A 288,358-nucleotide genomic window follows, 5' to 3' on the forward strand; every position below is an offset into this window, starting at 1 on the left:
GTGTGGTCACTGTTATGGTGATCTTCCAAAGATGTTATATGCTCAGAACCTGAACACTAGGATTGCCACAGTGTCTCTTCTGATCTGAGAGTGGGAAGGTCTAGGATATGAGCATGGATTTATTTTGCCATTTTATAATCAGATTGGATGGAGCAGGGCACAGAGCACCATATAAAAGCAGCTGGAGATCTGGTTACTGTGCTTGTGCCATATGCAAACACCCCAAGGAATGTTATTATGAAAAACTTTTTTTTTTTTTTTTTTTTTTTTTTTTTTTTTTTTTTATGGTGTGAATTCTCCAGAGCAATCCATCCATTTCACTGATCATAAAGCCTTGCTCTGCATGGACATGGCTTTTTCTTACACTGATGCAACTGGATCGGTGCTTGTGCAGATGACCCATGAATTGCCCATCTTTTCCCTTTGCTGACCATAGTGGGCAGATAGAGGCCACTTGTAGTGCACTGATTTTATGAAGTCAGGGGTATTTACAGAGGGTTATACACAGCACAGGTACTTCCTGTCAGTGGTGACAGATGCTGTCCTGTAGAGGCCCAATGGCTCTGCTGCTGTGCATCCTCCCCCACACCACCTCTGCCACATCCAGCCCTGGTTGCTTTTGATATAAGAACTTTCATCCACGTTCATTTATCTTAGGCAGGACAAGAATAATAAGGCCTTTAATTTATAGTAAACATGGACACATTTAAAATAAATCCCTCAATTTCTCTTACAAATAACATTTAAGTGTTTTTGAATTGAAGAGATGTTTGAAAAACCAATTTCCCATCAGAGATGCTATTTGTTTCATTTTATGCTGTTCATTCATCTTAGCTGATTGAAGAAAAAATAAGTCAGTCCCAGCTAGTGAAAATAAACCCTGTCATAGTACTATGTTGCTGGAGATTTTGTAGCAAGTTTTATGTGCCTCCTATCTCCACGCCCATTATTTATAATAAATATTACATCTTAATGTGAAAGTAATTTGGAGTTTAGATGCTGTGCAGAATCTCTAGGAGAAGATATGCTGAAGCAATCAGAAGTGTTGTGTGCCCAGTTTCAAACTTGCAGGTGAGCTCGATTTCTTTGGGCAGGGGTAATTGACCACCTTTCAAATCAGACGCTCAGACCCCTAAGCCCTATAGGGAACTTGAACCTTATGATTTTTATGTATATGCATAATATGTTTGTATAATGTTTCTATATACATCCATTAAGTGGAAAGGCAATTAGTCTTATCCTTAAAAGTGAGCAATAACGCAGGCTGCCATGTAGCATGCAACTGTGGAGTTGTGGTGTTGCAGAAAGAAAACACATTTGATTAATTCCTTCATCTTAAGGTCACAGAGAATGATAATCTTAAATATTGCTGATTTGCTGAAAATAATTGCAGCTGTTCTCTTTTGATTGATGGGCCCCTTTTCAGAAATAGTTCCTAGGATACTTCTTAACCCTCCATTTTGTGTTTCTATGTGGTGTGCTAGCTGAAAACCATTCTCTCTCGTTTCTGTCAAGCTCCTGCTCTTGTTTCAACTAGAAGAATGCAGGAGGACCTGCACAGTTCCAGCTTATCCCTTCTTGCCATAGAGAAAGGAAAAACATCCTTCGGCCAAATCCTGTCTGCTATTCTTGTATCACTAATATCAGTGAAAGGAACAGGAAAGTCAAATGACTAATCTCTTCAGCTATTAGTAACTTCTGTATGCAAGTATCACTCCACATTTCTTTCCTCCAACTGTTCTGAGATAATTTCAGATTACTTCAGGCTTTGGCTAATATGTCTTCCATTTTTACTGAAATTAGAATGAAAATGATCATAGTCACTTTTTTTAAGCATGCCTAAAAATGTTAGGAAAATCTTTCTAACAGAACAGACCTCACCAGCACCCTCAGGAAGATCCTGGCTGTCAAAATTAAAATCTTTGTGTGTGCTTTTGGCAAGGAGATTAAGCACATGTTGGCATTGCTTGTGGTCACTGTAGCTACATGGAAAAACATCATCGTACACCCAGTGTACATGGACACAGCAAGCTCCATGTCGCATATCAGTGTGTGCATGTGATGCCATGGCCACATTGCCATCCATAACCTTTTCTGCAGACCAGCAAACCCTGTTTGACCCATGAGGTACAAAGTGGCAGGACCCTGGGGTTGAGATACGATGTGGTGATTTCAGGTGGCCTTTCTCCCTCAGGAACCTTGACCATCCATGCTAGTGTGGACTTTTGTCTTATCCATCTCTTGCCATGCAGATACATACCTGCAACAAAGGGCCAGAATTGAGTTAGAGAGTGCTTGGTTGCTCATTGGAGCACAGCTCTTTAGCAGGTGGGATCCAGCCCTCCTTGCCCATCTTCTGAGGGGTACCTTCATTACTGCTCCTGGACACAGAACTTGCCTAGATAAGTAGAGGTTACTGCGTTTTCCTAGAAGGTTGCTTTTGGTAAGGGGGATGCAAAGGCTGGACAATGCAGCCCAGATGGGCACTGAGGCAGAGCATATGGTGTTGGACGTGGGGTCTGCTTTACCGCAGGATGAACATAGCTGGTGGGGCAGCATGGGGAGGGCTTTCCCCACTGCTCTTGTCTCTAGGGGTTTACCAAGATTTGTCTGAGCCCATCCAGACCTCCTTCCAAGACCCAACCTGGGGCAGGGTGAGCCTTTGTGACCCTAGGATGACTCTGTGTCCTGAAGGGTACACTTGGCATGTCCTCTTGGAGGGGCTCTGCCTCGGTATCTCCCCTGGCTTGCCCCAGCTGGGACAAACTTCCCCCAGGGCTGCGTTGTGGTGCTGTGTGGGGCAAGTGGGCATGCTCTGCCCTGTTGGGCACTCAGAGCTAATCCCAGGTGTGGAAAGGACAAGGACAGAGCCGTGGCCACAGAGCCCTGCTGCGGATGGTACTGCAGGGGCGAGGCCGCAGCACCCTGGGGAGCAGGGGCGCAGACACCCGCGGGTGGGCAGGGCAGCGCAGGCAGGGAGGCGTGCGCAAACGCACTTTGCTTTCTGTTCAGGCTGATTTCACGTTCCTTAGCTTCCAGGGGGCTCTGAGAATAGCAATTAAAGCACCGGGCTTAATTGCAGAGCATCCAATTTGGATATTAGCGTTATCTCCACTCTCACTCCTTTCTTTCCGTTCACATCCAACCCCGCTGCCTGCCTGCTGGCTGGGCGCCTGTTCCTTTCTTCCTATTATTACTATTTTACGGTTATTGTTAATATTTTATTATTTTTTTTCCCAAGCATCCCTTTAATCGCTCGCTTCCAACCACGGGCGCCCCCAGCTCGACGTCGCTTCCCCTGGGGTCGGACCCGCGGAACCCCGGGCGCTGCCCCCCGGCGGCTGCGGCTCGGCCCCGGCCCGGAGCCCGGGCACCGGCAGCCCCATCGCCCCCGCCAGGAGCTTGAGACCCGCGTCGGGGAGGGGTTCATCTCCCGTTCCCTCTCCCTCCTCCTCCTCCTCTTCCACCGTTTTCCCTCTGCTCGCTCGCAGAGTCCCTCCTCCCCCCCCCCACCGTGATTTTTCCCCCTCCCCACCGTTATCCGCGCGGATATTTTATTATTATTAATCATTAAGCCGCTTTATTAGTTCGCCTTCCTGTGCTTTCTCCACCTCCGGGTGCTTTTATATTGCAGAGGATTTTTTTTTTTTTAAATTCCATATATTTTTAGGGTGATGCTCTGAACACTTCCCCCTCCCCGCCCCGTATCTCCTACCCTGGCAGTAGCAGAGAAGAGAGTGAAGAAGTTGAGCATGTCTGAGGTGGAGCAGCCTTGCAGGGAGAGAGAGAGGGGGGCAGTAGCTGCTCAGAGCAGCCCGGGTGCTTGAAGCAGGATTTGCGGGTATGTATGTATGTGGGTCTGGGTTTTGTGACAGCTCCAAGTGTGAATTGTTCTCCGGGCGAGATGGGAGGGGAAAGGGGGAGGGAAAAAAAAAAAAAAAAAAAAAGAATACCTGCGAGTTCATTAAATAAATGCCTGCATAGCTAGAAGCCCTGTCACCGGTGGGGTGTCGGGGGATGACCCCCAGCCACCAACCCACCCCTAAAAAAAAAAAACCCAACCCAAACCGCAGGGAGCCAATGGATGCGTTGCGGGGGGCGATGCGTGTGCGGGGCCGCGTAGTGCAAAGCGGCCACGTTGCAGGTGAAGCCCCCCCCCCCTCTCTTTCCCCCTCTCCCCTTTACCCCCCCCCTCGTGTCCGTGCGTGTGCGCGCCCGGCTGCGCGGAGCGCGCCCCACGCTGCCCATTGAAGCCGGAGCGCGGCGGGCAGCGGTGCCGGCAGCACTGCAGAGGGGTGGGCACGGCCCTCGCCAGCCCTCCGGGGGCTGGGCCCGGGGGTGGGCGAAATGCTGGGCGTGCGTGGGGAGGGGGCGGTGGGCAAGGCGGCGGGGGGGGGGGAGCTCGTTTGCTCGCCGCGATTCACATCGCGCCCGCTACCCCGTCTCGTATGCATGCCTAGCCCAGGAATGGTGTAGTCAGCCCGTATCTGAATTATTTATAGACCCGTGCCAGCTGTTTTTTTTTTTTTTTTTTTTTTTTTTTTTTTTTTTCCTTCCTTGATTCCGCTTGTGTGCACTGTTGGGAAATGCGTTTTGCTTCCCTTTCTTCTCAATGTATTAATGCCTTTGTTGGGGAGCGGTTTTTATCGCCTTCAGACCCCTCTAATACAAAATTGATGCTTATTTTTCCCTTCAGGAAGGGGACGCTTTGAGGATAATCATGCTTCACAGAAGAACAGCACCGACCTCCAGTTGCTTTAAACACAACCTCCTCCACTAGGGCTCCAGGAAAAAAAAAAAAAAAAAAAATAATAATTACAAGAATAATCATTAAAAAGGTGAAAGGAATGCTTACTCTGGAACCTGCATTTGACGATCCTCACCACTCGTGCTGAATACCCTCTGAAGTGATTCTCTCCTGCTTTTGAATTTGCACCGCTTCGAGACGCAAGATTGCCACAAAGAATTCGCTATTTTTTTTTACGGCCAAATAGGATTTTTTTTAAACTCATTCCTCCACATTTGTCCCCCGACCCTTATTCTTCCTATGTGGATATGCAAGCAAGAAGAGGAGACTGGACATTCCCAACATGCTCTCTCCCTTGATCTGTCCGTCTAGAGGTTCTGCTTCTACAAACCAAGGTAGGGAAATTCCTGTTTCTGTGTTTCTGGTGGCAGCTTGTTTTCTGTACACAGGTTTGCCTGGGGAAGACCACTCACGGTAGAACAAAAGGTTTAGGGTTGCTTCTCTTAGCATCAGATACAGCAAAAGAAAATGAAGAAACATTCACCAGACATGTTGATTCTTCTAGGCTCATCAAATAGGATGGGAAGAGAAGGCGAGAGGGATGCTTTGAGTTGCATATCATGTAGGTGAATCGGTAGAAAGCCCCTTGTGATTTTTTTTTTTTTTTTTGGGGGGGGGGGTGTGCAGGTGGGGTGGGGGAGACACGGGAGAAGGAACACAGATTTGGAGAAGGGTTAAAATGCCGATAATTCCTGTCCATCCATCCGCAAATTGTCTCTTTCTCTTCAGTGGTCCAGTGGCTCCTTGTCATGCTTTGATGAGAAAATAGAGCTCATTAGGAATACCAGTTCATAGAAACCTGCTTGTCGCATGGAGGGTGGTGCATTATTTCAAACCCACGCCGGCCTCTTGATCACGAGCGGCCTAACGTGGGGGCCAGGGACCCGGGGTGCCGGGGCCGCCCCTGGCACCGCAGCAGGAGCCAGCCCAGTGCCGAGGCGAGCGCGCCTGCTTGCGTGGAGGTGAAGGGCTATTTTAAGTCCAAGCACGTCAAGAGACTTAACCTCAGCCTACGAGGTGCTGTATTCAGGCAACTTCACGGGTTTTAATTTATCCCTGGCCGCGGGGGCTAGCAGTGGGACATCGTGGCCCCTCTCTGCTGCACCACCCGCATCCCCATGCTGGCAGCCCCTTCCCCAGCCCTCTCTGGAGGGATGCAAAATGGCTATCGTGCTGTCGGTATGTGAGAGACACCGGTGCATCCCGACCGTAGTGTGCCATGTGAGTCTTTCTGTAAGATGGTGGCAAGACAAAGGGAGCGGAGCACCGTGGGGTGCGGGAGCGTGTGGCTGCCGTGCCTCACCACGAGCGCTGGGTGCAAGGTGTTGAACGTGTCGGGGCTGTTTTAAGTGTCCCCACTGCACGCCCCCATGCCGGGAGAGCAGTGGGGGGGACGGGGGCGAGCTGTCCTCCCCCCCTTCTCTTATCCCCACCATCAGCTCCAGTGTGGGCTCCCTGCAACCCACCTCCCCCTACACCAGACTGGAGGCCTTCAGTGGGCGAGAGAGGCCCCCAGCAGCAGCAGCAGCAGCAGCAGGAGGTGGGAGAGGGTCCGCATCCCGCAGCCCCCTGCAGCCCTGCCAGGCGAGCTGGGGGCTGGGGCAGCAGCGGGGCCCCCGAAGCACCCAGAGCATCTGAGCATCCTGCGGTGGGGGCACGCTGCTGCCCGCCCCCTTGCTCGCCTTGGACCTGCCAGTGGCTCATTTTCCCTTTTCTGAGGGGTTTCACTGGGCTATTGTTAAAAACCAGGAGCCGTTCCCTGTCGAGGGGCTGAGAGCCACCTACCCTGCCATATTCTGACTGTGCTTCTATAAATATCTAAGGCTTCCCAGGGTTTATCCGCGCCTGGATCCTCCCTGCCAGAGAGCTCCCTCCCTCCCTTTCCCTCCGCAAGTGGGAGTAGAAAGTTTACCTGCGCGGAGCGAGGAGGGCGTGCGGGAGCCTTTTTCCCATTTTTGGGAGGAATTTCTCAGGCTCCACAGCTCGTGGCTGCTGCCGGATCCCCTGGGGACCCCGGCACCATCCAGGGTGAGGGGTGCTGCCCTCTCCCTCGTGTCTCATTTCCCCATGAGAGCCTCCAAAAGCACAACCCTTGGTGTGTGTGTGTGGGGTGTGGGGTGGGGTGGCTGGGAGGAGTGCATCCCCACCCCTCAAATGACCAGGGTGAAAGGAGAGGAGGGGAGGTGCTGGGGGAGCCTGTCTCAGCCCCCGCCCCAGGTTTCGCAGGGAGGTTGGAGGGCAGGGGAAGGATGCTGGGCCAGGCTGTGTGGTGCCCAGCGCCGCTTGATTTCAGCCCTGCCTGCAGGCACTGAGCTGGGTGGGCCCTGCATCCCCCTGTGGCATTTCCCAGAGGTGACCTGGGCCAGGTTTGGGCAGAGGTAGGGAGGGTGGCTGGGGAGGGGTCTTACAGCTCTGATGCCCACGAGGGCAGGCAGCATGGGCTGCATCCTCATCCCCTTTTACCTCCCAGTCTTTTGTGCTGCCACCTTTGCCTGGGATTTTTCCTCAATTTCCCTGCAAGCTCCAGTGTGGGCAAAAGGAGGAGCCCTCCAATACTGCCCCCCGCCGTCAAGCACAGTCACCCCCAGGTGGGTGCAAGCAGTGCAGGGCTGGCAGCTGGTCCCCCCTCCTTGGGCAGGCAGGGAGGTCTGGGTACACAGCACCCCTGGCTCAGGGGACCCCCATGCTGCCCCATTGCCCAAGCCCAAGGGAAGCAGAGCAGGGGCTCAGCACCCCAGGGTGTCCAGTGACCCAGCGTGCCCCAGCTGCAGCTCTGGGGAGCACAGCAGCCATGCGTGGGTGCAAGGCGCTCCGTAAGAGGGGAGCTCTGGGTATGGGTGACTTCCAAGCACTCTCCTACGCCGCCCCCAAAGAAGCAGCAGCTCGCGCTGCCTCCGCATCTCCCGCTTCTCTCTGGTCCCACACCACACCAGCTCATCTCCCAGTGCTGGGTGGGGGTCTCAGAGGGTTGGGATAGGGTGAAATGGGACAACAACCTGCGAGGTGAGACCCGCTTCAGCTTTCCCTTGGCTCTGCCTTGGTAGGCAGAGGTAGGTGTCAGCAGGGAAAGGTCTCAGCAGGAAAGAAGCATGATCACAGCCAGTGCTCCTCTTCCTGGGGACCCTGGACCGGTGACACACACCTGCCACACCTGCCCAGCACTGCATGCTCCAGTCCTGGTGCCTCTTGTGGTCCCTTTGTCAGTGAGCAGACCCCAGCTATCCTGGCCTGGTCAGGGTTCTCAGGATACCTGCATTGATGGCTGGGTTTTTATATCTGTGCACATAAGAAGGAGATGGGAATGCATGAAGGAGATGGAAATGCAGACCAGGGGTGAAAATCCAAACCCTTCATCCTCATCTAATCATTGAGGCTTTGATTTGTTTCATCTTCATTTTGGATTATCAATGGCCCCCTATAAAACCCCTATCAACCTAAAAACCGGCATTCCACCTCCAAACCCTTGCCTATAGAGGGAGGAGATGGCGACATTCGCTTCTATTTTTCGCCTTCTGCTGGAGCTCAGCTGGGGCTGTTTCTTGTGCTTGGTTTGGAAGAGGGCAGGTGGACACCGGCTCCAGCACCGGAGCCATTCTGCGCTAGTGCACGAAGACGTGCTTGGGTTCGGTTCCCTCACCGGACTCTTGTTGCCTGGGCTGGCACTGGGATTTGGTGCTTTAGCATTTAGTGTCTCTGCAGTAGCATGTGGGAGGTCTGGGTTTGATTCCCAGCGCTGTTTTCTCATTCCCCCAAGCTGGCAGAGGATGGGAGAGCTGTACAGACAGCACTGCTTGCCTCTGCAATGGGCTCCATTCCCCGCTCCTGTCTTTTACTCCTTAAGATGCGCAAAAGCTGCCTGTGAGATGGTCCAGTCCGAGGGCTGGTCTCTAGAGCTTTAATCTGCTTGGCCTTTAGGGATACCACAGCTCCACTCTGCCTGCACTCTGCTTCTCAGCATGGCTCAGTGGGCAGAGTGGGCAGCAGGGAAAGAGTTGTCTTGCAGTCTTGCATCTGGAGAATATATGAAGTTTTTTTTTTTTCTTTTTTTTTCTTTTTTTTTTTATTTTCTTTGTTTAAGCTTCAATTTATCATGAAGAGATAGATCAGTTAATTGGTGAGATGCACTAGGTGGTCATTTTGAGAGAGATGGTTCCACGTACCCTGACTGCCTAATCTACAGTGGGATGCTGGTAGTATCCACTCAGCCTGGTATCTGGGCTCCTGGCCTGCCTGACTCTTCTGTGATTAGCCTTCTCTGAGATATGTTTGTACTTGACAGAAAAGCAGGGAGTGATTGGGAGAAAAATGGCTGATGTTATCTGCTATTGCCCTGATCCATCCTTTACTGACCCGTCCACAAGAATTTTTTCAACCACCGTGAATGCAACTTATTCATTTAGTTGCTTTGCTACAGTCTAGCTACTGCCCTGGGTACCTCCCTGCATAAAATAAAATGGCAAAGTGAAGATCACAGCACTGAAATATGTAGAAAGGGAACAAGAAGAAAATAAGAGATTAAAAGCCAAGCATGCCTCTCCTGCTAGCATTGCTTCCTCTCTTCCTCTGAGCCTTGTGTTCCTGCTTCAGCTAAGTGCATTGTAATAGGAACTAAAAAGACCATTTCTCCAGCCATGAAGAGGACTACAGTGCCCCTCTGTCTTGTCTGCCTTGCTTCTCTGTTCATCCGAAGACAGGAGAGTAGGTTTCTGGCAGGTTTGGACTGACACTTGTTCTGGCAAAATTAGTGGCATGGTGCTGTCTGGGAGTCAGGAGACTGACCCAAACAGGTTAATATCAAAATTACCCTTTTTGTGTTGGAAAGAAAAATAATCCAAACCAACCCATGCCTAATAGTTCAAGAGCTCATGGCTTAAGCCACAAACCGCCAGCTCCCAGCTAGAGTCATGCATGGGCTTGTGAACTGGTGGCTGTAAAAGTCAACCAAGTGCACAGTCGGTGCAAACCAGGCTGTGTTACCGCCATGGTCCTGAGGTCACCTACAGAGAAAAAAAATAATCCATGTGCTCAGAAACAAATATGTGGCACTCGTCAGTGGGCAAACAGCACTGTGATCTTTGTCAATTCAAACCACGGCTAATTTGGACCTTTGAGGCAAGGCTGCGTCTTGTTTAGTGTTTGGTTTTCTTAGAAGCAGGAGAGAACACTGGCTGTGGGCAGGAGGAGAGGCTGACTGATGTTTCATTAATTCTTACACGTACACTGAATGCACTTAATGTGAGGGGAATAAAAATACTGCTTTCTCTGTACTCAGGGCCACTAAAATAGGGGAGAGGGAAAGGGTATACATTATGAAACGCACAGCCAGCTGATGCTTCCTAATGCAGAGGGTACTTGCAGGCTGTGAGGTATGCTGGGTGGGTCTCTTTCCTTTCTAATGCAAAGACAATGTTTCAGAGCCAAAAATACACATAGATTGATTAAGCTTCTGGGAAAAAGAGAAATTACAAATGAGAGCATTGTTACTGGCTTAAGGTGAAGACCTTAAGCTGAGCCTCTCTAAGCTGAGACCTCTGTAGCGTTTTCTTGCTGTACCTCCATCCCCACTCACAAGAAAAATTCAAAACCACAAAGAATCACTGAAAGTGGCTCAGGTGAAGTGCTAGGTTGCCAGCTCTGAACACTGAAGATGCTTCCCCATTCCCCCAACACGTAGAATGTCATTGATGTTGGTGTGCATGGCTGTTCTGAAATATTTATAGGGAAGAAACACTTTATGGGGAAAAATGGGAATTTGATTTTCATGGTCTGTTTGGTAGTGTGTCTCTGCTGATTGATTACCACCAAAGCAGGCAAGGGGCCACCAACGTATCTGGCTTGAATAATCCATGAGATAATGTTCTGTTGTTCCTGCTCGTCCCTGGTGTGTTGGGCACACAGGAGCACATACGCAGCTGACTCTCCATGTGCCAAACTTCTAAGTTACTTCTGAAGGTAGCAGTCAGCCTGTACTAGTTTGTCTGCTTGTACCTATCTTGTTGTGAGATGGGAACAATTCTCTCATACCACACTCCTAGCCTGGATTTGAACTACCCATCAAGAAATGAATCACTCTAGGTACTACCATCCTTCATGGAACCTGTTCTCCAGTCCATGTGTGAGCTTTGTATGCAGTCTTCATTTGTACAAAATGGTGAAGCCGTATGTCTAGAATCTAATTAGGGATGTGGTTAAGCTTTACTTGGATAAGTGCACTCTGTTTGGGGACTGCAATTCCATGAGAGGGAAGGACTGGGGAGAGCGTGGGGGAATGAACAAAGACAATGATCACAGATCAGAAAAAACAAGACCTGTAAAGAAAGGCTGGAAGAGCCAGGCAAGTTCAGTTTGGAGAAAAGACAACAGTGGGTGTATGCCTAACTGTCTGCAAATATATAAAAGACCATTACAGAAAGAGGACAAGGGCCAATTATTCTCATTAGTCACCAAGGATAGATCAGGAAATAAATGAGTTTAAGATGAAGGAAAGAGAATACAGATTAAACATCAAATTAAATGATTACTGAAAGAATGGTTTAGGTGATAGTAGAAGATGCTGATAAACGTGGCAGAATGGCTGTGACTGAAGCTATTTAAAGCTAGATGTAGGTGCTGAACTATCAGGTTTGTATCTAATAAAGTCTGTCTCCAGTGAACCATAGATCATGATATTTGCATGCCTAGCCAAATAACTTTGGATGAAAGTTAATGAGATAATTTGTTCTATGTGCAGGAGCGAGGGACTGACTGTCCCATTTGTGGAAACCCTCCCCAAGTGAGTGGGTCTGACACTGGCCCTGTGCTTTAAATCTCATTTGGTACATGTAGGAGTGAATATGATGGTGTTGACTGGTGCCACAGTTTGATTTCCATTCACAAAGTGTATCAGAAGCTCCTCAAAGATGTCCAGTTTTCAAAACCTCTGGTATGTTGTGACAGCATGTCAAGACCTGTGGAACTGCTACAGCTTCAGTGTAGCAGTCTTTGCAAGGGGGGGGGGGTTTACAAACCTGTCATACATGATGTTTAGAATTCGCAGGAACAATTCTTGAATCCTGGTATAAATTGACCTCTTCTAGATTGAGACCATGTCCCTTTTGTTATGAAACTTCACCCCTTTGTAGACATTGTTTTCAAGGTTTTACATCCTTACAACGTCTAAGGGTGTAAACTATGCTTATGTGCCCAAACGTGATACTGCAAGGGGAGGTGACGTACACCATTGCATACCGAACAAAGTGAAAATAAATGCTTTGCCATTCTATGATGTCATTCTTCTGTCTTGCAAAATGAGCTACGGTTTAAAGGTGCCTTATCTTCACTCACCCTTGCTGCTTCCAGAAGATGATTTGAGGTTCTGGAGAGCTATAAGCATAGTGGTTTCTGAGAATCATTGCTTCGCTCAAGCGATCCTTTGCAGTTGCTTCTCTCTGTTGGAGGATTGCTCTGAGTTGGAGGGTCTTCCTGTGTAGAATTGGGGTTTGGATGGGAGGTCTTATTAATGGGTTCAGGGAAAGGTCTCCTCACTTTGAATCGTTAGAGGTTCCCCTGCAGGTAGCTGAGAGAGCTGAAGGTGCCATTTTGAGACAGAATTCGGCTAGCACTGGAGGAATGTACAGTGTGACCGTAAGCCTATGCCAATTCATATCCTCTTGTGCATCAGCAAAAAGGGGTACTATGATACAAGTCCCCATATGATAAAACAGTTTTTTTAGCAAAGCATCAAGTATGTAACCCTTTCCTCTGATGTTTTTTGTGAGAATCAGGAGTTTTCTGTGCAGGTGTCCAGGACAAACTCAAACTCAACTGGAGGAAACGACATGCTAAGCTGTCTTTGTTATTATACTTGGATTAAACTTTTTTTTTCACCTCTTCTCCTAATCTTTTTGCTAGGGTTTCCATACACTGTTGAAGAGCTAGTACGCACAACTCTTTTTTGTGGACTTATTGTTTCTTGCATGTATGACCTCTGAAGAATTTGGAGGATTTTGCAAAAAGAAACAATTGCAAGACTTATAAGTTCAGTATTTCAAAGCAGACCAGAAGGTGAGATGGTTACTAGGAACCAACTGAGACAGATAAGGTTTTGTGTCATGAACCTGCTGATAATTTACTAGCACAAATGCCATGTCCTACATCACAGCTGATTGCCTAATGAAGAGAAAATTGTTTTCAGGTGATAGGCATAATAGCCTAATGATATCTGGAGACAGCTGTGGCTGTGTATTGCTTCCAGCTATTGGCTATGAGGAGGACACAGAGGGATGTGAATAGGTGAGAAGAAAATCTTGAAATCTACTGTTGTAGCTTCATGTAATAAGGGACCGTGGTTCCTTCTGTTGTGTGGGCTCTCTGCCTCACCAGGATCTACTGCTGGGAATAAGGTCCTGGAAATGCCCTCTGATTCTGGGGACAATTCTAAATCTTCAGTTTAGGGGGGCTTTTGGAGCCTGGGTGGTGAGAAAAGTGGCTCCAGTGACATGTGGAAAAGTGTATGTATGCTGACAGCCATTCCAGAGAAGGGTCACTGCTGTGGATCTAGTTGTGCCAGATAATGCAGAATGTTAGTTAACTGCAAATGACTAGGGGATGTTTGTCACTGGACTCTGCTGATTAATGCATTTCAAGTCCGTTGTGGTGGAGGAAATGCGCACAAATGCGCTAGTTCGCAACTACTTGTACGTAGGCATGTGGTTGCGTGGAAAGCACGCAGGAGCGATCTGCACGTCCCTGTGCCCCTCGCTCTCCTCCTCTATGTTTCTCTGGTATCGCTGGCTGCTGTAGTCACTGGCCTAAGCATCTCAGGGGAGATTCCCTCATGTCAGATGTGTTTCAGCAGAGTCAAGCTGAAACATCAGAGGCTGACAATCCCCAAAGGAGAGTCTAATGAAAGTGACAGAATGACGTAATTCGTTCTCTTAGTCTTTCCTCTCCAGCTCTTCATGTCTTTGGTACGACTTAAAATTTTCTTCTAATTTTATTACTGAACAAGTTAATATTATATTTAATTAGAAGTGCAAAGATAGCGTACTGAAACCTTGAAAGTCAAAGTATAAAAGCAGCTTGGATGTGGTCTGAGGTGCCACATATTCAAGTATTTTGAGAGGAAGCTTTTAAATTTCCATCTGGAAGTAACAAAGTGGTAAATGCCACAAAAGCATAAATGGAATCTTAGAAAAGACATTAAGATCGTTTCATTACGTGATGGGGGGCCTGTGCTCTAAACAGGAGGAGATAAAAGCTAAGTAGCTTAGAAAAATAGGATAGCTGTGGGATGGCTGCCTTGAAAGATATAGTGCTTCTGACAGAACGATCTCTCTGAATCCCTCGTTTGAAAGTTTGCAAAGAGTTATTATTTTCTGAAAAGTCGTCTTTTCTGAAAGTTTTGCAAGCATTCAAACCAGGGATTCAGAGTGAGCTGTAAGGATCGTGCTTCATTCCCTTTTAATTTGAACCGTTTCAATGGGAAGTAAAGGGTCTAAAAGGCTCTCTGAACCACAGGGATCGGGGAACTTTGCAGGAGCTAAATGCCTATGCCTCTATGCTCTCTGAAGCAGGAGCTGCATGCCCGCAGTGGTGTCTGACATGATCAACTCTTTCTGTGCAATGCTTGCTTTTTTTTTTGACTGGAGGGAAGAATAACTTTCAAAGACCAGGAGGCATACAGTGGAAGATGACTGTTGGTTAATTACATACCTCACGCTTTTTGTTAGGACATTAAGGTGAAATTGTGTTCCTTGTTCACTGCTTCTCGGAGAAACCCCTGATTTCAGCTTGTGACGTCAGAGATAGTGATTAAGACTTCTGACACGAGAGGTTTGTCATGAAGGAAACATGGAAGAAAATGGATTTACTGCCCCACAGAAAAATATCAATTTCATAGATTTTGCTATTTCTGTGCCAAAATTAATTAGAGCGCTTGATATGTTTTCATTTAAAAACAAAAACAAACAAACAAAAACACAAAACAAGACAAATAAAACACCAACAAGCAAAAAAAAAAAAAAAAATGGAGAAAAGCACAGAATGCTTAGCAGCCTCGTAAGCAGAAAAGTGGCTGGGTTTTAGGTGATATGTTCCCGTTCTGCGCATTTTGGAGCGGGGACTTGTTCTAGCCAACTTGAGGGCCTGGGCTCCTGGGTCCTCTGCAGTAATGCTTTCTCAGTTGGAACTTTTCCAGTTGGAGCTGTTCTACTTTATATAAATGCCTATTCATTGCGCTGGAGAGGGAGCGCTCTAAAGACTGGGTTGTGGAGGTAGTTTGTTTCTTTGGCCTGGTATAAAGTAATTACTTTATATGAAGGGAAATGACTTCAGTGTGAAAGAAATGGAGAAGCAGTCTCCATAGCCCAGAGGCTGTGGATTCCTCTGAGATATGGGAGACACAGGAGCTAATTACTCCTCCAAACTAGCAGTGCAAGTTTGTTCTTGTTCTGCTTTGGGTGCATTTGTATTTCGCTATCACAACAAATTTTTTATTTTTATTTTTTTGCGTCCAGCTCCAGTGCTGACTCCAGGTGGGAGAAAATGTGATGGGAGGAGGTGAATTCCCAGGGAACCAAGACGTTATCCTCAAGCAATTGCTCTTAAACAAAGGATGAGGGATGAGAACTACAGAGACTCTGTGACAGGAAACCAGAGTTATTGAAAATTTTTCTCATTTCTATGGTGTGCAGGCAGCTCTTTAAAGCTGTATCTAGATCTTTAAAATCACTTGAGATTTTCATTCCTGCAGTTTGTATTCCTTAGTGTATCCCCTCTAGTTGTTCGTTATATGTTGGCTTTTATGAGCTTGGTGAGATATTTGACTTTTATATAGGAAGGGGAGTGTTTGCAAAGCTAAGGCTAACTATGGGAGACTTCTTTCCAGAGGTTCTCCACTGAGTCAGAGGAGAAAGAGCAGGGGGTGTCCTTTGAAGGGCAGCATAGAACAGGAGCCCGGTGGATGTGCTCCAGCTTGCTCTTTGGAGGAACTAATCTCTCTTGACTACAAAGACAGCTATGCAGGCAAGCTTTCTGAAGGACTTTAAGACAACAGTTTGATCTGTGTATGTGTGTGTTAAGGGTGTATTACTAGGTTGGGGGCTGGAAGAAGCATGAGCTGTATTAAATTAACCCTCTTTCACCACCCAGTTTGGAACAGTCAGGAGCCAGGAGGAATCAAAAGTCTACTAAGCCTGGGTCCTATGCTGTGTATTTTTCTACTGTAAGAAAATTGGCTACTCGATAGTCCATCTCTTTTTGAATATGAAGGTTTGGAGATCCCTCAGTCTGGTTCTGATATTAATGGTTCCCAAATGTGATTTGAATTTTCAAGAAACAGTAATGTGTATATAACTGATTCGTTACTGGGCTGTGTGAACTGATCTCTGGACTCCTCTGACCTTAGCTTCAAGCCACAGAGTAGCAAGTTAGCAGATGAGCTCCCTTGACGTGACCAGGTATCATAGGGCTGGTCCTTGGCATCCCACAGAGAACTGTCCCTCAGGATGCTGCAGGAAAGTTAGGGAGAGATGGACAGGGCTTACTTCATCATTGGCAAGTGCTTCCTGGGAGGGAGCTGGTATAAGAATAACATTTAATAATGCATCTTTGTACATCTCTGCCTGCATGTATTTAGAAGCAGTGCCTGTTTCCACCAAGGCAGATGTTTCATAAGAAAATACTGCTTGCATGATGAAGCATAAAAATCGAACAAAACAGAAAATTAGTGCTAAGATTTGCCCCAGCAGTCTGTGTCCTCTTAAGTGCATAGGGTAATACAGATATCTGTGTATCTTCTCTGAAATAAGTCTTCCCTGATACTGTAGTTTGGCAGCTGTGGCAGAACAAGTTGTGATGTGTACCCTTCAGAAGGATTTAGCTGCAGACTGGAGACTGGACACAATACCCCTTTGAAATTGGGTAGAATCTTGGCATTGGCTCTGCTGAGGTCTGGACCAATTTTGGGTACCTGCTATGTGGTACTAGACACAAGTACCTTCAATATATATGTTTTTTGAATCAGCTTCATTTCAAAGTATTATTTTTTATAAACTCCTTTGTGGTTTTCATTTGAAGAGAATCTCAGTTATTGAAGTATTTTCTAGGTTGCTGTTTTGATGCCTGCAGTGAATGCCGTATAGATTCTTGATATAAGCTACATACAGTGGCTGCTACGTCTTGTCTTTTGCATTTGATAATTTCCTTATTTTTTCAAGCATTATGTGGCATGATTTTTAGTGATGAGCAACAGATTCATCTATGTTTCTTTTGCTGTATAAATAATTGTGTTTTCAGGACAACGTATTGGATTGTTTTTCCTGCAGTATAAAACAGCAGTAAGTATAGAATATGGTTGAGATTCAGTTTGGGGATCAGATTAAGTTGTGTCATGTTCCTTCCCCCAAATCCTCATGGACTGTGTCTGGAAGAGAAAAATCAATGACTGGTAAGAACTGCTTAAAATGGCTGTATTTGGCATCACTGTGTTTTCCGTTTGAACACAATCTGAGACTTTTAAAGCAACTTAATGGTATTTTCTTATAATCTGAATGACTTTGGAGGAACAACATAAAGGCATTTTAAATATTGTAGCACAAAACTTGCTGGAAAATCAAATAATTTGATTTTACCATCAGAGATCTAGAGGGAGAAGGAAAAATAAAGGTTTAAAGACCTAAATTCCCTTTAAAACTCCTCATTTCCTTTATTATAGAATGAAAGAATATTCAGTGAGATTGAAGAAAAGAGCAGAAAGAGTGTTTAGTCCAGTGCTACTCGTGAATATGATGAACTTACACCTTGTTTAGGTGAAGCCTGGGGTTTAGAGAAGTTCATATGCAAAGAGTTATCTTGAACCTTGGTGTTACTGAAACATCATGTCTGTTACACCTGCTAAAAAAAATATAACTTGGATGAAAGAATCCAGAGGTATGCTGTCATTTCACTGAACAAACTAGCTATATAGAGAGAGCAAATCTTGAGTAGAAGCAGCAGGTTAGGCTGTGTCTCTTAATATTGCTGGAAATAAGATATTATACATTCATATCAGTAAGCAGAAAAACATACTGGGAAAGAGCTTTGCAATCTTGAGCACTACTTGCAGTATGCTGAGTGGATGAAGCTTTTTTGGTGCAAAACCAGAGGGCTTAGAGAAGATGTAATTGAGAATTGTCTCTTCTTGCTAAAGCAAGATGGTGAGAGCTGTTTTAAGATTTTTCTTGGCCATAGGCAGCTCCCAGGTGGCTGAAGCCAAGCTGACCTTCTCCATCCTGGCAGAGCTGGTCTAGTATATGCTGATCAGCATTTGGCAGAAAGTGCCCATCCTTGGTCTCTGCCAGAATCAGGTGGGTTGGCTGGAGGTCCTCTCCTCTAGATGCATGCATAAGTCTAGTCTCTGTTTTGGGCTAAAAGCATCCCTAGATCTTCTGACCTAGCCTCCTCCAAGGAGGACCCGTTGGCTTCAAGTCAGTGCAAACTGTAGAGGTGAGAGTGTGCATCTGTGCCCTCTTGCATTTTCTGGACATCCAAGGAATGGGTACTCTTTGTGGCTTTGTACTTTTATTCAGTCCACTTGATTTTTTCCTCTGCTCAAACTGATCCTGTTACTTGTAGCTAAGATCTTTGTGATGGTGCTAAATGCTGTCATAAATCCAGCCAATTCACATGCTCTGTGGCTTTTCAAGTGATTTGAGTTGTGCTAAGCCTCTTCTCTCACTCCTTTCTGTTGGCAGATAAGATGGAGAAATTAAGCAAAAACTCCTTCTTGCTGCTGGTGTGGAGGAAGTGGTTTGACATGGGTCGTGAGAAGAGGTGGTGGCAGATTTATGCACCTCCTTGGACTTTCACTGGCAGTAAATTGCACTCCGATCCTGGGAAAGCCTGGACCATGAGGGACGGAGAGAACTGGCTCATAAATTTCCCTGCACCAGCAGTATATATGCATGGGAGAGGGTAGGAGGGAGTTGCCGATGTGTTCCCCCCCCCCCCCCCCCCCCCGTTTTTGTTGGGAGAGGAAGCCTGGTGCTGCAGCCTGCTTTGTGCAAGTAGGCAACCCTCCCTGCACCGAAGGACCTAGAGCAGAGGGGTGCAGGGACAAACAGAGGCACAGCAGCAAGGACCCCCCGCCTGCTTTGTTTAGAAACTGCTGAGCTGCAGCTGCCCTGTGGCCAGGGGAAGCAGGACTGTGCTGAGCAGCATCTCCCGCATGAAGCTGAACTGCCGCGGAGGCGATGCATCAATGCTGCCCTCACCTTCCCCTTGCTCCTCCATCCTCCTTTGCCTGCTCCTCCAGGTTAGAGACACACAGTTTGGTGCCATCCCCACCAGCTGGGGTGGTTTGCACAAACCTCACAGTTTGCACAAGTCTCACAGAAAGGCTTTCAAGAAGCCTTCTTCCCCCGTCCTTTGGGATGAAGGAGGGGAGCCTTGACACATCCATTTAGGAAGCTAATGCACAGGTTATATAGGAAGGTGCTGTGCTGCTTTGAGGGTGCATACTGAGAAAGGCAGCATTTCTGCCTGCATGCTAGTGGCACATTTGCGTGATGCTGAAGTTGTACCTGTCCACTGCTCCCTGCTGCTCTTTCAGGGCTTTGCACAGCTCTCCAAGGGCTACTGTTTTTTTCTGAGAGCAGCGGGGCCTGATGCGAAACCCTCATGCAGTGACACGATGCTGATATGCTACCAAAGCCCAGCTGCAGCATTGGAAAACCCTTTGGCAGTTTTCGATGAGGGGCTGATGCTGAGGAGAGGTGTGTGAAAAATCCATATTGTCTTGTGAATTTAGGGATGCGCTGTGGCTTCATTCTGATGACAAACCCCGTGCCTTTTCTTTGTGAGAGTATTTCCATTGGAAATCAAAGAGATTTGAGATATATAGCTGGCTAAGCAGTCATACCTCAGAATAGGATTTGGGGATTAGCAGAGTGGATAATAAATTGAATAGTAGGAGTTAAAATCAGACTGCACTTGTAAAGAAAGCAAAGATGAGAGGTACACCCCTGGAAAGCAGTAATGCCAGAAATGATGCTGGGGTTACACTGGTGAGCAAATGAGATATGGGCTTGCAATACAATGCAGCAGCAAAGAAGCTGATGTGATTTCTGGGTTGCATAAACAGAACTATTGCATCTTGGAGCAAGGAAATGTTTTCTACATGTTTATACTTGTGTTTAATATGCCTGGTCTGAACATACCTAGGCTATCGAGTTCATTTCTGGAGAACTCAGTGCCCCAAAGATGGCAGCAAATTAGAACAAATTCAGTAGAGCAACAAAAATGATTAAGATGCTGGAGGGATTGATCTAAGAGGGGAGATTAAAGTAACTAATTACATTTAGCTTGGCCAAATGACAATTAAAAGGGAGATGTGATGACTGCCTTAAAGTGTGTGCTTAAGAATGTAAACACTGCAGAGAGGGAAAGGGAGTGAAGAATCGTGGAGCACTGCTGCTTCAATGCCTGGTCTGCACGGCACGGGGAGCAGTGCAGGTGCCGAAGCAGAACCAGAGGAGAAGGAGCTGTAACCAAACAATAGCAGGAGAGCGAACATGAGCAAGCACTGAATAGACAGTATGGTCCCTGCTGTGCAATGTGGCAGAGGGTAAAGCACTGCTGGTGGTCTCAACAAAAGTAGCCTTGGGAGCTTTGCTGTAAGAGAAGAGGAGGGGAAGGATTCAGCATTCCCAAGAGTCCTCCCCATCCAATTTGCAGGGCACAGGGTGAAACTATCTGCATGTCCTTTTGCCTGCGATTATGCAGCATTGCATCTGTCTCAGGGTGTGGTTTCTTTAATAAAAGCCTTCCCAGCTTTCACAGGCTGGAGGGGGAGCAAGCCAAAGGGATGGGGTTGGATGCTGTCAGACATGAAGTCCTGTAGGAAAGTCTTTCAACGGCATGTTCGGTCTAGGGGAACAGCAGCTGTGGGTGGAAGCCTGACTGTCAGCAATCCAAAAAGGACTGTTATAAAAAGAGGACAGGGGCCAATTATTCTCTTTAGTCACTAAGGATAGATCTGGAAGTAAGTGGACCTGTAGCTGAAGCTACAAAATGAGGATCCCTGTGAGAGAGAGTCTAAATGTTAGGTGGCACAGAGGCTAGGAGGGGAGTTGTGAGTATAGATACCGGGGGTGACCGTAGACACCCACTTACAAGCAGATGACACAGGCATCAGGAAATCAATCTCATTTCAGCAAGGGGGTGGTGCCCAAACCCAGCTGCTCTACCATGTAGGGCTCATCTAATTTCAGTGATTTTAGAGTATTTAAAAGGCTTTGGGGCTTGTAAACGAGTTGGTGCTATGGTGCTTTTTCTGTGCAGGTTATTTGTTTAGGACACGTTTGTTAATGTTTCTGTTTAATTATGTTTTTGTCTTTGATGATGCATCTGTTTGAATGCTTCCTTTTGCAATGGAGGGATTACAGATGAAACGCATGCTTTTTACTAAAAAAAAAAAAAAGGCAATGAGAAACTAGTTCCAGTGAGAGTAGATTAGCTGTTCTTTTTCCTTTTTGGTGTGAACCTTTCTTGAGGTATGAAATAGCTTAATTAGCTTAAAGAAAAAAAAAACCTCTATGCAGTAATATATCTCCTTGTTTTGACAAGCCCAGGAAAATATCAAAAAGCAGAAGCTCTTCTCACAGTGCTTCTCATGTAGTTGTACCTAAGAAATCCTGCACATTTTCTCATAGAAAGTCCATTTTTTTCAGATGCCAGGTGGCTATTGCATGCCTGGAAATGTTAATTTCCTGAACTGCTTTTAAAAGTGAGCAGTGGGGAATCTCTGAGGGAAATGAAGAGGTGAGGATGAGAAGAAGAGCCACGCGTCTGCACAGCATCTCAGCTGGTGGCTCCAGTCTCTCTGGGTAAATGGCTCTGTCGTGCCTGATGTAAAGAGCATCACAAATTTATTCTTTTGTGATACCCAATTGGAGGGCTGTTTGTAAAATAAATGCTTCAGATTTGTTCCCTGTGTGAGAGCAACTGTGTCCCAGTGACATAGCTAGTTCCTGGGCAATTTTAAGAAGGATTTCAAAGAGTGACAGGAACCCAGCATCAAGGAAACAGATTTTTGCTGTAAACTCAGAAGAACACCTTTTTAAGGCAAAGGCTGAAGCACTGCAGGCAAGTGGAGTAATGCTGTCCTGGGCTACAGAGAAGACTAGTCTTGCGGTGTAGATAGGAGGCAGGTCAGAGGGATCCCATATCTGACTTTTCTATGGATTATTCATGGCGCTTATTCAGTTAATAAATAGCTGTTCTCATTAAAGTCGTTTCCCTTCCCTGCCCCAGCAGTTTGTTCCTGCAGCAGTTTAGTGATGTCATGCAAACCCACTGTCGTTGCTGTATCTGGCTGTCACTGACACGGCTGGAGCACAGGCACCTCTCCTGCCTGTCCAGCTACAAGCAGTAGCCTCCTGTGAGCATGGCCAGCTGGGGGCAGCCACATCTAAAACAGGATTTTGTCAGATCCCACGGGCAAATTGCCCAGCATATGTGTTCATCTGTGGGTTGGGATGAGGGACATGCATACGGCAAAGCTGTGTTTTGAAGTCATGCTTTCTTTTGTGTTTGTGAGGTCCACGGGACTTTGGAGCTGATGATGCCATAGAAAAATACTTGCTCTTCAGTTGGTCTTGACTTGCAGAGCTCTATCCTTGGCATTCTTCAGTGGTTTGGCACTTTCTGAAAGAAATAAAGCAGGACCATTGTACAGAGCAGTAGAGCACTTCTCAAAGCATATTCTGATGAAGTCAGCTCCTTGAACAGCTGTGACATGGACAGGGAAGCAGCCAGAAATACAAAAAGGGAAATGTCATGGGAGACTCATGCTGGGGAATAGCGCTCTATGATGGGGCTCTAGTCCTGCAAGTAAGGAAGGTATTGGTGCTGTGTTACCTCCCAGGCTCCCAAGGCTCAGCAGCCAGTGTTAGATTTGCAGATGTCCTACGTGGTACAGGATTTTAGATACAGCCAAATCCTGTGCCCTTTGTGAAATAACCATGGGGCATGTTGTTTTCCTCTACACTTTCATAATAACTTTTAACTACCTGTGTATATATTTATAGGTAATTCTATGTTTTTATCCTTTGGAAGGTGGCTGCTGGGCTGGTGAAATTCATGACTTGTTAGTGCCAGTGCAGTGTCCACTCTGTGCCCAGAATCTGTAGGGTCTGTACAAAGAACCACACCCCTGTTGCTGGTGTGCTGGATGATGGTGAAGAACTTGGTCTGGGTCTCTATACAGAAGAGCATCTTTATCTTTAAGTTAGCTTTGTAAAAATTAAGCTGTTACATCTGAAAAATAGTGAAGACTTAATTCCAAAAATGGATATGTATAAGCAATACGAGAGGATTAAGAAGAAATTCTTCCCCCCACCCTGAGTGTCTCAGAATGGCCAGAAGCCTCTGAGAAGAAGCTGGAGTGGGGCTGTGGTTTGAAAATGCAAAAACTTTGCCCAGATGACATCCTTCTTCTTTGTGCAGCTCCAGAAAGGGGCTGTCTGGGAGCACAGACCCAGCTTGGGTACTGGCTTAGGGAGAGCAGAGCTGCCACAGACAGCAGCTGCTCTGGAGGTTGTGTATAGGGCATAAGCAAGCAGGAATTGCCATGGATGCTCAAATGCATGCATGTACATGCTCCTGCTAGCAGCTGGCTGTCCTGTTGTCCCCTTGCTGCACTGCACTACTGGCTGATGAGGTTTTCTGCCCCAAAGGGCCACATACCTGTGTACACCCAGCCAGTCCTACTGTGCTCACGTGTGTGAGCACTGGGCAGCACCAATGTAGGGTGTTGTGACCTGCTACCTGCCTGACAGGAGGTAGAAGCTGATCGCTAGAGGCAACCATTGGTCTACTTCAGACTGGCTTCAGGAGCTACATGCAGGGAAGTACAGGCCATCAGAGATGCAACTTCAATGTACACACACTACTGTGTGACTTTATAGTGCTCGAGAGGCATGGACTTTATTGTATGAGATCTCTGAGCAATATCTTGTCATTTCTGAAGAAGATACTCATTATACCCACCTTCCATGTGTCCCTCAGCTTGCAGTGGGAGCCAATGTACATAAACCATGCCTTTCCCATACTCTTTTTCTCCTGGTTTTAAATATCCATCAACCTTTTTTTTTTTTTTTTTTTCCCTCCTCCTTATGCAGTGCTGCTGGTAGGAAAAGCTGATGGCACCCAAGGTGAATCACTACATGTTGATGTATTTACTTTACCTGTTGCTCTGTGGAAGCCTGCGATCCAGACACGGAGGCTTTAACGGCTCCCTGCCAATCAGATTAAATATTTAGCAGCAATAGGTTCTGGGCATCACATTCCTGACAGTGTGTTTTCATGCATCATTTGCTGTAAACGTTGGGAGACTTTTAGCTACAGTTTGCAAAGTAGCTGTCTCTCCCTTCTCTCTACTGTTTTCACTGTTCCTCTGACTTCACCCTCATTCTTGGCTCCACTTTCTCTGCCCTTCTGTGTCCTTCCACCTGGCTTTTCCCCCCTCTTTCTCTAATCATTATTTGCTGCTGTGTGGTTGTGTATGCTGCACCTGGAATGGATGGCTGAGTGTGATAGAGTGGAAGCACTGACTGCATCTAGCTGAGCATTCCCACTTCAGAAAACCTAACATGACTGGAGGCGGGTGCAGGCTGATGGCTTTCTGGGGAGTGGGTACCCCTTGAGCCAGGGAAGCACCCTGAGAACAAGGAAAAAGAAACCTTCTCCTTCATTCCTCTCTCCATCATACAGCTCTTTGTGTGTGTGCCAGTTTAGGGCTGTGACTATTGGGCAACCTCTTTTAGGTCCATTTCTGGATGAAAACTTAGAAGAGGGAATGGGCCCAGTCATCCAATGGGAAACACAGGCATATCCATCCCCTTTGGTGTCCCCCTGTTTCACCAGTGGTGGGCTTGCAGATTTCTGAGTCAGCTATGCCCACACAATTGGCTGACACTCATAGTATGGTGATGATGACCACCAAAACCAAAAATCCAGTCAAGATGGGGTAGGAGAGGAGGGGGGGGGACAGCTCCAGCTGAGGTTTCTATATGTGATTGTATTTTCTATGCTGCCAGAGGTCTGCCTGCTGAAACACAGAAAGCACTGCAGAATGTGCAAGGACCTTCCTCCGGTTCCTTAAGCATGTTGGACAACCACAGGTTTCACTTGTACAAAGTACTGTTGCCTGGCCATCATCTGAACTTTCAGGCATGGTGTCTAAAGTGGTGGCCTGGAAGGGATGCTTGAAACGTGGATGAGCACCAGCACTGGCAGTGGTTCTGAGATGATACTGGGGTGGAGAGGGTGAAGTCTGGGCTAGTGAGCTCCATGGGCTGGTACTCTGCATGTCTTCTGCTGCAGAGCCTTCTCTAGAACTTGTTCTTTACCCGTTGCTTGATGTGTTTTAATGCTGTTCAGATGGTTTGACTCATTATCCTGCTCCCTTCACTGGTACATACATATTTTTCTCTGCTCTTGCCACAAAACAAGCTCCCTGTCTGAACATGTCTTTGTAGCCCAAGGTTGCTGGTACACCCAGAAGCCCTGTAGAGGTGTGTGGTTCTCACCACCCCCCCCACCCCCGATGTGTGATTGCTGCTTTGTAGCCCCTGCCTTCTCACACAGGTACCCAGCCCTGACTGCTCCAGCAGTCCTGCGCTGTCAGTCCAGGAGACATTTACTGGTGCCAGGGACAGGTTTTCCAGGAGGTCTTCTCTCCCCACCATGACCAGTTTCCAGCTATCTGGTGGACCATCATCCTCTTCATGTTTCTGTTGGCATGGGATGTGCCCTGTTCATGCCACTGTTTCTGTTGCACCATCTCATGTCTGAGGGTGCAAGGGAGATGATAGTCTCCTCATGGCCTCTCTGAAGGGATGGCTAGGGAGGTGCATTGCTCTGAAAACTGACAAAATGGGATGTGTGTGCATGTTTATGAGGTTATTTTTGCTTATGAGAGAAGTGGTGGCCCTTCAGGTAGAAAGAAGAGGAGATTGGGCACATCAGACCAGAGTGGCTGGATAAGATGGCTGTTCTTCGCTCTGCTGCAAGTCACTGAAGCCTTTTTGGCTGGGAGCCTGCTGGGATGGGGAATGGCAGGCCAGGTGATTTGAAGCAGGTACATGAGCTTTTGGGAAGCTGCTTCAACAAAGAAGAGTGAAAGACACCTGTGAATTCTGTAAAGTGTCATAACTATTGATGGGCAAACCAGCCTGCTTCATTTCTTGTTTTATTTCTTTTTTTTTTTTTTTCCTCCTCATTGCTCTGGGCCTCTCCAGTCCATTCCCCTGCATCTGGTGGCTTATTTCCCTACAGATGTCATCTTGGCAGTAACTCATGCCTGAGCACCTCCCCTGGGGAGTTTGTGCACTGCCTGAGTGCTTTTCTTTTCCTAATGTTAGGCCGCCTGTTTTTTTTTTTTTCCCCTGTATGTATGTATACTTTTAGGCCGTTGCTCTTCATAAATAAAAATTGTAGCAGTGGGGGAACCTGTAAGACAGATGGATCTGGAGAAGGTGGTCCCTTAGCCACATGGCAGAGCAGCCTGGGTAAATGATTTGGCTGGAGGGGCTGCACAGCTTGCCGACCAGCTCACCTCAACTCCGGGGCCAGGGGCTCAGCCATGGTCTCATATATACTCTGTTCCCTTTAGTTAGGAAAGGAGTGATAAATGTGTGCTGCGTTTAGTCTTGTTGAAATATTCCCGGCCCCTGGATGGGGTGGTGACAGGGCTGTGTGAGGAGTTTGGTCAGGGAGGGATATAGGATCCCAGAAGTCTTACAGACTCGGAAGATAAAGTACAAACCAGAGGAAAAGGATCCCAGAGAACCCAGAGGCAACACAGTCAAGTGGTAATGCATAAGTAGCTTGTTTGTTGCAGTTTTTCTCTTTCTAGTTGAAAAACCTATGGAATGATAGATCCCTTCCAAGTTACCCAGTACCTTACAAAGGTGTTAAAACATATGCAAGTGGTTTTAAAACACTGCCACACCAGATCATCAGCTTTAAACTCCTTTGGCACAGGGGTGCATGGAAATAGTGCAGAAGTGTCTGTGAATTTTGCTCTATTTGGGCATCTCTATGCTTATAAATCCATGCAGCTGCATGGAAAAATACCTCCTGGTTTGGAGAAGAGCTCTTGTCACAGTGTATTTCTAATGGGATGCCAAAGCAGGAACTGCCAGGGAGAGGCGCACAGGAAGCCAGCACAACATCCAAGGACTGATTTTATTTTTTCCCTTTCCATGGGACTTTGAGATGCTTGTTTCTAAGCATGGGGGCTTTGTCTTAGGTTTATCCAGTGTGCATGCACCTGGTCAGCGCTGGTCTTGCTGTATTTGATGGGAGCCATGCTGTGACCCTACTGGGCTGCAGCTCAGCCCTGTGGCCTGGATGACCTGGTGTGCTTTCCCCACGCTATTGTAGGGGCTGGGTGGTATTTGCAGCCTGTAATCTTTGGCTGCCCAGGATGTCAATATTGGTACTGTCATATACAAACAAGGATGAGACCTAGCCAAAGACCCCAGTCTGCTGCTGACTGAATGTTTAATCCTGACTCTTGTATGGTGTTGCAACCTTGGGTTTGTACAAAAGCTTCTCGTGAAACAGGACTGGCATCCCAGAGCTGATCCAGTGCTTCAGGAGAAGCAGTGTGAAAGCAGCTTTGCCACCATATCTATTAAATCTGCACCTCTTGGCAGAGTGGTGCCTCTGTCCCTGCTCCCGAAATAACCCTCTGTTGCCCCCCAGCATGGCAGAGAGGTTTGGGTTTCTGTCTCTAGGAAGCTGCATTTCCACAAGGAGTGACCTGGTTGTAAAAGGGATGCAATTCAATGTTGTCTCCACCAAACCTGTTGGATTCCTCTCCTGGCCCCTGGGGCTTCATAGTGTTTGTGGGGTGCTTTCACTTACAGCCTGGTCTGAAGCTGTGGGCCCTTTGAATTACATCTGAGGACTTCTCTATGAATCCCAGATTTCTGGGACCTCTGATGTTGTAGCCCCAGATGGGTCTCTGAGTCTTCAGGCTCGCTGGTGTAAGACCAGGATTTTTGTTTAGGAGGGGATTAGAGCTCCCAGGACTTTCCAGCCATACTATACAAGCTGGGTGACTCTGCTCTGGTACCTTCCCTGGGTCTGTTAAACCCAGGGTCTGAGGGCCTCCACTTCTGAGACCCCCAGCAAAGAGATCTTCTACTTTGAGTTTCTGTAAGTGTATTAAGACTGAGACAGGCCTTACCTTTGCACGGTCCAGGAGCTGCTGGAACCAGACTCCTTGGATCTATGGCAGACCCCCAGGGCAGATCTGTTGATGAAACAGGTGTTCAGGTTTGGATTAAAAGTGCCAGAAGGATGGCACCTGGTGCCCCAAAGAGTTGCATCTTGACACCAGACCCCAGATGCTGGTTGCCCACTGCAGCTCTGCTTTGCTCTCCAAAGCTCTACTTAGCTCTTGCTCTTCCTTGCCTGGCCCGGAAGCTGCTCTGGAGTAGGTGAAAATATATCATGAGTTGAGATATTTTCATGAGAACAGGCTTAACAAACCAGCGTTTGCTGACAATGTGTTGTTTCCTCAGAAACCACTGATCAGCAGTATTTTGCAGTTTGAGTTAATGTGGCAAAGTCGATATTGAGTATCAAGGGTTTTGCTTGGAAACCAATAACTATTTATGGTATTACAGCAATTCCTTTCTCTCTGCTCCTAGCTAAGCTAGGATTTATTGTCCTGAAGATCTTGGACAGACAGGTTTTAATACACTCTCTTGGGATCCTGTGAGTAATGTTGGGTATGATCTCACAAGAAGACATTGCTGCCTTCAGGGAAGTGCAATGGAAAGCAATAATAATAATCTTGACTCCTGTAGCTTGTATCACTTGAGAGCCAAAAGTACTTTAAATACAATAAATAATTAAACCTTCTAGCTCTGTGAAGCAGAGAAGATGCATCTCTGTCTTTCTGATGAGGAGACTAAGGTAAAGGGCTGAGGAAGAAAACAATTGTGTTTACACTTTCAAAAAATGCTTATTGATTTTGGATGGTTGTGTAAGGGATTAGAACCAGGTTTCACTTGTTTTGGTTCGTTCCCTCCATGCTTTTAAGATTTAAAACAGATACCTAACAGTGTGAATGCAAGTGAGATAAGAGGTACCATGGATGGATCAAAAATATAGCAGTGCTTAGAGCGAGGAATGGAGTGACTGTGGGAGCCATGGAGGACGAAATATGGATTAGAGATAAGTGATGGATGGATGCAGAAAGCTGAGTAGGATAACAGACTTGGGCATGCATTGTAGATTAAAGGAAGTTTATGGGGATATTGAAATTCTGGATTTTCTTTTTATACTTAAGCCCCTTTATGGTGTTCTAAAAGTGTAAACTGACCTTAAAACATGAGTAACTCAGCTATGCTTTTTCATGGGATGAATTTTTATTTACTGATAGTATATTCTTTACTGTGACCATTATTTGGTTTTGGAGGTTATTCCTTCTTGCTCTTTCTGCCAATGTTTCTTTTTTTTTCTTTCGCCCTGCTCCAAATGTAACCTATAGTAACTTATGTGTAAAAAGATGTGGCCCAAGGGAGTGGAGCTGCACCTTGAGGAAGCTGGTGATGGAGCTGGGCTGGGAGGAGGAATTTGCAGGTACATCCTTGTATGCATTGTGGAGGAATGAATAGCTAGGTGAGCTGCTGGGAAAGGGGGCTGAAACACCAAGCATGAATGAATTTGACAAGCTGGAGAAAAGAGAAGAGAGGAATCTGGTGGGAAAAGATGCATGGAAATGGCATTCATTCAACTCAGCCAAATTTAATCTGTTTTCTTGTGCTGGATTGGGCCTTCCTATTCCTTCAGCATCAACAGTCACTGATGAGCTGTGGTCCAGATGTGGCTTTTCTTGTATAAGTTTTTGTCACTGCAACTCCATAAATATGATGGACTGCTGAGCAGAGGAAGAGGTCAGTGACTGCTGGGCTGGGTCCCTCCAGCCAGGAAAGCTTTCTGGATGCTATTGATTGAAGGTCTCTGTAAGACGAATTGGCCATGACCCGTCATACAATTGCAGGCGCTGCATGGTCTGGTGCACCGCACTAATGTAGTGTGAAAACATATTGCATCCAGTGGCTTGATGGCTGGTGCCTTACTGGTCATTGAACTGAGGGAGAGAAATACAAGGAAAAGGGAGACTATGGGGTGGGACAAGTGAAGAGGGAAAGGAAGGAACAGGTAAAGGAGAGTGAAAATAAGGCCACCAAAAAAAATTGTAACTTGCAATTATCAATTCCACTTTCATTCTGACTTTAGTATTTATTTGTAAGGATCAGGTTTTTCTAAAGGGATGAGTGATTTTTAAGATACTGCTGGGTTGGGAATGTACAACTCCAAGCATCTTGCATGGCATTCTTTCTGGTGTCACACATTGGGTTTCCCCTGTTACTTCTCCTGCGTAAAGTTTGTTTTGCTTTTTTTTTTTTTTTTTTTTTTTTTAAAGTAGCAATAACAGGAACAGAAAAATTCTTTACTGAGAATCAGAATGAGGAAAAGGGAAGACACGACTTTACCAAGGGAGAGGCAATTATAAAGAAACAGACCTGAGAACAAAGTTATCTGAGTACTCATCCATCCTTTCTAGTGGCCTTACCAGAGCCAGTTCTCAACCACTTTTGGCTCTGATCACTGTGGTCTACCTTTTTGCCCCTCTCAACTTCCAATTAATTTCCTGTCTCACTTCATGAGTAAGGCTGACCTTATTGCAGGGTCACTTAGTGACAAGACCCCGCTTTCCACAGTGCTGCATACCAGTGTAAATCATGAGGTCATGAAGCTCCTGAGAGATGCTGGCAGTCTGCAAAACATGTACCAGTGCCCATCAGTGTCTAGCGCTGTGGCTTTGCCCTGGACCAGCTCACAAAAACACAACTCCCACTCTCCACACCTCTGCCTTCATGTAGCAGCTACTTTGACACTCTCACATCTTGATGTTTCAGGCATCAACGGCCTTTTCTGCTGTTCCTGCTGTCTGTGACACCTTTATGAGGGCCCGATCAGGTCTGGTGAGCTCTGGCACACCGTTTAAGATTTGCTACGGTGGTGCCGCAAGCAGCAGAAACAGTGCAGGGAGTTTCTCCTAAATTGCCCTTGCTGCATGGTCTTCACGCACCCATGAAGATCTTTTCTAAGAGACAGGCTGGTTAATGCTTTAAAGCTTTGCCCGCTGTCATACATTATATCTGAGGAGATTGTCAGCACACTAGATGGCTGAATCTAAAGTGCAGGTGTAGTTTAAGGCTGTATGTGGCATCCAAAGGACTCAGTATCACATCAAGAGACAGTCTTAAGTAGCCCATGGGATTTCAGCTTTGGCATGGTGTTTGGCAGTTGCCTTCAGCAGACAGCAGCCTTCACCTGCCTGCTCTGTCTTTGCCTTTAAGAAAGGGGAATGAACAGGGACTGAATGCAGTGCATGAAGGAATCTGCAGAATGGAAAATCTTTCCATCCTTGATAGTAAACACTTTTTCCTTTTCTTTTAAACTTTTTGAAATTCAGAGTCACAATCTGCCAATGTACGTAAAATGCAGAGTTTATTGGAAACCCTCAAATTAATACAGCAAGTAATCAGAAATGCAGAGGATGTGTTTCTCCAAACCATCTAACCAGAGTTAAAGGTGTGTTTTTTTCATGGTTATTAATGGATTGGAGTTATTTAAATCCCTAGCTCTTGGAAATCCTAGTCTTTAATGTACTCAGGTTGTTAATATGCTGTTGATTTCTGCTTGGAAATGAAAAGTGGAAGCAGAGAATTAAGAAAGAAAGGAAGGGATTGCAGCATGGGTCACCAACTTGTTCCAGCTGGATTTATTTGGCAAAACTGGTGTTGTTCTGGGTGCAGCATTCTGGTGTATGTTTAAACCTAGCTTCCCTCAGTCCTGTGTGCCAGGAGGCAAAGCTGCTTTTAACCATGCTGAAATCCCTTTGGAGGGGCTGTGCACACAGAGGTGCATCCCTTGCTTTGGATGATTTGCTCTGAGCCTGAGATGGGGCAGACGATGGTTGAAAGTGGGAAACTGCATGGTGAAGAGACCTCTTGAAAGACTTGAAACCCCTGTTTGAACTGGACCATGCATGGAGCGGCAGCTGACCGCTCCAGGCGGTAAGGACAGTTCCTCCTCTCTGGCAGGAGGGCTGGTCTTGTCCCTCTGAACTTGTCCAAGTGGGGTGCTGCGGGTGAGATCCTGGCAGGGGAGGGATGGCTCCAGCCTGGCTCTGCCAGTCAAGCTTGTTGAGAGCGATGGCTGTGCCAAGCCTCTCTGCCCTGGCATTTAGAAATTGGCACCGGGCAATGCCAGACTGACCTGCTGTCTCTCTTAATGGCTTTTGTGTGTGTTACACTGGCTCCTGCTGCTCTGCACTTGTATGCCAGGCTGGGGAAGCAGGTCAGGCTTTCTCCTGCTCTCCCTGGCCCGGCTGCTACCTTCTTCCTCCCTCCCTCATCCTGCTGAGGGCCCAAGGGGGCTCAGCTTAAGAGGGACACAAACACAGCTGAACTTCTGCTGCAGCAGACGAAAGTCCCAAGGGGTGATCAGATAACCATCTTACTAGCGTTTTCAGGGTGGAAATGGTGAGTCAAGAGGGAGAAATTGTTTAGGCTGAATGAAGGAGATATTATTGAAGTAACAGGATAGCTGAGCAAAGGGAAAATTTAGGCTGAGTTTAGAGAAATGCTTCTAAATGTGATCCTTGGAGTCATCTTCTAGTGGTGGTAATTCTATTGTTTGAGTTGTTTCAGGGCAGGTAGTGTGCTAAAGCAGATGCTGCAGACAGCGATACTGAAGTGACTGGGGGAAGGGCAAGACTATTAAGCAGAGGATTTTCACGTGTAATTTCTCTGAATCACTTGATGTTGGACTCAACAGAAGCTCGGAGGCTGTGGCTGTATCAGCTATCCCCGTGATATGTAAAATATGTGGGTGGGAGGAAGTGGGAAGGACACTGGGAATTTACCCTTGGGCAAGCTTACAATAATGAGACACAGTTCTTAATCTGTTGGGAATGATTTGGGCCTAATTGATGATCAAAGTGTTCCTTGTACTGCCTCAAGTGTAGGGAGAGAACTACTCTTCTCCTTTATGTGGGGCAGGAAAAGGGGAAGTGCTTTTTGGACCTTATCCTTGGATAGACCTGTTGAATGGATAGACCTAAACAGAAGCAATTTAGGCTTTGGAAATGGGAAGGAGCAAATATGTGATCTATGGGATGAATCTGACACTGTCCCGGCCAGGGAGGAGTTTGTACCTGGTTTAATGAAGAACAAACAGGTTAAAAGAAAATAAATTGTGAATAGAACTGAGCCTACATACCACTTTTCTCCTGGGGGATGGCAAGGGAATTCAGTCAGAGTCGCTATAATGGACCCTTCTGGTCCAGGTGCTGCATTGCTCTTTCATTCATCATTGGACACGGAACTTTCTGATACCTGTAGACTGCCATATTACTACTCTGAATGTATGGATATTTTCCTGCAGTGTCATTCATTCTGTTTATCAGCACCTGAAGTGTGCAGGTGCTTCCAGGACACATCTTTTGTGCCCCAGATTCATCCTCATCTTTGTCTCTGTTTACAAAGTTCCTGGAACAACAGGGACACGAGCCAGAAGATTTATGCGCACTTATGTCACCTACCTGGTGAGCAGTAATATGTGGCACAGCAGCGCAGGAGCTGTCAGTGTACAAATAGCCTGGGCTGAAGCTGTGGTAGGACAATGCAGCATTAGGAAGGGAAGAGTGCTTCTTCAGAGGTAGACTACATGCAGTGTGTTTGGACTGGGGAGGTGGCATTAACCATAAGAATGGGATGCTGTCCTAAGTTGAAATTGGATTGCCAAAAATCAGTGAGTTGGAGAAGCTTGGGTGTAAATTAGTGTTTTATTTACAGCCTAGTGTTTTTATTTACAGCCTTAAACCCCAGCTTTTAGGAGTAACAGTTTATGGAGTTTAAATCAATCCTACACCTTACATGGGTCTTCTCAGCTCCTGCAGCTTACCTGTAAGACAGGTAGCAGACCAAAACTGCAGTCTTCTGCAGTTAATTAACACAGAAATAGTGCTCTCTGGTCCAGACATACAGGTATTTTCTTGCCAGACAGCCCAGTAGCTTGTCTAGTGCAATGTTAACTTCCCTACGGCTCCTAGTGCGCTGTGCTGTTCCCTGGTGGTGTGTTGGATACAGGGCACAAAACACCTGCTAGCTTTCTAGAGTATCTCACAGCTGAGGTGGAGTTCTTCCTACCTCCAGCTAGGGCTGGAAATGTGATGGTTGGTTTCTGATTCATTGTCCAGCAATGCTCAAACTGTCTCCAGTAACACTGGAGATGGTAGGACAACTGTAGGTAGTAGCTCAGCCATGGGTGTGGCGGTAAGTATTGGAATTGGGCTAGTGATTAGGGGTAAGGGTAGGGTTGACAGTTAGCTTTACAGTTGGTGCAGATGCAAAACTAGCTGTTGAATTCAGATTGTGTGGCTTGAAGTCCTTTAACTATGACCTCATTAGAGCTCCGAGTAGGCAGAGTCCAGAAAGCACTCTGGTATGAACCTCCTCGTGGCTCCTCAGGAAAGGCTGGAAGTTGTAGGTGACACTGTTCTTCCTCCAGCGCAGAGCCTGCATCCCTACAAAGTTCCCTTCACACTGCTGATGCTGTTCAGCCTCCTATCTCAACCATTGTCTTCCTCCTTACTAGGAAAGTTGCCTTTAAGGCAGCTTTTAGTCTGAGACCACAGTGTTACAGAACTTCCTTTCTTTTTGCTATGTTTAGCTTCGTAGTGGGGTTCTGGGGCTTGCAAATACCCTCCCAGGGGGCTACTGCATGTTGCTGCCCATCTGGCAAGGCTGCAGCAGAGGCACCAGCATCAATACACAACAGAAACGACCACAAGCTCCTGGGACTATCCAACCTTCTGCCTCAGTTTCTTTATCCCACCTAAAGATCGTCTTGCCTTGCTGTACACTGAGCAGCACTTTATTTACAGTTTGCCTGGCTGAATGCACAGTGACCTATTTGTGTACTTTCGGTATTTTGAAATATAGTCCAGAAATATCTCTAAATGCTGAGCTGTATTTTTGCCTGTTCAGCCTAATAATTTTCTATTAATACTTATCTTAGATATGATCCACATAAAATGCAGTGTCAAATAAGGTTCTCGTGATATTTTAAAGCAATCTAACCTTTGGTCCTGGCCAAATTCCAATCTGAATAATTACTGTCTGACTACCTACATTTCTCTTGCATTTTCAGTTGGGAAAGTTAACTCTCCCTCCTCATTTTTACAGTGATTGTGTAACACTGCTCTGCAGCATTAAGTAGATGCTGCATTCCTCTACAATGGTGGATGTGTTTTATTGGTAAGTAAAATGAGATTATAGAGGTATAATGGTTTTACAGGCATGTTTATACCTAAATATAGATATGTCTGTGAAACCACTTTGTCTAATATCCCTGACATATATTGTATACCAGCGAGTAAGGGAGAATATAATAGTGTGGAATAATGTGTGAAAGATGTTACTGGCCAGACTGGAATTTAGGAATTGCCGAATTGTTTCGGAGTGGCAAACGCACAGAAAAGCCTCCCAGACACTATGCTGCCCCACATCACCAGCAAGGGAAAAAACTACTCACGTAAAACATTTTGTCATAAAACATCATAGCCCACTTTTAAAGTCATTCTTGACTGGTGAAATTAGTCTAGGAATATTGAAGTTTCTTGAAACAACTAGTGGCAAATTTCCTGTTTTACAACTGCAAGCTTGTCATGTGCTTATGAATTTCTCAATGTGAATTTGCAAATGCTCACTGGACAAAAGAAGACAGCCCTCAAGGAGGGTCCCTATCGTGCCTCTAGTGTTTCCTTGTTTGGATGTCTCAAACTTCTGCGCTTAAACATTGCCAAAATTAATGGATAAAACTTGCTGCTGTGTATGCAAAAACACCTTCTCACAGTAGTTATGGGGTCACTTTAGTCTTACAATAAGTCTGCAGTTGTGTACCCCTTTACTTTACTAGCATACATTCAAAAAGGGCTGATAGTGAGCCAGACTAGAGGAGAAAGGAGAGGTGGGGTTGATACCCAGATGCCTGTTCCTATCTCCAACAGCCTGCACTTAAGCAGCATATCTTTGTGTTGTGAACCTGCTGCTGCCTTGTGGGAGTGTTCTGGGGCTGATTGGTGGAGCTAATGGGGTATCCCCAGCCATGTTTTCGGTGTGATTTATTGGCATTCTGCCTTGTCACATCCCTGCATCCTGTCCTGCCAGGGGGCCCAGTCTGAACCTGGTACCTGTAATTGCTGCAGATGGATGCTGGCTCCTGGCATATGGGCCATCCGTGTTCCTCAAACATGTAGTGAGAGTGACAGAGAACTCGTATATGAGCAAGAGACAGAGGAAAAGTGCCTTGGGTGGTTGGGTGGACACAGGCATCTCTCTTCCTGCTCTTGGAGAGGGCTCATGGCCAAGGTTCCAAAGTGGAGGGAGATGCCAGGTCAGCTGTGGAGGCACTGATGACTTCTTCAGATTAGATTTTTCCTAGGCCTGGCTGCTCCCTGTGTCTCTGGCTGAAGGCTGGATATCTGGTGGTGCTTTACAGGGAACCCTATCATCTTGTATTGAAGAGAAGATCTGTCTGGGGGGCACATCCCCTGAGCCAGACATGCAGTAGGTTGGTACTTAAGTGCTCTTCAGGATCTGTGCTCTCATCTGCTGGTCCTTGAAGGTAGATGCTAGAGATTTATTGGCTTTTGTGCAAGTGTAGAGAAGGGAACGGGTTTCTCGGCCAGCATTTTTTCCTGTGGGAGAAGTCTGTATTCGGGTGTGAAAGCAGACAGCTGCCTCATTTGCCTGCATAGCTCCTGCATTGCTGCTCTCTGAGCCCTGTGTTGGAAGACCCTGTAAAGTATTCCTGGTGGGAGAGGGGCTAGGAAAAACCTACGCTGCTCCCTGGGCATCACAGCTAGCCATTGCCTAACCAAGCATAATATACAGTGTGAGACTCTGCAGAGATCGCAGGAGACATATTTTAAAGAGAGCAAATATAGCATTAAAGGGACTGAGCAAGAGAGTGAGAGACAGCGAGCGTATAGAGTGCATTAAAGTTAATAAAGCATTGCAGGAGTGGGGACTGCATTTCACTGTGAAGGAATTTAATTTAGTGACTCGTAATTGGAGGATAACAGTCCTGCTGGAATGAAGTTAGCTGTTCATTTTGCCAAACTCTTGAAGTCCCTTGGTTCTTGTGAGCGTCTCTCAGAAAGTGGATCCGTCAGAGTTTAGAATCGATTGCTGCTTCGTACCCGTGGTTCCTTTCAGCCTCCTAAGTGGATTTGGTTCCTCCGGTGCATATTTATTATCTATTTTATTATGTGGTTATTTGTCTGGTAATAATAATGCAGGATACATTCTCTCTGCTTAGCATGGCAATGAGGAAGCAGGCACTGAGCCTCTGTGTTCTCCTGGGCAGGGCATGATGGAGTCCCTTGTGCCCTTTTTCTGGGGGTGACTGGCGTTCGGTGGGGTTGTTGGATGGACTTCCAACTTCCCCAAAAAACTCTGCTGTTTTTGTCCCTGCTGCTGCAGTCTGCTACCCACTTGACAGAGAGACGTGCAGCAGTGAAGGGTATGGAAGGTTCCAGTTTCTTGGTCACCAAGATTAGAGGATCAGTGATGTAGTGCAAAGAAATGCAGGGCAGGTGTGTTTATTCTAAGTGTATCTGGCTGTTGATGAGCAGATTTATGGGCATGAAGAGCTGATAGAAAGTCTTTTCTAGTTTGAAATGCCTGGCATCTTCCTGGGACAGCAAAGTGGCCCTGGATGGGCGTGCTGAGCAGTGCTGCCTCTCACAGGACTGCCACTGCTCTGTTTGTGTCCCCAGACCAGGAGGATTTTGATAATGTTTACTCCTCATACGTACTGCAAGTATTAATTCATTAGTGTCTGTGAAGTGCCTTGAGGATGAAAAGAGCTGTGGATATGTGAGGTATTATTAAAACAAGACTGAGTAAAGAAAGAGCTAGGAACAATCCCACAGGGAGCTGTCCTGCTCAGGCAGGGTCTGGAGAGATGACCTCATTGGGTTTTTCCATTTCTGCTGTTGTGATTACAAAATAAAGTGGGCGTGTTCAGGGAGAAGATCCCCGTAACATCCCTGGCTGTGGTAGCTGATGGTGAACCTTTATGAACTCTCTGGATTTTTCTCCTTTTTAGCAAAAAGACTTGGCATGTGAGTCTTCAAGGGAATGTCTTCCCCATGTTACGCTGGTCCATTTTTAGCTGTGACCATTAGGAAAATTTGTGTTCTTGGCATTTTAAAAAGAAATGGATGTTGTGTTGGTGAAAGGCATATGACTAATGAACTACTACGGACTGGAGCAGTGTGTATTCCTTTAGTAGGCAGGCTGCATGCAATGCATACACAGAGTAACTCACTCCCACATCCATCTAATGGCCTTGACAATTGTCCTCGCTTTATTCTAGAGGCACTGTGCTGAGAAAGTAACAGGGTGTCCTGTCTGCCTGGTCCCTTCAGCCTCTCTGCTATACCTCCAGCTGAAGGCCAAACCGATCACAAGCATCAATAATTCCTTTGTGGTGAGGGCAAGCATTTAGACATGGGCTTGACATAAGCAATTAGTTTCATGAAGATAGCTGAACAGCCATCAAAGGACAATTCTCAATCAGTTTTGACTTTGGTCTCAGTGTGACATGGGACCTGAGAGATGACATGATCCCATCTTCTGCTGACAGCTGTTCTCTGAGGTGACTGCAAACTCTGAGGTAGAGACTGGGACTCAGTTTGAGTCCCTCTGACTATTTAATAGAGCCCTGAATGCAGCTGAAGGACTGGGCGTTGAGCAAGAAGGGCTGGTGGGAGGATGGCAGCGGCTGAGGAGGATCGATGGATCTGCCTTGAAGGGTTGAGTGCGTGATTGACTTATCAATTAATCACTTTCTTTCTCTCACTGTCCCCCGTTCCTTTTATTTCTCCTTTGTTTAGGGAGTGTAAGATCCGAAGATGAGGCCCAGGGTGGAGTGCTACTCTCCAAAGTTTTGGCTGGTGCTGGCAGTCCTCGCGACAACAGGGAGCGGGGCCCATGCCCAGAAAAGCCACCCGAGCATTGGCATTGCAGTCATCCTGGTGGGGACCTCAGACGAAGTGGCCATCAAAGATGCACACGAGAAAGATGACTTCCACCACCTCTCAGTGGTGCCCCGGGTGGAGCTGGTGGCCATGAATGAGACAGATCCCAAGAGCATCATCACCCGCATCTGTGACCTCATGTCAGATCGGAAGATTCAAGGGGTGGTATTTGCTGATGACACAGACCAGGAAGCCATTGCTCAGATCCTGGACTTCATCTCTGCCCAGACCCTCACTCCCATCCTGGGCATCCATGGAGGCTCCTCTATGATCATGGCAGATAAGGTAAATTGAATTTCTGTTGTAAACCCGCAGATTGAAACTTAAAACAGAGAGAACTATCTGAGTCTGTGATCCTCAGGTGGAGTCTCCTGGGGCAGAAGGGCTAGGGGATTAGAGAGACTCAGATTCAAAGAGAGATTAAAAGAGCTAACTGTGTGTAGCACTGCTGAGAAGAGCCTATTAATCATGTGGAATTATCTGCAACAGAGGAAAAACCAAGAAGGGAAAGGAGCAGATAGAAGAGAGCTGCAAAAGAATGAGCTCTCTTCTTCCTTAAGAAGTGTAAAGAGCCTCTGACAATTCTGATTTTTTTTTTTTTTTAAGGTTTTATTTTTGCCGGTGTTTTACCTTGAAAGTGCCAAGAATGCTAGCTTGGGTTTTCCCTGAACGGAGCTGGAGGACATCGTGGCATTTTCAGAGATGCTTAATACAGCTCTTACATCTTAATTGAAAAATAATTGAATCTTTAATAAAGCTATCATCTCTCAGAAGTGTTCATTAGCTCCTGAAGTTAAGTAGTGTTAGCTAACGCAAATAACTGGTCTGAACCAGTCCAGCTGTTTCCACTTTATTTTATTCCGTCATATCACTGACGCTTTGCTGTTTTCCCCAACCCAAGCTAGTATTCTTGGCAGTTAACTGCACAAACAGGCCCTCCTGCCACTGCTTTGGAACACGGCAAGATGCAGAGAGCACCATCTTTGGCCAGCTGGTAACTGTCAGCTTAGGAGAGCATGCATGGTGTACAGCTGGACCTGACAGAAATCTCCTTGGCAGGAGGAGCAGGGGACCCAGAAATTCACGCCTGAGTGTGCATTGGGCTGGCCAGTGCAGCTGACAGTGGCCTCCAAGCTGCTGTGGGCTGGCTGGAATATCCAAGAGAAGTGATCTGCCCTTTTTCCTGCAGGCTTGGTGCAAAAAAAGCCCCTTTATTGAGAAGAAACTCTTGACCACACTTTCATAAAGAAACAATCTGGGGATCAAGCTGACAGTCTTTTCCTTTTGCAGGTCACTCTTCAGCAAATCTGAGAGATTTCACTTGGCAGAATCAGGTGTAATTGAGGGAAGGGAGGGGGGGGAAGTAAGCTGGCCAATGTGGCAACTTTTCCTCAGAAAGATCTAGTGGACTTGAGAAATCGGGCATTTTCTGTTCCATTTACCTTGCAAGTAACTAATTCAGTGCAGGTCATCATAGGTGAGTAGCTGGGAATAGGTTAATCACAAGATATTTTCTCACTCTGTGGCTGTTCAGTTGCCAAATGTACATTTAATATGCAGGTTATTTTCTCAGATCAGTCACTGAACTAAAGTAGGCATTGAGTAATAGAATCACAGGCATTTATTTCTCTGTCCTTCAGTAGTTACAGTTGTGATAAAGTCATTATGCCCCATTCTACCCGCAATGAGACTTTTCTTTCTTGAGAAGAATTAGGCAACAACTCTGTGTCTCATTGCTCTCCTGCATTGCACGGTTGTCAGTGTCTGTGCAAAACAGGTCTAGAACATTACTTTTAGTGCTGCATTTCATCCTTATGGTGGCATTTTATATCCTCTTTGAACAAGCATCAGTGTCTCTGTTGCCAGACGTCCTAAGCACTGGGAAAAGGTCCTTGCGATTTTGAACGTGGCAGGCCAAGTTCCGATTTCTGATTCCTGCGGTGTAAATCCAGCACAGCACCACCGCCTATGGTAGGATTAGATCAAATTTACGCCTCTGTAACTCAAAGAGGAATTTGGCCTATTGAACTTGGTAAAAAGAAAAATCTTTGCCTCTCTCTCCTCTCTCCTTGGGAAGGTGGCATCTCAAGCGGCCACCCTGTGTATTCCACCAGTTGGCTTCTAAAGAGCCTTCTGGCAGTCAAGCAGCCCACAGGGAGCTCAAAGGTGGAAGCCTTATAAATAGAGATCTTTGTTTTATCAAGCTCCCCTTTTCATAGTTTTGCAGGCAGGAGAAGCAGGATACATACAAAGATCTGTGGCTTTAGGAAAGGCCAAGATTTCTTTTCAGCATAAATCGAAAGGGCTGACCTTTAGAGCTTCTGATTCACAGGTGCATAATCTTTAATGGATAATATTTGTTTGATGAATTGAATTAAAATATGGTGGAGAGTAAATACATTGATATTCTCCTGAAAATGCTGAAGTCTGACTGGTAAGTCCTTAACAATCTATTTTCCACAGAGGGCCTTGACAGAGGCTTGTCTTTTACTGACCCTTAGTCATGTAGTTTGCAAATGAGTTGTATGGCTGGGGTTTGATCCCGTAAGGACACATTGCTTCTTTCAGCATCCCTTCAATGCTCACAGCAGTCAGCTGTGATTGAACTCAGCATTTCACAGGTTCAGACCTGCACCTAGAGTTTTGTTGTGCTCCTTGTGTGTTTGCGATCAGTGGCATCAATGCAAACCTAAAGAAGAGTGCAAACTGCTGACGCCTTCTCTGGTGGTTAAAGCAAAAACCTCCTCAGTTGAACCACCTTCCCTAAAGGAGCATGAGAAATTCTGTTTAACCTTCAATGAGGGTTTGATAAGTGTGTCTGTGAGGAAATTTGGGTCCATGTGTGAAATTAACTTCGTAATGTTCTGTAAAGCTGGTGAATTGAGACACGAAACGACAGGCGAAAAAGAAAAAAAGGATTTCCAGCCTGAATTTATGCCCCCACCCCCTGATAGAAACCTTGTACAACGTGCACCATAGGCTGCCTTCATCTCAGTTAACATCCATCTGAAAGTTTGCTAACTGTAGGTCTAGGCATCGCATTGCTACAATCAGTGGGGAAGGAGGCACCACCTGAGGACAGTTCATCCCCATGCACCTTGGGGTGCAATGAAATGTTTGTAGGGCAGTCCTGTGTCTCCCCACTAATTACTGAAGAAGGCTCTACTCCAAATTGCTCTTGACGCCTCAAGTGAAGTGCCACAAATCTTGCCCTAGGTGTAACATAGCAGGTGGAGGTGTGCTGCTGAAAATGTAACATCTGGATTTCCTGATTGTTTTGTTCAAATTTGTGCTCTTTAATATTGCATCTGTTTAGATTTTGTAGATAATATTTAGACTTTCTGTTTTCCATATTTTTCCCCTGAACAATAACTATATAGTCATTTGCATATGTTTTTGCTGTTTCTCTCCTCGGTGGTCATGTCTCTAATCCCACCTGTTTAGCTGTTACAAAGCGCTGCATTTAATCTGTCTAATTTGGCATCAGAAGAAATTGACCAGATGATGTGTGTACACTGAGATCTGGGTTTAGTTCCAGGAAGCTGGTACAGCACAGACACCCTGTGCTGCACTCCAGTGCTGGAGAGACCTCTTTACTGAGGGAGACTCTCCTCACCACTGGTTCAGTCCTTTTAGTCTGATGAGATTGCCAGCAGTGATGCCAAGTGTTGGGAGCTGCAGCAGTCACTTTGATGGGACTGGATGGCTTGGGAGTGATGGCTAAGGGGGTTCAGTAGCCCCTATATTAGCTCCTGTCAGAGGAACAAGTCCTGCAGTTGTGGGGTAGAGTGTAAGAATGGCTGCACCCTTTTCAGTCCTATGAATGAACATTTATCTGGTTCTTGTTTTGGTGCTGACACCTTGAAAAGGAATTAGAACCACATGTCCAGAGGACTGCAAAGCACTCATGACCAGTGACATCTGCTCCCATTCCAGTTTTTAAAATTACTTTTCCTGTCTCCCAAGTTGTTTTTAAAAGCAGAAATTCAGTCCTATCACAATGTGGATATAGTTGGTTGATGAGGATGCTCTATGTTAGGAGAATGATGATGGGAGCAAACCTTCAAGGCTAAAAATGCAGCTTCAGTTCAGATAAGCACTCAAACCAGTATCTTGTGTTTGCAGACCTGAGACTGGAAACCTGGGATGAGCTTCTCTTCATTATACTTTAAATATTGCCTTCTATCACTTTTTCACAGAACTAGGAGGTAGAGGTGCAGTTGCAGAAAAGGAAATAATAACGATGTAAATTTATATGCATCTTAAAGGAAGAGTAAATTGTTGTTCAGATTTAGGACACTTACTGTGTTGGAAAAGACTTCGATTCATGACAAAAAAAACAACCACAGCATTTGTCTGACTGGTTTGTTTTGTAACAACAGACTTTTCTTTTTAAAAAGAGGGAGAGTCAACTTGCTGGTAATGAAAGTAGAAAAGGTAAGAACAGAAACTGTCTTGGGTTGCCTTATAGCATAGCTGGTGACCATCATTTTTGGCAGAAGTGTCTTTTTGCAGTTTTGCTGGGTTTCATGCTTTACTAAAGCTGCTTGTCCTGTTCAGCTTTATAGTAATGTAATGGTGCACAAGCAGCACCCAGGAAAAATATTGGAAGAGGAGTGTGATTCTGTTGTCCTTTATCTTTGAGTCCTGTGCTATTTTCTCTGAGATTTGTTCACACAGGGTAGCCATGTTGATGGAAATAAAATGATAGGGAAGAATAATCTATGAAATAAGGCTATGTCTATAATAAAATCTATATAAAAGCTGTGCGAAACTAACCTGAAATCTAAAATCCTTGATCTTTCTGGGCCAGGTTCTCCTTTCTTTTCTTACACAGCATAGAGCTGAATTTTCCACTATTCCCTTTACTACCTTGCATTCCCACCCCCCCATTCACACTAAAGGTATACTTTTTCCTCTAACTTGCCAGCTCTGCTTCATAAGTCCTTGTCCCCTTTCTTTTTGTTTTCTGTCAGGTTTCCAAGATTTCTCTCTCTCTCTGTTTCAATGCTGAACTTTGAGGTGATTTTTTCCATGCTTGGGCCATGTTGCTTTGGCAATGGTGGTATTCGGCATTTCAGTGGGGAGCAAGCATGTTGAAACTTGGTCAATGGGTGTAAAGCACCAGAGAAGGGATCTAGCTATAGGTCAGAGTGTAGCAAAATGATGCTGCAGGTAGAGGGAAGCCAAAACTAGTTGGATAAGCTGAGCACCTTGATATATTCTGAAAACCAGGACAAAGTCAAAGACACTGGGACAGTGCTGCTAAAAGCAGTACATCTGTAATTAAAAGGAAAGCACTTTCACTCTCAGGTTTCCAAAGGTTAAATAATAGAGATGCATGGGGAATGCAAACCTCATTTTTCAGATGGAAATTTGATTCATTTCCATGAGGGATGTCATCAGAAATTTTTAGAGCCTTTGTGTGAAAAATTCAGTAAAAAAACAACAGGAAAAGTTCCTTTTGAATGGTTATATGAAAGGAAGTGAAATAAATTACAAACAAAATGATGCTTAGAAGGGAAGAAAGATGCATTTTGATCTGCAAATGTTGAAAGAGTACAATTCAGTGTTGTTAGAAGACTTATATCCCTTTTTTCCCCTCCAAAATGATGTGCAGTTGATGTAATTTCACAAGGCATTTTCATTTCTCTGAAAATGCATTTGATGATAGTAATAGCCTAAATGTTTCTTAGACTAATCTTGTGATTAGCAAAGATAAATTTGATCTTAAAAAAAATAAAAATCAGCAGTTCCCCTTCAAGCTTTTAGTATTTTTATTCAGGACACGATTAATCTATTTCTTTTGCTTTTGGTACTTTGTTTCCTCTTGCTGCCAAATGAAAGCTCTGTGTAGCTCACAAGTAATGAACTAAATTTCATGTGTCCTCAAACTATAAGTCTGCTGTAAAAATTGGAGAGGGAGAAAAAAGGTAGGTCACAGATATAGAGAATAAAAGCCTGTATTGTATGTCAGTTCAGTGTTGCTTTTCTCTTGAGTATACACATGTAATCATAGGCCAGGTGGATCAGTAATTTATGTTTGTGTGTGTGGAATCCACCCATATAAAAATATTTTTTTGTATAAAGAAATATAGGTAGCATTTTTCTGTGAGTTTAATTAATATCTCAAACTTTCCCTAGAACATTTTTATTACTTTACAAATAAATTGCAGCATTAAAAAATCCCTCAGATATTAGGAAACCTGGAAATGAACTGTTAAGAGCTTTAGCCTCTCCCCAGGGCCGTTAAATCCTTCAATGTTAACTCTCATTTCCTAAACAAGAGCTTGAGTACTCTTGTTAATATTATTTCAATGGAGAAAAAAAAAAAAAGACCTTTCAAAGAAATATATTGTTTCTTTTATTAAATATCATAATACAATAGCATGTTTTCTAAATTTTTCAAGTTTCTCTCTACTTTCTCTCCCACATGCTTCAAACGGGAATGCCATTTGAAGGCTTTCACTTCCTTGTAGAGTAGTGTTCTTGACAGTCACAAGAGAAAAGTATGGAGTTCAAAGTTTTTCTAAAAACAAAACAATAACAAAAAAAACAACAAAACAACAAGAAAGCCCACTTTTATTTTTATGTATGTATTAGGTACGTATTTAGGGTAAACATAGCTTTCCTGCAGATATTCCTGTCTTTTTTTCCTCATCATTTCTATTTGATGCATTTCATATCTACCGTGAGCCTTGGACGCCTGGAGCCTGAAGGCACCATCTTTGCTTGAATGGCACAAGGCTGGGGAGGGGGAAATCTGGAGGGACTCCCATGAGGCTCATGCCCTGTTAAATGACCATGTGGAGCTTTTGAGCAGTGGCAGTGCTGGAACAGGAGTAGGGTGCAGAATGTGAAGGAGCTTACAGGGGGGAGTCAATTCCTTCCCTTGGCAGAAGTTGTCCCAGATGATGTACGTCAAGCAAACCTGAAGTCTGATTCCTTTACATCAGACTTTTGTAGCTATTTATAAGCTGTTTTATTTTGGGTCATATAATTCTTCTTCTAGGAGTACTCAGTTTTCTCCTGTTGTTATAGTGATGTTTTCTTTTGAGTGTCAGAAGACCTTTCCTTGCCTAGCTCTTCATGCAACCCCTGCAACCTGCCTGGGAGAAAAAGAAACTGTTAACTTCTTTCCTACTAATGTTTAAATGAGGTGTTGTCATTGTCTACATGGAAATAGAAGTACTGAAATATCTGAGGAAAATGTTGTTTCCCACCCAGCTTGGTCCTGCCAAGTAATAAGGCTTTTGTGGAAAAGTTCTTTCTTACTAGATTTCTAACCATGACTTTCATGCTGCTGGTGTTTGGGTAGATGTCCAAATCCATGAGCACCTGTCCACAGAAAATCTGAGAGCTTGATGAGATCTTGACTCATTATTACTTGTAATTATTATTACTATTTCTTCAAAATAGACAAACATAAACTAAAAAAAAAAGACCAAAAACAAGTAAAACCACAAAAAGCCCAAGCAACACAAAAATATTAAATCAATTTGTGCCATCCCCAGCTGGACAAGGAGATTAGTTTCTTCATTCTGGAGCAGGCAGTCCTTTATTACAACCCCAAGCAGTTACTTGTCTCACAAAATCTAAATTAATTACACTCAAATTGTCCCAACCCTAAACTGGCCTCAAAATGAAATTGAAAACATGGAGTGTGAAATTGCCCAATGCTGCTGCTTTAGATCTGTGTATCATTCCCCTGTAACCGCAGGACAGGGAGAAACAATTCTTTTCAGGGAATCTCTTCTCTTTGCCTTTTATTTGCTTCATTAACCAAGTTTGGATGGGATGGATTATGAAGGAAGTTAAGGGAATTAAATATACACAGGCTGGGGAGAAAAACAGTACAGAAAATGATATTATTTTAGTCTGTGAGCCTGTTAAGGGTCTGGAGGGACTGATGTATAAAGAAAGACTGGAACAGCTATACGTGTATGTTGTAGATTGGCTGAACAATGAGTCAGGGTGTGATTTATATATGCAGTGACCAGAGAAAGACTAAAATTAGAGAAAATTATACTTAGGGAGTTGCCAGAAGGAGAGACAGGATGAATTGAGAAAAGATATCATTTGTATGTGTATCGAGAAGAAAGTTCAGACACTGAGTTTTATTAGGATGTGCTGTAGTCTCCTTGTGCAAGAGTGTGGAAAGCATGTTGCTTCAGCTTTTTTTCAACCAGGTTTTCAGCCAGGACTGAACGAAGTGCTAGAGAATTGTGTTATATGGCTAGAGAGGTGGTGGAGAAAAAGGGCGGCAAAGATCAGTTACAGGAAAACTTCTTATTAATCTAGGATCATGGGGTGTAAGGAAGAAAAAGAAGACTATATTAAATAAAATTCTGAAGGTAATTGGAAAAAAATATACACCAAATACTCTATTGAGGTACTTTTTTTTTTCTGTGCTTTGGTAATAGCTTCTAGCTGTGTATCTATGAGATTCCTGATAACAAATGTATGTTTCAGAGGAGGGGGGGGAGGAGGAACGAAGGAGGTAGAGAGTCTAAAGGCAAGATGGAAAAACAAAACAAAACAAAATCAAAAGAACACACAATGAGGAGGACTGATCTAAGGGGTTCATTATGGCCAGCAGAATCAAATAAGTCCTGTAGACCAGAGTGCTCATTGCAGCTCTGCTCTAAAACAGCCTTCTACATGACTTTGAGACAGCTACTCAACTTCTGTCTACATTAATTTGCCCTTTGTACGAAGACAGTAATGATGTTTTTGTAAAGTACTTCGAGCTGTACAAAAGCTAAAGGCTACCTAATTGCCAGGGAGCAATTAATGAATTTTTCTAGCTGAAGTAAATACAATGCTTGATATGAAAATCTGTACTCCAGGAGGAGAAGCTGTAACCCCCATTAGAGGTGGCTGAATAGCTGCAGCATGCAGGAAAGCTTATTGTATGCAGGGCTGATAGCACCGTCTATTGTAAGCTTGCCCAGCATTCCCTGTTATAAGATCCTCTTGGGGGTTGCCTGTAACTTTGCCAGACGATTAGTGTTTGAGCAAAGTTTCCTATGCCAGGTGTATGCCTCAAGCTGATTGATTTATTTCTCTATTATTTGGAGAATAAATAGGTGTCTTAAAAATGTGGCAAGGAAGATACGTGACTTGTTCATGTTGAAAACGTTAGTGTGTTTTCTTACAACAATTCTGCCTGACCATCACTGGCCTCTAGAGCAAGGAATGGAGTCTGGAGATGTCTTGTAGGGAAGGACTTTTAATCAAAATGTGCTTTTGCTGCTGCATGGCATAGGTTGCTCCAAGTTTGGCTTTGGTATAAGCTGTGAGAAATTGTGTATATGTAGCAGAATCTTTTTAGATGTTTGCTACAAATCTCTTGAAGAGATCTTGTCCTTTGAAGCTGTGCTTCAAAACTGCATTTGGACTGGGGGCTGCACAGGCTGTGCTGGGGCTGGAGGTGCTCTCCTATGAGATCTGGTCAGAATACACCCAGGAAGAACTGTGCAGCACAGAAAAAGACAAGTGTGTGAAGGACCTCAGTGGGTGAGTAGTTTAGGACCAGAAACCTGATGTGAGGAAGGGTGCAAGGGAAGTCTCTGCAGGGGTGTGGCATCAGTGCTCCCCTGGGGAAAGGCTAGTGGGTCTCCCAGTGTATGCACAGGGTATGCTCAGCCAGGTGCCCCTTAGCCAGCATGAGGCCCCCATGGCCTGCCAGGACCCTGGCTCAGGGCAAGTGCAGTGCTTTGTCTGCTCACTTTGCTGCTTGCTTCCAGTGAGGCAGGGTCCTGCTAGTGTTCCCCAGCTCACTGGGGAGGTGTGGTGGTGAGGGCTGAGGAGCCCCGTGGCCACAGGGCTGGACAGCATGTCCTCCAGGCTGGCAGCCTGCTGGGGCCTGTAGTGCTATGCCTGCCCCCTTCCTCTCCCTTCCCTTTTCCTCCTTTCCTTTCTGTCACCCGCTTCTGTCTGTCACTCTACACATTTCTTAATTACTGTTTGCGCTGTGCTTTGAAAATGCAAAGTATGGTATAAATGTTAAGTGTTTTTATTATTGTTATTATTTTCTGCTTTTCTTTTTCATTTGCATCCTCACCCTCTATTCTCTTGCTATTGTGGCTTCCAGAGAGAACGTGTGGGACTACATTATTTATAACCGTGTGAGAGTAATTACAGAAATGATTTAATTACTCAGTTAATACTGTTCTTCACATCACCAACTTGACAGGCTGGTGATCCTCTCACCGCAGTCGAGCATACAGTCTGGTGGTGCCTGTACCACGTCACAGACCAGTGGGTAACAGGAGGCAAAGCCTGGGGAAAGCCTTGCATGATGCTTCTTGCTTCTCTCCAGCCAAGGGCTAAGGCTGCTGAGCCTGTGTGGGCCTTGCTGGGGTAATTGCTGTTGCCACCTCAGTTAGGGGTGGACCGTGGGGATGTGAGCACCTGGCTATGGTGATGACTTGTGTGAGGGTTTGTGGTGGCCATCTGGTGGGGGTTTGTGCTTAGCAGGTTGGCCATGTGTCTGCACCTTCGTTGAAAGGGGCTAGTGAAGGGTTTGGAATTGAGGAAAAACATCATGAATTTACTCTAAGCCTTTGCACCTGTCCTAATGATGCGTATAATTCTGTCCCAGCTAATCTAAGAGAGAATTCCCAGTGAGTTCAGTATCCATTGTGTGTGTCTAACATTCTTTCCACACAAAACTTGCTTGAGATGAAGTTTCAGTATTCTGTGTGCTACATTAACCACATTTTTCCATTTATTAGAGGTCAGTGATCTGGGAGGCATTTATTGACGTAACTTCTGTTTAAGCCTCCTAAATCATGGGGTTCACATGCTTTGTATGGGCCTGAGTGTAAGGTAAGATCACTATAGCCAGAAATATTTGTACATGCAAGCGGCTGTGTAATTCTGAACCTATTGAAATAAATGATTTTCTCTCTGAATGGAATGGCCTTCTCCTGCTGAGATTCACTCCATGGGAAATACAGTGGTTCCATCACTTTCAGTTCAGAAAGGCTTGTTGGAGCAGGGAATCTCCTGTCACTGGTGCAGTATGGACAGCAATTGAGAGAGGAGAGTATGTGTCCTTTCAGGGAAACACACTTGAGCTGATGGTAACCAATACCTTGTAGTTATCTACTCAAGCAGTAAAAACAAAAACAAAAACCAACACAACAAACCTGCACCTAGCAGAGCACAGAAGAAATGTAAGGAAGATGATCCTCTTATGAAGGTATTGTAGATAACAACAACAAAAAAAAAAGAGTCAGTGGATTCTTAACAATGGAGGTAGTTGCTCAGAGAGGGGAGAGAGAGGCTCTTGTGGGATAATGGTGTATTCACCAGATAATGGCGTAGAGAGAGAATCTCAGAAGTGCCTGCTTTCCCGTTTCTTGAAGTTGGCCTAGCTCCATTTGGGATCCTTCACGGCCTGGGCTCTGGGCCAGGCTCAGCCTGTTCCTCAGCACAGCAGTGCTGGGTGGGTGGCAGGGAGGTTGGGGAACAGGTGGCATTAGGGCTGGTGGAGTGGAGGCCTTTTCCATGCAGTACTGTGTGCCAAGATGCCAGGCACAGGACACCTGCTATCTGGGTGGGCTCTGCCTCCCTCCAAGGAGCACTGGAAATTGAAGATGTAGGCTAAGTCTTTTGAGTATGAACAGTGATTCTAAGTGCTTTTTTTTTTTTTTTTTTTTTTTTTTTTTTTTTTTTTTGGCATCCAACATGAAGCAGGTTAAAGCAGCCCAAATTTGAAAAAAGGCTGAGCATCTCTACCTTCTGGAAGTTGGGTATTTCATGTCATATCTCCTAATTGACACCTAGAGTCCCTCATCGCTTTTTGAGAATCTATGCTAGAGGCTTTTCTTTATTTTTTTTTTCCTATATCTGGTACACAAAAAAGTGAATTTTATGACCGACCCTGGAATAGATTGTTGAAAAGACAGAGTGAGTGGAAGGACAGTAGGAAGGAGTAGTTTTGTCAGCTCCCAATGAGTGAATCCTGTTTTAGTGGATGCATGTCTCATGGTTAATTGATTCTTTGACTGAATTATATGCTGAGACTGTAATGTGAGCTCATCCTTTAGTAGACACCAGAGAATCCACAGAGGAGATAACTTGAGCAGGGTGAAGAGATTTCAGAAGAGCTGAGCTCAGCCTTTACACAAAGGTGAGGACTGGAGACATTGAAAGGACCTAATTTCTCCACCCACTACCCTGTTTCAACCAGGATATGTCCAGTCCAAAGGAGTTGGTGTGCCTGTAGAAACTTCAGTTTTTCCAGGAGTTGACTACACCTTCTCCCTACAGGAATTTAATTCCTCCCAGGTCCTCTATTGCTTTTTTCCCACAGTTTACTCTGTATTTTATGGCTACTGCCTGGGAAGAAGGGAGATGTACCGTGGTGCCCCAAGGACTATGTGTATAGGGATTGCCCACCATAGGCATGTTGCCTGGCCAAGATGAAATTTATCCGATTGCCTAGTGAGCCATAGCGTGTGCCTGTGACTGGATGAATCATACACATTGCTGTGTGGCCAGACAAAGGCTTTGGGACTGTGTGCAGTTGCAGGCTCTATTTTGTACAGGACTGTAAGAATTTAATTCTCCTTGAGTCCTCTGCCCCTTTGTCAAATCAGGTGGAAATCTGCCAGCAGGTTCAAGAGTTGCTGGGAAGTCTGACTCATGTACACACGAACACATGTACCAGGTTTGCAAAAGCTTCTTTTCCTCGCAAAAATGAGCTAAAAACACACATAGAAGGTGAGCAAAGCCCTGCGTTGGAGTGTCTGATGAGCTGTGATTTCTATACAAGTGACCCATGCGCAGCATGTCTCAAACACGCTTGCAGCATGCTTACCATCGCTGCCACACGCTTGCAGGGTGACTCATTGTGATTCACCCGGAGCAGTCCTGCTCTGTGATTTGCATAGGCGAGCATGCAATGCGAGCTGCGCTGTCTCCTGGGGTTGGATGTTCGGTTCACACTTGTGCACAGCGCACATGTATGCGCTCCGTGACTCACACTAACATGCCGTGGTGGCTTGGATCACGGAAGCAAATGAGACATAATCATGAACAGACACTTGTTCAGTGTCTCATGCTCCTATCGGTTAGCTTTTGAAGGAGAACATGGCACAAGGCTTGAAGATTTTAATATTTTTATCCTGAAACAGACCTCTTGAGAAAAAAAATTAGCCTGATGACAGAAGCAGTAATTGGATTATTCCGTTAGTATTCTCTGTGGAAGAGGAAGTTGCGTGACTTTATATTTTCAACACAGAGACTTAAAAATTGCACTTAAAATGTGAATTACGCCTTACTTTCTTTTCATAACTGACAAGCAGGCATCTGTTTTCTGCCCTACTTTCCTTCTGCACACCTTCTGCCTTTGGTCTGCCTGAGCTTTCTTATTCTTTGCAAGGCTACAGCAAACTGTGGTGACTTGCATGCCTCAAATGGCACTGAAGGAGATCAAGGCATGGTCTAAGCAGTAGGTGGGCTGAGGAGGTGCCATGCTGAAGGTGAAAACAAGAGATTTATGTATCCCTTGATCTAGAGGAAGGGGTTTGTTTAAAGGCCTGGACACCTGGGGGAGGTAGAGACAGGAAGGTCTGGAAAGAGTAAGGTGAAGAAATGCAGGGCAGGGAGGTGCTGAGCAAACATTGAGCAGATCTCTGAGCACTGAATCTTCTTTTGCTCTATGGGCTAATCTCCTGCAGCTGCAATATCAACACTAAAATAATTTGTAATGGAACTGACAAAGTTTTGGAATATGTGCACACCTGCAGTAGACAGCACTGCTGAGGTGGAAGGAGATGGGAAGGAACTGGACAGATGGTAATGAGCCAGCCTTATATTTCTGCTAGTTCTGGTCATTTACAGGCTTCCTATACACTCATGGCCTCCCTCTCTTTTATTTTAAAAATATCTGATTATATTTTGATAAACTTTTTGTTTATTTGGAATCTGCTAGGGGAGTTTTGCTGGGCTTTGGGCACATCCAAATGTTTGATACAGTCATTACCTGGTCAGAGATACCACTTTTTTTCTTTTGTTATTCAGTTGTTTCCTTAATTTAGATTTAATAAGTCACTTTGTGCTCCATTAATTAGGCCATCATGCAAAATGTTTAATGCCAAAGCATGCTTGCTTGCAGATGGTGGAACAGTTTCATTTAGCGAATGGCTGGAGACCTCACCAGGCTGTGTTGCTCCTCATGCCCACGGTCCATTCTCCCCCAATGAGCCATGATGCCGTTAACCTTCTCTGTCTCCATGTCCTGGCGTGAATCCACAGGGCGCATCTTCACCATGGCTTCTAAGAGCCTTTTTCTCTGTCCAATCCTCCTGCCCTTGCTGGAGCTCCCTTGAAAGATTTTATGTGCATGCGTGGGTTTTACGTTTCATCTCCTTAATTGTTATAAACTGAAGCTGTGGCTGTCAGCTTTCTCAACAAAGGCAAAATGGACTGGCAAAAGCATGCTGTGATCCTGGCCACTGGAGGAGGAGGAGGTTGTGAGCAGTATTTGTCTCCTGCTGTGCTGAGGGCTACAATTCTGCCCAACAGTGTCACTCACTGGTCACTATGCTAGTCCAATAGTGTGTTGCTGTATGGCTTGAGATATGCCTGTAATAATACTCAGTAATATACAATACAAGCTGTTGGGAAGTATTTTGTGCTTTCAGAGTGCCAGGAACCAGCCAGCATCTCCTGCCGTGTGCTGCTATAAAACACACAAATCTCTCAAATCATACGTTGATTTTTTTTTTTTTTTTTTTTTTTTTTTTTCCCGTTGGTGGTAGAGGAGTGAGTTACTTTTTCAGTTTCCCTATCTCCTGCTCTAGTCTAGCCTTCAGTACTAGGAAAAGGATTTTCCTCAATTGGCATGCTAGGGTTTCTGTGGCCAGAGAAGTGTTTTTATATGGGAAGGGGTAACAGCGTGGGGAACGTGTAGGTGTGTTGCTGTATAACTGAGCCCATGTGGAAGCACATCCTGTCCTTCTCCATGCTGCATGCGTCCTTGCTATCAAGGAATCCTTTTGGCCAAATGTTTTGCTTTCATTTAATGAATAAATTGGATATGGAAATGAGCTGACATGAGTAGATTAGACACTTACGAGGTGATAGGGATCTTGTTATGACAATCAATTTACCTCTTTGCACTTAGGAACCTGTAGGCGATGGTCTTCTGGGAACATATCCCCCAGGACTTGCTCCTTCAGTTATAATTTGTGAATCTCCAGAGGATAAAGCTATTTTATGGTACTCTTTCCTTCATGTTTGCCTTGCCTTCCTCTTCTTTGTAGTGATCCACCTCCATGCGCTAGCAGCCTTTGAAGGGTAGCCCCTGCAAAATCAGCGTGTCTTCTCATGGGGGCTGAGAAAAGGTATTGGAGCTGTCTGGGATAAGAAAGAAATGGAGGAGACCTACTGATAGGAGGTGTTTGACAAGGGTCAGCAGTGGGGAGGGGGATCGTTTGGGGTACCCCAAAGGTGAGGGTGCAAAGAGGCAAGGGTGCTGGAGAGAGGAGGTGTGATGGGATGTTCAGTCCTTCATAGAATAAAGTGGGCAGAAAGGCCTCAGGGAAAGATTGAGTAATTAACAACCTCTGGGATGCATCTGCCTCTCTCAGGCAGCAATATGTGCATTGTGTGACCTCAAGTGAGCACAATTCTCTCACTGTCTCTCCCACTTCCCCCTGGTCAGTCGGGCTCAGCAGCCCTTATCTCTCTTGCAAACAATCCTGTATGTGCTTTGCAGGCCCTGGACCAGAGGCTGGCCCAGGCTTTTCTCCATGTCACCTGGGAGGCAGGATCTGGACCTGGTGCTGGCACATGCCAGGCTGGGGTGGGAAGGCAGTACAGCGAGGGAGGGAGGACGTGTTCTTCAGGGCCCAAGCAAGTGCACAAAAACGTGTCTGCACCTAAGGGCAGGGAGAGAAATACAACTTAAGCCTCAAAAGGTTCATGTCCCTTGTCAGAAAGTCCCAAGACAAAACCTCTTTGCTACCAAATACATTCCAGCCCACAGCCCCGTTATCTTTTCTTTATTTTTATTTTTTTCCCTCTTAAACGGTTCAACCGTTTAAACGCCACATACGAAGTCAGATCTGGCCGCTGAGGGGCGATTCTGGGTTGCCATGGCAATGAGGCATGTCTCTCCAAATTAGGACATTTTTCTGCTGCCTTTTCCATGCGAGGCTTTCTCTCATCTCTTTCTCCCCCTCTTCCTTGATGTCTGAAGTGCTGAGAGCTGCCTCCTCTCCTGCACGCTCCGTGAAAGGGATCATACTTTGCCCGTCTGAATTAATTCCTCTGAAGCCTGTGCCAACTTTGTGTGTGCTGGCTCTGCGAGGGGGAGCTTTGAGCTCTCCAATGAAAACGTGGCAGGACGGGGGGCGAGGAGGGGCGTAGAGGCAGGGAGGTTAGTGGGGCAGCAGTGTGTGGCTGTGGGGTGCTAATTGCCTTCTGCGCCATCACCTCATTTTTCCACCCGTGCTGCCAGGGCTGGGGCACTTGGCTGATTTAGATTAAGATAAATTTTAGGACTAGAAAAGCTATTGGAGTAAAACCTGGGGAGGATGTAAATGTTTTGCAAGTCTTGAAATCTCTTGGGCAGCCTTAGCTTCCCAGGGTCTGATCCATTATGGTGCAAGCACTTGCAGTGGCACCATAGGAGTCATCCATCTCTTAGGGGCATTGTGACACAGGGCCTTGTCCCCCCTGCATCTGGTACGTGTCTGCACTGAAGCAGTCAAGTGCCTTTACACCACTTCTGCACCTGTATATTCCCCTTGCAGATTTAGGATTTGGCATGAGTCAGACCCAGCTCAATTAATTCTGGCTGCTGACAGATTCCCAGCCCCCCCCGTGGCAGCTGGGATTAGTCTGACACAGGGAAGCCCCCAGCCAGACTGCCTTCTCTGGACTACACCTCAGACCGAGGGAGTAGGAAGAGAAAGGAGCTGCATAGGCAGTGCTGGAACTTGCAGAATGGAGGCATGCCTGTGGTGGGCAGTTCAGGGTGGCTGAGTATTGTCATGGACTGATGCATGGCAGAGCAGTACGGTCCAGCATTTCTTAACCACCAAGGCACAAATGAAAAGGTAATGTAATGAGGTTTTCCTGCTTCTATTTTCCCTGGCCAAATGTGCTACTACCCCCAAGACCCCCTCCCCCCTTTTTTTAAACTATATATATATGGTATATTTTGGGACTTCCATGCATAGCCGTGAGCAGGAAATCAGGGGAGAGCAAAATTAGCAGATTGTGAATGTTTGGAATGGAGATGAAGGTGTAAATTTTGGTTGAGAAGACAACTGGCCTCAAAGTCTGTTCCAGCCTGGCCATGCTTTAGCATTGCTGTTTTTCATAAAAGATGCTCTGGAGCTGGGGGCAGTTGGCTGTGAAGTGAAGAGCATAGCAGAGCGATGTGCCATGGCTGAACTCCTTGGGCTCAGTCCCATGTGCTCTGCACCTTTGGCTGCTGTGGGATGGCAGTAGTGTAACGCTGGACTGATGGTATGATCAGACATACATCTGTTCTCCAGGAAGCAAAAAGTCTTGATTCTCTTTAATGATACAGCATTTAAATAAAGTGAAGCGGGTAGACTTGTGAATTAGTCTGACCCATAACCACAGGGGCACCACCTTATTTTCCAAGGATACTTAAACTTGTCCAAACGTCAGTAAATATTAATTTCATTTTTTTAATAATGATATACAAACAGGTTTACATCAAAGACTGATTATCCCAGTATTCTGTATCCAACAGATAGAGGATCAAGTAGTGATACTTCCTCAGAATATTCTTTAAGTATCCCGTGGGTTATGGCTTTGGACTTTTTAAGCTAGAGGGTGCTTCTTTGTATTTAGTAGTACTGGATGGGTTTTTTCTTCCAGGATTGGAAACTGGATGGGGTTTTTCTTCCAGGTAGTTACCTGCATGCAAGCTCCTAGTATTTGTGAACCCATATAAGTTTTTAGCATCCACGGACAAGCTGTTACACACACTTAACACCACTTAACTGCTCATGGGATGAAGAAGTACCTTGTTGGAAACTTGCCCCTTAACGTTCTTGTTTGATATCTCCTCATTGTTTTACTGGAAAAAGCAGCTACAGTTACACCCTTTTCACCTTCTTTAATCAGCTCCTGATTTTAGAGGTCCCTAATATGTTCCCCACTAATTGTCACTTTTCAGAAGGAAAAAAAAAAGACCTGTAGAACATGGGTGTTACTTGCAGTAGCTACCTGAGCTGGTCCTGACACACTGTTCTGTCCTGAGGGACTGTTTTTTGGCTCTGCCCTCTGAGCTCCTGCTGCTGGTCAGATGGTGGTCAGAGCTTGCAGCACATGCTCTGTAAAGAGAGGCTGATGGACCTGGGTAAGAGGTATAGGTGCCTATTACTATCTGAAGGGCAGTTACAGAAACAATGGAGTCAAACTGTTTGGCAGTCCCAGACAGTGTAATGAGAGGCAAAGATGACTCCTTAGACATCATGGAAAAAACAAACAAGAAAAAAAAACCTAAGAGGGTAGTGCAGAGCTGGAACAAGGGCCCAGAGTTCAGCCACAGCTGATCAAATCTAACTGTTGGTGATGGTCCCCTGCAAGGGGACCGTTTGAGGCCTGTCCAGCTAATATTTCTGTGATGCCATGAAGGTTCAGAAGTGATACATGACTCTGAGGTGCAGAAGCTTTCTAGAATTGTCCTTATTGGTCAGAGACTCTTGTCACTCTCTTCCCCTGCACTCTCAGTTATATTGGCATTGATCTACTCAGCTTTAGTCCATTCCTGCTTCCCTCTAGCAATGCACACTGCAGGCCTCTGAGGAGCTAATACACAGATCATGCTTTTGGGCTGCAATGCTGAGCAGGTGAGTAGTTAGCACTCTGGCACAGGAGCAGATCATGCATCCCAGGGAAACTGCCGTGTGCTGCATTGCTGCTGTGGAAGTGCCCTGATGTCTCCGGTAGCCTCCTGTCCAGCTGCACCAGGATGCTTGAGCAGGAGAGCAAGGCATGGGGCATAGCTTGGAGCAGTCATGGTTTGCCAAAGAGAGCAGCAGCTGGGTCACAGGGGGGAATGCAGCAGAGGTCTTGTAAGGAACAACAGACGCCTCAATCACTGATGTCTGTGAGAAGAAAATGCCAATTAAAACAACAATTAAAAAGTACAAAGCAAAGCTCCAAGGACTTCCTGTTAATTGCAACAGATGTAGCTGAAGCATCCTCAGGTGATGAGCAGGTTTTGGTGGTGCAAGCTGGAAAAGGTGGGAGAGAACTCAGATGTGCTGGGATGTGGACTTGGGATGCATCCCAAATGCCAACTTTGCTTCCTAAATTTTCATTATTTTCTTCTTCGAGTTGTTACTGAGATCCTGACATTTGTCTTTCTTGTAATGCTATTATTCTAGTTGCTTGCCCTGTCTGGTATGCAGAGAGAGCTTCAGCAGTTATAACATTCAGAATTTAAAGGCTGAATTTCTTGCTACCTTACTTTGTTTGCCCTGACTCTAACTGTTTCGGATTCCAGCATCTTTATTGTTGTACTGCCCTTGTATCTTCATGTCTTAGAGAACATCAAAATTGAAAACAAATTGGGAAAGGGAAAAAGTATTCACACTTAACAAAGCAACAGTGGTGTGTGTCTGAGTTTGTCTGTGTCTAGGAGAGGTTACTGTGAAAAGAATTTGTTCTGAAATGGTATGGAGCATGCAAATGGAGGGGATTTCAACATAATAAGGCTGCATTATACATGTAAATGGCATTATTAAAGGCTTATGATTATTTCAGAAAAAAATATTAGAAAACTTTGTGGCAACTTGTGTAAATCAAACCAAGGGAATGAGCTGAGGGCAAGAATGAATAATTATTCCCTTGCCTTCTATTGCATCCCTGCCTTCATTCCTTCTGCATCCTTTCCCCCAGTCTAGAACAAATAGCCCCAGAAGAAACAAGAACAAAACAAGAGCACTCAGTGCTCTGAGCATCATCTGGAAAAAGGAACCAAAATTTCAGAGTTCTCTCTCTTGAATGGCTGAGAACTAAGGGAAAAGCAACATGAAGAAACTCTCAGGCCTCCCCAGAAGTGCAAAGAATTTAAATCAGTGCTTGTAGAATGCAATGATGAATAAGACAGGTAGGTAAAACTTTGCAGGTAATACTCAAGTACTTGAAGGTGGTGCCAGAAGGGAACATTTTCACCCCTTTGCTTTCCTTGAGAAACAATTCCCTCTAAATTGGATTGAAAAAATGCAGGATGACTTTTTATGTGTGGATTACTGCTACAGGATGACTGCCAAAACAGTCAACTACAGTGAACAAAATAGGAAATATAATTATTGCTGCAATTTCAGATCACAGAGAAAGAACTGTAGCAGCCTCTAGGAAAAACAAGACTTAGCATTTGAAGGAAACAAAATTTAATTTTCCCAGCCCCAAAGTCCCACAGGAGAGAGCTCATGGGCTGAGGAGAGCTTTCCAGGAAAAGATGAAGTTGAGACTGCAATCCAGCGTGTGAATGCAATATGCACACGTTTTCTGTGCGGGCAGAAAACGTACAGGGACGGCGCACTTGGATTCTGCATGTTGGATAATGCGTGTCTCTGGCTCCCTGGCAGATCCTTATGGACTTCAGGGAGGCTCTTCACAGATATGGCAGAAACCGCTCTGCAGTCAATAGTGGGATTGGAGCCCAAAGCAGCTAAATGCCGTTAATCAAAACGAGGAAGCAACCAGAGCCTCTGGATGGAGATGAAGTGAAAGAAGGAAAAATAGAGTCCAGCTTAGAGTTCATCTCACACAAGCTTGTGCTGATCATTTGCTATTTTATGTGGGATTGGCATTTTAAGGGGCATATTTTACTTCGTTCTTTCTTTTGTACAGGCACTGAGAATATCTGGAGATTACAGAATGTGAATAGCATATGAATATATATGCCCAGTGTGCTCATATATATGAAAACACTTCTAAATATACAGTAGAGCTGGCTGAAAGGTTTCTGGTACAGCAATTTTATGCTGGAAAATGTTGATTGTACGTTATTGAAAAGTCCCCTGGGAACACATCAGGTCTATCACAATGGGGATGGAAATGGGGCAGGTTGGTTGGTCTGCAGAGAGGCTGTGGCTCTGCCAGATCCCTTGCCTGCCAGCAGAGTAGATGACAGGCTAAAAAAAAAAAAAAAAGAATTTTCATGTGATCTCCTGAAATGGAGTTTTTCGGGTATTTATTTTTTTATAAAATGTGTCCAATGTTTTCACTTTTCATACATGATAATGGGAGAATTCTTTACTTTCCATCTGCAGACAAAGCAGCATTGGTTTCTGGCTGGTGCAGGAAATGCAGCACAATTACTCACACGTGCCCCTCCAGACAAAACCAACTTCTGAAATTCCCCACGAGCTGCTCGGGGTCCTCCCTCGTCAGCAAAGTCTGAAGACTCACGATAGAGAGGGGCTGAGCTTGGCACTTGGTGCTCGTGTCCTGCATAACACCTCATTCTGTCACATTCAAAGCGAGCTTGTGTGGGTCCAAGATGTCACGCTGGTGTATTTGCATCTGCAAATATATATTTTTTGGGAGCATAGACAAAAGGATGCTTTCTGACTCAAACGTGACATGCTACTCTCTGGGTCTATTTGTAAACTATAGCTATGGAACAGGTACATCCTTTTCCCATATAGGTGTGTGTTCTTCTCTCCAAGGCCTGATGAATAGCCTAGTACATAGGAGAGGTGCTTCACTTGACTTTGTGTGCTGATTGTCCAAAATGCTTAGAATTTTACCTCTGCAATTGGTCTTATCTGCAACTGGACACATTGTGTAACGGTGTGCACCAGTGTCTTCTTGATCATCCTTCAAGGCAGCGTTGATCCACAGTACATTGCTATGTATGATACCCAGGAAATACGGGGCACAGTAATGGCAGTTCCACGATGGGCACAGATGATGAAATAATTGAGCCTGATGTGCCTGGTGAAGGGAACACATTCTGCAACTGTGCATGGGTGACTGAATCTGCTTCAAAGTTTGTAATGAGGATGACCAGTCACTTACCAGTAGCATCTGCTTGTATTTCTGCATGAAGACCTTGGAAAATGGGATGATCACCAGGGCTTTTCAAGAAAGCTTTAGCCACTACCAGGAATGAATTCTAAAGCAGGCCATGCATGGGCAAATCCCCTGCCTACGGGTAATGTTGATTTGTAAGGTCCGCTTCATTTGAGTGCCCTTTAGGTTGTTATTTTTGAGCTGCCTGGGCAAGTCCTTGCACAAAGGACTTACTCTCCAGGATTTTGTGGAACATACAACTTTAAGATGGTTTGGCAGGAGCCATCTGAAGCCAGTTATTGTATTACAGGGATGCTCTCCATACTCCTGTGAGTGGCCTGCGAATAGATGCTGAATGAAGTGGGCTCTTTGGGCTCTGAGCAACTGCTAGAAAGAACATAATACCAGGAGTAAAATGAGCTAAGAAAACATGAGTAGAAGAACAGAGCAGACAAAAAAGCCTTGCTGGTGGAAATAGCAGTGATGCAAGGGAAGACTTGTCTGGTAACTGGTGCTGAACCTGCAAGCAAAATGAAAAGAGCAGGTAGCTGGGAGCAGTTTCCTGTGTTAGGGTGTTGGCTATTCTTGGGGACTTCAGCCATAGTATGAAGCTACATTTGGACTGGGAGCGTGTAAATAGAATGATCCAACAACCAGTGCAATTTCACCTGTGGTTTTGAACCAGAGCATTAAAAAGACAGGAAAACTCAAGAGGGCTTGTGAAAGAGGAAAGATTGAAGGCCCTGTCTGGCAATTCTAAGAGGTTAAACCAGTCCCCTGGTAAAAGACTGTGTGGTAACAGGAGGGGACAAAACTCTGTGGGTGACAGAGATCACAAATACAGGAATTTCCGTGGTAAACCTTGAAGAAGACTTTGAATTTCCTGGGGAGGAATCACCAAGTCCAGAGAGAGATTAGACTTTGTGAGGAATCCAATATGCTGTAAAAAGAGGAGTCTGCAAAAAGCGCTTTGGCCACCTTTCTTCTTCAAAGTCAGCATCCTCCAAGAGTGGCACAGGGAACTACTGATGTTGCAGCAAACAGTAACCAACACAGGGCTGACATCTGAGAAAAGGGTGTAAGAACTGCAGTGCTGTGCTATACTTTGCAAATGCATTCCCAATATAGTTTAAAGAAGATGCCAACATCATTAAAACTGGGCAGCTCCTTGTAGCTGCAAAAGACAGTTTTGCAATAGCAGATGATTTTGTTGTCACCCTCAAAGCAAGTAGGTACTTCTTGAAGTGAAGTTGCATGGGAGTATGTTAGTCTGATGCCAGGAAAAAAATGAAATACCCTTGAAAGAAAACTAATGGAAGGAAGTGATAAGTAGAGAAATTCAGGATGTATGGGGGGTGAGTTAGTTTTTTGTAGGGGGAGTGACTGAACTAAAAGCATGGCTAAAAACCTGATGAACTTGAGAAGGAATGATCTGTAATACTGCCATTCTAAGGTTAAATCAGTTAAGCAGAGATCTCTTGAAGATACCACATGAGGGTGTTTTTCCAAGGGTGAGGGAAGCTGCCTGGCTACAGGGTAGAGTGGGAGGGAGCGAAGTCAGCCAATGATTCATGATCCTAGAAAATTCCCTACTGGTGGTGAGTGGAGATTTGAGTAATTCAAAAGGTTTGTTCCTCTGGGAATCGTAAGGTGAAGAAGGGAAATGCTGGACACAGAGGATCTGAAAGAATAAATAAATGTTTATAAATAGATCAGTTCTTGCCACTGCAAGAGGAAGAATTCTAGCACTTAGGACATGAACATTTAGATAGTGGAGATTTTGAGCTGCCTTAAACCTCTATAAATTTATTATCAGAGGATCTGAGAAGCTTTATGGAGAACCAGAACCAATGTAGTGTAAATGACATACTTGGAGGATTTATTAATGCAGGTAGATCACAGTGTCACCAATACTGCCCCACTGACATAGAAAAAGTACCAGGATCTTTGTAAGCAAATCTGTGCCTCATCTGGTTTAGCAGCCTGGGTCTTTACAGCACTTCTGTGCAAAGATGTCCAGTGAATATGAGATGAGAGACTGAAGATAATATGAGAGTAATTTAGGGATTTGAAAGAAACTTGAGAGGGGCCAAAGAGGTTTTATCCTGAGCTCAGAAGAGCAGTGGTATTGAAGAGGCTGTCAAAGCTTTTACTCATATAGAAAAAGTGTAGGCTAGGTTGAGTGAAAGAGTTAGTGGTAGGAGAAAAATTGGCCCCTTGCACCAAAGTAGCCACTGATCTTTACATACTACCTGGAAAACAAAACCAAAAATAAAACAAGTCACTATGTACTTGTCCTAAGCTATTATTCTCAATTCCTCAAGTTAACCTTATCAGAAGACACATTGACTAAGTAGGTGATCATGCATACCAAATTTGTTTTTCCAGGCATGGTACACCTGACTTAGTAGCATCTGACAACAGGCTAGTTTAGCAGGCATGAATTTTAAGTAGTTTGCATGGATTTTGACATGTAGCTGCTAGTTTTCCTTCATCCATGATTTAAACAGATGTGTGGCAAACCTCACTAAAAATAATAACAAAGAACAGAGTGAAAGGGATGGGGGGGGGGGTGGGCTGTAGTTTCATCTTTATTAAGCTTTTTAAATCATAGCATGGTATCAATAGTGAGAGCTGCCTCCTGCAGGCTTTTTGTCCAGTAGAAATCAGGATTCCAGAACTGAAGTCAAAGTCACTTGGGATTTTAAGTTAGTTATACAAAGGGACGAGTAAGGCAAAAATAAAAGCTCAATGCATTTGGGGTCTGAGAAGCTTCCTTTCTTCATTTAAAGGATACTGTGCACATACATGCTGGAGAAGAAAAGCTAGAGGTAGGCCCAGTAACACAGGAAAATACTCTGTTGTTTAGGAGACCATCAGGTCAGCTGGATACATGATGGAAGACAGGTGACCTTCTTCACGCTCCATAATGAAATGCAGTGAATTGGTCATTTTGCTCAGCAAGCCCTCAAATGAGTTACAGCCAGGACAGGTGACAGAGATGTGACCCTGCTCATAACAGGACTGACACACTCAACACTGCTCTGCACATGGGTCTCAGGGAGAAAAGCTGGTTCATGTGACAGCATGGGGCACCTTAGAGGGCAATACAATATGCTTCTTATAAAAAATGCCAAAATTTGGTATTATCTTGATATTTGATGATTGCTGTTATTCTGATGCTTGCCTGGGAAAGGAGGGTTTGAGGGTCTGCGCCCTTGGTGGACTCTGACCTAAGTCAGTTAGAACTGGTCCTTCTCCTCTCCAAGGGCTCTTTGCTCTGTGCATGTCAGATGAGAGCTGTTATTTTTGACAGTGCATAATGCGGCTCTGTATCATTGGCTATGGGTGATTTCCAACCCACTTGGGACAAAATTTATGAGTGTGGCCTATCCTGGTAACATATCATTTTCAGTAATCTTATGTGACACCATGATTTTGGCAGAGGAGAGATGAGATTTTTCTCTCATTCTGGATACGGTTCTTTCCTGAAGACCCATGGTGCAGGAACACGAGTAGAAGCTTTTGCCATTTGCTCCTTTTCTTCCTTCTTATTTGCTTTTCCAGTGCTTTCCTTCTGAAATTTAGACTTATTTTTTTTATTTTTATTTTTTTTCAAGCTCCTCATGGTGACCAAGATGGTTAAGGACTGACCTGTCAAGCTGCTAGGTGACCTTTGGTCTCCCAGGCAGGGAAGGTGGCTTTCTAATGCTTGTAGGCTGTAACTCTTAGAGGTGTGCCATTTACATGAACCTTTTGTCATGCACATCCACAAGCAGTCAGCGGACACAGGGAAGAAATAGCACATACCTTGTGTACACACATCATATGACTTTCCTTCCATTTTATCAAGCCCTTGTCATGAGATTTTTTAATATGAGCCACAGGATGGGAAGAAAAAAAAATAAAGGAAGAAAAGGTTAAGGGGAGCCAGTTCCACATTCCAACAGTTAATTAAATCCTTCAGCCAGTGTTCCAGGCAGACAAAGGAAGATGAAAGAACCCATTGCATGAGATTATTGGGTTTGCAACTTAATATATTACTTGACAAGATTTTACTCGTGCAATTGCAAGTTGATGAATTTTAACTGTACATTTTTCTACTCCTTATGTATGGGAGAGGGGGAAAACAAGTATGCTGTTAGTATTTTTCTTCCAAAGACAAGTTTGCATGTTATATTCCAGGAGGGAGCCAAACAGGGTCCACTTTTGCTTTGTGCTGTGCCCATTAGTCCTCTGAGACATGCAGCAAGGTTTGGGGGCTTGTAATGTGGAGGTGGGTGCTGGGGATGAGCGAGAGATGCTTCAGCCGCAGAGGGGCCTGGAGGCACAGATTCGCAGAGCGCGGTTTCCATGGCAGTGCTATGGAAACCAGGTTTTGCCGCTCACTGCTGCTCAGGGTGGAATTTCAATGCTTTGCACAGCCCTGGTACCCAAGAAACAGCAAACCCGCAAACAAAACCGCAGCAAACCTGTAGATGCCTCATCAGAGCACCGTTTCTCATGCAGCCCATACGCTCTGCTCACCACCCCGGGGGAGGAAAGGACGAGCAAGCCCAAATCAGCTTAGATAAAATTAGAGCTTGTTACACACCTGTGTCCCAGCCTCCAGCTGGGCCCCTCAGAATAGTTTTGGAGGTTCAAAAAAGTTTGGTCAGCGCTAGGATCTTTGATGCGCTCTTGTACATGGGCTACTGAATGCAGCTTGGAAGCTGAGCAGCTGCATTGTGAGGACTAGGGATGTGGAGGGTTGTGGAAGACCTAAAGCAAGAAAAGCTGGCTTCTCTTGGTTCTTCTTTGTGATAATCTCTGAATCATGTGGGTTCCTGTGCCTCAGTTTGCACATCTGCAGAATAGATATGTTAATCATACCTGGTTACCTCCCCAGGGGCTGGCAAGTTTAACTTTTCTGCTGAGTGTAAGCTAGAGCTTGGAGGATTTGGGCTACTGTGAAACCCATTTAGATAATGATTGGAAGGTAGTTTGAGGCCCACTGATGAACAGTGGTTAGAAAACTGCCAATTTTGTCGGCTTCCAGGACAACAGCCTGTAAACATTGTACTTAAACTTACAGAGGCCTTACCCTGATGTTCCCTCTTATCTATATTTCTCCTGCAGGACTAAGCACTGGTACTGTGATACTGTAGCATACAGAGACTGGAATATAGTCATTTTAGCAGCAGTACTGTGAGCTAGGTCTGCAGTATCAAAACCCTTTACCTTCCTTTGCATAGGAAGGAGAAGGAAAATAGCATAAGGGTTGATCTTTGATTTTACAACTGTTCAATGCTGGCTGACAGGCTGTGTAGCCTGAAACCCTGTAATCAGTTTAGCTTAATTAAAATTTGCCAGTGATTTGCCCAAGATGGTGGTGAACATGCCACCATGCCAGTTGCCAGGTCCAAGCACCCTTTGGCTGGGGTGGTCAGTCAGAAAAAGCCATTGGAGATAGCCTCCTACCATCTCTCATCCCAATTCTGTACCATCAGTGCCATTTTAGGGCTCTGGAGCTCCTGGCTGGCACCTCCCAGAGAGGGTGGACTCTGAAAATTCCCTGTGAGGTGCCTGGGGCATCCCATCACCCTCTCTGAGCTCGTCCCTTCAGCCACCCAGGCAGTTTTGGCACACCATGATGGGGTCAGTGAGTGCAGTCCCTGCCTGTGGTGAGGCAGTGGTTTCTGAGTGTGTACCGTATGGCATGGAAAGTGTGCATAGCTGCCCGCGACAGCATGGATGTGCAAAGTCATAGCTGTGTGTTTGTGGTGTTGCATAGTACTGGAGATGCAGCGGGGAAGGAAGCGTGGTGCTGGAGGTCCCTTAGTGTTCACAGCCAGTAGGCAGGGGAGGATGCAGCACCTCGCAGCCTTGGAGGGCTGGTGCAGGGTGACGGTAATAGTAGCGATAACCTCCCGCAAAAAGCGGCCACCTTATAAATACCAGCTCATGGCGTAACAGCAGGGTGGGACCTTACTCGTATGCTGGGGGGAGGATTTGGGAGAACCCTTGGGAGCCCTTGGCTGAGATGTCAGAGCCAGCACCCCCTGCTTGCCAGGGATGCAGACAAAGCTGGGGCTGTATCTTATCCTGGGAGCAGCCTTCCCTTGGGAATCAGCTGCCCCTCTCCCCCCGTGGAGGAATTGTCTTCTGCTTAATAACGTCAGCTTGTAATATTCTGAAACAAGGAGGCTAATCAAAGGCCCCATTCCGGGGAACAGGGATGCTAAGTGACAAGATTAATTTCAGTAATCAAGCAGCTTAATTTGGACATTTTTTCCCCCCTCTTCTCTGTTGCTGATGGAAATTGAGGCAAATCTCATTCTGGAGAGAGACTCTTTCCCTGCCTGGTGGTAGCACCACCCTTCAATTGAGAAAATGGTTGTGTAGGGACAGGGGAGGGAGAAGACAGGAGAGAGGAGTAGGAAAGGGGCATAAAGGACAGTGTTAAAGAAGGTGCATGGACTGCTATTGCTGATGTTTCTCGACCATCTTCCTTCTGGAAAGCTCCCAAAGTATTTTATAGACTGCATCGCAAAGGCTCCAGTCAGCACTGAAATGCAGTCATCTTGTCTGGATTGCAGCAAGTCTTTGAAAGGACATGGAAATTTGACAGTTTAGGAGAAGGCAGGCAGGCGGCTATGACACCTCTGAAGGGAAAAGGTTAGACAGGAGCCTGTGCGATGGGATGGGACTTACCTGAAATACACCTGTGGCTGAAAGGTCTCGCTCTGGCAACTAAAAAAGAATTAACCTTCATCCTCCAGTGATGCAGATCACTGAGGGCCCCTTCCTGTGCTCAGCTGGGAGCAGGTGCTGCCAGCACAGCCTCCTGCGGCGCTGGGACCTGCTCTCCTCCACCAGCCCAGCCACTGCTGCTGCTGCCTCATCTACCCCTGGCCTCCCTGCAGGACTTGCCCGAGGCTCTCACAGCTGTGATGTCACAGTGACCCGAGGACATTTGTCCCTGAGCACCTAGACAGCCTCAGTATGTGTTGCCCCCAACCTAGTGACAGAGGATGGTGGAGGCGGCTGGTGAGAGGGTTGGGAGAAAACCCAGAAAATGTGCTCTGTGCTGAGGCAGGAAGAGCTGGGTCCCTGCTGATGCCCCGTGAGGAAACCCTTCCTCCTCGGTTGCAATATAGACAGGGGAACAGGTCCCCAGGGGATATAGCAAAGCATAAGACTGGGTAAAGCCTTGGGGGCATTGTTTTCTGGGGTAGTTTTGTGCTGGCCTGAAGGGTTAGGTGTGTGCGTGTGGGCGGGCTGGAGAGGACAGTCTAATAATAGCTATTTACTCATTCAAACGCCTGTGATCTGTGGAAGCCTGGACAGGCACCCAGTGGCGTGTGACAGCCCTCTAGAGCGATCGGAGTGGGTTTAAGGGAATGACGTCCTTGCCCGAGGCAGTGAGGTTTCAGGTCTGGCAGCTTTCCATGCTGGTCTCTCCAATCCCCCCATCAGTGCACTCCTCCAGTGCTGGCACCTCTCTTGCACGTCCCCCCCTTTCTCTTTCCCTCTCCATGGGGGGCATCTTTAACTTGACTGCACCCCCTGCCATCTTCTGGCAATCGATTTTTTGGAGACAATCCGTGACGTTCCTGACCCCCCCCCCCCCTCCTTCTCCTCCTTCTCTTCTCCCTCTCCCTCCCGCTGACTTGTTATTATGTACTGCAGCTGCCCGGAGGATTTTAAATAGACCCATAATCGCACAGCAGCTCCTCTTGGAAGTTTAAATATAACCTCCTTGTTAATCTCGCGTGTGGCAGCAGCACAGCACCTGGGGAAGGGAGTAATGGACAAGCGCTAACCCACGGCTTTACATGAGGACTAGGAGGGCTCACAATTTTTTCTTAGTGCCTTCTGCCTTGAAATCATTGGGAAATTGCCTTGTTTGTTTTAACCAGAACAGCTCTGAGGCTGGTGCAAGATGCCGAATTGATGGCTTTTGCAGCATGAAATTATTTTCTTAACCACCATCCCAGGTGCAGCACGAATGAAGACAGCCCACAGCTACCTCCTGTTTGTCCCCTGCTCCGAGGAAGCCTCCTCAGGTGGCTGTGCAGCTCAGACCTCATCCACCCTTTCCTTCCTTGCAAAAGAGTAGCAGCAGCGTACATAGGGCTGAAAGAGGTGTTTTGGAGTGATGGGGGCACCTATCTATAAGGAACTAGGCAAAGATCCTGCATTTGGGATTTTCATCCCAAAGCAGTAATGGGCTCGTCTCAGTCTCGTTTCTAGCTCTCCAAATAACTAAATTACCCCTCAGACTGGAGAGTGGTTTACTGAACGTCATAGTTCAGTGACACTACAGAGGAGATCACAATTAATAATGGATTTTCCCAAAGGACCTGTTCTAAAAGGGCAAATCTAGCGCTCACTAGCCCATTAAATGTGGTGAGACACTTTCAAACAATAACTGTTGCCTGTTGCTTTAGGCTAATAGGATCCTTACTCTTCCTGCATCCCAAATGCAGCCATTTTCTTCTACAGAGGGATGGGATGTGCATGAGGGATCCCTTCCTAACTAGTTCTTGTGCTGCAGTTATTGGTGGAGGAAGGATCTAGCTGGCTGTTCAGGGATGTGGGCTGTATTTCCTCTAGTCTGCTGAGCTGGTACATACCAGGAAGGTTGCTTCTGTACTTTAGTTTCCTCCTCTGTAAAGAAGGCAAACACTGATGTATTTGAGCAATGCAATAGAAAAGCTAAGTATTATTATCTGAGTACCCCGAACAAAAAATAGTACTATTGATGCTAAATTATCCGTCCATTTTAATAATCCAGCAATAGTAATTGCTAGAGCTGGGGGACTAATTCACAACACATAATTTATTCAGTGAATTTAGCTTCTTTTTCTACTCATGGAATATCAATTGTGCAGATCATAATTTCCTCAAATTTATTTGAATTTATTCAGTGAACTTCCTGGAAAATATTTACTCTATGGATTGATACAGGCTGCATTACTTAATTAGGGTTGGTCAGAGAGATCTATTTGGTATTGTTTCTGTTCCCTTGTTGAATAAGCACACAAGCACTTCTGGCATGAATACTTGCATAGGAACATGGAAGATGTACACTTTTGCAAGTTTTTGCACATTTCCATTCATGAATATGCAGGTAAAACTTGTATACAGCAGCACTGACAGCAAACAAACACAGACAAGCTGAGTCTAAGCAATTTTGCATAAAAAATGTGAATGAATGTTTTTAAAGAGCCTGAATTACCAGGACAAAAATCTGATTTTACACAGAAGTAACCTGGTCCTCAGTAAATGGCAATAATGTTATGTTGAATAAGAACCTAATAATTTACGTCTTTTCTTCTCTTTTCTGCTGCTCAGTACCATGATTTTCTGTATTGATATAGACCCCAGCCTGGATCTATAGTATACAAAGATTTTTTTTTTAAATAATGTTGTTTATTTTTTTAATTGGCTGTATTCATGTGACACCCACTGTAAATGTGCTCATGACCTGCAATGGGTAGTGCTGGTCTGTTTGTCTCGCTTCCACTAGTTACCCATTTCCAAGCTGGCTCCCTCACTCCTGCCTCACACCTCAGAAATGAGATGAAGTGTAGTGTGGTTAATCTGAAACTTTCTAAGGCCCAGAATTTCAAACATTTCCAAATGTCTGGCTCTGGCTTATGGTTGTAGGAGAATGAAGGATTAGGTCCATGAGGTCATTTTTGCATACTTGTGAGCAGTGTGATCAGTGCGAAGTGAAACCAGGAACATGGAGGAAGAACTGGACAGTTTTGAGGACTATGGTAATAGAAATGGGGTGAAATGCTCTGGTGGGAAGTCAAGGGACATGCAGATAGACTAGTCTGCAGTGCCTGGTTTAGGTTCCTGTGGTAGAACCTGTGCTAGGTCTGAAGGACTTGCAAGGGAAATTGTTTGGAGAGTGCAGCACTAACATAATTCCATTTCTTCTAGCTGGTCTGTGTGACTTTGCACATTCTGCTGGCCTATATGGGAAGACATTTTTTTTACTCCTACTAATTGATCCAAAACAATGGGATTATCAGTTGGAAGAAAGTGAAGAAGAGAAAAAGTGGGAGTATTATTTACTGGTGTGATGACTGAGCCTTCGATATGAGACATCAGCGTAAAAGGCAATTATGTTCCTAGGTGCCATGCAGGATATTCCCTGCCACGTCAGGGAAGAATCAGTATCAATGTAAAAGGCTCTACTGTAATTTCCTCTGGGTAAAATTCTGTGTATAACTCCAGTTATCCCAACTGAAGCAAAAAGGAGTCAGAAGAGCACCTGGTTGATCAGAGAAGGGAGAACATGTTTTACAGGAGCAGACTAAGACAACGTGGCTTGTCTAGCCTGGGAAAATGCGGGCTGAGGGAATGTAAAAGACTGTCTTCCATTAAAACATAGTGGAGTAAAGCACTCAGGCTGTTGGAAAGTTCTTTAAGGTAAAGAGCATATGAACTGGTCAGGAACAAGCTTCAGCTGAAAGTCATCAGTCCACAGAGGTTCTGACCCAGCTTCCAGACTGTGTAAGGAAATCAAGGAACCTAACCCCTCTTCAATGAGAGCATGACAGGTTCCTGAAAAGAGTAATATGGAGAGGCTGTCTGGCAGGGCTGGGACATCCCTTCCAGACTGCTGTTCCTTAATTACATCAAGCCCCATGCAGGCACTCTGTTCTTCAGAATTAAAAGGACCTTAATTCAGTTTAGTTCAATTTTCTTCTAAGGGTTGCTTTAATTTGGAAGAACTGTGTCCATTCAAGGCTAATGTGATTTAATGAATACATGCTAAACTCACAACTTTAGTTAATTTGGATTAATTTTCCCAATCATTCCTCTGTAGACAACCCTTAAGACATATAGTAGAAATGGCCAAGAAATCACGAGCGCTTCAGTCCTGCTTCTGATCCAGCTCTAAGCCAGCAAGGAGCTTTTCTGACTGCTGGAGGCCTGAAGAAACATCTGGCTGTGCTCTGAGGAGGCCATCAGGTCCCAGAGTCGGTGTCTCAGCTGTCCTTGTGCATTTCACCTCCCCGTTTTGGGGGCCCAGTGGAGCGGCCAGGCATCCCAGGCTTGTCCTTGTGGGACATTGGCCATCATTGCCAACTTCCAGGGAAGAAAACACATTTCTCTGCAATACTGTCCTAAGGGGTTTACAGCTTCACTGCCATCGGTTACAGTTTCTATTGCCGCTGTTAGTGCATCCTCACTCTCCTCTTGCAGGACGGCACGTCACAGGCAGGAGATCTGTGTGCCCCGATCTATGGGGCTTTAGGAAGCATGCAAGCTGAATTAGTTGTGGCAGGCCGAGTGGGTCACTGCCAGCACGCCACGGTGGTGGCCGGTGGTGGCACAAGGATTTAGTGGCACACAGCCTGGCCACCCCTGCACGAGCAGGAAAGGCCCATGCTGCCGCGGCTCTGCCCGTTGCCATGGGAACAAAGCTGGATCCCTAATTGGGAAGCACGCGCGTTAACGTGGACGTGAACGCACACCGTCTGCTGTCCTCTTGGCCTTGCCTCCTGTCACCCTAGGCCCAGTGCAGTCACCACTGAGCATGGGTGGGAGAGGAACTGCTGCTGATGGACCCCATGGGGCTGGGGGGTGCAGGAGAAAAGTGCCTGATCACCCCAGAGTCAGGGGTTGAGATGTTCACTATTTCCTGTGTTGTGGAGAACAACCCCTGGTGAGGTGATAGGGACACTGCAGGCCTCAGGAGTTTATGTAGCAAGCCTAAGTCCTATGGTGGCTGTGGTGGGAAGCACCCTGAGACATTGAGGTGCCCAGTAATTGCAGGAAAGGAAAGGGTCTCTCAGAGAGCATTACTGTGTGGCAGAGTGTGTAGACCCTTAGGCAGTGCCCAGCAGGCTAACTCCAGGGGTGGTACAATCATGTCATCGCATGCGTAGCTCAGCTTCAGGACGACTCCACTCTTTGTGGATCCAATCTAATACCTCTACAAGGTGCTGGTGTTCTTTGTGTGCTTAGTAGGCTGCCCAGGGTTAGCTCTGGCATCTGTGACAACGGGGCTCGGCATTACACCATCCAGACATGCCTTGAAGAGGTCTGGAAATGTGAGGAGGCTGTTGCTGGGAAGTTGAAACAGTTGTACAGTGTGATAAAAACTAGTTTATGCAGATGTGATGGAGCAAAAAGATCCCGTGTAGCATATTCCCTCTGCGTTGAGTACATCTACTGAGAAGAAAAAATTGCTAAATGAAAGTCTTTTCAGTTGTAATACCTAGCCCCTTCAATACCTGGAGGGGAGCACTTCAGGGAAAACCTAGAAGCTGTAGCAAAAGCTCTTGGCACTTCAAGAGGCAATAATCTCCTTTCTGAGCCTGTAAAGACTGCACGATGCTGTTAAACTCTGAGGAGGTGGTTTGGTGCAAGCTGTAGGATGGAGAGGGTTGTCCACTCACAGTCCTGAAAAATCTATTTCTGAGAGTCACCTGGAATGGGACTGGTTTGTGTCTTCTGTCTACATCCCAGTAGTAGAGATTATGAGCAGCCTGCTTAACGTCTTCCTGCTGTTTCTGTTTGAAATGTTGTTCATCTTTACCTTAGATGCTTAACTATTGCACAGCATTGCTGTGTGCTATTGAAATGTTCCTGTCAGTGTGCCTAGAGTACAAAGGGCTTCCTCTGCTGATGTCTGAGAAACACAATTGTAAGGAAGTAAACTGCCCTGTGTAGAGGAGCCCTGAGAAGGATTGAGTTCAAGGCCGGGAGGGCTTGTATGATTTGTTTCTGCTGAAACAGACATGCTGGTACTTATGGAGTGAAGTGAAAGTCTTCTGAGGACCCAAGAATTTGCTTGCTGCATAGCAGTGAATTTGGGAAATATGCAATTCGCTGTGGAAAGTCTCACACACCAGTCAGCTGAAAGGGAACTCATACCCTTCGTAAAGCTCCCTGTAATAAAGGGGATTTAGGACCCTCAGCCATCTATTTATGGATAAGTGTGTATGTTTTAAAAAATGCAAACACATAAAAATGCTACATTTCCTTCCTTGGTCATCCTAGGGATACATTAGAGAGATTCCATGGGAAGGAGGGGCAGTGAGGGATATCTACCTTGTTTTGCCACTGATAAATACAGAGGTTGTATCCATAACCTACTGCTGCATGCATGAGGAGGCTGACCATACTCTCACTTCCACCTTGAGAGAATACTGTGGCTTTGAAGTTAATGGGATTAGCCTGATGAATGAGTGGAGAAAGAGATCTATTATCAGCCCTTAGAAGTTACTGGATAACATAGGAAGAGCAGCTGGACGCCACATGAGCTTTTGAGCACTGGGCTGATATCTCCTACGCAGTATACTCATTCACTCTGCAAGGTTGCATGTCTTGGTGAGTGCTAATGCCAAGATGATGAATGTGCGTAGTTCTTCAACTTTGTTTCTTCTACTCTTAGCACAGAAAAGAAGAGGGTGTCGTTTGAGATGAAATGTACACAGCTACCACTGCAGGCTGCTATGCAGTGCAGATGGATGCACAGTATAGGGATATACACATCCTGCATCTTTTGAGATAATGAAAAGGTTAGGGTGTCTTACACTAGCCACCAGACTTGAAAGAAATGGTTTTCAGCTGAATACTTCTCAGGAGTCAGATATTCAGATATTTTGCATGGAAAAGAGAAAAGGCACTTCTTTCTACAATGTATATATATATATATATGTAAAAAAAAAAAAAAGATAACCCTAAAGCTAGATGACCAGACTGATGACTTTCTGTCAGCTTCCAGAATTGCTTAGCTGCACTCTGAAATAGACCTTTCTGTGGCTATTCTCTTCCCACATGTATTGGTTTTTCTGACCTGTCTAAAGGAAAGATAGTTTTTTTTGTTGTTGTTGTTGTTATTGTTTTGTTTTGTTTTTTAATTTTTTTAAACCCAGATCTTCCTGGTATATATCAACTAGATAACTACTTGCCTCCATGAAAGATGAGTCCAGAAGGGCATTACTTTTTTGGGAAGAATAAGATCTGTTAAAAGCATGTTTCTGTTCCTTTCCCCCATAATTTGAAGGTATGTGAGTTCTCTTCCACAGGGATGTGACCAGGGCTGTGTAGTGAAGCAGCCTGTATAATCCTTGGCTTCTCTCTGAGAGCACTAACCAGAGGCTTAATTAACTCTGAACGCATGTGTGGTGATGTAGACGCTAATCTTCAGAAAGGCTGGACTGCACCATCACCTCATTTCATAGGGATCATTGTCAGATGCTAATCCACTACAGGCTCTGCCAGCCTGAGTTGGAGTGGAACTGGCACATTGGAGATGAGGCAATTTGCCTACCTTGAGCCATTGTGCATGTCCATGTCTCTCTCTCTCTCTCTCTCTCTCTCTACCTGCATTCACTAAAGAACCTGGAGGCAGCAGTGTAGAGGACGACAGGAAATAATGAGACAGAGTGAGACAAAGTGGAAAGAAAAGACAAAGCATCACAGCCAACGACTCTTCGCTTGCAGGAGGTGCAGTGCTGGATGTGGCTTTTTCTTTCCCTTCTCATATCTTTATTTGTCCATCTTTTATCACGAGCCCTGGCAGGGCAATGTTCAGACTGAATAGCTCGTTTCTCCCTGGCTTATGGTAGCTCCTGCTGAGGCTTCCATCTACTTCCCACTCCCCTGTTGTGCTGGAGTGTGTAGTTAAGAAAGAGGAAAGACAACGGGAGATACAGAAAAACAAGATGCATTGGCTTTGCCTTTGAGTCAGTCAAAGAGTTATTTCTATACCTTACATGCCTCACCCTGGCTTTCATTCTCACAGGTGCTTTTGTTACTCTTACTATTAATGGCCAGCAGAGGCAAATTCTTTTGCTGCTCTGTCAATCCCTTTCTCTGCCCTGCCGATCCTCAACAGAAATCTCAGTGCTTCATGTGCATGTGTGATCTTGAAAAAGATGTGGCAGTTCAAGCTCAGCCTTGGGTTTTGTTTAAAAAAGTATAAAACCTAATATAGATAGAAAAACTTGAATTCAAGTACAAAAAGAACATCTTATTTATTATGCTGCTGCTTTTAAGTTATGTCAAGGGCACAACGAATATATAGATGGCACCTTCTATTAATATGTAGGTAAGTATAGAAAAAAACAGCATATTCAATTACATGTACTCTGGCACAGAGCTAAGCTGACTAAAAACGAGCTCACAGACTTTTGTTGCTCAGTTGAAGAGAAATGCAGGACTGAAACTTATCACATCCTTATTGCAAAGTCAGACTGACTGATTCCCTCCCCTAAATCCTCTTCATCAGGCTATGAGGAGTGTAAATGTTCATCTACTTAGATCATGGAGATGGGTATAATAGTCCTTCCAGCACCAGTCACTGTACCAACTATGAATATGAAATGTTTCTGGAACTGTGGGAAGATTGCAAGCTTTACCTCTGCAGGTCTCCTGTGATCCACTCTTTTACCAACAACAAAATCCAATTCATTGGAGTTCGGAAATGGCTTTTCCTAGAATAGCAGGTTTGCCATAATTTCTGTCTTACTCTCATAGCAGCAAGGGGTATAGCAAATGGCTGTTAATCATCAGTGCAAAGAAAAGGAACTAAAGAGTTTTGATCCCAAAACAAAATAATAGGGAGCAATAATTCAGCAGGTGTGAATTTGGCAGAACATCCTGCAAATGTTTGGATGGGCATGTGTGCATGCAGGGGACTTCAGATATTTGCGAGTGTTTTTGTCTGTAAAGCTGTAGGAAACCTCCTATTGAGTTTCCGAGACTTAATAGATGGGAGCTCAAGAAGAACATTTGAAGGGGGAGCTTCTTTCCTTTCTAATATCCGTGTAAATAACTCCATGTGCTTTATTGGTCTCAAAGTCTCCACGGTGGGTAGGAGGAGAATCAATAATCGTTTAAAACTTTGTGAATCAATTAGATGAGCAAGACAGGCAAGACAGCAGCTTTTTGACAGAGGTGCTGCTCATTGGTTGACTAGGAAGAAGATCTGGACAGGGAGAAGGCAGGTACTGCCATGCTTTCATCCATCCTGGAGCATGAGAGGTAACTAGCTCTGGCCACAGCCTGTTCTGATGGGGATCAGGCCTTCAGGCATGACAAATGAGGTTGCATATTGAACTGCTTATTGCTTGTTCAGCCAAGGACTCTTGTAACACACTTCAGTGATATGGTAGCTTCCCAAAGCTGGGGTTGTATCCAGAGTCCAGACCCTATGGTTCAGATATCCACCTCTGGTTCTTCTCCTTAGGCTTTGAGAGTCACCAGCCAGATCTGAAGCCAGAAGGAGTGTCACAGGTGCAGTGCAGGCCAGGATTTGAACTAGTTAGGTCTTCTGAAATGGCAGCTATACTGGGCCTGTGCTGTAGTGTCCATGCAATGCTAATGTATGGATGCCTTAAGGCCAGCTCAGGGTTTGTGTACCTCCTGTTGCCTGGTGCAGACATGCACATTGTGCGCTAATGAGGCAGTTGCTTGCCAGAAGCGTGTCTGAGCAAGAACGGACCAGGGTGCTGTTTCTTCATTTTATGCCCAGGCAGTGCAAGGAAGGTGGTAGAAGTCCTCTTAAAGCATACCACAGGGAGCTGGCCTTTTTGCTGTGCACAGCTAGGCTTTGACATTGCTCCCGTCCCAGCCTCTGCTGTAACACACAGGTTGGAGTGAGCCGGGGTGAGTCATGTTTGGGAGAGTTCAGGGCAGGGAGGAGGTGTACTCTGAGCAAGCAGCACCTCCTTACCAAAGTGATAGGATCTAATTTGGAGCATGCAGTGAAGATAGGGTAGATCCTTGCAGTCTCAGAATGCTATATGAAATGGCTGAGTGCTTACTCTCAGGCTCAAGAGGAGAAAAGACAGGCTGGGACTCCAGCCTCACTTCTTTCTGAATCATGAGGCAACCTTCAGGCAGGAAGCCAGTGACCCGGGCTAACCGAATAAACCTTGCTGTATTTCTGCGACTGAATTCGTGGGTATAAACGGTGTATGAATAAAGTGAAGCAAAGACAGCAGTGTATATGCTCCATATGTTCCTCTCCCACCACGCAGGAAAACAGTGCCAAGGAGCATAGAGGGAGTCAGGAGCTACTGTGGAGAAGGAAGCCTGGGTGGGCATAAGGATGAAGGGAAATCTTGGTTTCTGCAAGAAGAGGCAATGCCTTTTCTTGTCTGTAGATTTGGGTTTGAATACAGAATCCTGCAGTCTCCTTCTGCCTCAGAAGCCTTGGATCACATCCTTCACCCTCTCTCTGGTGGGGAGAAGTGAAGGTGTTGGGTGGCCTTTGTCCCTTTTGAGAGGGATCAACAGTTTTTCCTGCTGATGCAGGTTAGAGTGGGGCAAGAAGAAAAGAGAAGGGATACTATCACACCCAAGACCCTACCTCCAAGGAGCCTCAGAAATGACCCGTTTTCCTACCTCAAAGACTGTGAAGAACCAACCACATAGGTGACCATCCCCAAGGCAGTTCTTGCAGGTGCTATCTCCCTTTCTACCCTTCTGCCAGATGGGTAGCTTGTCAGGCCCTCTCCTCATCTCTGCAGTCCCAGAAGGCTGACAGAAGATCCAGGGTGGGTGGATGTGGGTAACAATGCCCAGCCCCAGCTGTGACAGCCACGACACCAGTGGGACGTGCCATACCCCGTGCAGTACTGCAGGGAGCAATGCAGTGCCATCCTTTGTGGCTGCCAGCACCAGCTCTAAGGAGCTTATGGCCACGGCTGTATTACGTGTGCGTGGTTGCCAGGGAAACACTAGTTCTGAACTGGAACCAAGGCGGTGAAGGCTGGAACTTTTTTTTTTTTTTCTTCTATTTTTTTTTTTCTTTTTGCATTTAGAGCCTTGATTATGACCCTCTTAGAGAAGAGGCAGCTAGGTGTGGGGCAATGGGAAATCTAGAGTGTCTGTAATCTAGTCAGACCTCTGCTGTTGTTCTTGTCCCCTTGCTAGAGAACATTCCCATTTTAAGTTTTATTTTCTTATTTTTTAAAGGCTGAAATTTTTTACTGCTCCTTAGCTAAGGAAAGCGGAGGACACATGTACACAGGCTTTGCCTTCAGCTGCTTGCACATACTGTACTCTGATCTAACTGAGGGAAGCTATCTCTGATCCAAAGGGTATATAGCTATATCAGAACATTAAAAGCAGTCTAAACTGGTTAACAAGGACAGTTTCTGAGAAAAGATTCAGTCTTAATACAACATTACCTTAAATTGATGACTCTACTTCGGCCGTGGTCTGGCCAGCTTGGAGCATGGGCACAGCCAACTTCACTCTGTCCATAAAGGCTGAGCAGACCTTGGCATCATCAGGACTGCTGGTACCATGTAGTAGGACACACAGGAACCAACAGCTTTTCCCACAAAAGGTTACTGTTTTAATAAGCAGTGTAGAATTTGAGAGGAAGGAAGGTATCACTACTTTGTGGCTGAGAAGGGGAATGAGGTTCTTCACAGACAGTCCCTGGATACAGTACACAGCTGGGCTACAGTGAGAGGAGATCTTCAGCTCCTGGGAGGCTCAGATGGCATCGGACACAATGCTGAACTTCCAGAGCTTATCTAAATAGACTCTGTGAACCTTTGGACTTTCAGCTTATAATCAGGTTTGCTTTTAATAAAAGACCAAAGGAATATTTGATGAAATGGAAGAGCAGTTAATTTAGAAATGATAAAAAGAAATAGTATTTCATCCTGGATAGTTGATTTGCAAAATTTATTCAATGACATCTTGCCAGATACTGTGACTGGACTTTTTTAAAGAGTGCTGGAGAGTTTTATGGCTGCTGTTGATTGATATGGCTAAACCAAAGACATGCCATTCAGCTTACAGTCAAAATTTAGTCCCTAGACTGGAGGATAAGACAGCCAGAAAAGAATCCCTGGGCAAACACCATGATGTAATTGAATGGATGAGTAATGGGGCAGTCTGGCTTTCCTCTAATTGTTTTGGGCTCACCCTGTCAGGATCCCAGTCAGTGGGTTTGTCTGAGCTGGGACTGCCTAGATTGCCAGTGTGGTATAACATGGCACCTGACAGGGGAATCTACCCAGAGTGACCAGTGGCTTAATCCGTTATATGTAAGCTCATCAAACAAGGAAGCACACACATATGGAGGTGAAAATGGAAATGCAATATGCCTGATGTGAAAATTGTTTATCTTGGCAGCTTGCTAACTGACATTTCCCCAATGCGGAAAAATGCTGGCATCCATATGTGATGCTCTGAGAAGCTGGTATGACATACCATCGTATATTAGTCTGCTTTCACCAGTGATTGCTTATGAAGTTCACAGCTGGTGGACCCCTCACCTTTGGTGTTTGTTGCAAACAACCTTTGGTGTTTCCTCAGGATTCCACTGGACAATGGTCCAGATGTGTTTGACTCTTTCATTTTGTTCATTAAATGCATGTGGTAGTGAAACATTCCAAAGATCAAGATAACAAAATCTAGGGTGTCTCTTGTTTCCTCTGTTGCAAAATGCTTCGGACGAATGATTTCTGCAGACTCTTAAGTGGAAACTGGAAATCTCTTAGCTGTTTTCAGCCCTTGAGTCATCTTTAATCAAAGACCTTTTCATTATGACTCTCAGGAGCTCCTTGGTGCTAGAGTGCTTACACAGTTGCCCCTGGGCTAAAGCTCTGCAACAAATCAGTTTCATTGCTACACAGAGATTAATGCCCAAACCACAACTGGAGGCTGTGTATATGCTGATACTTAAGTGTATAGTTAATATCACTGTACATGTGAATCTTGGTTCCTTTGTTACCCTTTATCAGGGTAACAAAACTGAGCTAGACTGGAAACTCCAGATTCCTTATCACAATTATTCGCAGCAGCCACCAGTGATGGTTACTTCCAGAGAAGACTTAGAGAGTCAACAACTATTCTGACTGCTGCAGACCTTTCTTGTCTACTTGGGTGCACTACAGCAGGGACCAGAAAGACAGCAAAATGCTGGCCTGTAAAAGAGGGGTCTTACTGCCCTCTACTAATTTGTCACAGTGTTAATGGTTCTGTACAGTATTTATCCTGTCAAAGCCACCTGGTACCATGTATGTCTGGGCTTTGTTTCTGCTATGACAAGTTTCAAACTGTGTGAACAGTGGAAAGAATGAGTCCTGTTTTCCTCTGGCTTTGTATTGTATGTGCCCAAAACACTCCATTTCCAGCTGTGACAACCTCCGTTTTCCTTCCTGTCTCTTATGATGTCCCTTGGTGTGTTGGCTTGTCTTGTGCCATGTGTGCCCAATGGCCATGCTGATGGTGTCTTGAGTTCTGCTTGCCTTTCGCTCAGTGGAGACATTGAAACATGTCTCTCAGTCATATATGAATATTTGTAATAATTTCTCTGTGACTATCATCTTTGAGATGTGACCTTCTGTCAAATAAGGCCAATACCTTCAATAGTTATTACTAGAACAAGTGAGGGAACTGATAAATATAGTTATGTCAACCACATTTCTGCACCTAACAAACTTGAACTTCCCAATGACAGCATGTTCCCAGGGCAGCTCTGAAGATTTACACTAAGAATGATTTGCTCATCAGAGAATCAGAGCACTGGGAGGGGACTGCAAGAGGTCATCTGCTCCACCTGCTGTGCAAGCCAAAATCAGTAATAACCCAGGGAACCTACTGTAGCAAGATAGGAGAGTTTTGAAATCCTACTGAATAGTATCAGCTAGAAAGAGTGTCATTAACAAATGACACAGTCCAGCCTTATTTTGAGTAGGCTTTGCTGCAAATGTGTGTTTTTGTGGAAATGTGTGTATGTGATGGATGCAGAGACACTGTTCTAGTCCCCAGTTCCACCACGGGGACATTGTGCTAGGGCTGTAGTGCCACTATATTCTCATGCTCCCTAGTGCAAGCGCTCAAGAAGAGTACTCAAACAGAAAGAGGCAGTAGGGTAATCTTAAAAACAGAGTTTTATTGTATTGAGTTGTTGAAAACTAAATAAAAAAATTAAACGTGGGGAGGAAAAACAAACAGGCAGAAGATTCTGGCTCCAGGCTAGCCAGAAGCAGTGATGCATTTGTGGTAAGAATAAACAGCAGTAAATGAACACTTAAGCAACAAAGATCCTGATTTCCTGTCAGATTTGTTATAATAAATGGACTCAGAAATATAGAAAATTTAATTATAAGACCTTGAACTGTTGTGGCATTTTCCATCATGAACAATAAAACTCCTTCTGAATCAGGTATCCCACCAGGACTGTGACAAATAGGTACACAGTGGTGTCTCAGTTTTGAAGAAAAGAAATACATAGGTAGGGAAATTAAGGTCTGTGTTTTCCCTGAAGTTGTTTGGTGCTTGCTCACTCCTTTTTGCCTCCATAAAATCTGTGGTAGGTAGGGCTGAAGTCTGTACAAGAGGGAGCCCTATGTGATTTGTCTGTAGGTCATAGAGGAATTTTGCAAATCAAGACAGTACTAAAGACACACAACTTTTCTTCTAAATCAGGAAAGTGATAACAAGGCTTTGAAAAGGTATAGTGGCCCAAAATCATGAAGATCTTACAGAATCCCCTTTGCAAACCAGAGCACTGGAAAAGATGGGAAGGACACATCCCAGTCACTACATTATGGCAGCACAGGTGTTTTAATACATTGGTAAATGGGTATGAGGTATACTGATACTTCCAAAAGCCTAATGAAAAGGAACCACTCCCAGAGCAGAACAATCTGTATTTCTCTTGCACCTGTGCAAAGACAGCAGCTGAGGGCATTTTGCAAAAATATGCTCTTGACTCACTCCTCACACACTTAATCCTTGTGTATAACTTGACACACCTGGGCCTTGTGGGCTCTGGCACTTGCACTGATACTAAGTAACTTGCTAGCAGTACTAAAGATCTGTTTGAGGCTCAGCCATTATGTCAGCTCAGCATGACACACACACCGCCAGATTATATTTGAATAATCTACACAGAGGAACCTTAGAAGGAAACATAAAATGCCAATCTTCTTACTTCCTAAATCAGCAGCTATATCTTAGTGGAAGGCTCTCTAGTTCCTCAAGATGACTGGCTCACTGCAACTGGTTTTGGGGATCCTACATTCCTTTGTTTTAGGGATGGGATGTTCTCAAGATTGCCCCATGCTGAGAAGCTGTTTTGCTCTCAACAGTAAGATGTTTGCAAGGCAGTAATTGTTTTTGCTTGTCTTGGGAATCCAGAGAGGCTGTTAGGAAAGAACTTGTGAGAAAAGCACCCTGGGGACCTCTCCTGCCACAGCAGAGGTAAATGGTTTGCTAAACAGCAGAGATTGGTTTCAACTGGTGTAGCTGCAGGAGGGCTCCTTCAAGAGCCTTGTCAGGGGCTATCATCCCAGGTCCGGGGTGGGGGTCACATCTGGCCCCCAGTGCAGCATCTACATGGGTCTACCCTTCAGGGACAGAAGGCATTTGACAATGTAGAAGCACTGGCAATAATACTTGGTCATTTCCTGAATCTTGCACCACACCCATCTCCACCCACCTAGGCACCTTTCTCAAAGAGGAGTCCTCAGTGTGCGTGCCTTTGCTCCCTCACCACGTGCAGTCCAGCCTCCTTCTCTGAGGGGTTAAACATGCTGGAGGGGGAGGCAATACTTGTCCCAGCATCGGTAAACTCCGAGCAGATTTTCTGTGGGAAGCCATCTGTCAGCTGGGGAGTGGTGCTGTGTCAGTCGATTGGCTCCACCTCCAGCTCAGCTCTGCAAACCACAGATCCCTGACCTTGCTGGGTTATGGTGGGGGAGTAGTAGGATCTCTGGAGGACTGAGATCCTGTAATGGAGTCTCTCTTCCTCCAGACTGGGTGAGGGACACCTCCACTGCATCTTACAGCATCTTGCAGCAGTTAGCTATGGGGGAGCCCAGGCTTGCAGGTGGAGGGCTGTAGAAAAAAGACAAGCTTTTCTAATGTAGCCAGAGGATTGTTTTTAACCTCTGTATGTGCAGTGTGAGGGACATCTCCTTCTAACTCAACCCGTCCCAATCCCAAACTTAAATCTGTCTCCCAGTGGCGATGTTGAACCATATTTTGGCTCTTCCAGGGTGAAAAAGGGGAGGGTGGAATATGAAATTTCTGCAGGAGAAAAATAGGAGCTTGCAGTGTTTATAGAAGTCTTTAATATCTGGAGGGGTAAGATACTCCTTTCTGGTTTTAGACTAATAAAACACTAATGAACCTGTAGGTAAAAAACTTGGATCTGCCTCCTAATCTAGTCTCTCATTGTAGCACCACAGTGAGGTCAAATTCCACCTCTGATAACTCTGTGGTTCTCCGTCAGTTCAGCGTTTTCTCTTTTTCCTTGGCTATCCATCAGGTGTGGTCAAAAATAAGGAAACTGTGGCTCTCAGGAATATTTCTTACTTGGTTTTCTATACCCTAAAAGGCACTCACTGAGATTCTCATCCAGCTCCATCAGCAATTCTCCTGATTTATTATGAGAGGGACACTTTCTTCCACACTGTTGTCTGTCCTTCTTCCCTCACCCGTCTTTTTTTTTCTGAGTGCTGAGTTGGTTAGAGAATGAAGAACATTTGGCTACCCAACTATTGGGGTGATTAAGTGCCAAGAAACATCTTGCCAAGGTGCAAGCTGGTCTGGCTTGCACCTCCTTAATGCTCACATTTTGAATATAAGTTGCCTCTTCTTGCTGCTTCTGTAATAAAAATGCAAGCAGTTGCTCAAGAGCAATTATTACATGCACAGCCAAGTGGTCGATGCTCTTTAAGGACAGATGCATATGTTTCTTGATGGAGAGGAATTGTTTAGCTGGATTGTGGTAAAGCTATCTATTTGGTGTATTGATTTTTGATGTTCTGATATGCTATGGTTAGTAAGGAGTGCTGAATTTTCTGCCTGAGCCTTTGGGACTGAATTTCTTTCAACTGTGCTGTGCACTTATGTGGAATGAACTGCCAGCACATGCTTTAGTTGGAGCATCTGGCTGCGTTTTGAATCACAGCAATGACGGCAGAACCCTCGTAGTTACTAGATGTGGTAGGGCAGTTCCCTACCATGTCTAGTAACTACTATATGTGAATGTGTCTCCACAGCCTTGACATGCTAGTGGATTTACCACCTCATGTCCCCTCTTTGTCACTGAAGAAAGCACCCAATATTTTATTCAGAAAAGAATTCAAGATCCTGTGTGTTCAATCTTCCCATAATTCAGTAGCCAGGTCCTTCAACTCTTAGACACTCTACTAGAAACTGGAAACACGCATTCAGTGCAGAGATTCTTATGCATAAGAATAGAAAAGTTTTTTGTTGAATTTAATATATAAATAAATGCTAGTTACCACTGTGGGTGTCTTGCATTCTTATGTTATGGTAAAGCTGAGTGTTCACACTGTAGCATTCAGTTTGCTACAGGTGGCTTTCAAAGGCGCAGTGCAATGAAGGGTATTGGAGACTCTTGTTCAGGCTGTTTTCAATATCAGGCAGGTGCCGTGACAGCTGTTTAATCTTTCATCTGGCTTTCCTGATTTTATCCACAAGCTTCAAAGATAAAGCATATCTCTTCATTGAAAGAGTATTTTTTTTTCCTGAGTGCAATTGTAGGAGAAGGGGTGAATTCCAATGATTAGAAAATACGAGCTCTTTTCCACAGATTGTGAGGCTCGGTTGCTGTTCCTTTTATTTATATATTTATTTATTGTCTTGTCTCATCTCCAATTTGCTTTTTTTTTTTTTTTTTTTTTTTTTCTTTTTTGTGTACATTTATTTTTCCAGTGAGCAAAGAGCAGCCCAAAAGTACTTTCACAACCTCATAGGAAAGGCACTGGGATCTGGGAACAAGAACTCTTTGGTATAGGTTGTGACCCACAGGGAGTTCAGGGAAGATAAACAGCTGAAGGCTGGTTACAAGATCAGAGATTTTTTTCGTGGAGTTGCTGAGCAATGGTATGTTTTGCCAATAGAGAAAATGACAATAATTAATAAAAAACATGACAAAAACAATGGATGGATGTCTGATTAACTGTCACCCTTGCTGAAAACCATCTCTACCTGCTAAACTGTTGGAGAGTGAATTTGGTAGAGAGCTGTTCTAAATGTGAATGTCTTGAGGTAATGCTTTGGGGCATTTTCACAATGAGTTCCCCCAGATCTAAAACTCCTGACTACCTTGTTCTGGATCTCTGGTTCAACTCTTCTGGCTGACTGAGAGAAGGCAGAGCTGCTATCTTATTCCTAAAAGTAGTGATTGGATTTTGTTATCTTAATATGAATTTCTATGTAAAGATAACCTTAATTCTGATTTTTTTGTTTGTTTCTTTGCTTTTTTTTTTTTTTTTTTTTCTTCTTCCTTTGTGATTAAATCCTATTCTACAGGAGTCAGTGGGAATCTGCAGTTGACTTTAAAAGGTGGAGATCAGTTTATAGGATAACATATTGGGAAGGGCCTTTCCATCAGGAACCATGCAAAAGTGGGATTTGGATTTTACCAAATCTGTTAAAAATTGAAAGCCTGCTATCTTGTGAAATCTCAGGACAAAGAATGCGTGCATTATGCCATTGAAGAGATGAGATCTGTATATAACCCTTTTATAGTCTTGGGAGTTATAAAAAAAGTGCATGTTCTGATTCTTGCAAAGATGAACATGGCATGGTGGAAGGATATGGAGGCAATAGCAAGAGAAATATTAAGCTAACATTTCTCTAAAACATGGTATAAACAAAACCTTGATGGTTTAGAATTCTATTTCAATTTTAGTAGGTTTTATATTGTTCTAAGACTGAGTCTTCAGAGTCATAGTACCTTGTGTTACTGCTTGCTCTGAGAGGAACTTGCAATAGAGGTTCTCAGATCTATTTCTGTCCAATGGTTCTTCCTACTCTAGGTATATTTCAGTCTGGATATTCAGACTAGAGTGACTGTCCGAAAATCAAAATCAGAGCTGTTTATCCTATATATGTGGTTATGTATTTGTAATTAACATGTACCTTGTTTATCCTATGTATATGGTTGTGATAATCCTGGGATTAAAGCTGTTAATTTCTGCAAATATGGCATACTTTGCATATCTCTTTCTGGCCTCACTTGTGCACCACTTGTTCTCTGTCTGTTAGAATCATGCCTAACATTTGAAACCTTTAAGTAATTTCAGCAACCTGCCTTTAAAAATAAATTAAGGACAGCTGGTCATAAAAAGGCTTTTACTTCCTTTTCACTTGCTTCACTTTGTTAAAAATCCTTAGACTCTGGCCAAGACATGAAGTGTAAGATTCTGACTGCATGCCTCCCTCTACATGCTCAATGGGTTGACTAGCAATGTTGTATATTTCCTTTGACCTATTCTTGTTTTCTCTTTCTCTTTTTCTCTTTGGCTTTCTATTCTAGGATGAGTCATCCATGTTCTTCCAGTTTGGCCCATCAATAGAACAGCAAGCTTCTGTCATGCTCAACATCATGGAAGAATATGACTGGTACATCTTCTCCATTGTCACAACTTACTTCCCTGGTTACCAGGACTTTGTGAACAAGATCCGCAGTACCATTGAACACAGCTTTGTGGGTTGGGAACTGGAGGAGGTCCTCCTCTTGGACATGTCCCTGGATGATGGGGACTCAAAGATCCAAAACCAGCTCAAGAAGCTCCAAAGCCCTGTTATCCTCCTCTACTGTACCAAGGAAGAGGCCACCTACATTTTTGAGGTGGCCAACTCTGTGGGTCTGACAGGCTATGGTTACACGTGGATCGTGCCCAGCCTGGTGGCAGGGGATACAGACACAGTGCCATCCGAGTTCCCCACTGGGCTCATCTCTGTCTCATATGATGAATGGGACTACGGTCTTCCTGCCAGAGTGAGGGATGGAATAGCCATAATCACCACGGCTGCTTCTGATATGCTGTCTGAACACAGCTTCATCCCTGAGCCCAAGAGCAGCTGTTACAACACCCAGGAGAAAAGGATTTACCAGTCAAACATGCTCAACAGGTAAGGGAGAGGGCTGGCCTAGCCTTACAAAAGAGGGGTCACAAAGGACCTCTGCCCACTAGAATAATTTTACTAGGACATGGTGCACTGGATCAGTGGGTTGTGTTGGCTAGAACCTGGGCAAGGGGAGCTGTGCTAATGGTGGGGCTTGCTTTGCTCTAAGTCCTGAATGCCAGTACTGTTATCCTGTTTGAAAGCAGCCACACCACATGAAGAGGAAGCCAACACAAGACAAAGGCACAATGAAGGCATAATGCAAATTTTGGGTGTGCCCCTTGATGCATAACAGGTTTGTTTCCATAACAGTGCTGAACTTCTTGGAGAGTCTTTGCACAAATGAGTCTGTAAGTGTCAGGTGGATTCTTGCTGCAGGCAGTGGGGATTTTTGTATTTAAATCTAGAAGGCCCCAGGTTCTGTTCCAGGCATCAATAATACATGAACAGGTGTCCTTTAGAGGTGATGGTTGTGTGACCTACCTGGGATATTTTCATGGCACTTATTGTCTGTGTACTGAGTGTCTTGCTGCCCATTACCCTTCAATCACAGGAGAGAAGGAAGTGCAGAGTGGTCTGGAGAACTAAAGCTGTAAAAAGAGCTAGGGTCAAGAACTCTGGTGTGCTCCTGCTTAATCCTTAAAGCTTTTAAAGTCCTCAGGTGCCTTAGGCATCCAGTATACTCAAAGAGGATGGACTTGTGCATCCTGCTCATTGGCATCTCATTGGCCAGTGTCCTCTTGCTGTTTTATGTCTCGTTCTCTATGCACATTACATAGAGAACTTAAGCACCTCCATCAGGACTGGGAGTTTTTATAGATGGCAAAGGATATTAAAAAAAAAAAAAAAGGAAAACCTATTAAAACCTATTTGAATTAATCATCTTTGTCTAATTCAGATTCAAATTTTCTGAAGAAACAGTGCTAAGATGTCTGCTCGAGGCCACAGAGGAAGCATGCGATGGAACAGCCTCTGATTACTAGATCTTCCTTTTTTGTCCCAGCTAGAATTTGAGTGTGTAGCTAAGCAACCCAGATAATTAGACATGGGAAGAGTTGGGGGAGGTGATATCTGCAATTAGCCAGATGTCCCCTGACCTGCTCAGCTGTCATTCTCCAGTGTTTTACATATAAAATCCTTGGGCATGTCAGTTCCTTTGCAGTAGGATATGGGGAATCCAGGTAGTAGCTGTTGAGAGTCGTGGCCACAGAGAGTGCAGCATCTTTATTCATTTGTTCCATGAATCATGTAGTAGTGTAAATGTGATGGATTGGTTTCTGTGCTGTGACCTCTTGCTGTAAACTGTACTAGGAAAATAGAGGGACTGGTGGACAAAAAAGCAGAACGTGATTTTGTGTTGCCTGAAAGTTGTGGATTGAAAGAAGTCTCCTTTTTTACCCATTAGATTGCCCATGACTCTGTCTGCTATTTGTTCTTCGTCTCTGTGATCCATTGACATATTACCAGGTCTCATTGCCTTGATTTCCTCTTTCCGTATTTCACTCTTTTTGTTGTCTGCAAGTCTTGGATCACCGAAGGTGCCCAATATTTTTATTGAATTCCTTCCCAGTTAGGCTTAGTGGAAAGGGGTGTTGCGTGCTGCTCCATTGAGTCATCCCTGGAATAATTAAACAGGGAGAATATATTTAATATATACAAAGTTTTCAGAAGTAGCATAAAGGCAGGATGCTTTTAACCTTTCCAAATGGGTAGGGATTTTGGAGGGGAGTTGTGTTGTAACTTTTCAGCATTTCTTTAGAAAAAAAAAATGTTGTCCCCTGCTGTGTGATGCTGTGTTCTGCAGAGACCTTCTACTAATTAGCCTGTGCATAATATCACACCCATATAGCTATGCTTCTGTGAGCAGTCATCAGACTCTGCATAGCACTCCTTTGCATTGGATAGGAGGCACTGGCTCAGGGACTCTTGAGTCTCTAAATATGACAGCACTGTTGTGCAGCGTAGATATGCCCCGAAGCCTGGGCACCCCACACTAAAGCAGCTCTTGTCACTTTTGAAAGAATTATATTTCTTCTCACCTTCATGGCCCAAATCATTCTGTTCCTTCTCCCTTGTCTACTTGGGGTATAACATTCACAGCAATGACTGCAGATATGTGTAGATATACCCAACTTAGTTTGGGTACTGACATCAGTCTCTCTGAGAAACAGAGTCAATTAGTCCATGCCAAGCTCCATTCTGCCAGTGCTTAGATTGCTGCAGGCACCTGAACTAGCTCAGAAATCATTACACTGTGTTGCAGTTGCTTCTGTGATCACCGTGCAAATACTCGCTTTGCCTCGCACAGCGCTGACCTGTGCTCTGCCAGGCTGGGGGTTCTGCCTCCTGCAAATGTTTCCACCCCATTGGTACTTCTGAGTGAGGTGGTTAAACAGTGTGACCTCTAGTAGGTTGTGTGCTTGGTCTTCTTTTTAAATGAAATTACTTTCAGGCACCTTTTGGCATATAAAAGCTAATGGTGTCCAAAATTAGCTTTTGCTTTTACAAATCCAAAGTTTCAATCAAAATGTGCTGAGCTTCAAGCTCAGCCTCACAGCCTGAATCTGGGCAGAAGGAAAAGCAGACGAGAGGGAGAAGGAAGTGGGAAGAAGCTAGCTTGAAGGTATAAGTTCACCCCACCACCTGAACCAAGGTCCACAGAAGTTAATGGTTATAATCTGTGTTCATACCTTCAAGTCATGTTGAACCACTGGAATTCACTATATCCTAAGCTTTAAACCTCTCTTGATATACTTTGGACTGGAATGAAGGTTCTGGAAAACTAATTATAGTCCTGCCCCAGACCTGGCAATACTATATTCAGCCATCTGCAACTTACAGTTCCCCCTCCACATGCCTACACAGAATAGAGAAATGTATGTACGTGGGCTTGATGTCTGGGGAGACTGCAAAGTGTGTGTGACCTCAGATAATACATCACCACGTAGCTGGTGTTTCAGAAACTCTTGAAGCTAATCCAAAGAGGTCTGATTTGCTTCAAATCCATAGCTAGGAGTCAGTACAATAAAAGAATTTTCCCATTTTGTTCTTTGGAGAGTGACACATACAACTAAAAAAAATGTGTAATTTAGTTCAGCTGGGCACATTATACACTAACACTGTGAATTAGTCATTTCCCAAGATCTGCTTTTGAACCCTAATAATTTCTTACATTTTTTTTTTTTTTTTTTTTTTTTTTTTTTTTTTTTTTTTTTCCTTAACATTCAATAGTTCTGGATGCAACTAAAATCAAATGGTCCTGCTCTATGGGTTCATAATGGATTGAGGAGGAATTGGACCAAATGTTGCTGAAATTCAGAAAGAAAACTCAATTTCTCTATGTTTTTGCCCCTTCTTTCATTGGCACTTTTGTTTGTTTTTGCAAGTGCTTGGGTTAACAAAGCTTTCCTTGAGGTATGTCTGCAAGCACAAAAAAATAAATAAATTGAGATGGACTGTTATCTAAATGCCATTTCTCACCACTGTAGGTGTTTGATGTGCATCTTCTCATATTAATAATGGTCTCATAGCAACTGTTTCTTGTCTATCTTGAAGCTGATACTCCTTTGTGTTAGACTGGAACTGCAGAAGTGTGATCTTGACCATTGAACATTGTAAATTCTGTCCTAGAAAAGAACCTGCTGGCAAGATAACTCCACTAACTAGTAAGAGTGTGATACATTAAGGAAGGTTCATTCTACAAGTATTGTTATTTTTCTTTTTGAAGGATTCTTGAGCAAGTTTTACTCTGTGAGGGATATATCTCAATTTATGTTAATAATAGGCTTAGGTGATCAGTTGGAGTCTAACTATCCACATGCTGTTTTCCAGTTCAATTGCGCTCTTTAATTCTTTGTTTTGTTTTTAATAGGTATCCGTTTATTTATTCCTCCATTGTCCCAGAAAGTGATCTGATTTGAATATTCCAGTCCACAAAGCTTATAGTTATCTTGATGGCTGATCTTCTCCCCTCCATTCAGCAAATCACTGTGCTTCTACTCTGCTCTGCCAAGCAAGAAGATTTCAGAGGTTGGGAAGGAGTTTCTAACAGGGTTTTCCTCTGGAGAGATGCTCAGATTTGGAGTTCTTCCCTCTTAGCCTTTCCAAGTGGAGTTGCTAACCTTCTAGGCATTCTGCAAAACTCTTCTATTCTCCTTTCACCATGGCTACTAAGGAGTGAGTGGGCAGAGGTGGATGTGTTTATAGGCAGCCTTCTGCTTATTTAGTTATTTTAATTGATGGGACAGATTTCCTTGAGCTCAGGATGGGTGCTTCTCATTACATTTTAGAAATGGGAAGAAATAGCTAAATGACAAGAGTATTCTTGAGAGAGGTATTCAAGGATGAGTCATGAGAAAAGAATATGATTTCTGGCACATATCATTTGAGAAATAGAAGATCAGCCGTTTTGTATGGATATTCAGTCGTTGGACTACATAAGCTATGTTTTTATTACAGCCTTCGACGAGACCTGGGTTCTTCCTACTGGTTGTCATGACTGCTTGTGAATGCTGGGCCATAACTACTAGTTTGTTGTTGTAGGGTTACTAATGAGTTCTCCACTGATTGGCTTTAATAGTCTCTCATTTAACACCAGGCTGCACACACCAGATTTCATTTTAATAAAAAGTGCAGCGAAGCATTTGCTTTGGAATGAAAATACAAATGTGGAATTATACTGCCTTTGCAAAGAAATAAATTAAGGGGGGAACAAAGGTAAGTTAAATTCTGCACCTCAGATTCCTCAAATATGAAAACAGCTGGTAAGCTAGCTTGGTGCATTGTTTGGACATGATACTTCCACTTCGGGTGAAATACTTTCATCTGGAGCTTTCTGTGTCAACCAGTTAAGAAATGCAAAAGATCCCTTGATGAACAGTTGGAAAACATTTTTCCTGAGACATCAAGGACAAGCTCTGTTTTCACGGGACCATGTTCCCCAAGTGGAAATTAGGAGTTGCTGGGGCTTGGGACAGCTGAATAGTGAGTCAGTGAGTACTAAAAGTACTTGCAGTAGGATTGTACAATAAGATTGCTGCCCTTTTTTCTCCGGCCACAGTAGGTATTGCCTGTCACCTCAGACTCAAGGATTATCATATGTCATTTGCAGGTACTGTCATGGAGGTCGTCTCACAGCCAAGTGAGCGACGTACCTCCACACAACTCAGCAAGGCAGCTGAGAGCAGGAATGGAGAAAGGAGAACTTGTGCCATAGCCCTTTCTCCAGTTGTAGGACTAATGAGTGAACCTTGTGCTATAACCAAGAGCACTGGCCGGCCCTGAGGTCTCACTGGCTTTGGTGGGACCTGCTTGCCCAGTGTCTGGGAAGCCCTGCTCCAGTAGTGGGAGGCACAGTGCTAAGACTCGCTTCTTAACTCCTGCGAGGAGGAGAGAGAAGATATAAATGATATGTTCCCACTGATGCAGAAATTGCCCTTTTCAGAAACTTGGAGGGCAAGGGAGCATATGTAACTTTTGACCTTTCGGAGCCTTTAAGCCGGGGTCTTGTTAGCAGCTCGTTATGTCCCTGCTGGTCCGTGTACCTGGCTGCTGTCAGGCTGGTGCTAGCTGGCAGCACGTGCCGTGAGCGCTGCTCATGGATTAGAGATCCCTGGTGCTGAAATCTGCTTGTTCTTGCCACTGCTCCAGCAGCAGCTGGAGGCCGGGGCTGGCCAGTGCCTCCTGCCTCTGCCAGGGTCTCTCTGCCTCTCTGTGTCCCCTGCTGTACGTCACCTTGGTTTCTGTTGCTTGCATAGCACTGTGGCTCTCTTTATTTTTTCCTCCCCCACCTTGCATCTCCTACTGGCTGTCTTGCTCGGGGAGGTCTAATGCAAGCCAGCATGACATGCTGGTAGGAGACTGAAGACCCCTGGCTTCTGAAAGAGAATATATGATTTGGGGCAAGAGGACAGCAAAATGTCTGTTCCTTAGCAGATGGAGCAAGATGCCTTGGTCCTGAAGAGCTGGGCTTTCTGTGAGTGGGAGAGGAGGCACCTGCTCTGTGTGGACAGCTGGATTTTTCATTTTCTCTGCAAATAAAATAGGGTGGGAGGATTCAAGTGAAGTCATGGGCTTTAGGCAAGGGTTATCTTTTGATTAGAGGACAGGCCCTTTCATGAAGGCCTCCAAAATCCACCAGCTGGGAATGAATTTCATTATGCGCCATCAGTTTCCAGACGGGAAAATGTCCATGTTCTGCTTCCAGCCCTCTGAGACATCTCCTGCACCACAGCCAAGTCCAATTAGTGCTAATACTGTGGCAACTTCACTTGCTGGTGACAATATGCTTTCACTTGCGCACTCAAGCTCTCCATGCTCTTCATAAAAAGTGAATAAAAATCCTTCCTCTGTGGTGCAGCTGAAGGAAGCGGTGTGAAACCACCAACTCAGCTCTGGCTGTGGTGTGGCTGTGGTTTGGCATCAGCCACAGCAGCATCTTCCCCCAGTCACAAAATACAGCCGGGGTTCTGTGGATTTTAAACTGCCCCAGGGAATATGAAAACCTGCTTTAGCAGATCAGGGGAGAGAAGGTGAGAAACAGCCTCCTTCCTTCAGGGACTGGCTTGTTGCGGCTGTGGGGGTATTTCAGAGACCTGCACACCTGCAAATCAATGGCTAGCCACTTGTGGTTTCATCACTGGATCCTGTAAGGAATGTGTGCTTTTTTTTTTCCCTGATAGAAATGCTTTTTTTTTTTTTTTTTTTTTTTTTTTTTTTTTTTTTTACCCTCAGACTTAATGTTCTTACTATCTTTCAAGTTTTTAAAAATAGGAACTGCTGCGTTGCTATGGCTCCCTATGCAACTCCGGAGCAGCTATCTCATCCCTTTGATGCAGGTTGGGCTCACGATGCGGTGTGACAAGGCACCAGCCCGGCACGCCGCCTAGTGGCTCCGTCCCGTGGGGCTGGGACAGCGTTCATCCCTGGCAGAAATCCATGAATAAAAGGAAAAAAAAAAAAATAAAATCAGATGGCCTTTCTTGGCAGAAACTCTAAGCTTTAACCCTGGTGTGTCCGGGCTGAGATTTATTTGTGACATTTTGGAGTCTTAAAACAATCCCTGCGATTTTAACTTCAGATGGGATATTCTTCTCCCCTTTCTGCCCTACACTGCTGTGTGATGGTGCCAAATCCTGTTAAGGAGCTGGTGTACTCCCCTCCAGAGGCACCTGCAGCTCAGGGGTGGGTGAAGTGGCCTTTGCTGCATGCGCTTAGTCTAAGAAATCATTGTATACATTTCAAGCTAAGCTCACGGTTAAGTGCTTTGCTGAATCGAGGCTTAAAGTGCTGTTGACTAGCTGCTGCTGCTGAAATTCCTCTCAGAGTCATTGCTTTAAGGGTGTACTTGAGTTTTGCATCCAAATTTTGGGAAAACATGGATCTGCATATCTGTGGTACAGCTGAATACTTATCTCAAATAGACCAAACTGAGCTGTGGCTTCAAACACTTGTAAAGTGTGCAGAATCCAGACCTCTCGGTAGCTCACAGCCCTCTGCACTGGTCTATTTTCAAACAGTTATGATTTTAAAAATACATTTTATTTCATGTAGCAAATTTTATTTTCATCGTCAGTCTGGAGGTGAACATTTTGGAAAACCTGAGCAAAAAAACCTGTTCATCCAATTTTGATTCATGAAAGTGTGAAATGAATGCATTTGTTCTGCTTTCAAATAATTATCCAGCAGTGGGATTTTTGTTGGTGTGGACAAATAACTCAAAGCTAGCTGCACTTCAAACTTTAAAAATCAATATGTAGTGTTGGACAAGGAATGCTTGTTTTGTTAAGGCTAGAAAAATAGATTTTGCAACAAATATAAACATTTGAAGGGGGTGTATGTTACCTTAATGTCACTGTTGTGTATTTTGCATTCACTGCATACTATATTCCACAAAATATTTGAATGACAGATAATCTAAACATGTGATATTTAAAATGCTCAAATGCAAATGAAAAAGGAAAAAAGAGACTAGAAATGGCAGAGACCTGCCAGCTTGTCCAGTCCACTACCTGCTCTGTCATTCCTACAACATATTCTTTCCTCATTTAAATAACAGAATGTCCCTACTCAAGCCTGCAAGCACCTTAATATAAAATGAATATTAAAATTTGACCATAGTGCCCTTGAAATGATCAATCAGGCTGAATGCTGCCACCCCTCTTTCTACAAAGAAAACTCTTTTCCACCCCCATGGAGAGGCTTCTGAGCTTGCTATATCACGCTTAACAGGTCTCCACACCTGTCGTGATGAAGTAAAGATTGTAAGGTGATTAGAGTTCCTCTCTGCAGTAACACAGCATGGAAAATGCTTGAAAAACAGATTTGGGTTGGTCTGCCTAAGGATCTGGCGAGACGTCAGGTAATTGGGTGAGAAGTCTACTCACTAGTGGCGTAGCTGGTGTGGAGGAGAGCTGCCACGCTGGGCTGAAAAGCCACAAACCTCTGTGGCCTGACAGTGGTTAAAAACAAATGCTGACTTGAGGCTGTTTTTTTCTCTGTTTTCTGAAGCAGTATTAAAACGAGATGGAAATGAGTTTTCAGTGTCTTGCCCAGTGTTCTTGCCTGTATTATTAGTGTCACAAATGAAATCATTTTTCAGCAAGATGGCTACCTCCAGAAGCAGTGTCAGCATCTTAACATTTATTTATGACAGGCTGTAGTATCTTTTGTCTGCAATTCCAAAGCACTTTACAAACTAGAAAGGGATGGCTTAATTCACTACTAAAATTCAACCATCTCTGGGGTGAAATAGAGCAATGGTTTAACAGCACGTAGTACGAAGCAGAGATGAATACTGCACCTCACTGGAGCTGTGAGAGGCGTTTCAGCTGGCAGAATGAAATTGCTGGAGGTGGATTTTAGCCAAGACATTGGGGCTGTTTAATAAGCACAAGAGATTAGTGGCAGTGCCACACATGCTCCTCATGTGCCTGTGTGAAGCAGGCAGCCAGCAGTTCCAGAAGTGGTTTCAGGGAGGAGGCTGGCAGCTTTTCCAGCCTGCAGAGTTCACCAGCAGAGGATATGCGCTTTCAGAGACCTCCTTTATCACAAGACCGTAACTGACAGGTTTTGGACAGATGTATCTAGATTCTACACTGATTATCTGCTTATTGTCCCTGGAAACAGCCCTTGGCAAAGGGAGAGGTCCAACAAGACTTCTGTGTACCTGCCACAGGGCATAGACAATGAGAAACAGAATCAGATGGGGAGCAAAAGGGTCATATGTAATGAAGCTCTGGGAGGATGCAGCCACGTAGGTAATAGATGCTGTAAATAAAAGATGGTCCCCCAAAAGGATGCTTTTTATAGCACTCCTCCCCCTTAAAATAATGCGACACTGACAGATTAAGCCTGATGAGTGACATGAAGTACCTCAAATACAGACTGCTGCAAGAAATGCTTTCCATCCTCTTCTTGAAGATGCTGACGCTGCCCTTCTGCATCTAAGTGGTGACGTGTGGCATGGTGAGAGCTCAGAAGAGCTGGTGCTTAAGCCATGAAGGAATGCTCTCCAGTATCACCAAGGGACTGTGAAGACTTTGAGGTGCAAAGTACAGACGCTTACAGCCTCTGAATAAATCTGAAAATATAGCAACTGCTCTTCAGTATGCCTTCTATGTATTCTTGTCAAATAGCTGTTCTGGGGAGGGGGGGAGTGTAGGATGCTGAGCTCTCCAGCCCTTGAATTGCCCAAATCCAGGAGGTGCAGCAGGGCCAATCTTTCACGGTTCTGCATTTTCTGCTGTCCTCTTCTCAGTTTCCTTTTCCTTGAGACATGTAGTTGAGATGGCTGGAGGGAACTCTACTTGCAGATCTATTTTGGATTCAATGCAGCTGTGAGGTGGAGGAGGTCTTGCTAATGTGAGACAACTGGTCAGATGAAACAAGCACCTTGGAGATGGCTCAAAGTCACAGTTTCTCTGGTTGCTGTGGAAAGATGCTAGTTTTGGGAAAGGCTCAAGTTTGACTGGCTAGAATGAGTTTACTTAAAAATAATTTACCAATTTGTATTTATTTCTCCAAGCAATTTTTCATGGAAGGCTCAAGTTTGAATTGATGAAAGCACAAGCTTAGCAATGCTGTAAAATTGATTTGGGATAGCTTATTATTGTTCCATGAATTTGTTTAACAAGAAAGTTTGGCAGAGTGAGGGAACTGAATGAGAAGACCATAGCACTCCCAACAATGGGTGGTACTGGCAGTACCATGTAAACCAGCGTGGAGGTATGCGGTCCTTCAAGCCACAGGAAAGTGGGTAACTGCTTAGATGAGAGGCACCCACCATATTCCACTGACAATCAGGCTGGTTTGCACAGTTCTGTTCCTTTTTTACACCGCCTTCTGGGTCCTTGCAAGGCATGGAGAAGGCATCCTGTATGGTGGTGCTCAGCTGCAGCAGCTCTGAAATCTTTGTCGTGGCCATCAATCAGCAGAGTGAAAGCAGGTCCCTGGAGAAGGGCACTAACAGAAAGGCGAAGAAGGATTGCAGGGTGATGGTGCAGAAGGAGGAGCATGTGGAGAAACAAGAAGCACCACTGCTTGGTTTTATGACACTCACTGTGAAGGGCAGGTAGACTACTGCCAAGGTGGGCACACAGCCAGTTCCTCATGTGGGAGGACTGTGGGTGGCACTGACCTTTATTCTTCCATGTGGTTTGTAGCCTGCCTTTTCAATTGCCACAAGCCAGGAGCTGCACAAATGTTGTGACCTTGGCTGTGGCCATTCTGCTGAAGCTGGGCCACGAGGACTCTTACACCAGAAAGTTTCTGCAGGCTTCTGATATCATCTGAGAGGAAGAGGTGAGGGAAAATAGCCATATAAATTTGTCATGCTTTTGACAGAGGGATTTGCTGGAAGCTTTTTTAAGCCTCAGAAAAGAAAGCTGTGTGGTAGTACCTGGGGTCTCGTATGGAGATGGCTGAGTGAGAACTAGTCCTTGGCCCTTCTTCCCTCACCAGTATAAAAAGCACCGTGTCCCAGAAGAAAGGAGATGTGGGGCTGTTTTTTTCTTCCCCGCCCCCCCCCCCCCCCCCCTGCATTGTAGCAGGTATGTGAGTCGTGGGCTTGTTCTGGCTGGTGGGTGCAAGAGCAAATTTAGAATACATTCTTCTTTAGTGCATCTAACCAAGGATGTAAGTGTTGGGTAGTCAAGTAGACAAACAGATGATTAAACAAGTGCTTAGATGTTTGAACAAGCAATTTTGTGACTTATGTAGTGCATCTAACCAAGGATATAAATGGTGGGTAGGCAAGTAGAGGACCAGATGATTGAGCAAGTGTGTAGATATTTGAACTAACCATTTCATGACGTCCTCCTCTACCCACTGATCCTAATGGGTTTCCCACAGTTTTCCTCAGAGAGTGCTGAGAGGGGCTGGGAGCAGGACTCTTGTGAGCCTGCCAGATCAATGGTAGTCTTTGCTAATTGACGTTTTCTGCTTTTTCAACATAATTTTGGGGCAGGCTTTCAGGAGTATGTTGCAGAAGAAAAAAATAGAAGGGTTGCACAGGAGGTAATAACCCATAGGCAAAGACTGCACTGATGCATCTATGCATCCGTACTCGTGGTGATTTGCAAGCTGCCAGGGATGAGCCCACTGTTCTTGTTATTAGTCCTGTCCCCTTTGTGTGTCTCTGTTACTCTCTCCCATCCTCCATCTTTCTCATCCTTCCTTCAATAGGTGATTCTCTTCTACAGAAATATTAAACCTTGTTTTAAAACAGAAGAACCACCCCATTTTCCCCACCCCCTTTCTTTCCTCTCTTTCATCTCTGCTTCCCGTGGAAGTGTTTGAAGTAGCACAAGTTCCTGAGAAAGGCATTTTTTTTCTCCCTTTGTGCTTTGGCTCTGTGTCCCTTCTTCATTATATCTTCCCTTTGTTATTTTGTTCTGCCTGCTTCGCCTCTGTGTTTCTCCCCATCTCTCAGCCCTTTTTTCAAGGCTCTTTCTTCATTAATATGTTAATTTCTAGCCCAGGAATGCTTCTTGCAGCTCACAGTTCACCAGGGAGAGCCAGGAGAGAGGGAAGAATGGAAAGAAGGAATAAGGAGAAAAAAGGGGTAGAACAGTTTACAATAGGGCTGGACTAGGCATGTAAGCAAAGGAGGAATCTGCGCTTACTGGCATCATGATGCCAGGGAGAAGAGGATTATTTGTGTGTCTTTTTTTTGGGGGGGAGGGGGCAGGAAGGGGTGCAATTTCCAAGTTGTCCTTCCCTTTGTGTAGAGTCTTTGAAACATCAGCCTATACTCCCACCCTAATGTGTTCAGGCTTGGCAAAGCTGCCGAACTGCAGCCAAGAAATACATTGCTGGGTGATTCTCAATCCTTGTTAAGAAATAGGTGTAAGAGGGATGTCTGTATTGACCTGACTGACAGCAGGATGTTAACTTAGTGGTAAAGGAGAAGGGGCCACAAGAGCAGGTGGAAATGAGAGGTAGGGTGGTTGTGACTGTGAGCTTAGCAGACCTGTTGGGGAGCCTTGGGGACCCCCAAAGGCTTGGAAAGCTTTTCCTGTGACTCTTCTTTTCTTCCTGAATAACATCAGCATATGCAAATGATATCAGCAGAGCAGGTTAGAAAGTGTTTGGTCTTCTCCAGTCTCCCATTCTGATATGTTTGGATGTGGCTAAAAACAGAAGTAGTATCTCTGGAGCTTTTTGATCTGAAAAGTAAATGGTGCCTTTGTTTTGTTTGATGCAAGCTCATTGCATGCACTGTCTTTACATGGGTACATTTTGCAGGATAAACCAAACCATAGCAGTTCTCTGAATGGGATTTTATCCCATCAGGAGTGCCCAGAGTTTTGTCCTCTTCAGGTGAGGAGTAGGGGATGGTTTAGCTTCTGTTCAGGTAAAGAGATGTGGAAAAGGACGACAAGACCATAGTAGCTGGACAGTAGTGACGGTGATGGGGATCTGGGGCTGGAAAAAGCCTGAGAACTGCAGTTGCAGGCAGATGTGGTGAGCCAAGGATTTTCTTTTCGCATCTGACCAGTACAGCTACTGGGTAGAAGGTCACAAAGGAGGAAATGGTGGAGACAGGAGCCTCTGCTGCATTAACCACATCGGGGAGGGATGCAGAAAGGCAACACACACTATTGCAGTTCTGTCCTTTAATTAGGGAACCTCTAACTATCGTATTTGCTGCTTTATATCTAATGCAGTGAGACCTCTGTCTGCTTGGAGTCCAATGATCATGATTGCCCAAGCAAATAATTAACAATGCAGTAGTGAAGGCACAGGAGAGCTAAGCTGGTGGGGTGGGTCGCTGGAGGTGAGAAAGCAGGGCTGAGGAAGGACATGTAGTAAAGGAGGGAGACAGAAAAGACAGGCTCTAATACAGTGCTGCAAAACCGGTATGAGCTGGAAGCAAAATAACCAGGGAGGAAAACTCAGGGGGACTGCGGCAATGTTCTGTGAAGTCCAAGGCCCCCGAGCCAAGAGCCTTTCATATATTACGCACACACAACTGTGTCAGATGAATATTATTTAGGTTGCGAAGGCAAGCACTTCAAACAGAAGAAAATGCCAGAATTAAGGTTGCAATCTTAATTTGGCACTTGTGTGTCTACGCATTACAGAGCAATGGTTTCAAGACTGCATACTATCTTTCAACACAGGACCCCTGCCTGCTTTTGTATGCAGGATGGGTGACATTTCCCAACTGAGCAGTGATTCAGTATTTTGTTTTCTTCTCTGTGTTTAATGTGCAGCCTTAAGCTTTGTATTGTGCCTGCTTTCACAGGCTGCTGCAAAGAGAGAATTCTTTGTCTCAAGGTGTTATCTGTGGCACACCTTACGGTGGTATCTCAGTACATCGTCAAGTTCGTGGATTTTCACCCTACTCCTGTGAGATGAGAGGACAAAAGCTGCTTTATGTAAATCCATTGTATAGGCGGAGAACTGAGGTGCAGCAAGATTAAGGTCAAAAATATCTATTAATTTTTTATGGCCCATCTGAGACACCTAGAATTTTGTTATTCAAAGTACTGATCATCACAGAATGCTTTCTGAGTTCAAAGCAAATTTCTCTTTGACTTCAACTCAGCAGTTCCTTGAATTGAGTCCCCACCCCCAAATATTAAATAATATTGAGCACCATTTTTCATTATAATTATTTTTTTTTAATGCAAAAATGGAGATTTGGTGGCATGCAAGTTATACAGGCTGTTTTTTTTTTTGTTTTTTTTTTTTTGTATCCTGTTTAATTGTTTTGCAGAAATCATCTTGAACCCTGGAGAAAAACAAAACAGCCTCTGAACTATTTCCCTTTTTAAATTTTAATTTGAATGATTTCTTTCAATATATTTTAGATGTAACATTTAATTTCTTATTCAAATTAGTTTATCATTTCAATATGTCTCTTCTTTTTATTTGAAAAAAGGTATTTGAAAGTGTACAGATTCAAAAGATATTGGGCTGAATTACATGTTTTCTCTCAACAGAGTCAAAACTAATGATACAACAATACTTCCTGGTTTGCCAAAAATCAAACTCTCAGTACAGTACCTAATATTGTTTGGAATTGCCACCAGACAAAAAGGAAGCCAGAGGCTTTGTCCATCTTTTGTCAAGCATCCAGAAAATGAGGTGTACAGATTTAGTGGCTGCTTGCAAAGAATCTGGTTTAAGAGGTTTTTCTGGCATCACCCTGATCCTTGTGTAGAGGTAGGGATGCAGCTTTCAGTTGGCTTAGCCATCTGATTGTACAGTTTATTCCAGCCATTCTGTACCTATCCTTTGATTAATGCCCACTTTTCCAAACAGTAGGCTTGATTCCTAATTCAATGCATTTGGTGCACCGAACGAGACAGGGGTCCTGCAAGAAAAAATGTAGTTGATTGTATCATTCTGGACTGACTCACAGTGGTTATGCAAAATGGGCTGCATTCAGGCTGCTTGAGCAACTGTAATGCTGACATTTCCCATTTTGCAGTGCCTGACTTTGTGTAATGAATAATCTTTTTCATGTAGAATCTGTTGTGTATGTGCCTACAATTTCCAATGTTCTGCAGAAATGTTGCAAAAAAAGAAACTCTCAGAAATTCCACCACGTGGCATCATTTTGATACCTGTATGCATCAGCAACCATGTGCCCTACCAAGACAGCTTCTCTTTGAGTTACGTTAACTGGCTTCAGTAGCAGAGGGGGAATGCCAGCCTGTTTTTTTTTTTTCTTGTTTTTTTTTTTTTTTTTTCTCATTTGTTTGTTTGTTTTTGTTTTGTTTTTTGTTGTTGTTGTTGTTGTTGTTTTCCAGGTCTTGAAAAGTACACGTAACCACCACATTTCATGTCTGTGCTGGTTGCAAAGAAACGTGGGAGCAAGGCTTGGAGGCCAGGATCTGGCAAAGTGCATGGTTTAATGGTTTAGGACTTTTCAGCCTTTCTTTCCACCACTGACATCCTATATCTTATCTCCCCCAGTTTGCCTCATCTATTCCATCCTTTGGGCACCTTGCTTCAGTCTGGTTTTTACCTAGCAAACCTAGGATCTGCCTCACAGGCGTCTCATCTAAGGTCCCATTCCTGGGTCTTGAAAAACCCAGCTTCTACTTCTGAACTGTGTGGCTTTTGTTTTCATCCATTTTCACTTATCTCACATTCTGTCTCCTTGTCCTTGTCTTCCCCTACCCTCAGCCCCAGCAAGCCCCAGTATCTTTGCGCAAACACCCCAGGTGTCACACCTCCCAGTTTTCTTCTCCCCTGCAGCATTTCAGTCACCTGCTTTCTTCTTCCAGTGCCCCAGGCCAATCTGTCCTGATTACCTTCACAGCTCTTTTTCCTTTTCCTCTGGAATTCACCAGCCTCCTCTCTCAGCTGTCCCCATGTGTGGGGAGCAGGCTGGATGAGTGGAGATGCAAACCTGCGAGGTGCAGTCCTCCTCCTCTTGCTTCCCCGGTCCAGAGATGGACATTTCTGGAGTTAGTGTGTGGACAAAGTCTCTCAGCCTACAAGAAGGCCCAGTGAGGAAAAGGTTTTAGAAAGGTTTTGTTTGAAAAACTCTATCAAGTCCCTGCTGAACAAGTGTAAATTGCAGTTTTTCCAAAGACTTATGACCTGTCTAGGTTTTCACAAGTACAGCAAAAATCAGCATGTGACACAAACAGAACCTTTTCTTTCTACTCTCATAAAAATTCAAGTCCCTTGAAAGCAGAGAGCTTGCTAGAGATTTTTAAAAAGGTCACAATTTAATGTTGGTAAAACGGCTTCTTTCCTCTAGTCTGAAGAGACCCTTTTTGCATCCATTTTCCTCAAATATCAAACCCGGGTTAAGCATCTCACGTGGAAAATTTCAATCCAAACAATAAAATTTGGCATAGCCAGAGGAATCTGTGAAGAAGGCTTTAGCAGAGGGCAGCCTGATTAGACAATAGTACCAGCCACAGAAAATGCACATTTCACCTATGTCTGTGGGCTTCCTGGGGCATTTTTAGGAGGTCAGGGAAGGTCTTCTCACTGGATGAACATGTCCTTGTACATAGGGGCTCAAACCTGGGGCTCAGTCAGCAAGCAGAGAAATGATTTGTTTTATTTGAATTTGAATTAAAAGCTAAATTCCTTAAAAAAAATATAAAAAAAAAACATACCCCAGGCTTCCAGCACCTTTAATACTCATTTAAAAATGCATGTCACACAATGAAAGAAAACCAGTGCCAGTCCCCAGCATGGAACTAAAACCAACCAGCCAAGCAGTTAGAACAAACAAGCAAAAGAGTGGAAAAAATCCAATCCTCCACAGGCCATCTTTCTCTTTCTCCTCCTTCTCTCCCTCCCTCTTTGCTTCAGCCATGGGTGTTTGGCTACGGGGCTGTATTTTGCAGTCCTGTGTTCACCTAAGTGCTTTAACCCGTGCAGCTTGTGATTTGTCCCCTAGCACGAGAAACCTTCATGAAAATAAAGCAATACCAGAGCTACTGTTTCTTCTCACTTTTTGTACAAAATTTTTTGGAGACAAGTGGCATGATGAGGCTACAGACTGCAGGTGAAACCTATGGCTATACATTACAGAACGTGGTGGACTGGAAGAGGGGACAAGTTTGGGGTCAAGATGCCAAGAAAGATTTGACAATTTGCTTCAGCTGCCCTGACATCTTCTGACACATGATGCACCCTCCTTTGCACTCTCCATACTCTTGGAGAAAGCCTAGTGGAAGCATCACTTGCATGGATGCTGGGATAGGCATTGTCTTTTCTAGAAGATGGTTTTGGGAACAGAAACACCATGGTTCTGGAGAATGGGTGATGGAGCCTTGAACCTTGCCATTATAATTGCTAGTTCAATGCCTAATTAATTCCTATTTGACTAATTAATTCCTGCTCACCACCAGCAATGTGATGGGACTTGTGAGATGAACAAGATAGTCTCCATCCAGCTCAGAGCTGACATTACCCTTCCCTTGAGCCAGTTCCCTTCTCATTTAGTTCACTTGAATTGTTCACAGCAGAAGGGGCAGGGGCTTGAGTAGGACTAAGAACTGCCTTCTCATGGCAGATAAGTAATCCTTTCCGGCTGGCATTCAACATAGCAGAGGGAACTTCTCTACCTGCTGCCCACTTTATATCTTTCTTAGGAATAAATAAAAATCTCCAGGGCTGTTATGATGCCTCCTCCACGAGCCTGAAATGTACTGAGCATAGATAGAAGAAAAAGATGAAACAGGAAAAAACATCAGCATCTCAAATGATGTGCAAGAGGGCTGGTGCCTGTGGCACTACGTGTATTCAATTTCAGTGTGCTGTTTCCCCTCTCTGAAAAGGCAACCTTCAGGCACTTCACTAAATGGATTGAAAGGTTTGTCTGGTTTTAATGATGCTACTGAAAGAGCCTGTGTGTTGTTCCTCCGCTCAGATACTTCTGAGAGATTTTGCAATGCCTCTTGGTAAACCAGAACATTATGAATACCTTGGCATTTAGCGGGTAGGCAATGTTCTGTTCTGGGACTACTTTAGAAGGAATGACTGGGGTTAATAAGCTAATGTTTTCTAGGAGAGGGTATCCTAATCTGGGAGAGTATGGGAACAATCAGCAGATTAATTAAGATGTGTGTAATGGAGTGGTATGAACATTTAACTATAGCAATCAGATGAATTGGAAACACGGTTTCTGTCTCAGGTGGGATCCTTTAGGGACACAGAGTCTATTTGCCCAGTGAAGTACAATTCCCTATATACTTTTACAGCAAACCTGCCTTAGTGGAGACAGACTCAAGCTCTTCCCTTGATTATCGTGATGCAGATCTGTAACAGCAGAGCCTGGAAGGCTGAGGAAGACTGAGTCCCACAGAAGAACTGGGCAGCAGAGGAAAACTAAGTGAAGCCATGGCAGGTTTACACCTGCAGAGCAGAGAAAAAATCCATCTCTATGGCTTTAGCAGAAGAAAGGGGAACTCAGTGAACCGAGTGAAAGGATATCATTCTGGTTTCTCAGCATCATATTCTTGAACCAGTATCCAAGGAAAAACGTTGGAGGCGTTGGAGGTGGTTTTTTTTTTTTTTTTTTTTTCCCCCCTCACATTCCTGTGTGGTCTGGGCTACATACCAATGGAGAAGGATGGAAGATGGAAGAGCCTTAGGGAGAAAAGACTAATTTGGTCCCCTGGACTGGTATGATTTATGTATGCAAGATGTTTGCAGGACTGAGGGAAGAAATCCTGCTTTGTAATTCTGTCATCCCAAGGGACAGCCACTGTGGGGTGGCACACATATTTCTGTATCAGTACAATCACATCTATCCTTAGCCACACTGGGACTGGCGCTATACCCTGCTGTGCAGGTACTCGCTTTGGATACTGCAGACTCAGGTTCCAGGTGCTGCTCCAAGGGATATTTAGATATTTTCAATGATATGAAAATGCTTCAGAAGGAGGGATTTAGTGAAACTCTATTAGTATATATAATAACTTCAAATTTAGGGGACCTTCCTTGGGAGAGCTTGGTTAACGTACTTATCTGAACAGCCAAGCATTTCCAACTTGAGGTCCCCATACATTTGGCTAATGTCTTTAACTGCTGGAGCCTTTGGAGGAGGAAGGAAAGTTGTTAGTGAGTGACAGGAAGGCAGTAGAAAGAGTGGAGGATGTTTGCAACTGAGGACTTGTGAATACGATGCAAATTGTAAATGGCTCTGTCTACACTGGAGCATCACCTTCTATTGAGTTCTGAAGTGTTTCTGAAGCCATTTTCTCTCAGAAATCATGTGTGTTCATGTGGTGTGTGTGTGAAGAATACTAGCCCCTGTAAAACCTGAGGCTAGTATTTGAGAACTAGCTTTTAGAAATGATGGATCAGCACCTGAGCCAAAATTCCTGGTGTATCCCTATCGCACCACGTGGGCATAGAAAATTAGCCAGAAGTGGGTCCATTTCCTGATTTTCATTCAAGTAAAAGATAATGATACAAATAGCAGCAGCCATTCTATTTCTAAGATGAATCATGTTAAAGAGCTTGTTAACACCCTCCTGCCTCCTTCCCCATCCCTTAGGCAAACAGCATGGCAAAATTTCATTTCAGCTCAGGGCATTTTTTTGTGACGTAGCGAATGTGAAGTTAGAAATGCTAGAATGCAAATCTGCAGTGTTCCATCCCAGAGCTGGAGATGATTGTTAAAGGCAGACAGAGCCAGGGGTGTGGATGGAGCTGAGTGGGACTGTGTGAGTGGGAGAAGAAACATGCCTGACCAACCCTGGCGATGGGGGGTTGCCTATTCTGGCAGCAGGTGGGTGAGCACGTGGGTAGCAGTGAGAGTGTGGTGAATACGCATGACTGAATTATTAGTTTGTTCTGCACGTGGCTGAGTCAGGCAGGGGAAGGAAGGTGGTCAGTGGAGCAGATTTCTTCTGTCCTTCTGGTCACAGTGTGAAGAAAATACAGACCAATATTTTGAACGTGTGGTGAACATAGCAGGGCTTCCAGTGAACAATAGCTGAGCATTGAATCCACTTTTTCTGCTCTCTGGGACATGACAACACTTTAACTCCCTCTGGGCCTTTATGGACCAGTTTCCAGCTGTTGTAAGTTGCTTCATGGCAACAAATCCATTTACATGTGGGTAATAGAAAATAAAAATTTTGCGCCATCTTCCTTGTCTACCTATCTGTCTCTCTTGGCCTCCTTTGCTGCTTTGTCTTCATTAGCTCTCCCTGGCTGTCACTTGAAGCTAAAATGGACTGTCTTGTTACCTCCATTGATTCTCCCTTTCAAATATGGTTAGGACTGATCCTGGTTTCTTGGCTATGTAACACTGCAAGAGGCTGCACTGTGCCTTGGACAGAGAGGAAGGCAAAGCAGTACCAATTTATGATGATAAACACCTGGAAACCAGGGTAGAAACCAGGCAGAAAGCTGTGAGAATAGCTCTGGGCATGTGTACTGGAACCAAAGCAATGTCAGTGACCAGAACTGGAGCAATACAAGGTGGAGACTGGGGATTAGTAGCTATCCTGACCTGGAGAGGGTTTCCATTTTGGCCCTTGCCTTGGGTGATGTTGCTGTGCTGGAGCATGGGCACTAGAGGCTGTGCTGCCCTGAGTCTCTTGAATCACAGAGGTTGTTGAAATGTGAGAGACACTAGCACCAACAGAGAGTGCAAAAGCCAGACAACTGCAAGCAGGAATGAAGAAGGGAGGTAGATATGGGGAAGGATGTAGATGTTCCCAATCTGCATGCACTTCCCATGGGAACTGTGTGGCCCATCTCTATTTTGCACTGACTGGCTGCATGCTTGCTTGGGGGTTGGAGAAGGTGGTAATTTCTGGGCTAGGACCAGTCCTGCTCTGAGATAAGCACTCCTTCCTACAGAGCTCTTGTCTTTAGTCGATGGTTTAGATATCTGCTCCTCTCCAAAAGTGGGAGGCTGAGTCTGATAGGGTGTGTGTTCATGTGGTGTGTGTGTGAAGAAAAAACCCCAGACAATTGGGCTTCCTAGTACCAAGAAGCTCTAGGGCAGGAAAAGTGGCTGATATTAACCTTGCGCATTTTTTAGCTGTTGCTTTTCTTCTACTGAATGAATATCACATGTCCTCCCTTCACACATCATCCCCCCGCTTCCCTGCTATGGGCTTTACATCAGCCTCCTTAATAAGAAGTGCTCTGTTTTTAGTCCCACGTGAGTGCCAAGCCCTTCACTGCAGGGCTTGCTGTTTTCTGAAGCTCTCTTCTGAAACAGCAAGCTGGTTCTTCAGGCATGCTGGATACCCCCAAAGAGTCAGTCAGAGCTGGGGTACCCTCTGTTGTGCATGGGAGCTCACAGCCCTCTCCCACCCCAGCTCCTTTTATTCCACTTAGCCATCAGTGACTGGGAGATAGGAGTCAAGAGCAAACTTCAGGTTTGTGGTTTATAGTAAATTCCTTTGTATAGTCAGCTGCCACACTGAAGACTCTAGAAGAACCTCATAAAACTCAGTGACTGGGCAAAATGATGGCAACGAGCTTCAACACAGACAAATGTAAAGTAATGAATCTATGGAAAAATCATCTCAACCATGCCTATTCTCTGCTGACCGCTGGACTGACTCTTGAGGCTCAGGGAAGAGATATTGAGGTCACTGCCAGATCTCTGAAAATACTGGCTCACTGTGCACTATGGTGGCCAACACCATCAAAGTGTTGATCATCAGTGTTGATCAACACCTGGGGTCTTCACTTTGGAGAGGAGGATGTGAGGGACCTCTACATAAACTCATGGATAAGAACTCCCTGCTATTAAAGGGAATAGACAAAGATATATCTATACCAAACCTAGCACGGGATTCCTATGGGAGCAGTGGTGAAATGTCTCCCCATCAAGTGTCACTGACCAGCACATGTACCAAGAGGGTGCACCCTTTCTCCCATGTATTTCCTCCCCCCATCATGATTATGCCTTTGGCAAGGTGCTCTCAAAGCACTGTGTTTCCTTCATATGTGTTTCCCACTCCTTCAGCAGGGTCCATTTTTATCTTTGAGAGAGTTTGCTAATATTTCTTCCATCTCAGTATTAATTTCTTAAGATTTCCTTCCCTGACCCTCCCATGCCTTCTTGAATAGTCCTAGAACAAATAGTATTTCCTGGGGTTAAGATACAGTAAATGTAAAATGCGTGAAAGGGAAAAGGCTAAAAGGAGAAGATGTAAAGTACAGTGTCTAGTTAAAGTATGGAAATTACTGCCTTAAGTGAATATTATGGCAAATAACTTAAAAAGTTACCAGCATGGATTAGCTAGTTCTCTAAATAGGACTAGCCCCAGCTATTACACAAGGCTCGATAGGACTTGATGCATCAGTGCTGCAGAGATAGGAAGAAGTTCATTTGGGCTATGATGGAATGAAGTCACAGATGCTTTCATAGCTCTGTTCCAGGATGGGAATCCTCTGTCACTATTGTCATGGATAATGATGAAATTGATGCACACAGGTCAGGGCTGTGAGGTGGAGAACAGGCTCATCTTTAAGTGACTCAGCCTGGCCAAATGTTCACCGCTCACTCTGGGTCTCTCATCCCTCTTTGTTTCCCTCTGTATGTCCTGGTGTGAGGATGGGAACTGATTCTTCTTTCTCTATGTCAATATCAGCTTTTGTCTCAGCTTTATATATGTGCACCTGAGTCCTTTCTGCCATGGGTCCCTCTACCTACACCCAGGGTAACTCCTGACTGAAGTGGAGAGAAGGTAGTACGGTCAGGGTCCTGAATAGGCAGCTGGCACCCTATGAGTCTCCATGAGAAGGAGCATCTGAAAGCAAGGAGGTTCCCTTCAGTATCCAAAACATGGCTGCTTAGCTCAACTTTTCATACATGTTGGCTAAGAAGTACTAAGCTAAGAAACTCAGAAAAAAAAATAAACCTTGTTTGGAAGATTCCCAGTGCTTCTTACTACTACTAGAACAGATCCAGAGGTTCTCTGTGCCACAACTGTCTACCTCCTCATCCATCCCTGTCAGGCAATCTCACTTTTTGCCCCTCGCATTTTCTTATATTGCCTAGCCTCCATCCTACTTGTTACCCATCATACCTGACTGCAGTACGATTTACTGTTTTTGTTTGTTCATTATTTTTTATTCTTCTATTTGTTAGAGTGACTGGAAAGTCCCATTGATTCTATTCATACATGTTTGAAGGAGCTAAAAAGTTCTGTGTGTATGTGTGTATGTTTTGTGCAGGTATATGAGGATACATATGTGACTGTGACATGAAACAATAGGTGAAGAGCAAGTTCGTGATCATAGCTTAATCTTTGTTTATTTCATTGGAAAGCAGGTGTGAAAAAATGATCTTAGTTGGCTCTCGTTTGAATGGAGGACTATAATAGATCACTTGCAGATGTCCCTTCCAACCTGAATTTTTCTATTACTCTAAGAGTTTGCCACGGTTGTATTTTGGTCCAGAGCTGTGTTTATATTTGCTTGCCTCACAGAACATGGGGTGGTGGAAATGGATGGTATCTGGAATCTTGTCTTCTAGGCATAGAAATCCAATCAAGTGTTTCTCCTTTTACTGCCTAAACAAATCTTACGTTGCAGGAGAGCACAAAATTACAGTTTGAAGAGCTCATCTGTAGAAGTGTTTTCCCTATCAAGGGCTGCAATGCTAAATGGGGTTAAAGTCTCTATGTTTTTGGAGCGAGTGTTTGCCAAATGAGGGCTTACTGTTGGAAGTGGAACTACAAGGCTGAAATTTTTCAAAACAGTTCCCACTTTCCCCACCAAAACGGTTCCTCTTGGGAATCTCTGTGGGCTGCACTCAGTCTCTTTAGTCTCTGAACTGCCCGTTGTAGCACCTCAGCTTCTTCCTAGAAACCCAGGTATTCTTGCATGGTTTTTCTCATGTCAGAATAAACTGAAGGGAAGTGGAGATGTGAGGGTCATGGTGGCAACTTAAGTGTTCCTAATCATCTAACATTTTCCTTCCAAGACACCATGATGGCCATCATAACCTCAATTCTCTCTTTCTATAAAGACTCTGAGAAGGATTTTCAGGGATATCAAACTGTGCAATTTTCTTAGACATTAAGAAAGCGGGGTCAAGAAGCCCTATTTTGAATGACTTGCTCCTTGATGTAGCATGGCAATTTACCCTTTGGAGGCACTGCAGGCCTAGCTAGCCTCTGCCGTTCCTTCTCAGCTACCTCTGGCAGGACTGCTCAGGAAGGAGAGCGCCTAGGATTGACAGATGACATTTGCAACTTGAGAGTCCAGGGATGCTTGGAACATTATTCCAGTGCCCACACCACTGAGCTGCATTCCTGCACAACCTCCAGTGTGTAGATCTCATCTTCTTTAGTCACTGGCTACTGTTCTTGCTGGCAGTGTCTGTGAGTGGGATCCAAGAGCCATGAAGTTCCCTTCCCTGGTCTCAGCCTTCCCCCTGCTCTGCACCAACAGACCCTAAAGAAACCTTTAGTGTTCTCACCCTGGCTCAAGCTGTTTTCTAACATATCTGTCATCGGTGGCCTTCCTATTGCCAGCATAGGCAGCAATTTTTGGAGAGGGTCAGCTTCCCCTCTTTTGCAGGAGCTATTGGAAGAGCTGACTGCAAACAGATTTTCACTGCCCTGATGTGGACTTATGTCAAACAGTGCCCAATGAGAGCTGACAAGCTGACAGACCCAATCCATCAATGGAGGATGAGGGCGAGTGGGGTGGGGGGGAAGAATGTCTCTTGCGTACGCCTTCAAGAGACAGAGAACAATTTCATAGATTTGCCAGCAAAGCTCCTGTAAGCGATATGGGTCCATATTTAATAGACTCATCATTTGTGTGAAGGGAAAGGCAGACACAGGAGGTACAGGGACATGGTAGTCCATGGGAGTCCGGCTTCCATGGAGAGGCTTCTGTTTGGTCCTGACTCCGACCAGTAAATAATGAACAGAGGTGCTGGGGGTGAGCTGCCAGTGGAGCTCAGAAGTAGAACATCTCCGGAACCAGATTTTGTGCCACAAGAAATGGTTCTTTCACTTTTGGCTCATGTGTCCTATATTGAAGATCTCCTGGAGAGTAATTGTGATGGTGAGGTCAAGGCGAAAACATTTGGGATTAGCTCTTTTTGTTGGTGCACGGTTCATTGTTGTACTCACAATAGAGAGTTGTGGGGTGAGAGCTGGCCTTGCAGGAGAGCAGTGACCATTGGGTACTGTCCTCTCCTTTGCTGAAATCAAAGATTCAGGTTTGCTGTAGAAGGATGCTTGTGCCTCTTTGAGTTAGGGTCACAGCGTCAGCTCACTGGGTCAGAATTAGGGCAGAGAAGAAGTCCTCACAGCTTTCTCCTGCCCACAGAGCACATTACCTTATCCAGGCTTTGAATCAGACCCTGTCTCACTGCTAGCTACGACACTGAACTTGAACTTATCTGGACCTACTACCTTGCTTAATATCATCTCTCATATTGGCCTGCAGAGTAACACCTATCACCCTATTTCAACTTTTTAAATGAGCTCAGCCTGAGAAGAAACAGCCCTTATGATCTTAGCTGTTTGAAGCTGGTCCCAGTTGAGCAGCTTAACAGGATCTTCTCAGTAGAGATCTGTAAATCAACAGCAAGTTGAATTTGATGTATTGGTTACTGCCTGAACTCTGTCCATATTAAAAAAAAAAAAAAAACACTAACCCCACGCAGACTTTTTGCACATTGAGCAGTTTACTATGCAAGTCCATAATGGTCATTATTATTTCCTCTTTGTTCCACAAACTGTGACTGGTTTCAGGTCCCACTAACAGTCCAAGTAGGAACCTGGTACAATGGTGATGATTTTCACCCTGATGTTGAGTTCTTGAAGACATCAGTGATTGTGGTACCCCTTATCCCAGGTAACATGACCAGCAGTGAGGATAGCTTAGAAGTGGTCTGGTGGCCTGGGCTTGGGCTCTAATATCAATAACAAGCAAAGGTGTACAGATGAATCACTTAGTGGTCCAACAGAGCTGTGGTTGGGTACTGTGCATGGAGCTTAAGGGTAAAGATTTTTCTTTTGCTGACGAGCCTTGTAGAATTGCCCGTGCAAGATGTCTGCCTTTTTTCATCGGTGCACATGACGAAGAGAGATGAATGGTACAGAGCATTTTGGAATCCTTTGCTCTGAAATACATGTGGGAATACTGAGTTACTGTTGCATTAAAAGTTAAGTTACTTCATTAGTGGTATACTATCAGTAGTTTTCCAAACACATAGCTTAAAAGAATGAAAACTGTACCCTTTCTCTTCATCTGGTTGATGTCCTTTGCCCTGACAAAGTGGAAACTGACAACTCCTTTTTTTATAGCTGTCTGATTTGCAATCTTTTTCTCCTTCTCTCCCCACCCTCAGAGTGCCCTGTCCTCATACTACTGATTCATTGTGCACTCAGATGGGTGATAACAGATGCTTCAGGAGAAGGGAATCTTCCTCCACACTTTGCTTAGCCAGTTGTGTGGTTGGAGTAGGAGTCAATTCCTTCCTGCCGTCTGCAGCCGTCTGCAGCCTGAAACGACTCATCCATCCCTTCGATCCTAGGGGTACAACTATAAATACTAGCAAGGGCTCATTGAAGTTGCCATTCCATTTTAAATTCTTTCTCCAAAATCTGTCTTTAGCAGTTTCTTATGGCAGCAAAAGGCTTCTGTTGAAACACAATGTGCAAAGGGGTGTGAATGGCTGATCATTCATTTCACCAAGCTGCTTGCCCTCTGAGTGCTGCAGAAGAGGCTTGGAAGGCAGTGTTATCTCGTTTTCATAGCGCGCTTCATTTTCATTAGCAGAATCTCCTCTAATTCTCCACCCGGCCACGATGTGGTGATATCTGTCACATCTTCGAGGGAGGCTGGGACATTTGCTGTACTGTGTGGGATAGGTATAGTTGAAAGCAACATGCCCCTGCACAAACGGGCACCCACCAAATTGTAGTCAGGCACAGCCTTCCTTCTTGCCTCAGTAGCTAAGTTTGCAGGGAAGTAACATTTCCATCTTGATTTCAGTGATTAGGAGTGACATCCTCTTTCTACAGCCATCTGGGGTGTGAAAACAAATACATCTGCGTGGTCCAAATCGATCCAGAAAGGTGGAAAGCAAAGCAACGGCTACCAGAAAAATTATCCCTCTCTGCCTCGCTCCTTACCGCCCGCCCTGGTTGCTTCACTTGCCGAGCTGTATTTCCTCCCACTCTTCAGCTGGGCCAAATTTGGCTCTGTCTGGCGGGGGCGAGGGCACCAGGAGCAGTGGTGCTGCTGGCAGGGAAGGGGGAGAGGAGCAGGGCCTGGGTTCACAGGGACGGGGCACCCTTAGGTCTCACCGGGCAATGGTTGCCACTCCCAGCCCCTCCTGGGCCCCCTTCCAAGTCCGTTTCTGGGATCCTGACTGACTTTGGCAGTTGGCTGCCGATGCAAGAGGGTTTCCATGGCAATGTACCAGTGCTGCGCGCTCCCTCCTCGCTCCCTCCTCAGCACTCTGCTTCTCTCCTTCTCCTCGCCCCCCTCCCCATCCCTTCTGTTTCTGAAGCATGTTGCCATGGAAAAATTATAATCCACGAAGAATTTCAGATGTCCCCTTCCCCCTTTTCCAGTGCTAAAAGTTTGCTTTTCAATCTTACTATATTGGTGGGGTTGATTCTAGATGCATCTTTGAAACCCTGTCCCTGGGCAAGGGGGAAGTCTCTGTCTTGGTGAAGTCCTCCTGCAGGGAGGGTGGTGGGAGGCTGCAGAGGGAAGCTGCAGCCAATGGTTGCCCAGCAGGGTTATGGCTTAGAGAAGTGCTTACATGGCAGTGGAGGCTGTGACCATTTTTTTTTTCAAGGCACTGCATCTTTTGGAGCCTGGAGCATGGATATGTGACGTTTAAGCAAACAAGTCATGTTGGAGTGAAAGGAGGAGTGAGAGATTTCTGAAAGATGCCTCCTCTGGAGGCTGCTTTTTCTGAAATGATCATAGTGAGTGCTGCCAAGAGAAAGGGATGCAGACAACTCATGCACTGCCACAATATATGCATGGTAAGAAATGTGGAAGTGATGCAGCCTAAGGTACTGAATGAGACCAGGACCAGAGCTCATGTCAGCCCACCTGGTGCTCATGCTAATTCCCAAACTGCCAGGCTATGTCCACATTCTGTCAGGACTTGAGTGTGTGGTTTGTGAGTTATGTTTTAGTTTGTTAACTTAAGCACCAGTCAAAGGTGAAGTCAGTGAAGTGCATGTTTCTGCTCAGCTTGAATAAACCCACCCAGATATCTTTGATAAATGCTAGCATGCTCTCATAACATTGCTGCTAGTTGGTTGAATTGAAGAGAGCTGCGGACTGGTGCTAGACATGGGAATTGACCCTCTGTTGCACTCTTCATGGAAATGTTCTGGTGTCACTCTCAGCACACTTGCTGTTTCCATCTGTGCTGTGTTCAGGCTTCCCGCAGTGGGCACTGTGGCTTGGGAACTTCAGATGCATGTTGCAAAAGCTCATTCACAGTATTTCTAGGTCCAAGGAGTCTTGGAAGTCTCCTGAGCACAGAAATATTCTTGGGAGATTTCCCACTCTGACTGTTCAGGAGGGAGGAGGGAAAGAATTCAGATAATACAGGCCAAATTTGGACCATGTACTTATTTCAGACCTCCTGAGAGTCTTTTATTGGAGGTGATGTTAGCATCATGCCTGGGACTTCTTTAAACTGACCTTTTCTCAGAGAAGAAACAGAGAAGTAATTCAGAATCAAATGCAACCCTAGAGTAAAATGGCACATTTACTTCACTGGAGGTGCAGCAAGTGGGGGTGAAGTTAACTCTCTCTCTCTCTTTTTTTGTTCAGGAAACATTGAGGATGCAATTTTTTAAATATATATACAACTACATTCAGACAGTGTACTGCAGACACCTGACATGCACATTGTGGTTACCTTTCCCTTTTGTCAGCGTGTATCAGGTATCTGAGTCATTTGTTGCTTGTCTGGCCTCAGATGCCATAATAGTCACAGTCTAAATAGGGCATGTGGAGTAGGTGATAAAGTATAACCTAGAGTCTTTTCAGACTGTTGGAAAAATTATTGATTTATGAAGCCATAAAGTCATAGTGTTGGGTCATTGTAACTCCTCTTCTTTTGTATGAATTCCTGGAAGGCGATGGATTTTTGGCTGCCACAAATTGTTGTCTGTCCTGCAGAAAGCAAAAAGCTTGATGCATCAGCAATGCTCTATCTCTTCCTCTGTCAATGTACCTTTACTCTGTTCTAGATTAACATAATTTCTTCAGTCCTTATACCTGGGGTGTTGGTCTCCTTCTGTCTTCAACCTCTTTTCTGACACTGCTGAGGAAGAAGCCTGAGTAGTCACTGTGCCGTGTTGGGCACCTGCCAGGTGGACCCCATCTGTGCATTTCACAGAGGTTCCTGAACATCCAGCAGCAGAGAAAAAATCTTCTGTCACTACCACTCTGGGCTAGGAGTAGAACCTGTGACCTAGGGTTGAATATTGTCTTTCTTTTTGCACTTTTCAGGGAAAGGTCCCCAAAGGTTTTCTAGAGCACTGCTTGAGAACCTGGGAGTGGACCAACCACATCAGTGGACAGTCACCCTCTTAGGTTTAGCAAGAGCTTGTGTAGCCCCAGATATCACCCTTTCATCAAAAGGAAGGTAAAAAGGGTGTGTAACTTTATTTAACAGGGTCTGGACTACAAACTACATCACAAAACACTCCACAAAGTTAATAATACAAAGCACAAGTCGGATGTGATATAAATGATGTAAATGTGTGAACTCTGAGTAGGACTTTGGCAGTTTTCCCAGCCATATTCAAAATGTACCCATGATATTTCTATCTCCCATATTGGGAACCCACTAGAGACAGGCAGAAAAGACTTAGGTTGAGTTTATTATCCATATTTATCATTCACTTCAGAATAGCATCCTCCTCCCACACTGATCCATCCTCACGGCACTACATATGCACCCAGCTCAAAGCAGGAGGCTTCACACTCTGACTTTTGGGGCAAGAGTTGAGAACGGTGAGATATGCTCTAAGTGTTCAGAGTGTGAGTTGGGCAACCCAAAATAGATGATAGAAGGGAATATGGACCCTGTAGCTGTGCAGGTAGAGGTAATAAAAGGGGGTTGAAAATTGTCAAGTCATGGGACTTTTGGAGCAGAAAGGGGGCATGCGTGAATGTAGGTACCCTGGCAAAATACTGGAAGGAGATTCTTGGTATTTATCTCCTTTTTAGGTCTTCCCAGTGTTTGAAGAGGGGATGCTGTCAGTGAAGGAAGGGCTTATAGAGGTTATGGCTGTGACTGGGGTGAGGCTAAACAAAGGCTCCAGGCTGAGGATCTGTAGAGTAATTTTGAGTAGAGACATGGGGTCCAGGAAGCACTCTGACTTTCAGAGCCTTGTTGGCCCACAGTGGGGTCACAGAAAGGGCTGTATGATCGAGCTGGGTGCAAGGAAGACAGCAATACCTTCGCAATGGCTTTGTTGGAAGTGCTGGTGGCTGGCATTAAAGTGCCAATGGAAGGATGTCAGAGATGGAAATTTGGGTGGAGAAGCAGTGGCAGAAGGACGGGTGCTGGTGGTGATGAGGGTACTGATTGCATCAAGCATTACAGTGGTGTTTGGAGTGCTAAACACAAAAGTGGCTAATTACAGATGTGATTGTGAAGAGGAAGAGGAGGCAGGCTCAAGGAGGAGTGGTGAGGGTCTGCGATTATGACACTTTGCAGAGAAGAAGCTACTGCTCAGTGTGCTGCTATGAGGGGTTTCAGTGCTTTGACTCTGGCATTAATTAGAGCTGTGTTCTTCCCATGGGCCAGCTTGTGGCTGGCTTGCTGTTTCTTTGCTATTGCAGCATTTTCCCCATTTGTGGCTTGTGTGGAGAGAAATGCATTAATGGTTTTGTGTAAAAATAAATGAAAAAGATAATAGAAATCTTAAATTAGATGCTATCCCAGTGCTGATGCATCCTGTGCCCCTCGCCAGACAAATGCTAGCTGGGAGGCCTCCTCAGGAAGAATGAGGTTTCCCTAATGCTGCAAGAGAAAAAAAAATCACAAGGAAGTTTAAAGGAGAGGGAAAAAAATAAAAAAAAGATTCAAATTGTTCTGAGACCTTCCTCAGCCCAAGGAAGGGTTAATGCTTTAAATGCGATGTAATTTCAGTGGCACTAAAGAACATGTTTCCATGGAAACATCAACCCACGGAGGAGAGAAAGGGAAGGGAGAGGGAGTGAGCAGAGAGCAGCTCCTCTGACAAAGGAGGAGCAGCAGAATTCAAATGAACCCCTCCACGGTCACTGACAGGGGTGATCATTTGTTTGTTTGTTTTAATCTATTCCCCTTGGGAGATGTGATGGGGAAGGGAGAAACAAATAGGGTGCCGTCTTGGCAGAACTGCTATGGACTGAGGAAAATCCAGTTTTCAGACCAAGTGTCCTTCCAGGCAATGACTCTTCTCTTATAAATGCCACAAATTCACTCTTTTCTAAAGAAATTTTTCTAAATTTTCTAAACAACAATTTCTTTACCATGAGGATGGTCAGAAACTGGAGAAGGCTTCCTAGATAGGTGGCTGATGCCCCATGGCTCTCAGTGCTCCAGTGGCATTTGGACAATGTCCCTAATTACATGCTTTAACTTTTGGTTAGCACTCAGGTGGTCGGGCAGTTGGACCTAATGATCTCTGTAGGTCCCTTCCAGCTGAACTATGCTGATATTTCTGTTCTTGCAAACACTTTGGATGCTTTCAACACTCAATAAACATCAAGTAACGGAATTTTTTAGTGGGCCAAAAAAGTTAGTCTGCTGTTCAAAAGAATATAATAAATGGATTTATTTCAATCTCTCCGATTACTTTAGCCTTGCTTTGCTTCTGGCAGCAGTGAGGGGGATCTCTCAGGCAGATCTGGGGGGAGGTTCTGCAAACAAGAAAGTCCTGAAAGCTCAAGAGGAAAATTGGTGTGCTCACCCATTTATTGGTCTTGACTTCCAGAACAGAAACTGGAATGAACTCTAGGTACATACGGAGATATCTTTATGGTTAACTTCTAGCACACAATTCACCTTCAGACAATGAAAGGGGCTGTTGAGATGTACGTTCACTTGGCCACTTGGCCACAGCTATCTAGACCAAAAATGATTAAGAGAAAGAAGTAAGGCTGTTGTCTATGTGTTTAAATTCACTGTATGAGGCCAGCAGTTCAACAGGGATATTTTTTAAGGCAGTACAGATTAAGAAAGATCAACAAACAATCATCCTGGGTGAAAAATCACAAGGTGAAGAGCCCCATGTGACTTCTGTCCTATGACTGCTTGTCCTATGAATGTTTGTATGACTATGCCCTAAGATGGATAAACAGATCTGAACGACAGTGCTTAACCTTTCAGTATTTGACTGTTCCTAGCAGTATGGCTTCCATCAGTGACCTGTTAGGTAGATGCCAAGACCTAATTATGACCTATTGTCAGCTGTTCTGACAAATGTAATTTTCTGTGCTTTTACTGCCCCATGTAAATCTATCACAGCAGATTGGTAGTCCTTTCTGACAGGAGAAATACCTTGGAATATTTTTTCCAATGTTTTTGCTTTGGAGAAAAGTGGTATGTTACCATTCTTCATGAATAAAGAAGGACAGGAAAATGTGGAAATTAAAAATAATATACTTAATCAGTAATTGGCAGGAGTTCAGTAACTCAGTAAAGCTCTGTGGCTTGATACAACTTTGGTCTGAATGTTTAGTTTTTATTTTATCCAGTCACTGTAACAATTCTGACCTTAAAGCTATTTTCTATTAGCTATTTTATATTACTTAAAGGTTTGATGAGTCAATTCAGAAGTATATTTATTTTTATCAAAGCTTTTTGGTTAAAAAAACTTTCTGAGAAGAGGATGATTTCCTTTGAGATTTATAGGTGTTTTCAGCTTTAACCAGAATATGTTCTTAATATTTTTCCTTGTTTCAGTTTTATTTCCAGTGAGGCCAGAAGGTGTAGAGGTGTATTCTCAAGCTAGTTGGGATTGTGTCATTTTGCCAGCAAAATTGATAGTTTTTGAACAAAAGTTGTAAATCAAATATTTTGGGTTTAAAATGGAATATTTTGACATGGAAATCCTATTTGCTCTCTCTCGTGATTAGGAGCATGGGAATTTTATGCTCCTATTTCTCTTTCTAGAAAATTGAACAGACTGAATTTCCAGTGATATCCCTTCCCTAGCTGAGGTAGTGCTAGTCCTTGCAGGACTTTTTCATGGTGGCGCATTACATGCATTTGGACTCTAGTCCAAAAAAAGAAAGGGTAGAAGGTGTCACACAATGGACAAGACGGTATGAGGGCACAACCATGCCAGGAGCTTCATTTTCTGTCCAATGTCATTACAGTTTTCAGATCTCATGGTTCTGTCTTTCTGACAAAATGCTAACCTCCTCATGAGAAAATGTTGTTGCCAAGTTGTTATCCCCCTTTCCCATTAAAAAGGTGGTTTTGATAGATAATTTTTCTGGCCATGGCATTTGTCAAAATAGGTTAGTCAGGAAGTGTGTGAGAGAAATTTGGCTTTGGTTGACTTTTCAAGATATTGCTGGGACTGACATAGCAAATGGGGGAAATGAAGATCTGTCCTTCCCTTTTCTTCATAAACAGGTCACCTCATCCTAACCTATACCTGTATTTCCTTCAAGTGACCTAGCACTTAAAGGATGGCCTTGGTAGTGTCAGCAGCACCCTGGTAAAGGGGTGTGAAATGCCACGGGACCTGATGGACACCATCTCTTTCTCCCTTTCTGTTAAAGACACTGACTGCAGAGGATGAAAAGCAAACAAGATCAGGTCCTTGATAGTATTATGTACATGGAAAAAAAAGGTTGTTTTGAAAACTCTGAAGCTCACTGAAGAAACAGCCTTTCACCTAAGCATCATTAGTGTCATTTCTGCCCTAGGTTGGAGCTGACCCCAAGTTCCCAGTGTGGGGTAGTGATCCCCACTTCGTGACCGGACAGGTGCCTGTGCTGCAAAATCCTGTGATGCAGTGCTTGACTTTCCTTTTAGTATTTTCAGGAGGGAGCTTGGACTGCATAGGCTGTGGAAAGTGAACTTCTCATCCTCAGGAATGGTCCTGACTCATTAGGATCAAGCAATGCATGTAGGAAAGTGGCCCTGCCATTGCTCTGGCTCCCTGCACATTCTGCAGATAGATATATTAGCAGTCCCCAGGAACTGTCAGCTCAGAGTCTTTCTGAAGTGACAAATTCATGGCAGATAAATAGATGAAATGGGAGGGAAAGTGTAAGTACCGTTTCATTTATGATTAAGAGGGGGAAATGATGAAAAATTTTCACCTTTCCACTGTATATGCAAGGTGTTACTGGGAAGTTTCAGCACACAAGTACATTTCAAAAGTTGTTTTCAAAACAACTTTGCAGAATATGATGGAGAAACAGCTAAGGCAGATCAACAGAAATTTCTCTTCCACCAGAAACAGATATTTCACAGGTTAGAAGCAAACACTGAGAAAATTCAACATTCCTAGAGGTGAGCGGCCAGAACCTCAGCAGACCAAACAGTATCACGCCTTTGATATCAGCTGAATATTTACTCCTGCCCAGTACGTGTCCTCTTCTCTTCTAAAAAGTTGTGGACAGCAAGAAGGAACCATATTAATCTCTTATACCTCTGTTATCTTATAGCCTGAGGGATATTTCCTAATCTAGTTGCTCTCCTAACCTCTTTGCTTAATGAAAACAATCCCAAGCTCTCTGTGTTTCTCTAAGCCTACTGGTCAGGTTGGTTCTCAGCAGCACAAAATGGCTGGAGCCTGGACAGATTTTCTGCTGTAGGATACCTGCGTATTTTGGAATTTGTTTGGTCTTGTTTTTCTACGCTAGCTTTTTTTCTTGCAGCAAATCTCCCCAGAGTCAGTTGTAACACTGACAGTGAGTGAGAAAGGAGCAAATTAAAAAGAGCGAGATGCTATTCCTTTAAGTTTTAATTTTTCCAGTCAGTGGCTGCTTCTATTTTTTTTTTTTTTGGTCTATTTTGTTTTGAATTTGTTCTCATAATCGCAGAAAGAACAGAGTCCATGCCCCTTATTATGTTAAATCAGCTGCTCTCATGCCCTTTGCGTGGAATCTTTTCACTGTAAATCATACCTGACACTGGCCAGATGTTACACGGATGTGGCCAGATGTGCCCGCCTCACACAGCTCCACGAGCACCGCAGCAGCAGGAGCAGCACAGTGGAAGGAGCCTTGGGACAGCATTTGAAAGCCCTGGCCAGGCTCAGTATTAGGGGTGGGGAAGTCTGACTGAGGGCCCATGAAGAGCCTATTCTCATATTTTTGGGAATGAGCAATTGGATTCAGTGTTCCCTCTGGACTGCCTTATCTTGAGGGACCTCATGTGCTCGCAGCTGGGTCTGGGTGGCTGCGGTGCGTATATTGGCTGTCCTCTGAGGCACAGGCAGCCACAGAACTGCCAAGCAACAGTAGGGAGAAATAATATCTGCATTATTTTAAGCTTCCCATGGGTTTGGAGAATGGAGGTTTAAATTAGAAGTTGAAGGGATCAGTTGCAGTTTTCTCATTACAAAAAAAACTACACTATTTCAGTCTCTCAGATGAGAGAAGCTATTAACAGTGGAATTAGTGCTGGTTAAACCTGTGTTTGTCAATCCCATGCCATCTGAAGATCAGAATTCCCATCTGTAGATAACTACACTGGTCCTAAGCCCCCTTTTGCCTGTCCACTGAGCCCACCCACCTTTCTGTCTGTCTGTCCTGGTCCAGCAGCAGGTGTGTGGGGCAGGCAGGAGCTGCAGCAGGCAGTGAATGTGCCCTGGAGCTGTGGGGCACATGTGCTGGGATGCAGCAATGCACCATCCATGCTCTTCCCTGGGCATGAGGTGGGGCTGGGCAGGCAACTGCGCCCATTGCTGGCACCTCTCGCCAGTGGCTGTTTAATCCTGTCTGTCATGAAATAAAAAGGCTATTTTACCATGCAGATTTTTGGGGGGAAAGGCCTAGCACTGCTTCCCCCTCACTGCTGTTATGCTGCTGAACTGGCCTCGGTGTTTCACATTGTGAGTTTCCAAAGAGGCTGATGATAGTCTGTGTCCCCCTCCCTGTATCCTGCAACAATCTCCGTCTGCCTTTTACCCTGCAAATCCTCTCTGGAAAAGGTATCCTGTCGCCTTTCATCCCCACCCTCCACCTGCACTCCATTTCTCCTTTTATTCCTTATTTGTGTGCTGGGCTGCAGAGACGACTCCCTGATGCTGACAGTGGAGAGGCTGGTTTATTTATATGACCTGTCTTATTCGGGGAGGCGGTCGATGTTAGGATAATCATGCCTTTTCGGGCAGAACGCTTGTCGTATCGGAGTGTAACAAGCACTGACAGGGCACAAGGGAGTGCGTGTGCATGCACATGTGTGTGTGCGTGTGCGCATGTGAGGCAGGGAGCGCTATGGACTGAACCAAGGCATTGCCCAAATTTGCCCACACGCTCAGTAGCTTCAGGAGGAGCTGATTCCCTGCAGTGCACTGGAGGCAGAAGTTGGAGCGGTTTGTGCTAATTTCAAATGCATCCCCTTCAGAGCTGTCTCTAGGGCAGAGAAAGACTCAGTTAACACCCTCCCTGCCTCCCCCCACATTCCCTCAGCCTTCCACATTTGCCTCTCCAGGCTTTCCCCATCACTAGCTGAAACCATTTAAAATGTCATAATCTCTCTGCTGGTCCTAAATTGGCCATCTGATATGGTTTTAATGCTCTATTTCCTATGCCAACCAGCTCTGGAAACACTTTTCATTCGCTCACAGGGCTGACAACCTCACATCTAGGATGAGTGATGTTACCTAATGGTCAGAGCACAGAGCCCAGTCCCCCTGAGCCTGACTTGCTTTGTGCCCAAGGACATGTCCCATCCTGCTTTGTTCCTGCCTGCTCATCTGTACCATGGGACTCACAATGTCACTCTGCTTCTGCAAATGTTATGTGCATCTTGCTCCCATGCGGCTCTGTGCTGGGATTGTGGCTACTGCACCTCCGCCAGCCTGGGGAGGGGTCGGACCCTTCTGTGCTTGCAGTAAGTGGCTTCAGAAACACCTGTGCAAGCAAAAATCTTTGCCGAAAGGTGATTCTAGCAAATGAAATTAATTAAAATAATCTCTCTCTTTCTCTCTCCATCTCGGAATTGCATACACTCAGGAAATCACAAATTAAGCCCTCGCTGCGTTTTACAGGCACAGCTTCATCTTGCGTTACCTCACCCACGAACATAGCCCATTGCCTCCATGCTGTGCCTCAGCACAGTGTGGCTTAGAGCAGATGTGTCAGGGAGTCTCCTAGCCCCTCGGCTGCCTCTCCAGGGACTGCTGCACGTGTAGGCTGTAGGGACGAAATAAATCCCCCTGGCCAGAACAGGCAGTGATCATGCTGGCATACCAGTGATGGAGGGCAGAGCCATCCAAGCAGGTCTGCCTTGCAGCACGCTGCCAGGGAGTCCTTCAAGCCTTGATGCTTTGGCTCCAGCCTGCCCCTGTCCCACTCCCTGACCTACCTTCCAGGCCCATCTGGCATCCCTGATAGAATAGCCAGTAGCCACCATGGCTGTGCAAATTGCTTGTTCATGTGTGCCTTCAGCTCACTGTGGAAAGCCCATGCCCCCACGACCCACCCACTGCTGCTGCCCAGCACCAACTTGGGCTCTTGGAGGGAGGATGGATGGAGCCCAGTGCACCTGAGCAAGCCCAGCAACTCCTTGGGTGCCACTTGCCCCGAATTCTAGGGTTTAAGACCCTGTGATCTATGGGAATGTGGGAAAGCTGCAGGGGGAGCTGATTTTTCTGCTCTCCTCCTTCAAACTTTGGTAAACATGTTGCTAATGGGTTACAGAGAAAACCCTCTGAAGAGTTATTGTACCAAATCTGGAGGCTAATTTCAGTCATTAAGGTGCGAAGTGAGGGATTTTAGTGCTGCTTTAAGTGTAAATCTCAAGGCAGCTCCAAGGATCGGAGGCACTGATGATCCCTCCTTGATTATTATTAGTGGTTCTAATCTTTCCAGTGGAAAATGAACAGAAATGACACCCTCTTGTGTCATCTCTTATGCTGATTTATGTGAACTCTTGTCAGGCTGTGCAAGGGAGATTCCCACAGTGGCATCATTCTTGGGTAGGAAGGGAAAGAGGACCAAGAACCGTCTAATATTGCTGTTTGTTTAATTAGATATTGGCACTGCTTTCTAAATACTGACACATAAAGCTGCAATTCCCATCATGCTAATGGCATCCTCATCTCTTCAGAGCCTTGCTTCGTTGTTAACTCCTAACTTCATTGTTAACATGACTTGCCAGTGCAGGGAAGTCATGAAAGGGGTGTAGCTGTAATCTTGGTCCCCTGGAAGGTCTTTCTCAGTGCCAAAGCCCTTTGTAGGTTTGTTAGGCTGCACATGCCCATGGCGGTCTATGTCTGGCACTCACTGTACCAAAGTAATGCAAACAGCTGGGAAGGGAGAGCCAGAAGAGCATGTGTGATGCTATCATTGGTTGTTTTACACCATTACAAACGGTGACATGGCTAAGATTTTCCAGGTGGCTGATGATTTGGGGTTTGCTCAGTGTTTGGGTCCTGAATGGGTCTGGCTTTTGGAAAATGCCAAATAGTCTGCCTTTGAAAATAGATAGGTCTGTTGCAGTGTTTCACCCCAGGCTCCCATATGGCTGTTCCTTACACTGCACACATCCCCTGAAGGTCACAGCGTGTATGGAGAAATAGTGGTTGAGTTTCATTGGTTAGTGGACTTGGGAAAAGGAAGCAGCTCGAATCTTGATCCACTTTTCTATTTGTTTGAAGATGTTTGCCTGTTAACCAAGGCTTTATTACATTAGTAGGGGTTTCTCTGTGCTGTGTTCAGATGGGTGGAATGTGTGAACCCCTTGAAAGAACAGAAATTTGAGTGCCACCCTCTCCCACCCTCCTGGTATTGGTTCACATGGAGTTCACAAGGGACAAACTGAAGCTAGGAATCAGGAAATATTTCCTATTGTTGTGGTGTAATAGAGCAGAATAGCCTCTCATGTCTGCAATGGAAACGTTGCTTGTATAATTTTAGGAGAACTGGGCGAAGCAGGGGTGGGCAATGTCCTGGGGCTAGCCCTGCAGGCAGCTCAGTCACCTCTGCTTCTCACAGTGATGTGATACTACTGGTGCTAGAGCAGGTGTATAAAGGCAAAATCTACTTCATGCAACAGGATTGTGAATTGAAGTGAAATATATGAACAGGGGAAACTGTCAGAGTGCCACGGAGATGTCTTATAAGCCAATGAACTGTGAAATGTGTATTTGCCTCCCCCTCTTCCCCACAGTGTCATTCTGGATGGTCTGACAGTTAAGAAAACAATAGACTTGATTCTCTTTTACAGCAACACCGCTTCAACATGCTCTCACAATGTAGAAAGGCCTTGAAATGAGTGTAGCTGTAATCTTGGTCCACTTAAAGGTCTTCCCCACTGCCAGAGCTGAGTGAAGAGGCCTGAGGATAAATGAGACTGAAGCCTGGACTGTTTAATAGTCCATTTGTACAGCTGACATGAGATGGCCCAAAGCGGGGTGCCTTGCACAGAAGCGACGGAGCCTTTCCAGACAAAGCGAATCGTTAATATTGGCTGCAGGGATCTGCAGGGCTGATCACCCTGTAGTTTGATCTTGCAGAGTACATGGCATGACTCTGTCCCTAGGGAAAAGGACGTTCACTGGGCTACCCCAGCATCCCCTGGCCCTATTCCTAAGCTGCTTGAGAGGATCATATTGGGCCCCGTAAGGCATGCTGGCTCTAATACGGACAGAGCACTCACAGGTGCTCATTCCTCTGCTCACTGCAGCTTCTGTCATCATTGCCTCGATGTTTGAGCAGGGGAGGCTGTACCCACTACTTTACCTGTGGGCCATCGCTGTCCTCAAATGCAGTGTGAAATCCCCCTTGGACAGTGAGCAAAATGTAGGCTGTGGAGCATGTTGACATTGCTAATTGCTATGGATCCCTCTGCCCTTTGTGGAAAGGGGAAATCAAGGACTGTGGGCACATGTGTATGCATGTGACTTGTGCTTTCAGGAATTCAGTGAGCACCAACATGGGACATCACTTCTTTATCCTGGTCCTAAATGGGGGAAATGTAGGCCCTTTGAGGCGCGGCCTCAACTTTTGGTCCCAGTTCCTGGAGTATTTGTCCTGCTTCTACCACCCACTTCCTTTTAGATTTTCCTCTGCTGTCCCCAGCTGGACAACAGTTGTTTGTAGTATGCTCCTACTGTCCTAACACAAACTGAAGACAGGAAGGCAGGCTCTTGTGTTGGGTTCAGTTCTCAAGCATTAATGTTCGTCTTGCTCTTTTCTCTCTCCTACAGGTACCTGATCAATGTTACCTTTGAAGGCAGGAACCTGTCATTCAGTGAGGACGGATACCAGATGCATCCCAAGCTGGTGATCATCCTTCTGACCAAGGAGAGGAAGTGGGAGAGGGTAGGATATCTTTGATAATTCTCAAACTGTACCACACAGGAGGAGGATAGAGGAAGGCTCTGAGCAAATAATCCTCCTGCCCTCTGCACTCAGGAAGGGTCGGCAATCTCCTTGCATCCTGGGCCACTGGTATCTCCAATACCCAGGCTGCTGTCATCTCCATGCAGGATGCCTTTACATTTTTCCATTAGCATGCATAAAGAATTAATCAGCTTCCCTTCTGTCACCTCTGAACATAAGTTTCCCTGTCTTTCAGAGAAAAGACCTCCTTTGAGCCATGAGTTTCAATGGCAGAGACAGAAAATACTTCTCTGCGTGGCTTGAAGGCATTGAAGTTGTGTATGCTAAATGGCTATGACTGAGCTATAGCCACGCTTCGTAATATGCAGCTGTTAACTGTGCTTGATATATCTGGCCACTGTCATTCGCAATGGGATGGTGCATTAGGTAGAATGTGTACATGAGATCATACCAAGTTGCTCAAAGATCTAAATTTGCATATTTCTGAATAATTTGCATGTAACCTAAACCACCATTTTAGAAATGGTGTGGATTTCTGTGTTAGTGCAAAGCTTTGGTTCATTTCACCTCCCACATAAGTGTCAGTGGTCCAGGCTCAGAACAAGCATTCCCAAAGGGGTTGAATCAGCTAAGTAGCTTGGGGTAGCTCGAGGTAGTTATAAGATATAAAAAAGTGATGGAGGTGAGAAGTCAGAGCAAAATTAGAAGAATTCAGCAAAGCACTTAACAGATATGAAGCAGAGCTCAGCCTGGATGTGATCATGTGTATGGCTTAGAAAAATGTCCCCTCGACCCACCAGGCAGAGAAACCCTTCTCTCCTTGGCTGCTTGTCTCCTCTATGGACTTGCAAAAAGCCTGCATGGCTAAAGTCGGGAAGAATTCATGGAGAAATGAGAAAGAAATAGAGGGCTGTCAGGAGAAGTGCTTTCAGAAGAGGGCTGGAGGAGCAAGTGTTGAAGGAAGCAGAAGAGCCATCACATTAGTACTTGGCAGCAGAGGTCTCAGTGGGACAGGAGCATGGGGAAACATACAGCATGGCAATAGCATGTGCAGACAACCCTTGGACATGTTTGGAGGCAGGCTGGTTGGATATTGCACCGGCTGCTCCGGAATGTATCTCATGCCAAACTCTGCCCCTTGCATAACTGCACTAAAGCCCACCAGGCAAAGTGGATTTGTTTCTAGCTGGCATCAGATTTATTCTCACACAGGAAAATTCCACTATCATAGCAGGAAATCAAGGCAGTTGCAGCATGAATCCAGCTAGGGTATGTTGGCAGTGCAGCCTGTGGGCAATTGGTTGCTGGAATGCATTGCAGGCCTCTGAGGAGGCACAGATAAACATAGTCTTGTTTTCATCCTGCTTCTCACATGTACTACCCTGCTGCACCCTCAGTGACGGCTCAGGGTCTTCCATTAGCAGTAAGAGAATCTGTTCAGTCTCTGAGAGAATATCTGGGGTCTCTCAGCTGAGCCAGACAATTAGTGGAAGAGATGCTGGTGAGCTTGAGTGGTAGGGATTGGACCTAGGACCTGCCTGAACCTTGCTGTCTATGGGGACCACTTGGTGTGCATTAAGCCAGAACAGCTCTTCATTTTGTAGAAGCTGGACTGAAATGAGACCATAATGAGATATGGTATTAGTTGTATGAAAAGCCCTTAGCATTTTTTAAACACAAATGTTTTACCTTGAAGTGGGGTCCCACTCAGTGGGAAGATCAGATTGTTATAATCAAACTGAGGTGTTTGAATGTTTTCTTCCTGGAAAACACAGAAGTCATCTCCATCATGCTCTGATCACAGAAAAATACATTTCATAGCTGGTGCATCATAGCCTTGTTCTTAATTTTCTCCGTTCACCTGAAATGCAAGCATTAAAATGTAAGGTTGAAACAGCCCTTTGTGGCAATGATCATAATTTTGTTCCATGTTTGCAGAGTCAGACAAAGTGGAATGCTGGCCATTAACAGCAGCTCCCAGGCAATGCCATGATACAAACCATAAATTATTCATATATTATTAGCACACAATCCAAATAAGTTTGTAAGTGCATTGCTTTGCAGCGTAAAATCATCCAAAGTCTCACTATTTTTGCTAAATTAGCAAGGTGTTTGGTCCTAACACCTTCTAGGTAACACACAGAAGAAACTGCACAAAGAATGGGAGTTTCCCAAACACTAAGGCAGTAGGAGATGAAGGATGAAAGCAGCTGCATGAGAAACACTGATTCAGTCCACTTGTGTGCTTTCACAATAGCTCAGTCTTTAATTACATCGCTGCACACTTTTATCCATTATCAGATGCTGTGCCTGGAAGGAACATCAAGAGGTCATTTAGTTCCTCCCTCTGCCCAAGGGAAGGATCAGCTAGACTGAAATTATTCCTGACAGATGTTTGCTTCACCTTTTCTGAGAGTCCTTCGATGCTCCGTGAAATCCTGAGGCAATCTCTTCCATGGCTTCTTTCTCCTTACTCTGGAAAGTTTTTCTAACGCCTACCCTAGATTTCCCTGAATGCGGTTTAAGCCCATTACTACTTGGCATCTCCCTTGTGGACACAGAGAATTGTTTATTCTCTTTCTCTTTTTATGTTCCATATGTATGTTTGAAAGCTTCTATCATGTTGTCTCCCAGTCTCTGCTGTAGATTAAACAAGAATTTGTTCAGTCTCCTGTTAGGTCATGTTTTGTAGTCTTCTGATCATTTTTATTAGTCTCCTCTGGATTAAATGGCACAATTTTCTGCTCTGTATGGGGTGGTGCAGATGATTCTTGAAAGATGGCAAATAGATTGGGAGGTGTATGTCTCATGGGGTATGTATATATATATAAAGAAAGCTTTACAACAGGCATGAAGCCTTCCATTTTCTGAGCAGCAAAGATGCAGACAGTAAATGAACCTATTACCATATTTCAGATCTGTGAAATTTGCCGAGATTTTGATTTTTCATCCCAATATGGAAAGAAAAATCTTGAAAAAAGGACCAGTTACTTCAGAACAGGATTTCATTTTCCAGAAGAGCTACAGCTGTCCCCAGATCCTAATGCTGACAAATCTCTTGTGTCCTTCAGACAGACTGAAGCCCTGTAGAGCTGACAATCATGGAAGAACCATTTTCTGGAAAGGGGCAGTATCCCAAGGTCTTCTGCTATTTCAGCAACGAGTAACGATTCATCTCATGATAACAAATGTTTTGTGCTTCATTCACTTCTTGGCATAACTGTTCCTTAGGGGCAGAAGGCTACATGCCTTCTCTCACTAGCTTTTAATTAGCTGATTAGTAGAGCTCTTGCTTCATTGGCCATATGTAGTCTAGGTGTGTTTTGGGGTGCTTGGATGCCTCTGTTGTATTGAGTATAGAGGGACAGGCATGTGAGTACTGGTGAAGGAGATCTACCCCATGGCCCTGCCTCAATACAGCAATGAGCTGGGGCCAGAGGTCTTGTAAGGTGAGCCAAAGGCTAGGCACTGCACTAATTTTTTTGTCTGTGGTGTTTTGTGTAGGAATAGTTTTCACCCAGTTTCTTTACTGGTTGCCTTTCTCCTCTACTCTCCTATAATTCCACATATGATGATGACATATTTTGGGGTCCGTGATCTTTTTGTGAGAGCTGGCAGGTGCTTCTCTCAGCTTTTGCTCGTATCCACCTTCTCTGCTGAGGCAACGCACAGCAGTCATGTCCCATTAGCTCTCAGCTCCTCCTTTCTGCTGCCTCCCTTTCCTCCAGTGACCTTGGGGATGACACAAACCTCACTTTCTCTGAGGTTTTCTTTGAGATTCTTTCTCTGCTTTAATTTCTACCCATCAAACACTTTCTTTTTTTGTTGTTGTTGTTGTTTTCTTTTTCCCTTCCAAAGCATAATGATTAACATAGGAGAATTGTGAGTTTTGTATCAATTCTGTCGCCCGGTTGATCTCAGCCTTTCCATTTTGCTGAGGCTTTTCTGCTTCTTCCCTCTGGTGTGTCACTGGGGATTTGGAGCACCTCTCCACATGCTAATGACAGCAACCTCTTGTGCTGCCCAAAAGATCCCTTTGATTTACAAGTTTCCCAGGGCATCTTTTTGCATGAATAACCCAGTAGCTCCTGCTCCTGGCTGGGTATGCAAAGCCCTAAATGATGGGTTTGTCCAGGGTACCACTACAAAACATCTTAGAGGAGACAGATGGGAAGCTTATGCTGAAAGCTTCATTCTCCCTGATGCATGTACTAATCCTCTGCCCATACCAACCCTCACCCCTTCTGAAGATGAAATGTTTGCCTGCTGCTCCTGTAATTATCAGTGTCTGACTTTTGAACTCCTGAAAATCAATTAGTAGCATCTGTTCCGCTTCTTGTAGCCATCGGTGCAGCCATGATTACAAGTTCACAGACAGGCTGCTCCTAGCCTGTTCCCCTACACCACTAAACACGTTAGTGCTCCCTGGGAATGAGGCTGTTTGCTGTGACATTCTGTTGGCAGTCTCAATGACCGCCACCTTGCAACAGGGTGAAAAGTGGTCCCACTGCTTGCTGCCACATGGGCTTTCCAGAGCTGTGTTCAGCCTGGGTTGTAGTCCACATAAGGTGAATTTCTAAATCAATGAACTTGTGTGACCCTGTTCCCTGCTTACCACAGAGATGTGTTATGCACATCTGTGCTCAGGAAAGGTTCCCTCAGGATGTAGGAGGGAGCCACAGGAAGGAAGAAGGATTGAGGAAAGTAAAATGGAAAAATAAGATTTGTTTTATCTAGGAAAAAAAAAAAAGAAAAAAAAAAAAAAGAGAGAGAGAGAAAGGGGAAAAAGATACATCTTTGGACATCTAAAACATTGTTGACAAAGGACTTCATGGCCAGTTGCCTTTTGTGTCCACAGTGAGTAGGATGAAGAAGAAATCTTGCTAAATTTTCAAGCAGAAATAGTTCAGTTATAGATGTAGGGAGCTGTCTAATCATTAGCATGGTGAGACACGGCAAGGCTCATTTGCTGGTGAGGCTCATTTGCTGGAGGACACACAGACCCTGCACTGTTCGGTATTTTTCTGTCTCTATCCTGTCCTGCTTCAGAGCAGAAGAATGCAGTAAATGATCTCATGTGGTTCTCTGGCAGCCTACATTTCTGTGATTAGGTGAGCAAGATGAACCCAAAGAGTGTCTCATAAGAGCCCTCTTGTTTGATAGGAAGGAAAATCTAGGTCATGGATAGACTGATCAGCAAAAACTTCAATCCTCACCTGGTGAGGACATCGTTTTTGCATCCTTTATCATGTACCTTTTATATGATCAGGCAGCTGTTTGATGGCCGCAAACAAAAGCCCTTATGGAGGCACATGTCACCTCCAGGAGTCTGCAGCTTTGGAGGTCTGATGAACGCCACAGAGATGCTAAAGAGGCTGTAGCTTTTGATAGTTTTGCAGCCTTCAGAGCAGTAAGAAACTAGACACCACCTGCTTCTGTGGGACCAGGAGACAGTAGTGACCGTGACAAATGTTGTTTGGGAGCATCTCTCTGTGAATCACAAGCTCAAAGAGAGAATTATCCTCTGTTAAGGAAAAAGATGTATAGGCCTAGTCTCGAGTCTTTCTGCACATTAAAATAAGTGTTCACAGTCATTTCCTTCAGTGTTCCAGTGGCAGAAATAACAGAGAAGGAGAGAAGAGGACTGAAAATCTGGTTGGTATTCTTGGCTTTTAGTAAGAATCTGTGTGGTACTGGCCACTTCATGAAGAACCAGTATGAATCATGTGTATGTCAAGTTGCCCAAGAGAAGGAAGGATTTTGATTTATTTAATTATTTCATGTGCTGAAGAAGGCTCTTTAAAAATAAGAGAGGAACAAGCATGTAGGGCTATGAGGTGAAATCTGCAGCTGTACAAATGTAAGCATCTTCTCTGAAGGCCCTCCCTTGCCTTTGGAAAGATGACTAGGTCGTTTGAGGCAGTTTCCTCCTTGAGTTATCTGGTGCCCACCTGAGCAACCTTTTCTGATCACTTATACAGGCATGCACAGATATGCTTCTTTCACTGGGGTGGAAGTTTTTTCTTGGGTCAGGTTCTACTCTGTGTGCCGAGTTCTGGCATCTTGATGTCCATGGACTTCACAATGGAAATGTTTTTTATCCCACCAGTTCCTTTTATGGTGAGACAAGATTGGATTGTTTTTGCCAATCAGTCTTGTTTTGCTAATTTCCTTGTGTACATGGGGATTTATGACTCATTGTCCCTGAAGAGAAATGGCATAGGAGTTTGCTTAAACCTACTCAGATTTAGTGACTGATTCTGTTCCCATAGAACCAGTTTTTAGAAGGATATAGCTTCACTTAGGGCAGATGGATCACTCTGGATTTAAGCACACATAGCTGAAATTAGAATGGGACTCTGTACATGCATTTGCCCCCTTATTTCTGGAGTGTTTTTTTCTGGACATTTCTCTAAGAGATCAAAATTTGCTGAATCCCTTGCTTCTCATTAGACAGCAGGCTTGCATCAAAGAATACATATTTTATGGATACCCCACTCCCAAGCAAGTGTCCCTTAGATACCTGATCTAGGTCACATCTGATAGCTTTGTTGATGACCCTGATTCAGTCAGACAACCAGATGGCTTTACGCATGCACCTATGCTGCACCCACTGCCAGGATTTGGACTGGCTTCTCACAGTTGTCCAGGATCCAACTACTGTATGGATTTATGGCTAATTATGGCCATGTTAATCTTACACTGACTCTTAAGGAAAAGGGCAGCTGCAAGTGCGACACAAAGCTTTCCTTATCAGGTGATAAATGCAATGATCTTTCTGAAAAAGCCTCCAACTTAAATCTTGTGGACATTCTTATCAAATGGTATCTTTGCTGACTGATTGTATCAGAGTGTTAGATTAGATTACTGCGGCCTGCAGTAATGAGCTAGTCCATCTCTTTGACCAAAGAGAGACTTGCTGGATGCCCCCTCCTAACCATACAACAGTGTAAGCTGTTTGCTCTCTTTGCCTCTTGCTGAAGCAGTTCCTGACTTTGTTTGCTTGAATTTTGAAGTATATTTTTATGATTCATGAGCCTGCAGAAAAATATTCTGGCTCTTTTCCACCAGGCTCTACTCTTTGGCTACCAGAGGGAATACTTACATTGAAACAATGACAGCTTCTTGGAGAGACCTCGTCCTTTAGTGCAAATCAGATATTAGAAAATATGGAGATCTTTATTAAGCACAGTCAGTATTGGGATGCTGCCTATCATTCCCATGCTGGTAGAGCTGATCTGAGTGCTTGCAGCTGTCTGACCTTTACTGGGGTTGCCAGCCTGACTCCTTGGACAGGGCAACCCTAAGGACCATGGCTGGTGTACTGGTGCTGTAAAACTGTCCAGTTGGAGGAGAAAGAAGGCTGATCTTGCCTTTGTTTTCTGGGAGGACAGCTCTAGTCTGGGGCTTTCTTCCAGCTGACTTGCCTGTGCCACACAGTGAGGAGCTCACTGTTCCTCTTTGCTGCTTCTACGTGCAGTTACTTCTTGTGTGTTGTCATCACTGTCCCCAGCACCCAGTTATGGACCTGGGACTCTGCTCTGCAGGGAGCTGCATGAGAGCTAACCAGAAAGGGGCTTCTACCCCAAAGTTGTTACACTTTAATTAGAAGACAAAAGGCAGCAGATGGGTACAGATGGACTAACGGGGGAGTACTCGGGAACAATCAGACAACATTAGTCAGCATGGTAGGCAGCAGGCTTTACACACCAACTGCGTAACTCTTCTGAAGGGTTTGATAGACAGAGGAAAATTATAACGGACTTTGTGCAGGCTTATGGGGCCTCGTTGAGAGTATGAAGGGCAGATGAGAAAAAGCAGTAAAGGTGCTTTTGCATGCTTTAAACACAATGCTGAGAAGGTGCAACAACTCAAAAATACTCAGTATTGCTGGAAAGTTTCTAATCTTCTTAACATGTGGTTATAATCCAGCTTTATAGAGATCCAAAACCACCTAGGGTATGGCTACACCTTGTGATTCATTACCTCCTTCCTTTGCAGAGCTGGTGCCAGAACCACATTTCTTGTGGTCAGAACCACTCCTGCTTGCCACTCACTTTGAGATTTCTGGGGCATGTCCCCTGCTGGTGTGTACTTGTGTCCACTTCATTGTGAGCGTTTCATTGATTGTGGGGATGTGTTGCCCCTGGTTGCTGACAATAAATACCCTTATCTTAATTCAGATGATAGCTGAGCTCCTGTGGGAAGATGAGCTTTAAAGAACGAGTGTAGTAATTAAATACTTCTATCACAAGGCCTTATCAAGAATCCAGTCCATCATCCTTGATCAATCAATGACATCCTCAAAAGAAATGGAAAGGGAGGTGTGACTGGGTTAGAAACGAAAGAAAGAAACGTAGCTGTTCTTTTGTATTTTCTGGTGGCTAAAAAAGATTCAAATTTCTGTTTGAGTCAACACAAAATATTTTGGACCTGAAAAATATTTTTTCTCAGGTCATCTAAATGTATCAAAACCATTTTGTAGCATAGACAATTTTTGACAGAAAAATGGCAAATAAGAAAGAAAATTTCTAAAGCTTTCATTTTGTGCATTGCCATTTTTTAGCAAAGTATTTCGTTATGATATATCTAAGTGATATGTACTGACGTTTTAAGGTCCTTCTCCCTTCCACTCTTTTTAGCCCAAAACTCTTCGCAAATATGCAAAAGAAAAACAGTCGAGAAAAACACAAGAATTTTGGTGGCTTTAAGGCTTGACATTCGTGAAGGCATCAGGGTAGAGAGGAAGTAACCAACCAAACTGAGCTGGGAGAAAGTGCTAACATACATGTAGCTTCTGCTGAAGTAGCCTCGCAAGGAGTGGAAGTGCCCCCACTGCCTGAGGGAGTGTTTTCATCTGTTAGATTGCATTTGCTTGAAGCTCTGTCTCATGTTGATGTCTCTGCTTGGCCTGTGATTCCTTTGCTTTTTCTATGTTTATATTTCCTGAATATTATGATCTGGAGGCTCTGTTTTCTTTCCATTGGGCTTGAGAGAAAGGAGGTGATGCTATGCCCTCATTTGCATATTCATACGGCCCTACATTTTTCTTTCTTTTTGTTTTCTTTTTGTTTTTCTTTTTCTTCTTCCTCCTCTCTCCCCATTTTTTTCCAAGGGCTTTGGCAGTTTGCTTTTCCTGGAGTAGAAGCCAGACTGCACTTGCTTCTGAGATCATTTGAAACAATTTTTTCTTAATATGAAATTGCTCAGACTTTTTTATTCAGTAAGGAGTAGCTTGTTTGTGGTGTCTTTGGCTTGGTTTCAATCCTCTGGTGTTGGTTCTGGCCAGTGTTCCTGTGCTTGGTTCTCACATGCTCCTCACTTGGTTTTGAATCCTCTTTGTGCTTACTGGCTTGGATTGGCTTAAAGCTGACCTGCATCTTGGCAGTATTTTTTACAAGACCAGTCTTTTCCCTCGTGTTTTCCTCTGCGCTGTTATGTGTTAGCTTCTCCGCTACTCTGCGAAGGTATCTTGGTGTTAAAACTGTGGTTATCACTGCAGCTACTGTGTGCTTGAGTTGCTCTCACTGCTCATGAACTCTGGCATGCGCTTGGTGCCATCGATTTGAGTGTACAATATGTTCAGTGTCGCTTGTTTTCCCTCTGCCTCAACTGTGTTTTCCCTGAGTCTGTAATTTTTTCAGACTGCCTTCGCTAACGTTAGATGCCAGTGCTCACTCGTTCCTTGCCATGCCATGGTGCCTGAGTTTGTGTCACTGCCCCTTGGCCTTTCTTCCTTGGGAAAGGGTCTGGCGTTTATGGACCCAGGTTTATTTCTAAGGTGTGCTGGGGGTTGTACTGCCTTCTGCTGAGTCAGGAGTTTGCCAGGTTTATTTAATTTTTTTTTTTCTGCTGGGCTAGCTGCATTCTGCAAAGTCTCCTACCATGCCAAGCCCGGAAGATTATTTGACAGCCTTTCTTGCTCCTGTTTAAGCTTTTGACTTGGTCTGCATTTCGTGTGACAGTTTCTAGTGCTTGTTTTCCTTAGGTTTATTTCCTCAGTTCCTGTACCAATAATGACTTACATTTCTATTGTTCCTTCCTTTGAGAAGGATCCTAAGCACTTTACAAAATTAACATACAAGCAACATTTCACTCTGAGTAACGTTCAGGCACTCGTGGTGGAATGGGGTTAGGCTGTTTAGTGATGCAAAGCAGCACCGTGAAGCGGTCTAGGATAAGAAAGAGGAGTCTCAAACAGAAGGAGGTGAGTTTTTGAATGGACCCTGGCCAATTTTATTCCCAAAGTCTATTTTGGGAAAAAGTGACGTAGATCAACACCAGGAAATATAAACCCTTTGTCCTTCTCTTTCCAGATGATACTGCCTAAACCTCAGAAATATGGTGGGAGGAAGAAGTGATTTTGTGAAAAAAAAAAAAACATAGTTTGGGATCAATGAAAATATTCATTAATTTTGGTCAGATCTGAAGGATTTGTTTTGGAAGTTTCATTGCTGTAAATGAAAACTGACATTTGAGTGTTTTCGTGTAGGCTCACAAAAGTCTTTAGATGCTGTTTGGAGAGGCAACGTGGAGGAGGAGATGGCAGCATCTCCTCCAGATCCCAGTTAGCCAGACGCTGAGGACAGGATCCTAGGCAGTGGGAAAATGGTGTTCAGATCCATTCTGCCTGATTCAAAACCAAGGTTGAAACTGAGGTCTCTACCACCTCTCAGGACACAGATCTAACCCTTGGGACTGGGATTTTATTTTATTTTATTTTATTTTATTTTATTTTATTTTATTTTATTTTATTATTTTATTTTATTTTATTTTATTTTATTTTATTTTATTTTATTTTATTTTATTATTTTTGAAAAATGCTATTTCCTTCCTAGTGAGTGGTGGAGGTCTTTTCAGATTTCTTTTTTTTTTTTTTTTCATCTAAATTTATACCACTTTTATTAATAATGTTTGATTACAATACATATGTGTGTGTGTGTGCTGAATGGAAGAGTTTGATAAGTGGAAAATTAAAAAAAAGCAAACAGACTTGGCTTTATGCTGAAGCAATACCTTATTTTTTTCCTGTGTTCTTCAAATGTTGCTTTAAAAAATATGTTTTTGCATAACTAATTTCCTAATCAGAGTGCTGTGTTGGAGCATGTAGGGCCAGCACTTGCAATGGTGGGGAAACTTGCTACCCACTGTGTAACAGGACATAAGCTAGAGTGGGCAGCACTAATAGGTCCTGCAGATCCTTTCATTCTCCTGGTAAGTCCACCTTGGTATTACTTAATCCTTTGTATTTTCAAAAGAAATAGCTTTTGCTGTCAAATCAACTTATATTGGGTGCAGCAGTGGGCAGCAGAGGTGTGCTTGAAGTTTACCAGTCTGAGCAGCATCACATGACAGTCTCACTGTCCAAGCTGGGACACTCAGGAATTTCAATAGAAAAAGTCCTTCCTTCTGCAGTTATCTTTTCATTAGGGCTGGAGTTCTTTGTATCACTGCATTTAATTGTGTTTGCTTTCTAAAGACTATTGGTATTATAGCAGCATCACATTTCTGCAGTTTTTCTGCCTCTGAGAGACTACCTGTGGACAGCTGTTTCCCATGAGCTTGTGTGCATAGATCAGCCCACATCTGCAGGTTTCTCCTGCTCCATACCTTGTATCTTTTTCTACAACTGATTGATGTTTAAGGTCCTGGCTTTCGGGATGACCGAGGAACAAACCCATACCAGGCCGTGTCTGTATTCGAACAGTTGCTCTCATTCGTGCTCTGTCTCCTGTGTTTGGTCCCAGAATAAATCCTGCATGTGTATATATTTTCCTGCTCATTGCCCAGACACCTTGCTCCAACCTGGGACTAATGGAGACGCTGTCTTACAAATAAAGATTAAAAGAGTACAGTCTGGTGAAATCCACACCATGGACTCTCTCCATTAAGAAGTCCCCTGCCTCAGATAAACACTCTGAAGTATTCCCAGGGTTTACTGTGTAATGTTACATGAACTTTAGTTAAAACCTGCTTTCTCTTGGTAGCCTTTTTCTTACCGGACACACAGCTGGTTGCTGAGGACAGATTTTCCCGAGGCATTATTTTTGCCAGACAGGGAGTATGATAATTTTCTGCAAGTGTTTGAAGGGTGTAATCAATAAGAAAAGGATGGACTTCTTTAGGACAATTTAAATGAGTGCAATTAAAGAGTAATGGGGAGGCATGAGGTAAAGCAAAAGTGAATTCAAGCAGAATATCAGGTATAGGTGGGTTCTTTTAGGAGATGCAAACCAGTTGTCTGGGGAGCATGGTGGGAGCCTGGTTGCTGTGGCTATCAAATATGGGACAAGACAGACCAAATGGCAGGCAGGCATAGTGGTACTGACTGGAAAGGCATCCACTGATTTTTTTATTTTCACTGTTCAGGCCGTTCTGTGTGCGGCTCTGGAGGCGCAGCAGCACAGCACCCCCAGGGAAATCCTCCCTCTCCCAGACATGCTCTTCCCCCAGCCACCCCCTCTGCCCTCCTGCGGGTGGAAGCATGGAGGACATTTCCTTCACCCTCTGCATGAAGGTAAGATGCAGGGAGAGGGCAGAGAAGCCCTCCAGCACCCTGACAAGCATGGCAGGGCTCTGCACCACCCATCCTGCGCTTGCGCGGGTGGAATTTTCCAGGAGCGTCCCCCTCCGCCACCACCACCCCTCTGCAAACTTCCAGAAACGCAACTCATGAAAATGCATTCTTAGCACACAGCTGACATGGTCAACATCTGGTTTACAAAGAGAGTGCTGTGAGAGATTTGAAATTGCTGCACTGTGGAAAAAAAAATGGTTTGGGGTAATTATAGATACCTAACAATACAATTTAATTTCTTCTGCTGTATCTTTCCTATATAGTGGATCTGGTAATACTTCAAAGAGCTAAAAAAATTCAGATAGAGGGCAGTGAGAGGGGTAGGTAAGGAAGAGAAAAAGCCCCCCACAGTTTCAGTTAGGATCTGAAATGAAAGGAAACATGAGTGGAGGAATAGATGCTTCGCAGTCCTGCTTCAGAAAGCAGGTCTTACTGTGTGGGGGACCTTTGCCTTTATTGTGCATTTGCTGTGGGTAGGGGAGGAGGATGAGGAAGATGATGAGAGAAGCTGAGGAAGACAGGACCTCCAAGCACAAACTCACAGGACATGGGGAGCATAGCAGAAAGCCTCACTGGCAGCTGTGGTGCTATTTGGCCCCAATTCTGCTGGGCAGGCTCAGAGCTTGGGACCAGAGGGGAAAAGGAGGAGATACTCCTAAGGTCAGACCTATGAGCAGTGGTGGGACTGATTGCTCCAGAAGGCAGTTCAGAGTGGCTAACTCAGACCCCTGCTCGAAAACCCCTTTGCTTCCTCTGATACAGAGGGAGCCTGCAGAGACCAGCCACAGCAGGCTCAAGTGGGGACAAGCCTGGATCCCAGCAAGGTCTCCTCTCTGCCTCCAAAGTGCTCTTAATGTTGGTACCACAGCTCCTGTGTAGGCTGTGTGTGTCCACAGCCAAGACTCCTGCTGGTATTGCAGAGCCAGCTGCAGTGATAGGTTCTCACCAAAAAGCGAGCGCAGTCTCTGGAGATGCTACAGCATGAACAGCACTGGGGACCATTGAACGTTTCTGTAGAGTCCATTGGCAGGAGAATGCTGCAGGACTGCTGTTTAAGTTGGCCAGGAATGCAGCCAGGGTTGCAGTGGGAAAGGCAGAGTGAAGAAGCAGCCCGTGTCTTGAGCTCCTGCGACAGTGCATGCTGTCTGTCTGCCCATGTGCTGGATGCTGGATGCTGCATCCCACCTCAGTTGCTGGCTCTAAGAAAACTACAACTGTGCAGAGGGGAACTGAAAGGCAGTAGAGGTTTCCTAAAGCAATGATGGAAGGTCTGCAAGAGACTTCAAGCTGAAGACTTGTGAACTGATACAGCTTCTCCTGGTAAATTGTCCTCTGCGGGCAAGCTCCTAGTATCATTTAATTTAGAGAAATGCACCAAATGGAATATAATGAAGATATTAATATTATGAAAGTGTAACTGTTATCCTGGAAGAAGCACTGGTTAAGACTCATTTGTCTATCATGTTCATTGGGGCTTGTCTCAGTGATGCAATCCTATGAACTGCCGATGTTGGTGTGCAACACCATTTGTATGTAGTCCTCTGAAGGGAGGAAGGGAGGGGACATGCATCTTTGAATGACTCTGTCCAAACGTAACTGAGATTATTTTTTTTTTTTTTTTTTGTGAAACAAACAAACAAAACAAAACACCTTTTTCATATGAGGTGCTTGTTTTTCTTGAGACATTCCAACTTTTTGTGAGAAAGCTGAGGAGTTTGAAAGAACTACTCTAGAGTCTTTTGTTGCTATAACCAGTACAAATTGATTTTTTGTTGTTGTTCTCAAATTTTTGTATACAGTTTTAAAATTTTCAGCAAAAGAAATGATGTCAGGGACCTCCTCTCATTTATATTCAAATGAATATTTCTGTATGTTTCAGGAAGCCAAGAACCAGATGATTCTGGTATTAAAAGAAGGAACGTACTCTTTGCCAGTGTACCTCCTTCAGAGGAAATTACCATCTCTGCTCCAGAAAGTTATGCAATGATAAATGCAAAACCATGCAGACACTGACAGGAATAACTGAACCTTGCTTTCAGAAGAAACAGCTAAAGGTAGATACCAGTGCAAGGTCAAGGTCCTGAAGCTGCAATCTCTTTCCTATTGAGGGCTGATGAAGGGTATGGTGAGCATGGGCACAACTGAGTGGCAGAAACACATAGAAATGGTTGGAATGGGGTATAAGAATTAATGCTAAATATTTATGCAGCCTCACAACTTTACAAGATGGTTGATAAAAATTAAAGCAAAAACATGGTGCTCTGTGTTTGAACGGCCTCTCTTGTGGGCCACCTAAACATGAACCTCTAGAGAGAGTCATGCAAAGCCTTTATCTTTTCTTTGCTGCCTTGCACCCTCTCCCTCTCCCCTTTCCTTACTCCAGAAGTTTTTGTGCTGCTGCAAATTGGACTACCCTGTGTTGTAATGATGCTGTAAAACTGGTACTGCGGTTCCCAATCCAACCCCTCTTTGTGGGGCCAAGCAGCACCTTTGTATAATGGTGGGTTGGCACCACTTGCCTTGCTCTTTCATGTGACGTGTGCAGGCCTGGGATGGCTTATCAGGATTGTTTCCAAATTACACCTCCAAATAGTGCTGGGCTGGACAATGGTGCAAAGGTCAGCAGAGCCAGAACAAGCAGGCAGTCAAGGAAAAGAAGAAGGAACTAGAAGTGTAAGGGTTAAAATAAACAACTCTCATGAGATCTGCACTGAAAGCAGATCGATTACATCATTGTTTCCAAACCCATGTCTTGGGGAAGAGACTAAAAGAAAGGTTACTTTTGCTTAGAATTTTGCTGTTGCTGGTCATTTATTTCTGAAGCAGTTTGGAGAGCAGTGAACCGTATGTATGCTGTCATGTGGCCAGTCAACTATCTACCTGCAGCATAATACAAACAGTGCTAAAAAATGTAACTGGCTTCAAAGATTTTCTAACATCACCCTGACCTCTGTAGAAAGAGGAGGAGGCAGGTTACCAGCCTCACAGGAGCAACTCTAGGAGATATTGCAGAGCTATTTTTTAAAGTAGATGAGCTCTCTCTCTGACTGCTTGCCTGCCAGAGGGCTTCCTTGTAGGAGAAGGTGCTTGCTGAAATATCTGTGTGGAAGCAGATCTGAAGAACTCTGATTTTCTTCACCTCTTTCAGGCCAAGTTTGGGAATGGCAAGGCTGTAAAGGTTGTAATAACCAGCATTCGGTTGCTGGATTGCCTACACACCTTCTATAAACACCTCTTTTCTGCTTCCTTCAGCTGCAGGGTAGTTTGAGGTAATTGCTTATCTATGCAAGGGCATTTGGTCTGGGGAATAAGACTTCCATATAAGTGCTAGGGGCATCTTTCTGGTAGTTTAGGAGGATGAGGTTTGGCTGGAAGAGGGCACAGAGTCTCAGAAGCACTCGACAATGTTCCACTTTGCCTGTGTAGCCTGTATGGCTCACCTCCAGGTACAGGGGTCTCTCATCTTTTTGATGTTGGGCAGACAAACAAGAGCACCATAGTTATTAAAAGACATCTCTGTTTTGATTTGTGTTTTGTGCCCTTCATGCTGAGGTCATTATCTCTCTTGCTACTGTGTGCCACAGAGCACTGTGCAAGAACCTGTGTTGAAGTCATACTAAGGTTAATCCATTTCAATGAATGATGTTCATGCACTGATCCGACAGCACATCCTTTTTTCAGTGGTGGGCCTACCTTTGTTTGTGTCTCTGGGTGTAGCTGAAGGTGCTGAATTTGCTCTCCAAATCCCTCTCTGGCTTTATAACCTGACTATTTTTTAGTTTTGTACTACAACCTACATTGGAATTAACTAGATTAATTGAGCTAAAAATCTGTGTATTTGTGCATGTATCTTACCAGTGGTGTGATCTTGGCACATGGTGCTACATACTGATACATTCTTCCATGCCCTTGGTAAAATGCAGATGAAGGTTGTTGACCTTTAAGACAAGTAGCACTGCCTGCCTGTTTGCTCAGGCTGTTCCTGAGGAGAATGGTAGTACAGGGAGGTGTCGGGTATATTTCTTCTTTATGGGCTGTGGAGGTCTCTAATGTCATTTTCTGACCTTGTGTTAATTGGAAGTGTTTTCATGGGTGTTTTTCAATTTTATTGCTATTGCACTTGAAGAGATTGAAATAATACACAGTACTGAATGGGAAATAAATAAAGCCAATGATCTTATGAGGTTTGGCAAACCTTACGTCTGTGGTGCCTGGAGCCTCCTTGTTGGTTAATAAACTATTTGTCCTTCTTTCTCTGGCTTCTCTTCTGGAGAAAGGGTTCTCACAGGATCTCTCTCTTACACGCAGCAAACACCAGAAATGCTGCTGAGGACCAAGAGGCCAGGCAACGAACAAGGGAGGCATACTTTGACTTGGGGGGATGTAGGAGGTAGGAAATGGAAATGTGAAATATAAAGTGACAAAACAAAGTTGAGGGATTTGTTGACTTCTTTGTTAATTAAGAAGACAAAAGCTGGAGAGGTGAGGGGAAGGGAGAGGAGGAGGCAATCAGACAAAGTGGCCTTCTTCTGGGTTAGGTCAATGCCTCTAATTTCCCTAGAAAAAAGACTGATGGACTACAGAAAACTTACATCAAAAGTCCCAGGGAATAAGACTTGACTGGTAAATGAGGAGCAGCACAGTAGCCTGGGGAAATCTTCAAGCCCTGGTGCTGTAGCAGTGCATGAAGTTGTTTCCTCTGTTCTGCTGGTGCACCAGAAGCAAAATCATATCTGGCTGAACCTTCTGGATTGTGGATGGATTGATCTACACAGATTGCTTTTATCATCACTTGCCATTGAAAAAGGTGCTTCATGTTATGGAGACAGCACTTTCCTTCCCATTATATCATGGTCCTCTGGAGATACCTGCACCTGCATAACCATGGCTATGGAAGAAGAATTTGGTTGAAAGCTCATAGGGATGCCCCTTTTGCCACATACAGAGAAAAGCCTCTAAACTGTTTTGTGCAGTTCACTAAAGCTGTCTTTGATAAGCACTTTTCTGAATCTACTGAAGGAGACAATTTTATTTGCTTTGATTTCCATCTTCAGTCTTTGACAATGAAGTTTACAAAAGGACCTCTTTCTGGGATAAATAAGCTCAAGATTTATTGCTCAAGAATGAAAATTTTTTACCTACTCCCATTCTCAACAAATTAATTTATTTGAAAAAAAGGAACATCTTGGCATTTTATAATTCTCTGTCCTGAAGCTATGCTGAGTATCAATGGTATTCTGGCCTGTGGACTGGGGTAAGTGTCTTTTCTTATTGCATATTTTTCAGTGGTACTATTTAATGCAACACTGTAAGCAGCAACTGCCTCTTTAAAGGAGATGCTAATTTTTTTTTGGTCTTTCTGGTAGTACCATTGGTGTCTGTAATGGAAGGCATGTAATATAGACAAACTCACTCCTCCTTTCTCTCTAATCTGTGTACAAACTCTCCATGAGAAACAGAGGACAGATGAAACTATCCTTGTGTGACAATTTCCCTTACTTACCTCCTCTTGACACTGGGTCCAGAAGTCAACTTTACTGGCTGCTGAGAAAGAGGCACTTGGAGAAATGGTGGCTGAAATTAAACTTGCAAGAAAAAGAAGTGACAGAGAGAAGTACTATTTGACAGAACGTGTCAAATCCAGAAGATGTCCTTCAGGGAAAGGCCTCTGCCATTTGGTTTCGTAGCAAACACAACCCAGGAGGCTTTCACTGGTGATGATGAGAAATAGGGATTTTTTTTTTTTTCATCTGCTAAGAAAGCTCTGTTCTATGCAACAGGCTTTTCTGTCCTTGGCTATGAGTGTAGCATCTCCACAGCAGGTTATATGTTCATTGTGTTTTAGTATTGCCAGTACATGATGTGGGAGACTTCAGAGTGGTTCAAGACATCTTATTTTCTCAGTAACAAGGTAGGACTGCCTTATGCTCTCTGAAGAGCAAAGTGAGTTTGATTTCTGGGATGTCATTCCAGTCTCTTCCACAGATCCTGAAAGCAGTTAAAAATGCTGGTGTTATATGAATATCCAGTGATTTGGATTCAGAGGACAAGGCTTTGTCCCTAGGATATTTTGAGTATGATCTCCCAGGGCTCAGGAGAAGAAAAAAACCTTAGTGATAGAGACAAGCACTTATCCTGGTCCTGCATGTACTACTATATATTGGTTAGAGATACTGGTCCCTGCAGTGTGTGCAGAGCACTGCCTCCTTCTCTGCATGTGCATGCACTGCCTAATGCACCTTCACTTCTTTCGGTCTTGATTTATAACCTGTATCACAGGAGTTTTTACTGCTTTTGTAACTCCAAGTTTCTTTTCTTTTTTTTTTTTTTTCTTTTTTTTTCTTTTTTCTAATCATTGACATTGCAACTTTGGGCATTGCTATTGACGCTGGGAATGCCCAGTCCTTTCCTCAACCTGCATTAAGCTGTGTCCCTCACTGTTGTACCATGACAGCAAGTTCCACAACCTGATGTTCCTGTGTGTGGAGAAGTATTTTCTGGTCTCAAAAGCCTGCATGTGTGATCCTAAGTAAAAGACACTAATGAAAAAAAGAACCTTTTAAAGGTTCTTGATTCTGAAGATAAGACTCGCATTTCTTTCCTGGACTTTGAACAACTTGACTCTCCAGACATAATGTATTGCTTGCCATAATTGTATCTAGTCCTCCACAAGCTCATAGTTGAGAAAACACTTCCTTTCTGGAAGCCGTATTTTCACTTTTACATGATAATACAGAATGCTCTTATTTTGGCACACACTTGACCCAAAGTTTCTTCAAAAATGCAAAACTATAACAATAAAAATCTGAAACAAAAAAAAGCTCTTAGAATTTGACCTTTATATTTATTTTTCAAGTAATATTATTGTAAAGAAATAACTAGCTCTTTTTATTAAAAAGACCATTTTTAATGGTAAGATAACTATGGTTGGTTACATTTTAACTACATTCTTGTTCAGTGGAAAATGTCTGTTCACATCTTAGGAAATCTAGTTCACAAATAGAAAAGTTCTGAGTGATTGTGAATGAATGTTCCTTGAGACTGCAGCTGTTCCTTGAGATTCGTTCTCATTTTCTCATTTTCAATGCGCATCAGCTGTGAATCTCCTTAGAGAGCTGCACCTGGACATGTGACTTTCTGGAGAGTTGTACTATGTCTCTAAAGCAATAATAAAGATTAAATGCTGTCTGTGGCCGACATAAACAAAAATTTTAGGGGCAGTTCTACCCAGGGCACAGTCTTTGTTGCATGTGAAGATATGTTTGAATACTGGCAGCTGGTTTGGGATCAGAGCATCTATTTACCTTATTGCAGTTGGCATAGAAGAACCTGGGGTATTTCATAGCACATTGAATTGCATAAACATTGCATTCTTATGAAGGCTGCAAATTCCACTGAAGTCTGGGGCGGCCGAACAGTGGGGATGTGGGAACAGTGCTGCTGAGCCAACAGTGTGTCCTTGCTTTCCCCTGACTCCATTCCAAGGTGTTCTCATCCCCTCATCCCAGAAAGTAGGAGGATGGGGGGGATACTATAGGAATGATACTACCAGGCATCAAGGAGGTGTCTCCTGTCCCACATGTGATTTCCTTTGGCAAGGGGAAGGCTCTACTAGATACTTTCCTTTTCTCTGCCTCTCCATCTCTACTTCTTTATATTCTTTTTTTTTTTTTCCTTTTTTTTTTTCTTTCTTTCTTTTTTTTTTCTTTCCTTTCTCACTGGCTGAGTTTCTAAGAGCAGCACAGCTGGGATTGAAGTAGAGCTGCAGACCAGCCTCTTGTGCACTCTCCTAAATGCCTTTTCAAGCAAGCTCAATAATTGATGAGCACCTGGGTCCTTGTCCGCACTGAAGAGTGCACGTGGTATTTAGTACATGAAAATGCTATTTTGTCCATCAGAGCTCATCCCTGGAACAACACCATTTCCCCAGGATACCAGTTAATTGTTCTCTCAGTAGTTATAGAGGAGCTTCCTTCCTCCAAAGGTCTCAGCTGCTTGACTTCTTTCAGCCTAGAGCTTGTGTGTGCTCCCAGAACATGGTTGTTGACTTCCACTTGGCACACCAGACCACAGCTCAGACTCCTTCCTCCAGCGGGTCGCTTCCCGACCACTTCTGTCCAGCCTGTCCTCTGTCATAAGTGAAACAAGTGCAGCAGGGCTCAGATCAACTCCCAGATTACTGCTGTGAAACAGTGCACAATTCATTGCTGGCCTGTGGTTAGCTGCTCTCCATCAGTATGGAGGGTGCACTGACTTAGCTGTGGGTGCAGGAGGGAGCGGGAAGTTGGGGTTGAAATGTCTCAAAGGAGCTGGAGGAGGACAAAGAAGAAGAATAATTGAGAATTGTTGTGTCAGGCCAGCTGCAGGCCATCAGTTTATCTTCAGTCCCCGAACACATGGGTGGTTTTGGGGTGAGCAGGACTGAGTAGCTGGGGGTGCCACTGAGAAGGACAGGAGTGTTGACAAGATGTGTGGAATGGAAGGAAGGACTAAAATAGCTGAAGTGCCACAGATGGGGTCTAAGGTGCACTGGCCAAACTGCTTATTGCTGTCAAGGGCTGAAATGGCAGGATATGCAGCAGGCCAGGACTGTAGGACAGGAGGTCTGGGGCATGTTAATACTAGTCTCTATTCTGCTGTCAACATGACAAGGGAGACGTGCTCAAGGGTAAGGGTACATGTTTCCCAAGACAAGGTAACCTCCTCCTTTCTCCTGTTGCAGCAGCACATTACATACACAACCTGGCCCTTTATTTCTATAGGAAATATACAGAAGGGGTTTTCTGTGAACAAACTGCAATGGATCTGCACTTGTAAATCTGTCCCCAGGTAGTATCTGCCAGATCCTGGAGAAGTCTGAATGCCTGCCTTTAAAAAAGAGCTGGGGCAGAGGGAGAGAAGAGGTGGGCAGATGAGGAAGAAGCTTGGGAATTGCAGATTTGGGGAATCATTGTTGCTTAACCCTGATTCTTCAAAAAATATTAAATGAATCAAATATGAACATGAATTAACCAAACTCCTTGTCAGCACCTGAACAATTACAAGGAAACATGTAAAAGTGCAACAGATTTTGCTGAGAACAAGTCATGTCAGACCAATCTAATATCTTTCAGTGACAGGGTAACAGGCGTTGTGGACAGAGGTGAAACTGAAGGTGTCATCTGCTTTGACTCCAGTAAGGTTTTTTTTACCATCTCTTTCATCACACTTTGTTAGCAATCTAGAGGAGCAAGGTTTTGAGGAGAGCTAGTAACAAATGCGTGCAAAATGGATAAGAGTGTCAAAATGGAAGAGAGTATTTAATGGGGTTCTGTGAGGGTCTGTCTGGTGCTCAGTTCAGTTCAATGTTTTCTCTAACAGCTTTGGTGAAGAATTTGAATATCAAATTTGAAGATGACAGTAAGCTAGTGGGGGACTGTGAATTTGTTGGAGAACAGGATTAGAATTCATAATGATCTTGCAAATTGGAAATACACACTGAAAAAGTGGGATGTCATTCAATAGAGACAAGTGCAAACTATTGTACTTTGGCAGGAGTAAAGGTCTACATAAATACAGTGCAGAGAAACATCAACTAGATCACAGTTCTGCAGAAAAGGATTGGGCAGGATAAAAGAAGACCACAAGCTCAACATGGTTGTTTGTTGTTGAAAAGGAGGCAAGTGCTGTACTTGGATGTATAAATAGGAATTCAGCCTGCAAGGCGCATGATGTAATCTCTGTGCTTTGCTCAGCAACAGTAAGGCTGAAAAGCTCAGTGCGGTTTTGCAGATAACACTTAAGAAAGGTCTGGACAAACTGGAGTAAGGCTGGGGGAAGCCGTGAGATTAATCATGGGTATAGAAAATAAGGCAAACAAGCAGTTATTTAATGAATTGGGGTTGTTTATTTATAAGTTGAGAGGACTGGGGAGAAAGGTGGACAGACTGGACAATAGGCAAAGAACTCAGAGTCTGAGCTTTCTTACTGACAGCTGCCTTCGACAGCACTGCATGACAATATTAGAGAGTCCTGTGCCAGGACTTTAACCTGGTCCCCAGTGGAGGAAGAATTTCTATGATGGGGTTTGTGTGGGTGGAAGTCCACGTAGTTCCCATCTGTTTGAACAGCTCCTTCAGACTCTGCTTAGTGTGATAGCACTGGAGGCTATCATAGGAGAGCAGGGGCAAGGGGCAAATGAGCAGGCTCACAAGGAACCTCTCCCACTCAGAGCATGTGGGCACACTGAGGTCAAGAGGCCACTTGGTTTCCAAGAGTAATTAGAGCAACTCATAATGTGTTCTGCACACCAGTTCAGGTCTTCAAAGTGAAGATGAAAGGTTGGTGAGGGCATGCCGCTTTCTGTACAGCATCTATAACCATGGCAGAGGGATAAAGGCTTCATATGATCTCTTCTATTTCTTTCTTTAAGCCAGGCTTCACTCTTGATTGCCTTACTTGGTCTTACCAAGGACCCTGCCTTTTTCTTCTATCTGCATTTTATATATGTATATATCTGTCTATCTGTCTGTCACCATTGTGCATTCACAGTGGTTTAGCTTGTCTGACTTACACTCTCCTGGACTTCTTCTATTTGTCTTCAGTCTTCTTCCATTGGAGCTACTGTAATTCCCTTGGACTTCCAAATCTCAATTCTCATATCTTTCAATTTAGTATTAAGGTGTCTTGTATTAGACACTGCAAAAACACCTTCCAGAGATCAGTTTCTCAAACTGTTTAGTGAAGATGTTGCACACTACAAGTAGATAAACTAGATTTGGGTATAGAGAGAGTGGAAGATCTTGAGGGCAATGAGGAAGTCAAATATCTGTACTCTAGCGTAAAGAATGGTGCTTGTAACTTGCTGCCTGACTAGCTATTGTAAGCTGGGCTGGTAATTCTTGTAGATATCATAGCTGTAAAGAGTTTGAAGGTTGAATCTCATGATGTTTAAAATGATGTCTAGGTTTCATATGGATGTCAGAGTGGCAGATTTAGTATCTATCATCTCAAAGGAGGTGGGAAATAAATATATTCTTCCATGCCTGAAGCCATATCCCATTCATTCCTAATTTTCAAATTCAAAATGTATTCACTACATGATGTCTTGACATCCATGGTTTTTTGTTGTGTCTATTCATAGCCCCTTTTCATGTGGAGTACTTTAAATATACTATGAGCCTGAGACCCTGTGAACTCTCTGATTAGCCTCGTCTGATAAAACTTAGAAGCTATATAAAACATCCTTGAAGTGTGGAGGCAATGTTTGGGCATTGAGGGGCAGGTGTTTGTTCTTACTCTTTTCAGAAGATCTGAAATCTGTAGTTGGTGATAAAGAGGGCAGGCAAGAAAGCTCCTAGGAAGGCAGAAAACAGAAACGCAGCATTTTTACAGATGAATGAGCTTTTATGCAGTTGCTTTTAAAAGGCAAAATTATATGGCCATTTGCACTGCCTCTTGATTGCTCAGTGCACCAGCTATTCTTTATGCTGCATGCCATTTGCTGTCTTGTATTTAACTTTGTGAAATATTCTGGGATACAGTTTGCATGAAGGCGCCTGTTTTAACACTCCGTGTGATTTTGTACTTTTAGATGGGGGTAAGTTTTCCTCCAGGAGGGATCATTAATTTCCAGTATTTCTTGCCCTTTTTTATGCCATATAGTTTATTTGAGCTCTAGACTTGAGTATGACAGATGGCTATTCTGTTGCAGCCTTTTTTGGCCCCTTTTCTCCCACTGTCATGCTATGGCAGCAACATAAGCTTTGAAGGGTCATTATCTAAATGATTGCATAGAAAAGTCCTTTGGGAGCCAAATTCACCTCTGGCATAAGTATCTGCAATTCCATTGACTTCAGAGTAGTTTCACTGCTTGACGTCAGCAGTAAATTTTTGGAATGTAGACATCAAAATGAACAGTACTAAGGCATAATAGAGTGGTTTCTGTCCCAAAAGTGACCCATTCTTGTGCTTGATTTGGCTTGTTGACAGCACTGCACTCCATCCTTGCACATTAAGAGCCCCCTCTTCTGTTTCCTTCACTCCAGGGACCTTCTTTTCTCCAAGTACTTGTCTTTCCTTTTAGATCAGTTTGTCTGCAATCCCACACTCCCTTAAGCTGCACATTCCCCACCCTCTGGTCCCTCCTTGCACCCAGCTCTGCTGAGGCTCCCTCTGCACCAGGTGTTGTTGGGACAAAGCTAAAATATCCATCCCAGGATGATCATTGCCACTAGGTCTTAGGAGGCTGTGGAAGACGTTGTAGACCAAAGCCTGCAAATGCTGTCTCACAGATATTGCAGTCCAGGACTCCCATATCTCCCTTATACAAGGGAACAGAGACAGGAAGGACCCATGGAAGCCTAATTTACATTAATATCACAAACCTGAGGTATTTTCAGCAACTGATACACAGCTATTGGCCATATTTAGAGCCTTACAAGCCTTCTGGAGGGGATGAGTTATGTCAGCAGCCCCTGGGATGTGGGGGACAGTAGATGTGCAGGTTGGCAAAGCCAGAATCAATTGACACTTATTGGCAAGGAACTATTTTTGGGAGCCAATGATGAGAACACCCTGTACTGCTGCAAGTTTGGCTCTGCCTTGCAAGGTTATTATCTGGGAGTTTAATCAGAGTCTGTCAAATGCATGGAGTGAGCAGCTAGTGCCTTAAAGTGTGTGTTTTGTGCTGGGATGGGGGGAAGGAAGGATAGGGAGGGAAGCTTTTGAGGTATGAATGGAAGAAAAGAGAAATCCATTTATTGAGTTTTTGCTATTTTTTCATTTACAATTTTATAGCTAGTAAGCTAGCTAGCTAGATAGATAGATATAAAGGACTCATATAAATCCAGGACAGACTTTCCACATTGCTGTGATCTTGTGCTGGTTAGGCAGATAAAGATCTGTGACACTGCAAACCTAGCCTAGGGGGTCCCTGAGCTCTCCGTGGTTAAGCTCTGTTTGTATACATCACTTTCCCCTCTGTAGGGAAGCAGCCGTACCTCCTTGGGATGAGATGTGGCAGCTGTTTGTCAGTGCAGAGCCATTCTAACTGGCAGTTAGGCAACATGGAGGGGTAATTAGAAAGAGAAAGGCTGTAATGAATAGCACAGTAATATGGCTGTCATTCACTGTCTTGGAAAAAAGCATCCTTGGTTAGTTTGATTCATGAACTGTGCAGAACAAGCTTATGGTTACTTTAATTATTTGTATTACTGTAGTCTTTGAAAATCCCTGCCATTAAGCAGTGCTCCATTGTGCTGGGAGCAGCACCAAGAGACCAAGATGATGGCCATAGCCACTAAACACTGTAAGTAACATGAGAAAACATGGGTATATAGACAGATGAGAGGGTCAACGCACAGGGAACACAGGCAGGTTAAGAACAGTAGTAAATAGCCAAGATTTTCTTGCTGTGCTTCCTTTAGGAAGAATCTCTAAAGAGATGTTGTTATTTTATCCACTGATGGCTGTGAGCATTTTTGCATTGATCTGCTAGGGGACTACAAGGGGAAAATTGGTCGGTGTTTGTATGTTTTGTGGATTTAGTGTGTCAGCAACCTGACTTGTCAATTATCTGCAGGCATCTGGGCGAAAGAGAGACTTATGGCAGGGTATGAAGAAAAACAATGTCATAACTTCACCGGTATTCATGGGACCTCCCTCAGGAAGAAGGTCAAAATGGAAGAAACCTACACGGGTCTCTAAAAAAAATACTGAAGAAGGTGGAGCAGGTCAGCATTAACATCTTGATACAGATTGAGGGATTAGAGACATCAAGCAGCTTGGAAAAGGAGTGCTTGATGCAGCTGAGTGGGGAGCTAAAGTGAGACTGAAAAGAAAGGGGAAAGATGATATTTTGGCAAATGATCTGTGAAACAGCCTTTTGAATGGATGTGCAGGGGGTCTGAGCAGCATTTGTCATGGCCAGAGAGAAGATGTTAGAGTAAGGGAGAGAGCAGGATTACGATAGTCTGGGAAGGTCCTCAGTCTTAATCCTGTTCCTCACACCTGCACTGTTGATGACAAGGTGGTGTCAAGAACTTGGATATATTCCTCTCCAAAAGCCAGTCTGTCCAGCACTATGGTGGCTGCTTTCCTACACCGAGGATTTGGAGCACAGAAGTCTACTTCACACAGTCCCATTGATCTGCTGTCTGTACTTCCTCAGACTTCTGTTTTTGGAGACACCTTGTCCAACCCTCACATAAGTCCTGACTTTTTCTTGATTTATGAGATCATGAGCACCTATGACAACTGCTTTAAGAAGTTACGGCTGCAGAAGTGCAATAACCTCCTGAAAGAAGCAGAAAAGTGTGCTTAGATGCAGGTAATGTTATGTGTAGTGAGTGGAGCAGGTGAAACTTTCAAGAAAATCCTGCTTGTTCTTTATTTTAGTGTCTGCTCTGATGGGAAAGTCTTTTTAAGAGAGTGTTCTGTAAAATGAGAAATGGGAGACCTGGAAACATACACATATTTACTGCAGTGCTGACAGGCAGTGGTAATCACAGACGGGGAGAAGGTGATGGGTGGAAAGGGCTTGATGCCACAGCAAAAGCAAGCTACAAGGAGCCTGACAATACAGCAGCCACTTTGGGGAATCATCAGCTGTGACAGCTGTGTGGGGTGAAAATCCCAAGAGATCCCAACTGCGCAAATGCGGTTATGCTTTGACATCTCAATGACTATTTGTGGGAAGGTTGTCTTCATTTTCTGCTCTGCTTACAAAGAAGTGGGAACGGATGGCAGAAATGGGCTGGTCTCTTTTGTTCAGTGGTACATGCCACACTGGCAGGGCAGCTCCATCTCCGGGTCTGCTGGACACTGCTGGCTCTTCTCACTGTTCAGATTTCAGAGGGAAGGGGTGCTTCTCCATGTGAGACAAGAAGGCTGCCTAGGGGAAAAGGTACATTTCTTACTGCCCAGAGTTCAGGTAAGAAAACATCCCCTCTGTCATTCCTGTAGAGTACACTTGTTTGCATATGTGCAACGGCTGTTTTTTGATGCCTATAATCAGAGTGGGTATGTTATTTTCTCATCAGTGAGGACACCCCCAAAGGACACTGATGGGAAGCAGGGTGAAACGATGATACACTCTGGTGGGGTAGAAGAAAACCTGCAGAAACAGCTGAAACAGAGTGTAGTAGTGACTTTGGCTGGTTGCATTCACTTCAGACCCAAAGCTCTTGTTGATGGCTTGCCTCCTACCAAAACTCAAATAGCAGCCAGCATCTGTACCCAGAGCAGAAAATAAAACTTGTGAGCCCGCAAGGGGGCCTTGCTTGACCTTTTCAGCTCTCTGGGGTAGTGAGAAATCTGGGACAGTCTCCTGAAGGAAAGATCTCCAAATCCCTCAGAAGCATCACCCTCTGACAGCTGCATGCCAGGACACAGAAAATGTCCTGCTCTGACCATCCAAGTGGTGCTTCAAGCCTGCTGGTGCCTGCTGTGGGCTCTGTGTGAATGCCACAGTGTGCTCCCACAACTCTGCATGAACCTGGCTCTTAACTGGATTTTCTGAGGGATTTCTAGCTCTTATGGATGTGTTGGGAAGTACAGAAGTAGTATGTGGCTTCCTCGGGTATGGCATATTTTATCTGCTTATTACCCCTCAAACTACCATCTTACATGGGTGACATAAGTGGCCAATTTTATGTGCTATTCCCTATAATACCTACTTTCAAATCAGTGTTTCTCGCATAGTCTAGAAATGATCCAAGCTTTATTCTTTGATATCTCATAGAGACTGGTAAAATCTGTGGTGCTGTGGGCGTAGGCACAAATAATTCTGCAGGGGTATAGGATCCGCAAGCTGGTACACTTGATGGTGCTGTTGATATGGAAACAGCACCTATCTTACATCAGTTAGCTCCAGTCTCAGGGTTAAAAGTACCACTGGATCAGGGAAGAGAAGGGGATGCTTGTATTTCCAGTTCAAACTCGTAACACTTTCCTTCTCCCAACCCTCTAAGCCATGCCTCTGTTCATTCCTCCTTGTGCCCTGAATTCTGCAGCCAGGTCTTTTGTGTGCTTTTGTGCATCTTCTCTCGTTTAGTGGCTACTTAAATATTTATTTTTGTAGAACTTGCCCCCAGGGAATGTCTTATGAATGCAGAGGAGGGGTATTGTGAGAGAAGGAGGGAATGAGCACTCCCTAGAGGGGTCAGTATTGTCTATTGCTGAGTATTGTCTATTGCTGAGTATTGTCTATTCTGTCTATTGCAGAAACTGCATGAAAAACAAAAACAAAAACAAAAACCAACAACATCAACAACAAAACACACACCTTGTCCTGGAAAAAGATTAACATGCAAAAGAATGCAGACACGCAGGTGCGCACACACACTTAAAAAAACTTAAACAAAAATGGCAAAAAAAAAAGAAAAAAAAAAGGCACAAGAAGAAAGACAGTATTTGCATCAGTCAAGTTTCTACAAAGTTAGCTCTTTTCAGTCATGGAATTTGCTTTCTTTTAACCCATAGGACACCAGCATTTTAACAGACCTGCCATCCAGAAAGTGCTGCAGAAACATATATAAGGTCTCAGCAGTGGTCTGAGGAGCTGCATGCAGGGACAACTGGACTTGAATTTCTCTTAGGCTACAGTGTGTTGAAAGACAGGCTGTACATCGTTGGGAAGATGAGTTTCCCAAGGCTTGCAAACACACTTGAATTTATCCATTGATTTAAGTGTTAACAATCTGTTTGTAGATAGGACACAGGAAAATCTTGGTTCTTTTTGTTGTTGTGGTTGGTGTTGCTTGAACTTTAATCATATGCATGAGGCAGTTCAGCTTGTTGAATTCATTAATTGCTAAGGCGTAACATATTCACTTAATTGGATTCTCTGCTAGATAGAGATGTATTTATATGTATTTGTATATGTGCTTAGTGTATATATTTAGCTCCACAAAGACCGATATTAATGGAATGTTAAGGTTGCCTGGTGAAATAATCAGAAGACGGGAAGTGATGAATGTTCAGTCACAAGCACGATCTTGTCTGTTGCAAGAGAAGCAAAGCCTGGCCCACTGGATATTCTTGGTACAGCAGATAAACAGGCAGGGCTAAAGTTGGCACTGGGGCACAGTTGTGCTTGTACGTGCCTCCAGCTGGCCATGGGGCTGTTCTGCACCTGATGGGCCACCCCACCACAGTGCCCATCTCACCACCAGGGACAGCTGCTCACCAGGTCCTTCTCCAAGGCTGTTTCTCCTGCACAGCTCTTGGATGTTCCCACTGTTTGCTTCTGCAAGACAGCACCACAGAGTGAGCCACAGCTCTCAGCTGTAGCTGGGGAGCAGCTTTGGAGGAGTGCTCATAGGAGAGCAGGACAGGAGAAGAAATCCTGCCATTGGGGAGGTTGCAGAAACATAAGGTCCTGGTGGGGCAGAGAGGTGGTGCAGAGCAGCGAGGGAGATCTGTGGCCCAGGGCATGCTCTGGTTGAGTTTTACTCTGAGCACAGAGGTCAGATGGGCCCGCTTCCCAGAGGCTGGAAGGGGCAGGGCTGAGCACTGTTGTGCCAGCTCAAGCATCGCTGTGCTCCCTTTTCCAAGAACAGTGTCTCTAGAGCCAGGAAAGACAGCTGCCTGGTCACTTGTACGACTCCAGCTTCCAAAGCAGCTGGAGAGGACCCAAGTACGTGCTCTTGAGGTTTAGTTAATCTCCTGATCCCAAACTAGTTCTTAGCAAGTGCTGCGTGAAATCTCACTGTTCCTTTTACAGCCGTTGATCCACGTGCCTGCCTGCTCACAGTCGCTCTCTCAACAATCAGCACGATTTCCGTGGCTGACTGCTGACGTGCACGGCTGCTCTGCAGCATCTGGCACCCTTCTGCAGCAAAGCCCCTTCCTCAGACACGAGATGTGAGGGTGCTGTAGGGACAGCCCTGAGCGGCTTTATTTTCCCTGGGTGGATGAGGTGAGCCATCTCCATACTGTACTGGCTTACATTGCTGCTCCCCACTGTTATGTCTCTGTTCAGATGCTTTAACGGAACACACAGCCCCCTTGCAATGCAGGATGGATTCTTAAGAGCCTTTTGTGGAGGGGAAAACTGATCTTTGGAAAGCTTAGATGGTTTGCTTAAGGTCACACAGCAAGCACAGGACAAGATTACAGCCAGCACTTGGGTCCCTTCACTCCAGGGCATTGGGGGAGAAAGCATCTGCACTCTGTGCAGCTGCTGCAGCTGCTCAGGGCAAGTCCATGCTGTGAAACCCAGCACGGAACTGCCTGTGCTGGCGTAGGCTGGCGATGGTAAATCCACGTCATGCAGAGCAGTGCCACAGGGACCCAGCAGCATGGCAGGGTAAAAGGCAGCTGCGTGAGCCTGGCAAGCTGCCTCAGCTTGCAGCTTAGCTCTACTGGGCTAGCGTGGCTAGATGGCATCTGGACCATAACTGGCTTGCATCCAGCCCTCCTGGTGTCCATGTGCCATGTACCTCCACCCTCATGCCTCTGCTGTAGGGCCACGCAGACCAGACCAGCCTGGATCTGTCCACACATGCAGACCAGGTCTGCTGCTTCCTTAGCCAGTTACACACCTGTTGCTGCAAAGTGAGAAACCTGCCTGCAACATAATCTGTCTTAATGCTTTCCTTTCTTCTCACCTTCTGGCCACCATGGCTGTGAGACAGCTGCCAGCTTCACCCTCTTCTACCTCCCTCTGCACTCCCTTCCAGTTTGGCTTCTGCTTTCTTTGCCCCTTCAAACCCTTGGCAAGGTCAGGGCTGCTGCTCTCATAACGTGGGGTTGCATAATCTCTGCGTTGGTTCCTTGGTTTGCTGTCCATTGCTGTTTCTTTATTCCTCTCTCCTCTGCCAGTGCTTGGTGATTCAGTACCTCATGGACAGCTCTTTCTCCATCTTCACTGATTCTTTCTTGGCCTGCTTATTAGTTTTGTAAGGGCTCAAGCACATTCATAGAGTTGTATAAGTGATTACGTACAGAAAATAAAAGAACAGTGATTTCATTTGTAGCTTGCAAAGCCAAACTAGGAACTGCCAGTCTTGTTTCACAGGCCACCTTAATTCTGTTGCTTCAGGTACCTTCCCAGCACAGGGATTGAGGCAGGGACCCCATGGAGAAAGTTGTATGCACTCATTAATTAATACTTGAATTGAAATGTCCACACACAAGTGGGATGGAAGAAAGGTTGAAAAAGAAACCGTAAAGCTGCCGTTTCCTAATATTTCAACCTAAATAAGTTCTTTTCAGAGTAGTTGATTGATGTTTTTTTTTTTTTCTTTTCATTTCTTTGTGTTGTCGTTTTTTTAATTATTATTATTATTATTTTCTAAGGGAAAAACCCCAAATCTTTTCTGTACAACTGTATTGTTCATTCTCACACATGCTGAGCCTTTGGCACTGAGTCTGACTGCTCAAACCAGTGACTAACCTGTGTTTATTCCACAGACACTCATGACAGCTCAAACTGACTTTCTTCTGCATCCTAAATGGTGGAGTGCAAGTGACCTTTTCACAGTGGGGTCCATTTAAAAGACAGAGGAGAACCTGGATGGCTTGTCCCCATTCTGTGGGCTGTCTGATCTGGCTTTTGCTTTTCCCTTGCTCTGCCAAAGCTGGGGTCTTCATTCTTCTGACTAGTACTGGTAGGGGTGTCCCCACTGGTTTACTGGGTTGATGGGCTTAACTCTTAGAACATTTATGCTCAAATAGCATTTGGGCCATCTGCCAGGCTTTCTGCAAGAAAGTGACAGAAAAGAAATGATGGTTATTTAACAGTTTATAACGCAGTTAAAACTGAATGAAATTTGATGGGCCAAAGTAAAAATCATGTCCTTAGCCTCAGGCTTTTTTCCCTGCTGACTTTCAAATGCCTGTTGCAAAATGCAGAGATGTTGGCTTTTCTCAGAGAACCAGCCTAAAGACTCTTGTAATGGAAAGTGTCAGAGAACCTAATTACAGGCTCACTACTAACTCTCCCTATAATAGAGGTAACTACACAGTACACACACATTTAAATTCACATACAAAGTCATCCAGCTAATTCCAGACTGCAAGAAGTCATTCCCTGTGTGGACTTGCACATGTCACAAAAGACCTTTTGCAACCTGCTGAGGGCCTTAGCTTCATCTTACAAGTCTAAGACTGCCTGCCATGCCTGTTGTTCTACTTCCAAGCTGCAGAAAGGAAATAGCACAATACCTGCTTTGTGTTGCCACATGTAGGCACAAAATGACAGACAAGTCTTTGAAAAATAGGTGCTCTTGAGGTCCATCAGTGCTGAGAGAATGGGAGGATTTTATTTTCCTGAGGCCATGCTCCCAAGAAAGCAGTCCTTGGCTTAACACTTCCTTGCTGGCTAAGGTTGGCAGATAGCCTCTTTCCCAAAACGCTGATTTCAAGGTTACCTTTTTCTCTAACCTACTCAAGTCTGATTGCACTCCTTTTGCGCAGAGAAGACTTGTAGCCCAGATGGCCTCAGCTGGGCCCTTGGCAGCTCTGTCTGGACTCCAAGCCCAGATCACCTTAGTATAACTGCTGCTGGGGGTACCTGTGTGTGTGTGTCTGCACCTGTGTATGGGGTTGGAAAGGAGTGAAATCTGGCCGAGCAGCTCCCTGCTGCTCACAGCATGCTTCCTGGCTCCAGCCAGCATGGCAGCAACACACACATGTGCAGTGAACCAGCTGTCCCACTGGTGGACTTCATCCAAGGGTCAGGCCTTGCCTGTGGAGAGCAGGTAGAGCTGGCGGGTCTTGTCTTGTGCTCTGACCAAGCAGGGCAGAGTGCCACAGTTTTCGGGCAAAGCCCAGTACTTGGCTGTAGCAGAGGGCCCCGCAGCTCACAGGCTGTCCTTCTAGAGCCTCCACCCCTTACAGAGGTGGCACCATGAGGGCTGGAGGCTGAAGTGTGAGCTCCTAAGGCAGGACTCTCCAGCTGGGGGAACAGCCCATGCCAGTGCCTGGGAGACCCCCAGCTGGCAGCTGGCCTGTGTGCTGGATCAGTGTAGAGCACACAGACAGGAGTACCCCGGTGGTGCTCACTGCTGGTGGAGATGTGCAATGCTGACACTGCTCTGGTTTGGGCCTCCATTTGCTTTCAGGACAGAGGTGAGGCCAGTCAGAGGTTCAGGCAGTGGCTCAGTTGGTTGCCCCTTGTAATGGCCCAACTGAGCCATGTCCCCCTTTGTCACTAGTGAGAGAAGAGCTGAACATGCCACATCTCTCAGCAGAGGGCGTGCATTTGTCTGTGTCAGCCCAGGCTCTCTGCATGCAGGGCCACTGTGCGGTGGGCAGGGAGCTCTGGCTGGTGTGTGCTGGGTGCTGTGGTGCTGCACCTGCCCTGGCCTCCTGCTCCCGAAAGTTAAAGGATCTCTCTGACATTCTCAGAGATGTTTCTCAAAGCGATGCCTTCCATCTTGCTTGCACAGCTCAGAGAGCAGTGAAGTTTAGACAACCCACCCCCTCTCTCTTCATGTTGACTCCTCTCCCCCTGTGGGGGCCTGCTTTGACACCAACATTTTCTCAGCACAAGGCTGCCTTTGGATTTGCATTTTTAAACATGCCTTCAGCCTTAGGTCTCAAGAGATGCTGTGAAAGATATTTGCTCTGTGTCAAGAGTAGGTGTCACTGGACAGAGGAACACACATCAGGGGTTTGCACACTGCTGTGCAGGACCCAGTTATCAGCTGATGCTCTAACCCATCTCCCAGACTGCAGTGTGAATTGGCAAGTCCATCTCTCCCTCTGTGTAACATGTTCTAGGGGAAGAAAAAAAGCCTGAGTAAAAGAAATGAAAGCTCAGCAAAATGCAAACCCAAGCCCAGCACTCAACAGGGAAAGCCAAGGGGAAAAATCATTAGATAGGGCATTACATGCATGGACACGTACTGGATGCAGACACACACCTGCACAATGCGGATGCCCTCCTTGAGACTGCAAAATGCTTCCATAAAGTGTTCAGATGTCTATACATGCACATAAAAATACACTTCTCTTTAAATCCTTGTGACTCCTGAACCCCTGTCACACAAAACATGCAGTGTTACTAATATCCCTGCTAAATTACCACCCACCCCATAGTTCTGCAGAGGAGAGCAGTAGAGATCCTCAAGGTGAAACCTGAGATGAGCAAGACAGGGGTTTATGTATATATACAATCCTCTGGCATTAGGTTTTATTTGCCAGACCAGAATCTGAGTAGCCTGATGTTGGTGTTTAGGACATCAGAACAACTCCCCTCGCCTCATTTCAGAAGGGCATGACAGCTCTAAAGGATGCAATATTCCTGAAGTAAGAGCCTGAGTCGGGCTGTCACTGTTTGTTAACTGGAGGTGGTTTATGTTAGATGGTACATTCAGTCTGCAATGTTTGTCATATATACTTCCTCCCCTCCCCCCACTCCCCCCTAATTCTTCCAGCATCATAACACCTAATTTTTCCCTCTAGAAACTATGACTTTCCTGAGTTACATCCTTGAGACTACTCAGATCACAGCCAATATTACCATGAACAGCCTTCTCTAACCTCTCCTCTCATGTCCCCCAGTTATGCCTGTGCTGACTGCGGTGTGGACTTCCATAAATCATGGTCACCTGTACATTGTGAAGTACGGAGGACCTTGAGCTAATATGTCCCTCTGGAAACCATACAGTTCCTGCCTGAGTCAGCCTTGTCAGGATAAACCCTTTCTGAGCTACCAAGTTAATGCTACCACCAGGAGCAGTACCATCACCTAGAGGAAATAATCAGCTGATCCTAGCTGGTTTTATACATGTAGTGCTCTCTTGGTAACTTCTGTTTTGGAGGAATGATTTACCAAGGCAAACACCTTGGCATTCTTGCAGTCCTGACCCTTCCTTGACACCAGTGGAGCTCCATAGTTCATTGACTTTGCAGCAGACAGAAGCACTCAAAATATATCTCATTAACCTTCTCCTTCTAATCATGGCAGGGGACAGGACCTCAGCAATTGCAAAAAGCATATAAATGCACCAATAAAGAAATGTTTCAGCAAAAATAGCAAGAGCTGTGTAAATGCCAGACCTCAGTGAGCTGGGAAACGGTGTTCCTGCAAAGTGCTTTTATTCCCAGAACTTCAGAAATGAGTTATAAAGCCAGAGCAGATACTTCACCCTGTCTGTACTATGCACCAAGCCTCTCCCTGGTTTATGCTAGGTGCTGTATAAGTAAACAGCGAAGAAAACTGCACCATCTTTTGTAATCTACATGCTTAATTTAATGACTATTAGAAGCTATTCCTGCTTCTGCAGGTGCAGTGGAGAAAAGCAGCCTTCCCCAGGTGGCGGTGGAAGGTGAGCTTGAGGTTCAGGAAGGAGTGTTGTTTTTGTGTGAATTAATTTTGCATGTGGAGCGTTCACAACCATTTCTTGTCTGCTTTGGTTGATGTGGCTAATTAATCACCCTAAGCATCTGTAAACAGGAGATTTTTTTTTTTTTTGTTCTCTGTGGCATCTCTTTACCTGCTACAGACCAGCCTATGCAAGGCTAGAGACTTATAGCATCACAGGGATTGGAAATAGCTGGGAAGTCAGCAGTGTAAGTGTGAGAGTCACAACTTAACCAGCTTGGGTGAAGGCTAAGAGGGATGTTCTATTCTCAGGACCCTGGAGAAGGTTACCTCATTCAATGAATGAGAGAAATGTGAGCTTAGGAGGTGAAGACATCAATAATAAGAGCCTTTGTGTTCACATAGATTAGCTGTGGGACAGATGTATGATGATTAAGGCTGAGTTATGACATCTGCAGACGGAAAAGGTGAGGAGAAAAAGCTTTCTACAAAGGAGTTACTCCTCTTGTTCCTGCTTAGTTAAGCCACTGGACTGGAAAGTCTCATCTGGTTCCATCCCTGCTGCTCTAGGCAGTGACATTGCATGGGCCTATACAAACCAGTTGTTCTTCTTCTTGACCCCATTTTATTATTTTTTTTTCATTTCTCCTTTTGATTTGTTTTTCCAGAACCTCCCTCCTCTGATGGTTAAAAAACATCTTCTTTTCAAGGCAATTTTTCTCACAACCAGTTATTCTTGTGCCAATATTGTTTTTCTGCTTTTAAAAACCACAACTTTTCTTCCTCCCTTGTGTATCTGTCCCCCCTTTATTTATACAGAGCAATCATATCCCCTCTTGGCTTTCATTTATCTAGGTTAAACAAGCTTTTTAATCTCCTCCTTCAAGGCAGGCTCTCTGTTTCCCCTAATCACTCAAACCAAGGTTATTTTTGATAACTAGCTTTTCTGTAAGGTTCTTTGCTGCTCACCCAAACTGAGTGTAAAACAGCATGACCTATTGTCTGTTGAGTAATTTTGAGGCGAAGAAAAGTGTCAGCTACCAGATCCAGAAAAAAAATACACATCAGGGTGCTGCTGTTAAAATTTGCATTTGTTCTCTACCTTATCTCTGTGAAGCCAAAGCCTCCTATGATGACTTGGTTCCTGGTATAGTTTATATTTAATAACAGTAATGACATCTCTATCCACCCCAAAAGCCAAGCCTGTGGATCTACAGTAGTTCAATTCCAGTGGAATATCTTGCACCAGCCTTCCAAAATCTCTTTATTCCCAATGATTTTATTTATTCATGACTTATTTCTATACAATCTACTTCAGCATTAAGGTTCTAACAGCACCCCCAAGGTTTACCATTACTTTTATGAACCCTAATCAGCACATGCCTCCCATTGGCAGTGTCCCAGTTATAATTGTTATTTCTATGGTGCTTCAGTTATTCCTACAGTAGTCCTTTTCAGGTCCTGCCCAGTTGTTCTGGTTTTTCTATGTCCTCATTCAGGAGCTGTATGAATCGTACTGACAAGGCTCGTCTTTCTCCCTAGACCCTCCCTCTCTCCCAGAGGGGTTAGGTATGCTTTTCCATCAGCTTTGTTGCCAATAACACTGCTATTTTCTGCAAGCTGCCCAACATCTTACCTGTACCTTTTGTATATTTGATTTTGCCTTTTCCGTGTATTAAAATCGTGTAAAAGTTACATAAGCTCTTTCCAGTTAACTATATTACAGGAAGGTAAATGGCAGGTAGCTTTTCATGCTTGCTATTGGAGTTCCCTCATCTAGATCTGTCAGACACATCTTTCTATGTGTATCTACTCATTTCAATATTATTTTTGAGTCTCATGACCTTTTCTGTATTTATCTACCCAGTGCACCCAGACATGAGAATGTACCATTATCTCCATTTTACACAATGGGGAGTGGAGGGACAAGGGTGTTTGCAGATCAGGTCCCAGAGGTCCTTGGCAAAACAGGGGACATGCCTTTTAATCCCTGCCCGGTGCTGTTGTCTTTGTGCTTGCCCACTGCAATGAACAAGCCCCTCAGCTCCTGGAAAACAAAATGTAATAAGGGAGGAAACATTGAACTTTCTGGGAAAAGCAGAAAGCATTCGAGTTCTAAGTGAGTTTGGAGTGGTCTTTTATTTTGTAAATGAGACCAAATATGTTTTGTTCCTTTTCTTGTATCTCTTCTATACCAAGAGTGGAAGGAAGTGAGAGATTTAAAGAGTAGTGCAAAACGTGGTACAAATAGGAGCCTGAATCAAAAAAAAACAACAATCAAAGATCTTCACCCAGACGTAGTTCTCCTAAACCCCAAATCAGAACACAAGGGCTCTGAGTATCTTGTACAAGCGATGTATCTGAACCTCTTCTTTTTTTCACCCACAGTTGTACTCTGCTGCCTAGTCCTTGCAAGCCATATTTCTGTGAGGTTTTGTTTCTCTACCTGTTGACATTAGTTGGAGGTTTCTACAGATGATTTTTGTTCTTTGGTCCTTCCTTAGCATAGTAGGAGATACTCAGAGGTTGGTTTCTGCCTTGGCTGCAGCAGGCAGCCTTGGAGATTCATAGGAGTAGCTTGGACTTGTCTATACTACAAATCTGAGTGAGGGCTTTGTAAATGCTTAGACTGGGTGCTGGTCATTTGGTGGTTGCTTTTGCCAATGTAGCATTTAAGGTATCCACTGAAGGAGACTACCAGCTCTTGTGTTATAAACATCTTACTGACATGATAACACGGAAAAGAGCACATGCAGAAGAATAAAGAAATATACTCTCCTGGTATAAACTGCAGCAAGAAGATTTAGGTTAGAAATAAGGATTTTTTTAATTTTTTTTTAACCTTTTAAATAGGACAGATAGACTGCCCACAGAGATCATGGGCTCTCTGTTGGTGAAAAGGACGGGTTGGACAAACATCTGTCAGAAATGCCTGTTACAAGTCTTAGCTTCTCTTGGTAGGGGATCAAAGCTTCTGTTAAGAATTAGTTTCAGGGAGCTAACATTCTACAGAACCTTTCATTAAGGATGCACATTAACATACTGCAGAACACTTTTATTCTGGCTGCATTATACTGTGTTTAAGGCAATTTGCCAGCCGGCTGGAAGGTTTTCGGAAGGCTCTGACTTTTTGTAGGCAATCTTACCTTTTGTCTGCCCATGATAGCTTATACACTTAGGCAAACCAATAGCATATAGGATTAACATTTTGTTCTACAATAGCTCTCATTTTCTTGTTTCACAAATGCATTGGACTTCTCCCAACAGCTTTTTAATCCAAAGTAGGATCCTATATTTGAAGGTGAAAGTTAGCTGGTCCCCTCCCTCAATGCCTCCAAATTAATCCCTAAACCAAAGTGACTTCCCTTTCTCGATAAGATCAGATGTGGTACAGACAGAGAAGGGGGGATTTAAGGTGAAATTCTGGCTCTTAGGAACCCTTCCCCGGCATATAGGATCATACTTGGGTTTTGGAGAACATGATTAGAAGGTTTTTTTTTTTTTTTTTTTTTTTTTTTTTTTTTTTTTTAAGATCCCTAGCATCCTCATTTTTTGCTGATTCTGTAACCCTCCAGTGCTCCTGGTGGGAGTTTGGATAACTGGGCTCTGATCAGAGAACACCCAGTGGGTCTTGAAACTGAAGGGTGACAAATATGTAGGATGCCTGGGATGGTTTATTTTTCCTCTTTTTGCTGAGGCAAGCACTGAGCAAAACCTAAGTAATAACAGTTTACAAGCTGTTAATACCAAATACCCTGAGACTTCAGAAGTGCCTTGCTCTGCTCTGCACAGCTTGGCAGGTTATATTCTTTAAGAGCTGGCATCATTACCTGGACAAATCTGTGACATTTAATTCTGTTGTGGCTAACCTCTGTCCCCAGAGTGAATTGCTCCTTCTCTCTCATGCCAGATTATCTAGAATACAATGCACATTTTTATTTTCTTTCTCTTGTATTGTCTCTGTCCTTTGCACATGTGGCGTTTCTTATTATCTTTACTGTCCTTGTCTACATGTTGCTTAAGGCCTCTCTTTAACTACATGTATATACATTGGATCCTTACATGCATGAGCACCTAAAAAAATCTGCCCTCTCTTAATTCATAAACCTTTTCTGAATTTGCTTGTTTCTATCATTGACTCATATCAATACATGCCTGCAGGTGTGTGAGTAATTATATGGCATGCCTGATTGCTCAGGTTAGCAAAGAAATGTAATATTTGCACATACTCTTGAGACAGTCTTAGTTCATTTGAAAATGTTGGCCAGCACATTTCCTTACACCCTGTTTTTCCTCCTTCTTGGTTAATTTATAAGGACTCTATTGGGATAATAAGGAAAGGACATGTACTACTGTATTCGCAGGTGAGGTGCTCCAGCACGCAGGAGGCAATGATAGGACTGTCATTGTTGTCCTAATTTCATAATGTTGGCCTGTGTAGTACAATGCTGTGAAACGTGCTTGGCACGCAGCCTTACAAAGTCCCCTTTCTGTCCCAGAGAACTTCTGGGTAATTACGAGTTGGGTTTGCTTATCTGATCTAATTTATCACTTAAGGGTTTATATCATGCCTATTACTGTGATATCTAAGTGCTGCTGAGATACTGCAAGATGTCTCTTTCATCAACTGCTTATTTCTATGATAAGTTAATGTTATTGAGCTGAAGTCTGGGCTGTTCTGTGTAGCATCTTAATCATTGGTCCCTCCTGAGCCCTGTGCGTGTAGTTATTCTGCTTGTCTGGTGGCCTCATTGAACGGGTTTTGGGGATTTGAGCTCAGTTACTTGAAGACTAGAATCGCACTGCAGAAATCTCTAGCTCAGATGATGATAAATTGATCTGCTCTGTCAATGAGCAGGAAGGGCAGGGTTGAGCAGGCCCTGGGTGAGCATATGAGTATATGCTTTCTATTCCCTCAGAAATGTACTTTGCACATACAGTCTTAGGTAGGGACGTGAGTACAGACTGTTTGCTATGGTAGTCAACGCTACTTGTCTTTTGCGGATGGAAGATGCCACCAGCTCCCTGGGCTCCCAGTTTGCCAACTTCCACCTGCTGCTCAAAGTGCATGTAAAAATGAAAACAATTGCCCTGCCCAATCAATTAAAAAATAGAAAAAAAGAGAGAAAAAGAAGATAAATAGCTATGTACCCTGTTTGCTGGCCCAAGCAGGATGATTCTGGTGGTGGGAGAAGCATTAGGAGCAAACTTGCCTTGACATTTTTTGGTTGCTGCGCTTGTAAGGGTTCACAGGGAGGGTAAAGTCTGCTGCCCAGCCATTTCACCCTCTTCTTACAAAGAGTGCAGCCCTACTCTCTCTGGGGTGCTGTGTTCACACTGCAGGGATGGATGGGGAGGCTGCTGTCTCTGGGTGATTTCTTCTGCCTTTCTTCTCCCTCCACCAGCCCCCAGTGTGGGTTTTTCTTTCATGGCCAGATGAAGTGGTTGTTTGTTTGTTTTGAAGGTGACAAGTGTTTTATGTGAATTCTGGCTGCTCTCAAATGCCAAACCCCAGCTGGGCTTTGAGTTTCACAGAATAACCGCTGACACCTAATGAGCCTCTAATAAGTGCTTCTCCCTCCCTTTCTGTCATTTAAATAAATAAATGATGGAAATTTGGCGGTGGTGGGAGGTGGTGTTGGACTGCAGTGGAATGAAGCTTTTCTGTTTACCCATCAAGCAGGTACACCACCAAAAAACAGTCACACAAGCCCCCCCTCCACTGCCTGTCCCCGTGAAGGTGCCTCAGCCCCAGCCTGGGGGGCTTTGTTTGAGGACTGAGCAGGAAAGTTCCTTCTTGAGCCCAGTTAGTTTCTTGCCCTCCCATCTCAAACTGAGAGCCAAGGTGCTAATTAGTGTCAGTTGTGATGGGGGGAAATGAGAACAGAGGCGAGACTTTGATAGTTCAAAGTGTAGTGGTTGTTCAGGTGTTTTCTTTTCCTGGAATTTTTGCAAGGATTAGTCTACCATTGGCAGTGGGTGTGCTACATGCATCATCTCTTTGGGGAATGGAGTGGCTTCAAAACAACTCTTACTTATGGCAGTAGGTATAAGGTGAAGGGGTTCCCATCCCCCTTTTCTGGTCTCTGAAGGTGTGATTTCTGTGTGCTGAAGAAATGGAGAATGAAAAGATATAAAATGGCAATATGTCATTGTGGAAAAAATAGCAAAAGTAGAAATAACAGATGCTGCTTGATTTTCATGTGTCAGAAACAGAACAATTCCTTGTTTCCAGCTAACATATGCAACCAAGTCATTGTGAAAGGACAAGTGCAGGTATCTTAATGAGCCCTTAGCTGGGGATAGCGAGAACTACTATTAAACAAGCATCTCTGTCTATGTTCGTCTCCTGTGAAGATACTCCTGAAACTGCTGAACACCTTCAGTTGAGCCTTACTCTTTTGGTTGCCTATCTCCTCTGTCATTTGGAAGAACTCAGTCCTAACTAGGAGTTGGCAACTTTTTTTCCAGAATGAGTTATTTCTGACAAAGGCAACTTTGGTTAAAATGAAACAATTTGATTAATTTCAGTGAAAGTAAATGAAAACAAATTTTTTGAAAAAATGTTTTGTTTTGACTTTTTCAAGTGAGATATTTCAATTTCTCTGTTTCAAAATTGTGTTTTGTTTCATTTTTTTTTTCTTCATATATTTGTCCTCTTTTTTAATGGAAAATTACCATTTTTATTGTGGCTAGCAGACTGAAATCAACTTTTCAGGAGACAACAAGCTACATGGTTGTTGCTTGACTGAGAAAGCTCGAAGACATCATGTCTTTTTGACCAGGGTGGTGGTATTCCCCTTGTCATCCACTCACTTGCCCAGAGGCTGAGACCATCAGAGAGATGAGACATCCCCACACTCTTGCTCTCTTTCTCTCCCTCTAACTTGGTTTGAACCCATTTCCTCAGAGCCTTCTCTCCAGAAATATCTCTGTCCAACAGAGATATCTCTGTCCAACAGCAGTTAGCTTGAGTACTCCAGAGTTGTTCTGTCTGGGCCTGTGGGAATGTGTTTGCTGCAGAGGGATGGGGCAGCTAGAAGTCTATTTTGTGTTGTGTGTGTCTCCACAGGTGGGAAAATGGAAGGAAAAAAAGCTGCAGATGAAGTATTATGTGTGGCCCCGCTTTGAGCTGTATCCTGACTCTGAGGAACGCGAGGACGACCACCTGAGTATAGTGACCCTGGAAGAGGCACCGTTTGTCATTGTGGAGAATGTGGACCCCCTAAGTGGCACCTGCATGAGGAACACTGTCCCTTGCCAAAAACGCATTGTGACTGAGTATGCACCCCTGTTTTTTTTTCCTCTTGTTGGGTTCTCCCTTCTCAGCAGAAAGTAGAGTCTATTGGGCCAATACTGGCACATCCTGATAATCATTTTTAGCAAAGTCACCTCACTTTGCCCAGCTTGGCCCATGCCTGTTCATGACTGGCCCCACTGGGCAAGTCCTTGCAGTGTGTCCAGCACATATATCACAAGTGAAGTTCTCCACGTTGTGTTGTGGGAGGGGGAGCACATACTGACAGCAGAGGAGAATTAAGGGGATTTTCACCAGCCTTCTAACCCATTACTGTTATGATTGTTCAGGAATAAAACCGATGAGGAGCCAGATTATATGAAGAAATGTTGCAAGGGGTTCTGCATTGACATCCTCAAGAAAATCTCAAAGTCTGTCAAGTTCACCTATGATCTCTACTTGGTGACTAATGGCAAGCATGGGAAAAAAATCAATGGGACATGGAATGGAATGATTGGAGAGGTCAGCAGCAAAGGGAGGGCATGGTGGGCTTCATTCTTGGGCTGGGTGCTATAGGTCAAGTCCAATCTCCCATCATTTATTGTGTGCCCTGCCAGGGAAAGGACAGAGGTGACTCTATAGAAATGATTGGCTTGGATTCTTTCTGGGCACTGTGTGAATTAATCTGCTCTGACACTCTGACCGTGACCACCTTTTCTGTTTGACAATTAATTATTATTCCCTATAGTGTCACAAATTTTGCCTTTATAGTCAAAGAAAGAGTGTGATATCCGTGCACCAAAGAGGCTGCAACCTAGATTAAGCTTAGATCATATATAAGATGTATAAAGAATGAAATAAGACTTTGCAGTGTTAGAAGGAGGAGAAAGCAAGGACAGAAAAATGAGATAAGATGTCTTCTCGGTGGATGATGTGTTTATCCTAAGACCTCTGCGGATTTATTTTTTATACGCATACCAGCTTTGAGGGGAAGATAAATGTCTATAGATTCCCTGAAAGAAAAAGGTGTCCCGATGAAAGATTAGGAAGGAGAAATGATAGAAACAATATAGGGAATGGGATTACAGGGGTAAAAAGGACTGCATGGAGAGACAGGAGGTTAAGAAGGGGCTTGGTTGTGGTATTTGAGAGGGGCTAGACTTGGGTCTGTGCATGTGAACTCTTCTTCTGTTTCCTCCAGGTTGTCACCAAACGGGCCTACATGGCTGTGGGATCCCTCACAATTAATGAGGAACGTTCAGAAGTGGTGGACTTCTCTGTGCCCTTCATAGAGACGGGAATCAGCGTCATGGTGTCACGTAGCAATGGAACTGTCTCACCTTCTGCCTTCTTAGGTATCATTTTAGTCTAAAATTAAAATTTCACCCAGTGTTCATCAAAAATTAGGTGAAGGTTACTTGTGATTCTTAGCCTGAAAGTCCCTTTTTGGGAATACCTGTGGGACAGGTATATAAAAATAAACTGTGATGTTTTAGTTCTAAATCCCAAGCAAGCGAAATCCAGGCAAACGCAAACAAGCACTGCCTAGAAGTTCCAAGGCATTTCTCAGTAATCCTAGCAAAGAATGGGCTCTCTCAGGGTTGTCACCTACCCTACAGCATGTGGTATCCCAGTGACTCAACTAATAGCATGTTCAAACAGTGTAGGCCAGAAAAAAAATTGATTCAAACCTTAGAGCTGTTCTGCCACTATACTTAGTGATAACAATTAGCAAAGAATTGCTGTGCTTTCAGAGACATTATTGTAAAGAGAATATTAGCTTGATCCTTCCTTGACAAAGCAACTGGAGGAAGTTAGAGATCTAACAGCTTTTGAAAAAGGGTTGAGCCATCAGTTCTTTGCTGACACTGTGCATCCCAGTAAAATGATCTCTGTTGCTCTTCAGTGGTGGAGGGTGGACGGAGAATGCAAAAGTGATACTGCATTTCCCCCAGGCATCCATGCCTTCCTAGTAACTACTGTTTGGCTTTACAAAATGCTTTATGATGCAGCAAACACAGTATATGAGTTATATAATTACTGTCTGCTCTCTGCCAGGAACCTGAGAACACTTACAGAAATAATTTTATATGGGCAAAGAAATTTTTCCAAACTCCTCTTGAAGAAGGAGTTTCATTACTGCTCACTCTTCAGCAATTTTTGCCTTTAGCCAAGGCAAATTGGCTTCCAATATTCCATTAATATTACTGGGGTGTGTAAAACCAACAATAAACTAAACTCCAAATATTTAAATTAATATTAAAATCAAGTTGAAATATTGACTATAGTGTGGACCAACATCCTAGGTTTGTTTGATCTGGTACAGTACCATCTTTACCTGTTCATGCTTGCAGATGGAGAAAACCTGTCAAAGATCAAGCACTTGCAGAATATGAATGCTAACATTTCTAGAAAGAGCCAGTGTTCCCAATGCTACAGGAATGGAATAGCTGAAAAACTACTATCATTACGGCTGAACCTCAGAAATTTGGAGATGCTCTTTGGCTCAATAACATCTTGAAAGTTGAATGTTTGTTTGAAATTCTGCCAGTTCTGTTTGATTTTCCCCCACTCTCTCCAGATGGTGCTGGAGGACTTCCTGAGAACAATCTTTTATCAATGCATTTTATTTTATCAATGCATGTCACAGCGGCTGCATGTGGTTCCAGATGGAGCCATGTGTCACAGATGTAGCTGTAAGAATGAATGCAGTCATTACAGGAAAAGGAAACTACACTTCTACTAATTCAGGACATTTCTCAGACTGGGGTTGAAGGCATCTCCATAACTTCTGTTTTTCCCAAGCTACACACTCTCACCGGGGTGCCCTGGAGGGCAAAGAAAGGGGGGGGGAGAGGTAGCTGCGCTACATTGGGCCTTTCAACATGTTTTTTTCTTCCTCTCTAGAGCCATTCAGTGCTGATGTATGGGTGATGATGTTTGTGATGCTGCTTATCATCTCTGCAGTGGCCGTCTTTGTCTTCGAGTACTTCAGCCCTGTGGGCTATAATCGGTGCCTTGCTGATGGCAGAGGTAAGGGGAGCCGCTCCTTGCCATGAACCTCTCTTGCTTCCAATCCCAGCACCAGCATTTCCTTTGTATTAACTGTGATACAGATACAGCCCACTTTGAGCTGTGAGTTCAGACTGAAGAGGACAGAGAGGGAGGTGGAAAATGGCTCTGAAGAGAACAGATGTAGATAATAGATAATTTGCTTGGCTTGGGAGACTGAATGTGGCGTCTTTCATCTCTAAAGCACACACTAACGCCAATTTGTTTCTCATTGAGGGGAAATGGGTGCTGGTAACTGGTGCTGGCAGTGGCTACAGCGCTGTTCTCTTTGAGGCAATCAGCAGGCTCTCTGTTGTCAATCTGCAGTGCTATGTCTCCCCAGAAAGCAGGCAGCTCTACCGGCCCCCTGGCATAGTGCTGTCCTCCAGAGCCCACATCTGTCAGCTGGGCATGTCCCTCCCCTGCTTGGCTCTCTGGCTTGCCAAGTCCAGCTGAGAAAGTGGGAAGCTTATTTCCCTGGGAGTGGGTGAAGAATTATCTTGTAAAGGCAGGAGGAAAGATGGGAACAAGTGAGTGACCTAACTCTGTGGTTCTAAGCTTCAGAATACAGCCCAATGAGTTAAAGAGAGAATGGACAGACATCCTGATAGACAGCATTTTTTGCCTTATTGGCAGGAAGACAATTAGCAAGTTGAACCTGCTGTCATCTCCTTATCTTCACTCCCTGACAAATCAGCACTTCAAACCTTTCTGGGACTTACTGGTCTCAAAATGGGACCAATGATGGGAGAGAGTCCAGAGTGATGGGAGGGAGACAGTTACTGGAAAATGCACTCATTTCCTCCCCAGTCTAGTACTTTGAGTGAATTCATACCATCAGATTAGAGGGAACTGAAAAAAAAAAACACACCACAAACAAACAAGCATTAATGGGAATGCAGGCAGAACCACATACACAGGGAAGTGGAGAACTCTTATCGTGGAACTGTGTAGGGCCTTCGTGGCAACTACTCTTAACCACACAGATGTTTGGATACAAGTAAATATTGTTAAACCCATGAGTCTCCTGGGAGGTGTTAATACAGATGTGTAACTGGAAGCAGTTCTTAGCACAGGTGTGCAGCCATGCAGTTATTAAGTTAGCTGAACTGCAGCTGCAGTATCAATATTTCTGAGTAATTAGGAGTGGTACTGCATGATCAGGCAGATATTATCACTGACAGATGTAACATGAAGATGTAGAAAGCAGCTGCAGAGACTGCAGTACCTGTTTGGTAATGAACACTGCAAATGTTACTTTGGCTGCATTCAAGCTAGTCTACCATGGTATAACCCTGCTCTCATACCTCGATTTTCTCCTTAAGGACACCCAAGGATTTCTTTCCAGGCATACCTTGGTCTTAGCCCCCAGTTGTGTTGGTTTGTTTTTGTTGGTCACTCAAAGTTTGAGAGCTCAGAAGGATTCGGATCCCTGGTGTGGACTGGAGACCCCCATTGCTGTCTTGGTTTATGGGTGACAAAACAACTGTGAAAGCAGATGGGGTGATTAGTGGAGAAGGAATTTGTCAAGATTTCCTCACACTCCACAATTCCCACTAGTATTTTGCAGGGCTTGCACTCATGTCTTAGGGCAAGTCCACACCTTGCAGTACTGCACCTTACATATGCATGTGGCTTAGATATCTCACTCATTTGAGTAAAGAGGAATTTAAAACTACCGCTCCAGAACGTAAAAAAGGCAAGGAGTGTCAAACCATGCTTCTTATAGCAACTTTGCCTCCCTGGCATCTAGAGGCTCCAGTTTTGCCAGGTGATGATTCTACTTAGAACTTGGCGTGCAGTTCCCAGAGTGAAAAATGAGTCCCTTGAACCTTTCAACTGCATTTAGAGTGCACACAGTTAGTGCTTTGAGATGATCCATAAGGTTCCCTGCTCAGCACTTTGGAGAGGAGCTATCAATAGACTTTCTTCCCTTCTGTTTCTGCGCTGGAGCCAACTGTAACCACAGGCAGCAGCACCAGGCTTCAGCCTACCCAAGGAAGGAGGTAAAACATGAGATACTAAACCAAAGGGTTGCAGAGCCAGGGTAGCACCACTGGAAAAGTGACAGGCACTACTTGAACTGTGCCAGAGGGCTCCAGTCCTAAGAGAATCTTCTCAATGCCTGAAGTAGGATCCTTAGAGTAATTACAGCTGCAGTCTCCCTGACAGCTTCTCTTGTGCTCAAGTTGAACAAATTTTGGTTTTGGTTCCCATTAATGGCACCAGTGTATGCTGGGGATCTGAGACTGCTGAGAGTCAGACAGGATTTCACAAAGTTTCAGGCATGGTGTTTCATGAGCACATGTGGCTTTTGGGGTGTGAGTGAGTTTCTACTCTGAAAAGTGAGTTAAGGGGAAAGTATCAACTTTGTAAACGTTGTACCCCCTCTTGAAGCTGCTGATTTTCTTGAGAGAGACGAAGTATATGTCACATGTAGCTTAGATGCAGAGAGAGGGAGTTGGTGCTTCTCTAGCTTGTGCATCATCAGCAGACTGGGTAACAAAATGCTCCTGCAGAGGTATTTTCAGAGCCTTGTTATTTCAGATAGTGCTGTTTCTTGCACTGGTCCAAGTACAGTGGTGGCCATGTGTTGTACAGGTGTGTATTGAGAGTTCAAGAACAACATCACTGTTGAACTAGAATCGTTCATAATAGATATTATGAATTGAACTAGCTCAAACACTGTTGAGCTAGAAATGAGGATAGAGTGTTTCTAACCAAACTCTTTTTCTATTGACTGTACTTGAACTGAAATTTAATGTTTCAAATTCTGCATTTTCTAATCAGGTACATTATATAAGGCTTCACTGGAAATCTGTGAGATAGAAATAAATACAGAAACCTGAGGATATTTTAAAAATTCACTTTTCAGGGTCATGGTTTGCTTAGATATAGTGTCTTGAACACATGGGTGCACAGCTGTGGATATTCATCTCATGTGGGAATATCACTGCTCTTAACTCTGAAGTCAAGGTGTGTATGTAAGGAGAAATGCATTCCTCTCACTTGTTTTGAGATACTCACTGTGAGGTCTTGTTTCTCAATCACTCTAGAGCCAGGAGGTCCCTCTTTCACCATTGGCAAAGCTATCTGGTTGCTGTGGGGGCTGGTGTTCAACAACTCTGTGCCAGTGCAGAATCCCAAGGGTACCACTAGCAAGATCATGGTGTCAGTGTGGGCCTTTTTTGCTGTCATCTTCCTGGCCAGCTACACTGCCAATCTGGCTGCCTTCATGATCCAAGAAGAATACGTGGACCAGGTGTCTGGCTTGAGCGACAAAAAGGTAATGGATCCACCCAAACCCCTAAAGCAGCCTTCTTCACAGAAGAGACTGCTCTACCCTTTCTCCTTTGCTTTTACTAGGAAAATGTCCAGGTTTTGTCAGTTGCAATGTTTCTGTAGTCCCTCATTTTAATAACACAACTGCTCTTTTCTGGTATTCAATTGCATTTTTACACATTTTAAGCACTTCAGAAGTGAATCATGGAAACCGAACAGAACTGTGTTTACTTGAATGATCCCAAACAACACTTTGATTGGCAGCAAGAAATGAATTAATGCTCCTTTGGAAGTGACGTGTATAATGGCTGTAACCTGTTTATTGAGGATAAAATAATTTGTCTGTGTGGGAACTCTGACCATTAGGCTAGCAAATATGATAGTTTATTCTTGGGATGAGTTCTGCCCATGGGGGTAAATCAGCTCGGCTTTGATGATTTACTGTTGCTTGCATTTTAAGTTATACTGCCATTTTTTCAAGGCTTTGCAGAAGAGATCATTCCCTGTTCAGAATGTGTTTCACTGCCTTGTTTACATGCACTGAATTTTGTTCTCGCAGAGCATTTGCTTTTGCTGGGCTTTGCAAACTGAGGATTTTGAGGAGATTGCTCATGCATGCAGGGTAGCACTGTCTGGCTCATGAGGGTCTGAAGCTGTGCACACTGCTTTATTTTTGTTTTGTTGCAAGGTTACTCACAAGGAATTGAGTTCTGTGAGGCTCGATTGCCCATGCTGAATTTGTTACTCAGTCACTGGGGCTGCTTAACAGGTCATGTCATTGTAGGGCAACTAAAGGGCAACAGGGTACACACATCACTATTGAGGATGGCAGCAAGAAGGTGTTAGTTTACTGCGGCTGGACTGGTTTTAGTTACTGTCTCTTGAGTCCCCCATGACAGTCTAGAAATAAACTGCAGCCAGGCCCCCTATATATACCGTGTCCTGTGCTGCATGATGGAAATTCGGTAATGGATTCATTTTTAAGAGTTTTTTTCCTTTTTTTTTTTTTTTTTTTTTTTCCTGGAATGAAATATGACAGAATAATATAATCCATGCAAAAGTGCTCCCATTATTTGTTTTAATTCCAACCTCAATTTGTTCCACAGTGTCTCCACAATTGCAGCATGTTGGGGGGGGGGGATGAGAAGGAGGTTGTTTTTCTGACGGGCAGAGGTTGTAGCAGAGACACCTGAGAAGCTGTGGACTCCCTCAGACTGAAAGACACTGTTCAAAACCAGCCAGCCCTACCAGAGTTAACATTAGTTTGTCATCATTAGTTTTTCAACTGTTTGAGCTAAATGAGGTAGTTCATACCTGTGATCTATTGTTTCAGGCTGTGCCTAGGTTCATGGAGAGAGCTATGCTTTCATCCTCATGTATTTCAAAATACTTTCCATACCTGCAGAGATATGTGTGTGAAATACCAATTGAAAGTGGTAACTCCTGGAGCTTCACAGAGGCTTTGGATATAGGTCTCTAGTCCTGTTTTGGTCAATATCACTGTAAGGTTGCCTGTGTGTATTGGATTGAGGTCATTTTCTTTTGCTTTTCTTTGCTTACATACCTCTGTTTGCTTTTGCTTACCTAAAGCACTTGCTGGGTGTCTTGGGGAAGAAAAAGACCACAGCACATACTCAGCTGATTGTGGTGTGCCTCAAACACAGCTGCTAGTGCAAGTGCAACATATGGGTAAAATTATGATCTACCACAGCATCTGGAACCAGATGAAAATTCACTGGTAAAAACTGAGGGCCAACTGCTGCCTCTGGAGAATAAGACAGGTGGGAAAAGCTCTGTCCAAAAGGCTGAGTGAGCAACCTTGATCTGCTGGGCTCTTGGATTTCCACTCTGTACATGCAGAGGAGCCTTGCAGAATTTGAGACAAGCTATTCAGGTGCCCATTGCCTTGCTTCAGGATGCCCTAGTTGGGAAATTCACCTTTCTGATCTCCTCTCTTTCCCTGTTTCAAAGCTTGCACACTGCATCTACCCCAGAGATGGAAGTGTGTTGTGCTCTTCCTCCCTTTTCCTGCCATCTTAAATTAGCTGCTTCAGATTTTCAAAGGAGGTCTCCTTGGAGCAGCAGGAAGAGCTGCTCCAAGAGCTGCCTACAGCTGTTGACCTGCTGCTTCCCCACAAGAGCAGGCTGAAATGTTTCAGCTGTCTAAGAACTGGGATGGTGTCTTGGCAGTGCCCCAGCATTTCCTTTCCAGTGAAAGACAGGAACTAACATCAAGGCTCCGATGCGCTGTGGGGATGCTTGAGCAGACCTGTCCGAGCTGGACTAGAGCAGAAACCTCTGTACCAGGGTGGTAGGTTGGATGGAGGGTACCTGGAGACTCGCTGGGCTGAGCTTCATAACCTCTGCTGCTCTTCTCCCCTGGCCCTGAGGGTGCACCCTGGTGATGTTCACCCTGCTCAGTGCCACCCATTTGTGCTCAGCTGCCAAAAATAGACGCCAGAGCTGACCCAGGAACCCAAATTCCCCCACATTAACCCTTGCAGCTGCTAAATAACACATCAAACTGTGTCTCTTAAAGCCAGTGCAGCCATGGGCAGGTTCAGGGAGGAGAAACTTGCTCCTCCTCCACATTGGTGCTGGCCCTGCATGTCCTGTAAGCAAAGAGCTCGTCTGATGGCCTCTCCCTTCCAGCCATGCGCTCCTGGCTTGCCCTTCTCCTGCACTGATGTCAAACCATCACCTGTCACCTCTGCCAGGCCACCTTGTGCAGCAGCATGGCTGGATGTGGTCCCAGGTCCAGGGGCTGCTGCAGCTACCACCCCTGCAAAAGCCTGGCCAGCAAGGTGGCCTGTCACAGGGTATCATGGCCAGCTCCCAGGTCTGGATCTTGTCTGTTTGTAATCAGGAGATGTAACCCAATTTCCTATAACCGGAGAGCTTCAGAAACGTTAGAGAAACAAATGCCTGTGGTATTTTGGTCTAATGAAGGCAATAAATACAGGAAAGATTACATAAAATGAGCTAATGTGTGAAATAATCTAATAGCTATACATAATTTCCATTCATATACAGTAGTAATAGAATAAAAGCAAATGTGGACAGCCAGCAGGACATTTAAATAAAATAATTTAGAATGCGGTAGGTTAATAATAATAATAATAATAACAAAAAAAGTATGTGTGCCTATAAATTAGTTGAAAATGCCAAAGAAGCTAATAAAGTATCAAAATGGTAATTTCGTAATTGACATAAAAAGGAAAGAAATGGATTTCTGTATGCCTGCAAATTAATATAGATTGCTGGAATTTCACATGTATTTGACTTATTTGTTTTTAAGAAGTTAATGAAATGTTGAGACAGTGGGTCTATTTCTATGCAGCATAGGTCAGCTAGTATTTCTGAATGGATACCTTTTATTTCAAAAAAAAAATAAATTTGGAGTTTAAACTGAACAATTTTTATTACTGAAAAAAATCTTGGGAGTGTGCAAGAAGGCAGAGAGAAATTCTGATTTTTCCCCAAGTAGATCATTTCAGTATACATTTAACAAAATATTTTGTTTGATATTTCTGATGTGTATTTTTTAATTTCTTATTTTCTAAAGGCACTAATCATAAAATTGACCTACACTTAAGAAAAAGGAAAAAAAAAATAAAGATGTTTCTGTAATGAAGGAAGGGGATGGAAAGAGATAACTGATAGACAAAGAAACACAGTATTCTGAGGTGGATTAAGCATTTCAGGTTGATACAAAGCAAAAATCTCTCTGAAGAAACTGCAAAAATGAATCTGCTTTATTCCTGCACTAATAGATGCTTGGCCATGAAACAGAAAAATGAATTATTTCCCACATTGTACTCTGCGGCACATTAAATGTAAATTATACAAGGATCCTAGATATCCAGAACACTTAAGCATGTGCTTAACTTTGTGCTCATGAGTGGTGATATTAAAGTCAATGGGCTATTATTCACATGATTGAAGTTAAATGCCTTTCTGAGCTTGCAGCTTTTGTACAACAAATACCTGCTCTGGAGAAAGCTAGGAGAAGTGCAGAGCAGACATAGCTGCCAGACAGAAATTTTTCCAAAGAGACCATAAGTGGGGCTCGGTCTTCAACCCAGAAAGGTGCATCAGAGGGAAGACTGTCTAAGTGTATGGCTTGGAGGCAGCACAAATCTTCCACAGGATTACACATTTACTGTCTATGGACAGTTGTGGTACTTTCACAGATTTCTGCATGACACAAAGGAAATTTTATGTGGCAATGTCCAATAGCAGAAAATATATAATCCTCTCAATAGCAGTATGATTTTTACTGTCAGGAAACCTCTGTGGTGATTACAAATTAGCTAGAAAAAAAGTAAAACCATGCCATTTCCAGTGGAGACCATGCCCAGTCCTATTGTGATAAATCAGAGCCTTTCTTCAAAATCCATAGAGCCCTAGACTGAGACACATCCTACTTGGCCAAAAAATAAAGAAATAGTGTCCCCAAACCTTACACCATAAAGATGAATTTCTTTCCACAGTGCTTCTCTGGGGGTGACATTTTCCTGTAAATAAGTTGAACTGCATTCAGTCTTTTGTTTCTGTATGACCTTTATATATAACATTAGTGGTACCGACTAGTGGTTGATAGGACAAATGTTGGTTCATAGTGAAGGGCAAAAATTCAGACCTCTGAAAAGCTCAAATTTTATGCCTTAAAATCTGATGTTTTCTCTGTATCTATTTGTAAATCATCATATAAAAATAGTAAATAGTGCAGTATATGCAGTTTAATTGCATATTATTCTAAAATCTCCGAAGTAATAAATAAGTACAGCTTATAACGTTAGTAATACATCTTTCTAACCAGTGACTTACATTTACTGTGTACATAAATATGAACACAGATAAGCTTTTATAATTGTAGATGGGTCCATTTATCATAGATATAATCATCCTTCATTCTTCAGCTTGGCATAATCTTTATGTTTTTTGAAATCCTTTCAGCAAACCTCCATGTCCATGCTAAAAAGTGATTCAGTAGTTTTATGACTATAAATCTATAAATGTTTAAAGCCAGTGTAGTTTCAAGTGTGTGTTCCCCCCCAACCCCCCACTCCCTTCAGTTTTACTTTTGTTGTCATTCCCCCTCTTTTTTAAGCTCAGTGCTGTGTAGCATTGAGCAGCAAGGAGGCTGCGATATGCTTTAGCTCAGCCTCTCAGTATACTCTCTTTTTTGTCGATCAGGAGGGATTTAGCAGCAGTAAAAACTTGTAATGGGACTCTTCAGGATTAGTGGCAGTTTAAATGCAATTGGGAGCTTGAGCAGGTAGAATGCAAGGGGAGGAGATACACAAAGCAAGACCATAGGCTGCGTCTATCCTTGCTGGAAAGGGAACAGTGCAGCACAACCCTTCTGGCTTTGCTTGTGGTGCAGGTGGAGGCTGCTGGAGGAGGCAGGTCAGCTACACAGGCACAGAGCATTCCTTAGCTTCCGGCTTTTTCATTTCCTTGCATTTCCTGAGCCTCAGTCATGGCCAGCCCTTCCTTTTCATCCTCCTTCTCACCACCTCTCGCAGCTTGACCTTTGGAGATGCTGGGCAAACTTGGTTGCTTCTGTGCTAATTGCTTGGCAGCCTGGAAAATGTTGTCTTTGGAGAGTTGCGTAATGGGAGGGGGGAGGGAAGCAAAGGATTGTCCTGCTTCTTGCATTGGTGTAAGTCAGCAGAGAAAGAGGCGATGAATATTTTTATTTATTATCTATACAGTGCCATAAATGTACTTGGCACTCTGCAGTCAAATAAAAGATAATGGCCCTGACGCCAGGATTTGGCAGCCTGAAAGGTGAGATCTGGCCTTCTTCGTCTGAATGATCAGGAATGAAATCCTTGTGGGAAAAGGATGGAAGGATGAGATCTACATGATTTAAAAGACAACAACAACAATAAACAACAACCCCCCAGCTTGCTGCAAATTTTATTGCTTTAGTCTAGCAACAAGTTGCCGAAGTGGGTGGGCTACTGTTTGTGCTTGAAAGATAAGAGGCTCTGACCTGCCTTTCTTAGTAAAGATGGCTGAAAAACAGAGTTCCTCCCTCCTCCACTGAACTATATCATCTGAGTTTCTTAGAGTTTCATAATTTGTTAACCAGCTGTCTCATGTGCAAACAAAGCAGATTTCAAATTCCTCTGTACTTAGCTGCCACCTCTCCTCTCAAGGTCTTTTTCATCAGTCAATTTTCTCCCTCTGAATGAACATGTACACTTCCAATGGTATTAACATAAGCGTGCTAACCAGCATCTTTCTGCCTCACTAATTTCTGTTTTGTGCTTGCCCTAGACTATTCAGAATGTGCCTTTTGCCCCATTGTGTCTGACTTCCAAAGAAACTGACTTCCAAGGATGAAATATATGACATGATTTGATGCTGGGAGAAACAGGTTATCTCCAGCTTTCATATGTGCAAGCAAAACTTGAGTGTCCTGTAGGTAATACCACATAGCCCCCATAATTGTAACAGATATGACCGTGTGCATATCTGATACCATACCTACTAGTATTGGAGCTGTGCAAGGAGCTTTCATGTCTGGCTGGTGAAGCTCAGTGATTCTATTACAGGTGCTGTTTTCTGGTCAAGCTTGAGAGACACCTAACAGTGTGGCTGCCATGAAGCCTGTAGCCTGCCAAACATGTCCTGAGGAAGTTTTAAAACCTCGGTGTTATCTTTTGGGTGGAGAGGCTGCACAGGTTCCACGTAATGCTCACGCACTTGGCAGCTGGGTGGTACTGTCCCAGGAAATGCCTGTTTTTCTGGCAGTGGGTGGACTCTGTCCATGTGAGGGTCCGATCCCTGAATGGAGGCCTATGCCTGGGGTGTCCATAAGACCTGGGCCAGCAGAAGGGCTGTGTGGTCCCAGCATGTGCGTATAGATCTGGCTGCGGAAGATGTGGGACCCCTTAAATGCCATCTGTGAGGCATCAGGCTGCCCTGCTTGAGGTTTGCAGTCTTTTGCTCTGTGCAGAAGCAGCACAGGGCAGGTCTGCACGGAGCAATGCAGCTAGCAAAGAGGCTGCACAGTCCTACTGTGTGCACTGCTCTGGCAATAACTGCATGTGATGGAGGCTTCTTCCACCAATTGGGTTTCTGCTTTCATCTCAATTATTTTACAAGGGCAACTATTTTTAAAGCTGCTATATTTGAACTCCTTTCTTTTGCTTTCACCTGCCCCCGCCCCCCACACCTCTGCATTGTCCCTAGTTGCTCTGTTCCCTTCCCTGACCCACACGTGTTACTGTTTCACCACCAAACATTCATAGACATTTTTCTTCTTTTTGTGGGTCTGACCCACTCTACATCTTCTTTTAGAACTGACTTTAATCTAATTCTTTGCCAAATTTGTTGCTGTCAGCTGCAGTAACTGATAACTCCTTTCTCAGACTTATCTAGAGGAATTCATGGGTGAAAGTGCTATGCAAAATAAGAAACATCACAGGGTGTTTAACAATATGATAAACAACAAAATGAAGGTCTGAGGAAGCACAAGGATTTTTTATGACCTTCCAAAACTAACTTACTGAGTTGTATTGGAGTTGTATTGGATCTGGATTTGATGCTGTTCGTTCCTTTTTTTTGTTTTTGTTTTTGTTTTTTTTTTTTATGTCAAGGACTGTTGTTTGACTGGTGAAGACAAGAAACACTGTGGTTTTAGGGCTGGTTTCTGTTTGGGGCCTGACAATCAGGAAGAGCTGATGAGGCCACCTATAAGGAGTCTCAGCCATTGCTGAGGAGGTGGAGAGTCATATTGCGAGGGAATATAGAAGATGAGAAGAAATTGGAGCTAGGAGAAAAGGAAGGTCTGAAAATTTGTAGTCACTTGGAAGCGGCTATGAGTTCCACGTTGGGACTTAAAAAAATGTCAGTAATGTCAAAGCTTGGTGACTGTGCAGAGGAGAGAAGGATGTTTTAGGAGTGAAGCTTGAGAAACATCTGTACAAGAGATTCATGAGTAATAGAAGAAAGAGCAGCACAGTCTCTTTAGTCTGCTGTCCTCACAGATTATTGTACCAGTGCTGTGATCTAGGTTTGAAGAGTGATTTTTTGCCTATGCTGTTGTGCTGGCACACTCCTAGTTGGGATGCTGCTGTAGCAATATAAAAGTGCCCTGAACCAACATACCAATAGAGCAGCCACCTGGGAATCTGTAGAGCACTTCCTCTACCAGCATAGATGATGGGACACAATTAGGCGGAAGTGCCTATGTGCATGGTCAAGCTGGATGATGAAAAGAATACAGGAAAAGCCCTGCAGATGGTGCTGGCAGTGATGACTGACATTCCAGAAACAAACTGGTCACCACCTGAATGCAGATCAGTACACAGTTACAGCTTTGAAGACTTTGCAAGCTGCAGATAACAAGAGTAAAGGACAGGGTGGAAAAGGTATAATATAGAGAGGCAAGGAGGAGAATAATAGTGAGCATTATCTCTTACTTTGCCTTTATTTCCTTGGCTTCGTGTTTCTGTGAGTTTTTAAAATGTAATGTTCTTTCAGCATCTTGGAGTCCTGATCATATTGTTCTTGGTGCAGTGGAGGTTGGGAGCATGTCCACTGACCAAAGGCAAGTCAAGGAAAGCCATACTGGATACAACCAAAGGACAGCAGCAAGAACAGATGGAGGTGTAGATAACACAGAATAAATAAATAAATAAATAAATAAATAAATAAATAAATAAATAAATAAAACTGAGAAAACTGGGCTTCTTTATCCTCTGTGTTGGAATATGGGGGAAAAACAGTTCAATGGTGTTCAAAAACATAAAAGTCACCTTCAGAGAGGAAAAGACTATTTCGATTTCCCTATCTGTGGTGAAGATCACAGAAAAATAGTGTACTTGGATTGCAGCAGGAAGGCTTTAGTTCAGACACTTGGATGAACTTCCCAATAGCAAAGCTGGGGTAGGTTGCCAAGGGAATGGGGAGTCTCCAAGGGTTGCCATCTTCCACAGAAGGCTGGATGAAGAATTGTCAGGAATGGTGGTTTCTAGGAGAGTCCCACCAGAGAAAAAAAGGACAGAGCAGACAACTTCTCAGGGCCAATTCCAGCTCTGTGATTTGTGACATTGTTCATGGCATGGCTTGGGCGACAACAAGGAAGTATTTGGGGAATATGAAAAGGACAAGGCTCCTCTCTTTGAGAGTCATCCATTAGCTATGAAGGGGTTCCTTTCTTGGCTGAAACAAAGGATAAAGAAACACAGCATCCTGTGCAAGATGTGCTGCCGTGATCACAAGTAGTCTGTCAAGACATAAATGTAGGGGAAAGAGCTACTTTGGAGTTAGACCTGAAAACCATTGACCTAGCCTTTAATTTTTAACAAGTTCTGGTCAAACTCCTGTGCAAATGTCCTGACTGGACTCTTAGGCAACGAAAAAGGTGCAAGCTAACTGCAGTGACATGCAGCTGAACCAGAGCAAAAGAGGACAATCAAGGATGTTTGGGCAATGTAGAGAGGTTGTGCTAAAATTATGCACTTGAGCATGGACTATGCTTTTCTAGCCTTATGTCACTAAATCTTATGTTACAGTTCACTAATTAATGCCATCTTTTTTAGAGATATTTGGCCTGTGTCACAACAGATATCTGCTGGTTGTAAGCCTGCCAAAAGAGCAAGCAGATTGCTGCTTATAGGTGTCTGCGCAAAAGCTTGTGACTGATGCCCTGATGGGGAAGTTTAAGAGAATGGTGAGCATTTTGGGCTGTCTGCTACCCACATCTTTTGGCTACCTATGCTTTTGGTGGGAGAAGCTGTCCAAATGGTCCAGAGGCTAAATTTAGATATACAAATGCAGATGTCTAGAGCCAATACTGGAGTATTCAAAATACCCTCAGGTATCTGGAAGATCTGACACTGGGGCTACAAGGGACCTGCTCCCTGGGTGAAATTCCCTAGGGCATTTCAAATAGCACTTACACACTAGGTCAAATAAACTGAAACCGGAGTATGTAACATGGGCTTAAGCTCTTTTGGATTTGAAGGTAACAGCGAAGCTGAACCTAGGGACCTTATTTTGGAGGGTCAGAGCTGTGGAGCTTCATGCAGGAGAAAATTTAATCAGAGGGTCTGGGTCTTACAAAGTGAAAGGAGCCACCACAGAGAAGCTGTGTAGGTATAAGATACTACACACACACACATACCCAGTTTTACCAGCTCATTATGTTATGCAGTAGAGGATTATCTTTATTAAGAAGTGTAAAAGTGGATTGACAGATGAAAAAGAGCCTTTTTGCTGTAAGACCTGCTGAGTTTGGGAAACTGCATTCAGTGCTATTGGCAAACACTTTACAGTGTAAACAGGGTCTACATCAGGCAGATAAGTAAGTGCAGATGCGCTTTTCTGTATGAACCATTTGGTGATAGACAATATCTTTAAAAAAAATTCTCATCAGATTAATTGTGGCCAATTAGCTATAACCCTTTCCCCTCATTCCTGAATCCCCTCCAATCCTGGCTGCCTGAATGGGAAGAGCTCCTATCACCTGTTTCATTATGCAGATTGATATTCGAACATCTGAGAACAATGCTGCTTTCTGCACGGCACGGCTCCAAATTGCTAATGAAACGTCTCTGCCAGACAAGTCACTTAAACCTGCTCCCACTGCTGCTGCCGACAGTGCTCGCAGCAAGCTGCGAGGAGGGAGCAGGAAAGGGGCTCTCCACTCGGGGCGTGCTAATAGCCCCCAGCGTGTGTGTTTATGGCTCTCCAGAGCAGTGAGATCTCTGCCCTCTGACTCTGAAGGGTTACATTCACAAACCTGTGGTCTGATTTGGACTTAATCTTCCTTGATTTCAATTTGTTGAGTGAGGGGTTAAGGAGGTGGGCAGACTCCAGGCTCTGAACATTGTTACTGCCTGTCCCAGAGCTGCCTTCAGTCTTGCCCCTCAGGCATGCTCGATGTCTGCTTCCCGCCCCCAGGTCAGATGAGGCAAGGACCCATCTGTAGCATCCACCTCCCGCCTAAATTTAATGTGAAGCCAGCTGTCTAAGGGATCTTCTCTCACAGGTGAGAGGCTGTCATATCACCTCGTATATGATGGGAGCATCTCATGACTGAGATCCCATGGTAAGCAAGCAGAAGGCTGCAGCTGAGGTGCACCTCTACCCAGGGCTCAGTGGGTGCAGGTCTGCAGGGGAGCCTTGCGGGTTCCCCCCTGAGCAGTGTACCCTTGAGGTCAGTAGGGCTGGGTGGCAGGACAGGTCCTTCTGCAGGCAGGTATGAAGTGGGGCTTCTACATGTACAGACCCTGTTTGCCACTCCCTGTGACTCTCTGCAGCCAGGTTTGTTCAGCAACCTGTGTGGTTGCTTCCCTTTCCTTCCCCTGCTATCACTGTATTTCTTGCAGGAGCCTCACATAGCTCCTGTTTGCAGATGCCTGGGGCATGGTAACTGTGACTTAGGGCCCTGACAGTGGTAATGATTACATGAAATTATGCAAGAGCTCTCTCATTAATCTAAATTCTGACCATTTCTGTCAATATCTGCAGTTAATTCCTTTATCAATATTTACTGAGACCTTGAGATTACTTCTACACAGGCTGTCTCTATGTAATGGCCCCAGCATTGTGCCTCAGCTCCTGCCTCACATCTCTCAGACTCCTTATAGATCAATGTTCCAAAGCACCCTGCTACCTGGTGCTGACACCCTTGATTCAGACCCACTCTCCCAGCTTTTGGGAGAAGCCATATGAGTGTCTCTTATTACTAAAATCTTGCACAGCAGTGCCAATGAACTTTCCTCCTTATGGGTCTTCTCCATTTCCTCCACAGAAGTTCCTCTGCTTTGTTGCCAGGAGAGGACACACTACATCCCTGGCTATCCCATACATTTTCCCTTACATGCCTCCTTGCTCCTTCATTATGAGTTGAGTTGTGTGGGGCACAAGTGAGCTAAGGTAGATGCAGCAGTTTCTGTTTCTGAAGAGCTCTTTGCAGATCCCTCCATCCCTGGATGGAGCTGTGCCCAGCTACTGTCGAGCAGCAAATATCAGTAATTTTCAGCTGCCATTTCCTGATAGCAAGTTGCATGCAGGTGCCAGTATTAGTCTTCAGACATGGAAAAGTTAGCTGCTTTTTTACTGTCTCCATAGTCTGTGGAGCCTACTGGGCATCAGTTGCTTTCAGCTTTTCAAACACAAATCCAGGAGGCTGGGGATGAGTACGTGTTCCCCTTAGACATTAAAGCTAAAGACCTGTGGTGTAGGGCCCATTTGGATCCTTTCAGACTGTTTCCTGTCTCGTTCTTCACCACTCTATGGTTGAAATGTGTGTGCATGTGGGTGTGTGGAGAAGAATTTGCATTTGCAGATCTGGTCTGACTGAGGAATGAACAGGGAGTGAGAGGTGATAAGTGAATGTGCAGTACATGGGTTTGTAGAAGCCATCAGACTGGCTTTCTTCTCTGGAAACACACGTTTCTGGTTGCCAGAAAAAGTCTTTTTCCTCAGGAGGAATGCTTTCATTTATTTATTGGTTGCCTGGAAGGTTAAAAATGAAATATTGAGCCTTTTGCCCCTGGCTGGTTTATACAAAGACGAGCCATAATGAAGGATCATTCAGAGATGTCATTTTCCCTATCACAGCTCTGCCTCACTCTATAATCCTTTTTTACTCCATTTCATAGGCAAGCAATGGAAGCAGACAAAACTAGAGATTGCATCACAGGATGGAGGGAGGAGGTATAAACTGAATGTTGGATGGAGCCTACTTTTCTCTTAACACTTTTGGGGCTCATAGAGAGGCTCTCATAGCTGCTGCCCTTCCAAAGGGCATGCTGAAGCTGAAGGCACAGCAATGTTTGTCAGGCTTGCCTGCTTGCCTTGCTGTCTTGCCTCTGCTGGAGGGCTCTGGGGAATGGGGACTCATCTGCCTTCAACTTTGGGTTCTGCAGCTTATTGGGAAAAAATGTTGCCACTTTTTCCAAAGTTGCCTACTTTAGAAAGTCATGTTTTAGCATTCCAGGGGAAAGACTGTGTTCCCTTGTGCCTGATATGGCAATGCCCTTCTTGTGAGGGGTCCCCTAAGCTGCTGCTATAATCAGCATGGTACTAAAGAACAACTTTTTACGTTGCAGTGATTTTTCTCCCATCAAAGTTTGCTTTCAGTACAGGTTTTGATAGCTATGAATTTGTCTTCATCCCTTGAGAGTGTGACAAGGTTCTAAGAGGCACCTTACTGCCTGTTTTATGCTATGTGAAACCTTTTTTTCACTGATGTGCCAACACATGTTTCAAAAAACAGATTTGATATTTCTTACTGGCTTAAAGCAGTAGGACATGTGGTTTGTCTCACACACATATGCACATATGAGCCGGCCCATCTCTTCACACAAATTGGAGAGATGATTCCCTGCACAGCCAGATCAGTTAACTGATACAGAGAAGTAGGTGCAATAAATTCATTCTGGTGATGTGAACCATGCCTTCAGGTATCCACAGACACAGGTCCTAACTGGTCTGTTTCCTGAAATGGTGTGAATGAGATACACTGCTTTAGCAGATACTCTGCAGCTGGGTTGAGGAGGTTCAGACTGGCTTTGAGCAGAATTCAAGAACCAGGCCTGACTGCAAGCTTTTGAATCTACAGCTATAGACAGTAGACAGATTTCCACCACAGAAGACAGCAGTGCATGACTGCACGTATTGATGTCTCTGGTGAACTGTTGCCATTAAATGGGTTTGGTCTGACTGTTAGCATGCTTCTTAAGATTACCCAAATAAGCAGTCTCAGATGAGAATGAAAACTAGCACTGTTAGATGCATCAAAAGATGAGGGGGGCTTCCCTCCATCTGAATTACCTGTGCATATTTTCATTTACTGCTTATTCAGTTCCTGGCTTACAATTCTGTGCTCCTTCCCGTCTGCTGGTTCTAAGGGTTTTAAGCAGTCTTGATAATTGACAGTCTAAATTTTACTGCTCATAAAACCCCAGAGAGCATTGATTATGACTTGAGTTAAGCAAGTGGCATATAAAATCTCACAGCCTTGCAGCCTTAGGGGAATGTTATGATGAATGTATTTCTTGGGAGCAGCAAAAGGTTTTGAGTATTCTGCCAGCTGTGTTCTGGGCATCAAATGCTACTAGTGACTTGCAACCACTGATAGGATTTCATTTGGGACATTTGCCCAAAAGTCTGAAAGCTGATACTTCATTTGGTGAAATGGGCGGGAGGTGTTTTGAGAGGCCTCTCTCTTCATTAATTGCTTTTCCACTTCAGTCAGAATCAGGAAGTGCAAACGCGTCGATAAAACTGAAAAAGATACTTCTTAGAAACTAAATGACACTACGTGGATAAAATTCACATAGATTTTATTGAAAATCTTTCGTTGACTGTGTTCCAAAGCTACTGTTACCTTTATTTTCCTTTTCCCCTTTTCTTTTTATCTAACCTCCTTTTAATCTCTGATCACTGGCTATTTTATGTACTTTATCCAGATTGGACAAAAGACCAGATTGCTCAGTTTTGTTTCTTGGTTCTTAGACACTAACAGGAGATGTTTGTCTTTGAAAACAGTGAAGTATAGTGTCTTCTCTCAATAATGTTTTCCACCTGATAGTAAAATAAAAACAGAGCTACCTTCTATGTTGCAATGGACACAGGGTCTTTGGTGAGAGTGTGTTATCCCATGCAGATGATTGCTTCCTGCTGAAAGATTGTGAGAAATGTTCTTTTTCTGTTTCTCCAGTTCCAGAAACCCAATGACTTCTCGCCCCCTTTCCGTTTTGGGACAGTTCCCAATGGCAGCACAGAAAGGAACATCCGCAACAACTACCCTGAAATGCACAGCTATATGGTGAAGTTCAATCAGAGAGGGGTGGATGATGCACTATTCTCACTGAAGACTGGGTGAGGCTTACTTCTTCCAAACTTACTAACAACAGAAATGTGACTTCTTATCATGCTTGTCTGGGAAAATTTTTGTAGGTTTTGGAAAGTGAACCTCCATTATCATTCCATGATTACAAGTGTAGCTAGACTGTACACACACAGGAGAGTATTTTTGTGATTCTCTTAGCCTTTTTGCCTTTTTTAAAATTCACATCTGTATAAGAGTTTCTGGTTTTGCTATACTTACAAGACCATTTGAAGAAAAAAAAAAGAAAAAAAAAAAAAGAGTTTCTGTACCTTGTGTATGTTAGCCTTGTGTGTATTAGTCCCAAAGATCTTGCTTCAGCAAGCTCTTTCATGCTGATGGCCCCTTATGCATAAACATGAAAAGCTCACAGACCTCTGTGGGCAAAGTTCTTTTCAGAGCATTTGTGTTGTCATCTGGAAATTCCTTTATTTTCTCTCCTTCTGTGTATAAAAAACATTATGTTTAATCAGGATGCTGAAACAATCTTTAGACTAATCCCGCTCCAGTGTATCACTAGCTTATATAGTGTAATAGAAGGTGTGCTTGAAGCAAATAGTTTGCAAGTAGTCTTTCTCTCTGGAATATTATAGTATCAAAAGCTGACCAAAATGTTGTTTGAATATTAAGGAACTATATAAAAAGGGGGTATTTCCTTGGGTAATTTGGGAACTGTGGGAAAAATCATTAGCAAAAAGTATCTTCAAACATCTCACTCTATTTTAATATCAGTGAATCTTCAAACATCTCACTCTATTTTAATAGCAGTGAAACTGCAGAGGAGCTAACTTAAAATCCCAATTAGTCTTTGTAAGCCTTTGTCCCTTTTAATTAAAAGCCTCCTTTTAGAGCTGACCATTTTGGTTGTCAGAAATCAGCCCCAGTGAAAAAAAACATTCTCTCTTACACCCATGTCACAGTGTTATGAGAGAGTTCATTCCAAAGCACGAATGAAGATGTTCAGCCAATTTAATTACTAGATTGACTGAATATTCCTAAACCTGTTTGCCAGGTTCAGAGGCACACAGCCCATTATAAATGATTGTACCATTTTTGGATACCGTCCTGGGAAGGTACATTTGCCAGTATAGTCATCATCCAGGAAATAAATATGCTCTGTCCTGGAAATACATAGATGAAATAGAGCTCGTCACTTGTGGTAGATGTCATCCTGGCTTCATATCCACCCTTGGACAAACTTCCCTACAGATATGCACTTAAACTGAGATAATCACCATCCTGGAAATATATGTTCAGGAGATAGACTGAAAAGATATTGTGGGTGTGAGAATGCATGAGGTGGAAGGTCTTTGGTCTTTTACCAGAAAGAGCTTCATTTCAGGTCTAGTGGGAGGATTTACTCATTGGCTGTCTCTGGTTGTATGGAAGATGTAACCCCCTAATTCCCCACTCCCAAATCAATTTGTTGAGGTGAAAGGAAGGTTCTCATCAGTCTGTTGTGCTGTCTGCCCATCCCAAACTATAAAGGGTATTTCTCTGTGTTGAAATAGACACTTGTGGTTTTCAGCTGAACAGTCTTTACAAAAGAGCTACTTAGCATGGTAAGCCGTGGTACAGCTGTTATCATGGCCATTTGACATTGGTAAATATCTGGTAGAGCTTTTCACAGTAACTGAGGAGTTAAATATGGTGTCCTGGCTACATTTAATTTGAAAAAAATATATTTTGCTCAGTTAAGTCATCCAGCACTTTGAATTGGAGAAAATCTTTTCTTTACTTCAGGCCCTACTTTGCTATCTAATATTGATAAATTTTGTAAAGTATTTAAGGTTCCTTTCAGATGAAAGGCATTACAGAAATATAAGCTATTCTTAGGACTATAGATCCGTTGGACTTTTTCTTCATTCATCTTTATCTTGTGCTATGTTTGTCTTCCAAATTTCCTTTCAGAGCAGAAATGACAATTATCAAAGAATCAGAGAGAAATAGGCAATCGTCATTTATAATCTATCTTTACCTGGAAAAGATTCTAGCCTGAGAGCTGAATTAACTCTAAGGAAGGTGAAGATGCCAACCTGTTGTACTCTATGTAGAAGAGGTTAATTTTGCCTTAATTAGCTGAGAATACCTTTGCACTAATAGATACTATCTTTCCTGTGCTAAAACATCTTTTTTTTTTGTACCTGTGCAGGAAGTTGGATGCTTTCATATATGATGCAGCAGTGCTGAACTACATGGCTGGCAGAGATGAAGGCTGCAAGCTGGTGACGATTGGGAGTGGGAAAGTGTTTGCCTCCACTGGCTATGGCATTGCCATCCAAAAGGACTCAGGCTGGAAGCGTCAGGTTGATCTTGCCATTCTACAACTTTTTGGAGATGGTAAGTGACAGGAAAAAGAGGAGTTGCAGTTTTCCTAAGAAATATCAAGCCTTGCATATATGGAGTAGAAGTTCTGTCTCCCTAGATCTGGTGTTTCAGATCTGAGCTGAGAACTGGAGATTATTAACAAGGGTTTGTTGGAGACATTGCGCCAGAAATGTGTGGGAAGTCACCCGTTTTTATATTGTTGATGCAGAATGATATCAAAAGCATTAGGGGTTTCACAGAATCAGCTCTGATGTGTGTTTGAACAATATCTTGTGAGAAGAGTGTCTTGTGAAAACAAGTTTTCTTTTGTGATTTTTTCACTAGCTATGACCAAACCCACAAATGATACTGGACTTCCCATGGTTGCCCCATGCTTCATAGTTCTAGACATGACTAAGTCATGCAGAGTTTAGAAAATAATAGACTAATTATTTATTGATGAAAAAGTTAACTCAGATTTCCCCAAATCTCAAAAAACAACTAACCAACCAACCAACCAAGGAAGATCTTGAGACTCAGAAGAACATTTTGAAATGAATTTTTAATCAGAACAGTATAGTTACCTCATTCATCTCATTATTTACAGAGAAAGAGCTGTTATTAAAAAAAATATTCATGGGGTAATTAATTTCTTTTTAGTAAATATTTACCTGGCTTTCCCTTTCCATTCCATATTACACCTTTCTGGGTTCTTTTTTAATAAATTAAATTCACAGTTTACTTTATATATCAGTCTTTCTTTCCTTCTTTCCTTCTTTCTTTCTTTCTTTCTTTCTTTCTTTCTTTCTTTCTTTCTTTCTTTCTTTCTTTCTTTCTTTCTTTCTTTCTTTCTTTCTTTCCTTCTTTCCTTCTTTCCTTCTTTCCTTCTTTCCTTCTTTCCTTCTTTCCTTCTTTCCTTCTTTCTTCTTTTTTTTTTCCCCTGAAACCTGACAATAACATATGGTATAATAAATATGTAAAGAACATAGCTTTCATATACTTCTGCAGACTATTGATCACCTGACGGATAGAGTGTCTAAACTGTCTAATATGTATTATTTCAGAAAAAGACATGGGGTCTTCATAAAGCTTTTAAGAGTGTACTATGATGCCGTATAAATATATGGATATTTTTTTCCCTGACACCGGACTGGAGGTTGAAATAACTTCCCTAGCAGCATAAAAAGAATTGCTGACCTGTAAAATTAGTTTGTTTCTGAATGTCTCAGTATATTAGCATGTGTATTCATGTGTGCTTCTCTCTCTCCTCATGAAATACCATAATGGGAGTAAGTGGGGTATGAAATTAGACTACAGAACATTTGTTCCTAGTTGATACAAATTAATATTTTTGATTGGTCAACGGGCTTGGAAGTGTCAAATTTTGGCAAAACTGAAGGGAAGAAAAGCAGGTAAAAATGCAAAAATATTTTGGAGAACATAGCACCTCATTTTAATGAGCTATGGATATGATGAAAACACATTCAAAATCAGTCATTTTCATGTAAAAAAATCAACATTTTGAATTTTGAGATGGCAATGTTTTCATTTAGAAGTGACTCATTTCTGTCTACTACTATCAGTCACTGATTTTCCCTTCATTGACCTAATATGAAAATGGAAGTTTGTGAGGCAGTCTTCAGTCATCTGGTGGACAACTTATTCAGGGTCTTACAGTAGACATTTGGCAAGTGGTAGCTGTGTCATGCAGAACAGATCTTTGTGCCTAATATCAGACTGTGGAAAAATCCTGTTGCCTTCCCAGTGACTAATCGCACCTGCCCCTATCAGAGCAGTTGGGATATTTCACAGATGTAACAAATGTGGAAAAAGAGCATGGCCACCAGAAATTACCTTAAATCAGCTTCTTGTATTCAGTCTACCTCAGATTGAGCTCCTTAGCCATTGCAGGGTGGGTTAACCTGTTTCTTTCCATCTCATGTCTTTACAGGGGAGATGGAGGAGCTGGAAGCACTGTGGCTCACTGGCATTTGTCACAATGAGAAGAATGAGGTTATGAGCAGCCAGCTGGATATAGATAATATGGCAGGTGTCTTCTACATGCTCGGAGCAGCTATGGCCCTCAGTCTCATCACCTTCATCTGTGAACATCTCTTCTACTGGCAATTCCGCCACTGCTTCATGGGCGTCTGCTCTGGCAAGCCTGGCGTGGTCTTCTCCATCAGCAGGGTAAGTGCTATTAGCTAGCACAGTGGAAAAGGGTCAGGCTTTATTCAGACAGTCCTAGGTCCTGGAGATAGGGAAATCCACCCAGGCTGTCTAACACACAGGTGGTACAGAGTGATGGTCTGCAATGTAAAGGCTGGTGTCTTTCCTCTGTTAACGTTGCAAAAGTATTTACTGTTTTTCTCTGACATTTCTGGTATCTGCCTCATTATAGTAGCAGAAATGGAAATTTCACATGGAAGTGAAAATGCAATATAAAGAGAAGTCAACTGTAATCTGCTCCTCCAATGTGAGTTGTAAGCAGACCAAATTTAGGTCAAATTTAGGGACAATAGGTCAATTAACAGTGGATAATGATTAGAGATTCAGGAGCTTTTCATTGTCCCCTATATTACAGCTGTTCACCTGAACTTGTGTTAACTAGAACTGTGCTACCGGTGGCAGCCAGAAGTCCCCAACCACAAGCCATCTGCTAAACTATGCAAAAATCCTTCCAGCAAGGATAACCACTCAAACTTAGCAATTGCTCTATGCAAATCTGCCCTAGGGAATACTATTTACATTTAAAGCAGATTCTAGTAATTTCTGAGTCATCTTCCTGCTATTATTGTTGGTAGCAGCAACCCATTTGGAGCTTCTTTTTCTTCTTTCTGTCATTGGTCTGTTCTCTTGATCCATTCTGAAGTGAGGTCAAGTCTTGGCATGTTTGATCTTGGTATCTGTTGTAGCAGAATTAACTTTGATTGTACTAGGAGTATATAATTGCTGCATAACATATTGTTTAGGAGAAATGACAAGCCTTTTGCATGCAGGGACATATCTCTCTTGTATACCATTAGTTTTTAACCTGTTTTAGTCTGGAAATGAGATGTGGGACTGTGCTTGGTGATCCTTAGCTGAATACAGATCCTTTCATTCTGGGGTTATCTGTTAGACTTGGCCCAGGTTGATGAAAAGTCTGAAAAGTGTTAATCATCTGCTAGCTGCTGAGAAACCATGGTAACATGATGTGGTGGTGTCCATTTCACAATTGACATTAATCAGCAGGCTCTGTTTGGTAGGCCAGGTAACAAATGAGCCCCTTTCCTTCAGCTCCTTGGGGTAGTCCTTGCAAACCGTCTATCACAGATGAAGTGATCTTTTGTATGAAGTGAGCTAGTGGGGAAGGTGGAGGAATCAGGCACTTCTGCTGTCTGATTTAAGGTTGAATCGAGAACTTTCACTTTCAGGGATGTCAATTTGGAGGCTGTTATCACTGTTAAATTTAATACAATGCAATTAAAAATTCTATTGTACCTTGCTCAACCAGATGCAAAAGAACCATATACCTGTTCAGCAGTTCTGCTCTTTCTCTGTTTCCTTTTCTAATCTGTACTGGTGATTAATGTAGCTAAGTTTATGGCAAATGAAGCTGTTTCCTTTTTAAGATAGCTCCTGTCTTGTTGATTTACTGATGCCCAGATGAATTTCAAGGGGCAAAATAGACCTTCTTCCTCTTGTCTACACAGAATCCTTTGTCTAGATGTTTTCATTCCCAAGGATATTATTTTCCCCCATTTGCAATTCTGTGTTACACCTACTGAATTTGAGTAACTCTTACAGATTCTAGCAGTTATTGCTGCATCCAGATATGACATGAAGCAAAGGAGAGGAAGATAAATGGAGGAAAAGGAAAAAAAAAAAAGTGAGGGGCAAGAAAGAGAGGCAGAGCAGCTAGGGTTAGTGGAACTGATCTAGCTTCATTTCGTTTGAGTGTTTCATGATGGAAGGCTGACAGGTGTATGTTACATAAGTGTGCTGTATATGCACAGGGTGCTTCCGAGCCCACAACCCCTTTTGTGTATTTGTAGCAGGACTACTCACCTTCATGCTTTCTCTCATTTCAGGGTATCTACAGCTGCATCCATGGTGTGGCCATTGAGGAACGCCAGTCAGCAATGAACTCCCCCACGGCGACTATGAACAACACCCATTCCAACATCCTCCGCCTGCTTCGGACAGCCAAGAACATGGCCAACCTTTCAGGGGTCAATGGCTCACCTCAGAGTGCCCTGGACTTTATCCGCCGTGAGTCATCGGTTTACGATATCTCTGAGCACCGCCGCAGCTTCACACACTCAGACTGCAAGTCCTACAACAACCCCCCCTGTGAGGAAAATCTCTTTAGTGACTATATTAGTGAGGTAGAGAGGACCTTTGGCAACCTCCAGCTGAAGGACAGCAATGTATATCAGGACCACTACCATCACCACCACCGCCCCCATAGCATTGGCAGCACCAGCTCCATCGATGGGCTCTATGACTGTGACAACCCACCCTTCAATGCCCAGTCGCGGTCCATTGGGAAGAAGCCATTGGACCTGGGGTTACCCCCTGCCAAGCACAGCCAGCTGGGTGACCTCTATGGCAAGTTTTCCTTCAAGAGTGACCGCTATGGGGGCAGCGGAGCCCATGATGACCTGATCCGCTCGGATGTCTCTGACATTTCCACTCATACAGTCACCTATGGCAACATCGAAGGCAATGCAGCCAAGCGGCGGAAGCAGCAGTACAAGGACAGCTTGAAGAAACGTCCAGCCTCTGCCAAGTCCCGGCGGGAGTTTGATGAGATAGAGTTGGCCTACCGCCGACGACCACCCCGCTCGCCCGACCACAAGCGCTACTTCAGGGACAAGGAAGGGCTACGGGACTTCTACCTGGATCAGTTTCGAGCCAAGGAAAATTCTCCACACTGGGAACATGTGGACCTGACGGATATCTACAAAGAGCGGGGAGATGAATTTAAGCGTGACACAGGAGGAGGAGGGGGTGGATCCTGCACAAACAGGGCCCACCATAAGCATGGCTCGGGTGAGTTTGGCGGAAGCAATGAGCACAAGCATGGTGTTGTAAGTGGGGTCCCGGCGCCATGGGAGAAGAACCTGACCAACCTAGACTGGGAGGACCGGCCTGGGACTAATTTCTGCCGTAGTTGCCCTTCTAAGGTGCACAACTACACACCGTCAGTGGTGGGGCAGAACTCCACCCGCCAGGCTTGCATCCGGTGTGAGGCCTGCAAGAAAGCGGGCAACCTGTATGACATCAGTGAGGACAACTCACTCCAAGAGCTGGACCAGCCATCTGCCCCTGTGCCCGTGGCCACCAGTGCCACCTCCTCCTCCAAATATCCTCAGAGCCCTTCCAATTCTGCCTCCAAGGTGCAGAAGAAGAACCGCAACAAGCTCCGCCGGCAGCACTCCTACGACACCTTTGTGGACCTGCAGAAGGATGACTCAGCCCTGGCCCCTCGCAGCGTCAGCCTCAAGGACAAGGGCCGCTTTTTGGAGGGGAGCCCCTACGCCCACATGTTTGAGATGCCAGCCAGTGAGACCACCTTTGCCAACAACAAGTCCTCAGTGCCCGCCACCAGCTACCACCACCACAACAACCCCGGCAGCAGCGGGGGATACATGCTCAGCAAGTCGCTCTACCCTGACCGGGTCACCCAAAACCCTTTCATCCCCACTTTTGGGGATGACCAATGCTTGCTCCACGGCAGCAAATCTTATTTCTTCAGGCAGCCTGTGGTGGCAGGAGGGCCCAAAGCCAGGCCAGACTTCCGAGCCATCGTCACCACCAACAAGCCGGTGGTCTCAGCCCTTCATGGGGCTGTGCCAGCCCGTTTCCAGAAGGACATCTGTATAGGGAACCAGTCCAACCCCTGTGTGCCTAACAACAAAAACCCCAGGGCTTTCAATGGCTCCAGCAACGGGCATGTTTATGAGAAACTCTCCAGTATTGAGTCTGACGTTTGAGTGAGAGGGGAAGAGCGCGGGGAGGGACTGGGGGTGGATATGGAGCATGGGAGGGTGGGGTGGGATCACTCCCATTGGCTACTCTCCCTGGTCGTCCTTAGTTTGTGGGATACTGGAGTTCTGAGTAGTGCAGCACTGGTGACAAGTGCCACCTCTTTGGTTTCCCCTCTTCCTCCTCCTCTTTCCCACCCCTCCCCTTTTATCTCTTTTTCCATGTTCTCGCTCCTCCCATTCTCCTCCATTCCTGGCCATTGCACTTTACAGTGACGTCGGAGTTGGATATCCTCGCTCGTGATTTCAGGAGGGGGAGAAGAAGGCAGGGAAGGGGTGGGGTGAGGGGGAGCAGCAGTGACTTTAGTATTTCACTTTTGCTGGCTCCCAGCAGAGAAAGGCATGTGCACGCACAAACGTGTGTGGCAGGAGGAGACAGCAGAAGCAGTGTAATGGACATGCAGGAACATATGCTTGCTCAGGCAACTCTTCCTAAAACTGCCTAGAAAAGAGTAATGTTTGAAGACATGGAGAAAGTGAAGGGGGAAAAACATGATTAACTTGATGATGCACTTATATGTTAGGTATACTGAGGTTCTCGTTAACATTATTTTGTGAAGACTATGGGGGTTTAGGGCTGAAATATATATATATATATTTGCGTATATGCTGAGAAATTTTACTCTAAAATTTTGAATTGTTTGCTGGGGGTGTGGGGGGAGGGAGAGAAGATATGTCTGCAGGTCTGGTTAGTGGTTTCACTATGGCTATTACAGCCACTGAATCTGTGGCAGACCATTGGGATAGTTGGAAAGGAAGTGGGGTCTGAGTCTGGAAAAGCAACCCTGGAGTCAGGGAGGCTTCTGGGAGTTCTGACAGAGGATGCAGGTTTGCACTGAAATGAAAGGAGTTTGGAGAAAGGAGTGGAAAGCTGGGTTGTTATGAATTGCTCACTAGTTGTGGCTTATTTCAAGGGTGGGAGCAGTATATCATATGGGTTAGCCTATACGCGAGTATATACAATAATCTTATACTTGAAATGTCTGTGGAGAAAGCAAAATAAACCCACAATCCTATAAGGTGTCTGGATAACAAACAGTGGAACAGAGCTAAAGAGTAGGGAAAGGTGGGGAGTTTTGTCACTCTCACTTGAGGGGACACCAACCTTGTTTTGGCATGTCCTTTCAGCAAGGAGAGCAGGACAAGAAAGGTTTTCATCCTTCTGCCCTCCCTACCCTTGGCCAGCAGGATGGAACAAAAGGAACAGAGTGCCCTCTGCCAACGCTGGCATGGTGCTGGAGAAAGAAAAAAAAAAACACCATGAAAGGGTGCATGTGGTGGCGGTGGTGCTGGTGGACTGTTTTGATGCCTCCTTGGACATGTGGAAGTGGGAAGAGGGTGTGCACACCCATGGGAAATACATATGTATATTTACTATTGAATGTACAAGGGAAGTACATGGCTTGTCTTCCTGGCAAGGGGTGTGCTTGAATAAATGCCAGAGAGCACAGAAACTTGTGCTGAGGGCTGAAGACAAGACGTGCAAGGCTGAGATGTGTGTGTACATGTACGTGTGCCTCTGTGTGCAAGAGAGATACTAGCACAAGTGCAAAGCTGGAATAGCCTAGGGTTTCCCATCCCTGCAGTTGTAGTGACAGCTTTCCTGGTGCACCTAGTATCAATAAGAGTGATTTTTTCTTTCCATTGTATCATTTTAGATGCAAGTTAAACTAAAGGAAAGGGAGCAATGGTAGGAGTGAGAAGTTGAACTCCCCCTTCATATGTCTTCTTTTTCCTGAGGTGGGGGCATGGGCCAACCTGTCCCATCCCGAGAGATGTGGCAAAGTCCCTCCTGTTTCTCCTGGGTCTGTCCCAATGTCACAATTACCATGGCTCACCAGGGGGAGGGTCAAGAGAGCCCTGCACTAGGGACATGGGGACATTTCAGGGGACTGACTCTGAATGGAGATGGCAGCCCCTTTATGAGCCACATTTCTTGGAGCTGAAAGCCACCTCTCTCGCATTTGTCACCACACCCTGGTTGATTTTATCTTTCTCTTTTTAAGCCAATAGAAGGCCTTTTATTTATTTACCTATTTATTTTATTTATTTTTTAAAGCTGGGGTGGGGGGAGAGTGGGATTTGCCTGTAAAGTCAAAGAGTGTGAGGAGAGGGTGGGCAGGATTGGTGAGGGGAACATTTTCTTAGATTTCACTGAGGAAATTGAAAGAGGGAAGAGGGGGAGAGTGTTTGTAATGCCACCCCTTAATCTTTGGGGTAAGGGAACTTCTTATTCTTTCCCTCTTCTCTCATTACAAGGACAAAAAGGAGAAAAAAAGAAAAAAGAAAAAAAAAAAAGAAACCAAACAAATTACCAGAGCGATCTGCAATCCAGAACACATGGCAGCTTGTCAGACGCCTCTGACAGCAGCCACCGAGAAGGCGTTCCTTTCATTTGTAAATATTTCTTTTTTATTGCGTTTTTGTATAAATTGGTGTTTCTCTTCTCGTGAATATTCAGGTCGTGGGGTGGGAGGGAGGGGAGTTTGTTTCCATTCTGTTTGTTTTCTACAACTTTTCAGGCTGCGTTTTTGGAAGCGGTTTACGCGGGTCGAGGCCGTATGAATGAGGGAGAGAGAGCGAGCGAGAGAGAGCGAGAGAGAGGAAAATCCTGTGTGTATTGTGTTCCCCCAAGGCCCCCCGTATTGCCCAGTCACCTTATCTTCATGAATGGAAGACGCCGGAACGTCACTTCAAGCCTTGCCAGCAGGGTTTCATGTTTTGATGGGAACACCCCCAATTCCTTTTTGCATATAAACTCTCTGTACCAGCATCTCTCTGTGGAGTTTGGGCCTCAAGGCACTACGCTGTCTTGATAGTGGTGGGGTGAACCATCAAGTTGGCCGCTCAGGTTGGACCATCACTTGACATTAAGAGACTTCTCCAATGCTACTTTGGTTTAGAAATCTTGGACCTGGGAAAGCTTGTGAGAATTTCTGGTATTTCCTAAGGGCTTGGGGGGGAGCTTGACAGCTGGCAAGGGCAGCTAATCTCGTTGGTGGTTATTTCAGTACTTTACATCCCTCCCCACCTGGAACAAGGAAACCTGGAGGGTGGCTCTGCAGGGAAATTAAGCCGAAAACAAACCAAAAAGAAGTTAACGGAACTTTTTTCAAATCTCTTCTCAAAGGTTCTGATTTTTGTGTTCTGGGGTGAAAGTTGGTTCGTATTTTCTCCGAACTGGTCTGTCCCTTGTTCCACTGATTGGCAAATGATAGTTTGCCAAAATCATTATCTAGTGTTGATACTGTGTAGCACTGTTAACACTGGGAGTGCTCTGCAAATATTAACTGTGCCACAAACCACTCAAATGAATGCTCTAGGGCAACCAGAAAAGAAGAACTGGAAATTCTGGACTGAACCACTGGTCTAACTACAGGAGTCTGGTATTTTACCTCCTCCCATAATAAATTAGGCCACGTGTCCATCAGGTTAATTCTTTCTCTATAAGTGATCTTTTCTGGTTGCTTTGTTTATTTCAGTTCTGACAGGTCAACAAGCTTTGGGACAGAGGTGAAGGGGAGGGGAAGGGAGGGGCAGGGGGAGGGTGTAATTCATAATCCAGAAAATAAATCAATGATGTTATTAAACTCTGATTATATATTTAGAAATTTAGATTTGGTGTATTTTCATTCTAAGCATTCAAGTGAATCAATCAGGTAATATTAGCAGCAGGTATCATCTATACTAGAATACCACCCATGTGCTGTTTATTACCTGTCCTGAAAAGAATGGGATTTCATACCAGAGCCTGACAATATTCCATATCCCCTACTTTGCCATTTCTCTCTCTCTCCTGTAGAAACACCAGAATTTTCTGGGGTAGTGGCTGGGAACATTTCCCCTTTATGAAAGTTTCTGCACACAAGAATAATGATCAAAAACTATTGTGTCCTCTACAGTTTGTTGACCTCTACTGTATATTTACAGCCAGCCTCCTGGGAAAGATTAGGTGTCTTTGGCAATGTTTCTGACATTTGCCTCCTCAATCTAGCCCCAGGCATGTCTCCCTGAGAGGTATTTCATGAGCCATGTTCTTCTGAAGTGGTACTGGAGTGTATGTACTCAGCTGAAGGAAGATGTGTATGAAGGAGACAGAGGAAATATTCCAAAAATATCAGAGATGTGTCATGCACAGTGGAAAGCAGCTGGCAGGTAGAACTTGCAGCCGTGGATCTCTACATCATAAACCTTCTTGGAGTATTCACACCAGCTTTTTACTGTAGCGCAACACAACACATGCTGGTGTAGCAGTCCTCTGTCTCCCATCATGCCTTCCAGTGAGGGCACTATCAGAACTTGCCATGTCACATCATAAATAGGAAAGAAAACCTACAGTCAGGACTTGTTGTCTGTCAAGACAATGAAGCACACCGGCCCCACCTTCTTGGCAAAAACTCATCCTGTTCCCTCTGAAATCCAGCATGTGCTGTCAGAACTCTCCAGGTGAGAACCCCAGTGGGTTCAAAATGCTCAGCAATATGCAAGTATGAACTTTGCCCTTAGGGAATTGGTATTTTGATGTCTAGTGCATGGGGGAAGGAAGGCTCCTTTATGTTGTCCTGAAGGATTTGGTGGAGGAGTTAAGAGTTGCCAAGCTGGCCCTCTTTGCTTATGACTTCTTCAGTAATGCATGCTGATGTTGAACTCCTCACTCCAAGAAGACTCTAGCATCCATTTTGAAAAAAGCCCCTTTGCACCTTCAAATCAGGATTGTTTCTCACAGCAACATTGCCAGCAAAAGAGAGGGGGAGACAGAGAATGTATATGATGGTAGTGACAGGTTAGAGTGATCAGAGATACCTCAGGGATCTTTATAGGCAAGTCTTTGCTTTAGAGCTTTCTATCAAATGTGGCATATCCTCCCACCTCCATTGCTTATCAACAGATGGAAGCAAGCCTGGGAACACAGCCAATGATCAGACTTAGGCCTTTCACACATCCTCCACTCCAGTCAAGCAACCTTTGATGAGCTCTTCCCATGGAGAAGGGTGGGAGGTTGCACTTCCCCGTGTATTTTTGGTTGCCAAAAAAAAAATAAAAAAGAAAAAGGGGAGGGGATAAATATGATGAGTGTTGATGAAGGGACTTCGTGCTGACTCTTTGCGCCACTGCTCTAAGGAATTATACTTCACCCTTCCTGCTCAATCCAAGCTGGCAGAGGGTAGGGTCTGATTATGCTGCCTCTCTGTGGCATATGCCTGGCTCATAACCCGAGCCCCTGGGAGCTGTGTGCAAGAAAGGAGCTAGATTGCTGGCAACAAATGGGGACAGACTCCAAGCCACAATCCCCGCACCCACTCTTTCCCATAAGTGCTTCCCTGCTGCTGAACACACCTGGCGTGTCCACCTGGAACACACCTACCATGCTGCTGGATGCTGCAGGGCACATCGAGATAGTAACTAGTGGGACCCGATTGTCGTCCCCACAAGGGCTTATTTTCAATTTGCAGCCAAATAGATTTCCAAGCCATAGACCCTTGCTGCATTCACCCACCTATACTCCCTGTGTCTCCCTCCCTCCTTTCCCCTCAAAGGCAAGCTGGGGCGCTGACTGTCTCACTGGCAATATGAATGCTATTGCTTCATCCTCATCACAGGCTCTCTGGACCTGCCTGGGGCTGACTGCAGACAGACCTGGGTGTCTGCCATTAGAACAGCAACAACAACAACAAAAAACTTAGCAATTGGCTTTGAGTTCTTTATTCATATCTTCAGCATCCCCGAATTCCTCTCCTAGCCATGCCATTTGAGTGAATTCTGGCACCCTTCTGTCATTGCTGACAACATAACTGACACAGCATGAATCTGCTTGTGTAAAAAAAGGCGGTGAAACTGTATCTCAGAGACCGGGACTCAGGTCTGTCAATGCCAAGGGTACAGTCTCCTGGGTGCTGAGGTAAAGGAAGGTCTCTGCAACGTGTTAGTAGCTACAGATCTCTTAACCTGCTGGCCTCCTGCCATTCAAAGCTCACAGCAAGCGCTGGTATGCACTCCAACAGGTCAGATGAATTCCTTGCTGTGGGACAGGGGTTCCTCTGGGCATGTGTACACATACAAAACATACTGGGGAAATGAAATACACATGAACAAGCCCAGCACAGCAGGAAGCTGTGAGGCTTGTGCGCTCGTACGCACATAAACACACATATATATGGTACATTGCAGTACACTTAATGACTCTGTCCCACAATGTGTTTTTGCCAAGTAGGAACAACGTGACCTTTCCTAAAGTTCTTCTGGTAGTTATTTAATTTATGTATTCACTTTGTGACTTTTACATATCTGCTTTCTTGACTGCAGCATTATTGTGTAAATATATGTGTATATATGTACAGAAACTAACTCAAGCAATTATATTCAGGTGGGGAAAAGGGTGGTTTTTATATCTGTACAGTATTTCCTTATTAAATAATGGCATGGGGGGGTGGGAAAGTTAACTTCTAAATTGTGGTTTTATTGGTCTGTGGTGTTTGAAGTTGTTTCAGTGGTTGCTTTTGCTGGTTCGGAAAGTTTATCTGGATGTTATATGTGTGTGCCAAGAAAGGGTCCCCAAACAGGGGAGGTTTGGGATTGGTGAGGGGTGGTGGGTAGCAGAGGGTGTTAAAAATTTCCTGTAATAAAAGCAGTGTTGATTGCTAGGGACTGTTTGTGTGAGGCACAGGGCTGTTTCCTTCTCTATGTGCTTTGCTCTTTGATTACTTTCTCTTCCCTGGTCCATATTGTCTTCCCTCTGGGATGTCAGCAGACTACATTTGTTACTACAGGGATCTCTGGGCCTTCATCTCCTCCTGACCAACTCTTCCATCTCCCTCTTTTCGTGGCCTTTCCAATACCTGTGGGAGGGGAGGTGGCACCATCTCGGACCCTTTGTGCCAGTCTTACCCACTTTACTTCCTCTGCTTTAGGTACTCTTTTTCATTCTTCTGAGCAGAACCTCATTTTCAGGTGTTCTGATCTCTTCAGCAGTTTACTGCATCATCTCCCCAGCCTTCTATCTACTTATTTCCCATTTTACTCATGTTGATTTTTCAATTTCATCTCTATGCCTCTTCCCTCACAGTGACTTATACCAGCTGTTCGCCCACTGTGTTCCTCTTCTGTCTTGTTGCTCTGTTGTCTTCATTGGACTGTGCAATGCTGTGCGGAATAGTAAAGGCCAGGCCTCTTCTTATCTCCTGGAAAATTCTAGCCCTGACCAGGATTTTAGATGGTGATATTTGGTAGTTATTTTTGACTTTTCTGTCAGTTTTACTGAGATGGAGTTCTGCTCTTACTTGCTCAAGAAATAAGAAACAACCAGTCTGGCAAACTAATTATTGCAAGGAAGTAAACAAATTGTCTTTTCTGAGAAAGCCGAGTGAGAGAATATCCTTTCCTTCCTTGATGGCTGACTGGTGAGTTTATAGCAGGGGGAGTTATAGTTTTTATCCAATCCAGTTTGACCCATATCAGGGTCAGTGGAGTCATTCCCTTTTACTCTGCATCAATTAAGTAAGGCTTCTGGAAAGAAGTATGCTATCTTTTAGAAGCACAGGGCTCTCTTCCTTTACTGACTAGACACCATTGGCTTCTAAATTCCTACATGATGTTCTGCCATTGCAAACCTGGGAGTGAGTGCCGGTTGTATTTTATCCCTTTCTGTTTGGCAACTTGACACTAGATAACTAGGGTTTGTGGTCTAGCACCAGGAAAGAAAGCGATGGGGTATGACATGGTGAATATGCAGAAACAGAACCAGTGTGAAACAGGTAGGGGCTCTAGGCAGATGCCAAGACACCTCCTTCCTTGCCTTTTGGACAACTTGCATTGGTCCTTATTGAATCACCATCAACCAACCATCCTCTGCAGGCTGGGACTGCCATGCATGCTGCCAGCTGCTCATCTGTGAAGACATTTGGGTCTGCTGGTCACAGTCTGAGAAAGGGTCAGTCAGCCTCGCTCTGTAAGTGCATGTACTGCCATGTGCCATGGTCTCTGAGGGTTCAAACTGTACTGTGTGCAAGTATACGTGCAGTGAAAGGAGCAATGGAAAGAGACAGCATACCCAGAGGTTATCCGGAGCAGTAGCCTTTTCCCAGCTGGTTCTGCCAACTCTTGATCACCATGCACCTCTGTTTTCTGGGTGGGAGGAGCCACTACAACCACGTGGGAAAGGTGCTCTACTCAGAAGAGTGAGCAGGGTGGACATCCCCCTCATGTACCTCTGCTGTGACCTTGGCATGGCTGTCCCAGCATGGTCCACAGTGGGCTGTGTACTTGTGAATACATGACTGCAAATACCCGTCAGTCTGGGAGGAGGTGTAAGTCTGAAACTGTGCATCTGAGTGACTCCTGGCAGAACTCTAAACATAAATAAAGTCAGAAATCACTGGCCTGTCTGGTGCTACACCAACAATGTGCATCTGTATGGCAGCCATCTCCTTAGGAGTACATCCTATAAAATTAGCTTTCAGCCAAAACATTGAGTTGCCTTTGTCACTGTCACTAGGTTCCTTTCTGTGTTACTGCTGCTTATTCAATGTGCCATAAACACGACATACCTGCAGCATCTGCAGGGTGTCTGGAGAGAGCACATATATTGCATGGGACTTCTATCTAGATCCATGGGCAGTGGCTGGTAAGTCCCATGTCACCCAAAGAAAGATTATACCTGCCCCTGAACAGACGAAAATTAACTAAGGGGTAAGACGATAGCTTTGTGCTTTCTCCCTCTGTTTTCCTTCCAGGCCTTGGAACCAGATCCATCAACACAGGCCAGTAACTGTGAAATTCAAGCTTCTCAAAAGCTACATGGGGGTTTAGATGCCTAGAATGTCCTTTGTGGATTCTCTTGCTTGTGTGGGCCTCTTCCTGTAATACATTTTGCCAGGACTCTTCTCCCAGGAACTCACCATGCTTGAACATAGCTTTGAGGGGTTCCCTCTGCTTGGGATCATCATGTGTATGTTGCATGCCTATTGCTACTTGTCTGTATTTCTTGCATGTGTCTATTTGTGGGGAGCAAGGGTGGGTTCGTATTTGTATGTGTATTTATGCGGCCTGCGCACATTTGTATGTGTGATGCCACAGCCTGTATGTGTGCTTAGGTGTGTGTACGCATGTTTTGAGCCAAGCAAAAAGTATTTGAAGCCGTATGCTGCTAAAGCCAGGTGATGGGCACCCATAGGTACCTTGGCAGCCCTGTTGTTGCTCTTGCTTACCTGGTAGGCCCTGGCATGGCTGCTTTGTTAGGAGTCTGGAGGACCAGTCTGCATCAGTGACAAGGCTGGGACACAGACCTCCTGAAGATGGTTTGAATACAGCACCAGAAACTTATTCCATACTTTCATTCACGTCTGTGCTGAATCCACTGTGCCACATTTTCAAACCATTGTGCCACACTCATTACCTACTTAGGCCTTAACTGGCAAGTGGAGCAGGAAGACAATCCTGAATTGACTGGTAAAGTCTTTCAAGAGACATCTGGTCAATCCTTCCCTGTGACTCAAACAAGAGGCTTCCTTGCCTGTCTTTTTGCTGTCTTTTTGCTGCTTTCCAGGGCAGTGCAAGCACTGTATGTCCACTTGCAAGAAAGCACTAGCCTGTCCTTTCTTGCTTTTGGATCAGACACAAGCTGAGCTGTGTTAGCCTGATCTCTCATGCCCATTATATAGAAGAACTTTACCACTGCTTCTTGGATCTGGGATCTTGCAAATCCCCAGTTCTCTTCAGAGGAGATAGTAATTAAGAAGGGTGGGAGGGAGTGAATCTTCTGCAGCCATCCTTCATCCCATTCATTTCACAGAGAGATCTCTACACTAGTAGCACCAGAGAGAACAACCTGTTAGGAGGGCCCTACAGTGCCAACCAGTACAGTGCTTTGGCCAAACTGCTGGACAAGACACTGCTGTCCTCTGTTTGCAGCCAGAAAAGACAATCAGGACCTGTTGAAGAGATGCCATGATTAATCAGATGAGGAAGGAGCAACACCTAGTGACTAGTGCCCTCATCATATACACCATCTTAAGTCTGCTTAACCAGCCCATTAATGTTGGTGTCACTGGGCCTCTTTGATAGCTTCTTTTTATGTAGATATATATAAGATGTAACAAAATAATCTTTGGACTCCAGTGACTCCTTCAATCAGACCACATCCTTTCACCTCTTTTGCTTTCTACCATGTTCAACCGTTCTTTCCATCACATTGTATCCTGTGTTCTGCCAGGCTTGTGTTTTATGGAAGAGAAGATATACATGTATGTGTGTATGAGTATATGTATGTGTGTATTTTATGTATTATTACTATTATCAACATGCTATACACCTAAAAGCTCCTAGCAAGCTGGAGCCTTCAAGAGGTGCTGTAGGAAATGACTTTCCCACTAGACAACGGTCAGAGTGGACCTTAGCAAAGAAAGCTGTTAGCTTTGAAGGCCTCTTTGCCTGTCCAGTTGCTTTTGTTATCTTTGGAGCAGGCTCTCTCTCACATGCGGTCAGAAATGCAGCAAACTGCTCTTTTTAGCTTTGCATTTTCAAAGTTTCTAATGTGGAAATAATGTCTTTGTTGATTAGTTGTTAATTTCTTTCATTTATTTGTTTGTTTTCTGCAGTCCTTTTAGTGGGAGCAGGGAGGTGTTTTCAGCAATACAACTTTCCGAGACCTCAGTTCTGTGCAGTTATTGTTTGTATGGTTCAGCTGTGTTTGGGGTCTTTCCTTTGTATGTGTTTTTCCTGAAAGGCAGGGCTATCTTGAAACGTCTCTTTGCCAGTGACCAAAGCACCATCTGTATTTGGAGGCAAGGGCTGGTCTATAGAGGAGGCAGTAGCCTTTTGGGAAGTAGCTTTTCACTGACTTCCCTATGGAGTCACAGAAGGCAAGCTGTTATGCACAGATGTTTGTTTGTTTGTTTTTATTTATTTTTTTCTTTTTGTTTTTCTTTTTCTTGCTACTCCCTCTCTTTTCCTTCATTTTCTTCTTTTTCTTGATTTTTCTCTGAAAAAATGTGCGTTACTTCAGTGAGCTTTGGCCATTGCCCCCAAGGCTGCTGTGAGGTGGGGAAAAGGTGGGGAGAAAGTGGAGAGGGAATCTGACCCCTGGGTCCCTCCCTCCAGAGGCTACATGGAATTGCCCCTGTGAGGAGGGAGAGAGGCCCTTTCGGGTGGTTTCTGTGGTGATTCCTTGGGCAGGGGCCTTGTGGCTGTTGAGGGACCTGACCCAAAATCCATTGGTGCCCAAGAGAGAACCCTTGCTTTCATGGGACTCTGGTCTCAGGCCAAGCGGGTAAGCTGGGGAAAGACTCTCACCCACCCATGTGTGGGCAGGAGGAGGGGAAAAGAGGACAAACAGGCAGAAAAGAGGCCGACTGATCTGGAGTGGCCTGAGCCACCCCCTCACTGCCCTCTTTTTCCTCCTCCCCACACAGGCCTCCCCAGGCCAGAGTGGGAGCAAGGCCATGGAGACAGGTCAATAACCCTGCCCAGGCCAGAGCTGTCCAGCATTGCCTCCCCTGAGATATCTGCAACTGGACAGGGCTGCCCCTCAGCTTGGACAATGCCATTCAGGGAGGAACAAAGTCACACAGGCCATGAAGTAGGAGTTAAAGGTGGTGCATGTGTATCTGCCCGGAACTCGATGCCATGCCACCTAACAGAAAGCCCGGCACCTTCATCCTTTGGCACATGGAAGTGGCTGAGAGCTGTAGTGTAGGACTGCTGTGTCTGCTAGGGTTGGGGCAGGTAGTGTCTCTAAAGCTGGCACTGGTCAGCTTTGGCTGTATTTGATTTCTAACTTATGTACATTTACTTTTGAGAGCATGTTTGATCAGCTCAGTCTATCAACCAAAAGGAAAAGAAATACTCACCTCTAGTGTAAGTCTTCTACTGCCCAACACGGCTACCTCCTCTTCTCTTGAGCTGTTAGTATCTTGTGGTGAACTGGCCACCCATCAGGCTGTTGTGCACAGCAGATATTTCCCTATCCACTTCTGAGACCATCTTTGCCTAAATTTTGCCTCCTTTTCATCTCCTTTACACACGCACATGCATGCGCGTGCACACACACACACACACACACACGCCCACCTCCAACCTCTCCACTGGTGAAAATCAGAGCCACAGAGACATGAGTGCCAAATGACTTTTTATTTCTCAAGTAAATGATTAAAAAAAAAAGTTTTGCTCTTTTTCATTTTCTTTTTTTTTTTCTTTTTTTTTTCTTTTTTTTTTTTTCTTTTTTACATATGCAAATGTAAAAGGGAACTGACAGTGAATTGGTGGTGGCGAGAGGAAATGGGATGTTTTGTAACCCTAGCTGCAGTAAAAAAAAAAAAAAAGAAATAAAAATAAATTAAAAATATTTAAAAAAAACACAAAAAGAAAAAAAAACTTGAACTATTTTGGAAATATTGTGAATAATTTTTGATATAAAACTAATTTTTATGTAGCATGAAAACCACCAAAATAAAATGATCAAGAACAAAAGCTGTGCAGAGGGTGTTTTTGTTTAGTTTTTGAGGGAAAAAAGAAAGAGAGAAGCAGTGTTATATGAGAGAGGGATGATACTGCTATGGCTTTTATAGCAAGTTTAACAATATCTGATGTTTTTCTTCAATCTTGGTTACAGGAGTTTTGTGATTGTTAAAAGAAAAAAGAAAAAAAATCACAACTCACATTTTATATGAAAAGAAGATTTTATCTCTGCTGTGGAGAAAGTCTTGAAAATAAGAATGGAATTAATCCAAAAGACTCAAAAAACAAAAGGCAAATTAAAAATAATAATGAATTGCTTTTGAGTGTTAACAGTGTTCATGATTCTTTTTCTGCTTTATTTGTCCTTTTTGAGCATTTGAGGTTGCAGTACTGCAGAGGCAAGAGTGAAGGAGGTCAGAGAGAAAGGAGGGGTTAACAAAGTTTTGAATTTTGCTCTGTGAAGCACAGGAGTTAAGCATGGAATTTTTTGTATCTCCTCCTGAGTAAGGGAAAATGTTACTGTCTTTTTGCAAGCTACGTTGGCACCCTTATTCATTCCTTTTAGAAAAAAAAAAATCAAAATACAAGTGTAAAAGGAAGTAGTCTGCATCTCCCAATTCCAAGCAAAACAGTTTGTTTTCTTAGCACTCCAGTCCCTTTTAGAAATTATGGAGATTGTCTGCTGCCCTGAAGGAAGCGGGATCCTAGTGCTCTTTGGCTCCTGAGAGGCTCTGATGCTAGGTGCTAGAGCACTGGATGGGTAGCAGCCATCCCACCCTGCCAAGGAGCAAGAGATTAGTCCTTTGAATTGTCAGAGGACAGGAGATGCTGGTTTCTGGACTATCCCATGGAATCTGGTGGGTTTCTCTGTCCATTCTGTCTTAAAAACACTACTTGTACCTGTGTGAATCAGAGCTGAATATGAATTTCATCTTCCATCCATCATGCTTTTATCTTCCACTTGATCATTAAAACACTTCACCATCAGCTACCAGGGGACCTTCTCTGTTACCTCTGTCCTTTCTGTCTGAGAGTCTTCTACACTGTGGGATGCTGTGCTAGTGTGCAGTGTGTGCTCACCAGCAAGAGAGTGTGGTATGGGGTGAGAGCAGCACTGTGACTCTATGACCCCCAGGCTTTCTTGTCTCCTCCATCTGAGAGGTGCTCTATCACTCTCTCTTCTATAATCAGCAGGACGCTCCATGGAGGATGTGAGGAAGTGGACCATGCAAGGGACTGAGCATCTGAGGGACCTCAGCTTCAGCATGGAAAATGCATTCTGCACATCAGATCTGCTGGCCTGACAGCACATAGCTGGCTCTGGTAGTAGGAAAGGAAAAGTCACAATGAAAATCTCAGCTTTGGGGACTTTCTTCAGGAAATATCTGCAGCAGAATGAGTGTAGTGGAGAAAAATAGGTAACATTGCCACACAGGTGGCTAGGAGTAAATATGTGGCCTGGAAACATGCATCTGGGTGGAATACTTTTTGAAAGCAATTGCCTGGAATTGGAGGGGAATAGAGCTGAAAAACAAACAAACAAACAAAACCAAAACAAAACATTGGCAAATGCTCTGAAGACTCGGATTTCCAAGCATAATGTTTCAGAGTCTGGAACCAGGGCTTTGGCCATGTGTTATGCTAGCTGGAAGTTCAGCCAGGGGCCATTCTTGCACTCCAGCCTCTGCACTCACTCACGTTCCTTTCCCTAGAGTGCATCAGCAGGCTCATTCTCTTTCCTTAGACTCCAAGGGCTGGCTGTGCCAGTAGTGATGGAGTGGATCATTTCACTCTGATCTCACTCTGGGGGCAGCTTGCACTTTGCCCACCCTGTCTCTACACCTCACTGCTCAGATCTCCCAGGTTTTTAGAGGTAGACATTTTACAAGGCCAGAAGAAGGGCAAATATCCTTCCAGTACACACACATATGGCAAGGGCAGGAGTCTAGAGTTTTTGAGCACTCCAACCCTAGTTGTTCTCCTTGAAATATCTATATCTCTCTGTCTTTGTTAATGTGAGTGCTGCAAGGTTTGTTTGCCCTCACAGATGATTTGCATGGTCCATCACAAAGCCAAGATTCTGTCAGTGGATAAGAGCTTTTCTATGTGTCTTTTCTGCATTTGAACAAGGGACCTAGAAATTTAGTTAAAGATATCTGCAAGTATGCAAGTCCCACACCTATGTGATATTTGCTGATGTATTTCACTCACTGGAATAAACAGGCTCAGAGCTCCTCTTTGGCCTTCCACAAGTAGGGACTTTTCCAAGTGGTAAATCCACTTCCACTGGCTCTGGTGGGCCTTTCCTCTGCCAAAATGTTCCTTTTTCAGCTGTTGCAGCTGAACCTTGCTGTGCTAAGACACAGGTGGAAGCATTCCATTTTGGGACTAAAGAGAGCTAGTTGTTATGAACCAGCCACTTTTGCTGGCTCTGCAGCTTCATATTGCTTAGGGATTAACCGTTCACATGCTCTCCTTTCTCCCCAGGCCACTTCAGGGCTCTCTGCGTGCTGCAGTGACAGCCTGGTTTGCTGTCCCTGCTGACCTTCCCCTTCTTTATATGCAGAGAGTAAAAGCTTCATGGCCGCTTTCTTATCTGAAGCATTAGATTAAAACTGGAGAAGCATGACGTTTTGGACCTGTCTCTGTGGCTCACTGATTAGTTATCCTTGCTGAGGAGGCGAGAGACCAAGGTCTGCCAGCTGCAAAGTTAAGCTTTGGGTAAGCGATTGCCCTTCAGCTGCAGGTTGCTGCTGTGCTATTAGCAGAGGGGACATGCACTGAAATGTTAAATGACTTCCACCACACACTTGCCACTCTTTCAAGATTTGTGTGTAGACTTATGTCTAAGCAGAAAAGAGGAGGCTGGTTTACTTCTTGTCTATTTGCCTTGCCCCCAAAAGAAAATTTCCCCCCAAAAAAGAAGAAAGGTTCTTTCCTCATTTGAAGCTCAGACTATTGCATCTTTATCTAAACTAGAGTATTGTTTTTCAGGGGTAGAATAAGGCAGATCTTTGGCTGGTATCCACACACAAGCATTAAGTACGTTTCTACAGCCTTTCTCTGAAGGAAAAGTCCAGCTTCTGCTGAAAAGGGTAGGGGCATTTTCTGTTCCTCTTTGACCTTGAAGGATGAGCTGCAAGTCCAGAATCTTAAACACGTAGTGCTTGCATGGCTTGCACTGCATGCTGACTACACCCCCTGGTTAGATGGGGGATGTATGGGGGCCAGCAGCACTGAATGCAGAGAAGAAATCATTAGCTAATGCTTGTGCCATATTTTCAGCAAGTAGAGAAGGGTTTTTAGAAGCACTTGAGACATTAAAATAAACCTCATTTAACTGAAAGCCAAATGTGCTTAGCTGTTCAGATGCTTGCTAAAATTTCCACTACAAAATTTAAGAATGTTTATCCTTTCTAAAAAATTCCATTATAAAGGAACTGCAGTATTCAACAGTCAGGTAGACTAACAGCTCTCCTAAGCCTACAAAACTGTGGTAATAATCTCAACCGCCAACTCTCAGAGGATGCGGGAGCTCCCTCCTCGACAGTTGGAAGTGGGTAGCACACTGGCTGGAATTTCACCAGAAAGGGAATGCACGTTGCATGCAAGCAGTGGCTGGTGGCTTCAGAGCTAATTTTGTGTTGCTCAAAATGACTCCATTGTTCCTAACAACAACAGTGTTGCTGCAGAATTGGATGGTGTTGGAATCAGTCATTAATCTGGCAAGTACCAAGTCAAGTGAGATGTTTTGCCAGGAAGGTGAAACCCTGACATAAAATTGATCAAAAACAGTTAGGTGCTGCTTTCAAACAAGATTTGTCCCTTCGATGCTTTGCACTGCTGTAATCCTTACTTCAAAGAGTTTGCAGTTTTGATGCCAAACTAAAATACATTGATATTAGCATTTACAAGTTAATTGACAGATGCCATGGTTTACATATATTATGCAAATATCCTGAAATCTTGCATGTATTTGCATCTATTTTTCTTCAGATTAAATGAAACGTACATATTATAGGGGAAGTAATAGGAGAAATAACTGAGGGGAAATAGGGGAAATAACCGAGGCACCAAGAGATCTGATAAGCTAGGTTATTTAATGGGGCCTGTTGTATGAGCCGTGGTAAAGCCAAGGGGCAGGGGGGAAAGACATCTAACATTTTCATGTACTACATTCATGGTTGCTGTTTGGAGAAAGCAATGCACAAAAGCACACAAATTTATTTGGGATGTTGTTAGCAGCAGTGCAGGAAATTTGTGCTGGGAGACATGATTTTAGATGCTGGGACCTCAGCCTGAAGGGATAATCAGGGATTCTGCCTGTTTTTGTGTTCTATTTGTTTGTCTGTGTTTTTTTTTTTTTTTTTTTTTTTTTTTTGAGAAAGAAATAGTCACTTCTTTGCATCATTGTGCAAACATCACCAACTGAACTCCCTTCACATGATAAGGGAATGAGAATTTCATACTCAGGCAGGGGAACAGTGAGGAGGTGAGTGTTTAATCCATACACGAGCAGCAGGCCACACATCAGACATCAGACTTGCCTGTCACCACTTCAGTACCTGGCAGGATGTTGTCTTCTTCGTATTACCCCTCTGGAGGTCATGAAGGGAGGACAGTGCTATTTGCAAAGCCATGCCCAAAGCAATCAGCTTCTGCTTCAGGTGAGTTTTGTGAGAAATCTTGCTATTCTGACAGTGTTCTGGTTTTCTAGCTTCTCTCCACTTCTTCCATTGAGCAAAGCCTTGAGGGTGGATACCTCATCCCAGTCTTGCCCAAAGAGAGGTTTTACTGGCTACATTTTTTTTTTTTTTTTTTTTTTAGTTAGTTAGTTCTGCTCTTACAGGCAGAATAAGTAATGGAATGTATGGGCCTTACCCAGGGAAATGCTGGGCAGTACAGACTCTCTAGGATATGTGCAATGCATGGGGTCAGCCTCTTCCGCTACTCTGGGGTGACTTCTCTGAGCTGATCATGGAGGCTCTACCACGAATCAAAACACAACTCATGTTCCTTCCTTGGAAACTCACACATCAAAATCTTAGTGTACACCTCATGGGTAGTCCTGCACATCCCTCTTCTGCTTTTGTCAGGCTGCTACAAACTCTCAGCTTTTACAGGGAGGCTGTCAAAACATTGAATAGAAAATAATTTCCTTTTTCAGTTCCACCAATGTGCAGTAACACCTCAGGCTGTCATATTGGCGAGGCTTCATCAAGAACCTCTTTGCACCATGCACAGTGTTCATCCAACTTGCCAGCTCTCGATGAAGTTTGTCCAAGACAGCCTGGTCTCTGAATAGTGACTGAACTTCCCAGACTGCTTCTTCTCCAGCTTTGCTTCCAAACCGTGCAGGATGCTTTGAAGTGCAAACAAATATGCAACTGGAAAGAGGTTGACCAATCTTCCTTCCCTCTTCAAAAGGCTAGGTTGATAAAAACAGTTTTCCTAAGGTTACAGTTCAGCTAAGTACAAGTTCCAGCCTCATAATCACACCAAAATTTTAGGTCTGTCTTGCCAGTGCCCCTTTAAATTATGCATACTCCTGCTTACACATTCACTGCCACTCTTCAAATATTCAAGGGTTCCTTACATTTAATTTCAGATGGTTTACTCTCTCCAGGGAGGAGGCAGTGTTTTAAAAAGAAATTGCTGACGGGAAAAGTAGAGCTTACATGACTTGCAGCAAGCAGCAATTTGTGTTCTTAAGAACATGCATGTCTTGGACATGTAAATTTTACTCATTTGCACTTCAAGGGTACATGTGACATACAACACTGCTTTCCCATCCAATAACATTATCTAAGCTTAATGGTTAATGTCAAGTTTTTATTAACATTTACAAGTGCATTGGGAGATTAATTTGTTTACTTGTATTATGCAAAACTGATTTAAGATCGTGGTTTGCATTTACACACATTTACATAGTGTTTCCTGATTAATACATTATAATACACACAAATCATGTGTAAATTGCAGGCTCACATCTGCAACATAAACTTCTTTTTGTGCAGTGTAATATTTGACTTGTCTGGCAAAACTTTTCCAGCAGGTTGCTGTTGGAGTCGGGATGTGGTGGGAAGGGAAGGAAGGACAGGGATCAGAGGTGGCTTTTCCATGGAGAAATCTTTCCTTAGCACCTGTTACTTGCCAATGCCCTGCAGCTGTGAAACAGAAGATGAGGATGCCAAGAACAGCTGGCAACAGGATGAGTTTCATGTAATGCTGTGGCCCTGGGGTCAGGATGCTGTGAACAAGAAGCTTAGCTGACTTGAGGCTTGGAGTGATACGGGTGAGCAGCAACAGTAGGGAGGGAAAGGGCCAGGAAACGTTGCTGCCTGTCATGGCCTCATAACCTTGGCCCTGGTCCTCCTAAAGGGGCTCAGCTGGGTGCAGTGGAGACCCCAATGTGCTCTGCTTTGCTCCCCAGAGCACCTCTGGCTGGGGACAGAGGTGAGCGCTGAGGACAGCACACAGCCGGCTGGCGTGGGGATGACCAGCGGAGGGTGCAGAGAGAAGGACAGCGATGACCACCAAGCACCTGGTGTGGGACTGAGACGGGGACCCAGAAAGGCAGCACCCTTGCGCTGAACACGGGGGCAAGGGGACACTGTGGGTATTTCCCCAGTGTAGCGTCTTCCTAAGGGAAAGCGCGGTCGAACTCAGGCTTGCCTCATCTCTCTGAGGCCCTAATCCTACTATCCTTCCTCCACCAGTCACCACCTTATCCTTCTCTTCCCTATGCCCTCACCCCCCTCCGGTTCTTCTTTCTGTAAATAATTCTTTCTGATTTTGGACAAGCAGGGATCAACAGATTCTGGAGGGGGGGCGGGGAAGACACTTGTTTTGTTTTGTTTTGTTTTCTTTTCTCTCTTGAATTTTGGTGTTTGAACTTGAAAAAAAAATTAATATATATAAATATATAAATATATATATTTAAGCAAATGGATTTCCTGAAAAACTATGAAAGGAGTTGATTTTCTCCCTCTTTGATTTCTCTTGTTTCTCATAGCGGTTTGTTTTTTGGGGAAGAGGGTTTTTGTGAACTGTTGAGATTTCCAGTTCAGCGTTGTTTAAAGGATGTGGAGGAAAAGAAAAAAAAAAAAAGAAGAAAACAAACAAACAAAAAAAAAAAAACAACAAACAAACACATGAAAACCTTTGTGATGTACAAAATCTGTAAATAGTCAAAGATACTTTCTCTTTTCTAACAACAAATTATTTCTGTCACTTTATATTCAAAAATAAAGAAAACTACCACAGAATATCAGGGTTAAAAAAATCGGAATCCATACTCAGAATATTTTCATTGTTGTCTTTGTTCATTTTACACTTGTACTGGAGAATGCCTGGGAATTTGCACTGTGTCTGTGATGTTTAAAAAGTCTGAAATGGGGTTGAGTTGAAGTTAGGCTACAATGTTACCTGAGAGGGGCTCTTTCCCTGGCATTCACAAGCAGCTGTAGATTGAGCCTTGTGTCTTGGGGTTACCTGGTGAGAGTGGATAAGGGAATAACATCTGGCATCTTTCCCAGTCAAGAAGCACAAACACATGCTGAGGAAGATGCATGGATGGCAGACTCCCTCCATAGGCTCTGTCTCACTCTGCATTGCCTGGAAACTGGATGGGGGCTGAAGGCCAAAGGCCAGCATGAAGCTGTTGGTAAAACCACTAAACAAACTGTCGTATTTTGGAGCTGTCTTGAACGCCTCCTGTCAGGCCAGTAAGTGACAAGACACTGATACATATTCTTCATAAAACAAAGCCCAGGCTATAGAAGAGGACAGGGTGGCAAAGGGAACTGTCCAATAATGTCGGTTTGCGTTGGCACCAGCCACATGAATCAGGACCCCTAAGACTGCGGGGAAGTTGGGGCAAGAGGTAAGAGCAGAGCTTTGCAGAGGTTGCCCTGGTCCAACCAATAGAAAAGGACAAGGAGGATATTTTTGAAGAAGTGCTAAGAATGATCTGTTTTTGAAAACACAGAACAGTGGGTCACCTTTAATGGCAAGAGGGTAGTGAGCCTTTAGGTATTTTTAGGGGAACTAAAAATAAATAAAATGGACCAGATGAGCTTCTCAGAGGTTGTTTGACTACCTATGGGGTGCAATTAAAAGGGTGGAACATGGCAGAAACACTCAGACATGGCAAGCCAGACTCAGTATAAAAAGCAGTGCTCAGCTGAGGGAGCTTCTAACAACAGCTGATGGAAATTAAACATTAGTAAATGCAGATAATTGATAAGGGGAGCAGAAAGTGAACCAGGAAAGAAAATCTATGGCTATTACACGTAAAGGTAAAGAGTATTATATTTACATAAATACTCCAGATACCAGAAAAGGAGGGGGAGGTGTCAGTACTTTTATTTATTTATTTTCAATCTCAGCCCATGTGTGCTAGCAACTAAGGCAGAGGTGTTCACCCTTGTAGTTCTGAGTTCAAAACATCCCTATTTTGATGGGGAATCAAATTTATTTTCTTTTGACACTAGCTTAGATAGTGCAAAAATGAAATGTGATTGTTTGGGGCCAATTCAGCCAGAACCTGATATTTTTGTTTTCTTAACAGGTCAGGGACAGAGTTGCATTAATGCAGGACACTGTCAGCAAAACTGACTAAACTCCAACATATAACTGTAATATAGTATAGATCATTCAAGATTTAGTTCTTTCCTCAGGTTCCTCTGCCAAAGGAGAAGGAGTATTTCACTAGATTTCACTTGCAAGCCAGAATTAAATTCTTGTTGGAGGTGCAGGGGAAAAATAAACAGTTTTAAAGTTTCAAAAAGTTTCAATCTTTTATCTTTTCAAACAAGGCCAATTTTCCACCTGTTCAATATTCTTCATAGTATGCCCCCCCCCCTTTTTTTTTTGTTGTTACTGAAATTAATAATTGACAAGTTCTGCTTTGAAATAAGTAATGTCTGCCAATTTACTTGTACAATTTCCAGTCTGAAAAAAAAATCACATTTGGGCCAAACTGCACACTTATAAACTACTAATAGAGTAAAAGCAATCCAGCAGGAAACTAAGTGGCACGCATAAGTGAAAAGCAAAGATAATCATCCAAAGGGTCTGAAAAAATACTCTCCTCATTAAGTTTCATTTCTGTAAATATCATTGAAATAAAATCCAAGCAGAACTTAAACAGCTCAACTGGCAACTCTTTAGCTGAAGCAAATAATTTTCTTTAGAAGTCAGGAGATGCTATCAGTGAATGAGATAGTCACCAAAAACGTCAGGTTCTTTCTGAATCTCCTAGATGCACAGCAACAGACTGGAACTGGAAAAAGATATATTAGTTTTCCTCCTTTTTTGACTTTCACCTCCACCAGAATCTGGTAGCTCAGGAGTAGCTATGAAAAAAAAATGGGAAAAATTGGGAGATATAATCACATTATCACTAACCTTATGATACTCAGGTTTCATAAGTATAAGTTTGTTCTGATGTTATCAGCCCACACTGTCACCTTTTGTTCTTCTAAAGCCAAGGTTTACAGAAGAGATTTTAAACACAGCACAGTATGACAATGATAGGAAAAAGCTATTTGCTGCTACATCCAGTGAGTGCTACGCTTGCCACCTAGGTGAGCATGTGCCTTCCTAACATTAGGTGTCTGGCAAGGGATGTCTCCAAGCTTTTTTCCATGTTCAGGGCAGAGCAGGAGGCATTTCTCAAACATAAGCTATGCCTTGCCTAAAGCCAATGGCTGGGTTCAACTGTCCCCAGATGAGCCTTTCTCTTGACAATTGCCAAGATAACTGAGACCAGTGTGAGTATATGTGCGTGTGTGTGTGTGTGTGTACATGTGTGTATGTGGAGGGTCTCACCTAAGCATTAGGGCTTGAAATCTCAGGTATATGCTTAGGTTTTCAATGAAACCAATTAGCATCCAGACTCAGTCCAGCCAGTGAATTCTAGAGACTTTTTATATTATCTCAGATGCCACTTTTGGCTCAGACAAATCTCCCACTAAACTCATTGCTTGGGCAGGTCTCTGCTGGAAGCCTGGATCCATGGACACCTTTACTGGAAGACAGCTAAAGGTAAGCCAACCAAAGCTCACTTGTGGTATCTAAGTTAAGGTGGCAGACATGGTAGGGGAGATATGCCTTCCTGGCAGATATGTTGCACTGAGTGCCAGACCATGAGGAGAAAGGGGATGTGATTTCTTTCTAGGACAAATACTCTGCCATGGTATGGCTGAAAATGCCAGGGACATGGGAGGGGAGTGCTGAGTGATGTAAAAAGGGAGCAGGAGAAAGCATAATGAGTTCTACTGCCTGATGCATCTCTTGGCAGCCTGTACTCAACAGACCAATAAGTAGTAAAAGGAGTCAGAAAATAATGTGTGTATTTAGAGAAAAAATGTAGCTGGAATCAAAGATATATATGAGTGCAGTAGCTGACATTGTCTCAAATACAACAAGGAGATCTCTACACCTCTGTCCCAAAATATGGCTACTCTTCCATCCTCTAGGAGCTAATCCTGACACTCCTTGCCGTGCTGTCAATATGGCTGTGGCTGGAAGGAGCTTTGCCCCTGTGCCTGTCTTGGGGAACCACTCTCTTTTTCTGGGTGCAGCATCTCTTGAGGGCATCCCCCAGCAAACGCTAGCAAATGGACTTACCCCACTAGGAGTGGGGCAGGTTTCCTGACTCCTTCCCTCAGTGTGACTGGAAGCCTCTGTTTCCATAAGCACAACCTACTCACACCTTTTCAGCATTCATCCCAAGGTATCCAGAAATGTGACTGCTCCAGTAAAGGTCCTGTGCCAGATACCATGTTCTCCTGTGCAAGGTGTGGGGAATGAAACCACTCCATCATGTGCCATCAGTAAAATTCGTGGAGTGAGAGGGCCCCTTTCCATCCCAGGAGGACAAGTGAGAGTTTAGCAGGCAATTAAAATGTACTAGTGTCCTCCCCAACCTCTACTATCCTGGGCTGCCCTCTTCCTTGGCTGGCCTGCGGGATGTGAACCCTTCAGCCTTCATTATTCTCAAATTAGAAAGGCTTATTAGAGGACCCTACAGCAAAAGTCATTGCAGTGGTGCTTTGCACAGGGTAAAGCTTTAGTGGGAGAGGGAAACTAGGATTCTACAGTTGGTGTAAGATGTGCTTAATGCTTTGAGCCAGGACTGAAAAAGCTGAGTGAGGTCTGACAGACAGCTGTGAGGTTGTGTTTTCTCTTTCTTTCCCCCATTTTCTGACACGTGAGATGTAAAGGAAGCACTGTACAAATGGAAGGATTGCAGGTCCCCATGCATTGTTCAGCAGTGTAAACTGCACGGCGGTGTTTGCCATATCTGAATCCTATGGAGCTATCTTCTCAGCTGGTGTAACATTAGCACAGATGTGTGCAAGAGCACAAAGGACAGTGGTGCTTGAAGATGACTGTTCAGTCAGAGGCTGGATCTTGTGGTCAGTGGGGCCTTAGAAAAAATGCATTGAAATGCATGATGTCCCATGACAATCAGACCAGAGTGACCTAGAGGGGGGGTGCTGGCTTGCTCATGCTCTCAGAGGAAAGTTGTGTTCAGCATTGTGTTCTCTGTCTCAATTAGATACGAGCATGTTCAAACATGATAACGTTGTGTAGTATAGAAAAAGACAGTGTCCTGGCCCAGTTCCAGCTTGTATAATTAATTTCTTCTTATCTAAAAATTCTACCTGTAATTTTGAATGGGTATAGCTGGATTTCTTTTCCAAATCCTGACTTCAAACCACCAACTTCCTTTTTTTTTTTTTTCTTTTGACTTTTTAAATACATTTTCATTCCTTTATATACGTGTGCATGCATATTTATATTCCTCTTTTTATCTTTTGCATTGTTCCAGCAACAAAAGATGTAATTCATTTTTGTTAAATTATTGTATGATTGTGCAATGTACTATATAGGGCTATATGCAATAATACCTTCTAAGAAAATACAAAAGAAAGAATGCTCATCCATATATTGAAAACACCCTGAACTATCCAAACCTCTCATAGACTGACTTCTTATTACTGCACAGTGTTCCTTGCACCAACTATCTGAATGCTGCTCTTTATTCAGCAATCAGCCACATACATAGTACTGCATATTCATTTGGACATGTCCGAGCTCGGGAGATGCAATCACAGAAAGATTATTGTGTGAGACCTGTTCTTTGCAGACATATTCTTCAATTAACAATGTGGAGGAAAATGTCTGTCCCAAAAGTACCAAAAAGTTACTGCACAGTCCTTGTTCTAGGGCCTGACTGAAGGGCTGCTGTGCAGACTGTCTTAGTTAAACCCTGCCCAGGGGAACTGCCTGCTGTAATCCCTTTGGTAACTGTGGATAATCTCAGCAGCCCAGATCATAAAATCACAGAATCATTAAGGTTGGAAGAGACCTCCAAGATCATCTGGTCCAACCATACCCTTACCACCACCGTCACCCCCTAAACCATGTCCCTTCTCTGGACACAATCCAGGGCCTCGATGTCCTTCTTGTAGTGAGGCCTCACCAGAGCAGAGTACAGGAGGACAATCATCTATCTCCCTGGTCCTGCTGGCCACAATATTTCTGATACAGGCCAGGATGCCATTGGCCTTCTTGGCCACCTGGGCACACTGCTGGCTCATGTTCAAGTGAGCATCAACCAACACCCCCAGATCCTTTTCCTCTGCACAGCTTTTCAGCCACTCTGCCCCAGGCCTGTAACATTGCACGGGGTTGTTGTGGCAAAGGTGCTTTGCCCGGCTCAGTACAGCAGTAGCACTGTATAGCTTATCTAGCCAACACTGAAACTGTCCACATTAGCACATCTGCTTTGTAAGTGATTGCATTAAACATTTTCCAGTGAAGGGAAGCCTTGTTTGACTGCATGACAACATGTGCCCAGAAAGCAGTGATTGCTTGCACTGCGAGGCTGCTCTCCCAGAGCGATTAGATGCATCTTTCTGTACATCCTTTTTCCACCTCTGTCTGATAACAGGCTGTGATATTCTGAGTGCTTGGGTACCACTGACTGAGAGCTTGGTGCATCTCAGTTGCAAGTGAAATGTTCTCTGCATGTGTGTCCTGTCACATGGGATTTGAATCTGAGCCTGCAGAATTACCAGTGACCCTTTTGCAAGCACAGGAGGTGCTTGGGCTTGCAGCTCAGCTAGCAGAGGGTATTTCCAATGGCACAGCAGCTCCTGCCAGCAGGCATCAGTGGCTGGGAGGGCTGTTTGATACAGCTGTAGGTTGCAGAAATAGCATCCATGCCTGGCTTCCTTAGCAAATAGACAGCCACAAGATCACAGCCCCACTGTGATGCCATTGCTGATGCTGGGAACAAAGAGGTTTAAGCAAGCCCTGTGTCCTCCTCTTTGTGGAGGAAGGAGGCTGCAGCTCTTGTCTTTATGTCCCCAGTGTTTCCCACACAGATGGGAGCTAGTGCTGCTTTTGGCCAGGCACGTCTCCCTACTCCCTCAGCTCAGTAATGTGGTAATCTGAATGTGTGCTGTTGTAGGTGACTGGGTGTCTGAGCCAATTCCTCAGTCAGCAACACCTGTGTACCTAACGTGGCATTTTGACGGCTATCCAGCCCTTACCAGCTAAGCTGTTTCAACACCCTGTCATCATGTGTTGCCAGGTGGTTGTAAAACAAGCAGAGGTGTGCCGATACAAACAGAAGGATAAACATGAGGAGGGAAAACAGGAGTGGTGTAATTAATGAGGAGTGTAGAAATCACTCCAGTGAAGGGCAATTCAAATGATCTGAAGCAAGAGGGGCTGGGGAGCTGTCAGGGGGTGAGTAAGGATCTGATACATGGAGAGACTAGGGATGCTGGAGACTGAAATGAAGGCAATAAACAGGTAGATGATGAACGATCAAGAACAGGCCAACAGACACTCCAAGTTAGCCTGGTATAAGAGAGGAAGTCTTAAAGGCAACATGCTTTCCCTTTTTATAGATTAAAAGGACTTACATTTCTCACCCTGCAATTAATCAGTTCCTGGGATTTGCTCGTTTCATACATCAAATATATATAATGCAACAGCTTTTGTGGAAAGCCAGGCAGAGTATTTATTCACAACAAAGCTCCTGGGCAATGCCCTCAGAGAGACTTACAGCTCTTCTCCCAATCGCTCCAGCTGGCTGGAGTTCTCATTGCTCAAAACAGCCCTCAGAGGGGAACAGCTTCATCAATTCCCACCTGTCCAGAGCAAAACCACTGTCACAGACCAGCACAAGGACTAGTAAATTTAAGGATTAGACATTTATATAGGAGTGCTGTGACCCAACAGGTAGTTTGAACTTGGTTGAAATTTAGCAAGCGTATGATTAAAAACATAAATTAATCCCTGGCAGGGATGGGAAGACATTAGAGGATTACACAATTATGAGTAGAATAAGGCTCAGGTAGGGGAGAGAAACTGCGACATCTCCAGTTGATTCATCTAAGGCCATAGCAAAGGCAAGCTGCACAAGTAGGAGGGTCTGTGCTCTGAGGGATTGCCCAGTTTTGCTGGAGGGAGGTGGATGAGCCCAAGCAGCCACCTAAAGCAGTCTGACTGCTGTTAGTTACCCACAACAAAAACCACAGCAGTTCTCTCATTGCCTTTTCACCACAAAGTCTGTGCATGGAGATGCCAGTGCCCATAATGAGATTTGCTGCTGCTGACATTAGCAAGAGGATGCTCTGGGCACCCTTGGGTGCTGGAACACCCAGCAAAAAACATTCATGCTTCTTAGTTATTTCAGCCATGAAGAGGGAGGAAAGGTAGCTGGAATAGGCAAATGTGTCTACTCCTTCTTGCCTCCATCTCACTGTCAGAGCCTCCCTTGTTTCCAATTTCTCTTTACAATGATGGTTAAATAAGTCCTTGACAGTGGGTATGGCATGACCACAGGTTATCCTGCTGTGGAGTGGTCAGGGAGGTAGAGCAGCTGGTAAGGCATGGGTGCAGGGCTTAAGAAGGGATCTCTGCTCTGGGCTGCTAAGGCAGCTCTCCTGCCCTTCTGCAGCTGGTGGACTGTGTCTCTTCTGGCAGCCACGCTGTGCCAGCAGCTTTTCACCATGTCTGGTATGCAGAATTCATAGGGCAGGCCTTCCTGTCATCTGTGCTTGTACAGGGTCTAGCAGGTGGGGTTCAGGTCTGCAGTAAGGTCGCCTCCAAAGGTGTATGCCATAGTACAAACACAGTGTAAGTAAGCCTCTTAAAAAAAAAAAAAAAAAAAAAAAAAAAGTGTTTTCACTACCTACATCACTTCTGTAAGTACTTGGGCAGGGACTCCATCTCTAGTGAAGCTCTTTTTCCAGAGAAAGAAAAGAGGAACTCTAAAGGGTAGGCTAAATGCTCTTAGGAACAAGCAGCCATGCAAAACCACATGGGCACTCTTGAAAATTAATCCCAAATCAAAAGTAAACTCACAGAGTGGGTTAGCAGCTAGAGGCAGCCCAGCATGGGAATTCCCTGCTCTTGGGAGTAACAAGGAATCCGTCCTGCTGGCAGGATATAAATACAATCAGTTGGTGAGTACCAAGGCTGTTTTTTGTCTTTGGATAGAGCTACATATTTGGTACTGGGACTCTTGTACTGTTCTTAGACCTAGAGTACATCTGCTTTGCTTTTTTAAACGCTGAGGCATTTAACATGAATAAAATATTTCACAGGGAACTATCACCTGGCAGTGCGTCCCACTGCTCCACTTTTCTTGTGACAGACCCAGAGGGAACATGAGCCATTTCCACGGCCTTCTGTGTCCTTGCAGCTGCAAGGACGTGACAGAGGGTTTGCATGTCTGCTCAAGGAGAGCTGCAAACAGCCCAGTGCAAGCAGACTATTCTTGATGGCTGACTTTATCTACCATGTACAGGAGTGATTTACTTGGTGCTTCAGTTTTAAAGGTAAAGAATCTATGGATGTGCAGGAGGCAGAACTAATGGGGAGAAATCGTATCTTTACATAATCATGTAGAAGGGGTGCAGAGAGGCCTTGAGACACACAAGTGCTTCAACATTATTGCTTTCAAACCCCCAGAAGTATATGTGTGAAATATGTCTGAAAATATGTCTGTTTTCAGCAGAGAAGAAGGCACGGTACTGTGGGAGTACAAGTGAGTGGCTCCTCAGTGCAACATATTTTGATCCCTGTTTGTTAATGTGCCATTCTATTAACTTAATAAAAGCAAACATATTGAATCTGAGAACATCAGAGATAAAAACCTGCTAGCAGACAAAAGTCAGACAGTGGGACCAAACTATTTGCATTTCTTCTGTCCACTTTGGCCACTTGGCTGGTTTTGGTAGCTGGCAATCCTTGTTCAGTTCCCTGAGGTATTGGGTTCCTTCTGCAAACACAGAATGGCATTAGCAATATTGTGTGTGTGTCCTGGAAAACGAGGTGCAATTTTCTGTTTCTCTTATGTGGGTACCTCTGAGCAGCATCACAGACCTATAACCCGGATGTGTGTAGGAAAAGGTGTTTTATCAGTCAGCTTTTCCAATTTCTTTCCAAAACTATTTGCACTGCTCTTGAACCCTTGATCAAACTGTGATTTCTCCACTGGCAGGCTGTGTTTTAACCCAGACTCATGATCAGCCTTCTATTTCAAACACTATTGTTGTCATTTATCTTTATACAAACATGTCACAGTCACTTGTGCCACATGGTGCCATTTAGTGGGTTATGACACATCTAATTCTTTCTCATTTTTCTAGCAAGAAGCAGTCTGACCATCTTTTTTAGAAAGGTTTGCTGTATGTCCTGGCACATAGGGTTTTGTTTATTTGTTTTTGTGGGGTTTGTTGTTGTCATAGCAATGTCATTATTAATTAACCTTAGATCCAGAGCAACAGCTTACTTCATAGTAATGAAAGCATTTTTTTTTTTTCATATTTCCTTCTTTTTTAACAGTACCTGGAGCATGGACAAAGAGTAATCTCTAGGACCTCTGTGGATCCTTTCTCAATTTGTCTTTAGACATTTTTCTAGATGCCACAGTTTGGCAGTTGTTCCAACAACCCCTTCTCTGATCTCACACTAGCTAACACCTTGGACTATTAATCTTGAAAAAGTCATCTTTGACAATGTATTTTTCATCCCCAAAGCTTTTCCGCTTGCCAGTTCAGTTCACACAATCACAGAATGGTTGAGGTTGGAAGGGATGTCTGAAGGTCATACAACCCACTGCTCAAGCAGGGTCACCTAGAGCAGGTTGCCCAGGACCACATCCAGGGGCACATGAAGATCGCCATGGATGAAGACTACATATCCCATTTGGGCAACCTGTGCCAATGTCAGTCACCTTAGCAGTAAAAAAGTGCTTCCTGATATACAGAGGGAAAGTTGTTCCAGTTTGTGTCAACTGTCTCTTATCTTGCCACTAGGCACCCCAGAGAAAAGCCTGGCTGTGTATTCTTTGTACCTTCCTTCCACTGATGAGATGACCCCTGAGCCTTCTCTTATCCAGGCTGGAATGCACCAGCTCTCAGTCCCTCCTCATATGAGGAGCAACTCAATATTGCAGCAATTCAATTGCAACAAAGCAGAAATACTTTGTTTAAGTATTAATTTATCCATTATTTATAGTCCTGCATTTTTAGCAGATTTTTTTCCCATTAGTAAAAACATTCCTGGATTTTTATCAACTGCCTTTCCCACTGAGGTTCTATTTAACTAATTCGGTCATTTCTTTATGCTCTACTAAATACTCTTTTCTTAGCATGCAGTAAAGAAAAATTCATGAACTTCTGTTGATTTAAAGAAAGGGGAAAAAAGTAGTTTTGAGAAAATAAAGAAGTGATCCTTTTGCTGTGTGCCAAAGGGAGTTCTATTCCTCTGGGCAATATCTTGGGTCAAGCAGTGATGTCTTCACTGGCACATTGATCTGTAAACTAGGCCCAGGTGAGGTTTTGAACTCCAAACTCTAGTTGTGTAATTGGTCTTGGTAATGCAAAGATGTCAGGCTTAGTTTTGCAACATAAACCCCCTTGGTGGCTGTTTCAGAAAATTATTTTTATCAAAATAGGTCCTTGCTGTGATGTAGCTGTGCTTGGCTCAATCTCTGTCATGTTTCTTTTGCCTTTTTGTTTGTTTCTTTCTGTCAATCACAAACCAGTTTGTGGTAAAGGCTGGTTTCCAAACAGTTATTTAAATCGTCAGCAGGGCTTTGTCCTTCAGAGACATTTTGTTAATTCATTTTACATTTCTGTCTGCTGGGAACAATATTTCTCTCCAATGCTTTTCTAGCATGCACGGCACAGAGTCCTTGTGCCTGGATGCCTTTTCGTTGTGTTGAGATTGTCTCTGCTTTACTGCAAGTCAGTCTAGTCACTGCTGTTTGTCTGCCCCAATATTTGGCCTTTATACTGTGGCTTTTACAATTAGATGTATGTTTGTTCCTGCAGCGTTTGCTTGTGCTTCCTTCTGGGCAGTAAGGAACTGTTAGCAGTTTTCAGCCAGAACACTTATAAACATTTATTTCTCACAAGTGCTGCTGTGATCATTGATACAAACACATCTTAGCTGAGAGGGGTAACATCAAAAACAAGGCAGCTCAGGCCCGGCAGTCATCTGATCCTGTCCATTGAGGCACACAGCTCTCACTGCCACCACAAGCATTCACGTTCTTCAAGGTCAAGTGGTCAAGTCCACTTCTTGAAATAACTGCTGTTTTGGCACATTAATTATAACACAATCCACTTTTAAAAGACTTCAGATCAGATTTGTATAATGTTGTTTTATTTCCCCCCTTTAGTCTCTAACAGGGTGATCGAGGTATAGACTGCCAGCTAGATTCTGGTAGAAACAGGGCATCTTTCCCAAGTGGCTTTCTTGTCCAGATCAGAAAGTTCTCAATGATTTTTGCTTTGCTGGTTGCAGCTGCTGTTGAACTGTAATCCTGCCAGATGCACACACTTGCACTGATCTTTAATTTACACCATTTTACAATGCCTATGAATTTTCAGATGAGATCTAAACTGCAGGCCTCTGCTGCCTCTCAGCCTGCCAGATCTCACCTCTGTCCACGTAGTTACATTCACATAGTCTCCATGATATAAGGAGAAATTGGAAATGGGACAACTTTGCTATTATGTCCACCAGTACAGAGATCAAATGCTTGACTCCAGATCTGCTTTCATGAGCTGGAGAGTTGCAGTAGGCTCTAGCATGTTGTGTCTTCTGCACAGTGGCACACAGACTGGTGATCCCCAACTTTCCAGCGGTTTACACCAGCTCCCCCATATCTACCCTTCTCTTTCAGGAAGAGAGATGACCTGTCCTCCATGTGGCAAGGCAATGACAAGAACTGCACATGTGCACTTCTGAAGTAGTTCCCCTACTGTGATGTGAAATAGTAATACAAATGTGTAAATCCCAGAGTGTGAACCATCTAAAAGCCCGTTCTTTCTGGGGTTCACCTATTACATGACCCTCCGAACTTCTGAGCCTTTCAGCATCTATGTACAGCTACAACCACCTTAGACTGTCTATCTCTCCTCTCTCTGACACTACTCAGGGCAGCTTGTGGGCTGTCACCTCTGTGGCTGGCTGCAGGACTCAGAGATGGAAAAGGCAGGATTTAATCACCCACTTGCATGAAAAGCTGCTATAGCTGTGACGTGCAGGTCTCCTCTGCTGGCAGATTTCAAAAGCTGCAAAGCATCAAATAAGGGCAGCTCTGCTGTCTGCAGCATTACATGCTGCAGCAGTTTGGACAAGTTTGGGCCACCAGTACTGTGCTGTGTTACAACACTTCTTGCTATCAGCAGCAGTGTGAAGGAGTAAGTCCCTAGGTGATCTGCCTTCTTGTATCATTGTACGTGCTGGCACATGGGAGCACTGATTCAGTGCTGGTGGAGGTGGTGCAAGGCACCAGAGGGATATTCAGGCAGGAATACAGTCTGCTTAGGCTTGAGGTTCTCCTTACACCATGGCTGCCCCATTCCTGCACAGGGCTGAGCAGATCAGTGCTGCTTGCAGGAGGAGGTACTGTTACGGTGAAGACATCATAAATAAATAAAATTAGCTCAAATGTTAACAATCAGAAGAAATGTGTAATCTCTGGGCAGGAAGAGAAATGTTGGGTGGGATGAGCTAGACAGATGGAAGTGATTCTGGAGCTCTTACACCACAGTGTGGGGGGTCCTGTAGCCTCCCCTCTGTGGTGCCACCAACCCACTGATGCAGCAGTGCCTGAGCTTTCTATCTCTATCAACAACTTTCACTGAATAAAAGGCTGTTTGGGAATGGATATCCTCTTGGCCTCTGGCAACCATGCTCTTACAGCCAAGCCCTGGTGGCTTTTGCTGCCCTCTTTCACCCACAAATCTGGGGGGCTGGCCTTTACCTTGATAGTAATACTCAGTCTGTGAGTCTGCTACAGACTAACCCCACAGCAGTAGGTATGGGGCAAACCCTCCAGGGACTAACCTGTGGAGTCAGGTAAGGCAGGCCTGTACCTCAGGCCCCAGCTTAAGGCCTTCTGCAGCACCCAGGGGGTTTCTGAACAGTCTCCTGCATGGTCCCTAGCCCAAGAGCAGGAGATGATCTGTGTGAATTTTATTTGTCATTTTCCTTGTTGCAAGAGTAAAAACATGTTATAGTGTAGGACTTGCATACTGCATAGGGTTTACGTGGCAAAGGCTTGGTAGCAGGGGAGGCTGCAGGGCTGGTCTCTGTGAGCAGAACCCAGCAGCTGCCCCATGTCAGATCAGAGCTCCAGCTACCACACATTTCATGTTCCAGAGTTGTTTTGAAATCTGCCGTGGACCTTGTTAGTGATTGATTGTTCAAGCCACTAGCAATGCCATTGCCCATGGCACAAGTGCTATCCTGAACAGATCTCACAGACTGATGAGCAAAGCACAAAGCAAAGCTTGAAAGTCAGGGAAGAGAGCTCAAACCTAGGAAGAAAGGGACTGTGGGAAAAGGGCTTTACTGGAGAGTTATGAGAAGATAATGGAATTGGGTAAACCAAATATGGCCGTAGAGAAAAGGTCTGGGATGGACAAAGAAGGAATAACTCTGCCTGTAGCTCATTTGTGTGCTGACATGCCCTTTAAACATGTCTGAGAGGTTAGCTCCTCACCACAGTCCGAGGAGCAGGAACAGAGATGACCAACAGTGCTTAGCATCCTTCTACCCTCCATGCATGCCGTTGCTATGACCTGCATGTAGTCCTGCAGAGCTCAGCCCTTCCTGGTGCAGTGGCTCACACAATGCCTCCCCTGCCAGCATGCCTTTGCCTTGAGGGGTCTTGCTAGTTGGGTCAGACAGGCAGCTCCTGTGCATAGAGATTGTGCTGAAAGAGGGATTTTGGCTCTCACCCAGAGCATGGCTCACTTTTGAGTCTAAAAATGCATAACTAAACATAAATAAACAGCATTCCCTTCCTTACTCTGCTTATTAGCATCTAGGTGCCTTCAGGAGAAGCCAGTTAAAGTCCTTGCAAGACACTGGCAACAGGACAAATAGGTTGGCTCTAGAGAAGCAGCCCAGGCACTGCTGTGCTCCTTCAGAGATCCCTCCTCTCTCTACTCCTCTATTTATCTTTGTGAGTTACAACTGAGGGCTCTGAAAATGAAGGCACACAGTGGTATCAGAAGACAGAAAACGTATTTCCTTTTGGAGAAAGAGGAGGGTCCAAGTCATGGATCTAAAACCCACGAAGATGGTTGCCACTCCTGAAACTTCTCCTGTACTGTAACGTCTCCCAGGATCTGGAAGGCTTTGTGGCTTGATGAGTTTATCTGACAGAGTGTTTTTTTTTTTATTAGAAGATGCTGATTCATGAGGCTCTTGCTGTTTGGCAGAGTACACTGATCCACAGATCCCAATCCAAACAAACATGGGGCTTGGTCATATTAAATATCTGTTTAATGGGACAGGAAAATAGCAGGAAGACAACTATCATACTGCCCCTCACGTGGGCTTCCAGGCTTGTACCCTGGAGTCCAGAAGCTGTAGCCAGGATAGAATTTTATTATTATTATTATTATTTTGGCTTCCAAAGTTGTAGCTATCCCATAGGAATTTTCAAAATTAAACATTTTGAATGTTTCATTTGGTGGAGCCACATGGGCTTCAAACCGTGGAGCCAGAGGAGTTTCAGAGCCCATTGCTGCCTCCTGTGAATGTTACTACCACTTACTGTGTCCCTGCAACATGCTGCGTGCTGGCTCCTCGCTTCATGAGGTGCAGGGTGGGAAGGGATCACTTATACATCTGGCAGTGGTCCCCATCTACATGCTTTGCATTCAGGGTTACAGGGGGGAAGGCAGTTAAAACTGATGGTATATTGCAGATGAGATAAATATCAAGGGAGGAAAGATTCCTTAGCCTGACTGAAGGCATAGAAATGGCAATAATTTAGGAATACAACTCTGGTAGTTGTGAGCTGGCTCTGCTTGGGTGTGGAAATAAACACCTTGTCCAGCACTCAAATGGGAGAGGACACACAAAGTCATAAGGGATGTAGGAACCAAGCAAAAGGGCCGTTGCTGGAAACACTTGGGGTTTTTTTGGCTGCAAAACCTGTGTGACTCAGACAGACTCTGCTGAACTTATGGGTGGGAAACTGGGGGAAACCAGCAGTGGACAGGGTGCAGAATAGCTGCAAACACCTGCACAGAAAGCCCTTCTTCCCCAGATTCCAGAACCTCTGGCTGGCTGTAGGTGTTTCTGCCCGTGGAGGTTTATCACAGGCAGCCCCCCCCGTCAGTTATGTCCAGCTCTGACATGCCAGAGCAGCATCAGGGCAGTGAGCAGGGATGGGCAGCAGCAGCTCTGTGGTGACTTGTGAAATGCCTTAGCTGTTCCCAGCAGTTCTGGGGCACGATCTATAATTGAAGAGCTCCGGGAGGTTTGCTGGCTTGTGGTTCTCCAACAATTAGGGCTAAAAGGCTCCACTTATTAACAACTGGCTTGCTTAAATAGCAGCTCCCGTCAAGTGTGTTGGCTGTGTGCTCATCTGAGTGCTGGGAAACTTGAGCACTGTCTGGGCCATTGCACTGTCCTTTGAGGGTACCTCTCTGTGGCCCCTGTGCCTCCCCCACTGCCCCTGCTCCCCTCCAGCCCCCAGCTGGGGGACATCGATCCCTGCCCACTGCCTCCTGCTCCCATTGACGCCTGTGCATGCACAGACCCACAGTGCTTCCCCCTCCTGGTAATGTGCTCACACTCTGTGCATCAATTAGGCTGCTTTTTTGAGGAAAAGTGGATTTCACATTCAGTGCTGGCACAAGAGGGATGGTGTGTTGGGTCTTGATAGAAGAGATGATGTGCTGGATTTTTCTTTCTTTTCCCCCAGCACTCCTGAGAAACACTCATGTGGTGCTTGTACTGCTCCAAATGAACGTTTTCCCACTCTTGGACTTCACAGAAGCTTTGCACATTTTCTTCTTTTTCTTAGCATTTCAGAGCCTCCTCTCTCAGCCAAAAAGATATATCCTAGCTAACTGAAAAATATATCCTATCTTTTAGAGTAAAACTTCTACCAGAAGAACTTGCTGAATACTTGAATGGGAGACCCCAACATGAGGGGAGATGTGGGGTGAAGCTGGGAGGAATGAAGCTGTGTCTCTGTCAGGTTTGCTGCAAGAAGGAGCCGAGGAGGGAAGTTCTGGTTGCCAGCCTTTGCACAACTTTGCAAAGTACAGTGTGCTCTGTGCCTGGCTATCATCATGTCCCGTGGGCCCCAATGCTCTTCATTCCCACAGCAGGCTCCTTCTTTCATTGTGTGCACTGTGCGCTTCCTTCTCCAGTGCTTCAGAGGGTGTTTAGTCCTACTAGGGCTGGATGGAGGGACATTTCAAGTAGGACTGCCAGTGCTCAAGAAGTATCCAGTCTCAATGGTACTCTGGTTTCCCTGCTTTTCTGGCTGGACACAGCCCTCAGTGCCATGCATTCTGCAGCGTGTTGCTGGTATGTCTCCAACGCTGGCATGAGATGAGGTGCTTGAATATGAGGAGCCCTGACTCCCAGGCAGCCCTCTGCCAGCTCCTGCTCCTCCACTTCTCCCTTTGCTGCATCCTCAGCCTCTCCTGCCTGCAAGGGGTGTTTTGGCTTGTCCTACACTCTCAGGCCCCAGGGAACAGAAAGGGAACTGAAGTCTATTGATAGAACTTGTGAAGGATTTCTTTTTCTCTCCTTGAGCTGCAGGGAGAGAGGGAGAGAGAAAGACAGAAAGGTCAAATTATCCTCTCTGGCTCTACTGATAACATTTCATTCATCTGTGGACAAGATGAATGTACTTAGTATCCTTCAGGCAGTCTGGCACAAAGTCTTCTGCCTCTTAGTTCCAAACCAGACTCCCTAATTCCTCTGCTCTGAACACCAGTCCCTGGGACTTTGTGAAGTGATGCATCTGGGGTTTAGTGTCAGTCATGATTTATATCTCTGCTGCCATCTTCTGCAATTCCTTTGGGCGATGGAGCTTGTTTGTGGGCCCAGTTTGAATTTCTTGTGCTGTGCTTGTGCTTTTAGTCTGGGTGCTGCAGGTGAGGTGCTTCCAAAGATGGTATGTGCTCACAGAAGCCAATGGCTGAAAGATAATGGGGCAGAGAAGCCATGTGCTGTGGACAGGATAGAAAGCAAGCAGCCTCATTTGGTCTATGCTTATTTTTTCAGGATGTTTACTTTTGTACTTTATTTGGAGTAGAAGTTACAGACTGCAACCAGGGCCTTACAGATAGCAGTAACATCAGAGACTGCTGAGAGTTGTTGAAGTAAGCTTCCTAGCCTTGCGTAGGATTTTACTAAAGTGCTAGGCTTGGGCTCTGGTGATTTCAGGAAATCTCAGGAGGCTTTTGGAAAGTAAGCTTCTAGATCTGGTGTTTTCAAAACAAGAACTAAAACTTTCTTAAGCACATCCAAAATGAATGGCCTCAATCTGCCTTGTTTCAATGGAGGGCTGTTGTGATTGCAGTGCTAACAACTCATGCATATTGGACCAAGACTTTTTTTCTGAATGGTTTAGAGGGGGAAAATAGGACACCTATAATCTACCCCTAGCACGTGTGTCCTGCATAGATGAGATGATGTGAACTGGAAAGGAAGCTGAGATGCAATAATTCAGGCTGGCATGTGGCCAGACCTTGGACAGCACACATAATTTGCAGAGAATCCCCATGGACACCTTTATGCAAAGAAACCTGGCATGTATTGTTCCCCCTGAAAAGGAGTTTTCCCCCTGCCCTATCCTAGCAGTGAAATTTTCCTTCATCCCTAATGGGCCGTCAGGGTTCTTCCCAGGTCCTGTCTGAATCGTGCCATTTGCGGCCACTGCCCAGACTACTGTATCTGCACAGAAGATGGAGAGGAAATTTATGCAGGAGAGAAATTATTTTCCAGCTTTGTAAGCTTGTTTTTATGTGGTCAGCACATGTGCTCACACACATGAAAAACTGACAGCTTTCTGCAACTGGAACTAATTGCATTTTTGTCAGCAGTCTCTGAGGAGATGCCAGAGATGGAGCAAGCCAGCTTCTTCCCTCAGAGAGCAATGCTGAAGAACTGGGGGAAGGAATCTGCTTCATGAAACCCTGCAATACAGGGTTTCACTCTCCAACATCAACACACAAATATTCCCCCCTGGAAATCAGCAAGATCACTTAAATGTAGAAGAGGGAGGGGGCTCCTGAGATATCGCTATTCACTTGCATGTGGTTCCTGTTAAACAGAACTCTCTGAGTCACCCAGAAAAGAAGATATTTTTCCTAAGAGCATCTTCCTAGTTTCTCTGTGGAGTACCTTTCTGGCATCATATCATGGCACAGCTCTCCTTGCCTGCACCCTGCACCTGGCTGCCAGTCAGACAGAGAAAAGGCAAATGATTTCTTTAATTGTCCTTTCTTCAGGTTGTGTTTTTGGGCTATTTTCCTCAGCAATAGACCCTTCTGCAGCCTTCATGGGCCAAGTTTAGCAGACCCCAACGCACAGAGAAATGAGGAAGATGTGGCTGGACAGACAGGAACAGTACCTCCTGCTTGGCACTGAGACCATTTTTCTGATGGGATAAACAAACTGAGTTTTCTCATGGAGGAAATGGAAAATGCCTGTTTTTTGTTTTTGTTTTTTGTTTTTGTTTTTTTCCTTTTTTTTTTTTTTTCCCTTCAGTGGAAGGTGGTGGTGGCCCTATGTGTCTGCAGGGTGATGAGCCCCTGCTTTCCACAGCTCCCTGTTTGGTGGGGTTCTGCTGGGCCTTGGGAGGAAAGCACCCGAGCTCTTGATCGGAGACCAAGACAGCCCCCCGGGCTCACTTTGGGGTGAGCGAGGTGATGGAAGAAGTCCTGTACCTGCAGCAGGCAAAGTGTGCACATCTTCACAAGTATATCAGTTTTAGCAAAAGGCCCGTGGCACTGATATCCCAGAGAAAATGTACAAGGCTATTCATCACTGCCACTTTAGCTATGCCTTTGCCTGGGAACTGGAGCCTTTCAAAGCCAGTGGTGGGTTTCTCTCTCTAAGGATAGACGTCTACCACAGTGTCAGGCTTCCCTTAAAGCCATGGGGGAGGAAGAGCATGTTTCAACTCTTCCTTATGTACCTATGTCAAATAGATCAGAAGAATTACAGTGTAAATGTACCTGTCTCTCCCTTGACTGCAGATGGGTCTAGCTCCATTTCCTATGTTATCCTTTTACCTGTATTTTGACATCAAAAATTAGAGGACATTAATCCCACCTGGGTATCTAACTTCCTTCTCTCATCAGAAGTGGAACTCTTACTATCTCGATTGCCCTCATCTCAAAATGACAACATGACCTTTGCCTGCTAAGGAAGAAGCTTTGTAGGCAAAATGTCCCAGGCCTAACTTTTATATATGCACATTGAATTAATAGCTAGCCTCTGCAAATTGTACAGAGTCTGGAGCTGGTGACAACAAAGTCATCTAGGGGGGAGAAAAAAATCAACCTTCCTTCATGCCAACTGAGAGCTTTTTCTGGAGACTGGGCCAGCCTGGAGGGTTGTAGGTATTTTTTTCTGCCTCTGTTGGGAGCTCCTGGCAATCCAAGGTGTAATTGCCTTTGAGGTTTCACCATACCAGCTGAAATCCTTTGTGACATGATTTTCCTTTAAAACAAGACTAAATAATATCTATCTGTGGCTGAAGGCATTGTGAGGTATCACTATTTTCTTTCAATATATCAATAAATGGTACAAGAACTGTCTATCTGTAGTGAGGGATAAAGACTTGGGAAGACAGTAATCTGGAGATGCTCTCCTAGTTCTTTGGTTGTCTTTTTTTTTTTTTTTTTTTTTTCTTGCCAAAGTCAATGTGGGGTCAAGCTCAAAGGAGATGCCCAGCACTCCTACAAGAGGCCAGCAGTGATGCTGCCTCTTATAAATTCTCTGGATGTGTCCTGAACAGCTCTGTGTCACTCTGATGGACTTCTGAAGCAGTCTCCAGTTCTTGATAATGCTGGTTACATCTCTCATATATTGCATTATGCCTCCCAATAAACTGAGCATCAAAGGCTTTCTTCCTCTTCTTATAATACATTTTTATTTCCTTCCTTCCTGGGAAAGTCCGCAGTGTTTCCATCACTACCTGGGGCCAAGAGCTCACTTGGAAGTTGCATGTCTCCCCATATGAGCCCTGAGACCTGCTGTTCCCTGAAGTGCCCATGCCTTCCCAGCCAGCTAATCCAGCTTTCTGGGACTCTGCCATTAAATGTCCGGAAGGCCGAACTCATTAAAAGAAGAGCAGGTATTGTCACAGTTACTAAAAGAACAAGTTATTATGTATAACCAGGAGCTTTCTAAGATAATTACATAGAGCTGTGTGGTCTCCTTGATGGCTTCCTACAAGCAGGGATGGATGATCTGAGGTGGCCAGTCTGCCTAACACTTTTCATCTTGGGTCAAAACCTGCTGCTAATAGACACCTAATCCACATTACCTACCTATCTGGGAGTGGTGATGGGGATGGGACCACTGTGAATAATACACACCTTTTCACTTTGATCTTTGACAGTGTTGATGGTTGAGTTGGTACATGAAACTCAGGCAGAGGGAAAAGGTTCATACATGTATGTGCAAGATGAATGCTGAGAAGCCTCCTCGCTTGGGGTAATCCACCCCTGCTCCTTTAGCAAGAGCTACGTGTGCAAGTCTCGCTGTGGAAGAGCAAGCCCTCTCTACCCACACCAATTTATCTCTTTCCTCATCAGGATCTGTTCCTGTTTCCCTTGTCTTACCATGACCTTGTTCTTCTTTGTCTACGTTTATTTTTAGTAATGTATACTTGGTACACCTTTCTCCATCCTTTTTTTCTCCTTACTGTTCTAACACAGCTTCTGGGTTGAGTTCTACATCTGCATCATCTCTCCATACTTTCCTTTGTTGTATATGCTGTGTCCTGCTTTATCTATCTATCTTATCTATCTATCTATCTATCTATCTATCTATCTATCTATTTATCCATCCTTGTGTGGGATATTCTTTTTCCACTCAACATATACAGCGAAGTTGCTCTCTTTTTCTTTATCCCCGCATATTTCTTGATCAATTCACTCTCAGGGTGTTGCAGTCAGGTTGCTGTTGCCTGGTGGGCACTGAAGAGCACAAAATCCTAAGGCAAAACATCTGTTGCCAGGATGATCTGCGAGGAAGAGGCATAGCTGTGTCCTACTGCTTCTCTCTGACCTGCCTTCCTATCAAGTGCTGAGAGCATCACAAATATTGGTTCCTGTCCACATTCCCTTGGGAAATAGGTGCCCATGGGGCAAATAAATACAGTCCTTTCAAATTCTTCCTATCAAGGATAAACATATTTCTTTGGCCTTTTTCCCTGCTGTTGTATGAGCTGGTCTTAGCAGTATCTCTTCCTAAACTACAAGTGTGCAAAGGGAGGAACCACCCATATTGTTTGAGGAACCTTCCTGAGCAATGCTTGCTGTGTGGATGGTGCTGGATGTGCAAGGGAAGGGCGTGGGCACTTCCCTCCAACGTTCAAACCATGTTTTCCCCACTGTCAGACAGACCGGGACAGCAACTCTGCCTAATTAATCTTCATCGAAAGAATTTCTGTCTCCAAGCAGCATGTTCTGTATTTACCTTATCACAAAGTCTTGTACTCTTTTTTTTTTTTTTTTTTTTTTTTTTTTAAATTACAGGCCTTTTTCAAGGGAATTAATTTATTGGGTATGGGAAAGGGAAGAAGATAAATCTTTGAAGAACAGGTAGGAAGTTTAGGCCAAATAATTTCATATTGTGGTAGTTAGGGTCAGTACAGATCTGAAAAACTAGGCAGAGTCTTCTGCTTGCTCTTCTGCAGGAGACAATGGAGAAAACCAAGATTTGAAGTTCGTGACTGCCTCTACAGCTCCTCCCAAAGACCTCAACACAACATTTACAACCACCCTGGCCATGGCCTTTTCCCTGCCTGGAGAAGAGCAGGCTGCTCTGCTTTTCTGGAGATGCATGGAACCACCAAATGTGCCGCTTGTCTGCACTGTCTACAGCTTGTCTGCAGGGCAGGGAAGAAACACAGCACGGTGGGATGGGGAGCATGCCACACTCATGTTGCCCCAGCAGTCTGTGTGCCTGCAGTGCCAGCATGCTGGGGCTGTCTCTTGAAATGACAAGAGAGCAGAGAGTGAAGGCCCTGAGTGCTTCATCTCCAAGCTAGCACTTCATCCCTGACATTGAGCCAGCAGGCTGCAAAGAGGTTAAAACTCACCCTACATCCCTGCCTTGCTCTGGAAAGCCCAAACCAACCATCTGTGTCTCTCTTCCATTCATCCTGTCTGATGGATTTATCCCTTACAGAATCCCAGCTTTCCTGATACACTTTGAAAATTTTCATCAAGTTTCAGAGAGGCTTTATCGAGGATTTGTGCTATCTTCAAATATACTCTTCATTTGCTCTGCAATTTTCAGCTTCATAATGAAGCAGGGGAAAAGCCTCCTCTCTCTTTTCTGCCTTATCGCTTTACCGGCCAAAGAGCAGCAGCAGGATGAGAGTTGGTTATTTCCTTCCCCTCATCTATTCTTTTCCTCCTACTTGTCATACAGTGAATTTAAACAACCGGCATTTGGAGAGAAATCAACACCAACTTGCTCAAGCCAAGGGGAAACAGTGACAGGTATGCTTAACCCTGCTGCCGGCTCTTTCCCAGTGTGCTGCTGTGGTGTCAGCCTCTGCAGCTCTGCTGGCTGTGCAGGGCATCATCCAGAGGCAAAGGAGGGAGACAAATTCCCTTAGATAATCCCTGGGTGCTGTGGAAAAAAGGGGCAGTGGTGCCTCTTTTCCCTTGGAGATCACAGTGATTCCTATTGTCTCTGTTATTGGACTGATAGTGGGCGCACTGTGCTCTAAGCTCTCCTCTGCCACGTCCATCCTCACGCAGGTTTCCTGGGAGTGTCCTGCTCACCAAGCAAGGGGTCATTGTATTCCTAAGGGCCTTCCATCACTTGTAACTAAGGGACACTTTGCTCTCAGAGATGTTCAAACAGTGTTGGGGCTGGAAAGAAGGTGGAAAGAGAGGGATGGTACTCAGGCATTATCCAATTCCTCCTGCTGGAATCAGATGAGAAAGCCGGATCAGATGCTCCACCTGATGTGCCCTTAGCACCTTCTGAATCATAAGGGGCTCTTTTACTTTTGGTCAGAAAATAAAACCTTAAAAAATATGTAGGGGAAACATGTTTATTTGTCTACACAGGACAAGAAGCTCCCTCCCTCCTCCCCTGCATCACAGCAACACCCTGCTCCCCCGGGGGACTCGCCTCCCCGTGCTGACCAGCCCTGCTGCGGCGAGATCTGACAAGATCGGAGTCAAGGTGGTTTGGCTGCTGGCAGAATAATTCTTCCTTTTATGGAATTCTTCTGCTTCTCCCCCGACAACGGCCTTCAGATCCCTGCTTAGTAACAGAGGAGGCTTTTCTCCTTCTCCGAAGCCCTCACAACAACAGTCTCACCCACGTAGAAACCATCTTGCCTTCTGCAGGGAGCCACCCCTCCCAGGTCTCTGCTGCACAGAGGACCCAGATGTCGGAGAGGTAGAAGGGCTGTGGGCAAGGAAGACATCCTTCCAGTCTCCTTTACTGGTGGCTGCTCAGGGCACAAGTGTAAGGGCAGAGGTGTGAATCTGTTGAGTGGGACAGGGAAAGGTTTTGTGAAGACCCCCTATCGCTAGGATACAATATTTTGTTGCTGCTCATAGGCTGTGGCAGGATTTGATGGTAGCTACCGTTAGGATTAAAGGTTGTTTGCAGACTGTGCCAGCGGTATGTACACCACCAGCTATCTCTATGCTCACTAAGCCAAGGAGGATTCAGTTTCCCATCTGGCAGCATCTTCACCCTATTTGTTCTTTCCCACTACAGTGACACTCCCCATCAATCAGGCAGCTTCTTCCCTTAGGCTGAGTGGAGATTTTATCCTATAGGTTCAGACTTTTGCATTTAAACACCCTCCCCTCCGCCCCCACCCCAAAATAAAGCTCACTATATATATATATATATATATATATATATATATATATATATATATATATATATATATATATATATAAAACTGTTAAGGGATGTGCCCTGCCTACGTAGGATTGGAAAAGCTGTTGTGACTTCAGTTGAATGAAATCATAGATGAGCTGGGGGAAACCAGGACAAAGGAGCAGATGTGATTCTGCAGAACCTCAGCCCTGCTGAGTCTCCCTGGCAGGGGTCTGCCCTTGGAGCAGGAGTTACAGCCAGGCTGTGAGGCATGGAGATGAAGGGGGTCTCTGGCATTGGAAGGGTATGAGTACAGGCACTACAGACAGTAGATCTGGAGACTGCTGTGCCCTGCAAGGCTCAGATCAGGAGACTGTTCAGTTCTGATTTGCTGCACCAGTGAAAATAGAGGTTGGCTGCGAGACCCTGCCAAAGGTACAGGCTGCCAGTCTGCTTGCTGGGAGCACTGGTCCAGGAATTGGTTCTGAGCTTCAGGGGATAGGAGCGAGGCAGGATTAGAGGTGCCAGGGTTTGGGGATGCAATGTGGCTCTCTAATCTGATGCAGACAGATTTAGCTTTAGCATCAACTTGGAGATGAGGCAGCATGTACTAATTCATCAGCAACTGTGGGATTTTCTTTCATGTTGCTTGTATTCGAGCTCTGGCAAGATCAGAGCTTGCGGGGGAAGGGTGCCTTGTGCTTAGGTAGGGCTGCTCCCTGGAGCTCGGATGAGGAGTAGCTAGGCTGATCCGTTCTGCTGGTTGACTTGTCCTCCAGGCCAAACAGAAAACTCTGGAGATCCAAGTTTCTATTTATTTGGCAGCGGCGTTTGCTTTGCCAGTTTCCCTCCCACACATTACTGCCTGCACGGATGTCCTCTTCCAGCTGTGGGAACAGCCACCACTGGGATGCAAAGGCAGTTTGGTAACACGGCATCACCGCTGGAGAGTCCCTATCAAAAAATGCCTCCAGGACAGAGGTCAGCACCTCTGTACAACACTCTTATGGGACTCTGTATGATGTAACATTTCGCAAAGTGCCTGCTCAGATAACTTTGAACATCGCTGTGTGAGAGTCACCCTTGAATTTTTCTGGGATAGTGTTTCTGTGCCCCTTCAGGTGGAACTAGACAGACCCTTTGCACACAGGTCACCAAACAGGCATTCACCATGAAAATGATTGCTCTGTACAACCGTGTCCTAGGCTGGCTTGTAACAGTGGCTCCAGGAGGAAGGCTCAGAGTCAAGTGTGGTAATGCTCTTTTGCTGTTTGCTGGAGCTTCCAGGGAGCTCACTGGATATTTCCTCATGTGACACTGAACGTGTCACTATTGTGCATGTGCATGCCAACCCTCCTAACAAGCAGCTCAGAGAATCACTTTGTCCTTTTGCCCTGCTAATTCAGACCCAAACCCACAATCTCACTGTAGCTCTACCCCAAGGATGACTGCCTTAAATTGTTCCTTCCTCTTGAGCAACATATGGCTTGAAACAATGTCAAGCATTACCTGCCAGTTATTCAGCCACCTGTTACTCAACTGTTTATGATTGAATGGACTGTCAAAGAAATCTCTCTCATCTTTATCCAGTTCTGCATATTGACATCCCTTGTACTCACTGAAATGCAGGAAACCTGGTCTGCAGAGTGTGGTTGATGCTGGCACTCCAAATCTGAGCCAATTACTAAGTACCAGAGAAAACACAGGTGGACTGAATTCAGATCTCAGTGCTGCATACTTCCGCACTCTTTGCATTTGAGGCTCTGCATGCACTAGTACCTGATTCTGGTCCACATCTGGATTGTAACATCCTTTAGAGGGGATATTGCAGATATTTGTGATGGATTGGTATGCAAGGCCATGTTTGTTGTGCCAGCAGGATGGGTATATGGTCCTTTTCACTTTGGGGCTATAGAATAAGTGGATTTTGTATTCCAGATTTTTCACTTCCATCATATAGGATACATATGGGGAAACCTGAGAGATGACAAAGGGTATTTTAATTGTATAGGCAGGTTGGATCAAAACTCCTTGTTCCTTTCTCAGTGTATAAAAACAAAGGGAATTGATTATTAAATGCAGTGTAAACTCTAGATGGAAAAAAAAAAAAAAAAAAAAAAAAAAAAGTAGATTATTGTGGAAAGAACAGAGCAATTAGGTGGTGAAGCTCAGATATCCAAAGAAAGAGGTCTGGAACATTCAGAAAAAAAAAAAAAAAAAAAAAAAAAAAAAAGCTGTGTTAGATTTCCCCTGATCCTTTCTGAAACCCCAGGCTTCTTGGAAAAGTTTACAGTTTTAAAAAAAAGTTTACATTAAAAATAATTACATTTAAAAAGTTACATTAAAAATAAATCTTTCCTATTGTGCCATGACCCAGGATTACTCCTGAATGGTTTCATTCTGTACAAAGCAAGCTTGATGGAAGCAATTCATTGGGTTTCTCATAAGGCCTAGACTTGTCTCATCTAATGTTAGGTACTTAACTATTACACTCAGTTAAATGCTATAGGACCATCTTACAGTTAATGGGGAGGGCAGGCAAGTGAATTGCCTTCTCTCCCTTTTTACTATTGACTGCAAAGTGAGGCAGTGTGACAAGGTTTCTAACTCTGGGAGGTGAATTTGGCTTCAGATGGTTTGGCTTTGGCTCTGTGGATGTGTGATTGCAAAAGGAGAGAGAGGGTGGCTGGCAAAGGTACTGAAAAGAGCGAGTGTATAGGAAAAATTTTTTTTTCTGAAGCATTCAAGTGACTCGCTGGGGGACCAGGAAAGCCTGCCAGGTGGCCCATGCACTGGTGCCTGCAGCAGGCAGGAGAGTGCCAGATACCAGGGGCCATCAGCCCTTCTGCAGTGTTTCAAGGTATTTCGCTCTGGCACTCAGAAGGCCTTTGAAAATGCCCTGATTCATTCAGAAACAACCCCAGATATTTTGTCTGTGGCAGGAAGAAAGGGAAGGGATCTGACTCCCAGAGCTGACCCCAAGCAGCAACTGAGTTGTCCCTCTTGCATGCAGCATGCACTGTGCTGTCAGTCAGTGAGGAGCAGGGGGAAGGGGAGGGCTGCAGGAGCTCACAACTTCCTCGCTTTCTCTCTCTCTTTCTCTCTTCCTTTCTCTCCCTTTCTCTCTGTCTCTTTTCCTTTCAGTCCCTTTTCCCCATTGGCACCAAAATAATGTCTTGTCTCTGAGCAACATACATGGTGTATAATTTACACCCTATAAATAGATCACCGTTATTAACCTATATAGATATATAAGGCATGCACACATTTTATTCCTTTTCCAAGCACTAACAAAACCATTTTAGGCTGAGAGAAACTGCTTGCCCTGTGAGGTGTGTGATGCCCAGCTGAACGACTGGGTCTCTCTCTCCTGAGATTCCTCATTCAACTCACTCCACCCCATCTCTTCATCCCCTGCTTCCCTCCAGGTTTTCCTTTCCCCAGCCCTTGCCCCCGACCTCGGTGTCCCCTCCCTGCCATCTGGAGCCACCACCTGTCTCCCTGCCTTTGCCCCACTGCTGTGCTTTCTGCTCCTTTCCCCTGTGCTCCCAGCTGGTTGCTCCAACCCTGGCCAACCCTGAGCAAAGCTCCTACTTAACCAGAAAAAAAAGTGAATATGAGAAAGAGAACAAAACTCAGACACAGAAGAAAGCAGACAGACTGTCCACAGCTATCTGGGGGCTTGGTGGCTCACTCGGAAGGCATCAGAAAAAAATAAAAGGCTGTGCACCCTTCTCTAAGTCACCTGCAGCCCCTGGGGCAGGGCTGTGACTCAGAGAGGCACTCGCTGTCCCCACCGCTACCTGCTCCCCTTTCCAGCGGTGCAGGTGGCTGAGTCACCGCTGTGCAGCCCAGCCATGGATGGTGGGAGAGGAGGACATGGGTGCCCACCCAGTCCCATTGCAGGACACGTGCTGGGCGCACTGGCACAGCTGCAGGGAGGCGACTTGAAAGGCCAGGCCAAGGCGGGTGCACCAGCACAACATGGGGCTGTGTGGTCCTTGGAGATTTGGGTTATTTTTTATTTTAAATAATTTACTGGAGATTTACAAGGTTTTCACTATAAGAATATTGAGGAAGGGTGGTCTTTCTATGTTATATGAATATATTTTATTATACAGTTAAATATTGATCTAAGTTACAGGATCTGGCATGTTGGAGTATAGGCCTGAGCAACCTTCCTGGGCTCTTGTATTTTAATGCAGAAAAAAGAAAAGAAAAATCTCATATAATAGCTTCCAGAAATAGCATATTGAGTCACTGCCAATGTGGACAGTGGGGCTGCTTCTTGTCTCCACGCACAAACACATTGGCACATGTTCCAAAGGGAGGGAGGAAACCAGTCCTGAAGCCAGGACCTTCATCCTTGTAAGAGGCCACGTTGAATGATCCTGCTGCTGGGTACAGGCAAGGCAAGAGAGCTGGAGGGCTCCTACCTCCTCCTGATGCCCAGAGCACTGGAGCTCAGGCATGCATCTTTTTTACACTGTGACCCAAGTCTCCAAAATGCATCAAGAGCTATGGGGAGCCTGTTGGCTCCCCTGAACTGGGGAGTCCAGTGGAACCTGTTCAAAAGGACTGTGAAAAATTACATTAACAACAAATTAAAAAAAATATAAAATAAAAGGTCTGAAATGCCAAGCAGCTACAGTGGCAGCTCAACAGGGACTGGTCTGGATTCCCATCTGGAGATCAGCCTAGATATACCCTTTTCTCAGATATCCTAAGATCGTTCTGGCCTTTTGGCTTGGTATAGATTTATTGCCTTTTACATTTAGACAACTGCCTCAGCTTTCAAATGTCAGCCTTGGCTCCTCTATTGTGCTTAGTGAGAAAGAGTTTCAATAAATCTTGCGAGAAGTAAAAAAAAAAAGAAAAAAGAAAAAAAAAGAAAGCAATAACGCCCCAGTTCAGAGAAGTGTCCTGTCTATGACAAGCTTAGGCATGCCTTTAACAATTTAGTGATGTGTGTTCATGTGCTGGGTTGTATGTTTGGGTTCCGCTTGCGTTTCTGCCTTTTGGATGCCAGAGAAAACTCATCCAGCAGTGTTATATGTCATGCATCACTTTCACTCAAAGTGGCTGCTTTATTTGACTAAGAGCAGATACCAATGCACAGTAGAGATACCACGATATCTTCTATTACTGCTCATAGCTAGGCCGCAGTAAATAATTGTGTGGATGTTAATAGCTCAGCACAGATGGGAGATAAAGCATCTCAGTTGTCATCAGCCTGGAGATTGCACCTTCACAGCTACAACTTTCCACTGGCCAGAGAAAATTGAAGCAGCCAAGAAAACTTACTGTGCTATTGCTTCACTGCCATCAGTTGTAACTGAGCTTGTGCTAGGGTTAGCAGACTAGGTAGCTTGCAAAAGAGCAATTATTTAAACAAAAGCAAGTGGACTGAGTAAGTGCTAGACTTCTGCAGCATAATCTTCAGTGGTTGTTTGGACCCCCAGTGCTGCGTACCATCCACTGGATAGAAAACTGTGCCATTTGTTGAAATGCAATGGCTCCCATGGCCTGTGTAAAACACCCCTCACTGGTGTGTGCCCATCTGCCCATCTGCTTATCTGTGTGTGAGCCCGTCCAGGTATGTCCTCAATGTCCCGCTGACACGTGACAAGTAGATAAAACCCATTTGAAAAATACAATTAGCTGGTCAAAAACAAGAGAACTTTGCTGCCTGGAAGCAGGAAAAGTGAACCAATGAGAGTCCTGATGTTCCAGATGAGCTGTTTTACTTCTGAAGTCTTCAGGCCATGCATGGAGATCATTAACATTCCTGGGTGACACGTTGACAAATGCAGAATTGACAAATTCCAGCCTTGAGGCTTGGTTGTATATCACAGAAGTGACATTCAGGTGGGAGCAAGGAGGAACAGGGGCTTTGGGGTGTGACTTGCCCATGCAAAGTGAAGGCTTCTGATGGGACCCAGCTGTAAAATGTAGCAGTGCCTGAACATCTCCCCTGCACTTAAGTTGTCCAAATAGTTCTGGAGCTGAAGTGGACCAAGGACTACCCTGTGCTGTAGGCTGCAAGTGGCAGCTTTTGGTGATGCTCTCTAAAAAGCAGCACCCCCAAGTATGATGAGACTCTGCAGTGAGGACAGGACCATCTCCTCTCTGCACTGGGGGGAAGGGTCCCTGAGTGCGTGTGGGGCTGGGGGTCTCCCAGCTCTCCTGGGCTGTTTGGAAGGGGTGTACTGGCACAGTCTGAATGCAAGACAGTGGTGCCAAAGTTCCTCTGGCTAGCCACTGAAACACTGCCACCACCTGTTTAAAAGTAAAGCTTAAGGGAGTTGCATGCTTTTGCAGTCCTGTGAACGGAGTAGGATCCCTATGCGTTTGCTAAGGAAAAAAGGAGGAGAAAGAGACAAGGTGTTAGGAGAGGCAGGAAGGGATGCAAAAGAAAACCAAGAGAAGGAGAAGAGAAGAAAACATGATGGAAACAGAGGATAAAAAAAAAAAAAAAAAAAAAAAAGGAAAGAAAGAAAGAAAGAAAGAAAAGAACAAGGTGAGAAGGAGACAAAGGGAGACACAAGTTTGCTTGGGTTTTGGATTGCTTTTTATCCCCCTTCTTGCTGCACCCAATAAATCCTGTTTTTAAAGTGGTTTCTTTCCCAGCAAGAGAGGTGAGATTGTGGGAAAAAATGTCAGTATGGGTTCTCAGCACACCCCACTGGTGCCATGATGTGCTCCTCACCTTTTCCTCCTGCCCCAAGAAAAATTCTTGGCCAGAGCTGGACAATGAAAAGCTGGCATCCCTTTTTTTGTTTGTCTCATCAGCAGAAAATCTGTATGCCTCTCCAGAGCTCATCTGAACCCACTCAGTTCTCTTTTGCATGACAATTTTTTTGTCTGAAATTAGTCTGATGAGAGTGCTTGACTGACACCCGGGGAGACTGACACTTCCCTTCCATTACCCCGTCAGATACAGCACCAGCAGCAGCAGAGCAAGCATCCCACCAACACCTCTCCACTTGGCTGGCCATTTCCAGCAGAGGGAAGGGAATTCAGTCTCTGTCCTAATGCAACCTTTGCCTTCCGGGACAAGGTTGCCAGCAAAAGGGAAATTAGATTCAGTTTTTGGGTGCCCATGGCAAGGCACAGCACCAAGAGGAACACCAGAGCATTGTAGTGAAAGCGTTCTGTGACTAAATGTGTGGGCTGCAGGGGAAAGGCTCTTGTGCCTTGTCATCCCCGTTTGTTTAATACTTTGACCCAGGGTAGAAATAGTTGAACTTGAGCTAAACAGAGATCTATCTCTGTACTGTGCCCATTTCTTACTGCAAACAGTCACATGGGTAGATTTCCAGCCAAGACAGAGAGCTCATAAATTACTGAGACATCAATAAATGACTCAATGATTTTAGAGTGACTAAAATGAAACATATCTTATTTATGTTAATGAAAATGACTGACATCCCCAGTGCCTGTCATCTTGAAGAATCGCTAAGTGCTTTGCAAACTACGTACACAGCAATCATTCAGCCACAGCTAAAATGCAGCTACCTCTGGGCTGGACTGTGACAGATGCTCAATAATGTCTGGAAACCCAGTAAAGGCATGTACAGAAGGAAGCAAAAAAAAAAAAGCTTTGCATGGAAACCAGTAGGGAGAATTTGAGGTGGTCAGTGTGTGACAGCAGTCTGCAGTCTGATGAGATGTTGAGCTCTTGTTGAGCTGTGCCTAGCACTGAAATCCAGGGAATTTGCCATTGGGATGCTAGGGAATGCTGTCCATCACCACTGGGGGTAGTGTGTCCGCTTGTGAGGAGTCGCATGCCGACTTTATGTATGTAATGATGGCAGCTTTGCATTCAAATGAAGCTGAGTAAATATCAGTCTGCCTGTGCAAAATGCTTGGTTTGTACAGGCAGATCTGCAATTGCAAATGCCACTGCAGAAATGCACGTGCCTCTGGGCTCTGTTTCTACAAACCTGAATGATCCAGCACAGGCAGGCATTTGCCTTTCCTTGTCATTCAAAGCCAGCACATTGCATATCTTCCCTGCATGCTGTTACTCAGAGCCGTGAAGCAAAGTGATAGAAAACTGAAGGCTTTTCCACGTAATTCAAAAGTCATATTTATTGGTTTGCTTTCAAGTCACCACTGCAAGCACCACGTTAGTAAAGCTATAGATTATTGCAAGGTTAAATGAAGGATGATGCTTGGTGTATGTGCATGAATTGCATTGCAGGTGCTGGGTTGTAAATACTCCTCAGTTTTGCAGTCCTGTCATTTAAAGCCATTTAGAGGTGTTCATGTTAGACCAGTTATGCCCCTAATTATGAAGGAGAGAGAGGTTCAGGAGATGTAAATGACTGCAGCACTGCCCGAGTCAAGGCAGATGGGCAATTTTACATCAGCAGAGCACAGTTGGAGGATGGACATGTCAAAGGATATGAACCAGGACACCAGTCCAAGAATAATCCCTCTTCTGGGATAAATGGAAATTCATGCAGAGAAGTAAAAAGGACTTTGTGAGTGCTGTAGGGAACTCAAACACATAGGTCACAGTGCCAAAGAGGCTGCTTCTGAGCCGTAGTAGACCACCGTCACAGCTATCCCCATCTATAGACTCATCTTCCCCAGAAGCTCCTGCAGCACAAGGACCAGGAATACACCCTCCAGAGTAAGGCAAGAAACTACCCCCACCTTGTCCTCTCCCAGAGAAATGGGTCAAGGGAACAGCTCTGTCAGTGGTTTTTGCCTTTTGATGCTGTGAGTAGAGTAATGGTTGTTCCTCTGGCACCATGCTGAGGCAAAGGAGGGTCCACCAGAGCTAAACATCTTCTCAAGGAGAGAGATGCAACTATGTCCCCTAAATGACTTGTCTGCCGCAGAACAGCTCTGGATAGATGCATACAGTTGCTTTAAAGCAAGCTCCCTCCTTCTTGTATGCTAATGCCTTTTGCTCAGCAAATGCTCTCTAGAGCATGCAAAATACGGAGGGGTGCAGATGGTGATGCAAATAACAGGGGTGTTAGTGTGTGTAGTCTATCTACTGTGCCTGTGTTTCCCTAGCTCCATGCTATGTGCCTGGCCAGCCCCTGACCCATTCCCCCTGCCCTGGCACACACGTATATCACATCTCTGTGTTGTAACAGGCTCCAGAAGCACGGCTGCACTCTGCTTGTACCCCACCTGCATTACAAGTCCAGAGGAGTCCGTGATGCAGAACAGGCAGGGCTGCTAGGCAGGAGCAGGAAAAGGAGAAAAGGGAGGGGGAGGAGAGGGCACACCGCCACAGCTGCCATCCTCAGCCATTGATTTGCAGCCCTGGCAATGCACAGGCTTCACCTTCCACACGTTTATCACCTTTATTTATTAGTCTGCCCAAAATGATTGCAGAGGAGATGACCGGGCACTGCTAATAATTAACATGACCAAATGAAGGCAGAGCCAAGTAGGAATAGGAGGGATTTAGGGAAGCAGGGGACCAGGGGAAGAGAAATGTCAATCCAAAGAGCAGAGTGCCAGGGTCTCTTAGGCACCCTATTCTGCCCCACCACCCAAGCTGCCTGCAAACACCCAGGAAGAGTCACCCTGCTGTCTCTTTCCTGGCTCAAAGCTGAACAGCTTTAGCTCTGGAGGTATTGCAGTGGGAAGACAAGCTCTTGCCAAATTTTTTGGCCGCAAGTGTTCTAGAATCCCTTCCTCAGCTTCTCAGATGAGGCTAGTGTCACACTTCCAGCATCCTGGCTGCACTGAGTTGCAACATCTACGAGTTAGATTAGATACCAATGGATTTTTTACACATGGGAATGCTGACACCTGAAAAGCACCCTGACACTCAGTCTGCTCTGGATTAAAAAGAGTTGTCTGGCACTTCAAGTCCTAGCTTAAAGAAAGCAGCTGTAAGTGAGGTGGGCCAGGAGCTTTAGACTGTAAAGATCAAATTGCCTAATGAGGGGTGTGAATGAGATAGGAAGGAAGATGACAATTATGGGTCTATAAACTTCAGTAAATAAGGGCTTAAATTGAGCTAGTTCCAACTCCTATGGGAATTAGGTAAAATCCTGTTTTGTCCTTTCCCAGATGATTTCATTCAACCCCATGCAACCTGGAGGGCTGACCCACAAATCATTCCCCGTGGGCTGTCATTTCTAGACAAAGCTTGGCTTGGAGAGACTCAATAAAGACTAGCAGAAAAGCATTCTCTTTTTGGCCAACGAGCAATGATTGCTTTCAGTAACAGTGCTTTTGTACTCATTTACTCCTGTCTTACACTAGTGTTCACAAGGGAAGAATTGGGATGTGAGCACTGGTTCCAGTACAGCCCATCTTAGCAAGGGATGGATTGAGCATGGTCGGCTTGCTCTGCACTCAGGAAGCCTCTTCCCTCCTCCTTCCCTCCAAGCCAGCAAGGTGCTGCTGGTTGTCCTTTGAGGGCACCACAGGAGCAATCCTCCTCAGCCAGAGACTGTTTAGTTACTGCATTTGAGCTGTAGCATCTCCTTTAAATTATAGCCAATGTCCTTATTTCTGCATAGCTTATAAACTATAGGGGCCAGATAAGTACTGCTCGACTGCGCCCACTGGGCTGAGATCTGTGTTTTCTGCATCACCTGGAGGTGTCCAGCCAAGGGGGCCCTTGCTTGGCATCTCTTGCTCGCACTTGGGGTTTGGGTCTGCAAGCTTTTCCTGCTGTTTGGACATTAACTCACTGAAAAGCCTGGAGAAGGCAGTAAGGCAGGTGGCAAGGGGAAGGATTTGTGCTGGAGTGAGAGGATAGTATATATTTTAAGACCACAGGGAAGCTGTAGGGCATATAACCTTTAGTAATCTCGCTGCTTTCAGGCTCCTTTCTTCCCCATTGAGAGCTTCTCTCAACTGTTCCCCAGGGTATTTTGAGCGTTGCTATTATATATAATTGCACAAAAGGAGAATTCTCTGGCCCATGAAAGGAATAAGAGGGATAAACTAATTAATTCCAGGCCACAGAAGTGGAAAAGAAAGCAAATACTCGGCAATTAATCAGGGGCAGCTGAGCCCTTCTCTCCTATCAGATATGGCAGGAAGTGCTAATTGCACAAGATAAGCCACACAGTGGGATGCACCAAGCTGCCTTCTGAGCGAGGGGGAAAAATAAAATATGAGGCTGGCAGTGCTTGGAGGAGAAGGGGGGGAGCAGTGGGCACTGTCGCTCACTGCAGCCAGAGAGTGGTGTGGTGTGAGGGACCTGGGATTTGGGAAGGGCTGGGGAGCCAAGGGGGTAGGCTTATCTGGGTTAAATTCTTGGAATTCTTGCCAGTCTCCTCTCTTGATCTGGAGAAGCCTTCGCATCTGGGGAAATAGAGTCCAGTAGTGGCTTGGGGGACTGGGAAAAGCCTTTTAGCACCTGGTGCTTCCTCCTTGCTTTTGCCTTGCCTGAGCCTGACCAGTAGGCCTCTGACACAGGACACAGGTTGCCTCCTCAGACACAGGGCTTCAAAGAGCACCCACAAGGCAGGGGTGCTCTTTGAAGCAAAGGCAAAGGCTGTGTCCTGGGACCTCTGCAAGCTGGGACTCAGGAGCCCTTCTAGCTGCACCTCCTCCTGTCTGCGTATACACCGGATGATCACGAAGGGCCACAGCGCTTCCACTTGGAGGCCTGTGCGCAAATACCACCTCTTTGATGTTCCTCACTCAGCGCTCGGAGCCCAATTATGCACCGAGACAAACAGGCATCAGTTTGCTCCTTGGAGGATGGAAAGAAAAGCACAGCTCCTGAAATGTTACGGGTTGTTGTTGGTTTTATTCTTCCAAGTACTCAGATCCCCTGGGGATAGGTCTTTTACACTAGATCTGGAGGGAATTGATTACCAAGTTGTTATGCGTGCATTATTCCTGCCAGCGCCCCCAAAAGCTGGACATGTGCAGTGGTGCCTGAGATGGCAGAATTCACCACGGAAAACTACATTTATAAGCCCCCCAATGACAGTGTAAATGTGAAATAACTGCTTTTTAGCTTCAGGAGCCACAGATTTACATCTGTGCTAAGAGCAGCTTGGCTCGCCTCTATAATTCAAGGTATATTATAGGAAGCTTCCTGCTCGTTCACCGCATTTCTGCATCTTGCTGGGGAGCTGGGCGAGTGGGTGCTGCTCAGGCAGATCCCTGCCCTGCTGCTGCCTGTGCCCCTGCGCAGAGTCAAACATGAGCTGGCAGCTGCTGCAGCAGCCCTTGCATGTCACTGCCCCATCCCTCCCAGGATTTCAGCAAATTTGCATTCCTTCTGCTCTGAAGATGAACTGCAGGCTGCTGCTCCAACAAACCTTCATTTGGGGGAGCAGAATTCATCAATATTTCACGCTGAAGGAGAAGAGAAATATGTATGTGTGCATATATATATGTAGGGAAGGAAAAGGTTAGTGCAGTGAAAAAAAGCAGATAAAGCTAAGGAAGGAAGGAGGGAGGGAGTGTTACAGGAACTGTTCCTGCATTTATTTGACCTCTCTTATACTATACATAATCCTAGGGAAGGAAAAATCCACGTGGTATTGAAGAATCCCTGTTTAATCATTCTTTTATTTGTAGACATCAGTGCTGGCAGTAATTTCATGATAGCCAGGCAGAGACTGCAGATCTAGATAGGGGAGAGGGAGGAGGAGAGACAGAACAAATGACATGGGGAGAACAAGAGGCAGCGTGAGCAAGTAAAACACGTGTGCACATGGACTGGGGGATTTTCGGCAGCAAGTCTCCTTTCGCTAAAGCCCCTGCAGCCCTTACTCAGCATAATGCGGCCAGTCGAGTGCATATGATGCTTTTAAAAGTCTCAGGCAGCTCTTTCATTAAAAACTTGACCGCGAGGCTGGGTTATAAATAATTTGATATTAAACACACACGTCAAAGAAAAGGGTGGGGAGGGAGGGAGGGAGATTGTTTCCAAGCCACAGAATAATTATTCGGGTGTATAATTTTAGCTTCAAGCTTCTCAGGGATGAAGAGGCAGCACAGGGTGAGGGGCTGGTGAAGAGTAATGGTTTCAATATCAGGCAAGGATGCGTTGGTGCTGGCTGAAGCACAAGGTGGGGCTGCCAGCTGGCTGAGGTGCTCCTGTGTAATGCATGGGCAGAGGCTCTGCTGCCCAAGTTCTATAGGATGTGCTCAAAAATAGGTGTTTGGGCTTTCACTCAGTGCCACAGAATATGCATTTTGTGTCCTTGCACCCACCCTGAACACACACGGAACTAACATCTGCCTCTAGCATACATGTATGCATCTACATGCTACTGCTGCTAAAGGAGACTCTTCCAGCCAGGAGTGCTGATGCCCAGGGCTGTGCATCACAAGAGGGTTTCTGTGGGGCCCAACACAGCGTGTGCAGAAGGGCTACCTACTGCTGTTGCTTTAGGTTGAGAGCCCCCAAGGCTGTCACAGCCTCTCCTTTGCCCCGGGCATATGTGCTCACCCACACACCACCCATTTTCAGAGGTTCCTTCATGCCTAGGGCACTGGTCTGTCCCCTGTGTGCAGCCCCATGGTACACATATGTACTTCTCTTCATTCCCCAGGGCAGGGCTCCTCTTAGCCCATGCCATCCATTGCCATCTTGGCTCCATGCTTGCCTCAGTGCTGCTTCATGTACCAGCTCTGAGCTTTTCTTCACCCTCTTTCCCACAGGCCAACCTCTCTGGCACTGCAAGAGCCAGAAGCCTCAGCCCCAAAGGAGGGACCAAAACCCCTCCAAGGCTGGGCAGGCTGTGGCTTGGGTGACCTCCCCTGGAGATGGCACCAAACTGCGTCTACCTTGTGCTAAGAAAAAGGGCCCTAGCTGGAGGCTCGGTTCCTTTTTGGGTTCTTGGTGCTCTCTTTTGTCCCAAAAGCACATAAACCAGGGGTTCCCAGTGCACCCTATGCAGACCTGCACCTCAGCATGTGATGCACATGAGCCCCTCAGTTCTCTCATGAGCTACCTCAGTTCTCATTTCAGCCCTGCAGGGTTTGAAACTCCTGTGATGCCTAAACCTCCTTAGTTGTATTAGGGACTGGCCAATTCACCTATCAGGAGAGAAGGATTCTTGGTCTGACCTGGGGATCTCCCAGCCATGGTGCAACCTGGCTCTGTCCCATCTCTGTCCTGGGACATAACTGCTCTGTCTGTGTCTGTAGATTCCTCCTTGTCTCCCACCACCGCAGTAGATGAGCCATGGAGAAAGCCAGGCTACAAGTGTTAAAACCCCTCCTGGGAGCCAGAGCCACAGTGTGAGTCTGTGGGGAAGGAGACAGGCAGCTAGGATGATGAGCAGCATTTGACTTCAGCTGGAGGAGGGAGAAAACACCACAGGATTTGAAGATAGCATCCACTGTGGTACTCTCCAAGAGGGTTTTGTGTCACCAGCATGTCCAGAGCAGATGATGTGGTGTCACCCTGCCTTTCCATCCTGGTCCCCACCAGATGAGGTTGCTGCAGCGTTGCATCTCCCCTATACCAGATGAGGTTGCTGCAGCGTTGCATCTCCCCTATACCAGATGGGGCTTCTTGCGGGGAACAGCTCCCAGCCACGTTCTGTCCACTGCCTCCCAGCCGTTCCCAGCAGCTGCTTTCTCCTGTGCAGCCCAGAGCACTGGGTGCACGGTTACCTTAGAAACTGCTTTTTCTCTTCCTCCTCCTGTGGCTTTGCACAAGTTACACAGTGGGTAGCAGGAGGCATGCAGACTTCAGCCTCAGGCTGGAGAAAAGACCCAGTGCTCTGCAGAGTGGTTTTATCCCCATGAGTGAGGGGGTTCCCAGCTCTTCTGACTGTGTGAAAGGCTCTGATGTTCTGCTTGACAGTCATCTGAGGTGGCAACGTGGAGAAGGAGGATGATCTTTGGGGTGACTGACACAATGTTAGGTTGTGGATGCTCTTGTTTCAAAGGCAAGCATTTCTAGCTTGGGGCAGGCATTTTTAACCAAATTTGGATTCACTGAATAAATAAATATACTACACTTTACATGAAATAAACCTGACTCATACATTTTCCAACATGGAAACACTTTCCTCTCGTCTGAAAGCACTGAGGCTGTAAGATGGTACTTGGGAAGGGCTCAGATTCGCTCTCTCAAAATGGCATTGGGAAATCTGGGACTGAGTAAGGTATTCAGTCCTTATTACCTCGTGACAGTCTGTTTCTTAAACCCCTTTTTAAGGGGAGGCAATAGCAATAGGTCTCACCCTCTAAAGTAGGCTCATGAATCTCTGGATGCTTTATAGGCAGGAGAAAGAATCCATATCAGGCTACTAATGAATAGCTAAAGGCATTCTCAGCAGGAGAGAAAAAAGGAATGAAAACCAGTGAACACTTGATCTACATTCCTCACTAATTTCATACTGGAGTCACCTTATCATTTTTACAAAATGGATGAATAAGTAAAGAGAGCTGAAGTTCATCTTCTTCTGTACTGACATTCTTGTTCTACATCCATCTACAACCTAGGCCCAATAGCAAGTGTTTATTACCATCACTTTTTATTTATTTATTTATTTATTTATTTATTTATTTATTTATTTATTTATTTTTATTTTCCAAGTGGGTCATTCACTCATGGGCTTGGGAATAGGTGTCAGCAGATTTTGAGGAGGGACGAGCAGGGTGGTGTTATTTTCTGGAGTGCCTCTTGACATGTACGGACAGCCTGTGGTAGGCAAACTGCAGGGAGGCAAGCATTACACTGGGGAATGGCTTTTCCTTGGGTGCTCTGTGGATGCAGCGGAGCTGTTTGTTTTTGCAGTGTGGGATTTTGTGTTTGCTTTGTGGGTGTTCTTACCCCAGTCCCCTTGAGCAGATTTCTGCTTCTCCATCTTAGCTGCGTGTGGCTTCAATTATGCTGAGTGTTTGTGTGTCTGTGTGCAGGGAAAGGCTCCGAATCATTACTGTGAAATGTGTTTGATCTCCTCTCGCCTTCCCATTTGAAATGGAAATTGCTGCATTCGTCGGTTTGTCAGGTCCCCAAGTAATCATCCCACCAGATCCTCCAGCAGCCTCTCTCCCCCTCTGCCACTCGGGAGACCTAATGTCCAGCCCACTCCACCTCAGCGAGAGGCTTCTTTGCCTTTCTCCCAGTGTCATTTTGATCCAAGTCTGATAGTTTCTGCTTGCTCTACTCATTGCCAACGAGTTCCTCTATTCAGTGATCCCCCCCCCTTTTTTTTGTGCTGCTTCTGCCCTTCAGGGTTTGCTTAGCTCTGACACCCCTCAGAGCAGAAAGACTCGCAATTTCCTTCCTTTAGGCTGTGAATACTCCTCAGGGCTGAGTGAAGGAATAAAAGAGCACCTAAGTCTTTCTACCGAGGTCTTCTCTTTCCTTGCATCGTGTGGGGGGGAGGGGAGGGTTAGTCAGCCATCTGGAGGGCACCCAGTGAGGCAATGGCAGAGAGCAGTATCGGGGAGGTGGGAATGGCTACCAGGCATCAGTAGTGTGGGACACTGAGGTACTGTGTTCACTCCAGGATGCCAAAGCTAGTGCAGATAAATGCAGGTAAGTATTTGAAGAACAAACCTGATCCCCAGACTTGCTGCTGATGGTGTGCTCAGGGTGGAAGGTCCAATCCAGCTCATGAACCTCACATGCCCATGTCCATCCCATTCCCCCCATGGGGAAGCTCTGCCAAGGGGTGTGCATTGCCCACTCCTCCTCTGCCCACTCTGGTGTGTGGCTGCACAGACAGCCCAGGATCTCTACCCTTGACATTGACCATTGATTCCTGCCTCTCACTTGCTATCGTGGACTTCTCTTAAGAGCTTCCAGCATTATACTGCTGTGTTCATCTCCAGTAGGGACACTTCTGGTGTAACGGGATGCAGGTGGTTCCTTGACCGCCTTGGATGAAGGTGGCGGTTGATCATTCATCTTCTTCTGTGCCTTTCTGTCTTCCAACCAGAAACTGGCACCAGCAGACCCTGAAGGCAGACCAGGCCAATTACTTTATTCTTCTAGCTCAGGAGCATGAAGAAGATGCTTTTCTGTGTTAATCTCTCCCCCTCAGGCAACCTTTCAAAAGAGTCCTCCAGCCACAGCTGCAAGCCAAGAGCAGAGAATGGGTTTGGGGAGCAGGGAATTAGAGCTCAGTTTCTCCCTTTAACGTTTTATGAAAGAAGGAACTGTCACGATATTTGAAAACATCTAATGTGAAACAGTTTCTCAGTTTCTGTAGGATTGTGCACTCCTTTATCCCCCTCTGACCCTGGTGTCATCTCCTTCCCATCCCATTCACCTCTTTGCTTGTCTCTCACTAATACGTTCCCCTTCTTTCTCCTTGCAGCTGTCACCCCTTCAGCTGCTGGGGCTGTGTTCTGCAGTATCCACAGCTCCCATGGTGAGGGAGAGACCAGGGAATGGTGCACAGCCACCCCGAGGTCCCCCTGGCAGTTGGCCTCAGCTCTGCAGCATGTCCCTGTGCAGGGTTTCCTTGGGCAGGTGTGAGCTCACATCTCCCTGTGTCACCTCCACTTCAACAGAGGGGAGCAGCAGCAGGCAATGCCCTGGGCTTGCAGGCAGAGAGGACGTGGTGCCACCAGCCATCAGCCCCGTATTCACCTCCACAGAACATAATTAACACTGCTGAGGCACGCTCCCTTATCTGAAAGCCAGAAGAAAAATGAGCTGCGGGAAGGGAGAGAGGAGAGAGGGGAAAAAAAAAAAAAAAAAAAAAAAAGGAAAAAATCCCTCCCCCTGATTTTTTTTGGCAGTGAGGCAAAGCAGCAGACAGATAGCCCGGCATCCTATGGTCCTGGCAGCCCAGCCACCCCGTGCTGCATCCCCAGCACTTCTTACAGCCAGGTAGGGTCAGACCCTGATGCCCCTCAGGGGAGCAAGGCCAGGTTTGGAGGGTGGGCTGCTGCCCGGTGAAGCATCATACAACTGCAGCCTCTTCCTGCTGGGAGGCTCTGGCTGCGTGTGTCATTCTCCTTCGGGGACCTCCCCTCCCTCTCTTCCTCCCTTCCAGGACAGCCCATTCTCTCCTACGACAGGAGGACCTGTGATACTTGTTACAGGGACATGAGTTATACGGTTCTCTGAGGAGCACCAGGTGTGGAGATGTTCATGCATGGGTCCTGTCTCCTGCTAGCCTCTTCCTGTCTCCTCCTGTCTCCTGCTCTTTATTTCAGGTCTTTGTTTCCCGATCCAAGGACCCCTGAAGCCACAGGGCACCTTCAGCAGCCCCAGGACCTGGCTGCCTGTCCAGTCCTGTCCCTGTGATGATGAAGCGTGACTGGGGAACAGGACAAGGGAAGGGAGGTTGGACTATTTCTGTGGCCACGTCTTTCACCAGAGCACCTCTTGGCAATGCCTACTGCTCTTGGGTGTTTTCAGAAAATGCTGGGAAGTGGAGGGGTTGCTTTGGTGGGTGTCCACCATTTGATTTCAACCTTCAAGATGCTCAGCCTCTATTTTTGTAGATGTTGTCCCCCTTACACGTTTGTTCCTCATGAAGGCATTAGATCAGCCTTGGTGTGAGACACTGTAAGATCTGCCATGTGTGTGTTGGGACTTGGACAATCTGGAACTGTTTCCAGCTTTACAAAAGGTACCATGTGGGACCCCAGAGGAATTATTTACTCCTTCCAGGTCCAAAGCTCCACAGCTATAAAACTGGCTAAAACTGCAGAGAGGGAAGGGTATATGTCATCAGACCTTTGGTGCTCCTGATGGCCCAGGCTATGTGTCATGGGAAGAGAGAATAACTCAGATCTTTCTTGGGGTCATTGCTGCCTCTACCACCTCCCCAGACCTTTTTTTTTGTTTATTCCCTTTTCCTTCTCCCATTCTCCCCCTTTCCCTAGCAGCTCAGTCTCCACAGCTCTGTGAAGGCAGAGCTTTGGCTGCCCCTTAGCCCACATCTGCTCACCTGGGTGCTGTCGCCTCCCTGGGAGGCTGTGACCTCTGCCATGGGGCTGCCTCTAGATCATTGCAGTCATGAGCATGTGTCTGCTCTCAGCCTGTCTGGGCTGCACTCTTTCAGGCAGGGTTATTCATTCACGCCCCTAATTAGGCAGAAAGAGTCCAGGCATAGCTCAGCATAGAGGTGGCAAGGAACTGACATTTCCCCCACACAGTCTGCTTTTGTGCACCTTTTGGTGTTCGGTGGGAGAGCAAAGGTGTGACCTGACTGCCAAGCTCAGCCCTTTTCCAGCAATGGGGATGTTCACCTACTTTACGTGTAAAAATCTGCATACTGCAGTGCACAAAGTGTTGCTTCACTTGCAAGAAGCTTTCCTACTTGGGATGTGCTCCAACTTTTCTGGCTTCCTGATGTAACTGGGTCATTGTACACAAGGATCTACCACCCATTTCTAGCAAAGTCACTGGCCTACAGATGATTTATCTTCTTTTTAAAAGACTATGGTCATTTGGCTTCCCTTTTCCGTAGTTTTGCATGCTCTTTCTGTTGGTTTCCTCCTCCAGTGGCAGCATGGGGTGCTGGTTGTCTCCTCTCCACCATGCCTGCTACAGGATGGGGCTGAGCACCTGAACGGCTGAGCCTCAGCCGTGGCACTCTGGGTTGTGGCACTGTGTGCCTCTCCGGGAGGTCATCAGCCAGCGAGTGCCTCTCTCTGCTCCTGCATTTGCTGTGTCATGCTTCTCAGCTGGATTCACAGCAGCCTGCTTCGGGCTGCTCCTCCAGTCCAAACCAGGCCTGATAATTGATGCAGTAATCCTCTGGATTCCCTCATTAACAGCCGTTAATGGCCAGCATGTTAGCAATGAGCACTGTGAGCAGGACCAATTCAATTAAGCCTCTAATAAACCCATTGTAAACTGCAATAACCATGGAGTTCAAAGGCAGGATTACGGAAACTTTTTGCAATGGTTTGTGACAGCAGACAGGGTGTAGGACTGGCTCTGATTAATTGACTGCAAAGGGCTGAATGACTTTCTCAGAAACCCTTTGCACCACAGGCTGGCTGGCAGGAGAGGGCCACCAGAGGAAGGTGGCAGAAGAGACTGTAATTGCTGCATAAACTCCACATCTTCTGTCCTGCTCCCAAGCCAGGCAACACTGGGCTCCAATGTACCCATTACCCTACCTTTTCTCATTCAGCCACGGGCCCAAACTGATCTGCCCAATCCCAATGTCTTTATCTTCCCATCTCTACACTCCAATGACACTTGCATCGTGTCCTCTGGTAGTCGTGTCCCTTCGCTCCCAGGTCTTCATCCCTCTTTGCCAGCACAGCGAGACTCGGTGCTGGCTGGCAGCTCCCTTCGTTACAGCTGGGCGGTTGTAGGTAGTGGAGAACAGAGGTGACTCTGTGAATTATTCAAGAGGACATCATGGTTTCCTTGCACACTTAATTTGAAATGATTTGGCGTGTGATTTCTATAGATAATTCGTGACCTGTCACTCATCCAGAAAGACTTTGCATTGAGCAAGGCTAGGCAGAACTGCTTCACTGAAAACTTCATCTTGAAGGCTGGGGGTTTTGTTTGCCTGTTGTTTTCCCATTCCCTGGATAAAAGTTGAATGAATTTTGTGAAATTCTTGTTGAGAGGATGTAGGAAAAGAAAACTTCAAGATGAAAAAACTTAATTGCAGAAAATGCTGGAATCGCATTTGAAAATATGATTGTAGAATATAGATTCTTCACTTCTTTTTTTCACATTATTTTTTGATGTGAAGATTACATGTGCTGACATCATAGTACATTTAAAAGCTATAAAAGGTAATATAAAACTGGAAAATGAAATCAAATTGAAATATGAGAACTGAAAACATAATTTTGAAATGTTTAAATAATTGAAACATTACCAAGTTCTACTTTTTGAGAACCATTGGCATATTCATTTCAATTTCTAATTGTTGTAATTAATTTCATTCAGTGTTTGAGCTGATTAGACTGGACAGGTAGGTCACTTAATAGGTCTTTGTTCTCTTGTTGGATGTAATTCCTGGAATCAGGTTTCTCATGCAAATCCTGACTACAGTATGTCTGAAATCTCTCTTCTCATGTCTCCTGTAGGACTCATTTAAACGTTGCTGCTTCTGCAAACACATGCACGAGTGAACTGATTTCCCTGAAACCTGGTGAAAATGACCATAGATGGGGTACTAATGTGCAAGATGATTTTGTAATTGAAATGAACGATTCCAGCTGAGTATCACTTGCCTTTATTTATTTATTTTTTCATGTCTTCCTTTGGTTTTACCACCACCTGGTTCACCTCCAGACTTTGCAACACCTTGTGGTGGATACTTCTTACATGAACTGAGAGTCAGAGCTCAGCCACACATGGAGACAGCCCAGGGCCACATGCACCACATGCTTGCACCTGGGCAATCTGCTGGCTCACAACCATGTTTGCTGAAGCAGAAGATCACATCTGAATTTGTGAGGTTTAAAAAGTAGGGTTTGCCCAGCTGGCCTAAAGGTGAGTTGAGCAGGAGGAGCTGTTAGCAATGTAGAAGAGTAGATGGGCTTGATCTGCAATTAATCTCAAGTGCTTCTGAATCAATTCAACACTCACCCATGCCAGCTCGGGGATCACAATACCTGTGATAGGCATGGGATGGGAATGCCTTATCATGCAGTTCTCCTTCCAGGCGTGATAGTACAGTCTCCTTCCATTAATAACTCCCAGTATCTAGAGAGAGGTAGGAAGAGCTGTTAGCTCTTGGTGATCCTGTGCTGGGTGGGATTTCTGAGGTAATGGCTTTCTGCAATGTGTTCCCAGAAGAACTCATCTACGATGCCTCTGACTCAGCCCAGGAGTAACAGCAATCTGCTATCCTCTGCTGGTAATGCCATGAAGAACACTTTTAAGTTAAGAGTCCCTTTTTATTATCATATGTAAATCAAAAAAACAAAAAAAAAAAACAAACAAAAAAAAAACCACCACTCTATATGTAAGCTTTTCACAAAAATACGGAGCCTGCAGATAACAAACAAGAAAAAAAAGAGAAGAGAGGAAAGGAAAGAAAGAAAACAGGTCCAAGTCTGGCACTGGGGGCCTTGGTTCCACTCATTACAACACTTATAGCCAGGTGTAATTCTCCTTACTTCACTCATATGAGAAAGTGAATCTCTCAGTCTCTCATACATGTATGCTCTCTTATCCTCTTTCTTTGTCTTCTCCTAATGCTCTCAGAGACATCTGTCTGTACTCAGTCACTCTTGCTGCACGTTTCTTTAAATTGATGTTGGAAAATCTTCCAGACTGTTAGGGTCACCTTTGTCAGAGGAATTCCTGGGGATATAGCCCCCATATGTTGAAACTGAGAGTTGCTAAATTAACAAAAGGCCAACTAAAAATATGATTCTTTGTTCCTTGTAGAAATCTTGTTTTACCAGCAAATATTTTTAAGGAACTCTATAAAAACATGTGCTTGTACATTTGAGGTCTTCAATTTTATTTTTTGTCAAATAAGACTGAATTTATGAATATGGTGATCTGTGTGTGTCTCATTAGGAATCTGCACTAATCTGAATTAACTTGTGTGCTAGCTACTCTGCCACCTTGGAGATCCTAAAAGTGTATGCACTATTTGAACTAATTTCACCAAATCAGTTTAATTCTTGTTTGTCTCTTAGTCACAATCCAAAGCCCTATCCATAATACACAGGAGGGAGGGCTGCAGTGGTAAGAGAAGTACTGTTTGGGTTGGAAAAGCCCAGCTTGCCTTGCTCACCGCAGGAGGATGGTTTGGATGCTGCACACCAGTATCAGAAATCAGGGCAAAATGCATCAGAGGGCCAGGCAGGAGAGGGCAAAGCATGAGGAAGCATTTCTTTCTTAAATTATACCCTTGTAGTGCATGTCAGCAGGGACAATGCTGAATAACTGAGCACTAACCTTGCTTCTGGGTGCCTGTCGCCACCTCCAGCTACTGTCATGTCTTTTTTCCTTTTCCCTGCCCCTCACTTCCTGTGCCCTTTTGTTCTCTTAATTCTTGCATATGAAGAACACCACAGCATTCATATGTAAATTGCACAGAGCACTGCAACAGGGAGGGTGTCTGAAGGAGAAATCTATGCCATGCTTCTCCCTTGCATTTTCGGCTCCCAGGTGGGCTCCTTTCCCCTGGTCTCTGAGAGAGAAAGCACAGAGAACACTGTGAGCTCTGTGCATGGCCTCTTCCTGCAGCTCCTCAGCACCTCTGTCTGCGTGGTCCCCATGTCCATGGATGGCAATTAAAGTTGGATTTCTCTCAGTGCCTGCAGAGCACTGGTGGTCTATACAAATGTACCACCCTGCACTGGAGTCACCCCAATAATGTATCTAGCACAGTCCTCAGCACCAAATTGGTTCCGTCCCCTTGACACAACAGTGGTGATTGTGATAATGCTGTTGATTGCATAGGTCTCTGTCAGATGGAAAAGTCATGTATAGACACACACATGGAGTGATTAACTTTTCTCCATCCCTCCCCCCCCCCAAAAAAAAAAGGATTTTCAGAAGTCTCCCTGAGGGAACTGGAAAAAGAATTTCTTCACGTGTAGGCAGCGTGCTGTCAGATTTTTGTCAGTTTCATTCACTCCCTAGATAGGTTACCAGGGACTGAGAGCTACTGCTCTTCTCTTCCCTGTAATCTCTTAGCTGGATAATCAGCTCCAAAATCAATGATTTCTGCCGTGCAAGTCAGTGGAGCAAAGCCGTGTAGCTCAGCCTGAAAGAATGGACATCTACCTGGACAGATTTCCCATTCTGCTGGGTGCTGACGCATTTATTCTCACCACACTTTTCAGTACAGATTTAGCTTATTCAGCCATAGCAACCCAGCTGTCTGGGACCTGAGCTGTGTTCTCTCCCAGGCTGCATGTGACGTCTCCCCACTGCTCTTCTTCCCATCATCCCATGCTGAGGAGCAGACTCTGAATCTGGCACAGGTGAAGGGAGGGATGGACAGTTTTCCTCTGAACTACTCACCCCTTCAGTCACCGTTGACAGGGTGCCTGCGCTGAAATATCAATGCAGCTGGTTAGAGACACTCTAGAGACACTTTTGTGAGTGCAAGGGATGTCTGTGTGATACCAAAGGTGTATTGTTCCGTGACGACACCCAGACCCCTTCCAAGGCTCCCCCAGAAAGTGTAAGCCCATGCTGAAGCACTGCAGGGGTAAGGGGTGTAGCAGCTCCAGGCAGACCTGGGGTACCATTGTGGGATACACTGGGCACTAACTGTGCTCAGAGTTTGACAGGGCCAGAGTAGGACAGTGAAGACACAGAAGACCACGATGGGATGTGGAAGGCCCCTTGCCACACCACAGCTTGGTGACTGGCCCTTTACATACTCTTAGACTGAGTCCAACACCAAAGAGCAGTGCTGTCTATGCCCCAGGTGAATTCAACCTGACTTTGACAAAACTATCCTGTTCTGTGGCATCCCAGTAAGTGGCACTGAAAGTGGAATAGATCTGGGTTCCTTGACTGGGATGTCCTCTGTGAAACAGTGACCTCCATTTGTCTACAGGTACCACCTCACCTTTTTAAATGTTAGTTCCTCCCATCTTAATTCTGCCCAGAGACCCTGAAAGAAATGCTTCAGAGCTGGAAAAATGTTAAAGGGTGAAGGCTTATGTTGGCACCAGAAATGTTGTAGAAAGCTGTTTGGGTTGGTGGCATAAATGTATTCCCAGGGAAATTGAAAAGCCAGCAACAAAACATTTTAGGCAGAGACTGTTGAAGGGTGCATACTTGCATTTGAGCATTAACTCATCAAGAAGAAAATCAAGATCCAGCTCTTCCATCTTCCCTCTATGCCCAGTTATGTTCTGTGCTCTGCTGTTGTTTCTTGAGGTTTTAGCCCCAGGAGTAGTCTATTTAGGAGGGAAGGAAGATCAAGTGGTCATATTTGCAATCCCTGTGGGGCTGAAGGCAGCCGATACAGCTGGATGCAGGGATGGGGCAGCCCTGCCTCTGGTTACACTGAGAGCAAGGGATGGGAGCAGTCTTTCAGGAAAATGTGATCCTTAGCACTGGCACGTATATGAAATGCCCATCCATTAGGAAAGAAGTAGCAGCTTTATGCTTTTGATGTCAGCTACTGATTTACAGTGATTTATATCAACAGCTACAACCTGTATTTACATAGTATTCCTCACAGGAATGTCAGGGCTCTTTACAGGAGAGAAAAAAAATGGTCTTAGGTTAAAATCATAAGCCCTGCAACAGGGGAGAGACAGGTTCTTGCCAGAACTCTACCAAAGCCTTCCTGCATCCATTTCGAAAGGCTGTTTTAAGCTTAGCCCTTTATGCCTGAGTTTCCCCAGCTTTGAAATGGGGACAATAATGCATTTCATCTTCACACGGAGGGGTGGGCGATGTGAAATTTAATGAGATGTGCTCAAAAAAAGAAAAAAAAAAAATGCTTGAAGATCCTGCAATTGAGAATGCTAGGTAACTGCATGGCTCCCAGCAATGGCATCCCTGGGTGAAAGTAAAATTTTACACTAAAATTTTTAGCAATCCTGGCTTTCTCTGTGTCTGTCTACAACAAAGAGACATGCTGTCTCAGGTTGGATTAGACGGCAGCGCCCAGGCCAGGAGGCACTCCTGCAATAGCTGCCGTACACGTGCCCTGCTGTTTAAGCAAGTGAAAAAGGACATGGTGGGGTTAAAACCCACACGACAAAGACAGAGCTGTCAGGGACCCTGTATAGCTATGATTTCTGCCCAGAAAGGTACACGCATTCCTAACAACCCTCTGCCTGCAGAGTACAAATCCACTGTCAGAGCCTGGGACATAAGAGTCACTGTTGCTGCACCACCAACAGACCAGGCCGCGTGTCAAGGGGCTGAAGAATGGGGTAGGCCTGGGTGGCTCACGGGGAGTGAAGGGGCTACTGCCTGGCCAGAGAGGAAGCACTCTTCTAATTTCAGGATGACAGAAAAAAAGCAGTGCAGGAAGAACCAATGTGTCCAGCTCAGCAGATCCCCCTTTATATTTCTGTCCAGCTTCTGCCAGCCCAGATGAAATTACTTGTCTGAATCAGCCCTCTTAATTATTTGCTTTGTGCAGTTCTGGGAGAAGTAACCCAGTTTAAGCTACTTGAAACCATTCCATCTTGTTCTAGCTCTTACAGTGGGTAGACAGCTAGTGTCTCCAGACAACAAAGGAAAGGCTGCTGGCTGCACTGAGAAAGAAGATACATGTTTGGGCCTACAGTGGACTGTGGTGAAGATACGAGTGTCTCGTGGGGCTGCATTACTGTGATATTAGATAATGCTGTTCTGGACAGCTGTTCTCTCCCAGAGCACCATACTGGCACTTGCATCACCAGAGATGATAAACAGATGAAAGACCTTTGATCCATATGTCTTGAATATGGCCACAAGTAAGGAAACATTGATCTGTGATGATGAATGTAATTTCTAAATTAATTGAAGAGAGATAGCATTCTGCCTCTAGCTGTTCCATTTGCATAAGAATGAGGAGATCACCTTAAACAAGAACAAAGAGACCCTTATACATAGCGAACTGTGAGAAAATAAATAAATAAATAAAAAATTAGCTGGAGGTGGGAGAACTGAACAGCCACTGGCAGAACAAAATTAGCTAGTCTGGATCATAGCTGTTATAGAAACAGCAGAGAGAAATGGAAACAGATCTTTTAAGAAAATATAGATTTTTCTCAGGAAAATACACTCATGGAGTACATCTTGCTACATTTCACTTGATTGATAAATGACCTAATAAAACATGCAGCAGTATCTGCCATTAGCTAACTCTGTCCAGCTCTTGGTGTGGCGATAATGCACATGCGATAATTTGCAGAACACTTGAACGTCATCTGGCAAAGATGTTTCTGTCTCCAGTTTCTTCCATAGGACTATTTATGCACACTGAAATGTTTATGTCCACTCAAGATGCAGATTTGAAAGACTAATCTCTGGATGCTTCCTAAATAACTTATAATCATCTACAAGCATGTGATTTAGCAAACCTTACTATGCGATGCTGTACATACACTCCTCTATGAAATAGTTCTGTTTTAGCAATTCCTGGCTGAGAGTGATGGACATGGGCAGATGCAGTTGTGACCTCCATGGAGTGGCAACACAACGTACAAACCTTGTGTGTGCTCCCTGCAGGCAGAACTGGGTAGGTGAAGCTCCCCTGCCCTCTAGAAAATCCACATCTAGCACGTTTAGGAGCAGGCTTTATAACAGAGTCCATATGTTGCAGCCTCCCTTGGCAACGCTTTCCCTGAAACAATTTCTTGAACGCATGCTCAGCAGGAGTCCTGGGTGTGTTTGTCTCATGTAATGCCTGTGACAAACCTCTGAGCTGAACCCTGGCATCTGTGATGGACCTAAATTCAGGGCTAGTCTTGACTTTTGCTGGGCAATGTGTTACTTAAGCAGACCAAGGTCACAGCTAGCAGCAGAGCTTAGGATCTACTGCTTCCCAGCTCTGTGCTCAGTTCTTTCTCCAGCTTCTGTCCCTCCACACACACGCACAGCCTCTCACTTCATGTCTAAACTTTGATAAAACTATTCCTGGCTCCCAAACAGGCAAATTTCATAGAGATGGGGTAGGGAAAAAAAAAAACAAAAACAAAAAAACAATTTATATTATTTCATGGCAAAGGTTTGCTCAGCTCTTCTTCTGACTATGACTAAGAATATTTCATACTCAAATAATCCATCACACTTAATGCTGTTAACTTTTCAATACCAAGTGTACAACCCACAGAATATACAAAAAAAACAGAACCCTTCTGGGATTCTTTATCATCACTGCAACAACTACAGAAGAGACTCGTCCTCCTGGTGAAAGGCATTTAAATCATGTGATCACCTAAAGCCCTTCCATCCCTTTTCAGGCCAAGAAAGAGAAAAACTAATTCACAGATGAGGCAAATCCTTATTGTTTCTCTTGTTTTTTGGTGCTTCTGTTTTTTTTTTTTTTTTTTTTTTCTGAATAAGGGGGTTATTAACCATCTTGGAGAGGTGATCTGAGGAGGATGATATAAAGGGAAGCAGTACAGCAGTAGGTGGCCCTTCAGTTGATGCCATCATGAAGCTAGTTTGTTCTAGAGTTTGTCCATTGCTGCAGTCTCCTGCAGCCCTGTGAGGGAGCCCCATGGGAGGCTGCTCTGGGCCCTGCACAGCTAATAGCTTGGCAGCCTTTTGTTGCTGTACCTCCAGTGGCTCAGAGCTTGGGCAACAGGGAAGAAAGGGAAGCTGCAGTGCTGGCTGCAGCTATCTGGTTGAAGAAACTACTGATAGTGTCTACCCATTCATCCCAAGCTCTCTGATCCATTGTTGCTGTAACCGTGTGTGTGTGTACACATGCACTTACTGCTTAACCTGCTCCTGGTCTGGGGAGGCAAATCTCATGACTCTGTTTGGTTATGCTGGTTTGTTTTAGCACAGCTGTGATAAATGTGTTTATGATGTTGGTTTGCTGGAAAGGATGACAGCTTCTCAGTCTCCCTGAACTGCACCCAGCAAAATGTGTCTGAAGGCAGCCTTTGGGTGCCTACATGTACGTATGGTTTCACTCAAGGCCTGAGGCACACAGATTTGGCTGGGTGAGGATGGCTACTGAGAAATGTGAGCGTCAAAGTTTGCCTGTGAGGAACTAGGGGAGTACACGTTGTGTCCTGGCTATGCTAGTAACATAAGCCAAACTTACTCAGTTTAAAGAATGAAAGAGTTAGAATGTTAAGCTGAAGGGAGTTTCAGGATTTTCTTAAGTGCGAATAGTCCTGGAATCTGTAGCTAGTGCGCAGCTCATCTCTGCCAACTGTGGTGATTCATCCAGCAGATCCTATATGTAGGAAACCCAGACATTTCTTGAGAATGCCAAAAACTCGCTGTGCACTTACTACAGGTCTGAGTGCAAATCCTGGATACCCAGCCTTACCTCAAAAAAAAAAAAAAAGAAAAAAACAAGTGCATTTTGCTAGCACAATCTCTCCCAAGGGCTGATGACTAGATGACCTTAAATAGATTTAAATAAATATTTGACGATAAAACAGTCCAGGGGAAGGCTGGTTGCCTGACAGAAGAAGCAGGAGCCTAACTCCTGCCTTGCCCAAACCTCTGCTGCCACAGGCCACTGCTGCCATTTCACTTCTGAAAGGAGCCCAGCAAGGCAGCACTGTTTCCCTCACAGCTGAGGCAAGCAGGTGAGCTAGCTGTACAGGGAGCCAGTACCTTGTCCAAGCCTCGCGTGCCTGCTGTAAGGTCACTCTGACATCTACAGGAAGCTCTCAGCTGCTCTAAATGCTGCTCTCCAGGGCAGACAGGATCTTGATCAGAACTATGATATTTGCTTGGGAAGAACTTACACCAAGCTGACTCTTGTGTCCTTAGAGAACATTATACTCCCTGATTTAAGTGTCATGTAACTCTCCCACATAGAAATCCATCTGTGATGCCCATGGATATAGTTTATCCGTAGGCTAAAATTCAGTTCTTGCTGTGAGAGGCCTGACTCCCCGGCAGGCACCCAGCTGAAGGTGAGGTGGGTCACTGGTCATTGTGGCTGGCTGGGCTCCAGTCAGACCCTGAAGGGAAGGGAGCTCTGGTTGGCCTTTGGGTGGCTGCGCAGCACAAAGCAGGAGATGCAGGCATCAAATCCTTTAATCGTATCCTGAATATATATAGATTCCTTTAATTTTCTGGAAATCATGCTCACTCAGTATAATAAAACCTGCAAGATCTACTTGAAACACTGGATGTCTGGAGTTAATCTGGGCATTGAAATAGCAGTCTCTGTGTTTATTACAAGCACTGGGAGCAGCAGCAGCACTTAAGCTTCCAAAATTGTTAAATGCAAGCTGTTAGGTAAATGGAATGAAGAATGCTCTAGGCCATCCAAGTGAGCATCACTTTAGGGCACTGACAAACTGTTGCAAGTTTAAAATCTTATTGTCAGCCTTAGAATAAAAAGGGAGATGTACTTTGGTAGCCCTTTCTGCGAAATGTATATTGAGGTCTGGCTCTTTACCTCAGTAAAGGTAAAGGCCTAAGTAAAGACATTTTCAGGATCCCGTTGTGTTAAACCTTCTTCTCATCCTGCATAAAAGATGACCCTTTTCACTCTCTTGCTTTCTCAGAGCAAGTATAAAAGCTGCCAGCTCAGGTGCCCACTGCAGGGGAGGGGGAAAGAGTCACGAACAGGAACCAGAACAGCTGATACAAATTACCTTTCAAATTGGAGCAAATGCTCCCAGAAATGTCACCTATTAAAAGATAAACTAATAACTTCCTCCTGCAGTCCAAATAGATTGACTAAAAAAAAAAAAAAAAAAAAAAGTGCTGGAAGTCTTCAGAACCACCCCTCTCCCCCCTTTATTTTTGGTGAGCTTTGCAATTTGATGTTTGTCAGTTTTGTACTTTGCACAATTGATGAGGCTCTGAGTAATATTTATTACAAATCCTGCTGCATCCTTTTGGAAATCTGGACCTTTAAGAGCTGAGAACAGACATGTGACTTGTTCCCCTTGCCAGATCAAATATGAGAACCATAACAGATAGCCAGAGACTGCTGGATGCTAGGGGTGGGGGGTGCTTTGCTGATTCTTCGCCTGCTGACTTGGTATATGTTTAATTTGAAAAATGCAGTAAGCCTTACAGAGCTCTAGAGCCTGAAAGAGCAGTATGGTTTTGATGAGGTCACGCTTAACACAGTGTATGTTATTCCTACCGCTTCCAAAATGAACATCCTTTGGCTGCAAAAGCTCTAAAATAAGTATGGTTTGACTGCATCCTAATGGGTAGATTTCATTTTCTTTGAGTGACTCCTGATCACTTTTCAAAGTCATGTGTGTAATCACTGTGAAACCTACAATTTTCATAATTATAAATATTGTCTATTTTAAGGTTTATGGAATCTTCCTATCACACATTTCTTGTTTTCCCAGTTAACTCCTGATGATACCAGCTGCAGACATGGAAGGTCTACACCTTGTTGGCATGAGCAAAGATCTCATGGGTAAAAAGATATTTTAGCTATGGAAAAAGTCTATCAAAGATGGACTGACTGGTAAAACAAACCTCTGTAATTAGCAGGTCCTTAGAGCTAATGATAGAGAGACCAAGCCCTAAATTAGAGGCTATACAATCCAAAGGTCACTTGATCAGCTATTTGACAGGATTACGTCTCTTCGTGCACCTCTCGATTGCAGCTATAGTTGAGTCTCTTAAAATTTTAGTCATCTGCTTCCTGACTCAGGGCAGCTGCTGCTATGGCTAACACTGAAGCAGATATGGCTGAACGAGGTCTATTTGCGGTAGGCCAGAACTAGCAAGTCAGGTTTTCCTGTGTAAACCCTTACAGAGTCCATGCAAATCAGCACAGTGAGCAGCAGAGCCTAGCAGGAAGGTGCCAAACAAGAGCGATGTGTTCGTGATATGTCATAACAGAAAGTAGGAAGTTCAGGTAGGCATGTAAGGACAATCAGCGCCTCTACTCAGAAAGTGTGTGGCTCGGCTGGGGAGAGCACCCTTGCTGTGATATCATAGCAGTCTGCATCAACAGCTAATAAGTAAGCTCATTTTCTGTCTGTCCTTATCATCCTTGGCAGAGATCCCAGCTGTGGTGGGCTGGTGCCCTTCAGCTGCTGGTGGAGGAGGGCTTGCTGTTGGGGTTAGACAATCACCCATGTAGCCTGGTTTAAAATTAGCGAGGACGCTTCTGCATGGGTGGCAGTTGCACCTGTGTGTTGCAGTGCAGATGTGCTTGCAATCAGGAGAGGGCTGGAGGGAGACGTGTTTTTCTCCTGTTGCGCAGGAGGATAAGATGAATGGTCGCTTGAACACAGCTACAGCTTTCTGTGTGGGTGAGTTGCTGATGGTGTTTATTTTGAGACACTCCACCTGGGGGAGGAGTAGGACAGCAGAGACTTCTGTCTCCCCCCAAGCAGTGTGCAATGCAAACACTGACAGCAGATGAATTCTTCTGTACTTCTGCCTTGCTACCATCCCTGACATATTATTTGTAGGAAGAGAATTGGTGCACTCTTACAGAAGACTTTCTGCCACCACACCCCATGTACCATGTGAGCCAAGAGCCATATTTCAGGTATTCCAATTGCAGAGCTAATGCAAGTGGCTGTGGTCAAGAGGTAAGGAGATAAAGCCTAAACCTACTTATGCCATGAAAAACCCCACTGTGCTGTCTATTCAGCACTACCTGCAGACACCTTGATGCTCTGCTGTTTGTGCCTTAATAGCTGGGTGAAATAGAGCCTTCTCTGCAGGACAGAGACCACTTGCCATAGGGTTTCTGATGTGATATGGACAACAGGTGACGACTAATTCTCCATTGCTCTCTCCAAAGTGTTTTTTTTTTTTTTCTTCCTAGCTTTCTAATGGTTTATTGCACCAGTATTTGACTTTGCTGGGGTACTTCCTGGGACGATCACTTAGCTGTCTCGTCTATGATGCCTGAGCTGTCTTATTCTCAAGTTTCTGCTCTTGGTTGACCTGTGGCCAATCTACCAGTCCTGTAAGGCAGATGGCACATTCCGGAGGGCAGCGTGTCACAGGGCATGTCGCCCTCCATCCTGGAGATGAGAACAGAGGTCATACTCCTGGCTGGGGGAGATAATTTTGGCTTATCAGCTGGGGAGAAGTAATTGTTTGCCACCACTTTCCCCTCCATATCCTCTCCAATGCAGGAACAAATAATTTGTTCTCCCTCTCTGTAGTGATGTTTCTGCCAGGGGTAGCATAAAAGGGAAATAACAGGGTATATGGAGCCAAGAGGCAACTGAATGTCTGTGCTGTGCCAAACAAACCAACCCAGTGCAATATATTAGGGGAGGGCTAGAGCCAAGAGCTCTAATTCATAGTGGCTGTGATGCACCGTGTCTCCAAAGGCTGGTACAAAGCCTCCCCTTCCACTGATCAACCCCCTTCTGTGAACAAAGCAAAGCTCACAAGGCTCTCAGTATTCTCTCCACACAGTTCTTGGGGAGAATAGTTCTTGCTGTGAACATTAAGCCTCAGAGTCAGCTGAATTGAGTCAGGGGGGAGAACAAGGTCATGGCCCTTCTGCTCCCCCTTCCCTGACGTTCCTGGTTGACCGAAACTGTGGAGCAGGATGCTAATAAACCAGCAGTCAGCCATGCCTTTCTGAATAATCATCTGTTCCCATAAATTATCTCTTCCATCTAATATTGGTGATTTCATATAATTAATGCTAGAGATGGAAAGGCTTTGGATTCATGGCCTATAGGAATGCAGGCTCTTGCTATTCAAGTTTCCCCTGCATCTGAAATAACTCTGCCTTGAGAAATTGTTGCCCTGATTTTAGGATTACTGCTGAAATACGATAAAACACTCAAACTGAGTTCCCTGATGTGTGGCAGAGGGGGCTGGCCCGTAAGATCTTTGTTTTCTCCTCTCTGCACTGGTGATGCCTTACACGAGCAAACTGCGCTAATTCCAGAGCGGTGAGAAATCTCACTGGGAAGGACACTGCCTGCCACTCCTGGATAATGGGGATGGAGCAGTTAGACACACACAGGCTTACATAATTTTCCTGACTAAGTGACTTCCTCTTTGATAATGTATAAATCAGATGTACCTTAAACTGCTGTTCTGTTTTCCTGAAAGCCTGGGCAAAGCTGTGCAAGCTGGAAATAATGATCCCTTGATAAAAAAAGGGATCTTAGCTTCTCAGGCAGGGGAGAAATGGTGCCGGTGACATTCTTGTGAAAGGCACAGAGAAAGCCTTTGCAGAGGTTCAGCCGATATCCCTGAAATTAGTTTTGGTTAGTGTGTGGCCTTTGGGTGAAGGGAGAGGACTTTTTGGAGGGGATGACTCCCACCCCACTGACTTGGTGGGGAGGAGAATATTTGAGTCCAGGGACTGGGAAGCTGCCATTCTGGCTTAGCTACGGCATGGTAACTCTCTCTCTGTCCCCTTCAGTGAATTTCTTCTGATTTTCATCAAAATTCTTGCTACTCTAAAGGGGTGCGTTGGAAATCTGTGGTTGTATGGGTTTAGGGAAACATTAGCTGGTGTGATGAACATCCGGTAGAATGACATATGGGCAGAGATTATACAGTTTCCTACACAATCTCTGTGCAGAAATTGTCATACTTTATCTGTAGAGAGTTGTGTTCTAGAACCAGTAACAAGCCCATAGATCTCATGAGTTTCATTTGTACAATGTGTTACCAGTGGTTATAAAAAGGTTGCAAACTGAAGCCACACAGCTGCATTTGTTGAACTTCTTTGGGAAATCGGCAGCTCTCACCAGCTTCCTGTACTTGTGTCCAGCATGGAAACAGCAATTTTTGACAAAGGTAGTGGCACGTCTCTCTCTTGTCTCCACTATTTTGCCCCTGCTTGTGGTGTTGACTCTGAGTAAGACAGATGAGGAGACATTTTGACTTGGCTTTTCTGTTTTATTTTGGAAGGCTTAATGTGTCTGTTTTGAATCCTGCTCAAATGTAAACTGTTTGTCTATCTCTACACAGATGTAAAACACAAGGCTTTATGGACGTAGAATCTGTTCTTTACAACTCCTTGGGTAGAAGGTATAATCCTCTCTTAAGGATGAGGAAAGACACAGAGATAGAGTTTCAATGACTGACTAGAGGCCTAATTATGGGTAGGGAGTAAGCTTCAGATTAAAAATAAGGCTTGAATTCAGCCCCTTAATGAACGCTCCTAGATCTCGCTGCCTCATTTTATGCAGATGTACAAGCAGCATATGTTTTACACAACAGACTCATCATGTTGACTCATCGGAAGGAACAGAAAAGGGAGTGTTTCTGTTACCCACTATCTGCCTTTTGCGATGCACTTTCCCTGTCTTTGTACCTTACATGCCCTCCTTGCTCTGGTCTTGAAGTGTGCTCGTCTTTGTGAAGTGCAGGCTTCCTCAGAAGATAGGAGTCTGTGCAATTACACTTCAAAGGAAGGGGAATAGGTGGGGAGGGGGAAGGAGGGGATCTTGGCAAGGTGGAGCCAGTCATGAAATCTGCCCCCTTGCCCTAGGAATGGTGCAGATGGGAGTGCTGTCAGCCAGCACCAGGACTGTTCTGGGCAGAGAAGGGAGCCTACAAATTAGTCTTTTTCTTTCTCTCTCTCTCTTTTATCATTTATTTATTTGTTCTTCCCTCTCTTCTCCCTCATCCTTCTCTGCTATCAGCTGCAAAACTAATGACATCGTGTCAAAATCTGTTAATGCATCTGCTGTGCAGGTTCAGGTTATTGGAAGTATTAGCTGAGCCAGTCTGCGAACACCTGGGGAACATCTGTCTAGCATCACACAGAAGACTCTGGGTGGTGGGGAAAGTTAACAAATCTAATTGGTTATGAAGCAATACTAGGCATTGAATAATACCATCTTGGAATTCTTTCAGTGTCCTCAGAGATGTTGCATGGACTCTGTCTGTGCCTGGACTGTGACCATGAGGGAGCCTGGGGCAGGCCTGCTTTGGGTTTGCCATGTCTCATATAGATTGATGGCAGCATTAGTATGAAATTCTTGCTCTGTTATTGCATCATCTTCTGTATAATAACTCCAGTGATGGTGATAATGAGTGACTTTGCCCAGCCCATAGATGTACTGAAATTGGTAGCAGGCATGCTTTTTGTTTCTCCAAGTCAGAGTACATACTGCCCTCTGAGACTTTTACTATCAACTGCACAACCCTCCTTGTTTCTCTGGGTAGTAGATGCTAACTGTATCACTGGTACAAACCATCCCCTCCTTTGTACCATAAGAAATAAGTATAGTTATCCATGCTGAAGGCAGGAGAAAGATTCTTGAGATGGCAATCAAAGATGGAGGTCTTTTTAGCACATCAATAGATTTCTGAAGAGTTATGTAGTACAGCGAGAGCTGTTGAAGGACTAACAAAGATCAACAGCATGAATCCATCCAGTGTGAGGCACAGTCACTTGCATTGACTCAGCCTCCTGCCTGCTGCTAGAAAATCAGAACAGGAGGAGTTAAAACACCTTCCCAGAGAAATCTCTCCTGTGGAAGGCCACATAGGGTAGCCGAAGATCTGCTCCCCACTAGACTGCATGGTAGACCAGGTTGTTATCATTTTCTGACCTCAGTGAACCATGGCTGCCTCAGGGAAAAGGGGAATTCAAGTGGCATGACGAGGAAGCACTCACAGAGCAATGGTGGAACATCAGTCAGGAAGAAGCTGCCCTGTGGTGCTGACAAGGGGATCCTACTGCCTTAACTCATCTGCTGCTTCTGGATCACCTGTCTGAGCTATGATCCGATGTGAAGAAAGACCAGTACCTGGAGTATGGATACCCATTCTGGAGTATGGCTGGCTGTCTTGGTAGGGTGAAAGTGAGGGAACTAAGGAAAAGACTTGGGGTTTGGCATTTTGGGTCAGTTGTTGAAGCTAGTGGTAGTTATGAGTGGTATCAGAATTACTTATTTCAAGTAGGTGTTACACATCTCCTTTGTCTGCATTTCAAAGTCTACTTCTTCTTACATCTACAAAATATGGTTAATGCCCTGTAAGACCCTCACAGCTGGGATATGTGCACCTCCTTGACTGTATGCCAACACCAGAATTGGCAGTGTGTTTCAGGATGTTCTAGTTCTTGTGGAGGTTAGGGTGAAACAAATCTGCAGGGGAAACTCACTTTCCAAATCCACAGCAAGGTTTTTTTTGCTAGATCCTTCTACTTGTTCTGGGAGGTTATGTCTTGGGTTAGGGGCTGGTTCCTTTTAGTGGTCTCAAACATCTTATCTCAGTCTAACGACCAAGAGGGAGATACTGAGGAATATTTATTATCCCTCCTGCCCCCCTGCTGGAGAGAGATGGCAATGCTTCTTTCCTAAGTTTTGACTGTCCACCAAGCCTGGGAACAGAGACCAACCCCAGCAGGCTCAGTCGTATGCTCAGCTGCCCAGCAATGATGCACAAGGAGACAGCGCTGGCTGATGCCCAGCATGCTGCTGCCAGAGAGCACTGTAGGTTGTGTGGGTTACTGTGATGAGGTGCCCGATGATCCAGTTGACCCCTTTGGATATCCAGTTCCAGGAAAGATGCATTTTTCTCTCTCCCTCTCTTAGGATGTGGGTGCTTGTGTCTGACAAGTTTCCACAGGCACTCACATGCCTGACGGTGTCTCAGGAGACAGAACTGGGGCAATGGGGAAGGTCACAGGCCAGCCTTGGATCTGAGTGGGAAGAGGTGAAAGATCCCCAAGGTGCCTGTGAAGACAGGTCCAGTGAGTAGGAAGCTGATCCTGCCGAGAAGGCTCCACCAAGGAGACTGAGGAAGGTCCCTGTTTTTGTGCACAGGCTAAAACCACTGCCCCTGGATCCAGACTGGTTTTAAGACTTACTGTGAGCATCCCTTTGGTGGCTGTGGCATCAGGATCCCTGTGTGTGAGGCCATTCCCCATTGGAAGGGTGCTCAGTCATCACAAGACACCACTTTACAGTCTGCTCCACAGTCAAGACTCACTAGCTTCTACTCTTCTTGGAGCTGTATCAGTGCCCTAAAACCATAACTGCTCTTACCCCTTCCCCTCAGTGCTGGGGACGTCTGTCTCTGTGCCACCTGGCAGCCCCTCCTGTGGTCCCAGTGCTCCCAGTCTCCTTGTCAGGCTGGGCACGTCGGTCTCTGCTCCCCCGGGTAGTTTTGTTCCTTGCCCACCTGAGTGCTGATGCTATGGTAAAAATAACTCTGCACGGAAATGAGAGCACTGATTGGGATTTAAATAAAATTTACATAAAACTGTGCCTTGAGTACTAATTAATTAGATGTTAAAAGCCCCTGAAAAAGTAGAGAGGGGCTTGCTTGCCTTCTCAAATGTGGTAAGCTATTAGGAGGGAGAGGCAAAGGCTTTCTGTGGCCTAACTGGAGCACCAGGCTCCAGCTGACAGGCGTGGTGGGAGATTTGATGCTGGCAGGCAGGAGGAAAGGTTCCCTTCTGCTGTGGTGGGTACTGACCAGAATTAGACCTTGAAGGAGGGGGTTGGTCCCTGGCCAGGCTGCATGCCTGCAATGTACAGGATTTTGTGACTTAAAACAAGCTTGTCTTTCCCGTCTTCTTTCCTGGATGGGATACACGTGACTGTGGTCAGCACAGTGCTAAGCCTAGAGCAGAAGTGCTGAATGCAGATGAGCCCTGTGCCTCTCAGCAAAGCCCTTTCCTGGGGTTAATGTGGCAAGAGCTGTGCTCAGAGCTTCCCATGACCTCTCAGCGTGGGAAATGTAGCCTGCCATGACCTGCCAAAAGCAAGGTAGGCAGACCCTTGGTGTGGCTGCAGGATGCCTCCCCAGGTCCCTCAGGTACCCGAAGGGATCCAGCCTCTCTTGGATCCAGGCCTCCTTCTGGACCAGCTAGTACTCAGCCCTGAACTGTGCAGGAGAAGAGGCATTTAGCTCTTGATCTTGTCCACTATGTGGGGCTGTAGGAAGAAAATGCAACATGGAGAGGATGAGGGGCTGTGCTAGTACTTGCATATGCTCCATGGTAGCCCCTCAAGGCAGTTTTTCCACATCTATTACAAATATTACAAGGGACAGCTCTGCGGCTCATGGTGACTTACTGGTTAATTAAGCAACAAGATGTACCAGTTGGGGTGACACCACCAATTAACTCGCTCCTCATACTGTCTATCTAACTTAATCTATCTAGGGTTTTATAGAGTGCTCATAGCCATAGAGAGGATGAGGGTAGGGAGGCCCTTAAATTTTACTGCAGTTTATAGTGTTGTCTGAATCCCTTGGCCACCATTAGAAAATGGGTCATATAAATGGACAAGCAGGGACGTTCAGTTGCTCGAGCCATTTCAAAGTGGATTGAACCAACTTTCTGTGTCAGAGAGAACATTCATCTCTCCCTAGAAATGGACTGTACTCCTCAGGCCCCAGTAGGTCTTCAGTGAATTTCAGTGAGCTGGGCTATAACACTTCTCCACTCGCTAGCTGCTTGCTACGTGCTGCAAAAAGTCTCACTGCAGCCAGTGGGTGTGCTTGGAGATAGGGTCTGGCAGGATATTTATAACAGCTGGCGAAAGCCTTCCATTTGGGGATAACTGGAAGAATTCAAACAGACTGTTCTTTCTGCTTTCAGAACTGTCCAACTCAGAGGATCACTGTGCTGCTTTGATCTTGATGGGTGTCCTGACGGAGCCACCAGCCACATCAGGCTCACAGGCTGCCCGTCTCCTCCTCAGCCCACCTGACCAGCAAATAGCCTTTATAAGGTCAGTCTTTCTTGGTCTATAGGCAACCCACCAGTTGCCTTAACCAAAGGTAGGAAGAAATGTCCTCCTGTGAAAATTGAGCGTTTGTTCCAAACTGAGGAGGGATGGACAAACATAGTTACAAATAGCTAAATCTTCTTCACTATGGAGTTTCCTTTCCTTGCCCAGCTGTACTCACAGGGAGTGCAACAGGCTGCTGTAAAAATCTGAAGATGATAGATACTTAATGTGAGTCAAAATCTGTCTTTTTTTCAGCTTGGATGTCCAATCTCTTTGTGCTTTTTTATTTTCTTTTCCAGAGATGTCTGGATCTCACAGAACCCACAGGCAGTGAGGAATCTCCTTGTTATGTCATATTAACTTTTATTTGTATCTGGTCATTAATTACACAGGGGATGCAATAAGCCACAGTCTGTTCCAACCTTGGCATACACTACTTTTACGTTGAGATGACAACAAATCCCAACATGGGAGTGCTTTCTCATCCTTCTCACTCCAAATCCCTAAGGCAACCTTTTAGATTCTGCAAATATTTTGCTTGCAGTCTCCTTTTCAACATTTTTCCATAGATACATCCCCAAATATTTTGAAAATTGCAGTGACCCTGGCAATGACCTCTACCTTTGTGAGTTATTTTTGTGAACATAACCAAAGCAGACTTGACTTGATCAATGCATGGATGTGGAACTTTCAAGGAAAATGAAGTGTGGAACAACCCTACCAGGGGTTTCTAGTGGATCCACTTGTGCTTGAGCCACTGCAGTTCCAGAAAAGATGTGATCAGAGACCCCATTGCTTTTTCTAGTGCCACAGAGGTTAATTCTAGTTCACATGACAAATTCCAGGTGAGGTTGTTCTGTGCTCCTTATCTAATCTTTTATTTGCAACAGCACTTAGCTATCTCTATATTATTGAGGATTTTTACCAGAATGGTAATGGCCAAAGGCCCGGGGAGCAAAGTCCAACAATCCGGAGTAGAGTCTGGCAGGGCTGAATCCTGTCCAGAGAGGGGAGAAACCAGCTGGAGAGAGATGCTCTCTTCTCCTGCCTCAGTTGTTACTCACTTTTGACTCACATATTTGAGCTGTTTAATTTTCAACTTCAGGCTGAGCAAGAGTGCAGTTAGCATAGCAGGGTACACATGCATTTGATAAATACGATTCTTCCTGGAATTGCAGGTACTCTCGGTTTTCATTTTCAGGTTACATATTACACCTTCCAAGTGGTGTAAAAGCAGAATTTCTCTATTCTGTGTGTATATTGAAGAGCCCACAGTAGCCAATTTTTTTCCAGGAAGAGCTTTCTCCTTTCCAGTGTCCAGTATCTCTTTGTCCTACTATGTACAACACCCTGCCAGCCTGTGTAGTGCTGCTGCCATCCTACAGGTTGCTGATACAGGTCTGGATACACCATTTGCAAAAAGTTTTTGGATGAATTTGTGTGGATAGATTCCCCCCAAAAAGTAACATCTCTCTGCAACTGAGTGATGTGTTACAGAACAGTTACAGACCTGAGGGGGAGATGACTGAAAGCAGCCACTGCTGCATGCAACATGCTTATTTTAAAGTGTTTCAAACATGTCTAGCTCTCTGGGTCTTTAGCAAGGTATCCAGAGCCTCTCTAGTGCTCAGTTATCTCTGATTTCTAACATGACCTTCACCACAGAGGTGTTTGAGCCTCGCCCAACAGTAAATTATGTTAGAATTTTGATAAGTGTGTGTGTAACTAAATAGGTAGATTTCTGAAGAGAGGAAATAACTTTGAAACATGAGTACTTAAGTATCCGTTGCATGGGCATATCAAATGGGTTTGGAAGGAAATTCAATCTCTGTTTGTTTCCATTATATTTATCTTGTATCAGGCTTATAGTTTAATGTTTCTGCAACTATCAGGGCTTAAAAAAGCTTTACTCCTTCCCACCTTCTGAATTTTGTTTCTTTTCTACCTTTCTCTACAGCACTGAAAATAGTTGTGGCTCAGGATAGGGTGCAGATCAAAGTGGTGGTAGAGCCTCAGGTACCCTTGGTGCATCCTGTTTGCATGCTCAGGGTGTCTGCTGAGCCTGTGAATTTTCCTGGGTGTCACATTCTGGGCACTTTTTAGCTCTTCAGTGAGGAAGAAGGGATCCTGCTTCCTAAGACCACCTGGGAATTTTATTTTCTAATACTCTTTTAATGCAGAGATCCACAACAATAACAGCACTCATGATCTAACCTCTTCCAGTGCTACATTACAATGGTGGCATGCTAGTCTTCTAAATCTTGTAGTAGGTTGTTGGAAGCATCTTGTAGACCCCTAAACTGAGCATCTCTTGTGTGGTTATCTGTGATGACCAGGCAGCAATCTCCATGCCACGACTGGTCTGGTTCATACTTGCTCACAGCATTTCACATGCAGGGAGGGATACACGGTGAGAGGTGAGGATATTCAGGGTAAGATCAGTTCTGCATTGCCATACTTCCCAGGAGAGATTATCCTTAAATGTAATTACCTCAGCCTTTTCATTCATGTTCTCCATTTGCTAATGTTACCCTTCTTCCTCCACTGGAGAAAAGCCAGAGATTTTCTTTCAGTGATGGTGAATGGAAAGGAAGGCATGACTGCCTGGTAGAGCAGTGCAGGCTCACTGCCTCCAAAATGGCTGCATTTTATTTGAGCCATTTCAGCCACCTGCTGTTATTCTAGTGGCCACAGGGGAGCTAAGTCATTCTTAACTCTCTTAAAATCTTCAAAGCCAGTCTATGTTCCTGGGTGATGCTGTATTTCATTTATTTTTCCCTGTAAATCCAAGTTCTTTTATCTGTGTGTGTTGCAGTACTTGTCTTCCTGGTTAATGGGTATTTTAAGCAACACCTTTTAAAAGCTTCTTAGGGAATGCTACTGCAAAGAAAGAAAGAAATCTCCCATACATGAGATAAAGTCAGTGCCCAGTATTACAAGGTTCCCCCAGAACTGAAAACAATTACTGTGTTTTGGGTGCAAAATCATAGACACTGGTTGGAAGGGGGTCCTGTAGAGCTTACTGAAGCAGGGTCAGTGTTTTTACTTACCCCATCTTGCTGTCTTACATACCATGTAACCCTAACTCTGACCATAGTTCTCAAGCACTGAAGGGAAAAAAAAAAAAAAAAAAAAAAAAAAAAAAAAAAAAAAAAAAAAAAAGCCCACATAATAAGAATATTCCTTTAGGAATCACAGCTGCAAGCTCTAAGTTTTTTCCCTCCTACAACGTAAGTGATCTCGTCTGCTAACAGAAAACTGCCACATCCCCACCTGACAGCACAATTCATTAGAAATCTGTAACATGCAACTGCTGCTGGTTTCAGTCCAGACCTGCTTCTGTATTCAGAGCTGCTAGGAAGCGCTGCGGGATGAATGCTGTGAGCTCCCTGCTCGGGGGAGAGGCTGTGTGCAGCACATGGCAGCAGCGCTGGCTCAGATAGCGCAGACACAGTGTGAGACTCTGTGTAAGGCTCCAAGTCCCAAATCCTGCACAAGTAAATTTGGCCCAGATGTCCTGGCATTTAAGGTGCCTGCCCTAAGGGGTGGAGGAATCAAGTCAGCCTGCCTGAAGTGAGTGGTTTCATCTCTGCTTTGTCATGGTTGCACCAGGGGAGATCCTACAGGGCATCTCCATCCATTGGAAGGGGTCTAGAGCTGGGAAGGGGCTGTGGTGATTTTAGTCCTGTTCTCAGCTTTTTATGTGAGCCGGGTAAGTCCCACAACCCTGGAGAGAAAATTTCCGATGGTATGTAAGTGCCTAACAGGGACCTATTGGGATCTTCAGAAATTCCAAGGCACCCAAGCACATCAGAAAATATACACCTCAACCAGTGCCTCTCAGCAGGATTCTGAATTTATCCATAATGAAATACTCTGTGGGTGAAGAGATCAATCGCTGAAAGTGATCCTGTAAGGTCCAAGAAGTTTATGTCATGGCTGTAAGATGTGAGGGTGTACCCAGTGCATGCTTGGCTTTTCTGATATTGTTTAATCACAGAGGTGGCTGTGCAGCAGGTGCTGATTTTTAAGGAGGTTCCAGGTTTCAGGATGCCTTGAGAGGTGCAGGTAGCCTGTTGCTAGGACTGTGATCTTGCAATGTATGAGCACACTTCAATTTCACTGAATCTGCTGGATGCATGGTGGGCTAATGCTCTGGGGAAGTAGGCTCTGCTTGAGCTTGGGAGAGCCAAATGACAAATGGCAGAAATGATGCAGTGCTGGGAAATTGAGCTCACCAGAAACCTTACCCAGCCTCACTAGTAAGCTGTCTCCCCCTGCTAGTGCTCAGCCCAGCTTCCAGCTAGGCACCCACCTTCAAAGAGAATTGATTAATAAATAAATAAATAAATAAATAAATAAATTCATCAGATATTTTTACTTGCCTATTTTTCCCCCCTCCTAATTACTGTGGCCTATAGTCCAGATTTGACAGTGATCTGCCAAGGGAGAGGTTTTCTACACATCCACTTGTCTCTTGG

The 288,358-nt window shown here is 44.7% G+C and overlaps 1 protein-coding gene across 1 annotated transcript; it reads left to right on the top strand.

Moving 5' to 3' along the window:
* The first annotated feature begins 4,611 nt into the window (after window positions 1-4,611).
* GRIN2B (glutamate ionotropic receptor NMDA type subunit 2B) lies at window positions 4,612-200,883 on the top strand. The gene is made up of 13 exons (XM_032207593.1): window positions 4,612-5,142; window positions 38,829-39,257; window positions 87,292-87,890; window positions 128,189-128,303; window positions 171,228-171,436; window positions 171,743-171,914; window positions 172,594-172,747; window positions 174,300-174,425; window positions 177,500-177,729; window positions 192,421-192,581; window positions 194,741-194,928; window positions 196,847-197,085; window positions 198,969-200,883. The coding sequence occupies exons 2-13, from the start codon at window positions 38,847-38,849 to the stop codon at window positions 200,874-200,876; spliced, it is 4,512 nt and encodes a 1,503-aa protein (XP_032063484.1). The 5' UTR covers window positions 4,612-5,142; window positions 38,829-38,846; the 3' UTR covers window positions 200,877-200,883.
* Window positions 200,884-288,358: the final 87,475 nt, after the last annotated feature.

This window comes from Aythya fuligula, chromosome 1 (genome assembly GCF_009819795.1).
Source record: "Aythya fuligula isolate bAytFul2 chromosome 1, bAytFul2.pri, whole genome shotgun sequence".
Classification (NCBI taxonomy): Eukaryota; Metazoa; Chordata; class Aves; order Anseriformes; family Anatidae; genus Aythya; species Aythya fuligula.

What these genes read in the sequence shown, in the direction of transcription:
- GRIN2B (XM_032207593.1), top strand. Translation starts at nt 38,847, where the DNA reads ATGAGGCCCAGGGTGGAGTGCTACTCTCCAAAGTTTTGGCTGGTGCTG. An exon ending in CAGTCAAACATGCTCAACAG is followed by an intron (nt 87,891 to 128,188) that starts GTAAGGGAGAGG and finishes TCTCTCCTACAG; the next exon opens with GTACCTGATCAATGTTACCT. An exon ending in TCTACAACTTTTTGGAGATG is followed by an intron (nt 194,929 to 196,846) that starts GTAAGTGACAGG and finishes ATGTCTTTACAG; the next exon opens with GGGAGATGGAGGAGCTGGAA.